General features: G+C 44.0%; 9 protein-coding genes, 1 long non-coding RNA gene and 1 other non-coding gene across 23 annotated transcripts; 5 read left to right on the forward strand and 6 right to left on the reverse strand.

Moving 5' to 3' along the window:
* The first annotated feature begins 27,475 nt into the window (after positions 1 to 27,475).
* Positions 27,476 to 64,686, forward strand: sec16a (SEC16 homolog A, endoplasmic reticulum export factor). 5 transcript variants are annotated; one of them, XM_056290801.1, is made up of 31 exons: positions 27,476 to 27,511; positions 31,438 to 34,912; positions 35,048 to 35,196; positions 35,438 to 35,529; positions 35,742 to 35,868; positions 40,349 to 40,556; positions 45,652 to 45,835; positions 46,031 to 46,173; positions 48,077 to 48,138; positions 48,430 to 48,568; positions 48,703 to 48,945; positions 49,045 to 49,142; positions 49,273 to 49,354; positions 49,489 to 49,606; positions 49,751 to 49,862; positions 49,982 to 50,087; positions 50,845 to 50,985; positions 51,538 to 51,651; positions 52,030 to 52,231; positions 55,708 to 56,180; positions 56,282 to 56,329; positions 58,926 to 59,090; positions 59,196 to 59,279; positions 59,415 to 59,471; positions 59,596 to 59,719; positions 59,851 to 59,982; positions 60,405 to 60,487; positions 60,878 to 60,949; positions 61,865 to 61,924; positions 62,692 to 62,760; positions 63,016 to 64,686. In XM_056290801.1, the coding sequence occupies exons 2-31, from the start codon at positions 31,511 to 31,513 to the stop codon at positions 63,091 to 63,093; spliced, it is 7,167 nt and encodes a 2,388-aa protein (XP_056146776.1). In that variant the 5' UTR covers positions 27,476 to 27,511; positions 31,438 to 31,510; the 3' UTR covers positions 63,094 to 64,686. The 5 variants fall into 5 exon arrangements, with proteins under 5 accessions (XP_056146776.1, XP_056146775.1, XP_056146777.1 ...); XM_056290800.1 differs by lacking the exon at positions 27,476 to 27,511 and adding an exon at positions 27,515 to 27,562; XM_056290802.1 differs by lacking the exon at positions 27,476 to 27,511 and adding an exon at positions 27,515 to 27,562 and having other exon boundaries at positions 63,019 to 64,686.
* A 779-nt stretch (positions 64,687 to 65,465) lies between these two features.
* Positions 65,466 to 75,021, reverse strand: LOC130121672 (uncharacterized). 2 transcript variants are annotated; one of them, XM_056290518.1, is made up of 7 exons: positions 74,633 to 75,021; positions 74,342 to 74,456; positions 70,463 to 70,578; positions 68,910 to 69,009; positions 68,612 to 68,733; positions 68,100 to 68,266; positions 65,466 to 65,814 (listed from the first exon to the last, which is right to left on the reverse strand). In XM_056290518.1, the coding sequence occupies exons 1-6, from the start codon at positions 74,721 to 74,723 to the stop codon at positions 68,157 to 68,159; spliced, it is 654 nt and encodes a 217-aa protein (XP_056146493.1). In that variant the 5' UTR covers positions 74,724 to 75,021; the 3' UTR covers positions 65,466 to 65,814; positions 68,100 to 68,156. The 2 variants fall into 2 exon arrangements, with proteins under 2 accessions (XP_056146493.1, XP_056146492.1); XM_056290517.1 differs by having other exon boundaries at positions 65,466 to 65,840.
* Positions 75,022 to 75,323: 302 nt separating this feature from the next.
* rpl28 (ribosomal protein L28) lies at positions 75,324 to 84,781 on the forward strand. The gene is made up of 5 exons (XM_056290519.1): positions 75,324 to 75,375; positions 79,994 to 80,081; positions 81,414 to 81,537; positions 83,650 to 83,768; positions 84,639 to 84,781. Exons 2-5 carry the CDS (start codon positions 80,001 to 80,003, stop codon positions 84,726 to 84,728), a joined length of 414 nt encoding a protein of 137 aa, XP_056146494.1. The 5' UTR covers positions 75,324 to 75,375; positions 79,994 to 80,000; the 3' UTR covers positions 84,729 to 84,781.
* An 11,315-nt stretch (positions 84,782 to 96,096) lies between these two features.
* On the reverse strand, positions 96,097 to 102,205 carry pdcl (phosducin-like). Of its 2 annotated transcripts, XM_056290921.1 has the most exons (5): positions 102,073 to 102,108; positions 101,618 to 101,701; positions 100,803 to 100,990; positions 99,952 to 100,133; positions 96,097 to 97,884 (listed from the first exon to the last, which is right to left on the reverse strand). In XM_056290921.1, the coding sequence occupies exons 3-5, from the start codon at positions 100,975 to 100,977 to the stop codon at positions 97,321 to 97,323; spliced, it is 921 nt and encodes a 306-aa protein (XP_056146896.1). In that variant the 5' UTR covers positions 100,978 to 100,990; positions 101,618 to 101,701; positions 102,073 to 102,108; the 3' UTR covers positions 96,097 to 97,320. The 2 variants fall into 2 exon arrangements, with proteins under 2 accessions (XP_056146896.1, XP_056146894.1); XM_056290919.1 differs by lacking the exon at positions 101,618 to 101,701 and having other exon boundaries at positions 102,073 to 102,205.
* Positions 102,206 to 107,817: 5,612 nt separating this feature from the next.
* On the reverse strand, positions 107,818 to 123,936 carry LOC130121514 (prostaglandin G/H synthase 1-like). 3 transcript variants are annotated; one of them, XM_056290336.1, is made up of 11 exons: positions 123,801 to 123,936; positions 123,631 to 123,714; positions 120,430 to 120,546; positions 118,813 to 118,953; positions 118,136 to 118,279; positions 117,499 to 117,680; positions 116,721 to 116,804; positions 115,347 to 115,593; positions 114,910 to 115,196; positions 113,682 to 113,829; positions 107,818 to 111,479 (listed from the first exon to the last, which is right to left on the reverse strand). In XM_056290336.1, exons 1-11 carry the CDS (start codon positions 123,805 to 123,807, stop codon positions 111,118 to 111,120), a joined length of 1,803 nt encoding a protein of 600 aa, XP_056146311.1. In that variant the 5' UTR covers positions 123,808 to 123,936; the 3' UTR covers positions 107,818 to 111,117. The 3 variants fall into 3 exon arrangements, with proteins under 3 accessions (XP_056146311.1, XP_056146312.1, XP_056146313.1); XM_056290337.1 differs by lacking the exon at positions 123,631 to 123,714; XM_056290338.1 differs by lacking the exons at positions 123,631 to 123,714; positions 123,801 to 123,936 and adding an exon at positions 122,487 to 122,970.
* A 5,947-nt stretch (positions 123,937 to 129,883) lies between these two features.
* Positions 129,884 to 135,350, reverse strand: rpl37 (ribosomal protein L37). Its single transcript, XM_056290561.1, has 4 exons — positions 135,277 to 135,350; positions 134,395 to 134,530; positions 133,070 to 133,154; positions 129,884 to 129,999 (listed from the first exon to the last, which is right to left on the reverse strand). The coding sequence occupies exons 1-4, from the start codon at positions 135,277 to 135,279 to the stop codon at positions 129,930 to 129,932; spliced, it is 294 nt and encodes a 97-aa protein (XP_056146536.1). The 5' UTR covers positions 135,280 to 135,350; the 3' UTR covers positions 129,884 to 129,929.
* LOC130122292 (small nucleolar RNA SNORD72) lies at positions 134,603 to 134,682 on the reverse strand. The gene has a single exon (XR_008811203.1). It is a non-coding gene; the product is annotated as a small nucleolar RNA SNORD72 (small nucleolar RNA).
* Positions 135,351 to 143,876: 8,526 nt separating the features above from the next.
* Positions 143,877 to 159,179, forward strand: st8sia5 (ST8 alpha-N-acetyl-neuraminide alpha-2,8-sialyltransferase 5). Of its 4 annotated transcripts, XM_056290994.1 has the most exons (9): positions 143,877 to 144,022; positions 148,669 to 148,776; positions 149,108 to 149,203; positions 153,860 to 153,952; positions 157,623 to 157,709; positions 157,908 to 158,052; positions 158,221 to 158,333; positions 158,451 to 158,543; positions 158,717 to 159,179. In XM_056290994.1, exons 1-9 carry the CDS (start codon positions 143,877 to 143,879, stop codon positions 159,177 to 159,179), a joined length of 1,344 nt encoding a protein of 447 aa, XP_056146969.1. The 4 variants fall into 4 exon arrangements, with proteins under 4 accessions (XP_056146969.1, XP_056146971.1, XP_056146970.1 ...); XM_056290995.1 differs by lacking the exon at positions 149,108 to 149,203 and having other exon boundaries at positions 143,892 to 144,022; XM_056290996.1 differs by lacking the exons at positions 148,669 to 148,776; positions 149,108 to 149,203.
* A 6,985-nt stretch (positions 159,180 to 166,164) lies between these two features.
* On the forward strand, positions 166,165 to 230,625 carry loxhd1a (lipoxygenase homology PLAT domains 1a). The gene is made up of 40 exons (XM_056290409.1): positions 166,165 to 166,909; positions 180,242 to 180,356; positions 182,507 to 182,587; positions 184,419 to 184,603; positions 185,857 to 185,955; positions 186,099 to 186,247; positions 196,749 to 196,872; positions 197,060 to 197,310; positions 197,391 to 197,526; positions 198,585 to 198,745; positions 198,982 to 199,068; positions 200,182 to 200,317; positions 200,620 to 200,774; positions 200,899 to 201,059; positions 202,434 to 202,510; positions 202,644 to 202,840; positions 204,269 to 204,461; positions 204,692 to 204,852; positions 205,020 to 205,350; positions 205,532 to 205,683; positions 205,798 to 205,931; positions 206,960 to 207,108; positions 207,273 to 207,377; positions 207,486 to 207,614; positions 208,367 to 208,531; positions 208,719 to 208,900; positions 209,632 to 209,748; positions 210,080 to 210,242; positions 213,944 to 214,098; positions 214,748 to 214,957; positions 215,735 to 215,864; positions 216,471 to 216,679; positions 217,521 to 217,648; positions 217,940 to 218,057; positions 225,593 to 225,770; positions 228,061 to 228,246; positions 228,437 to 228,604; positions 228,909 to 229,047; positions 229,376 to 229,531; positions 230,145 to 230,625. The coding sequence occupies exons 1-40, from the start codon at positions 166,165 to 166,167 to the stop codon at positions 230,623 to 230,625; spliced, it is 7,098 nt and encodes a 2,365-aa protein (XP_056146384.1).
* Positions 230,626 to 233,468: 2,843 nt separating this feature from the next.
* On the forward strand, positions 233,469 to 235,001 carry LOC130121464 (uncharacterized). Its single transcript, XR_008811073.1, has 3 exons — positions 233,469 to 233,614; positions 234,752 to 234,804; positions 234,959 to 235,001. It is a non-coding gene; the product is annotated as an uncharacterized LOC130121464 (long non-coding RNA).
* A 1,277-nt stretch (positions 235,002 to 236,278) lies between these two features.
* Positions 236,279 to 251,015, reverse strand: ark2ca (arkadia (RNF111) C-terminal like ring finger ubiquitin ligase 2Ca). 2 transcript variants are annotated; one of them, XM_056290855.1, is made up of 9 exons: positions 250,881 to 251,015; positions 249,969 to 250,131; positions 241,962 to 242,262; positions 240,684 to 240,809; positions 240,395 to 240,524; positions 240,132 to 240,236; positions 239,828 to 239,923; positions 239,485 to 239,594; positions 236,279 to 236,396 (listed from the first exon to the last, which is right to left on the reverse strand). In XM_056290855.1, the coding sequence occupies exons 2-9, from the start codon at positions 250,102 to 250,104 to the stop codon at positions 236,279 to 236,281; spliced, it is 1,122 nt and encodes a 373-aa protein (XP_056146830.1). In that variant the 5' UTR covers positions 250,105 to 250,131; positions 250,881 to 251,015. The 2 variants fall into 2 exon arrangements, with proteins under 2 accessions (XP_056146830.1, XP_056146829.1); XM_056290854.1 differs by lacking the exons at positions 236,279 to 236,396; positions 239,485 to 239,594; positions 239,828 to 239,923; ... (3 more) ...; positions 241,962 to 242,262; positions 250,881 to 251,015 and adding an exon at positions 246,219 to 248,871 and having other exon boundaries at positions 249,969 to 250,107.
* Between the last annotated feature and the right edge of the window lie 6,573 nt (positions 251,016 to 257,588).

Genomic DNA, 257,588 nt, shown 5'->3' on the forward strand with positions numbered 1-257,588 from the left:
TCATAATACAGTATTTTTCTTTTACTGCACTCAGTAAACACCGTGTCATATTTAGTGGAAATGAGCAGATCTGATTTAGACAAACAAAACACAAACATGGATTTCAGAGATAAACTGAGACGACTGAGAGCGATAAAAGCAATACCTCAACAAAGTATATAATATATTTTTAGTTTACTCTTTTCACATTGAATGAATTTATTTATATTATATATATGATATGACAAATTCATCATGGCATTCTAATTTCATCTGCTTACAAAAGCATAATACTACTTTTTTCTTTAATATAATGCAAATCTCTGTCTCTATCTAGCTAGCTAGCTAGCTATCTGTCCATCTATCTATGTGTTCATCTCTCTATCTGTCTGTCTATCTATCCCCTCCACCTGATTAGCAAAGAGCTGCACAGGGGATCCCAATCCTACACAAACTGACAGCAGGCTCTTCAACCTTAATAGGGTTCAAGGCCAAGAGCAAAGTCTGCAACACCACCGTCATGGAGCTCAGTATGCAGACGACAACACCATCACCGCACACTCCACAGAAGACCTCCAGAACATTGTGATTGCCTTTGCCAAGGCATACAGAGTCCTGGGTTTAGCATTAAACATCAACAAGACACAGGTCCTGTCTCAAACTCCACCCAACCAGCCATCTACCCGTTCATCATCCATTCATTATCCAAGCCGCTTATCCCAACCGGGGTCGTGGGATGCTGGAGCCTATCCCAGCAGTCATTTGGCGGCAGGTGGGAGACACCCGGTACAGGCGCCAGTCCCTCACGGGGCCGACACACATACACACACATACACACACACACACACACACACATTCACACCTAGGGACAATTTAGTATGGCCGATTCACCTGACCTACATGACTTTGGACTGTGGGAGGAAACCGGAGCACCCGGAGGAAACCCACGCGGACACTGGCAGAACACGCAAACGCCACACAAAGGATGATGTGGGACAACCCCCAAGGTGATACTATCCTGAGGCTCGAACCTAGGACCTTTTTGCTGTGAGGCACCGCACTAACCACTCTGCCACCATATCTACCCAGCCCACCATAAAAGTAGACAACAAAATTCTTTAAAACGTTGATCACCTCCCCTACCTCGGCAGCCTTCTCTCCTCAAAAGCTGACATCGACTCTGAGGTCAATCATCGCCTGAGTTGAGCCAGTGTCACTTATGCCAGACTCAGGAAAAGAGTCTTTGAAAACCAAGACCGAAAGGCCCAAACAAAACTCCTGGTCCACAGAGCTGTTGTTCTCCCCACCCCAGAATCATGGACCACCTACAGCAGGCACCCGAGAGCCCTGGAACAACGCCACCAAAGATCCTTACGAAAGAACCTGAGGATCAGCTGGAAGACAGACGCACCAACATCATTGTTCTGGAAGAAGCCAACATGACTAGCATCACCACTACAATAATGCAGCACTAACTCAATGAACAGGCCATGTCATCCGCATGTCCACCACACGTCTCCCCAAACAGACCCTGTAATCCCAGTTGAAGGAAGGTTAGCGAGCTCACGGTGAGAAAAAGAAACGTTTCAAGGACAATATCAAGACCAGTCTGAGGAAATTCAACATCACATCGAGCAGCTGGTAACACATTGCACTGATAGGCGCTCCTGGAAAAAACCCGTGCAGAAGGAGATGCACATCATGAATGTAACTCCACTGTGCTGCAGAGAAAAAGCTGCAGCACCGCGAGGAGAGAGAGGAAAAAGGCTCAACCACCACCACCAACCACCACCACTTTACCCTGTCCACACTGCACCAAAGTACGTGGATCGCAGATCGGCCTCTACAGCCATCTGAAGACCCACAAGTAGAACAACCCAACTTAAAGGACAGTCATACTGCTTCGAGTGACCGCAATGATGATGATCGATCTATCTATCTATCTATCTATCTATCTATCTATCTATCTATCTATCTATCTATCTATCTATCTATCTATCTATCTATCTATCTATCTATCTATCTATCTATCTATCTATCTATCTATCTATCTATCTATCTATCTATCTATCTATCTATCTATCTATCTATCTATCTATCTATCTATCTATCTATCTATCTATCTATCTATCTATCTATCTATCTATCTATCTATCTATCTATCTATCTATCTATCTATATATCTCAGTTTTGGGCTAGAAATAGAACACACACACACACACACACATATATATATATATATATTTAAATATATATTATATAGAGAGAGAGAGTGAGTGTGTGTGTGTGTGTGTGTGTGTGTGTGTGTGAGAGAGAGAGAGAGAGAGAGAGAGAGAGAGAGAGAGTGAGAGAGAGAGAGAGAGAGAGAGAGAGAGAGAGAGAGAGAGAGAGCGATTTCTTAATATGTATGTCTATTTAAGTATACATAAAACACATGGTTCACTCTCTCTTAATACTCCCACAATAAATTTCTTACTGCTGGACTCGGACCAGATGTTGCTGCACTGTTCTTAGTATACATGCACACACACACACACACACACACACACACACACCCACACACACACACACACACACACACACACACACACCACATGAATATGCACACAGACATGCACATATACACATGCAAGTACACACATTAATACAAAGATGATCGCTATTGTTTCATCTCTGACTTTGTGAAGAACCTGTTGGTAATGATTTACTAATAAATAAGACTTGACGCTGACTTTAATTGATATGGGATTGTGAAGGAGCTGTAAAGTTATTACCAACAATATCTATAACTTGAAGAGCCACAGCATGAAATTATTACATTTATCGGGTGGATACTGAGACTTGGAACAGCCCATTTATAAGCATTTTTATGAGCACATGAGCTTTTAAACAGTGTTCTACTGCAGTGTGTAATAGGATAAATGTACTTTTTTCATTGTGCTGGGAAAGTAACGTATGTTGTACTTAGCTGACTGGCTTAACTCTTAAAAAGTAAACAAACTACACAGTCAAAGGAGTGTGAGGCAGGCTTTTACCCATCAGGTAACTGATCAGCTTCAGTGAAATAGGCATTTTGAAAACACAACTTTGTGACCATTTCATAACTTTGGATTCATAACTTTCATGACTTTAACCATTGTAACCATCCATAACTTGGAAATCATTTCATTATAAACAGAATTTACTTTTGAAAAGAAGACTGAAAAACAATAAACAAGAGAAATGCTGAGGACAGTCATGAGTCTCGATATGACTAAATATTCTCGTCATGCTGTCAGACAGGTGTGTGTGGCACAGGTAAGAAGTGGCTCACGGTCCCTGTGTCAACAACCTGTATAGAGATTAAACTTGTGTGCCTGGGGAAAACTTTATATTGATGATTGATTGGTTGATGATTGATGATTACTATATATTGATTTATATATATATATATACACTACCGTTCAAAAGTTTGGGATCACCCAAACAATTTTGTGTTTTCCATGAAAAGTCACACTTATTCACCACCATATGCTGTGAAATGAATAGAAAATAGAGTCAAGACATTGACAAGGTTAGAAATAATGATTTGTATTTGAAATAAGATTTTTTTTACATCAAACTTTGCTTTCGTCAAAGAATCCTCCATTTGCAGCAATTACAGCATTGCAGACCTTTGGCATTCTAGCTGTTAATTTGTTGAGGTAATCTGGAGAAATTGCACCCCACGCTTCCAGAAGCAGCTCCCACAAGTTGGATTGGTTGGATGGGCACTTCTTTGAGCAGATTGAGTTTCTGGAGCATCACATTTGTGGGGTCAATTAAACGCTCAAAATGGCCAGAAAAAGAGAACTTTCATCTGAAACTCGACAGTCTATTCTTGTTCTTAGAAATGAAGGCTATTCCATGCGAGAAATTGCTAAGAAATTGAAGATTTCCTACACCGGTGTGTACTACTCCCTTCAGAGGACAGCACAAACAGGCTCTAACCAGAGTAGAAAAAGAAGTGGGAGGCCGCGTTGCACAACTGAGCAAGAAGATAAGTACATTAGAGTCTCTAGTTTGAGAAACAGACGCCTCACAGGTCCCCAACTGGCATCTTCATTAAATAGTACCTGTTAGAGCCTGTTTGTGCTGTCCTCTGAAGGGAGTAGTACACACCGGTGTAGGAAATCTTCAATTTCTTAGCAATTTCTCGCATGGAATAGCCTTCATTTCTAAGAACAAGAATAGACTGTCGTGTTTCAGATGAAAGTTCTCTTTTTCTGGCCATTTTGAGCGTTTAATTGACCCCACAAATGTGATGCTCCAGAAACTCAATCTGCTCAAAGAAGTGCCCATCCAACCAATCCAACTTGTGGGAGCTGCTTCTGGAGGCGTGGGGTGCAATTTCTCCAGATTACCTCAACAAATTAACAGCTAGAATGCCAAAGGTCTGCAATGCTGTAATTGCTGCAAATGGAGGATTCTTTGACGAAAGCAAAGTTTGATGTAAAAAAAATCTTATTTCAAATACAAATCATTATTTCTAACCTTGTCAATGTCTTGACTCTATTTTCTATTCATTTCACAACATATGGTGGTGAATAAGTGTGACTTTTCATGGAAAACACGAAATTGTTTGGGTGATCCCAAACTTTTGAACGGTAGTGTATATATATTCTGTCTTGTTTCTAAAAGATTATACGTATATGTCGTGAAAAAAATTGAAAATCATCTTCTTGCAGGAAAATACAAAAGGCAGCGCGTACCCGAATTCATTTCTTCCAAAATATACAAGTGGGAAAAAGAAGCTGCAGTCACAGCAGTACAGTAACAGCCCATCCGAAGGGCTCTTCTGATTCTTCTCCAGACGCTTCACACCTTCCTCTCTGCCTATCTGATGGCTCGTTGTTTACTGCCGAGTTCGGAGTGAATTGGCCGTTGTTTGTAGAACAACAGACCCTTTGATGGTTAAGTAGAAGATAAATAAATCCACCCAAAACAATGAAGTCCCCCCGTGGCGTGGCGACTCCATGTATTACATCCAGACCATGCGACCGTGGATCGCAGATCAGAGGCCCTCAGGTGCCCCAATTATCACCTTCCCGCAACAGCCTTGATGTTCAGACGATATGTATAGCGGCTATGCTAATGTCCCACGTGTCCAGGCAGCTCTGTCATGAGGAGAGCGGGACTAAATCCCTAATGGAGGCGTGAAGGAAGATAAACCATAGCACGAAAGTGCTCAAATCGGAACAGCAATTCAACATACAGTAGTTGAGATTTAAGTTAAAAAGTAATTATAGGAGTGTCCAGGTAACGTCGTGGTCTATTTTGTTGCCTACCAACACGGGGATCGCCGGTTCGAATCCCCGCGTTACCTTGGTCAGGCGTCCCTACAGACACAACTGGCCGTGTCTGCGGGTGGGAAGCCGGATGCGGATATGTGTCCTAGTTGCTGCACTAGCGCCTCCTCTGGTCGGTCGGGGCGCCTGTTCGCCTGTCCCCCTGGTGAAACTCCTCACTGTCAGGTGAAAAGAACCGGCTGGCGACTCCACATGTATTGGCGGTGGCATGTGGTAGTCTGCAGCCCCCCCCCCCCGGCTCGGCAGACGGGGTGGGGCAGTGACTTGGAAAATCGGGCAATTGGACAAGTACAGTTGGGGAGAAAAAGGGGGGGATCGCCCCCCCAAAAAAGGTAATGTAATTATAATGGGTATAATCCCCTTTCCCCTTATCTGTCTGTCCACACAGCCCTTTATATCCTCCACTTGGACTTTCTTAGGGTAGTGTGTCATCGTTCATCTCTCCTGCCGGCCAAATGCCACAAAACACACACATATGTGTATGGAAACATCTGCACAAAACAGATCGAGACGGTGTTGACAGCAAAACCATGTGAGCACCGTTCCTACTCCCTTAACAAATGTAACTGTAGAAGTTTACTCTCTTTACCAGCTTTTTTTCTTCTTCTTCTACAAACTGATAAGACTGTATTCCTCCAATTCATTCCTCTGCTGCCCCAACCCCCATTAAACTCAGACAGGCCACTCCGACTCCCCTCGTTGCCCCTTCATTGTTAAGGGTGCAGATCAGCAGAGACAAAAGACGCCAGCTCGGCTTATCCTCGACTCATCTACGCTGCTTTTCATGGAGCTGTGTCTCCAAAGCCAGGGTTAACATTGTCCTGCATGGTACACTTTATGTTTTACTATATATCAGCATACAGTCACTGTGTCCTACCCACAAACGCATAACAAAAATCCTGTGCTGCATATTGCACCGGCCTTAGAATGAGTGGGAGAAGAAAGGGGATTTGGCAGAGACCTGGGGGCTGCAGACTGCGAGTAGCCATTTGTTGAGCTCATGATAAGCATTTAGGGTGTCTGAAACATGTGTGTTGAAAGGAAGTGCCTGCTGGGCCTCTGTTGTAGTCAACACTTGTTAAAGAGAAAGGAGACACAAGGGTGGGCTTTAAGATTGTATATCTATGAGGATGGCGGAGCGAGCGAAGGTTAAACGATGCACGCCATCGTACCATTCAAAGTAATAGTATGGATATTGATTTTCAATACCCAAGGAGACAGACTTTCACAGCCCTTTTTTTATTTTTTATTTTTATCTGAAACTAGTTAGAGGAATTGTTATTACTTAACCTCCAGGTTCTTGTATGGTTTGTGTGTGAGGGAAAAAGCAAAGGTCTGCAGAAGTGTGTGACTGTGTGTATGCTTGTGTCCTTATTGTTGGACTGGAAAAGAAATCATATAGACTACCACATGTGGAGTCGCCAGCCACTTCTTTTCACCTGACAGTGAGGAGTTTCGCCAGGGGAACGTAATGCGCGTGGGAGGATCACGCTGTTCCCCCCAGTTCACCCTCCCCCCCTTAACAGGCGCCCCGACCGACCAGAGGAGGCGCTAGTGAAGCGACCATGACACATCCCCCCCGCAGACATGGCCAATTGCGTCTGTAGGGATGGTAACACGGGGATTAGAACCGGCGATCCCGTGTCGGTAGGCAACAGGATAGGCCACCACGCCACCCAGACGCCCCTTTGACACATCTTTGCCACGGCTTCTGTTCTGGTTGGAGAGCTGGAGACCAATTTGTTGCTGCCTTGTTTCACTGTTTAAGGTTTTGTACTGTGGTCTTGGTGTAGGTGGCCACAACATAGTGTGCATCCATGGGCTCTCGGTCACCACTGTGAGTCTGTGTTTCTCTTGCACCTTTTGGATTCTCTCTTTAGGTCACGTTTTGGGGAAAAAAGGGGGGATGGATCCTATGTGCTGTCTGCAATATGTCTGCATAGGAATAAGTGCAGAGACGGGAAAAGCCTGCAAGGATGAGAGATCTGCCTTCTGTTGTACATGAAGCTTTATCGGCTCAAAAAGTAACAGCAGGATCTGCTCGAGCTATTTACGCCGCCCTTATTGTGAAGTTATTGTAAAACTCAGCTGTGTTTGATTACCGCGCATGTTGTGTGCGTGTGTGTGTGTGTGTGTGTGTGTGTGTGTGTGTGCGTGTGCGTGTGTGTGTGCGTGTGTGTGTCAGCTGACCCAAGACAATGGCGCAAAGGGAAGACCTGGCTCCATTCTGACTACGGGGAAAGAGAGACAAAGGCAATCACCCCAACTTACATACATACACTACAAACCATCCACACTGCTGCTTACACACACACACACACACACACACACACACACACACACACACACACACACACACACACACACACACACACACATGTTCTGTCTCCCTTCTTTTACTCCAAAGACCATAGTGAGAAGAGTGCCACCTGAGCTTTACATGCCCCAGGAAATGGGCTCTAATTTACAACCTGGTGGCAAAAAGGACATCTGTAAGGCCTCCTGCACACACAGGGCAATCACCCCCCCCACTTACATACATACACGACAAACCAGCCACACACACACACACACACACACACACACACACACACACACACACACACACACACACACACACACACACACACACACACACACACAGAGCTTTAGTCTGAATCAAAAGAGCCAGTACTAGATCTAGCGCCCCGCTAAACAGATACTTCGGCCGTCCAGCCAGTTTCGGACAGGAATATGGCCCGTCTCTGACTGGGGACTCAAGCAATGCACCCGGCCATGTCGTTGGCCTTTACAGGCCCACTGAGCCGAACTGTAATAGCTGCACGGACAGATCAGGGTCACACAGTTGGGAGTCTGTGCTTTCCTCTGTTGGCTCATCAGCAAGGCACATCCATCCCAGTCCACCCCCCACCCCCCACCCCCCCATCTGTATGTCCGTCCACCCAGCCCTTTATATCCTCCCTTTGGACTCTGCCGGGGTAGTGTGTCGGTGTCCGTCTCTTCTGCCAGCCAAATGCCACAACACTGGTTCCTGGAGGCCGGGGAACAAAGCTAGCCTTTGTCCTGCCGGTTCCCCCCTCCTCTTGCCACCTCGCGGCCTCCACACTCGTCATTGGCCACTCGGCCATTACACCGGACCCTGTAATGTCTGAACGGTGACAGAAGCTCTGACTTGCATCCTTTAATTAGAGAGAAAAGAGACTGGGGGGAAAGAAGGACACGCAGAAAAAGAGAGAGGAGAGTGCGACTGAGAGAAATCTTGTGCGACGAGAGAAGACGTGAAAGTGCAATGAAGACGGGGAAAAAGAGAAACTGAAAGAGAGCGAGAACGTCCCCTTTGCAGCGATTTGTTTTAAGGAGATGTGTGCAGTGACTAAAACCCCCAAAAACATGAGGGTTTATGTGTTTCTTCTGTGTGTGTGTGTGTGTGTGTGTGTGTGTGTGTGTGTGTGTGTGTGTGTGTGTGTGTGTGTGTGTGTGTGTGTGTGTGTGTGTGTGTGTGTGTGTGTGTGTGTGTGTGTGTGTGTGTTTTGTGTGTGGACATTCCCAGTCTCACAAGGAGTGAGAATGTTCACTGTGAGAGGAGATATTTGTTCAGCCGGGAGAATTTACTGATGAGATTAAGCACTGGAGCTTTGGTGAGGGGGTGTGGGGGTGTGGAATGTAAATAAGAAACAAGCTGAGAGAGAGAACGAGGAAAAAAAACTGGAGTATAAAGAAGAAGATTCACCCCACCTCATTTACACCCCCCCCACCCCGTTTCATTTCTCCAAGCAGGCAAGTGTGGTTCCTTGACCATCATATTGCTGATGTCAGTAAGTGCATTTGTGAGATGCGTGCATCCATGAGTGAGTTTGTGGAGCATTGAAACTGAAATTGAATGGGGCGTCCAGGTAGTGTAGGGGTCTATTCTGTTGCAGACCAACATGGGGGTCGCCGGTTCGAATCCCCGTGTTCCCTCCGGCTTGTCCGGGTATCCCTACAGACACATTTGGCCGTGTCTGCCAGATGTGGGTATGTGTCCTGGTCTCTGCACTAGCGCCACCTCAGGTCGGTCGGGGCGCCTGTTAATGGGGGAGGGAGAACTGGGGGGAATAGCGTGATCCTCCGACGCGCTACGTCCCCCTGGCGAAACTCCTCACTGTCAGGTGAAAAGCAGTGGCTGGCGATTCCACATGTATCGGAGGAGGCATGTGGAAGTCTGCAGCGGGGGTGGAGCAGTGACTGGGACGGCTCGGAAGGGTGGGGTAATTAGACAGGTACAATTTGGGAGAAAAGGGTGGAGAAGGAAATATATATATATATATATATATATATATATATATATATATATTAAAGAGTGAGTTTGTGGTGCATTGAAATTGTATACCAAGAACTAAGCTAATGACACGGCCTGGTAGTGTATGAGCCTGCTTTCAGTGCAGCTTTAGCTAATGTCTCCTTCCAATATGGGAGGAGGTTATGGCTGACATTGAATAATGTTCTCCTAAAGCCACTTTTTTTTCCCACACACACTTATGTTGGTACTAATGGACACTAATGGACGCATGTATGTTCTACTTCTTGCTATCTCCCTTCCTCTCGCCTTCTGTCCTCCCCGTGTCTGACCCTCTGTTTTATCATTTATGAAAGCAGGTCAGACATTTCGGTAAACAGGAAAAGTCGATGTAATGAAAAGCAAAAACTGGGGAGTGTGTGCAAGTTTGCATGCGTGTGTATACGTGTATGTGTGAGTGTGTGAAAACCACACATCAGTTTCCAGTTTGGCTCCACAAGGACTTGACATCTTCCCATTCCTATCATGACCTATTGTCATCATTAAAATCAAGAAGTGGCAGTGCACAATCAGTTTTCTCTATTCAGTTATTCATCCGAGCTGCTGAAAAGGGATCATGTAATTTCATTCATCACTGCAAGAGCATCCTCTCAGAAGAGCAGCAGAGTCAGGCCCACTAAAAGGAAATCATATACTCCATACACGGCGCTATACACAGACAGAGCTTTGACCCATTAGCACCCATATATACATCCCTGTATCCACGCTCTTGCCAGTCTGGTGTGTGTGGAACTTCCTAGGTCCCATTTGGAGGAGGGATATCTGATGTCTTCACAGCCTTATTCTGTTTCCCCACTGTTTATTTTAGTGCCCGTCTGATATGCAGTCCAACTGTAATGAAGAAGGCAAGCATTCGCTATGGGTCCCTCATCGGGATACAGCGGCCCAGAGTGCACGGGGTGTGGCAAGATGAAGGCAGTGTGATGTTGTGGCATACCACAATAAATATGAATGGTTATAAAAGTTATGACCACTGCTACTGCATTTATGACTCCCATTCCGTGGTCACGAGGCAACCTCACGAATCACCTCTTTGGCCAATAACTGTTGTCTGTAAGTAGACGTCCTAATAAAAATTCATATACAGTAAAGGTAATTAAAACCTTTCAAGATTTTCAACGCGTGTGTTCCCCATTGCAAGCTTTAGGCACGCTTGGGTCACCCTGCTGCTCAAAAAACCTACACTCAACCCAGCCCAGGTTGAAAACTACAGACCAGTTTCACTCCTACCCTTTCTATCAAAAATACTTGAATGCAGGGTCTTTAAACAAGTGTCTGAATTGCTTTCTGAGGACAGTGTGTATGATCTGAATCAGTCCGGCTTTAAGCGGGGTCACTCTACCGAGACTGCACTCCTCTCAGTAATGGAATCATTGCATTTGGCTAGAGCTGCTGGTCAGTCCTCAGCTTTATTGCTGCTAGATCTGTCAGCTGCCGTTGACATGGTTAACCACCAAATCCTCCTCACCACACTCACTGAGCTTGGTATCTCAGGATCTGCCCTCCCTCTCAGGGAGATCTTTTAGAGTGCCTTGGAGGGAAGAAGTGTCCAAACCGCTGGCTTATCCACAGGGGTGCCTCAAGGATCAGTGCTTGGTACCCTTCTCTTCTCAATATGCACCACTTCACTTGGTGCAATCATCCGCTCCTGTGGTTTCTCATACCATTGCTATGCTGACAATACCCAGCTCTTCCTATCAATCCTGCCAGATGACCTCACAGTTTCAGCACAGATATCGTCATGCCTTGCTGATATCTCTGCATGGATGAAAGAACGCCACCTTCAGCTTAACCTATCTAAGACTGAAATCCTTGTCATCCCAGTCAAGTCAATTCTATTTGTATAGCCCAATATCACAAATTACAAATTTGCCTCAGTGGGCTGAACAGCAACACAACATCCAGTCCTTAGACCCTCTCATTGGATAAGGAACAACTCCATAAAAAAAAAACCTTTAACAGGGAGAAAAAGTAGGAAGAAAGCTCAGGGAGAACAACAGAGGAGGGATCTCTCTCCCAAGATGGACAACATGCAATGGATGTTGTGTTTACACAATTTACACAATACAAAATTGAAAGAGGATAAACAGAATTATAATGAACTTATAAAATTTATAAAGAATGTGATGCGCAGGATGCCAAGCTGTGTCCAGACCCCACCGGAACAGCTCAGGACCCAAGCCACGCGACCAGCATCATCATGTTTAAAAAAAAAATTTTTTTTAATTATTGTATGGCTTTATAAGAGTCCATCCTTACAACAACAGATCAATATCCAGCTCGGATCAACCCAACTCATGCCCACAAAGACTGCCCGAAACCTAGGTGTCATGATTGATGACCAACTAACCTTTAAGGTTCACGTGGCCTTGATTGCTTGGTTATGCTGATTTGCCCTGTACAACATCAGGAAAATGAGACCCTACCTGTCTGAGCATGCAGCACAACTTCTGGTACAGGCTCTTGTAATATCACACATTGACTACTGCAACTCCTTACTGGCAGGTCTCCCTGCATGCACTTTCAAGCCTATGCAAATGAACCAGAGCGGTATGTCTGGTCTGCAACCAACCCACAACAGCACATGTCACTCCGCTGTTCAGATCCCTCCACTGGCTCCCAGTTGCTGCCCGCATTAAATTCAAAACCTTGATACTCGCTTACAAAACAGCAACTAAAACGGCTCCCGCCTACCTGAACTCCCTCATTCAGGTCTACACTCAGGCCTGCTCACTACGCTCTGCCAATGAAAGGCGTCTGGCACTTCCGCCACAACAGAGCCCTAAGTCACCAGCCAGACTCTTCTCATCTGTAGTTCCCCAGTGGTGGAACGAGTTACCAATCTCCATTCGACCCGCGGAGCGCGGAGTCCCTCTCCATCTTTAAGAGGCTAAAGACCCAGCTCTTTCATGAACACCTCCACACCTGATGGTATTAATAATACAAAAAAAACCAACCTTATATGCACCATATGCATTGCCTTTGTGCACTGCCTCTTGGCACCTATGTCCTATCAGACTTGAACCTAGTGTTTTGGCACTTACTTGTGTTGTTGTCACCCGGCTACATCCCTGCATGTGTTGCATTAACTCTCAGATGTACGTTGCTTTGGATAACAGCATCTGCTAAATAAAATTGTAAATTGTAAGATTTGTTTATGTTAACTTCTGAGGAAGTTGTAGATGACTGCTGTGTGTATGTGTGTGTCTGTGTGTGTTTCTGCATACATGGATTTCTAATTTCTGTCATATTCTTGGCTTTTATCTACATGTTGTTTCTGAGAGCCATTTAGGACCAACATCTCTTTTTTTTAAACACCCCACTCACCCTCTTTTTTTTTCTCAAACCCCTGCTTATTTTGTCCTCTCCTTTTTGTCTAGTGTGTGTGTGTATGTTTGTGTGAATGAAAAAGTTGGGGGGGGTGACAGAAACAGATAGGCTATGATGTGTGTGTGTGTGTGTGTGTGTGTGTGCATGTGAGAGAGAGAGAGAGGGAGAGAGAGAGAAGGGGGGGGGGGAGCCGAATGCTGAGATTTTCATTTAGCCCCGAGTTCCACGCTCATTACGGATCCATCCAGAGAAAAGTCAATGTTAAGACGGTCCAAATTAACCCCAAGAGTGACAGAGGCAGCCTCAGCTGTCTGCCGTATCACTTTCCATCCAAATGGTATGGGGTTTGACAACTGTCACCCTGACCTTGCTTCTCCACACCACCAGTACCACTCTCCTTACTCCCAAGACTCACCAGAATCTCTGGGGTGGGGTGGGAGAAGATTACCCACGTTCCCCGTCGACTCTCTCTCCCAACACACGGGGCCCCTCCTGCTGCCTTTCAATCACAGAGGGTTGCTGGGGACGGCTATGACAGGGATGAGGCAGGCGGCTTATGAAGACACTAAGCATGTTAACATCTTGGGGTATGTGTCCAAGAGGATCTCTGAGACAGTTTATATTTAAAGGGAGTGTGTGTATGTGTGTGTGTGTGTGGGGGGGGGTGTATTGACGGGTATTTGTGTGAGTCTGCATTGCATGTGTTTGTGTGTGAGTATGTGCCTATCTCGCCTGTTTATTTGCTGTCTGTCACCTTGAATTAATACGGAGGGTGACAAGCAGCCAGCCAGAAATAAGTGTCTGATTAGCAAGCCATGTCTGAATCCCGGCCTGTTTCAGCACTAGGATGGGCTGGGGAGGCTAAATGTCATGTAGATAGCATACATACTTTCCTCCATCCGCTGTATATTTTCCATCTGACAAGTGACATGGGTAGGCCCTCTCCCCACTCCTCTCCTGCGTATCTTCATCCCCTTCTTATCCCCCTCTATCCGTCCGCATTTTTTCTTTATAGTACCTCATCTTAACTTAACTTATCTTATCTTATCTTATCTTATCTTGTCTTATCTTATCTTATCTTATCTATCTTATCTTATCTTATCTTATCTATTTTATCTTATCTTATCTTATCTTATCTTATCTTATCTTATCTTATCTTATCTTATCTTATCTTATCTTATCTTATCTTATCTTATCTTATCTTATCTTATGCCATCACTTTCCTTACTGGAAAAAAATATTGAAGCAACAACTAAGCGTCTTGAGATGAGGTCTCATACCGGGCTCATGTCTTGAGCTCGGCTAGTTGTTTCAGTTGTAAACGCCCATCAATGACAGAGGTGGCTTGGGAGCTGGCAGAGAGGGAGTCCTTAATCCTCCTAATGACAGACGTGACACTGTGCCAGCACTACTGACACAGCTGTCCCCCCCAATATATGAATTAAGTCCATAAGTGTCAAAAAGCCACAGTACACAGACAGACCGGGTCTTCTTTACTGACACAACTCACCTTCACGCGCGACCTACATTGTTATATATCAGACTCTGAGAGAAAACAGGAGCCATTGTTTAAAGTCAGAGATATATGTCTTCACGTTAGCCTGATATCTGATCCTCGGACAGAGGCTCCAAGTGGGTTTTAACCAGGACCAAGTCAAGGAGCGAGGAGGAAGAGCTGGTCCTTGGGGGGATGGCGGCGGGTGTGTGGAGCAGTAGCCTGCGTGCCGTCGGCCAGCCGCCCGAGTGGGAGGCACATGGTGCCAACAGCTGCCGTAGTGAAACGCTAACCCCACTAAATGCTCAATCCTAGTAAACAACGCTGAGCTGAACACATGCCAGTGGGGGGGGGGTGAGGAAGGGTGAGCGGGGCAACCCAGCTGACGCCGTGGAGAAAGGAGAATCGACCCCTGTGAAATGGCCCATTAAAGTGTGGTGGTCACCATTCTGGGGGGCCAAGGGAGGACAAGCGTGTAGGGGAAACTCAAAACCCTCCTTGACAAACTTAGTACTGCACAGACCGCAAGCAGACCAGCAGCTCCAGGTTCGTTTGTGTGATTTCCTGGACTTTAATTAACCTAGACAGAATACGCTGCATAACTGACATGCTGAAAACACGGACTTTTATATTCCCAGCCTTATTCCGGGCCGGGCCACATGGCGCATCCTTATGTGATCTTGTAATTGGATTAAGGGTGGAGAATAACCTGAACTCTGGACCTGGACTCATTCTCAGATTTATTAGTTGTTTGAGTCCTCAAACCATAGTAATTTTTTTTAAATCAATATACACCCCTCTCAAAGCAATACTTGCAGGTGACTGTATGGCTCCTCTCAGATTAATAGATTAACAGCACTGGGAGGAGCCTTATGCAATCCACTGGTACCAGTGTAGGTTCCCATGCTCCCAGGGCCCCAAGGGATTGGCAGCAACAGATGTGACGTCTACACCCCTCCCACTGCCACTCCTTCCTCCCACCGGCCCTTCTACTTACACTTGTAAAACAATCCATCTTCCACTTGCAAAAACAGTAAGTTCTACTTGTGTCCTCTCTACCCATTCATGCCCCCCACCAGTCTGCCCCTGACTTCATCGTTCTCCCCCCATTTACTATCCTAAAGATTGAATGAAAACATTTGCCTTTCTTTCTTAAATAAGATAATAACACCCATGACCTTTTTCCACCCCTTGTTTCTCCCCCAATTGTATTGGGCCAATTACTGCCACTCTGCAGACTACCACATGCCTCCTCCGATACATGTGGAGTCACCAGCCGCTTCTTTTCACCTGGCAGTGAGGAGTTTCGCCAGGGGGACATAGCGCGTGGGAGGATCACGTTCCCACCTGTTCCCCCTCCCCCAGAACAGGCACCCCAACCGACCAGAGGAGGCGCCAGTGCAGCGACCAGGACACATACCCACATCTGGCTTCCCTCCTGCAGACATGGCCAGTTGTCTCTGTAGGGACGTCCGACCAAGCCAGAGGTAACACGGGCAGTCAAACCGGCGATCCCCGTGTTGGTAGACAATGGAATAGGCCCCTGTCTCAGTAACCCCCCCCCCCCACACACACACACACTTGAACACTTTTCAAACTTTATTGCTCTAATTACATTTTCTTGGTGAGATGTAATATGTTTCAGTGGGAGGATGGAGGTTTCTGGTTTCCAAGATCACTCTAACTTTTCCTTGACCTTTCATCACCAAACCTGAACCCTGTTTGAATAACAAAAACTAGATGACAAGCAGCTCACCATAACCCACTTCAGCTGAAAAGCAAACATTATCATGAGTCTCTATGAAGCTTATCATCACATTCCTCCCCCTAACAGATAAGAAGGTGATATCCCCAATATTCCATCCATCCATCCATTATCCAAACTGCTTATCCTGCTCTGAGGGTCGCCGGGATGCTGGAGCCTATCCCAGCAGTCATTGGACGGCAGGCGGGGACACACTCTGGACAGACCGCCAGACAATCACAGGGTAATATTCCAATATTCCCAGTATTACTGAGATCCTTATATGTTTTTGCTCATGTTCAGTGTTAGAATTTAGCGTTAAATATTCTAGGGTTTGTACCTTTTTTTTTCTTTTGCTTTTCAGTGCAATGCTATTGATTATGTATTTATTTATTTATTTAGCAACCCACCATGTCAAATGTCTAGGATGTGAAAACCTACTTGGGAAATGAAAGTGACTGATTCATGTTCCCTGACCAGCGCAGCAAATTCATTGTTGTCCCCTCATGACTGATCATCCAGGCAACATCGCCCCCACCTGGTAGTGAGTGCTAAACCATGAAGATAGTTTGAAAAATAAATATCTTTATTTAGTCCCAGATCATACAATTCCCTTAGTGTGGTCTCAGGCTTCATCATGTGAAATACAAGATGGGTTATACTCAGGCCACTGAACGGTGAAGATATAGCTTGCCACTTCAGGTGCAGGCTCTGAGGGATGAGACAAGGTTCAAGATGACTTTATTTCTCCCAAGGGAACTTTGTCTTGGACATATGTAAGGGTTGCCACATAAGAACACATACATTATAGTGCAGTGACAGACATATAGTGCATAACACAGACAAGTGCAGACATAGGGTGCATTCAAATATGTGCAACACAGCCCCTCAGACAATACTATCAGTGGGCTGAGTCACCACCACATGCTGTCATAGGTTCAAGTTGTAGTGGTTTATTAGGCCAGTGGTTCTCAGCAGGGCCCAGGGCCCCAAAGAGGGTCTCAGGGAGCTGCCAGCTGGGGTCTTGAGATGATAGAACATTATTGAAAGCTTCAACCACAAAACATCAAGACACAAGTAATTATTCAGCTAAATAACACAAGGCAAGCAGTTAATATTATATAAAATAAAACAGCCTTTTTATTTTCCATAGATCTGTAGATATCACACTCTCATATGTTTTCTATGAATATGAAAAAGGAACTAATAAAGGAATTTTGCTTTATGAATATTTGAAGATTGCTACAACGGCAAGTGTGTTATGTAAGTCACTTGCATGATTTCATGGGGTTAAATGGAATGAATTTGACAAAGTGCATAGGCGTGTGTATAGATGGAGTTGCGATGCTGACATGTAGACAGGTTATCATGTCTCCTGTGTGGAGCCCTGGAATATTCCCTGGACATGAGGAGCCAAACAAAAGGTTGAGAACCATTGTATTATCCTATGCAGTGATTCAAGGGGCTCTATCACCACCATAATCTGGCTCAAACCTGACTGTAGGATCCTTGTATTTCTCTACTTACCACGATCATGTGTGCTTATGCTTGTGGTATGTGTGACAGAGAGGAGGAGGGAGAGTGAGAGATTGCATGCACACCTCTTTCCTGAGATCTTCTAAGAGTTATCTCTATGCTGAACAGCTATCTGAACCATCAAACATCTGCCAAATTTGACAGCTGTGCACAAGCGTGTCGCAGCAAGATAAAGCTAAACTTGAACTTGCCCCACAGCTATTGTTCCCAGAGACCCAGGCCGTGTTCATAATGCCAGGCCCATGTCAACATTTGGGGGCTTATCAGGAGTTTAGGCGGTGGTTAACCAAACATTTATCACTATCCAGGCTTTCCTGCAGCCACGACCTTAGAGATGTTAGAGACAAAGATCGCCTTTTACAACCAATAGATGCTATGACTGATTCAGTACCTAACAGTAAACGATGTAGGCCAGGACTATGGCTGATTGGCCAAGGGAGAATTTTCTGAGGAAATAATGATAATAATAATAACAATAATAAACTTTATTTGTGTAGTACCTTTCATACAAGAACCTACTACTACTACTACTATTACTTTCGGCTACTCCCTTTAGGGGTCGCCACAGCGGATCATCCGTTTCCATTTCTTCCTGTCTTCTGCATCTTCCTCTGTCACACCAGCCACCTGCATGTCTTCCCTCACCACATCCATAAACCTCCTCTTTGGCCTTCCTCTTTTCCTCATCCCTGGCAGCTCCATATTCAGAATCCTTCTCCCAATATACCCAGCATCTCTCCTTCACACATGTCCAAACCATCTCAATCTTACCACTCTTGCTTTGTCTCCAAACTGTCCAACCTGAGCGGTCCCTCTAATATACTCGTTCCTAATCCTGTCCTTCTTTGTCACTCCCAATGAAAATCTTAGCATCTTCAACTCTGCCACCTCCAGCTCCGCCTCCTGTCTTTTCGTCAGTGCCACTTTATCCAAACCATACAACATGGTTGGTCTCACAACCATCTTGTAAACCTTCCCTTTAACTCTTGCTGGGCACCCTTCTGTCGCAAATCACTCCTGACACTCTTCTCGACCCACTCCACCCTGCCTGCACTCTCTTCTTCACCTCTCTTCTGCACTTCCTGTTGCTTTGGACAGTTGACCCCAAGTATTCAAACTCATACGCCTTCATCACCTCTACTCCTTGTATCCTCACCATTCCACTGTCCTCCCTCTCATTCATGTACAGGTAATGTCTTGCTCCCACTGACTTTCATTCCTCTTCTCTCCAGTGCATTCCTCCACCTCTCCAGGCTCTCCTCAACCTGCACCCTACTCTCGCTACAGATCACAATGTCATCCACAAACATCATAGTCCATAAAGACTCCTGCCTGATCTCGCCTGTCAACCTGTCCATCACCATTGCAAACAAGAAACCTTTCATACAAGAAATTGAGCTCAAAGTGCTATACAGTAAGAAATTACACGCACTGAGTGCTTCACATGAAAATAAACATAGCATAACCTGCATAACATAAGATGGAACTAAAACCCACTGAATAACAATAAAATATACAGTAAAAATAGGGTTATGAAAATACATAGAATGCATAAAAGTAAAATACAACATTTTAAAAGAAGTGCAGCAGTGCGTAAATGTTAAGAAAAGTGCAAAAAATAATTTCAGGCCTGTATCAGGAAAGTCGTTGCTAGATAAAGGCTGCAGTGAAGCGATAACTTTTTCGCTTTCTTTTAAAAATATTTAGCGAGCTGGCTTCCTTGGTATCTATATGTAGTGTGTTCCATAACTTTGGGGCATAATTAACGGCTTTCGGCTGTTGCTGGGAACCTTCAATAAACCAGCAGCAAATGATCCCAGTGTTCTTGAAGGCAAATAGTAAACAAGGGAGTTAGCAATGTAGCTTGGTCCTAGCCCATTATGGGCTTTGTATAAATGGAAGACGACTTTAAAATCAATTCTAAATGTTACAAGAAGCCAGCGCAGAGCAGCTCAAACTGAATTAATGTGCTCTGTCCTCTTGGTTCTGGTTAATAGATGAGCTGCAGAGCTTTGAATGAGTTGAAGTCTCCCAGTGTTTTTTTTTCTTGTTCCAGAAGGCCAGTAAAAAGTGCATTACAGTAATCAAGTTGGCTTGAAATAATGGCACGAATGAGTTTTTCAGCATCTTTTTTATTTATAAATGGTCATGGTTTAGCCATGTTTCTAAAGTAGAAAAATGAAGTTTTCATCACCAAGACTTGTAACCTCAGATTTAATCCAGGGAGTTAATGTTCCCCAGATTATTAAACAGCATTTCTCTTTCGGGTTTTAGGGCCGATTAGTAGGATTTCAGTTTTGCCATCATTTAACTTTAAGAGATTATTTCTCATTCATTTATTTATAGACAAAAGACTGGTAGTAATGGAGTTCATCATTTGGTTCAGCAGAGATGTACAGTTGAATGTCATCTGCATAACTACAGAAACATACACTGTGCTCTCTAATGATATCACCAAGTGGCATCATGTACAGTGAGAATAATAATGGGTCAAGGCACCTCCCTTGGGGTACCCCAAAACAGATGTCATGTTTCTCAGACACATGATATCCAAGAATGAGGTAAAACTTTCTCCTTTTGATGTATGTTTTGAACCAGTTCAACAAAGTCAGAAAGCCCAGCCATATTTTCAAGATGACTGATTGGGATATTGTGGTCAATCATATAAAATGCTGTGCTTAGCTGGAAGAGGACAAGAATTGAGACCTTACTTTTATCAGTGTTTAGTCTGAGGTCGCTGATTATTTTAGTTGGAGCAGTTTCAGTGCTGTGCTGTGATCTAAAGCCTGATGAAATTCCTCCTGGGTATTGTTTTCTTTATGAGTTAAGGAGTTTATTTGCACCAAAACTATCCTTTCAAGCATCTTACTAATGATAGGAGTGCTGGATATCAGCCTAAATCTGGTCAGTGCATTACCATCTGGTTTTCTTTAATAAGGGTTTTACAACAGTTGTTTTTTTTTTTAAAGTGTAAAACAAAATGTTCTGAAATGAACTACTTAAGGTACTGCTTACAGTACTATCCTTTTGCAATTTGAGACAGTTTTTATCAGAGTTAGATACTTAAGAAATGACATGGATCTTCAAACTATAGAAAATAGGGTGTTTCAAAAGCTTAAGTTATTTGATGAACCTACCAGTTTTATAACAAATGGCCATCAAGTCACATCCCTACAATGTGAGGTAAAAATACTACGAATTGGCCTATTAATATTTGAAAACACAGGGTAAATTATTTAGCCCAAATAATAACAAATAAGAATGTTTTTGGTTGCAAGAAACTTTTATAAATGAGGATCCTAAATGAAAAACAGTGAAAGCTGCTTATTTAGGGCATTTAGGGATTTAAATGGATTTACTCTGTCAGGTTAATGTTGCTCTACTTGAGAATGATTTAAATGAGCTAAGTTCTTAGTTGTACTTGGACAATCTGCTCACACCTTGGTAAAACTTCCACTAATCAATGATCAATCATTTAACTTAAAGGAGCATTTAAAGATTCTTCACACTGAGTTTTATTTCATTTATTTTGGGTGCCCCAAAACATAGAATCAAAACTAGGGTGTTTATAAGAAATGGGATGAGATGAAATGAAGGAGGTGAAGATACTCAATAGTGTGCACACACCAAGAGGATGGAGCTCCTTAGCAGGCCATGGGGTTTAAGGTGTAAAGGGAGGTTTGTACCAACCTGCCCTGTGGCCTGTAGTCTCAAGACACAGTCTAATGGGAGGGTAAGTTTCGGCTGACAAGTCTGAGCAAGAGTCAAGGAAAGGGAGATGTGTGAACAGAAGATAGGCCCATGTGGAGTTTACATGTTTGAACTGCGAGTGTGTAGTGTACACTTATGTGTTTCAGTGTTTGTTTCTGTCTGTGACCCTCTGTCTCTATGTGGTCTTTTGGGTTACCTCTATCTTTCTTTATGTAGTGTGTGCATGTGTGTGTCTCTCTCTCGCTCTCTCTCTCTCTCTCTCTCTCTCTCTCTCTCTCTCTCTCTCTCTCTCTCTCTCTCTCGCTGTGTGTGTGTGTGTGTGTGTGTGTGTGTGTGTGTGTGTGTGTGTGTGTGTGTGTGTGTGTGTGTAAAACTGGCATAACTGGGCATGTGTGTTTCTCTGTTCTGCTCTACTACTTCTACTAGTGGACCGTTATCCGTCTTTTTAAATGAAAGAAAGGTTTTATTTGGAGAAAAATATCACTTAAACAAACAAACTTTTTTTCAGATTGACCAGATTGAATAAAATGTGGAAAGACATATATAATTGGGGGTGCTCTCTGGTTCAGATGAGGTTATGCTTGTGCAAACTACAGCAATGTTAAAGCAATGTATGACTTTTATCATCAGTAATTATGCTGTAGGATTTAACCTGAGCTGATCAACTTTGACTACACAATTCTTTTATATTAAACTTGGCAAAAAAGAGCAATAAAATGCTTAATAACTCTGTGGATTATTTTTCACATAGGTAATAATATCATGGGTCTTACAAAAGAAATGTCTTTACTTAAATTGCCCCTAAAATTATAGTTAAAACAAGTCAGTGACAGTCTATAATATTTCAGTGGTATCCTGTAGGACAGCGGTTCTCAACCCAGTGCTTAAGGACCCCAATGTACTGCTGCTTTTCTCCACCAGGTACTTCTGATTAGATGGTTCGAATACCTGACACAACTCGTGAATGTAATTAACTACCCGGTAGAATAGAAAACCAGCAGTTTTGGGTTGAGAACCACTGCTGTAGGATACTCAAGGAAAAACACAAATAATGCGGAGTAAGTTCTTCAGAGCTTGTTATTGCATTTGTTGGCCAGCAGAGGGACAACTTCTAAACTGCTACTACTACAAGAGGGACAACTTCTAAATTAGTTCAAATCCCGCCTTGTAGTTGCTTAGTGTAGAGGAAATTTCATTATTAAACGAGAGCTTAAATCCGGGGTAGGCAACTTCGGAGAAACCAAACCAGCCGATGGCTGCCTGTAAAACTATTGCTTAGATTTCTTATGATTTGTGCACCAGGTTGGGTGGGGTTTTGGGGGAGGGGGGCGAGTTTGCAAACTTCCATATACATAGACTGGCCGCTTTTTTTGCGCTTTTTTGCCCCTTTTTTCTCCCCAGTTGTACTTTGGTCAATTGCCCTATTTCCGTGCCGTCCCGGTCGCTGCCCCACCCTCTCTGCCGATCCGGGGAGGGCTGCAGACTACCACACGTAGTCTCCTCCGATACACGTGGAGTCGCCAGCCGCTTCTTTTCACCTGACAGTGAGGAGTTTCGCCAGGGGGATGTAGCGCGGTGGGGGGGATCACGCTATTCCTCCCAGTTCCCCCTCCCCCCCGAACAGGCACCCCGACCTACCAGAGGAGGCGCTAGTGCAGCAGCAAGGATACGTACCCACATCCGGCTTCCCACCCGCAGACACGGCCATAGTGTCTGTAGACTGGCCGCTTGGCCCGTTGCTAAGATACGTCAACATGGACAGGGCAAGGCTGGCCTGTAAACAAATCCAAGTAAACGGGGGAGCTGCGATTTTTCTGGATAGAGTCCCGCATAAAGAGGCCTGTATATAGTCAATCCTCCTGAAGGTTGTTGGGTTGTTGGGTCCATGTTAAGTACACCGTGAGAGCCACAAAACCGGAGTCAAATTCCACGTTAATGCAAATTTACATGGCCAATAAATGTGATTCTGATACGGATAGAAAGCGCTATAACGTTTACATTTCTCAGCCAATTCCAATGGGTCGTTTTTATCATGATCTACGTAGAGTACCCAAAAAAGTCTCATCTCCAGTTATTTAGAGTCTCGATAGTTAGGCAATAATCGCTGCTAGACTCAGAGGAGTATCAACGTTAGCCTTACATGACTGAATTACCTACGTGGTGTAAATTATTCGTTTTAGGAATTGTTAAGAACCCACGTTTGTCAAACATTGATTTGGCTCATTTTCCTAGTACTTGTTGAGATACCCATATATGATATAACATATTGAACATGAAATGTGCAGAAAGTGTTTTTTTTACATTGTGGAAGCGGCCTTTTCTGTCTACGTCCCCATCATTTTAGGGCAGAACACAACTCATTCACTTTGAAGTACTGAAGAAGAAAAAAATCGAAATAGCACATCTATCAATACTAATAACTGACGATCATTGAGAAACTGGGACAGATTGGGCAAATGCAATTCAAATAGTGAAACACTGGTGTCCATCTCTTCACTCAGAGTTTTCTAAATGGCCTTGATTTGACCTCTCACTCAGTACAAATCACAAGTGCTACCACAGACTGTTTCCACTTCATCACAGACATGCAAACTAATGTGTAAAGCATATGTTGTCTGTGTTTTCCTCTTGAGACTGTAAGTGACCAGTTGAAGGGCCAGGACTATGAGGTGCAGGACAATCAAGGTGATGCAATTGAAGACTTGGCCGATGTCAGGGACATAGCACAAAGCAGCTACAATCTACTACTACTACTACTACTACTCCTTTCGACTTCTCCCGTTGGGGGTCACCACAGCGGATCATCCGTTTCCATCTCTTCCTGTCCACTGCATCTTCCCCTGTCACACCTCTTTGTCTTTGTGACCTCTGTCACAAAGCATTCATTCATTCATTCATTCATCCTCAGCTGCATCTCTGGGGTCGGGTCACAGTGGCAGCAAGCTAAGTAGGACACCCCAGACGTCCCTCTCTCCAGCAAAGCCCTCCAATTCCTCCTGAGGGATCCCAAGGCATTCTCAGGCCAGATTGGACATGCAGTCCATCCAGCGAGTTCTGGGCCTACCCCGGGGTCTCCTCCCGGTTGGCCATACCTGTAACAATAGGTACTATTGTTAGGAACCACTGTTTAGTTCCTTGTTTACACAGGGGTCGTTTAGGTTGTTGCACCTGGAATAACGGACCAAGCATGATGCATAACCTTACGTGCCGAAGTTATTATTAAAGTTTATAGCCCAGTGGGGTTGAAGCGAGTTGTAAAGTCTCATTAGTAGAAGGAAGCAACACACTTTAACAGTACCTGGAAAACCTCCAAAGGAGGGCGTCCAGGAGGAATTCTAATCAGATGCCCGAACCACCTCAACTTGGCCCCTTCCGGCACAGAGGAGCAGCGGCTCTACTCCGAGCTCTCTCCAGATGTCCGAGCTCCTCACCCTATCTCCAAGGCTGAGCCCAACCACCCTATGGAGGAAACTAATTTCAGCTGCTTGTATCCGCGATCTCACCCTTTTGGTCACTATCCAAAGCTCATGACCATAGGTGAGGGTTGGAATGAAGATTGACTGGTAAATTGAGAGCTTTACCTTCTGGCTCAGCTCCCTCTTCACCACAACGGTCCGGTACAACATGTTTACAACATGTTTGTAGTGCATTTCTACTCTGCCCTCTCATTCCATGACATGTTTCAAATAAAGATGCATTTAGCTCAGGATGGTAAAATGGTAAATGGACTGCATTTTATATAGCGCTTTTCTAGTCTACTGACCACTCAAAGCAGTTTTTTACAATGTATGCCTCACATTCACCCATTCACACGCGTATTCATTCACTGATGAAGCCATTGAACACCATTGAAACTCACCCACAGGTGGATCAGTATAAAGTTCTGTCTTAGTGAGATACTTGTGGCCCCTCCTTCTGGTGTACAATATACTAAATATCACTGTCAATCTTTGTGCCTCAAATCTGCATGAACTGGAACAGAGTTTCATCTGTCAGCCTGTTTCTCTCTTTTGGCTTGATGTGCTTCATTGTTGAGAAGCTGCTGTCGCAGATGTAACCATATATGCTGGCCATTGAGAGTGCAAAATCCCCGAAGAGTGGAAAGCGGAACTCGGGTAGTAGTCTCCAAAATGAAATTCCTCTTTTATTGCACTTTGCTTGAAAGAGGGGGTCTGACTGTAGGTCACAAAGTTCAAGCTGCAACTCTGGGGTTTGCTCACTGACAGCAGTAGAGAGGGGGGTCAGTGAACAACGCAGTTAATGGCTTCGTGGCGTGGAAATCTTGAAAGTGTTCCTTGAACTGCTGTTGCAGTGTTTCTATATCTGTTATACCTGTTCGGGGGGGTGGTAATGGTGTGATCCGCATGCACTACGTCCCCTTGGCGAAACTCCTCACTGTCAGGTGAAAAGAAGCTGCTGGCGACTCCACATTCATCGGAGGAGGTATGTGGTAGTATGCAGCCCTCCCCGTATCGGCAGAGGAGGTGGAGCAGCGACCAGGATGGCTTGGAAGAGTGGGGTAATTGGCCGGATACAATTGGGGGGGGAAAGGGGTGGGGGAATTTAAAAAAAGAAAAAGAAAGAGAAAAGAACTGGACCTTGGAGCCATAGAAGAAGGTGACCTGGTCTGATGAATCACCCTTTCTTTTTACATCTTGTGGACGCCCCGGTGCGTGTGAGTCGTTTGCCTGGGCAAGAGAGGCACCAGGATGCACTATGAGAATAAGGCAGTGTGATGCTGTGAGCAATGTTCTGCTGGGAAACCGTGTGTCCTGGCCTTCATGTTTTTGGTGTTACTTTGACGCGTACCACCTACATCAACCTTGCTGCACACCAAGTACACCCCTTCATGGCAACGGTATTCTCTGATGGCAGTGGCCTCTTTCAGTAGGATAATGCACCCTGCCACACTGCAAAAATTGTTCAGGAATGGTTTGAGAAACATGACAGAGTTCAAGATGTTGCCTTTGTTGACCTCCAAACCTCCCAGATCCCAGTCCGATTGAGCATCTGTGGGATGTGCTGGAAAAACAAGTCCAATCCATGGAGGCCCTACCTCGCAAATTACAGAATTTAAAGGATCTGCTGCTAACTTCTTGATGCCGGATACCAGAGGACACCTTCAGAGGTCTTGTGGAGTCCATGCTTCTGTTTTGGCAGCACAAGGAGGACCTACACTATATTAGGCAGGTGGTAATGTTTTGGCTGACGTGTGAATTGTCTCTGTGATCTACCAATAAAATTACTGACCACATTTATAGTTTGTTTCTGTTTTTTTAACCAGGCAGTCTCTCTGAAAGTCAGCGGTTCTGCGCCGGGGGAGCGCAATGGCTGATGGGACTGCTAATGTTAGATTTAAAATTGTGTTTTAATGATGTGGTGTTCATATTGTGGTTACAGTTGTGTTGTTGTCTTGGGGTTTCGACTCGGACTAAGTATAAGACCGTTTACTGACTGTAGGACCGTGACTCAGACTGATGTCGCCAGTTGTGACATGGGGGGGGGGTTGTTACAGCGTTGTCAGTTCTGGTCGGTTCTGACCATTGTGAAAATCTAAAGCACACTTCCGGGGGCCGTGCGGTGTATGGGGCACGGGAGATGTGATTAACAAGAGATCTCTGCCTCTCGACTCATTCATCAACTATCTTATCAGCACTCACAGTATTATCAGGAGCATTAGTAGCTGCCTCCTCGCACCTTTAGTTCTCACTTACAACATCAAAATGTGCACTATCCTTAAGAGTAGGTAATTCCACGTTTCGTTCTCCATTGTATATGCACTTTGAGCAAGGATAACACAATAAAAACATCACCGGCTGATGGTTCATTAATAGTAGCTGCCATTAATTTTGCCAACAAGTCTTAGCGCTGTTACACTTTTTAAAGAATTTAATGAATTGGCGTTTTTTATCTTTCTCCCCGTGCTCAGCCAACCCGGCCGCGTGATGACGCAACAGTTGTTTGGCATCATGACGTTTGTTGTACACGTCGCCTAGTAGGATGTGTTCATTCAAGATGGCGGCCGTACGTCAGTCTCACTGTTCTGCACATTTGTAAGAATTTCCTATTTATATCCTCTTCACTTAAAATTTTACGTTCTTACGGTAAGACTTGGTGTATTTTAAAGATGATACAGTTTTAATGTGAAGGTCTTTGTTTTTGCGAGGTTTACGGAAAATGAACTATTGCCCATGTAGTTAGCATGTGCTAGCCAGCAGCGCTGAGTTAACGTTAACTGATCAGCCACTTGACCTGTTAAAATATGTTCGACGTATGGTCCGCGTCCGCGACATATGTATGGTTTGGCTTTAAACGGTACAATATGTAAGTGGTCGAGTGCTTAAGAAATGCTGACACTCCTTAGAAGTGCTGTTTTTGTACGGCCGCACCGGTGACTTAAGAAAATGTTTTTTTTTCCTGGCCAACGCGCTGAAGATACGGATGGCTAGCTAACAAGTTAGACACTATTATATTTCCTACTTGGGTGCATAATGTGTAACTTGCTGCGTAATCGCAATGGTCGACATCGGTCGGCGACATACTAAGCGTTCATGTTATATGTAAAAATAATCAGTATATTATCGTTTTCCTGCAGCCAGATAATGTTTTTTAGTAGATGCTAATTTGCTAACGAGCTTGTTGGCAGAACGATAGCTGGTTGTCGATGAATCTATAACCCAGAGCGCCTCAAAAAACAGGTTAGGTTCATATTTGTTGTGGTCGTCCGGCAGATATGAATCCGCTTGGCTCGTATACGTACGCTTTTTCTCTCATAACTGAAATTTCATCTGCTTAGTCCCATGTCATGCCGTCTCTGGCAAATTACGGGTGTCTGGTGGACAATCAAACGGACCCTTAGCATTGCACTGCACTCGGTTATACTCTGTCGCAGGTTTGGATCTGCTGCATCCTCAAAGAACACGTTTTAGTGAGGGCTAGGTAGTTGTTTGGAACAGTATATTTACCAAGTAATTAGAACATCTTTGAAGTTATTGAGTTGTTTTAGGTGTATTACCATTTCTTCCTGATTTGATCATTATTCTTATCTTCAAAGTTCAGATGTTAGTATCGCTTTCATGTCTAATAGCCTAACTGCAATCTGTGCCAAAGGCTCGGGCAATTATTGCACTTAGATTTGTGTGTTGCTTCGTTTTTCAGTCTTTAGAAGACTAAAGTCAGTATTGTGTTCTTGCAGAAATTGACTGTATGAATCATTTTTCAAAATATTTCTGTTGCTTAGGCTGGTCCGCATCTGTACTTGTTTCTGCGATTTGAAGTGGAGAATGTGGTCTTGGATTGTTGTGCTAGAGTGATGATTTAGCCTCAGAAAAATCACTATATCAAATCTCTTGATTTCTTCGGCATTCAGGGCAGTTTAACCTTTTGGTAGTCCCCCAGTGGATGGGTCCTTGTAGTAGGCCCAAGTAGCCCCCCCCCCCACAACACAAGAGTATGCACACACAACTGCCTAATCCTCATGGCATGCAGTTGCTCTGTATACAGTAGCATGACTGGGTATCAATTTGAGGAAAACTGGGTGAGCCTGACCCCCCCCCCCCAATTTGCACAAAAATAAAGAATAAGATTTTTAAAGGTGCTGCCACCAAGCCTATTTCTTCTCAACTGGCAGACTGTAGAAGAAGATAATGATGGTGATGATGGATTACATTTATATAGCGCTTTATTTTGACACCCAAAGCGCTTCACAGTGAAAGGGGGTAAACTCACTTCAACCACCACGAATGGGTAGCATCCACCTGGGTGATGCATGGCAGCCATTTTGCACCAGAACACTCACCTTACATCAGCTTGAGGTTTGAGAGAGAGTTATAATTGAACAAATTACATCGGGGGTTGATTAGGTGGCCAGAGGGGATTTTGCCAGGTTATGGATTTTGCCCCCTACTCTTTGTGATAAATGCCATGGGATTTTTAATGACCACAGTGAGTCAGGACCTCGGTTTGACATCTCAAGATATATCTTTGCAGCTATTGCAAAGTTCTTTCAACAGTGGCTTAGATCTTCAAGTAGTGCCAGTATTTCCATGTAAAGAGATTGTGTAAACCTCACCAATCCATAAGAGCACATTTAAACATCAAGCAATAAATTAATTTGCTTGCAAACTGCAAAGCACATTAAAAATAAACACCACAGAAAAACCTCAAAAAAACAAATCTTTGCTTGTAAATATGAGGCCTTGATCATTTGTGGCTAGTGATGAAATGGTATGAAAATTTCATATCACGATTATAGTGACTAAAATTATCAAGATTATCAGTATTATCTCGCTATTGTTAAAATGTGCTGAAAATGTTCAAAAAGTACTGATAGACACACTGAAATCATTTCACCAAGTTTTAGATCTAATCACTAATAAAATTAGCAGCACTATGCACGTTTTGTTTGCATAAACATTGAAATGATAACAGAGCCAATACCTTATGTAAAAATATGAAAACCATATCAAATGTGCATTAAAGATGATACCATCTGGCCATGAGAGGTAATTGCACTTTGTGCACATTGCAGATAAGAAAACAGCAAAAAACCAAAAAGACCTTTCTTCACATTCTATGCTCAAGTAATGACATCTAGTCTTTCACAGATTTCGCAGCACTGGTCATGTCTGACCAGAAGAGCTCATAAGGGCAATCTCATTGTTTCGTGCATTGCTGTTGGGAGGTTTTCTGTTGTTCAGCTCAACTCTTTGATTAAGCTTGCTAAAGAATTTTTTTTTTTTAATGAAGTTTCCCTAGGCAAATGTGCATATAAAGGCAACACAACCATTATGAACAAAGCAATGTGCATCTAAGAACAATACCACCACATGTAAATAAATTTTTGCCAGAGCACTGCCACAGCCTTTCACCATGTTTTCATTGACGCAAAACAAACCCAAGTGGCCTGCCCGCCTGGTTCCACACCCCAGTCCAGTTAGTGGTGGTAATGTACTTCTAAGCTCATTTGCCAACCACCAACAAACACTTAAAAAGAATAAGAAGCCCTGCATCTGGGAGACTGTAACTAACTTTGGTTGATGCTGGACAGTATTTCCATCCATCCATTATCCAAACCGCTTATCCTGCTCTTAGGGTCGCGGGGATGCTAGAGCCTATCCCAGCAGTCATTGGGCGGCAGGCGGGGAGACACCCTGGACAGGCCGCCAGGCCATCACAGGGCCAACACACACACACACACACACACACACACACACACACACACACACACACACACACACACACACACACACATTCACACGTAGGGACAATTTAGTATAGCCAATTCACCTGACCTACAGTATTTACCATTAATTTTTCCAATCAAACACGGTTTTAGTGATAATTAAAGTTTGAAGCGGTAATACTTATGTTGGGAATTTTGTCATGGTTTATCATGAAACTGGTAACCATTTCATCTTTATTTGTGGCCCATGGCTGAAGCCTATTAAAGCGTATTGGTTAAACTGTTAGCAGCTACATCTCAGGCCACATTCACAGAGGCAGCTAATTAGCTTAAATCCCAAACTTGATCATATGAAATTTTTACAGTAAAGTGAGAGCTGTCAAGCTCACAAAGCTAGCACGTTTTACTAAAATTTCTGATCTGTTTTCAGTGATGACTCATTCAGTGATCATAATCGCTGTACGGTATGTCAAATCACTTGCTGTAGAATTCAAAATTTTCAACTTGTGTGTCCTTTATCACTGTTCATGCTACAGTTGCCACGTTGTACTGCTCACTTCAACAGGATAACAAATAAAGGTGTGTTAAGTCTACCGAAGCCAGATAGATTTTTTTTACCAACCCCTTCCATGCTCTCTCTCTCTCTCTCTCTCTCTCTCTCTCTCTCTCTCTCTCTCTCTCTCTCTCTCTCTCTCTCTCTCTCTCTCTCTCTCTCTTTTTCCCTACTCTGTCTCCTTTCTCTCATTCTCCCTCGCTTCCCTCTCTTTCTGTCCCCCTCTGTCTCTCTCCCTTCAGCTACATTTGAATTCAATCTCTTCAGTGACATCACCAGAGTGGCTTGGTCCCTGGACCTGTCAGACTTGCAGCCATGCAGCCTGCTCCTCGGAGTGGACCTCCAGGAGCCTCTGGCCCCCCTCCCTCGGGAGGAGTGCCCAATGCTTTCCGCAGGTCAAGGCCCCTCAAGCATACGGCAACAGCAGCTACCGCCATGATGGGGCCACCCCCTGCCCAACCCATGACAGACCCTTTTGCTTTTGGAAGACAAGTCCCTCCACCTTTGGCAGCGGGCGGTCCCTCAGCACCGTCTAATAGCAACCCTCCCTCCATGCAAACTACAGCAAACACCATGTACTCGCAGGCTGGTCCAGGGCTGCCTCCACAACTACAACCACTGGAGGGTTCACAAGCTGCTCCACCAGGTCTGCCACCATCCTCTACACCTGGAGTAAGCCTTTTCACACCTCAGAGTGCAGCGTCCCTTGCTCCTTTCCCAGGACAGCTGCCAGGATATGCATCCTCTAATACAGAACAGGGCTATTTCAATTCAAGAGAACCAGCACCATCCATTACCCTAGGGCCCCCTCCCATGGCCTCAGCCCCCATGCTTGGTCCAATACATTTCAGTCAGAATCCACAAGGAGAGCCTCCTCAGGCCATGGCCTTCCAGCCAGTGCCTCCCACCTCCTCCTCTTCCCAGTGGCCTCCTGATCATGGCAGTCGCCCCCCATCAGTTCAGAATTATTTCCAGCCTACTAGTGACCCTCCACCACAGCATTTTAACATCCTTCCTCAGCCCCAGACATACCCTCCCCACACACCCTCACCCCATCACCACACACCAACACCTCCAACCCATCCTGGCAATCTCAGCACCCAAGGACCTGTTCCTGATCAGAATCCTGAGAAGGCCCAAGGTGCTCAGTGGCCTGATCAGAATGCATCACAGCATAATTCCCACTTCCAGGCTCATACCTACTTTAGTCAAAGCTCAGGCCCCCAAGACTCCTGGTTCAGCCATCCCCCACATGACTCAGGCTACCACCAAATGGGAACTGGCCTCAGCACCAGTCCAGCCCAAGCCCGGCCTGATTCAGCCGGCTCTCACCATGTAAGCACCACTGGTCCTATGCCTGGCCCTGCCCCATCCTCACAGGAGTCCGGCACTCTGTCGATGTTCTTCAAAGGCAATGATGTAGAGAATGAGGAAACACTGGCTGGAGAGGGAATGAAGGCTGTGAATGGTATTCAGGAATCCTTCCAGCCTCTTAACCACCCACAAACACCTCCACAAGCTCTTGGTGCCCACACAGAGGCCCCTTGTGAATACCAGGGTGCTCCCCCACATGGCAATCCAAACATATCTTACATGAACGATGCTTCAAAAGGAAACAACCAGAAACCTTTGGATTCCCAGTTTGACCATGTGGAGAACTTTGAGTATGTTCCCAACCAGGAAGTGTTACCCAGTGAGCCCCATAGCAGCACTGTTGCAGCTGCTGCTCATGGAGGAGATCAATATGAGGCAGGTCCTAACTTGGAAACCCCAGATTCTATTCCAAGACCAATGAGATCTTCTAGTGTGTCATCCAGCTATAGTAACGTCAGCCATGGTAGCGGAACAGGCTCTCGCCGTCACCAGGGAGTCATGGGCACCTTCATCCAGCAGGAGAGCCCTCGTCTCTTAGATGATCCTAACGTGTCTACTACTGCTGGGGGCTACTTTGAGCAGATTGACACCTCCCCAGCTGGGGAAATGGGTGCCCACTATAGCTCTCAGGAACAGATGTATCACAGTCAGCCCCCCACACCGAGCCTGCCCAAACCAATTGGTATCTTCCAGGCCAGTGCTAACAGCTCTTTTGAACCTGTACGCTCTCATGCAGTTGGGGTGCGTCCTGCTGAAGTTGACAGAGCTAAAATGGTTGCAGAGGGCGTTGCAGATTCTGTACCTGGCAACCTGGAGCAGCCCCCAGATAATCTAGAAAATATTTATGGCCAAGGCCAACCACTATCTGCCAGTCCTGTTGCTGGAGGTGGAGTACCTCACCTAACACACCCTGTGGCTCATTCCCACTCTCGGCCTTCGTCTCGTGCATATGGAGCCAACCGACCATGCGAGAGTCCTGCCACTACTCTTTGGGCTCAACATGACCCCTCTAGCTTGGGAACTAACATCCTCCTAGCCCCTGCTGCTCCCCCAGTTCTCGCTCCTTTACGAGAGCCAAGTGCTGATGTCATCCAACCCCCAGAAGACAGCCCTCTGGACCTCCAGCCCTCCCAGAAAGTCCAACCAAACTCCCAGCACCATACAGAGAACCTAGAAAACCCACCAAAGGTGAGTGAGGGGGAAATTTCAGACTCTCAAGGCAAGCTGGGCTATGCATCTCTGCTGGTGTCTGACTCACCTCACCAACCTGTTTTGATTGCTCCACCTGTGTCTAATTACAGTGTGATTCCCCCTTGCAATCTTAATCAAGCAACTAGTCAGAGTAGCCTTAGGGAGACTACCCCTCCTGTGAGACCACCTTCACAGGGGCAGGGCACTAGTATAGCTCAGCCGCTTCCCATAACATCTAATCAAAACCCATTATTTACCCCTGGACCAATGATCCTCACTCCTGTTGCTAATCAGTGCCCACTCAATCTGTCCCGAGACAACACGGATGAAGTAAACCCGGAGAATGCAACTCTGCCGCTGTCTGAGCCAGCCCGCCCCCCTCTGTCAAGGGGCCAGTCACTGGGTGGAGATTGCCATTCTGCTCTCCCTGTAAATTCACAAGCTCCACCTGTGGCCCCTCTTTCATCTAATCATAATCAACCTTCAAATTACGAACTGCTTGATTTCTCTATGCACCAATCACAGAACCAAAACCAAGCTCCTGGCCATCCTCCCTCTTTACATGGGTCTCCAATGGCTAGTAATGCTCCTGGATTCTACCTGCAGGTCACCAAAGATGCTCAACAAGGAGCAAGAGTGGAAGGGGACATGCCTGCCCAGACCCCAGCTTCTCCCTCTGCCCCACCTGTATCTAAATTTGCCACCTCCCCAGCAGCACCAAACACCCAGCACCCACCACCTGAGCTTCAGAAGGCATCAGATTCTCATGCCACACTGCAACGACAAGATGATGCTCCGCCTGTTCCAGTTAGTAGACCGCCACCTCCCCCTAACCAGTATCCACATCCAGTGCAGGCACCAAGTGGAGGGAATGTTTTCTCCTCTTCTGCTGCTGCTTATCCTCCTGGTCATCGGATACCAGTCCTTCCAGCAGGGTCCCAGCCAGCCCCTTCAGAGCCCCCACGACCACCCTCTTCTTTGGGCAGCCAGCAGGGGTATGGCCCTACTGTGAAAGCACCAGGACAGATGTATGGAGGCTACTATGGCGGCACCTATGGAGAATACCCAGAGAGGTTCCCACCCAGAGCGCCTTACTCTTCTGGCCAGTACCCACCTCCACCTGAAGATCCCAGAGCATTGCAGTATTATCATGTATGTGCATAATTATGTTCTCTTGAGTGTGAACTCATTCGCTGCCACGGAATAAATGGTCATGGTTAGATTTGCTGTGCAACATGTGTTGCCATCAGTGGGCGAAACTTTGATTTTTTTTTTTAAATCATTCAGGATGATCCATATAAGAGAACAGATCCTTGGTATGGCAGACATGAAGGATCTAATCCAGTTTATCGAGATCCAAACTACCAGTACAGAGAGCCTCAGTCTGATCGACCCAGCTCAAGGGCCAGTCACTACTCGGATGGTCCCTCCTCCAGGTCTGTGAAATATCACCAAATATTCGCTATATTTTGGCTGTGTGACAGTTGCATGTGTGGTTTATATAATCATTAGTTATTTGTTTATTAGTGTATTTTCCCAACATTTAAACAAGAAGAGATTTCAGTAGTAATTTAGTATGAATTACCGATGTTCTTCACTTTTTTGTTTTATTGATAGCCTTGGTTTGCATTTAGTTTTTAATTTCATCTGTAAAGCTTTATTTGTGTTCTCCCTTAGACAAAGCTATCCCGACGATTATCCAAGAGCAAACCTAAGTGCCTATGATGAATATTATACAAATTACTACAACAAACAGTACGATTATAGAGGTAAGAGCAACAGATATTTTTAACAGTGATTACTGTGATTGTTGAAACACTGTAACATAGTGATGTTAGTTTTATTTGAATTCCAACTGTTTTTATTGCTTGTATTTAATGGCACTTAATGGTAAATATTCATGTGAAATTGATTTCTCATTCCACATACATTCATTGTTTGTTTTTTCAATACAAATTTCCTTCTCTTCTTCTTTGGGAAGGCTACAATGCTGGACCATTTGACCCTCGCTACAGAGGGTACTATGACCAGGCCTGGTGTAACTATAACTATGACGGCGCTTACACAGGCAGAGACAACTGCTACAGCCAGCAGTCATATCCTGCTAGGTATGTAGAGAAAACTATTTGCACTCTTGAAGACAGAAAAAGAGTTCATCATACCGACATTTCTGATCATCAGAAGCACGGGCAGCTTTGTCCCCATAATCATCAGAATCCTCAAATAACATCCCTCCCACTATTAGATACTATATTACTCTAAGTGGGTAGGAGGATTTAGAATGCTAATGAATAAGCATTAAGCTATGGTCACACATGCGCGAATGCAGGCGAATGACTATTGCTTGCCAAAGCAAAATTTTTATCTTGTGCTGAATGTGGGCAGTGCAGAATGTGACGTACATGGAAATCAGTTTGCTGGTTTGTAGTCCGTTTGAGTGGCTATGGTTGTCGGTCATGCATGAGCGGTTGTTTGTTTTGCGACTGGAAAATGTACACTGGAGTACAGAGAAAGATTTCGGGTGTTGTTGGTGAGGAGGGGAGGACAAGGAGACTGGTTGTAGTGGGCAGGAGGAGGTGGATCCATCCAATCCTTAAAGCAAGGAAAGACTATGGCGAGTACCACCAGCTGGTTTTGGAGATGCAACAGGATGAAGCACACGTCAGGAAGTGCTTCAGGGTTAATATGCAGCAGTTTGATCGGTTGCTGGAGAAAGTTTCGGCGCAGATTCAAAGGCAAGACACGTTTTGGCATGAAGTCATCGATCCAGCTGAACGGCTTGCCATCTGTTTACGGTAACTAACCACTATAAATATTGCTGTCTTTTAAGTTGCTAGCTACCTAGCAAGTATTGTGATAGCTCGCTAGCTAGCTATCACAAGCTAGCCTAGCTTGTCTACTTTCTAGCAAATGCCAAGTCAAATGAAATCTATAAGCTCTAATCATATAACGCCAGCAGTGGTACCTGCACAATGAAATGTGGATTTGAAGTTCCTAGTAGTGTGACACATAATAATAGTAATAATAATAATTTTATTTGTAGAGCACTTTTCAAAGTACTCAAAGACGCTTAGTAGCAAGACATAGCTAGTAACAATCTTAAGTGGAAACCTATTTGCAAAGTGAATTACTTTGCATATTGCACTTAACACTTTAACTTCATCTCTTAGACACTTTACTCTTTAAACTTTTAGAACATTTGGAATACTTTAGATTCCTGTGAATCTTGCACTCCATTTTGTTCATTTGTTTAATAGGTATACTGTTGTATGTTTGATATTTGTCTATTTTTTTCTCTCTATGTGGCCCTGCAGCTACTGTAACACCCAAATCCCCCCAGGGATTAATTAAGTCTTAATATAATAATATGAATTAGGATGGTAAGGTGATGAGATACAAAATATGAGTTTTTCAATGTGATAGGGTTATAGTGATGATGGTGGTGGGAGTTAATATGCAATAACTAGTTACCAACTACACTTCTTTCATTTCAATTCAGCTTGTGTTTTAATAATACAATTGTATTTATTTTCTTGTCTGACAGATACCTTGCCACTGGTGATTCATATCACACAATATCTAAAGCGTCCGTGCTGGCAAATCCACTATGGCTGGCACTGTGCCCTCTGTTGCAGATGCCATCTGGGTTAGTTTGGTTGAGGAGTTCATCCCTGTGCCAAAGAAGGATGAGTGGACAGCAGTAGCGGATGGGTTTGGTCAGAGATGGGCCTTTCCACACTGTGTGGGTACAATAGATGGTAAACTCATTGTCATTAAGGCACCTGCAAATTCAGAATCCCACATGACTCCAGTGATGACTACAGATGCGCTCCACCCAGTTGGAAGGTTTGGAAAGAATTATGCCTGTCAAGAGGCTCTCTCTAAGAGAGGTCTTCGTGGAGTTCTTCAACTCACCAGCCGGTGCTGTACCTTGGCAGAATGACCATGTCTTGGTAATGAAGTCACTCTCACTCACCAACACAAAGGATATTTTGAGAGCCATCCAAAAGTGCAAAATTTGCTTTGTACGTGATAATTGTGTGACAATTGTTTATAACTATTTCTTGTCAAGGTTCCATGTCACTCTCGGTAATAATGATATTGTCACACTTGATAAATATAATCATATTAACAGTATGCAGGACTACTTAGTTAAACAGTGTTCACTTTTATTTAGCCTAGCAACAAGAAACACAAGACAACCAACACACAAGAAATTAGATGGACCCTTTTAGCCTTCTTAAAGTTGAGCCTCATGAACAAGCTTGAGCATAGCCTCGCTTCTTTTTTTCTAATGGCAGATGGTGCAGGGCAAGATGATCAACTGTGTCAGATTTTGCTGTGAGGACATTTAAAACTTCCTGCTCAAACGTATCTTGCCCCTCAATTGCGCTTGCAGCTGAAGCTCTCTCTCTCTTTTAGGTTGTTGCTGATGGTGACTGGAACCTAGCTGCTGCTGACTGGTCCCTGACACTGGCTGCTGGTGACTGGTCCATGGCGCTGGCTGCTGATGACTGACTCCTGATACTGGCTGCTGCTGACTGGTCTCTGGCACTGGCTGCTGGTAACTGGTCCCTATTAGGTAGGGTTAAGACATTTAGTATTTGGCCTTTATTGGATTTTGTATTGCATTTGTCAACGTTAATGACTAATCTGAAAAGAAACTTGAACTTAAATGTCTTACCACTTTTAGCAACAAATAGTCTCAAAGGCTGCTGACCGGATCCTGTAACTGCTGGAAGTTGAAGACCAATACCTGCCGTTGGCTGCAACTGCTGACGAGACCCTTTAGCTGATGGGAGTTCCTGACTGACATCTGCCACTGACTGCAGCTGCTGACTGGACCCTGCAGTTTGCTATGGTGGTGGACTTTGAAAGTTTGCTTGAAGTAGCCCTCGCAGCAACATGTGTCTCTAAAATGGAAGTTCTATGACATCATGAGCTTGCGCTCATGATGTCATAGAACTTCCATTTTTGTTTTGGCCCTCCAGAACTTCCACTACGCTTACATTCTTTCTCCAGTTTCCTCTCTTTTAAATAAGTGTCCCTCAGTCCCTTCCACTTCTTTATACACAACTCTACTGTATAATCATACAGGACAATTAAAAACAATTAACAACAATTTTTAATGTCCATCCATCCATCCATTATCCAAACTGCTCATCCTGCTCTCAGGGTCGCGGGGATGCTGCTATCCCAGCAGTCATTGGGCGGCAGGCGGGGAGACACCCTGGACAGGCCGCCAGACCATCACACAGGGCCGACATACACACACACTCACCCACACACATTCATGAACAAAAAAAGTTTTGTATTCTTTCCTATTCTAATTGTTTGTTGGACAAGCCAATACCTTAAACTCCTTACAGGAGAGCCTTGGATTTACTCAGTTTTGTGATACATATACCCCACACCAAAAAGCATCTTCTGCTTCATATCTTCACATGATAATCTCAAATATAGTTCTTTAGGGTTTTCAAACTACTATTTAGTGTGTATTGAGATGATTCTGTATTAAATGGTAGGTATGGTAGATATTGTGTCATATGGACTTAAAGCTTAGATCTCAACAATAAATTGTCTTTTTGTCAGTGTTTGAGTGCATACAAATGAACAAAATAGCTTGTCATGTTTATGATAATTGTGCATATGCTGTATTGAAAATAAATGTTTTCACTTGTCTCAGTTGTACATGTTTTAATAGTTTCATCGACAAATACGGAGGAAGAACATTGGTGTACCAAGTTATTTTGTTAGCTAGCTTAGCCAAGTTAAGGTAGCTAACAAATACAAAAATTAATTGATGTTATTAATAAATTTTTAATTTATTTACGTTCAGTGCCTGTCTCCCGACTCACTGCCAGCCAGGTAGCATCTCTCTTGTGGGGCAGTTTGTAGTTTTCATGAGCAGTGTTGTACAATACTGGCTGGTTAGACACAGCAACAATCAAAGTTTCCTCCATCCTGGGTCACTAAGAAAACTGCAGCCAAGTGGAGTCAACCACACACACTTCTTTACTATTAGTTGAGGCTACGGATTCGCTGGTCAGAGTTCACCAAAGTTGAACTCAACGCGAAGCGAAGCTGCAAATTTCTTTCCCCACCGGAAGCAAATGTTTTATTTGCCCCTCCGCTCACATAGAATGGAAGTCAACGGGAGGCAAATATTTGCCAATTTCAATTTTGTGCATGTGTGACCATAACCTTATTCTAAATTCCAGTTTAAAATGCTGATTAAGAATGTTAATGCTGAAGTGAATGATTCTACTCAGTATTGTGTACTTGTTGACCGGACTTCATAAAAAAAATTTTTTAAATTGTCTGGCTCTTTAGATGTGCTGCACATATATCTGCTTGAAAGCAAGTGCCCATGCTCAACATTAGCCTATCCAATGTGTTGTAAATAAGGATGATAATTTCTATCTCAGCTTTGCTTTAGATTTTATTCTTTTTTTATGTCTAGAAGAAGGTATTAAATTATTTCAAAATATTTCTTGTGATATTAACAAGATCATCAGGTGATTACAAAGTGGTTAAAAGCATAATTACTTACTTGCTGAAGTAATCCTCTGTCTACTTTATATACAGAAGAGATGGTTATGATGACCAGTGGAGGTACTACCCTGGTTATGATGCTAGCTTTGATGATGATTACCGTGGGCATGGTGAACCCTATGGTGATGAGTTTGATCGCCGCAGTGTCAACAGTGAACAGTCGGTCCACAGTCTGCACAGCAACCACAGTCAACACAGCCATCACAGCAGACGAAGTAGCTTCAGCTCCCAGTCACAACAGGTAAGTGTGTCATCATTGTTTATGTATTTACATTTTTACCAATTCACAAGCGCTTATAAAACTTTCCCTTGTGCCATTTTATTGTGGGGACTTGTTTAGAGTCCTAAGGTGGATGGTAGAAGAGATGGCAGCAGATAATAGCGTCCATTTCCTATTACAGATATTTCATCGCATTAGATAAGATATACTTTATTAATCCCCGTGGGGAAATTCATGCTCTGCATTTAAATGATCCGAGCTGTGTAGCTAGGAGCAGTGGCCAGCTGCAGTGCAGCACCCGGGGACCAGCTCCAGTTTTTCTTGCCCATGCCTTGGTACAACGTTTATTGACAGATACATTTAATTACTCAGCTAAGTGACATCTTCAGTCTAAAATGACTGCAGGTATCCCCACCCCTTATAAACAGCATGCTGTGATTGCAACAATCCCTAATCCTCACTGAATAGTACACATGGCCTTTGAAACTCTAGTTAAAGGTCACACCTGTGTTTGCATATGAAACTGGTCGTTGGTTTCAGTCATTAGGCACTGTATTGTACTGTATTGTTTATAAGGGGTGGGGACACCTGCAGTCAGTTTAGTCTGAAGATGTCACTTAGTTGAGTGATGAAACGTATCTGTCAATAAATGTATCCAGATTAACTGATTCAACCTTCTTTGATTTTCTTACCTACTTACTTATACAGATGTGTTTCAGTTTTGGGAGTCAAGGTATGGAATGGTCTTAATGATGAGTTGAAATTGTGTAGCTCGCTGTTGAGTTTCAGAAAATCTTCCAAATGTAAAATAATTAAGGATTACAACATAGTATAAATTCTTAACTTAAGGACTGTATAGGATAGACAACAATAAGCCTTGGGTTTTAGTTTATTCCTTTTTCGGTCATTGATTGATTGAGTTTTGTGGTGTGAAATGGACTGATGTAAATATGTACGATGGTGTTTTTTTTCCCTGTCTGTCGTGTATGCACACAAATGTTTGACCAAACTAAATTATTCATTCATTCATTCATACCTGGATTACTGAGCATGCATCAAGACAAAACTACCTTTCCACACGTCAACATTGATGAAGGCCTTGAGCTGAAATACAGGTGGCGATTAAACTTAATTCAATTTAGACAAGTGTGTGGGCATATTTTTCAGTCTGAACATTTTTCTCTTTAACATTTGGTTGTCTAAAATGCTCCTTCCGGATGGTTGTGTAGCATTAAAGTGAATTTTTTCAGTTCAGCATTAAAAATTCCACTATTTGTCTTATGCTTGTGTGTTCTAAACAGTTTAAGCAGGCCGGTATTATTATTTATTTAATGATGTGTCGGTTAGCTGGTTCCTTTACATTACAGTCAACCTGCACTGAATTGCCTAGTTAATATGGGGGCATTACAGATTCTGAGACCCAGAGCAAAGGACCCCATTGGCTAGACAGAGGGACCGAGCTGGGAAGGATGTGCAGCAAGTTAAGGCGATCAAGGATAGAGATGGAAATGTGCCGACAAGCGAGAGTGTGCTGAGAAGGTGGAAGGAGTACTTTGAGGGGCTGATGAATGAAGAAAATGAGAGCGAGAGAAGATTGGATGATGTGGGGATGATGAATAAGGAAGTGCGGTGGCTTAGCAAGGAGGAAGTGAGGGCGGCTATGAAGAGGATGAAGAGTGGAAAGGCAGTTGGTCCTAATGACATACCTGTGGAGGCATGGAGATGTTTAGGAGAGATGGCAGTGAGGTTTTTAACAAGAATGTTTAACACAATCTTAGAAAGTGAGAGGATGCCTGAGGAGTGGAAAAGAAGCATACTGGTACCGATTTTCAAGAATAAGGGCAATATGCAGAACTGTAGCAACTACAGAGGTATAAATTGATCGACTGCAGCATGAAGATATGGGAAAGAGTAATAGAAGCTAGGTTAAGAGGAGAGGTAATGATTAGTGAGCAGCAATATGGTTTCATGCCACGAAAGAGCACTACAGATGCGATATTTGCTTTGAGAATGTTGATGGATAAGTATAGAGAAGGCCAGAAGGAGTTAGATTGTGTCTATGTGGATTTAGAGAAAGCATACGGCAAGGTAGGTGCTGAGAGAGGAGATGTGGTATAGTATGAGGAAGTCGGGAGTTGCAGAGAAGTATGTAGGAGTGGTTCAGGATATGTCTGAGGGAAGTATGAGAATGGTAAGGTGTGCGGTTGCAATGACAGATGGGTTCAAGGTGGAGGTGGGATTACATCAAGGATCGGCTCTGAGCCCTTTCTTGTTTTGAATGGTGATGAACAGGTTGACAGACGAGATCAGGCAGGAGTCTCCATGGACTATGATGTTTGCAGATGATGTTCATACTCTGAGATTCATAGATGACATTGTGATCTGTAGTGAGATTAGGGAGCAGGTTGAAGAGAGCCTGGAGAGGTGGAGGTATGCTCTGGAGAGAAGAGGAATTAAAGTCAGTAGGAGCAAGATGGAATACATGTGTGAATGAGAGGGAGGACAGCGAAAATGGTGAGGATGCAAGGAGTAGAGGTGTATGAGTTTAAATACTTGGGGTCAACTGTTCAAAGTAATGGGGAATGCTGAACGTAGGTGAAAAAGAGATTGCAGACAGGGTGGAGTGGGTGGAGGAGAGTGTACGGAGGGATTTGCAACAGAAGGGTACCAGCAAGAGTGAAAGGGAAGGTTTACAAGATGGTAATGAGACCAGCTATGTTGTATGGTTTGGAGACAGTGGCACTGACCAAAAGACAGGAGGCAAAACTGGAGGTGGGAGAGTTGAAGATGCTTAAGATTTTCACTGGGCGTGATGAAGAACGACAGGATTAGGAATGAGTATATTAGAGGGACAGCTCAGGTTGGACGGTTTGGAGACAATGCAAGAGAGGTGAGATTGAGATGGTTTGGACATGTGTGGAGGAGAGAGCTGGTTATATTAATATTAGGAGAAGGATTCTGAAGATGGAGCTGCCAGGCAAGAGGAAAAGAGGAAGGCCGAAGTGAAGGTTTATGGATGTGTTGAGAGAGGACATGCAGGTGATTGGTGTGGCAGAGGAAGATGCAGAGGGCAGAAAGAGATGGAAATGGATGATCTGCTGTGGCGACCCCTAACGGGAGCAGCCAAAAAATGAAGAATATTGAGGGCGGAATTTAAAGGCCTTTCAAAGTTTTCACTTTCCAACAGTGACAAGGGTAAACGTTGAGTTTCTTTGGGAACACCATAGTAGTGGTCTTTCTACGCATAGTCATGTTCATAGGCGCCATTTATGCTGGGAACATGTCCCAACCACTTTTTGTCATGGCCCATGTCGTCCCCATCACTTTTTGAAAGCCTTTAGGTAGTAGAACTTAATAATGAATAAAATCATGTTGGTCATTATGTCCTTAAGAGAGAGAGCCAACATGCTTACCAATCGGTAAATCAGGAACAATTTATTTTCATTTCTTTTGTGTAGGCAAGTACACGAAAGAAATTCCGTTTCCCCCAGCCAACAGCAGTGCGACACAAAAGACAAAAACACACATCCAAAATTCCCAAAAATGACACCACCAATAACATACAAAAACAGAGTGAACAAAGCAAAAAAAAAAAAAAACAACCCACAGTTAACAACACAGTCCACTCAGTGCAACACAGTCCAAAAATTCCACTGTCCAGAGAACGAATGTCAGCCAGGATGACTGTCGGAACTGCCAGTCTGCATGAGCTAGCAGTTAGTTTAGCCTACCCCGCTTCCTGTCAGGCCGCCTTCAGTGTTTCCTCCTCAAGCGCAGCTCCGGCAGGGCTGTGGTCCCTGGGCCCTTCAGAGACAGCAGACCAGGCTCCTCCAGCCAATCCAACACCAGCTCTCCCAGCCAGACACCTTCGATGCACCTCCCCACACTCCACACGACGACACCAAAACACAGTCAACGCTAGGCAAGGCCGCCACCAGACTGCCCTCAGTGTTATCGCAACTGCCGGTCTGCATGGGATAGCAGTTAGCTTAGCCTGACCCGCTTCCACGTCTCATCAGACTGCCCCTGCTGTTACCTCCTCGGGTGCAGCTCCAGTCAGGGCTGTGGTCCCTGGGCCCATAGGACACAGCAGACCAAATTCCCCCAGCCGATCCAGCGCCAGCCCTCCCAGCCATCAAACGAAGACAAAACAAACCTAGACGCAAATGTGGACAAAGACACCGTATGGACAGCACTGGGCGAGGCCGCTGCAAACACAAGTTCGCGCCGCCATCGTCCCGCACCGGTACTGGGTGAGGCCGCTCCAAACGTGAATTCGCGCTGCCATCTTCCCACAGTGGAAGTGGAAAGGAGTGAAAAGCAAAGTTTTCAAACTCTCATGTGGTCTTTCTCTTAGATGTTGGCTGTCCTATTCACAAAAGACATCAGAGAAATTGTTAGGAGACATTTACCAACACATAATAGGTGATATAACCATCACTTGTGGTATTTTAGAGTGAGAATCTATATATTACTCATCGGGAACATGGATGGGTGGGAGCCAGCATGTCATTAAGTTTGTATAAGAGCATCCCTCATCAAAGATATTTCACTGAATTGAAGCAGACCTGCTCTCAACACTGATTAGAATTATTAACTTATGCACTATATGTAGATTCAAGCGATTCAAGTTTTATTTGTCACATACACACAAGTAGAAGTCCCGAGTGCAGTGAAATGAAGAGAAAAAAAGGTACGAGCTCCGAAATGAAATGTGCAAAACAACAAAGTATAACAGGTACACACACATTCCAATTTGCAATATACAATTTACAATTTACAATCAACAGCTATAGCGATATTAACCTTACTCTTAATGTTATATTTTGCTCAAAACCCCTTACTTAATAACGTCACACCATAAAATTTCAATAAGCGTAAAGGGCAACTGACCATATTGGTTTGAGAAGATCCGCTCATCAGTTCAGAAATTAAATTGTGTCAACCACCACAAGCTAAGGGGAAATTGGGGCCTGATAGATTGAAACCAAGTTTTTTAATTCACTGAATATTTTTTTAATGATTGAACACATTAAAGTTTGAATGCAATTTTATCTTTCATTTGTGTGCTTCTTTTTTTTTCCCACTCTCCGTTTTCTTTGTGTCATTTGTGCAGAGCCAGGTCTACAGGCGTCCACCTGATTTGGTGTCAGGGGTGTATAATGCAACATCATCTGCCCCGGCTATGGACTACTCCTATAGACAATACCGAGACCAGACTGATGCCACACAGAACTACAGCCAGTACACCTACCCTTCTGAGTACACTGCAGATGGTACCTGGATTGCCCCTCAACAACGTAAGGATCTAGTCTTTGAAATCAGAGCAAAGTGCTTTTAGTAATAGGTCATGTTCACTTATTCATCAGCAACCCTACTGAAGGTTTAGTGTGATCAGCTAGTAATTACACCAGTATGTTTAGTTGTTATCTTATACTCTTGTTTTCTTCTCCACTCTTTCTCTATCTTTTTTCCTACCTCTGTACATCCTCTAGCTCCTCCTCGTCCAGCTACCCCAGAGAAGTTCACCATACCCCATCGCTGTGCCCGCTTTGGACCTGGCGGTCACCTGGTTCAAGTTCTGCCAAATCTGCCCTCAGCAGGACAACCTGCCTTGGTTGATATCTACAATATAGAGGTACATTTTTAAACTGATAAACTTTAGAAGGTTGTTATGAGAAGTTAATGTGTCCACAGTGGTGTGACAAGGTGTATGTTATTTTTATTACTGTAGTCCCAACATGATTTGTAGTATAACACCAAAACTAATCCAGTTGGGGATGGTTTTGAGTCAGAAGTGGGGAATTTGGCAACTGTATTATTTTGTGGCATTTCAGACATGTCTTTTATATTAATCATCTCTTGGACAGCATTGGGCATAGGGTATGGATTATACATATTAAAGGAATGTCCTGAGATGTTCCTGAGTGGTAATTAAAGGGATTTTTTTTATTTCCAGCATTTCCCTTGTGGTGTCGGAAAAAAATCTAGCAAAACAACCAGCATTGTAAATAAATGCTGTGATCTACTTTTGTCATAGATTGCCATGTAGAATTTTCCTTGAAACACAGGCACAACAGTGAATACATCTAATCCAATTCTTAATGAAAATTAAATAGCTTAAACTAGAGGAGTGCACTCAGCACCCCTTCTCTGGTGTTCGAATTTGGCGACAAACCACCCCTTTTTTCCCCTGACCGAGAGAAGGGAAATACACGGATCAAAGGAAAAAAAGTGTGTTTCCTGCCTTTATAAGACTTTGGTGCAGCGCCCAAGTTGATTGAATGGGAAATATGGAAAAAAAGTTAATATGCAGCGCTCAAGCTAAAAAATCTAACTTATAAAAATGTTATGCTTGTCAGTCTGTGGATGCGCAGCCTCCTAGGCGGGCCCTCGCACAAATGCAACCAAGTCTGATATGAAATGATAGAGATTAAGCTGTCATAATTTCCAAGCTCTTATTCAAAGACCTCAAATGTGTTTAACTGTCGGGCTTTCCATCATATAAAATCAATGAAGGTGAATGGCTGCTCTGCTGATTGACTTTCATTCATAAAACAATGGAAAGAAAACATAGCTCAGCCATGGGGAATGTTTTATTTTAGCTACTGAGATGATTTCCAGCTATGACTATGATTAATCCTACTCTTGAAATTGTATTTTATAGCGGACTTTAACATTGGCGACTATGGCACTTCCGCGTGGCAGCGAAGTGAATAAGACGAATTATTTTTGGTTCCTCCAGTTCTCTTGTGCTGAGATCAGCAGTGAATGATTTGCTGGCTTGCGAAATACAATCGATTTCTTTGTTTACTTTCAAAACTCATACCCGAATACATAATGTTGTGGTTTCGACGCTGTCGTTGCCCGATCCGACTCAACCATAGATGTGAGTTGTACATGCGCAAGGTGACTTAGATCGGGCAGCGACGGAGAGCAGCATTGGTCGAGCGAGCTAGAGAGTGAATGAAGAGAGGGAGCGGCGATGGCGATAACATGTTTTTTGAAGGTTTTTAATTCCCTCAACTACGAGAGGTTCTTCATCATGCACTCGTAACTGCACAAAAAAAATTTAGGCTGATATGTCCAGTAGTTTTCAAGATTAACCGTGGACAGACACATAGACGCGCACGTGACCAAACACATAATCCCCTCTAGGCTACTGCCTGGCGGAGATAATAAATTAAGAGGATCGTCTCAAGTCACTTGTACTACTGCAGCAGTAAATCAATCTCAAATGGCTGTCATACCTATGGGAATTAAATTTTAAAAAGTTCTTGAGAATTAAAGACAAATGCTCATTTAAAAATGTGATGCTTGTAAAAGTAATTCTGTAACACATTTTGGTTAATAAAGCTTTGCAATCCAGGGATCAGGTCTTGCAAACATTTGATCATAATATAATGACTGTACTGCTCAAAGTAAACTTGAATATGGATAGTTATCCCTGTTTATATTTTGTGTTACCAAACTTAAACTTGGCATTTACACCTTTGGGTCACAATAAAGCATAATTCTTAACCATGTCTTTGTGCTTGCAGATCATGTTGCAGGATACCCCTGATCAAGCAGAACTGCGAGGCTTCCCTGGGCCTCTTGTCAAGTGAGGACATTCATGATAATAATGATAATAAAATGAGTTTGTATAGCGCTTCTCATCTCATCAGCCCATCCAACCCCCAACCCTTTCTTCAACATTTATATCTGCTCAACTCAAGTAGCTACTGACATCTAATCATTCACTTGGTTCATGATGCCGCAGTCAGTTGTTTTGAGAAAAATACACAATTTTGTTTGCTGTAGGTACAAACCAGTGTCTATTGTAGTGTTAATGAATATCATAGGGTCATTTTTCTAAATATTGCTGGCTCATATATAATATCTTGTTTATCAGGGAGGAGACCCACAAGGTGGATGTGATCAAGTTCTCCCAAAACAAAGCCCTGGAGTGTTCCCGCAACAATGACCTCTTAGACAGGGACTCTGCCTGTCTGCTTTGGGACTTCATTATGCTACTCTGTAGACAGAATGGGGTAAGCCTGATTAGATGGAGTGGGGTTTTGGCAGGCATGAAAGTGTCAATCAGGCATGGCTAGTTTGTGCATATGTTGAGTAATATTTCTGTTGATGCAGACTTGTGACTTTCTTGCTCTCTCACTTTCTCTAGACGGTGGTTGGTACAGACATTGCCGACCTGTTACTGAAGGAGCATCGTTCTGTTTGGTTACCGGGCAAGAGTCCTAATGAAGCCAATTTGATTGACTTTAATAACGAACCACTGGCACGAGCTGAGGAGGAGCCAGGAGCAGGACCACTGTCGCTCCTGTCCGACACGTTTATGACTGTCCCGGAGAATGTTGGCAAGGAGACGGAGCGCTTTAGGGAGCTGCTACTGTTTGGTCGCAAGAAGGCAAGAAATCCCCTCTTTATCTGTAGTTGAATTTGGTCATTCAATTGATCACTTTGATATAAAAAAAAATAAATGCGATTCATATTTTTCGTATAACAGGATGCCCTAGAGGCAGCCATGAAGGGAGGTCTCTGGGGCCATGCACTTCTGTTGGCCAGTAAGATGGACAGCAGGACACATGCGCGTGTCATGACAAGGTAGACAGTAGTGGCAGCCCCGGGGGGTCGTGGTACCTCATGCTCTTATTTGCATTCATTTTGTGGTTGTTTTTTTTCCCCAGCACCACAAAAAATAACAGTTGTGTTTCATTTTGTATTTGTTGCTTAGGTTCGCCAATAGTTTGCCCATTAATGATCCTCTTCAGACAGTCTACCAGCTGATGTCTGGGAGGATGCCTGCCTCTGCCACCGTATGTATTGTTTATGTTTACAGGTTTTATCTTTTTGCACAGATATTGTGAAGAAATGCATAATGTACCACATTGTCGTTCTGTAAGTGTTAATTGTATGCTTTACTGGTGATCTCTTCTTTTCCTGTCTCCAGTGCTGTGGAGAGGAGAAGTGGGGCGACTGGCGCCCCCATTTGGCCATGGTGCTGTCTAACCTCACACACACTGTGGACCTGGATACACGCACCATTACCACCATGGGCGACACTCTGGGTAGGATCACATCAGAGAGATGCTGGTTTGAATTAACAAAATGGTCTTTCATTCTGATTTACTACTTCCTTTGAAAGGCTGACTGACACAAACAGACTTTGTCCCTTGCATTCTGTATGAAGACATCATGTTGTGTTCTGGCAGCTTCCAAGGGGCTGACTGATGCCGCCCACTTCTGTTACCTGATGGCCCAGGTCGGACTGGGAGTGTTTACGAAGAAGAGCACCAAGATGGTTTTGGTTGGCTCTAACCACAGGTTAGAGATGGAGGCACTTAATTGTATATGTTAGCTTACACACAGTGCCTGGACAGCAACGTGAGACCATGATACAGTTTGCTTTCAGCAGGTATGACCTTCATCTCTCTTTTCTTCAGTTTGCCATTCTATCAATTTGCAACAAATGAAGCAATTCAGAGGACTGAAGCCTATGAGTATGCCCAGTCACTGGGTTCCCAGCCCTGCTCACTGCCCAACTTCCAGGTAAGTAGTTTAGTACTATCTGAGGACTAAGTCTGCTCTCTGTATCACATTAAATCACCGCAATAAAGTATTGATATTTATTTTTTTTATCTAAATCTGTTATAGTCCTATAAAACTGTATGGTATGATCAGGCGTGTACCGTAGCTTGGACACTTTCTTTTTTTTTTTTTACCAAGACTCCCAGATTTTAAAATGTGTAAACTTAACAAGAGGTCAGCTGAGGCTCCTCAACCTCTAGAGTGTGCTTTGACTGTGGATTTACACAAAAAGTCAGTTTATTTTCCCAAGCAAAATACTCTAAAATAATTTTTTGTCAGCTCCAAAGCTGTGAAAAAATATGAGCCTACACCTCCAGATTATGTTGAATTGTTAGCGTATTAAAAAATGCTGAATGCCCTAATTTTAGCCTCTTTGCACTGATTGCCTGTATTTTGCAAAAAATGCTATTTATTTTTTTTGGAAAATTACACAGATCATTTTAAGGACTCAACTAGTTCTATCATGTAGCTTCATCTCGTAACCTTTGACCCGTGACGAGCCCAGGCACAGTTTAAAATGATCAGGCTAGGATCCTTGTTAATATCTTTTGATTTCATTGGGCACAGCATGACTTCACCCACTATTTTTGTTTGTCGTTAGTGTGTTGATGTTGCCTTTTCCGATCTCAAGGAAGTAGCATCATTTTGTAATTGTTTGGTGATGTTGACAGTGGTGGTGAAGAATAACATGATTCCCTCCATTGTCATCTCTTACTAGGTGTTCAAGTTGATCTATGCATGTCGCCTGGCTGAAGCAGGGCTGAGTGCCCAGGCCTTCCACTACTGTGAAGTCATCTCAAGGAATGTCCTCATGCAGCCTTCTTATCATTCTCCTGTGTTCCTTAGTCAGCTTATACAGGTGCACGGAAAAGAAGCAAACACACACACACACACACACACATGTATCCTCAGTTCATTGGATTGCTTTAAGTGTAAACACTGTATCACCAACACTTATGTTAAATATTCACTCTTCAGCCAGTAAATCTGACTTACTGCTTTTTTACTTGTGGTTGATATCTTTAGCAAGTTTACATCACTGGATGGGTTAAACTGTCAGAGTCAGAGTTAATGTTATTAATGTTACCACTCACAGTATAGATGTTAATCCAAGAAGTTGTGTTTGAGCCCACCTTCTCCTCGATGCTTTTGACATTCATTTTTTTGCATCTTTTGAAATAATCCAATTGATGGTCAGTGCTTCTTAAGCAAGAAACAAGGTTAAACAACAATTGCCATGTACACCAGTAACACTGATAAACTTTCATTATTGAACATTCAGGTTATTGTTCCTAAGAGTTTTGAATTGCTCTAATTCTCTCTCTCTGCGTCTTACTCTTTTCATTGTTTCCTCTACTGACAAAATATATGTATGTTGTTTCCTGTTTCTCTTGTTTGTGACATGACACAGATGTCAGAGAAGTTGCGGTTCTTTGACCCTCAGCTAAAGGAGAAGCCTGAACAGGAGTTATTCAACGAACCAGAGTGGCTGATCCACCTCAGGCAGCTTGATGGACAGATCAGAGTAAGGAACCCCATGTCAGCGAAACCTTAAAGTGCTTGCAACTTAATTATGATATGAAAGCTTTGATAAGTGAACGACGGGTAAAAAATTCGGCCTTTTTAGACTGAAGGCATTTCCGCTGTTGTGAATGTGACATCTACCCTCAAAATAAAAACACAGCTGAAAAAGAACAGGTTTTGTCAGTTGCATTTTTGCAAAATCAATTGTGCAAAGGAAATTTCAGCACTTAATCAGACAGCAGACAACAGGCTTACTTGTAGGCTTTAATTAAGTTTGTTGATTAAGATTACTTAGTCACCTGCACCTGCTGCAGAGGGCAGTTTTGCATAGTGTGCCTTTTACCATTTAATTAATTGTTCATCTCCATTCTTCTGTTAGACGGGTGTAATAGCCTACAATATAGACAGAGCAACACCTGCACAGTATGAGTGCAGCACCCCCAGCTCTGAGCTGGACCAGCCCAGTCCTGCTGAGCCTTATGGCATGCCTCTTGAGATGGATGGCTCCACCAATGACAACCCCCTGATGAGTTCATTACTGCCTGGGCCACCACCACAGGGTGTACATCTAATGCCACCAGGTATGTGTTTGTTTGTTTTCGTGTGTGTGCATTTGTACATGCATTTGTGTGTGCTAGAGTGCATTAGTGATGCATGGTCAACTTTGCAGTCACCCAAAACCTTCCAGCAGTATTAACTAACCCTCCCGCAACTCAGACCGTGGTTGGTAAATGGACGTCAGTGTACTTGTGACCTGCTATTTCTAACCTGCTTTTTTAAAAATGCTTTGATTTTTTTTTTTTTCCTGTTCATAAATTTAGCCTTTTTTCTCTTTTTTTCTAACATAAACGGTTGACTAAACCATGGGCTTCGGCTTCTTCTTTTTTTTTTTTTTTGTGGATTTTTCCCTGTTTTTGTACTTGGCCAATTACCCCACTCTTCCGAGCTGTCCCGGTCACTGCTCCACCCGCTCTGCCAATCCAAGGAGGGCTGCAGACTAACGCATGCCTCCTCCAATACATGTGGAGTTGCCAGTTGCTTCTTTTCACCTGAAAGTGAGGAGTTTCACCAGAGGGACGTAGCACGTGGGAGGATCACGCGATTCCCCCCAGTTCCCCCTCCCCCCAAGCAGGCGCCTCGACTGACCAGAGGAGGCGCTAGTGCAGCGACCAGGGCACATACCCACAGCCAGTTAGTTTCTCACCCGCAGACACGGCCAATTGTTTCTGTAGGGATGCCCAACCAAGCCAGAGGTAACATGGGGACTCAAACCAGAGATCCCCGTGTTGGTAGGCAACGGAATAGAAGGCTTTGGCTTATTAGGCCAGTTCTAATTAGGTCAGTTTTAAGGAAATTTGCTGAAAACAGAAGAACTCTCTCATCGTACTGCGTGTGTTATAGATTGAACAGATTAGGTATGCTAATTTAATAGACTTATTAGGCTATCAAGAAACTAACCCAACAGTAAAAAGAACAATTGTTAAAGCTTGGAGGAGTGTTGATGAAAATCTCTTGTCATTTGTTGCTCTAAGCTGTGGTTGCAGTATGTGCGCCGTGTGTAATGGAAATGAAATAAATCAGTGCATCTGATCAGCACATCTGTTGTTCATAAAGACATGTACACTCACTGGCCACTTTATTAGGTACACCTTGCTAGTACCGGGTTGGACCCCCTTTTGCCTTCAGAACTGCCTTAATCCTTTGTGGCATAGATTCAACAAGGTACTGGAAACATTCCTCAGAGAGTTTGGTCCATATTGACATGATAGCATCACGCAGTTGCTGCAGATTTGTCGGCTGCACATCCATGATGCGAATCTCCCGGTCCACCACATCCCAAAGGTGCTCTATTGGATTGAGATCTGGTGACTGTGGAGGCCATTTGAGTACAGTGAACTCATTGTCATGTTCAAGAAACCAGTCTGAGATGATTCGAGCTTTATGACATGGCGCGTTATCCTGCTGGAAGTAGCCATCAGAAGATGGGAACACTGTGGTCATAAAGGGATGAACATGGTCAGCAACAATACTCAGGTAGGCTGTGGCGTTGACACGATGCTCAATTGGTACTAAGGGGCCCAAAGTGTGCCAAGAAAATATCCCCCACACCATTACCCCACCACCACCAGCCTGAACCGTTGATACAAGGCAGGATGGATCCATGCTTTCATGTTGTTGACGCCAAATTCTGACCCTACCATCCAAATGTCGCAGCAGAAATCGAGACTCATCAGACCAGGCAACGTTTTTCCAATCTTCTATTGTCCAATTTTGGTGAGCCTGTGCGAATTGTAGCCTCAGTTTCCTGTTCTTAGCTGACAGGAGTGGCACCCGGTGTGGTCTTCTGCTGCTGTAGTCCATCTGCCTCAAGGTTCGACGTGTTGTGCGTTCAGAGATGCTCTTCTGCATACCTCAGTTGTAATGAGTGGTTATTTGAGTTACTGTTGCCTTTCTATCAGCTCGAACCAGTCTGGCCATTCTCCTCTGGCATCAACAAGGCATTTTCGCCCACAGAACTGCCGCTCACTGGATAGTTTCTCTTTTTCGGACCATCCTCTGTAAACCCTAGAGATGGTTGTGCGTGAAAATCCCAGTAGATCAGCAGTTTCTGAAATACTCAGACCAGCCCGTCTGGGACCAACAACCATGCCACGTTCAAAGTCACTTAAATCACCTTTCTTCCCCATTCTGATGCTTGGTTTGAACTGCAGCAGATCGTCTTGACCATGTCTACATGCCTAAATGCATTGAGTTGCTGCCATGTGATTGGCTGATTAGAAATTTGCGTTAACGAGCAGTTGGACAGGTGTGCCTAATAAAGTGGCCGGTGAGTGTATAATGACCACAATACTTCATTATAAGGAGGCTCTGTCCACAGCTAAATCATTTTATTACGCAAATTTAATTAGATCAGGTGAAGGGAACACTAGAACCCTGTTTTCCATGGTAAACAATATTTTACGGCCACCAGACACTCTCGCACCTCACCTGTATTCAGTTGCTCAATGTAATACTTTCATGACTTTTTTTAATGCCAAAATTGAAAATATTCATCAGCAATTGACCTTGTCAAACAATACTGCATCTTATTTAGCCTCCTATGTTCCCCTCTCTTTTTCACTATTTAGTTTTAAACTCCCAACTGTTGCAGAAATATCTGGTCTTATTCGCTAATCCAAATCATCTACCTGTCAGTTAGACCCCCTTCCTACTCATTTAGTAAAAGACTGTCTACCTTCTCTAGCCTCTTTAATAACTGATATCATACATTCCTCCCCTACCTTTGATCTTGTTCCCTCATCTCTCAAGACAGCTGCAATAACTCCAATACTCAAGAAACCTGGTGCAGACCCCAACAATTTTAATAATTTTTTCCCAATCTCAAATTTACCATTTCTTTCTAAAACACTTGAAAGAACAGTCACATCTCAGGTACACGCTCACTTGACTAACAACAATCTGTTTGAACAATTCCAGTCTGGTTTTTGCTCCATGCACAGTATGGAGACAGCATTAGTGAAAATCACTAATGATCTTTTGATGGCAACTGACTCTGGGCTCTTAACCATACTTGTCCTCCTTGATCTGAGTGCAGCCTTTGATACCATCTCACAAAACATCCTCCAAGAAATATTAGCTTCCATTGGAATAACTGGCAACCCCCCTTGACTGGTTTAGATCATATCCCTCTGGCCGCACTCAGTTTGTCCAACTTAAAAATGTGAGATCCCCGTCCTAAGAGTACATCTGTTGCCAGCTGACAATGCTGTGATTGCAACTATTCCCCAATCCTCTGTGAATAGTACACATGGCCATTGTAACTAGTTAATGTTCATGGCAATTTGCATATGAAACTGATAGTTGTTTTAGGTCGTTGTGCTGTGCTGTTTATAAGGGCGGGGATACCTGCAGTCAGTGGAGACTGAAGAGGTCACTGGGATGAGTGATGAAACGTTTCTCCCAGTAAATGTGTCCAGGTGAACTGATTAGATTTTCTGTGATTTCCTTACCTGGATTATTGAGCATGCATTAATAGACTCACACGCTTATGTTTCAGCTCCCAACACCATTCTCCAGGATGGGATGGTCCCACCGCAACCAATGCCCCCCTCAGATGGGCCCCAGTTCTACCCAGTGCCCCCAAGCCATCCTGGACCACCAGACCAGATCCCAGTGCCGGGCTACCCTCCACCAGGTCCTGGGTTTGTCCCTACTCCTTTCCATCCTCAGCCCCAGCCAGAGCAGCCAGACATTTACCCAGGAGCCCTGCAGCAGCCTTGTCCCCCACCCCCTCATTTGGGCCAAATGTCACCTCACTTGCCCCCTCAGATGCAGCATCCACCTCAGATGATGAACCAGCCTCCACTCCAGATGTCCCCACACATGCCCCCTTCTCCTGGGCATATTCCTCCGGTAGAGCAACCACCCCAGTCCTCAATGGAGATGCAGCCTGCTCCTCCAATGTGTCCCTCTCCATCTAGGAGTACCTTCACACCAAGGATGGATTTTTATGACCAAATGGCTAACATGGTGAGTATATACCGGTTGACCAGTGGTGCTGAGTTTTGTTTATTCTTGATGCATGGCTTTTGTAAGTAACAGTTTACAATTTGTCTGTGCTGTCCCTGCAGGGTCCTGGAAGGACATCAAGGACTATGTCACAGTCATCAGTGCATATGGTATATTTTTTGTCTTTGACTTTTTAAAAATAGCTACAAGTTTTGTTAAATATCAATCGAGGGCTTGTCTATCATCAGATGTATCCAGATATGACACGAAGCAGAGCTGACCTCAAGGTACAGTGTCTGACAGGAAGAGACACATTTGTTGGCTGTAATCCCTCTGCTGACAGTGTCTATCCTAACTGATGTGCTGATATACTAGGTACCTAACTGAAGGTTATATTGATAATAAGGGGCCAGTTGAAAAAAAAAAAAACTAATTAATCGCACAATTTGCTGTGATTAATTGTGATTAATTGCTTTGTTTCTTCTTAAGACTGAAGCTTGTAATAATGGCTATTTAAATGTAAAATCAGGAAATTAATGTAGAATCAATACAAAGGAAGTATATTTAAATTCAAATACTATGGGGCGAGCGGCACAGTGGTGCAGTGGTTAGCGCGGTCGCCTCACAGCAAGCAGGTCCTGGGTTCGAGCCCCGGGGTAGTCCAACCTTGGGGGTTGTCCCAGGTCGTCCTCTGTGTGCTCCGGTTTCTTCCCACAGTCCAAAGATCCAAAGACATGTAGGTCAGGTGAATCAACCATACTAAATGGTCCCTAGCTTTGAATGTGTGTGTGTGGGTGTGTGTGTGTGAGAGAGAGAGAGAGATGGCCTGGCGGCCTGTCCAGGGTGTCTCCCCGCCTGCCGTCCAATGACTGCTGGGATAGGCTTCAGCATCCCTGAGAGCAGGATTAGCGGGTTGGATAATGGATGGATAAGATGGGGTGTCTGGGTGGCATAGCAGTCTATTCCGTTGGCTAGCAACACGGGGCTTGCCTGTTCGAAACCCTGTGTTACCACTAGCTTTGTCAGCAGCCGTACAGACACAATTGGCCGTGTCTGTGGGTGGGAAGCTGGATGTGGGTATGTGTCCTGGTCGCTGCACTAGTGCCTCCTCTGGTCGGTCAGGGCACCTGTTCTGAAGGGAGGGAGAACTGGGGGGAATAGCGTGATCCTCCCACATGCTACGTCCCCCTGGTGAAACTCCTCACTTTCAGTTGAAAAGAAGCGGCTGGTGACTCCACATGTATTGGAGGAGGCATGTGGTAGTCTGCAGCCCTCCCCAGATCAGCAGAGGGGGTGGAGCAGCGACCGGGACGACTCAGAGAGTGGGGTGATTGGCCAGGTACAGTTGGGGAGAAAAGGGGGGAAAGATAAAAAAAAAAAATCAGACGCTATTGTTTAGTAGCATCTTTAACTGTGAACATAGATTGCCCTCCCGATTGTCAGCTTAAAAGGCATATTTCTTATATGCACTAACAGAATTAATACCAAAACCCAGGCCTATATGTTAAAGTGCCAGTTGAATTTCAAAACCATCAAGGCCATCAAAATTAGGTATCAGCTTAGAAGGCAATAATTGCTCGTATTCATTAATATAAATGATAATAAACAGCAAAAAAAGAGTTACATGTTCAAGTGTCAGTTGAATTTAACATGTCGTGAATTCTCGACATTCATTACGTGTTCATACTGGCGCATCACAGAACCCAATATGCGCCCCAGTGGCACAGCATAGTAGAATATCTATTGTTCTCCATGAGGAGATGAGGGCTGGGAACAAACAAAGCCTCCTGCTGTGAGGAAGCCGAGACGAAGGTTACGCACTGTGAAGTCCCTTTAAGACATAACGCAACAGTGGCACCGCTGCACTCTGAAGCCCATTATTTCCACTGGGTTGCGCTGCGAGATCACAGCTTTCCGCTGTCGAGTAAAGCGCGGGCGCAGCTAGAAATTTTGAAAATGCCACCTATTTTACTCTGTCCTCCACAACTTCCCCGAGTCAGATGTGCGCTGAACCCAGCGGCAAGTGCAGTGTGGATCGTGTTGTGTCGAGTAGGGGAAAAGACCGCTCTCCACGCACTGACAAGCAGGGGGCAGGGTGCAGCCAAATCCCCAATATGGCTGTGAAACAGCCTCGCATAGCCACCGCTCCCTCGTAAATAAAACATAGCTGCGTTAATTTTTAACGCCTTAACATGATCGGTGTTATTTGAGTTGCTTATTTGTTGCTTATATATTGATAATGATTTTGTTTATTAGTTTCTTTTATTGCTTATATGTTTAACATGTTCATTAAATATTTCAAATTAATTGCAAAAATTAACATGCTAATTTTGACAGCACGAATTGATAATCTAATGATTGTATCCAAGAAAGACTCTTGTCTCCTTCAGTAAATACTGTTGATAAATACTGTTAAGAATATACACCTAGTCCCCAGTTGCTTGTGTGACCTTCACAGTGGAGTAAAGGAATATATAGATAAGTTTCATATGAAGATGGACATTCTCAAATTTATTTAGACACTTAACCTGCTGTTAGATGATTTATTTGTCTAAGCTCTTAGTCTAAGCCATCAAAAGACAAGTAATGAAAGTTTTTTACTAGTACTCAGCAAGTACAGAGGGATTGTGGGTAAGGCCTTGTGACTTCTAAATGTACTGTTAGAGCTGTGTACTATACTTTAAGCTGCCTTATGGTGCCCTGTTGCAAAGAGAGCTTACTCATTTTATTACGTCTGACTGTCTTTATGCCTTTTGTGGTCCACAGCACTCAGGTCCTCGCTCTCGCACCACGTCTGAGTCCTCCACTCATTCTGGTGGAAGGGAGCGGAGTAACTCAGCTGCTAAGCAGTCCTCCCCTCCCCCACCTTCCATTCCTGAGCAGCCCCACAAGGAAGAGTTCAAAAAGGCCAAGAAGGAATCTCCGAAAAAGGTACATACAGTCACACCTCCATCTGCCAATGCTCCCATCAAGTGTCAACCCTGGGGGTCATTGCGTTTTCTTGTCTTCTCTTTCTTTCTTCTGACGTTTATGCAGGGTGGAGGAGGGGGTGGCTGGCTGAACTGGCTTTATAGGAAGGGGAAGAATGAAGCTCACCTCCCAGATGACAAAAATAAATCTGTGAGTTAGAATTCCATCTTGCAATTCCATGTTGCAACGATTTTTATCTCATCACTCTCCTTCACACAGTCACAATTTTAAAGTGTAAATATTTCGGATTGACAGTATGTTTATTCTTTCTTTTATCATTTCCAGATTGTTTGGGATGAGAAGAAGCAGAAATGGGTTGACCTGAATGAGCCTGAGGAGGAGGTATGTGATGTTCAGAAAGTGAGGGTTTTGATTTTGGGGTTAACTTTAGGCATATTTAATTTTTGTTTCCCTAACTTTGCATATAAACAAATTCTGATTCCCTGATTTCCATATTATCCACTAGAGCAAGGCTCCTCCACCACCTCCCTCTGGTTTCCCTATGATGGCTCCCATGCCTGGGCCGCCTGGAGGGCCTGGCCTATCCTCAAGTGGTGGTCCTCCTGTCAACATGTTCTCTAGGAAAGCAGGTGAAATATGTATTATTTATTGTGAGCTGTAATTTCACAAATATGTTTTTATCACCTTTCAGAATTAAAATTGAATAATATATATTTGTTGTTTCTCTCAGTTCTTTAACTGTGGATTGCTCTTTTCTTAGGCACAAAGAGCAGATATGTGGATGTCTTGAACCCCAGTAGGGCTGCTAAGCCTGGCGGAATGGCTCCTGCCCCAGCAGATATCTTTGCCCCTCTTGCACCCATGCCAGTTAACCTGTTTGTGCCTGGTGCAGGTGTGTATTATGTGTAAGACTTTTAGCACTGAGTGTTCTCAGTGTGTGGAATAAAATCATGTGTGTATGTGTTTGTTTTAAAGATGAGGGATCAATTTTCAGATTCAGTCATTACCCAAAAAAACCTTCTTTTAGTCCAATATTTATAAACATTATTTAAATCACCCTTTACAACCTCATAATACAAACAGAAACCTCTACATGTAAAACCTCTGTCTAACAAAAGAATGGAAATGTTATCCTGTCTCAAACAAGACCTTCAATCCAAACTCAAAACAGAAACTTTCAAACTGAAACAAATATCCTCAAATTACTTTGTCAACATAGCCATTAGGGGGCAGCAGTGTTCAAACAAAGCGGGCCACAGTGTGCGTATGGATTGGCCATCTCAATAAATAATTTATTCCCTCCTTGTTCATTAGCTCCTGATGATCAACAGCCGATGGAGGGCAGTGAAGGAGGACACCAGGAGCAAAATTCACCAAACTCGAGCGCTGTACCACAGGTACTTCGGTTATTTTATTGGTAGAACCTGCGAGTTGGTATTAGGGGGGAAATGTAAGGTTTTCATTGTCTTAATTTTTACCACTGTGCTTTTATTTCTGCAGTTTTGTGGCTTTGAAACTATATGCAGGGCCCGCTAGTTTGAACATTTTACAAACAGCATTTCTAACCTTCTGCATCAAGATCACAACGTCTTACTTCAGTTTCCTATGAATTAAAAACTAAATGGTGCGACTTCAGTTTTTCTGTGTAAGTAGTTAGATGAAATTAAGAACAGTCATGTTGTACAGTCATGTACAGTGACAATCACGAAGCCTTTCAGATTAAAAATGGCACAAAGGCTGAATTGATTCAGATCTGGTTCTGATGTTTTTTTCCTGGCTTTCCCCAGATGTTTAACCCAACGTTGTTACCCCCTGCTCCAGAAGGTCCTCCCATGCCTGATGGATCACAGTCAGGGGAGGTAAGATGACCTCACTCCTATCTGCTGGCAGTATGCTGCTACTCTAGCTACCATAATATCATACTACCATCATGCCACCATTGAAACATGATGCTCTACACCTAACAACTAAATTGTGTCCGCACTTGTTTGTGTGTTTTCGTGAGTTGGTGAGTGAGTGACTCTGACAAAAAATGAGGATGCATGCATGTCCACTTAAAATCTTACCTCACATTCAGGTGAAATGGCGTGGCTAGAACAAAATATTAAATCTCAGTATCGGGGCGTCCGGGTGGTGTGGCGGTCTATTCCGTTGCCTAACAACACTGGGATCGCCAGTTTGAATCCCCATGTTACCTCCGGCTTGGTTGGGCGTCCCTACAGATACAATTGGCCGTGTCTGCAAGTGGGAAGCCAGATGTGGGTACGTGTCCTGGTCGCTGGACTAGGGCCTCCTGTGGTCGGTTGGAGCACCTGTTCAGGGGGGAGGGAGAACTGGGGGGAATAGCGTGATCCTCCCACGCGCTACGTCCCCCTGGTGAAACTCCTCACTGTCAGGTGAAAAGAAGCAGCTGGCGACTCCACATGTATCGGAAGAGGCATGTGGTAGTTTGCAGCCCTCCCCGGCTCAGCCGAGGGGGTGGAGCAGCGACCGGGACGGCTTGGAAGAGTGGGGTAGATAATTGGCCGGATACAATTGGGGAGAAGGGGTTGGGGGAATCAAAAAAAATCTTAGTATCAATGGCCGTTAAAATCTAATTCTCTTCGCGTTTGTCCGTTCCTTTCAAGAATCTTTAATTCTTCAGTGCTGATTTGTGTTTTATTCTGAATTGGTGGAAAGTGGAGGCAGACTTAATCCAGTGCATGGGAGATTATTAATCTGGGTTTGTGGTTTGTGTTCTTGTCTATTGTTTATTTCCCCCTTGCTGTCTTTAGCTCTCACGTTCTAGCTCAATGAGTTCTTTATCACGCGAAGTGAGTCAGCATTTAAACCAGGTACCTCTAGCGGGGCCTAAGGTGCCCCACATCCATTCTCACACCCACTTGCCAACCTCACCTCTCATCACCCACCCAGCTCATGGCATTTCATGTAGTATGTCTCACTGTTGCACCTTTAGACTCTCCCCTCATTCAGCCCAAGATACCTGCTTGCAGCCCTGCCTGCTCACCTGCTGGCTCCAGCACTATTCAGCTCTATAGCTTTATGGTACAACCCATCCCGCTGATGGTCAACAAAGTCATACTAATCAGATTTGTATACAAAAAAAAACAAAAACACAGAGGAGTCCATTTTCTACATTAAGTTGTACCAGTTTCGGGTTATAAAGGAGAATAGATACCTTTGTCATGGAGTGAAACGTGCTGGAGACTATCGCAGAACGACCTCCTTGCCTGATCACATGGCAGCACTCGCTGACACTAGCCCTCCACAACGCTTTGCATGCTTTACTAAATCAAGTGACACCAGTGGTTTGCCATGCTGCCTTGCAGTGGATCCTTACAGCTCCGTGTCATTACGTGTTCACACTTTTTGGCTTCAGGAATTCAAACACACTGATTTGTATAACAATGTCACCTCACAAAGTGGACAGGGTGTGATATTGTGTCCTGTCATGTCTTCCATTACAAGCTTCATGGGCAGAATATGGAAGACGTCAGCCAGAGTCTCACACATAGCCAGTACTGTCTCTATCTGTCAAAGTGCTGAGATGGTAAGGTATATTGTGGTTGCTGTATTAACTCTTAACTATTGTCCTTTACAGAGTCACCCTGGCCAGGTAGCGCCACCCACTGGAGGCGTTCTCTTTTATAATCCTGCCCATTTTGCACAGGTAATGACAATTGGAAAAAAAAAACATTAAAAAAAAACCTGCATGGTCTTCACGGGGACTCTGAACTTGGCATATGACTGTGAGTCTTGCAAAATTGAATGTTATAATATTTACATATAGGTAAATACAAAGCCATGGGGGGGGGTCTTACTGTGCATGGCGGTATACTACAGTGCTGGCTCCCAATAAACATGTTTGCAAGTTTTTCTTTTTACTTGGGGATCTCCTTTATGATTTTTTTTTCTTCTTCCTTAGCAGACGAGTGCACCGTCTGGAGGTGGGGTCCAGTCTGGACGGTTGGGCGGTCAGAGACCATACCCAGTGTTAAAATAGACATCCAGCAGAGTGATCATGAAACAGACTGAATGGATTTGATGATGTCCTGCCTGGAAATAACTGAAGCACATGGACATACTGCTTTATCTCTGAAGGACCCAGATTTTTTTGCCCTAACCCAAGAAAACCATAGTCGACATCGAAACCGTCACCATCGTCAAACAACTACACCACTCGTTCAACTTTTTCTTAAGTTTAATGTCATGTGAAATATATTAGTTTTTACAGGTTATGTTTTTGTTCTCGAAAGGGCTTATTTCCACATTCAAACTTAAGACATTTGTACTGTGGGTGTCAACATGGCTACAGAGGCTTTTGCATGGATGCATTTATACACAATATTTTCATATAGACCGTACTACAGTAAATGTCATCCCGCTTATCTGGTTTTGGTGGCTGACAAAAACATACATTCAAAATGTCTCCCAAATTTGACCACTAGTAGCTGTGCCAGATAAAGCAAGGACTGTCCCAAGTCTTATTTCAGTTACACCCAAGTTGTGTCCACGACCCCGATGTCCATGTTCGGTTGTATGTGTGTGTGTGTGTGTGTTCAAGGGAAGAAAAGAATGTCACCATTTAATCCATCCTGTATACTTCCGTGCATTTCTAGCCCTTGGGTTTTTTTTCCTCATTAACTGGAGATGACTTGGTGTGCAGGTGAAACGGGTGCAGTGTCTGCTGTGTAGTTTCCCTGTCCTCGGTCACCCAAAATTCAGGAAGGATGTTGGGGTTTCTGAGACACGGCAGAAGTTTCAGCTTCACAAAAACCAGTGGAAGTTGTTTTATTAGAAGGATTTTTTTTCTAGACATGTATTTAAATTTCCCTTCAATAACTCTTCACTTTCATGATGTGTCAGGGTCTCGACTCACATTCTTCCCATTTCCTGAGTTTGACAAACCAGAGAAACAAGGATTGATCTTCAGAACCGCAGGATTCAGGACTAAAACACAATTTTAAATACTGTTGAAAAAATCTATCCAAATATTTGTATATCTGACTGATTGTATTTATGAGCTGTAGTCATAAGTGTGTGTGGAAAGCAACTAATTTTTTTCCTGATAAGCTTTGATGAGATGCATTGGTTCATGACAGATGTCTTGGATTCACACTCTGATCATTTATATTGGCTGCTTCTGCAGATAAAAAGCCCTGCATAAAATTGTGAAATGAGAGCTAATTGTACTAAACTATCATTTCCCTGTCATTTTCCTTTCCTAACTTGTGATTTGTTTTTCTCCCGGATAGATGAAATCATTTGTAGTTATATAACACATCACTTGAATCTCCTTGGTTGCCGATTTTTGTGTAGATTACGAGATTGATTTTCAAAGGTCCTTCTTGTTTGAAAAAGAAAAAAAAAACCTTGAATTTGCCACTTGTTAGAATCCCTCATGTAAAATTATAAAAAATAAAAAAGTAAAAACATAGTAATAAAGATATTTTTGCGCTCTAGCACTTTGAAAGATATGTGTATGGGTTTCATTCATTATGGAAATTTGTAAAATGTTTGTGAGAATAATTATGTGATCAATATCAGAAACTGTGATTTTACAGTACAATGATGGTGTATCATTAAATGAAATGACTAGAAATGTGCTTCATCTCCAATGTATCTCTTTTTGGGAGCAGTTTACCTGGCAGTATAAAAATAGTGGGTACACACAAAATTCCTGCAAAGGAATGGTACAACACTGATTAAGAAATATGCAAGTATTGCCAATGATAATAGAGATAATTGAGGGTAACATGTCACGCTCTATAAATTATCAAAACTATACATTAAAAAAAAATATTCTTTTGTAAGTTCTTAATGAAATCTAAATGGCACAAGTTTACATTTTGGATGATGGAAAATAGATGACAATCAGCGTGACCACAACCAGTAAGTCTAGGTAAGAGAATGAAGATGAGTAAAATTAAGAGGAAATGAATTAAGCATGTTGTCATGGCGATTATTTTGATTTGATTAGATATTCCATATGAATCCCTGTGGGGCAATTCTCTGCATTTAACCCATCCTAGCTGTGTAGCTAGGAGCAGTGGGAAGCCGCCAGGCAGCACCCGGGGACCAACTCCAGTTCGTCTTGCCATGCCTCGGTCAGGGGGCACAGACAGGAGTATAAACCCTAACATGCATGTCTTTTTGATGGTGGGGGAAACCGCAGCACCCGGAGAAATCCCACCGCAGACACGGGAAGAACATGCAAACTCCACACAGAGGACGGACCTGGGATGGCCCCCAAAGGTTGGACAACCCCGGGGTTCGAACCCAGGACCTTCTCGCTGTGAGGCGACAGTGCTAACCGCTGTGCCACCGTGCTGTGATTTAATCCCACTCTGACCATAAATGACAACAATCTGAACAGTATTGTCACTCTTTAATATGTTAATGAACAGACGCACAAAGCACGCATACTTAAGGCCCTGATCTCAGAGCCCACGCTCCCTTGCAGCATGAACTGCTGAGCCATGCTTATTTTACACAAGTCTGAGTTACGGTCACAGTGGTATATACCCAGAGTTTCTCCCTAATCCTGTTTGGAGGAAGAAGCCTGTTTAATTGCTGGACTGTCATCCTCACAGAACTTGCATATTGATCAGAGTTCATAGGTCAGTCAGGTCTCCTCTCGTCCACATCTTCCAGCTCGTAATTCACCAGTACCGGTTCCTTCAGACCTCGCCACGCCCAAACGAGCTTCTCGTACATTCGCCTGCTATCAGCCAACAGGTGACAATAGGCCTTTATGAGTTCATATGGAGAAGACAGTTTATAACACGACCCTTTTTCTGCTACACATGAACTTTTAGCTTCTATCTGAGCAAAATAGACTAAAGTTAAACTTATAAGTATAGGCCATACATGGTCAAAGATTAAAAGTAAGCAAACATATATGATTGTATGGCAGAAAGTTGCCTTCACACACGTCTTGTCAAAAATAGTACAAAAATCTTTAAGTAAAGACTACTTGTTCAGTCCCTGAACATCATGAAGGCCTAGCTTGATATTACAAGTCTACTATTATTTTAGATGTTGAGAATTTTGTTTTCTTAAGCGAAGACTGAAAGTGTCCGGCTCAGCTATGCAAAGCCTCCATTTAAATTAAACTACTTCTGGGGCGCCCGGGTAGCGTAGCGGTCTATTCCGTTGCCTACCAACACGGGGATCGCTGGTTCGAATCCCCGTGTTACCTCCAGCTTGGTCAGGCGTCCCTACAGACATAATTGGCCGTATCTGATGGTGGGAAGCTGGATGTGGGTATGCGTCCTGGTCACTGCACTAGCGCCTCCTGTGGTCGGCCGGGGCACCTGTTCGGGGGGAAGGGGGAACTGGGGGGGAATAGCGTGATCGTCCCACGCTACGTCCCCCTGGCGAAACTCCTCACTGTCAGGAGAAAAGCAGTGGCTGGTGACTCCACATGTATCGGAGGAGGCATGTGGTGGTCGGCTCGGGAAGAGTGGGATAATTGGCCAGGTACAACTGGGGAGGGAAAAAGGGGGGGGGTCTAATTCTTATATATACATAATTTGACCTTAAATATATTAGTGTATTTGCTTGATAAATGATTTGTAGACTTGAGTCATTATAAGGTTTTGTTTAAACAGCTGCAGTTTTCTTTCTGTGATATTGATAGTGTCAGTGTCAGACTACTCCTCCTCTTCAGGACACAACACTCCTATTGTAAAAAAAAAAGTGCTTGAAGCATTACTGGGAGAGGTTGTGTTAGGAAACACTGTTGAATTCTTCACTGAAAGGAGTAGTTTAGGAATGAAGTTAACTTGTGATGTAGGAGTTCAGTTGTCGTATATACGTAGTCATGTTTCCCATGAGCAAAGACATTTCATCCATCCATTATCCGAACCGCTTATCCTGCTCTCAGGGTCACGGGGACACTGGAGCCTATCCCAGCAGTCATTGGTTAGCAGGCGGGGAGACACCCTGGACAGGCTGCCAGGCCATCATATAGCCCCCCCACACACACACACACACACACACACACACACACACACACACACACACACACACACACACACACACACACACACACACACACACACACACATTCACATTCACATCTAGGGGCAATTAAGTACGGCCAATCCACCTGACCTACATGTCTTTGGACTGTGGGAGGAAACCGGAGCCCTCGGGGGCAAACCCATGCAGACACGGGGAGCACATGCAAACTCCACACAGAGGATGACCCAGGACGACCCCCAAGGATGGACTACCCCGGGGCTTGAACCCAGAACCTTCTTGCTGTGAGGCGACCGCAGTAACCACTGCGCCACCGTGCTGCCCATAGACATTTCATTAAATTCAATTTAAAGCATAATGCACAGTGCTAATGCAAAACAAAAACTTTAAATACACTACTGTCCAAAGCAATCTTGTTGGTGACACTGTATTGAATGAACTTTGCTTAAACCTGGCCTTTGCAAGTGAGACATCAGTTGTTGGTCAAGGATGCAGAATTTTCACCTCACGTTGTGGAAGCTGATCCTTGATTTATCGGCAAATCAAGATCACTAATTTGTTGATAAATATTTCATGAACCAATGAATGCAACATAATTGGCAACCAGTAGAGTTTGGCTGTGATAGACATTCACAAATTGACCCTTTGACTGTAATGCTCCAATCTATACTAAATCAAATTCATCTTTACTGACCCCAAGTTTTCAAATCCTTCAACAAGTCTTCCCTGGGTCTTTTACTTAAATTCAAGCCATCCAAGCCTATAACTTCTATAATCTATATCAAGATTAATATAAAATAATGATGATAATGATTGTTTTAGGCTAAATTATTATAACATCTCTGTGTGGGTGGCAGAGATAATTAAACTTAACATTTTTGTGTTTATTTTACACAATCTTGTAGAGTCATTGCCCATTGTACTGTGTTTATCAAATACTGTCCTGCAGCTGTTTTAAGTGTTATAGTTTATTACAGTCTAATATTATTTAGAATATCATTTAGAATACTATTTAGTATTTACAATTTTTCTATCCGCTCCCGTCCAAATTCTCCTTATATCATCTTCCGTGAGGAAAGTTCACTTGAAGCTGTCAAGGGCAGCTTGTGCCTTCTGAACAGCAACCTTGAGCATAGTTTGATCAGCCAGCATTTGCACGAGAGGAACAGGGTCCATCTCCAGTAGCATGCCTGTAGAGATAAAGAGTGTCTGCATCACAGCTGTTCCATATGCTTGAATAGCAACATCACTATGTATGTATATATATATATAGATAGATAGATAGATAGATAGATAGATAGATAGATAGATAGATAGATAGATAGATAGATAGATAGATAGATAGATAGATAGATAGATAGATAGATAGATAGATAGATAGATAGATAGATAGATAGATAGATAGATAGATAGATAGATATACTAGATACCACAATATTGTAGTAATGTATTACCTAAGCATTTATGCTTTCCTCAAACATGAAAATGTTTAAAAAAGATTTTAAACGTTAGGGCACATGAGTCAGCTAACTAACCTGTGATATCATTTGCATGTACGGGATCCAGCTCCTCCACCAATAAAAACAGCTTCTCTCCAAGCCTGTCAGTGTCCTCAAAGTCTGTTGATTCACTGACATCAGTCTCCATCACATTCTGCCTGAAAGAAGCCACACAGACACATTAAAATATATGAATTTAAAGTCATTATATTGATTAATATGAATTCTCAGTTGTTTACTTTCAATTTAAGATTGCACGTGAGAACAAAATTGCGCACTTTGAGAAGAGGCAGAAAAGCAAGTAGTGAATATACTGTAAACATATGTCTCGTACTCCTTTAGCGTCTTCAGGGCTAGGTTCACCTGCTCTTCCAACAGTGCAGGCTTTGAGAGGATGTTCAACACCATTTCTTTCTGCTGTTCCAGTAGCATACCTGTAGAAGAATATAAAGCGCCCCTCAAAATGTTGTGTACAACGCCATTTTTAATTGTTGGCAACCGTGGTAAACATAATGTATTTTTAAAAAATGGACAAGTGTACTGTAAGCACTGAGAACTAGGACTGTAATTTATGTCCAGTGCATTTCATTGACACTGTGCTTTCTCACACATAGCATACTGGACTGAGCAAATTGGACATAACAAAAAATCTAACAAAATACATTTTCTACAATAAAATTTGTCCATGCACTGTATAGTAGATGCTTTATAACTAAAGTGAGCAAAACCATAGTTGACAATAACTTATGTACACACTCACTGAGCACTTTATTAGGAACGCTATACTACTTCTACTACTACTACTACTAATAATAATAATTATAGTCTTTATCTATATAGCACTTTTCTAAAACAATGTTACTAAGTGCTGTACGAAGAAATAAAACCAGGCAAGGCAAAAATAAGAGTAAACCAAATAAGTGTACAAATAAAAACAGTATACATTTTTAAAAAAAACAACATCAATTATTTGTAAAAGCTTTCATAAAAAGAAAAGTTTTAAGACAATATTTAAAGGAAGCTAGAGACTTGGTTTGTCTTAGTTCAGTAGGAAGAGAGTTCCATAGTGTGGGGACTCTAACAGCAAAAGCCCAATCACCTTTTGTAACAAACTGAGACCTGGGAATAACCAGCAGGTCTCCATCTGTAGTTCTTAATGGTCGAGAGGGCGTATACAAGGTCAATAAATCACAAATGTATGTAGGAACAGGAATATTTAAAGCCTTAAAAGCAAGCAATAAAATTTTAAAATCAATTGGAAATATAACAGGGAGCCAGTGCAGGGAGGCAAGCACAGCAGTGACATGGTCATGCCGCTTTTTCCCGGTAATGAGCCGAGCAGCGGAATTTTGTACCAACTGCAGATGGTGGAGGAGCCCTTGCTGATACCAGAATAAAGTGCATTACAATAGTCAAGCCAAGAATCGATAAAAGCATGTACAACTTTTTGCAGATCGGCAACTGATAAAGATTACCTAATTTTGCAGATTAGCTTGAGCTGGAGAAAGCATGGCTGAACAACATGTCTGATTTGATTATCAAAACCGAGGTTAGCATCGAATACTACCCCAAGATTCCTAGCAGCCTGCTTAAGACTACCTGATAGACCACCAAGATTAGTAACAAAAGGGCTGCTGGAATTTTCAGGACCGAACAGAATGACCGCAGACACGGACAGAACATGCAAACTCCACACAGAGGATGACCCGGGACAACCCCCAAGGTTGGACTACCCCGGGGCTTGAACCCTTGCTGTGAGGCAACTGCGCTAACCACTGCGCCAACGTGCTGCCCCTGTTTGTAGCATTTGGCTAACAATTTTATGCTGTAAATTATCAGCTCACCATTGTAAATTGTTTACTGTGAATGAGTGGACTGGACGCTTACCAGTAATTTTCTCTGAGTGGCCTGTGTTGTAGACATCAACCAACTCAAACAGTTGCTCCCCCAGTGAATCAGAAGACACAGATGCATCCTCCTCCTCCTTAGAAGTCACCTTACCACTAAAAAGTTACAGGGATTTGACTTTACAACTTCTTCCAAGAGGATTTGGAATCCAATCCTCTAATTAATTGCACACTATTTTCCTGAATTACATCTTTAAACCAACCTAAAATCAGAATGTATTACAATAAATGTTCCAGGTGTCAGTTATATTCGAAAAGGAAACCTTGTGCAAACCCATAGCCACAACAATTGTTTGCCAGTTACAGCATCTAGTCCAAATTGAAACATGGGTATATATCCTTTTGGATTTACGAAAAGCTGCTGGGGCAGAAATGCAGCGGTCACCTGTCACGCCCTGAGGAAGAGATCAACTGACACATTAGCAACACCTACAGTGACAGTATGAAGGAGAAAGACCTTGGCCACTGTGCAGCCCTTACATCCCCACCGGAACTCAGCACCCTGTTCAACATCAACGAACCCACATTGAAAGAGATCAAGGAGGTCATCAAGTCGGCTAGAACATCTTCAGCCCCAGGCCCAAGTGGAGTGTCGTTCAAGGTCTTCAGAGTTGCCCCAGGCTCCTGCAAAGCCTTTGGAAGATTTACAGGGTGATCTGGAGGGGGGGAAAGGTGCTGAAGCAGTGGAGATATGCAGAAAGAGTGTGGATTCCTAAGGAGGAGAACCCAAGCAACATCAAACAATTTAGGTCGGTTTCACTCCTCAGTGTGGAATGTAAGATCTTCTTCAAGATTGTTGCCAATCACCTCATGGGATTTCTCCTGAAGAACTCCTACATAGACACCTTGGTGCAGAAGGGAGGAGTCCCTTGTGTTCCAGGATACATAGAGCACACATGTGTGGTATCCCAATTGATCAGAGAAGCGTGTGAAAGGAGGGGGAGACCTGGCAGTGCTGTGGCTGGACCTTGCTGATGCCTACAGATCGATCCCACACAAGGTGGCAGAATTGGCCCTGATCAGACACCAAGTCCCAGAAAAGATCAAAAACCTCAGCCTCGACTATTACAACAACTTTAGCCTGAGAGTGCCTTCTGGTACCTCCACATCAGCATGGCATCGGCTAGAAAAGGGTATCATCACTGGCTGCACAATTTCTGTGTCCCTGTTTGCACTGGCCATGAATATGCTAGTGAAGTCTGCGGAAGTGGCATGCAGAGGAGAGGTCCCCGATCCAAATCTGGCACCCGACAATGTCTGATCACAGTGTTCATGGATGACCTAACAGTAACAACTACATCAGTGCCCGGATGCAGGTGGCTCCTTCAAGGACTTGAACGGCTCATTACATGGGCATCGCCGGCAGCCATTACAACATGTACTCTGGCTCTGCCAAATGATGGAAGCTAAGCAGGGATGGGCTTGGCTAGTACTTAGATGGGAGATCTCCCGGGAAAGCTGAGTTGCTGCCGGAAGTGGTGTTGGTGGACCAGTATGGGGCAGTGTTCCCTCTGGTCCTAAAAAAACAACAAATATCAAATCCCAATGCCCCAGTGCAGTGACGGGGACACTGTGCTGTAGGAGAAGCAATCCTTCGGCTGAGATGTTAAACAGAAGTCCTGACTCACTGTGGTCATTAAAGATCCCATGGCACTTATTGCAAAGAGTAGGGGGTTCCCTGGAGTCCTGGCAAAATTCCCAAACTGCCTCTCTCCATCTGGCCACCTAATTATCCTCCCCCATGTAACTGGCTCAATGATTCCTCCCTCTCCACTTCAAGCTGACGTGTGGTAACTGTTCTGGAGCAAAATGGCTGCCGTGCATCACCCAAGTGGGTGCTACATATTGGTGGTGGTCGAAGTGAGTGACCCCCTTCAATGTGAAATGCTTTGGGTGTCTACAAAAGCGCCATATTAATGTAATGATGATGACGATGATTATGATGATGATGACGATGATGATTATTATTATTATTATTATTATTATTATGGGCAATAATGAGCTTCAAGACCATAAAATCCAGATCTCTGGTCCTCAGGAAAGGAAGAGAAACCAACCAGTTCAGCTTCTCTTTGGGAGGCACCCAAATTCCATCTGTGACTCAAAAGCCAGTCAAGAGCCTGGGTAAGCTCTTCACCAGCAATCTGAAGTACACAGCGGCGTGCCAGGCAACCAGTGATGACCTCAACCCTTGGCTCCCCACAGTGGACAAGTCAGGGCTTCCTGGAAAATTCAAGGCCTGGATATATCAACATGGAATCCTGTCTCGACTCCTCCGGCCACTGCTAATCTATGAAGTCCCCATCACCACCATGGAGGGCATTGAAAGGAACATCAGCCAGTTCCTGCACAGGTGGCTGGGCCTGCCATGGAGCCTAAGCAGCATCGCCCTTTACAGGCATAACACCAAGCTATAGCTTTCTCTAAGCAGTCTGGCACCCAAGCCAGAGAAGTCCTGCTCTACCGAGATTCCACTGACACCAAGGTCTCCTCTGCAGGCATCAAGGTCAGAACAGGAAGGAAGTGGCACGCACAGGAGGCAGTTAAGCGGGATGAGGCAAGGTTGTGGCACAGCATCCTGATGGCCACTGTGGCAACTGGTCAGGTTGGGCTCAGGAGCAACTCAAGACCTTGCTACGGTAAAGCCCAAGGAAAGGAGAGGCAACAATTGATCCAGGAGGGGGTACGCGCAGAGGTGGAGGAAGCTGGCTACAGCAGAATGGTGGGTATGTGAAAGCAGGGGGCCTGGACCAACTGAGAGCATACAACCGGCCGAAGGATCACCTGGAAAGAACTCCGGAAGGTGGAATCACACTGATTCAAGTTTTTGGTCCAGTCAGTCTATGATGTTCTCCCGAGCCCTTCCAACCTGTTCAGTTGAGGCCTGGCAGACTCACTTGCTTGCCAACGCTGCCAGAAAAGGGGATCATTGGAGGACATCCTGAGCTGCTGTCCAAAGGCCTTGGGAGAGGGGTGGTATCATTGGTGCCATAACCAAGTTCTGCGGGCAGTAGCAGACACCATCTGCACTGGGATCAGCTACTCAAAGGAGCAACACCAAACAAAACGCACCATCACCTTTGTTCGAGCTGGGAAGAAGCCCCAGCCAAAGGCCCAGGGTGGGCTGCTCGCAACATCAAGTGACTGGCAATTTCTGGTCGACCTAGGGAGACAACTGAGGTCCCCAGACATCATTGCAGCTACCACACTCAGGCCAGACATGGTTCTGATGTCTGTGGCAATCAAGCAAGTAATTTTGCTAGAGCTAACTGTCCCCTGGAAAGATCAGATGGAGGAAGCGCAACAAAGGAAGAGAGCCAGGTAGCCGAGTGTCACAGGAATGGGTGGAAGGTCCTGGGACTCTTGGGGATTTGTGGGCTGCAAAGAAGAAGAGCCATTAGGAACATCTTGGAAGCCGGTGAAAAGGCTTTCCGTTGGTCTGGATAAAGAGGGGTGACACATGGCGTAATGTGCTACCTGGACATAAGTTGGGGCTTGAGCACCCTCGGCTGGTTTGCTCAGGAGGGGTGTGTCTGATGTTAAGACCCTGAAGACCTGATGACCCCAGGTTCACTACTGACAATGTGTCCAGGTTACACCACATGGTGTATCAAAGAGCTTGCACATTAGATTTTTTTTTCTTTTTTGAATTTCAGACAATAAAATAATTACCTTTTCTTTTCATAAACTCATGGCTCAATGCATCAGTAAATTGACAAATTCATATTCATCTGCATAAAACTACTACTCAAAAATAAAAACAATACAGACATCCAATGACAAAGCTTAAACCCATAGTTCTGAGTGAAGCAGTATATTGTGTAAGACATGCACCCCCCCCCCTCTATTTTTTTTTAACCTGGGCCCTTGAGGGAGTTGTAGGGCTCTGAGGGCTTTATCCAAAGCTCTAGTGAGCATGGCTTCATCCTTCAAAATCTGATTCAGTACGGCCCCTGGCAGCTCAAGCAGCATTCCTGGAAAAAAGTTAACATTCTAACTTGTCTCAACAGTGCTATTTATCTTATTTTCCCAATGCAAAATCTTATTGACATCATTTATTATTTGTTCCTTTTGTAAGTTAAATTGTATGCACAAAATGATTACAAGATGCCATCAACGAATACATGGAACTGTGCGATGACCATCTCACCTGTGAGTTTTCCAGCGATCTCTGTATGTTTGGGATATATCAGATTATATAGTCGTTCACCAACTGCCTCCAGATCTTCCTCCTCATCCATGCCTGACTTATAACCTTAAATATTTTACCTTAATCTGCCAAGTTACACCCGACTTTTCCTTTATTTGGAACATAAAAGTTGTAGCACTCCAGGTATGTTTCACCACTATCATCTTTAATGTCACTTACATCTGCAACTATCCGCTGCAACAACATCCTGAGGCTGCTTTAGCCCAAAGGCGCACACTTTGAACGGGTTCAGTACATCATTTGTAACTTGTGCAGTAATTGTTGCCGCTACATGGAAATCAATATCGTGTTCCCATTTCGTTAACCAACATGCATTAATGTTAATTTACTAAAACTAAATGTGATACTCGATATCGCGAACAATAAGCGCAGAAAAATGACGTAGCACCTAATCACAACGAGCACTGATGCTAGTATACCTCCGAACATGGATATGAAAAATAGTACCGAATAATAGGGCAATTTTGAGCCTTTAGTGATGATCAAAATAAAATGATGAATGTTAATTATACGTTAAAGTTTATGTTAAATGTTATGCGTATGTGTGCAACGTGTTATAAATCTTGATAAACTGTTTTCAATGCGCAGGGATTTATCAATTATGTGCCGTAGCCCGGCTTCCGTAAACCCGCTCTCCTTTCTTCCGCTACAAGCAACGTGGAGACATCACGTCGTTCTACTAGGTATAGTAACATTTTATTTTTACATCTTTAGCACATTAATAGGTTTGGTAAAGTGATAGTTATTGATATGTAGGTTATTGGAAAGAGATATTTTGTTTATTTGGTGTTAATTGTTCAGTTTCAGCACTATTCAATTGTCTTTACGTGTTGCAACTTTGGGCTTGGTGAAGGCGGAGAGAGCTAGCAGCATGTAGCTAGTTAGCAAGAGCCCCGGCATAGCTGATTAGCTCAGAGAGTCGACAGACGGCGGGATGGGGATTTACACATCTTCTGCTTTATTCTATCATACATAACATCGACCATACAATGCCACGTCTCCACGGCACTATGTTCACCGATCGTACTTGAACAGTAAAACACAGAAATCATAACCTGCACCAACTTGTTACGGTGAGGGTTCGTTCTTGTGGACGTCCGTCGAAGCAGCACTGAGAACGGCTCCACTAGCGCGTCACAACAACACAGAAGGAGGAGCCACTCTGTGTCGCTATTATATGTACCTTACTCTTACAGTGTCAGGGTCGTCAAATCTATTTGCTCCCCTCAGGTGCATGGCGCTTCACTGGCCTAACGGATGGATTGGCGCATGTAGAATTGCATGGTGTTAGAATTGGGTCACAATTTTCGAGATATGAATGCAAATTTAATACCACAAGCTATGTCGTTAACCTCAGACTGAGTGTCAAGCTATGTCGTTAACCTCAGACTGAGTGTATCATATAAGTGGAAGTCAGAAATAAAAACTCACAGTCGAAATACACTACCGTTCAAAAGTTTGGGATCACCCAAACAATTTTGTGTTTTCCATGAAAAGTCACACTTATTCACCACCATATGTTGTGAAATGAATAGAAAATAGAGTCAAGACATTGACAAGGTTAGAAATAATGATTTGTATTTGAAATAAGATTTTTTTTACATCAAACTTTGCTTTCGTCAAAGAATCCTCCATTTGCAGCAATTACAGCATCGCAGACCTTTGGCATTCTAGCTGTTAATTTGTTGAGGTAATCTGGAGAAATTGCACCCCACGCTTCCAGAAGCAGCTCCCACAAGTTGGATTGGTTGGATGGGCACTTCTTGCGTACCATACGGTCAAGCGGCTCCCACAACAGCTCAATGGGGTTCAGATCTGGTGACTGCGCTGGCCACTCCATTAGCGATAGAATACCAGCTGCCTGCTTCTGCTCTAAATAGTTCTTGCACAATTTGGAGGTGTGTTTAGGGTCATTGTCCTGTTGTAGGATGAAATTGGCTCCAATCAAGCGCTGTCCACTGGGTATGGCATGGCGTTGCAAAATGGAGTGATAGCCTTCCTTATTCAGAATCCCTTTTACCCTGTACAAATCTCCCACCTTACCAGCACCAAAGCAACCCCAGACCATCACATTACCTCCACCATGCTTAACAGATGGCGTCAGGCATTCTTCCAGCATCTTTTCATTTGTTCTGCGTCTCACAAACGTTCTTCTTTGTGATCCAAACACCTCAAACTTGGATTCATCCGTCCACAACACTTTTTTCCAGTCTTCCTCTGTCCAATGTCTGTGTTCTTTTGCCCATCTTAATCTTTTTCTTTTATTGGTCAGTCTCAGATATGGCTTTTTCTTTGCCACTCTGCCCTGAAGCCCAGAATCCCGCAGCCGCCTCTTCACTGTAGATGTTGACACTGGTGTTTTGCGGGTACTATTTAATGAAGATGCCAGTTGGGGACCTGTGAGGCGTCTGTTTCTCAAACTAGAGACTCTAATGTACTTTCTTCTTGCTCAGTTGTGCAACGCGGCCTCCCACTTCTTTTTCTACTCTGGTTAGAGCCTGTTTGTGCTGTCCTCTGAAGGGAGTAGTACACACCGGTGTAGGAAATCTTCAATTTCTTAGCAATTTCTCGCATGGAATAGCCTTCATTTCTAAGAACAAGAATAGACTGTCGAGTTTCAGATGAAAGTTCTCTTTTTCTGGCCATTTTGAGCGTTTAATTGACCCCACTAATGTGATGCTCCAGAAACTCAATCTGCTCAAAGGAAGGTCAGTTTTGTAGCTTCTGTATCGAGCTAAACTGTTTTCAGATGTGTGAACATGATTGCACAAGGGTTTTCTAATCATCAATTAGCCTTCTGAGCCAATGAGCTAACACATTGTACCATTAGAACACTGGAGTGATAGTTGCTTGAAATGGGCCTCTATACACCTATGTAGATATTGCACCAAAAACCAGACATTTGCAGCTAGAATAGTCATTTACCACATTAGCAATGTATAGAGTGTATTTCTTTAAAGTTAAGACTAGTTTAAAGTTATCTTCATTGAAAAGTACAGTGCTTTTCCTTCAAAAATATGGACATTTCAATGTGATCCCAAACTTTTGAACGGTAGTGTATATTCCCCGCATCTCAAGCAGAATAACTTGCTGAAATTAGACTAGCATAACTACGTTGAACATGTTGCCATGAATATGACCAAAAAATAAATAAGGACACACCGTATACGTCCAAAATACTTTGTAGTACTGTTCAAAATACTGTTCTAAGTACTCTTAATTGGTTTTAGCTTACTTTCACGCAAATTAACTGAGTTGCTTATATTCTGTTTAAGTAGCAAAATGCTGCTATTAACTATGCCGCTAGTGCAGCTAATTCCACTCACCGGAGATTCCAGACTAAGGAAAACAAAAAACAAAACCAAACACACAATCCAACTCATAGACACCTATTCCAGAGTTATATAAAAAGAGATTGGGCATCCAGACAATTCAAGTTACTATCTACTGCCAGAGCAGAATAACTGCTGCTCCAACAGTATGAGCAGAGTAAGTAACGAGAGTAAGTCTGTTCATGCCAATTATTTAAATCCACTCTTGACATTAAGTGAGGAGAGAGATAAAAATCTCTTACAATGTTGTCACATTTTAATATAATATGTTCGTGAACATGATGCAGAAGTCTTGATGCTTGAATGCGCACTGATCAATACAGTACAGTCTCTTATAGGACAGTTATCTGTTCTTCCCCTCCTTATCATGTCTTCCAGCTCACATCTCACCAAGGCCATTTCTCCAATTAGTGTGTATAGACTTGCTATTCTCAGTGAGTCTCCCATACATTCTTCTGCTATCAACCAACAGTTAAGAATAGGCCTTTATTTTTTCACCGGGAGAAGACACTTTATAAGACTACCTTTGTTCTGTTTTACATGGACTTTAAGCGTCTATCGAAGCAATGTAAAATAAAGTGAAATATGGTATAGTTCATGCATGGTGAGAGATTAAAAGTAAGCAAACATCAAATATGAATTGCTCTCGGTGTCATAGAAAGAAAAATGAAAAAAATTAATAAGAAATGTTTAGAGATAAATAAAACTTGTACTAAAAAAACTATAAAACTTAGGATAGTTAATGTAGGATATCGTGAATGCACTAACAACCTATTTTTAAAGTCAGTTGCCCTGAAATTTAGGAATTTAGTAGACTTTAACACACCACAAATAATGTTCAAGGCAAGAAACAATCTACTACTGAGTAATATACAAAAAATATTCTCAGAAGGAATATTAATTTTAGAGGGAAATTAAACTTCCAGAAATTATGTGTTCGTACAACTTTGAAGAGCATGGGCATTTCAGTATTTGGGGTAAAATTGTGGAACAGCCTGAGCATGGAACTCAAACAAAGTGCAAACATTACACAATTCAAGAAGAACAAAGGACTGATTATCAAGAGGGATGACGAAGAGTTGTGTTAACGCTGTCTTAAGTTTTATTTATCTCTAAACATTTCTTATTACTGTTTTTTTTTCTATGACACCAAGTGGATATTTGGGTTGTACATAGCATCGAGATCTGTTTATTCTTGGTACATGACATTAGGATGTGTTTTACTTCTTCTTTCTTTTTTTCTCTTTCTCGTGTGTTTTTGATTTGTTTTGTTTTGGGGTTTTTTCTCTTATTCACAGTAGTTGGGCTTGTATTGTGCAGCACAACTTGCATTGAATTTGCACTATACAGTAAAGTGAGAATTGAGTTTGAAATGTATAGTAGCTAAATTAACTTAGGAGTAAGTGAGAAGGGGTAAGAAAAATAAGTGTACATGTAACAAACAATCTAATGCATACTGAGATGTGTTGAGTTTGATGTGTGGATTTGTTGAACAATTCAGATTATTGGCAATGGTTTATCTGTATGTTATATCCAGCTTATTTACATGTTCGAAATAATTCATCATTCATTCATGCATTAGGGTTAATAATCCTGTCTGTGCCCCTGACCAAGGCAATGGAAAGAAGAATTTGAGTTGGTCCCTGGGCACTGCAGCTGCCCACTGCTCCTATACAATAGGATGGGTTAAATGCAGAAGACAAATTCATTGTAACTACAATGTCAAATAAAGTGGCTTTCTTTCATGTAGACCTGGAACACCACAGGTGTACAAAAGTCAAATAAAACACCCAAAATTTAATGAAAACCCTGTGTGGACAAAGTCGTGGAACATTATGACGGTCAGATTAACTGAACTACATTTTTCAGAGAGAAAACTTGTAAAAAAAAAAAAAGGTCCAATTTGACTGGAACGCAACAGGAGGGTTAAGCAATTTTTTAATGCTTTGTAATGCTTTATCCTTTCCAGGTTAGCCATGTCTTCTCATCTGCAATGGATGGTGATCAGAAATTGCTCCAGCTTCCTGATTAAGAGGAATGGGCAAACATACAGCACTGTAAGTACATTTTCAGTGGCGCGCCCTTAGTGCTACTGCTAACTGTGTTTCATATAGCCACGTTGTTAACATGATGTCCACTGGAGAGGTGGCGGTATGCACTAGAGAGAAGAGGAATGAAAGTCAGTCGGAGCAAGACGGAATACCTATGTGTGAATGAGAGGGAGGACAGTGGAATGGTGAGGATGCAAGGAGTAGAGGTGACAAAGGTGTATGGGTTTAAATATTTGGGGTCAACTGTCCAAAGTAATGGGGAGTGCAGAAGAGAGTGCAGGCAGGGCGGAGTGGGTGGAGAAGAGTGTCAGGAGTGATTTGCAAAAGAATGGTACCAGCAAAACTTAAAGGGAAGGTTTACAAGATGGTTGTGAGACCTGCTATGTTGTATGGTTTGGAGACAGTGGCACTGACGAAAAGACGGGAGGCGGAGATGGAGGTGGCAGAGTCGAAGATGCTAAGGTTTTCATTGGGAGTGACGAAGGACAGGATTAGGAACGATTATATTAGAGGGACAGCTCAGGTTGGACAGTTTGGAGACAGCAAGAGAGGCAAGATTGAGATGGTTTGGACATGTGTGGAGGAGAGATGCTGGGTATATTGGGAGATGGATGCTGACTGGAGCTGCCAGGGAAGAGGAAACGAGGAAGGCCAAAGAGGAGGTTTATGGATGTGGTGAGGGAGGACATGCAGGTGGCTGGTGTGACAGAGGAAGGTGCAGAGGACAGGAAGAGATGGAAACGGATGATCCTCTGTGGTGACCCCTAATGGGAGCAGTCGAAAGTAGTAGTAATAGTTAACATGATGTCCATAAAATGGGTCTTCTGTGGAGTAAAATCCGTCAGATTTACCCAGTCCGGCTGATGATTTTGCCCATTGATCCAGCCTTAAAATAAGTTTTCTTTCGGTGTACTAAAAATCGGATAATTCCAAACAAAGGAATAACATGAAAACAGATGCAAAGTTTGGGATTTTGTTGAATTTAGAACAGCCTGACAGAGCACTTTTCTGAATTCACACATTCATCTCAGCATTTCAAATAAAGTTCTTTAGTGATGTCATATGAGGTACATTGAACTGATTAAAATATTACCTTTGGTTAAGTTTTACATTCTCTTTAGAAAATAAGATGACATGCTTAAAGTAAGTAAGTAACCTTTATTAAAGGCTATGGATGATAAAATGGTTACTGATGCAGTGTCATTCAGGAAGAGATATGTTGCTACTTATGATTATGATGGCAAAAGAGCAAATTCTGAATGCTTTTTTGAAATCAACGCAGCAAGCAAACACTGTATGGCTGACATGTTCTTTTCCCTCAATCAATCTTTGCAACAGGAACCTAACAATTTGAAGTCCAGGAACTCATTTCGCTTCAATGGCTTGGTGCATAAAAAAACTGTGGGTGTCCAGCCTGCGGCAGACGGAAAAGGCATTGTTGTTGTGTTGAAGAAGCGTGCAGGTAGATAAAAGATCCTCTTATTTCTATATTCTCATCATGTAACTTATCAGTGCAACAATTAAGTAGTTCAGTTGTTATGCCTTTATGGAATAGTTTTTGGTAGCATTCTGTATCACCACATTATATTTTAAAACGGCAAACTTAACACTCGAGATATGTGATAGCTAATACAATTTCATGTGAAGTGGCTAGAATTTTTTCTTAATTTAATTTTTTGATTTCTTTTATTTTGAACATGTAAAAATAGAAAAAACAATGACAAAAGATAAAAACAAAACAATAATAATGAAAACTTGAAATGACAGGGGGTTATAATAAACTTTTATGTTTGTACAACCATGAAGATTGGGGAATGGTTGCAATCACAGCATTGTAAGATGGTGACAGGTGTACTCTTAGGCCCCCCCCCCGCTCCCTGGTTCAATGATGGTCGTTCCCTTTTCATAGATGGTCTCTTTGACTCCCTGTTCAAACCAGTGTTCTTCCCTATCAAGGATGTGCACATTCTAACCCTTGAAAGAGTGGCCAAGAGTAGCTATTCTGTGTTGTGCCATCCTCTTGGCCAGCGTCTGTTTGGTTTCCCTGATGTACAAGTCATGGCAATCCTCCCAGCACTTAACAGCGTACACTATATTGCTCTGTTTGTGCCGGGGGACCCGCTACTTGGGGTGACCCAATTTCTGGCACAGTGTGTTTTGGGGTTTGAAAGCAACTGAGACACGGTGTTTGGAAAATACATGTCTCAACTATTCCAAAACTCCCGCCACATACAGAATCACCACTGGTTTACACTTAGGCAGCTGTTGTCCTTCTCTTTACCTACTTACTTTAGAAGAGAATGAAAGATTAGAGACTGGTCGACAGTTATTAAGAGACCCTGGATCGAGGTGTGGTTTCTTAAGTAGGGTTTTGACCACAGCTGTCTTAAAAATGCTGAGAACGGTGCCAGTAGTAAGTGATAAATTAACAATGTTTAGCAATGTAGGTCCCAGGAAAGGCCAGTCCGCTTTGGCTAGTTGGTTTAGATGCTTACATAAGCTTTGTCAAAGTATCAAGAGAGATAGTCTCAAAAGCTGTAATAACGGACTATCGGTGACTCATCGCATAGATATGAATTTGGTAAGACAGGATCTGCAGTAGCTGGAGTTGAGGAACTAATTTTGTTTATGATCCCATCAACCTTATTGCAGAAAAAGTCTAGAAACTCAAGGGCCGCAAATGGTGAGCAGCTAATGGATTTGCTGAATCTTTGGACTGTTTTAAGTGGCTTCTAAAAACCCATCTTTTTAGGCAAGCCTTTTTATAGATCCCCATCCCTGTCTTCTGTTTTGGTTCATTTTTAGCTTGGTCTGTTACTCCCTGTGCTATGTTTTATATTCATTCAGTTTATTTTATGTATTTACTCGTATTTTTCTGGATTGAGTGTAAAGCACTTTGTAACTGTATGTTTTCAAAAGTGCTATATAAAGAAAACTTTACTAAATTACTTACTAAGAGACGGCCGCTTTTTAGTAAAATTTAGCTACAGTGTCAGAGAAATCTGAGCTTATGTTTATTAATATTGATTAAATGAGAGAGAGGCTGCTTTCACAGCAGATAAAGCATGCTTGTATTTCAATAAAAACTCATGCCAACAGAGTCAGTCTCTACAGTGAAAGGAGTCAAGACCTTAGGCAGCTGCTGGCCAAATGCAGCTACAGTGGAGGGACCAATGTAGCGAGTGGCAATTACATCTGTGCCGACATTATGAGGACAGGCCAATAATGCTTCAAATTCAATGGGAAAATGATCTGAAAAAGCAGATGTGGTTGGCAAAACATTCAGATCAGAAATGGCTATCCCTTTACATAAAAGCAAATCAAGAGTGTTACCAATGAGTCAACTCTGGAACAAACTGAGCGACCCCAAAAGTATCAACAAGCACCAGAGAGGCTTTACTTAGAGGATCAGCAGCCTTATTCAGATGAATATTGAAATCACCAAGAATTAGAATCTCATCAGAATGGGGAGGGGTGGATGTCTGATGTAGGAGTGGTGAATTGGGTGAGTTGTTTTGGGGGGGGGGGGGTATTGCTGCTAATGTAGTTTCACGATTCTTTGTTTTTCCTGCAGGTCAGCGCAAACCTGCATCTTCCTATGAGAAGATCACCATCAATAAGAACTCCCGTGCCACCCTGAGCAGCCTGAGGCACATTATTCGCAAGAACAAATACAGGAAGGACCTGCGCATGGTGAGCTGACACATAACATGGTTTCTGTGCCAGTGTATTTATTGCAAGCTGCTGGTACTATGCACTGCAAATTGTGGTCATTTAATGGGACACGGGTCTGGACGGTTTTGTGTTTGTTTTGACTCCAGTGCTCATGAAGGAGAGGACACAATTATAAGCAAACCAAGTGCCGACTTTTCCCTAGACCTCAAAGTGATCAGTTTGGATCTCTTGGTTGATCTTGCACAGTAGCCAAGCACAAAAACTTTGATATTAATTATTTCAATATATTTTGTTTTTGAAACGTGCCCAGCATCCCAAGGCTGTAAGAATCAGTAGCCAAGCAGGACTTTTTCAGGTTTTTTGTAAAGTCCAAAAACTTAGATATTATTTTAGTTTATTTTCTTTTATTGGTGAAAACACCATTCCAAGACTGAACATTATCAGATTATCTGTAAGACTCTGCTATAAGTTGTTAATTTTTTTTAAATGTGTGTCGAATAAATGACTTACTTATGACACATTACGTAGTCATATTTTCAGAACTCCTGTCAGCTTTTAGCACTGACACAATGTAGAATAGAGTCTGTGTTGTAGCTTTTCTTAAATTCTCAATTCCACGGTTCCGTCTGTGATTCTGTTGTCACAGAAACTATTCGGCCCTACCTTAATGCTGCCATCAGTCTTGCTGGCCCAGGCCGGGTGGGTTCCCATCAAAAAAGACTTGCCACCGGGACTAGTGACTTCTGGGCATAATGTTTACATATTGAATGCTTTCAAATATAGCAACTACATAGGCTTGTTCTGTCTATCTAAAACTGGTCCCTCGGGTGAAGTTGTATCATGCAAGTCTTGAAAGCGTCCATTAATGATGGGTCTGTGTTTCCTCAGGCTGCCCTGCGTCGTGCCAGTGCCATCCTGAAGAGCCAGAAGCCTGTTGTCGTCAAAAAGAAGCGCAGCAGGGCTTCCAAGACGGCATGAATTGACGTAGATGTATACAATATATGAAATAAAATCTCATGGCAAATATAAAACATTGTAATGAGTCTGTTCTTAATGTGGTCGGGGATTTTGGTTAGACCCATAAGCCAATGCATTTGAGAGATTGCAGATCGTCTGGTTTTGTTTTGTTTTTTGTAAAGCACTTTGTAGCATTGTTTTAGAAAAGTGCTATATAAATAAAATTATTATTATTATTGCAAGAGATTGCAATGAGCCAGGAGATTCAATAGTTAGTAATCTTCAGCGTTAATTTCATGGGTTAAGTTACATCTGAGAGTTTTTACATGAGTCTTGTCAACCACTATTGCTGCAAATGAGCATTACATAAATTTCTGGAAGGCTGTATCTGCTCAACTTAATTCAACATGTTTGTGTTACAAGTGTTAATTTCTAACAATGGCCCTTATTGGCAGGATTAATAATCATTTAAAACTTAGCTAAAGTAATAGAATTTAAATATGGATGATACCCAAAATCTGGTAGATGTGTCATCTTTGTGTACTTGCTATTGTTGATACATTTGCTCAACACTTCCTGGCTGACAAATGTGCCATGCCAAGTACAATGGTTGCAGAAGCCACTAATGGACACAAGCAGAACACGCAATATCCATTACACGTATCCTAAGTGACTGGGTTTGATCGAAACTGCAGTCAACCCTGCAATAAAAGGTTGAAGTTTATGACAAAGCATCTCGGTAAGCTGAAGACATTTATAAACACTGAAATCAACCTTTTTCTATCGCTTTGAATGCAAACTATTGTGTTGACAACGGGCTATTGGGTCGCACTCGACTTACACCCAGAACCGCTACTGGATTTTGGCGATAAAACTACTCACATTTAGAAGGGCAGTTAGTCTGCTTAGGTTGACCTCTCCCGCACCAACCCCAAAAAGGCCTGTTTGTGCACTTCAGGGCAATTTACGTGCGCGTGCACTGCTGGTCCCATCACATGTATTGTGCCTGTTGTGCCTCTTGTCAGTACTGGGCTTGATTTTGAATGAGTTATTTGGGTTTGATTCTCCCTCTGGACGTTGCGGTGGTGCTCTGCCAGGGCTGAACAGTTTCTGCGGGCACGTGACAGAAGTGAACTGTAGCTAATTAAAAACCAGCAGGATGTGTTTCCTATATGCATCGATTACCTTTATTCCCAGTGTGCGCGTCGATCGCTTCTGACAACCCGGGAAGTTGAATCAGTTCATCTGGACACAACGTTTATTGGGGGGGGGGGGCGTTTCATCACGTAACCTCTTCAGTCTCAGCTGGCTGTAGGAACCCCCACCCTTATAAACAATACAGTGGCCTAACGACCCGTACTGCATGTCCTGTATGACCATATCTGCATATTTCATACGGAGTTACAATGGCCATGAGTACTATTCACAGAGGATTTGGGAATGGTTGCAATCACAATATTGTAAGATGGTACTCTTAGCCCCCCCCCTCCGCTTAGCCCCCCGTTCCCGCGTCACATAGCTGGCCTTTTTGACTCCCTGACAACCTTTCATTGGGAATCCTCAACTTAAAGCGGTGTGAATACTTGTGAGGTGTCAGATGTGGCTATTGTCGGCTTGCTCTAAATAAAAACACAACTTTCACTTTCATTTTATGCAGATGAGCTCCCAAGTAGATAGGGCCTCGTTTGATGTGGTCACAAACTGCCCACTGGTGTGGAAACATTGAATGGATTTAGTTTAAAGTAGCCCACTGGCTGCTTTCCACCCCTGGCTTTAAAAAAAAAGAAAAAGAAAATCTGTTGTCACCTCCCCTAGAGTTAAGCTGATGAAGCATCCTGTGCCAATCATTTTTTTACACAGCTCTGGAAAGTGGACGTGAGCGATCTCCCTATCCTAAAGGATGCGTCACTGCTTGTAAGGATGTTGAGGATTTTCCCGTCGTTGGGAGATTCCGCGCTGTGGTCGCTATGAGGGGACTCAGGCCAACGCTCTGCTTCATCCTGCCCTTGGCTCTGCTGGTGCTGCAGAGTCGGACCTTTGAACTCCAGGATACCATCCACGCTTTGATAGAGGAGAATATCCACCTCCACGACCGGCTGGAGAACCTAACCCACGCTCTCAGAGAACTTAAACGGATGCTCTGGCACCACTCAACTGGTACTGACCCCCCCCCCTTCTGAAACCATTTAACAGCACTTTTCATGGGTCCTCCATTTTATGATCAATTAGGGAAATATCTACTTAACCATTATGTGCGAGAATTGTATGCGAACGTTGCAAATATCCAAGCACGAATTGTAAATGTGGATGTGAAATTGATGACCCTGAATAATTTGGTTAACTGTTGGTGTTTTACACGTGTACTGGGGCTACAGCAAAGTGACTGACATGAGCAGCTTTTCTGGTTGTATTTTTTGCAGCATTTTTTGGTGCGTTACCTGGTTTGAAATCACACTTTCGTCAAAAGCTTTCTTATTGCCAGGCAGCTTTGTCATGCATGGAGTAATGCTGATTATATACGCATTAATAAATCATGTAATTTTTATTTTGCTTTTTTTTAAATATTTTTATTTTGTAGTCTGGGAGCATTTCATCGGTTTTAAAAAAAATGAAATGCTGCACTTTCACAATGCTGGCTAAAGCAAGCACAAGGTCAAAACAGCCTTTTGCTCTTGTCTCTTTTCCCATTTTTTTCATTTCCTGTTCGTGTCCTCATCTGTTTTCTCTTAATCCTCTCCCTTCTGTGTGCGTGTGTTTTGCTTTAGCTACATTAACCAGTTCCCCATGTAATGATCTGTGCCCTCTGGCTATGTTAACTTATAACATTAATAAAGCAAGGACGACTTCTCTCGTGCTGGGTGTTTATTCACCGACCGGATTCCGACTGACGTTGTTACGTACATCACGTGACTTTGTTGTGGCGCTACGGAAAGCCGTAAGGGACATTAGCAAATCAAATATTACTAGCAAATATTACATCTCCCTTTTTCTGAAAAGTGCTGCTTTCTCTGCAGAGATACAGACCACGTTGAGCACGTTTATAAACGAATACAATCTTAATAAGAAAGAATATGAAAATGGAACTCTTATATAACTGGACTGCAACAAAGTAGTGTAAAACATTTCCTTCCCTGTCTAAATGTGACACCGTAATAACATTTCATCTTTTTTTTTTTTTTTTTTTTTTACATTCATAAGTCAAGGATTTGTCTTGGTTTGACCGTGCGACCTGACCTCGTGGTGTAACCAGGCTGTGTGTCTGGTTGTCGCTGATTGTTCGTGTCTGGAGGTTCAGCATGCTCTTGCTGATGGGCTTGTGTGTTGTTGTTAGCGCTGGTAACAGTCTGCTGTGAAGTGTGTGTGTGTGTAGTGTGAGTGTTCACTCTGCTTTGTCGCAGGTGTTGACGGTTGCGTCGGTAGATCTGACCTTCTTTGGTTTGGATGTGGTAGCTCCTGTCTGTGTTCGCTGGTCTTTCCACAGTTGCAGGTCTCCAGGATCCATCCTCCTGCCGGAAGCGGATTGGTGTGCCTGCGGGCAGGTGGGGCAGAGGTTTGGCTGTTCGGTTGTAGTATGCCTGCTGGCGCTGTTGACATACCTCTCTCCTTTTGTGAACATCCTCCTGACTGGCGATCTGTGGCTGCAGGTGTTTTGCTGTTGATGGGAGAATGGACCGCAGCCTCCGACTCATCAGTAGCTGTGCCGGTGATTTCAGGTTGTCCACCGGTGTGTTGCGATACTCCAGTAAGCTCATGTAGGGGTCTTTGTTCTCAGCTTTGGCTTTGTCCAGGATGCGTTTGGCCGTCTGGACAGTCTTCTCGGAGAGGCCGTTGCTCTGTGGGTAGTGGGGGCTTGTGGTGGTGTGTGAGAAACCCCATGTCTGTGAGAAGTTGCGGAACTCACCAGAGCTGTAGCACGGACCGTTGTCGCTGATGATAGTCTCGGGGATTCCGTGTCGAGCCATTGCTGCTTTCAGCTTCATGATGACGGCAGATGAGGTGCAGCTGTAAAGTCTCTCTAGCTCGAAGAATCTGGAGTAGTAGTCCACAGTGACTATGAAGTCCTGTGAGTTCCATGTGAATAGGTCTGTGCCTATCACTTGCCACGGCCGCTCGGGTATGGCGTGTGACATCATTGGTTCCTTTGCATTTGCGCTGCGCCGTTCTTGGCATATGCTGCAGTCTGCTACCGCATCCTCGATCTGTTTCCCCATGCCAGGCCAGAACAGTAAGTCTCTTGCTCGGCATTTGCTTTTTTCCACGCCAAGGTGGCCGGCATGGATGCGCTGTATCATGTCCTTGCGAAGCTTTTGGGGGACAATGATTCTCTCACCTTTGAACAGGATACCGTCCATTTCTGAGATTTCTGCTCTGTGGTTCCAGTATTCCTGGATGCTGGGCGGGCACTTTTTCTTTGTGTCTGGCCAGCCAGTGAGTGTGGCTCGTCTGAGTGCGGTGAGCTGTGGATCTTGCGCTGTTTCCTGCTTGATTTCTGTGAGTCTTGTGTCGCTCACAGGGATGTTGCTGAGGACTGTGTGCACTTGGGCCTCCATCCCTTCCTGTAGGTCACTGTCGTGGTGTTCTATTGACTTGCGTGACAGTGTGTCGGCCACCGGTATGTCCTTACCGGGGCGGTGGATGATTTGGATGTCGTATTTTTGGAGCGCCAGGATCATCCGTTGCAGCCGGGGTGGTGCTGCTGCCAGTGGCTTTTTTAGTATTGCCTCCAGAGGCTTGTGGTCTGACTCCACAATCACTTTTCGTCCATACATGTACTCGTGGAACCTCTTGCAGCCGAAGACCACAGCGTAGAGCTCCTTCTCTATCTGTGCGTAGTTTTCTTCAGTGCTGTTGAGTGACTTGGACGCATAGGCAATTGGTTTGCCATCTTGGAGCATGACAGCCCCAAGGCCACTTTTGGATGCATCCACTTGGAGTCGCAGCTCTTTCTGCGGGTCGAAATATGAGAGTACTGGACCTGGGTGCTGTGTAATGAGATTCTTCATCTCTTGGAACGCCTTGTCGTGGACTGCATCCCACACAAACTCACTGTCCTGTTTCAGAAGCTGTCTGAGGGGTGAGTTTATCTGTGAGAGGTGTGGAGCAAATCTGGCGAGGTAGTTGATCATGCCGAGGACTGTCTCCAGCTCTGCTTTGTTCTGTGGGGGTTGCATGTCCTTGACCGCCTTCACCTTGTGTGGGTCTGGTTTGATGCCTTCGTGTGAGAGCGTGTGGCCGAAGTAGCTTACCTCGGACACGCATATGTGACACTTGTCGGGGTTGAGCCTCACCCCTCGCTCCCTTGTGCGCTTCAGCATCGCTCTGAGACGCTGGTCATGTTCCTCTTTAGTCTTGCCGAACACTAGTATGTCGTCCACTATGGCCGTCACACCGTCCAATCCTTCATATGTTTCATCCACGCGTCTCTGGAACTCGTCTTGAGCGGACACGATTCCGAATGGCAGTCTGAGGAAACGATACCTGCCAAACACTGTGTTAAATGTCGTCAACATTGAGGATTCAGTGCTCAGTTTGATGGCCCAATAGCCTGACCGCGCGTCTAACACGCTAAAGTACTCAGCTCCAGCGAGCTTTGTGGTGGCGTCCTCCAGCGTGGGGAGGGGGTAGTGAGGTCGTTGTATCACTTTGTTAAGAGCTCTGGGGTCTAAACACACTCTAAGTTTGCCTGTCTTTGGCTTCTCAACAATGACGAGTGCGTTCACCCATTCTGTGGGTTCTGTTACCTTACAGATTATGCCGCCTTTCTCCATGCTGTCAAGCTCGTCCCTCAGTTTGCTGCGTAGGGCGATGGGGATTCTGCGTGGCGGGCAGACGACCGGCGTTGCATCTGGTGTGACGCGGAAGGTGCACTCGCCTGGGAACTCTCCTATTCCTTGGAAAACATCTGCATACTCATCCATTATGCTCTGTGATGTGACATTGTTTTCCTCGCTCACAGCCATCACTATTTTTACCAAGTTTAGGTCACGGCATGTTTTCATTGCCATGACTGGTGGGGCGTTTGTGTCAATGACGTAAAAGTCCAGCATAATTGCATTGTCTCTGTACTTACATTTGAGTTTGCATGTGCCTTTCACGCTCAGCGCGCCTCCTCCATATTCAGTGAGTCTGTGTATTGCTGGTTTCAGTGTCACATTTTTGAACAGCGCCTGGAACAGGTTGGTGGGAATAGTATTGGCCTGTGCCCCAGTGTCTAGTTTAAACTTTACCTTCTGTGGAGGTGTGCCAATTCCAACCTCTACGTAAGCCTGCTCGTTGCTTTTTCCGTTGTTCTCTATTGAGATGCAGTCTATGTACAGCTCTGTCTGTTCTCCCACAGCGGTGCTCTCCACTGTAATGTTGTCGAAGTACAGTTCTTCCTGCTCTCTGTCAGTGGTGTACTCTTCTGGGTTCTCTCCGACGGCATGTACTGTGCCGCGGTAGTACTTTGTCTGTCCCTGGGAGCTAGACTTGCATACTTTAGCAAAATGATTGAGCTTCTTGCATTTAATGCATTGTTTACCCTTAGCTGGGCAAGTGGCTTTAGCGCCGTGTAGCCCTCCACAATAGCTACACGCCCTAGCGGCGGTGCTAACGTTACCCTCCCTTTGTCTGAAGTTAGCGTTAGCTGCTTTGGGTGCGTTCGGTTTGTAAGTCTTTCTGCCTATTGCGTGCACCGTTTCATGTGTGCTGCCCTGGCCCATAGACTTTAGCTGTTGCTTTGCTAGCTCGTGTGAGCGGGCTACATCTATGGCCTTTTCTAGCGTTAGCTCAGCTCCCTGGCTAAGTAGCTTTTCTCTCACTCTGGGTGAGTTGGTGGCAAACACGATGCGGTCCCTGACCATCTCGTCGGCATTTGGGTAGCCACAGTCTTTGACTAGGAGCTTTAGCTCAGTTACAAATCGTTCGAAGGATTCACTCTCTCCCTGCATCTTTTCATGAAATTTATATCTGGCATAAATCGGGTTTGCTTTGGGGGTGATGTACTCAGTGTACTTATCGTAGTACGTTTCTAGCTTCTTGGCTTGTTCTCCGCTGAGTGTCCAAGTGTTGTGCACATCGCGCCCTTTTTCCCCTATCCAGAGCAGGAGGTAGCTGCATTTCTCCTCTTCATTCTTCCCGCGCAGGGGGCCCGTGAACATTAGCTCCGTTGTTTGTCGAAATCGTCTCCATGCTTCAGGTAAGTTCGCCGATTCCCAGTCCATCCGTGGAGCTGGAACGCCGTACGAATCCATATTGGGTATTTAAACTCCGCTACTCTGACACCATGTAATGATCTGTGCCCTCTGGCTATGTTAACTTATAACATTAATAAAGCAAGGACGACTTCTCTCGTGCTGGGTGTTTATTCACCGACCGGATTCCGACTGACGTTGTTACGTACATCACGTGACTTTGTTGTGGCGCTACGGAAAGCCGTAAGGGACATTAGCAAATCAAATATTACTAGCAAATATTACACCCCACACAACGTTATTTCTCTTTAGCTTCTCACCATACGCTTCAGCCTATGCACTGATACCGATCAGTCACTTTTGCATTTTTTAAAATAAGAAACACAACTTCATGCAAATACTCTTAGTAGGTGTGTTTTGGCAGAGGCACGAAGCCTTGCCTCGCTTAATTCGTGTTGTTTTGTGGCTTTCGAACAGACCCGGAGAATCACGACCACCATGAGCATCACAATGAAGATGTTCGGCATCTGTGGGATGAATGGTCAGAGCATGGTGGGTATCTTCTTTTCTTGTTTGCCTCTCCCCCAAACTGACGAGCCTCACTGAACTAATTTAGTGCAGCTGCAAAAAGCATCTGTAGCTGTGACGCAAGCACATGGGGAAAATGTGACATGGCGGACACCATACCATTAGGTGGCATCGATTTTATGCCTGTATAGACTAGAGCAGAGGCCAGTCGGGTCACGTAAGCAGAATAATTTTTATTCGAAGGACTGATTTAGGCTGCAGGAAAAAAATCCCGCGTTGGCTGATATTGTTCCCTTTTCTCCATCTTCTTCTTCTTCCCGGCAGGCATAAGCGCGGAGACCCATCTCCTGTTGGAGCATGCGCTGTGTGGACACGACCCCCACGGCTCAGCCGCTCGGCTTCACCAAGAGTCGCCCGTCCTGCTATCGGCGTTGCCCTATCTCACCCTCCTGCTGCTGGGCTGTTTGTAGGCTACATTAGCCTGATTTCTATTGAACAGCCGAACAAAACCCACACCGGTTGTGCGTATGTCACTCGGGTTTTCTCAGATTGGCTCAAATTATTTTCCCAATTTAAGTTTGTATCTCGTGGCCATCGGGGGATGGATGTGTGAGGCTGCACAGTTTCAGTTTGACTGAATGACGTAGATCCTGTCATAAACATGAGCTCGTCCCCTCCCTAGCCCTGTATAGCCTTGCTGTGAAAAAGTGGTTATTGACTGGGCTAGATTGGTTAAATTGATCTATCCACCACCTCTGCTGTGATAAAAAACACCCCGGGGGAAGCCAGCGGACTGGAGAGGAACTTGTTGATGGCGGCGTATCGTAAGAAAGGACGCTGACTTGTTGCTGAGAGGAGCTGCTGACTCCTTGGGTGTTTTAATTGTTATTTTCTGGACATCACTGTAGCTTGATTAGACGGATGAGTTCGACATTCACTAATGTGTTTGGTTTTATTAAACGCTCCATAATATCTATCTAGATGTTGCATTGCATTGTGTTTTATTCAAATGTAAATCTTGGATTGTGCTTTTAGCAAAAAATATCACGGGGCTCTTTTTAATTGTCCAGTTGTTGAATATGGAAATTTTCTTGTCCATGTCCAAAACCAGTAGGTGTTCCAGCTCATACTACTGATATAAGGGCAATTTTGTCATGTCTTTTCATGTCTTTAAATATTTCCACAAATGTTAAACAGTTTCACTAGTCTATGCATAAAAATTAGAATATTTTAATATTAAAATTCAGGATATATATATATATGTAATTTTTTTCATGTATTATTTTTTTTATTTATTTTTTGTTGTCGAAAATTTTCCCCATTTATCTCCCTATTGTACCCGGCCAATTACCCCACTCTTCCGAGCCGTCCCGGTCGCTGCTCCACCCCCTCTGCTGATCCGGGGAGGGCTGCAGTCTACCACATGCCTCCTTCGATAAATGTGGAGTCGCCAGCCGCTTCTTTTCACCTGACAGTGAGGAGTTTCGCCAGGGGGACGTAGCACATGGAAAGCTCACGCCCTCCCCCCTGGACAGGCGCCCCAACTGACCAGAGAAGGTGCTAGTGCAACGTACCCACATCCGGCTTCCCACCCGCAGACACGGCCAATTGTGTGTGTAGGGATGCCCGATTAAGCCGGAGGTAACACGTGGATTTGAACAGGCGATCCCCATGTTGGTAGGCAACGGAATAGACTGCCACACCACCCGGATGCCCCAAAATTCAGGATATTTAAGCAGCTGATTCCCATTCTACAGGTGATCGTAGGTGAATTAAATAATCTGAATGCACATTTGTGCATCATAGATGCCTGATTGTGTTTTAAAGCGGGGGTGCCGAGCCCCAAACATTTTTTAAACACCTGCCACTGCAATTTCCTGCAATCCAGAGCTTTCAACTGGATCAAGTAATTTAATGCATTTGTGTCTATTCTCCATACATTTCCAATTATTAAACACCTCAAATACAACCTTTTAAATTATTAGTCACCAGAAACAAATTTTCAGAAAAAACTACCTCACAACAATAGTTATATTTGTTAATTTCATTTTCAATAAGCGAAAATGGGGATGCAAAAATACAAGTTTGCTCCCCCTAATCTTTTTTTCTGGATTCCCCCCCCCCCATTTTTTCTCCCCAATCTGGTTAAAACCTCCACTGCATCTCTCCTAAACACCTCCATGCCTCCAGTTTCATCCAAACCACCTGCCTTTCCACTCTTCATCCTCTTCATAGCTGCCCTCACTTCCTCCTTGCTAATCCACCACATTTCCAAATTCACTATCCCCCCTTCATCCAGCCGTCCCTCGCTCTCATTTTCTTCATTCATCAGCCTCTCAAAGTACTCCTTCCACCTTCTCAGCACACTCTCATCGCTTGTCGGCACGTTTCCATCTCTATCCTTCCTCATAACCTGCTGCACATCCTTCCAGCTCAGTCCCTCTGTCTAGCCATTCGGTACGAGTGCTTTTCTCCTTCCTTAGTGTCCAACCTCTCATACAACTCACCATACGCCTTTTCCTTTGCCTTCGTCACCTCTCTTCACTTTACGCTGCATCTCCTTGTACTCCTGTCTACTTTCTTCGTCTCTCTAATTATCCCACTTCTTTGCCAACCTCTTCCTCTGTATACTTTGCTGTACTTCTTCATTCCCCCATCAAGTCTCCTTGTCTTCCTTCCTCTGTCCAGATGACACACCAAGTACCTTCCTAGCTGTCTCCATCACTATTTCTGCAGTGGTTGCCCAGCCATTCGGCAACTCTTCACTACCACCCAGTGCCTGTCTTAACTACTGCCTGAGCTCCACACAACAGTCTTCCTTCTTCAACGTCCACCATTTGATCCTTGGCTCTGCCTTCACTCGCTTCCCTCTTCTTGGTCTCCAGTCATCCTGCAGACCATCATCCGATGCTGCCTAGCTACGTTCTCCCGTCACCACCTTGCAGTCTCCAGTCCCTTTCAGATCGCCTCCCCTACATAAGATATAGTCCACCTGTGAGAACTTTCCTCCACTTATACGTCGCCCTGTGTTCCTCCCATCTTCTTGAAATATGTATTCACCACAGCCATTTCCACCCTTTTTGCAAAATCCACCACCATCTGTCCTTCCACATTTCTCTCCTTGACACACCTACCCATCACCTCCTCATCACTTCTGTTCCCTTCACCAACATGCCCATTGAAGTCTGCTCCAATCACTACTCTCCTCCTTGCGTACACTCTCCACTTCATCCGACTCACTCCTTTCTTCCATCTCACACCCAACTTGCGGAGCATATGAGCTGTTAACATTCATCATCACCCCTTTTTCAGCTTCATACTCATCACTGTCTGACACGCTTCACCTCCAACACACTCTTGACATACTCTTCCTTCAGAAGTACCCCTACCCCATTTCTCCTCCCTTCCACCATAGTAGAAGAGTTTGAACCCACCTGATGCTCCTGGCCTTACTCTCCTTCCACCTGGTCTCTTGCACATACACCCTCTTTTTTTGTTGATATTGCCTCATCTTTTTTATAGTTTGCCCACTTCTTTCCTGTATGCTCTGTGCTGTCCTTCAGTGGAGGATACAGGTGTATCCTACCCAGGAAGTATGTTTGGGTGTGATCATGTTCAGGATCTGACACACCGAAAATGAAAAACATGGCTAGTTAAGCAAGAATGAATGAAACTAGCAATAACACTGCTTAAGCCAAAAGGGTGTTTATAATGCCATAACCTTATACAGGGTGCCCTATAAGGCTGTAACTTACATCACCTGGTTGTCAGGACTGCAGACTTGTGTACTGTACAACTTGTGTACCGTCTTTATGCATGCTCAATAATCCAAGAGAATCGCAGAAAGTTGAATCAGTTCATCTGCACACGTGTATTGAGAGAAACATGTCATTACTCATCTACGTGACCTCTTCAGTCTCAACTGACTGCAGGTATCCCCACCCCTATACAACACACTACACAATACCCCTATACAACGGGATAACGACCGAAAACAGCGACCGGTTTCAGATGCAAATTGCCTTGATGGTAAACTTGTGTACTGTTTTCTACTATCATCTGCGATAAGGTTTATCTTTTGATTAAGATTTAACAAAAAAAAAACTTTCATAAAAAGACAAACAGTTGTGTATATTGAACAGAAAACCAAACTGTGCTGTGTATTGTGGGCTTAGGATCAGTCACAGTTATGACTGGGCCATTGAATCAGCGGCAGATGTCTATTGTTGTATGGAGTAGCATGTTAGATGTCCCAATAGCCTCCATCTTCCCCCACTTCCTTTACAATACTAATCAACTTCACCATGTTACTTCCTGGTAAATGACAAGTGGCATTGTGGGATGGCAGGAGTCCAGGATTTTATTCAAAAAGCCTGAGGAGGCCACTTAGATGAGTGATGAAACGTTCCCCTCTCAATAAATGTTGTGTCCAAATGAAATGATTCAACTTCCTGTCATTTTCTTACCTGGATTACTGAGTATGCATAAAACACAATGAAAAAAAAACTGTTCTACTACAACTTCAAAATAAATAGTTACACTCGATTGTAGCTCAAATAAAAACACTCAAACGACATAACACCTGCATAACCTGTGCATGACAGTAGGTCCTCAGTATTACTAATATTAAATATAACTCATGTTTACTATGGAATGAAGTGTCATGATGAACGCTCTCTGGGTTTCGACATCTTATCCTTGCTGTGCATTTGCCTCTTGGTCCGTTTCATAGCTGGTGGTATGATGCTGTGAAAGTAAAAGCTTACATGCTTCAAAATAGGCTCAGTCATCACTAGGTAGGTCTTAAAACATATAAAGGGTAGGTCTATAAACATATAAACATATCCAGTCCATGCAAACTATGTATATGTGCCTGTGCTCCCTGGGCATGTGATGTGGACTGCATATAGTGACTAGTCTATATCGAGATCAGAGTCCTCATCACTGTGAGTGTGCTGTATGATTGCTCCATTGCAAATTGTCTTTGGGATGAGGACAGGTTTATCTGGCAGAAGGCCATACTCTTGCAGCAGGGCCTCCAGATCAACAGCAAAGAAGTCTTCCCCTAGCTGGTCTGTGACCCGCACAAAATTACCAATCAGGTCCCCACCTTTATAAACCAGTAGGGCTGGCAGAGCGCTACCTCTGAACAATGCGCTGGTGCTTATTGCGGAGCTACGTACGCTGCAAAATTTGACCAGTGGGTATTCCTGGGCTAGACACAGAAGGCTGCCACTCATGGCCTCACAACCTGGGACATCGGGCTCATAGATGTGGATCATGACCACAGTGCTTTTGTCCTCCTTATCCAGGGCCTCAAGGAACTCCTCTCCACTGTTCAGCTCATAGACCTGCTCAAACCGCTTGCCACGGCACAGCTGGCGCCGCATCTCTTCAATGCGCTGCATGCGGTAGTGCTGGAGGAAATCCTCATCATCCTCCTCCTCCTGGAGCATGCTGTATTCCTGTAACGTCATCTTAAGAGGAAGATGAGAAGACAGAAGTAGAATTAAACAGTTTGTCCCAAGAGAAATTTGTCTTGGACATAAAGGGTGGCAATTAAAAATATAAAGATTATAGTGCAGTAACAGACAAAGTGCATAGCAGACAAGTGCAGACATAAAGTGCTTTGAAATACATGCAACACAGTCCCTTATTTCACACCCTCCTTATGTCCTGAGTTTAGGAAATTCACTGATAGAGGGAGGAAGTAGTTTTATACCTGTTCAGGGATCTTTTCCTGTATTTAATTGGAGCCCTGTAGCGTCTACCTGATGGGAGCAGCCCGTATTCTGAATACAGGGCATGAGAGGGGTCAGCGATAACTTTCCTAGCTTGTTTAGCTGTTGTCTTCTCAAACAGCATTTGGAGGGAGGGATGTTCCCTCACCCCCATCACTTTCACTGCTGTGTGGATGTCGTGGCAATTATTTAATTCCCCTCTGACATTAAATGAGGAGCGAGGCAAAAATCTCCTCCAGTATTGTCACACTTTAATATGCTCATGAACAGATGCACAAGCCTAGATACTTAAGTGTGCGCCGATCAGTACAGTACAGTCTCTCTTATGGGGCAGTTGTCTGTTCTCCTTATCTCATGTCTTCCTTCTCACAGCCAACCAAGGCCATCTCTCCAGTTACTATGTACACACTTTGCTACACTCAGTGACTCCCACATATTCCTCTGCTATCAACCAACAGTTAACAATAGGCCTTTATGTCCACATGGAGAAGACACTTTACAAGACTACATTTGTTCTGTTACCCATGAACATTAAGCATCTAGCTAAGCAATGTAGACTAAAGTTAAACATGCTATAAGGTCATACATGGTCAAAGATTAAAAGTAAGCAGACATCACATATGAATTGCCCTCACAGTGGACCAGTCTGTTTAATTGTGAATTTAACTTAACTGATGTTACCAAACCAAGCTAAAATTCCCAAATGTAATATACTCTCTACCACAGCATGACAAAATAACCCTCTGTCCAACCCCAAACACCCTGAGTCTGCGCAAAAAGTAGTCGCTGTTGGATCCTAGTACCTACAGAATTCACATGGACATCCCAAGAAAGATTACAATCAATATATACACCCAAGTATTTGTAAGAATGAACCTGGGTAATATAAGCGTTATGGATCAGTAAAGGAGAATGATCCCCCAGATGTCCTGGATTAAAAATAATTTCTTCTGTTTTCTTAGTGATTACAATGAGATGATGGCCATCACACCATTGTACAAACATCAACCTCTAAACTAAAGCCAAAAATGCCAGTGTCTCCACGTGACTGACTGTTTACACTCCACGCTTCCCTCCCGGAGCCTTCGCTTCTGCCTGTGGTGGCCCTCGACGGTACTTTTCCGCCCGCTGACTCCCTCTGCTTACCTCACCTGTCACTGACCCTCTCCCTGGGAGTTTTCCCCACACAGACTATTATTAGGCATTGTGCCTCTCATCCACACGACATATCTAATAGTAGAAACAACAACAACAACCGAATATCTGAAGCAAATATCTGCAATTTGCATCATATTTGTTGTTCTCCAGTTGATTTGAAATCTGCTTTGACACCAAACAATTTTGGCCTCTTGAATGTGAGATTTCCTGGTAATAAGTCCTTTATCATTAATGATTTTACTGTTTCTAATGATCTGGAGTTATGATTACTGAGACATGGCTGTCCCCAGGGGACACTGTTCCACTGATTGAGGCTAGCCCCACTGATTTTGCATATTTTCATATTCCCAGGCCCTCTGGTAGAGGAGGTGGCCTAGCTGTTTTTTTATAAGTTAGGCCTTAAGTGTCATCCTGTTACTTTAAGTGTTTTACCTCCTTTGAGGTTTTATGTTTTTTTCATGACTGGCCCTCTGGTAATCAGAGTAATCAGTAATAATAGTACAGTACCCTATTAATAAAGTGTGTGTAATCTACTGTGCATAATTATTGGACAGCAGCAACTGTTCAATAGTAACCAAATAAAACAACAACATATAGCTATGCAGTAAATTTTTGCCTTCTGCTTTTTATCCCTACTGCACTTACTTTGCCTTTTATCTTATCCTGTATGTCTTTCTGTTTCTCCTTATCCTTCTGCAAGTCCAGGTCCGAGCGGCAGGTCATGGACAGCTTCTTGATCAACCTTTCCATCTCTTTCTTTTGCTCCTGCCTCTGCTCCACCTCCAGCTGCTTGTACTTCCTCCAGTCGTTGATCACACCCTTTGGTCCTGAGAGGGAACAGCCAGCATATCAGCTTTAACATGAAACCACTGTATGTGCAACTGCATCTCACAGAAAACGAGGGTTCAGCGATTCAGGATAGAGCAACCAGGACAAGGGGGAAACAAGTCAAGTACATTTTTGTTATCTTTGACTTGTTTTTAATTACAAGCATCCATGATGAGTTACTTTACTGCGTGCCAGAGATGGCGGTGAGCAACACAGGATCACCACAGGGGACAGGGCTGTTCCCATTCCTGTTCACCCTTTACACCTTGGACTTCAGCTACAACTCTGAGTCACGCCACCTGCAGCTCTCAGATGACTGCTATTGTGGGGTGTATAAGTGGAAAGTGGAGGGCAGGAGGCAGAGTACAGGGGCCTGGTGGATAAATTTGTGGACTGCTGCAAGCTGAACCACATTGTTCTCGCTATTGTTTATTTTTGTGATATTGTGCCTTTGGATTATGCAAACTGTAATGACACTTTAATTTCCCTCTGGATCAATAACATATTTACCTATATAGCTATCTTAATATATTCAATAAATCCATTGGGAAGGATTTCTAGGAAGAATAGAACAAAATGATTAGGGTATGTAACAGAAATGTACCATGTCACTTTATCTCATGTGAAAACCCGTATGTCGGACTACTATTTATGTTTGTGTTTGCTACCTGTGTTGACAGCACTTCCATCCGGGCTATAGTCTATCTCAGGCTCCAAGACATCAGGATTGCGAATGCTTTTGGATTCTCCATCTTCATCCTCATTGTCACTGCCTTCATCCTCACTGCTGCTATAGTAGTACTGCAGCTTCTCTCCAAGAACCTTGTCATCCAGAGTTGTCATGACTGCTGCTCACCTGAGAAAGTGGGAGGAGAGGCAGAAGTATGTATAACTACTTTTGTCATGGCACAGTGCTAGTATTACAACAACAATTTAGTTACAGATTAGCAGGCCTATTTCAGACACTATATAACCCCATCAAATAATTATGCTTTGCTGTGGAATGACAGATGGCCATCATTTAAGCATAACCAAACCAACTGATCAGCTCAGCAACTGTCCACACAATGGCAAAGGATTATCTTTGAAATAGGACAACTACGCTACATATAGTCAACAGTGAGTGAGTTACATTTGATAATCTAGCTCAAAGCCCTAAAGCGAGATTAAATGGTGCATTAATCCATATGTTGACCATTCCATTCGCAAGAATAGGAGTCGGGGTAGGGAAACAGATCCCGTTCACTGAGCATCACTATGAAAGTGGTCAGGCAGACGAAAAGGCCACGGGGAACCTTGTGATTTTCGCCGATGTTAATCCTTTTACGTCCAGAGACATCACCATCTAACGTCAGCCATTATTATGAAATGTACTTCTAGCTACATGCTATTACAGAGTGGTGAAGTGGCAGTACCACCTGTCGTTGATTTGATAATACACCAGTGGTTGAATATTTCTTACAAGGGGATGTTAAAAGCTTACGAAAAATGTGGCAACGGAGGTTATCTTGACGTCAACACAGCACAAACGGTACCATCCATCCATCCATTATCCGAACCGCTTATCCTGCTCACAGGGTCGCAAACATAAAGTAGGTTAGCTGGGAAGCTTAGTTTAGCACACCGATTCTTTCCACAAGCGCCAAGGGACGCTACGGGAAAGTAAGTACAAACAGAAACCCAAACTGCGAAGCTAAATAAAAAAGAAACCGAGGAGAAAACGCCTGTGACATCTTTGTCGAGTGGCTCGACACCGATCGAAGCATTTGCTAACTAGCGTGCTAACAAATTTGGTTAGCTCGTAACACTAACTTCCTGTCAAAACAAATTCACATCAAACAGACCTTGTGCGATTTAAAAACTGACAGCTTTATAACGCCCATGAATATTTTGAAAATAAATACCGCGGACAATCGACTTTGGTGGTTATACTCCTACCTTTTTGTATTACGACCTCACATTAAACGACGACAGCCACTCAGCGAAACGCTAATCCAAGACAGTTGGCTTAAACCACTTGGCTGTTTTCCATAGAGAAGGACGAGATTCATCGGATTGGACAAACCCCGTCACATGAAGAGTGACGTCATACTCACTGGTGCGCCTCTAAACTTCATCGTTAGAAGGCGCTATTAAACAGCTGATATTCATTCATCCATTCATTCGTTATCCAAACCGCTTATTCTTACTCCGTAAGAATCGCGGGGTCGCGGGGATGCCGAAGCCTATCCCAGCAGTCATTGGACGGCAGGCGGGGAGACACCCTGGACAGCTCGCCAGTCCATCACAGGGCCGACAAACACACACACCATAGGGGCGATTTAGCCCTGACCTACACGTCTTTGGACTGTGGGAGGAAACCAGAGCACCCGGAGGAAACCCACGCAGACACGGGGAGAAGATGCAAACTCCACACAGAGGACGACCCGGGCGACCATGTTACAGGCATGTATTTCTTTAAAGTCCCCCCCCCCCCAGTTTTTCTCCCCAATTGTACATAGCCAATTGCTCCACTTTTACCCACAGACAGAGTGATCACTGATAACGGCCCACAGTTTGCTTGTGAGCAATTCAGGAGGTTTGCAGCGAGCTGAGGTTTTACCCATGTCACATCCACACCCCGACATCCAAAATGGAATGGTAAGGCCGAGTCTGTAAAGAGGTGAATGAATAACGGAGACGGAGACAGTATCGTAGGCGAACGCTCAAATAACGAGTCCAGGGTGTCTTCCTAAAACACCTTGCAACATGTAACTAGTGCCCCCTACCGGGGCTTCCAAAGACAACGCTAGCCAGCTATCACCACATCTCCGTTTCTTTAAAACAACAAAACAAAACATAACTTGTCAGGATGTAGGCTACAACTAAACATAGGCTACTTTAATTTTTTTTAACATGAACCAACAGGATGTACAACTAAACATACGTTGTCTTTTTTAATTTTTTTTTTAATAAACACACTAGCTATCAGGGCCAGGGTGGACTACCTGACCCTGAATCGGAGGATCTCTGGGATTATTCTGCCCATGGGAGTAGCCTCTGTGTTAAACTAGATTAGTCTCAAAGTCTTATAGGTGTATCGGGGGACCCCGCACCCTTTCAGGGTACCGGTGGGGGGCAGGTGGGGGTCCAGTGGGTCGTCCACTGGATCGGGTAGGACAGAGTCAGTGGAGCCACCCCCGCCTGGCTGAGTGACAGTGAGATCCCGGCGGTTTCTCCTCCCTATGCAGCCCCCCACATCAACATAATAGGACTGTGGCGTGTCAGCCTCTCGCTGTACAGTACCTTTTGATTTAGAGTCTCGAACCCAGACACAGTCACCTGAGCCGAGTGCTGGCAGCAGTTTGGCTCTGTGACGAGTATCAAAGTGAGCTTTCTGTTTCAGCTTTGACTGCTGGTCTTGTCCCTTGAAAGCTGAGCAATCAGGCCAGCCTGGCTGGAGGAGTGAAGGGTGGGCAGGCACCAGTGTGCGGAGTCGCCGTCCTTGGAGGAGTTTGGATGGGCTATATCCACGGGCGAGGGGGGTAGAGCGGTAGGCCAGGAGTGCCAGGTATGGGTCAGATGATTTCTTGAAGAGTTGCTTCACAGTTTGAACGGCCCTCTCTGCCACGCCGTTACTTTATGGGTAAAGTGGGCTAAAGGTCACATGAGTGAAGTCCCAGGCCCTTGAGAAAAGATGAAAGGTGTCAGAGGAGAACTGTGGTCCACTGTCTGTGACCACTGTAAGTGGAATACCGTTGCATGCATTCCACAGCTGTCGATGAGGTGGTGGATTGCAGCTTGGCAACCTCAATGAACTGCGAGAAGTAGTCGAACATGATGAGGTAGGTGGAGTCATCTAGAAGACAGAGGTCAGTCCCAACCTTTTGCCAAGGACCGTAAGGGGTGTTTCCAGGGAGGAGAGACTCAGGGGGTTGCAGTCTGTTCTGGGTGCACATTTGGCACTTTTCCACAGCCTCCTGTAGCTGTCTACTGAGTCCTAGCCACCAGACAGAGCACTTGGCCCTCTCTCTGAATTTGGTGATGCCTTGGTGGCCTGCGTGGATTTTGTTAAGTATGTCCGTCTGCATTGAAGCAGGAATAATCAATCTGGTGCCCTTAAGCAGTAGGCCCTGGGCTATGGCGAGGTCACCTGAGACAGCCCAATAAGCCTTGAGTGCATTGTCATGCTTGACGTCGTCTGGCCAACCTTCCTGACAGTAATGAGCCACCTGTCTAAGCAACTCATCAGCCTGTTGAGCCTGTCTGAGGTCCATGAGCCGCTTTTCTGTGATAGGCAGTGAGGCGATCAAAGAATGCACAAACCCCTCAATGAGCTGCTCTTCTACAGGGCCTGAATGCCATGCACCGGTGCTCTAGATAGCACATCTGCTGTGGCCAGGCTCTTTCTAGGCATGTGTGAGATGGAGAAATGGAACCGCATGAGTCTCATTCGAAACCGCAGGATGCGGGGTGACAGTTCATCGAGGTGTTTGGTCCCTAGGAAGGCGAGGAGGGATTTATGATCTGTTTCAACCTGAAAGGTCATGCCAAGCAGGAAGTCCTTGAAATGCTCGCACGCCCACGTTATAGCCAGAGCCTCCTTTTCTATCTTCACATAGCGCTGTTTTGTGGTCGTGAGAGCCCGTGAAACGTATGCCACGGGGTGCTAGTCTGTGTGTCGGCCCCGTTGAAGGAGGACCGCCCCCAGACCATAGGAGGATGCATCTGCCGAGACCTTGGTCTCGTTACTGGAGTCATACAAGCCTAGGCCAGGTGGGGTCGACAGCTCATTCTTTATATCCGTAAAGGCTTGGCACTGTTGTGGGCCCCATTACCAGGAGGTGTCTTTGTTCAGGAAGTCCCTGAACAAATACCTCCCAAACCTCCGTGAGGTTTGGGAGGTATTTCCCCAGGTGTGTCACAAGGCCCATGAAATGTTATGTTTGTCGGCTCTGCCATGAGGGTGAGGGCCCTGACCTTGTCGGGGTCGGCTCTGATGCCCTCTCCATCAATGACCTGGCCCAGGAACTTCACCTGCCTCTTTGAGAACTCATATTTTGTGTTGCGTGTGAGTCCTGACTGATGGAGGTGCTCGAGCACTGCCATGAGACGTGTATCATGTTGGGCCTGTGTAGCCCCAAATACAAGGACATCGTCCATGTGGCATAGAGTCGTTTCCAGACCCTCTAGGAGTTGGGACATGCGCTGTTGGAAGTGCTCCGGGGCCGAACTGATTCCAAAAGGCAATGTTCGGGAGCAGAAGCGGCCAAATGGAGTGATGAAAGTTGTCAGGAGCAAAGATTCCAGACAGTGGGAATTACCAAAATCCTGATTGTGCATCGAGGTTTGTGAAGATTTTAGCATCCTTCAGCTGGCCCAGTGTGGATTCAACACAGGGGAGGATGTGGAGTTCTCGGCGGACGTTTTCATTTAACTTGGTGAGATCTACGCATTTAACTTGGTGAGATCACCTGGCTGTCCGCCTTGGGCACAACTACCAACCTTGCGCACCAAGCTGTGGGCTCTTCCACTCGTGAGATGATGCCCAACTTTTCCATCCGGGTAAGTTCATCCTTCACTCTAGACATGAAAGGGAGAGAAATGCATCTGGGCATGGAGAGAGCGAAGGGTGTTGCACCTGGTTTGAGGGCTATGTGATAACCGCCCTCAAGCCTGCCAATACCCTCAAACAGGATGGGGATGCGCTGTTTTACTTCTTGTTCTAGGCTGCAGGAGGTAGTGTCGACTGAGTTTGGGTCTGCTCGTCACCAGGCTTAGAGCTGAAATGGCGGGGCGGCCAAGTGAGGCCATTCGGAGGACACGGATGACGTACACATTCTGCTGTGTGGACTTCTCACCTGTCATTAAGGTGACTGAAAACCTCCCCCGTACATACAGTGGGATATGACTTGGTCCCTGGAGCACTTTATTAGTCTACTCCAGTGGAGGAGCTGCATGCAGGTCATGGTAAAGGCATTCTAGAATCACAGTCATTACAGCCCCCGTGTCGATTTTGAACTCTGTGCTGTGGCCACACAGGCTGATGTTGGTTACCCATGGCTGCCCCTGACCATCATCTAATGATCCAAGGAATGCAATTTCCAAGAGTTTGTAGGTAAGGTAAGTAATGTCTCGTGGCTAACTTTAGCTAGCTTTGCTGCCTTCATGAGGCTATCGTTAGCATGCTAACGCCAGATGTGTACATCTGTGTATATCTGTAATCTTGTAAATTACACAAACCTCTGAGTGGATTGTAAAGAAGCACCTCTTCTATTGGTGACTGGGTGATTATAGGCACAGGGAGTAGTCTTGACCACTTCTGATACCATGTAGAGGTGAATGAATAACGGGAGACGGAGACAGTATCATAGGCGAACACTCAAATAACGAGCCCCGGATTTCTTCCTAAAACACCTTGCAACATGTAACTAGTGCCCCCTACCGGGGCTTCAAAAGATAACGCTAGCCAGCTATCGCCAGAATGTCGGCCGTGAAAACTGGTAGTCTCTCTGCAACTGAGCAAAACTGGATGGTACAGATGCATGGATGGCCATCCTCTACTGGGGCAACACACCCACAGGGTGGTTAGACAGCAGCCCAGTCCAACGCTTAATGTCATGTAGGCTCAAAACTTCTCTGCCAGCCGCAGACAGCTTGCTTCCAACACATGTAGTGGTCGGAGCGACAGAGAAGTTGCGGTGGAAACGGCGGATGGAAAAATCAACCTACGACAGATCTGCCAGGGACCTCCCAGCGCTGAATGTGGGAGATCATATAAGAATGAGGCCTCTACCAGGTGATCGCACGGGACGATGGCCTCTGGGACAGTGCCTCCAGAAAGTCGCTCCTCGTTCATTCGTGGTGGATGTTGACGGCACACTCTACAGACGCAACCGCGTAGATCTGCCTGTAGCAGAGCGCTCAGCCCAAACACAGCACTTGGGAATGCCTGAGCAGAGCAGTCCTGAACAGGGACATGTCACCGGAAAGACCACCTCAGCCGAGACAAGAAAGGTCAGGGCGAACCAAGTGAGGTGGAACCTCCTCACACACCAAGTGCACCAGCGCAAGGACGGTGCTCGACACCGGGAAAACCCAGTGGCACAACAGGCTAGGCCGTCTACTCGCGTAGTGGCCGCCTGTCACGGCCACCACAAAGACTGAACTTGTGACTTTGAGGTGGCATTGAGAGAACATGTGCACTAGGGTGTGGGCGGATTGCTGCTCTTACAAAAGCTCAGTCACACACACACATACACATTTACAGTACATACACAAAGAAACTGTTCACAAAAGACTGTTGGACTGCTCGATGTTCATTGTTGAAAAAAAAACGTTGTGATTGTGGAGACTGCATTATGTAATGCTTTGCCATTATGCTAAATGTGTAAGTTCAAGTTCAAAGTTCAAGTTCAAAGTTTATTCACAGAACTGCCTTGCCTTGCCTGTTATTACAGTGTGAAATGCAATACAACTGGTGGGGTGTTTACATGCACCTTGGAGAAGTTGGAGGAAATTGTTACATTAAGCATCTGATTACATTTATGTTCCAAAGCTAAAGGAAAGGGATGTTACAGGCATGTGAAGTGTGTTAACCAGGTTGCTGTGACGATATATCCGGCATGTATACATATATATCCGGTATGTGGGGAGTTCAGGCATTTTCAATAATAAACTTTGAGCTGAACCCCCCCACCCCCCACCCCAAGGTTGACTACCTCGGGGCTCAAACCCAGGACCCTACTGTGAGGCGATTGCGCTAAAACAAAATTATAAAACCATTCAAATTACATACAGAATAATACATCAACAATTACCTATTAGTATCCAAGGGTTGTTCCAATGGAGAGAAAGTAAACATAATCTGAGAGTAACCTGTATTTTCTAAAAACCACCAGTAAGGGCAGATGCAAAATATCACTGTGGTACAACCAAGGGGGTTGGTTTGTGGAATAACTGCACTGATGAGCTGAAAACATGTGGTACTTTATCCGAACTAAAAAGACGTCAGAAACAAAATATCGAACGGTAATATTGAACGGTAATGAGATTTGATTTATCCAAATGGGTTGTTTTTTTTGTTTTGTTTTTTGAGGCAACTGAGACAGATATCACGGGCACTGATGGCTTTAAGTTGAACATTCATTTTCCATTATCAATGCATGAATTGAGGGGGTAGGACTAGAAAAATTCTCAAATTCTTATCCCTTTTGAACATGATTGGTACTATCTGAGTTGCTTATTTTTCACTTATATGTTGCTGATGATTTTATTGTTTGTTTGTATTTGTTTTTTAACATGTACAATAAGATTGATTGATTGGTTGGTTGGTTGATCAATCGATCAATTATCAATAAGCCCAGCCACTGAGGATGCACAAGCCAGTGCATACTTAGTGCCGTTCCCAAGCCCGGATAAATGGGGAGGGTTGCATCAGGAAGGTCATCCGACATAAAACCTTTGCCAAATCAATTATGCGGATCACAGATCAAATTTACATACCATATTGATTGAGGCCTGGGTTACCAATGACCGCCACCGGTACTGTTGGCCAGCAGGGTGCCGGTGGAAACTATGCTACTGTTGGACAAAGGAAAAGGAGAATAGGAAGGCATGTCCAGAGGCAGCAGGAGAGGAGGAAGGACAGGAGTGTGGAAGTGAGATTTGGAACTTTGAATATTGGCACCACGACTGGTAAAGGGGGAGAGCTATCTGATATGATGGAGAGAAGGAAGGTATATATACTGTGTGTGCAAGAGACCAGGTGGAAGAGGAGTAAGGCTAGGAGCATCAGAGGTGGGTTCAAACTCTTCTACCATGGTGCAGATAGGAGGAGAAATGGGGTAGGGGTAATTCTGAAGGAAGAGTGTGTCAAGAGTGTGCTGGAGGTGAAGAGCATGTCAGACAGAGTGATTAGTATGACGCTGGAAATCAAAGGTGTGATGAATGTTATCAGCGCATTTGTCCAGCAAGTTGGGTGTGAGATGGAAGAGAAATAATAATTCTGGAGTGAGTTGGATGAAGTAGAGGAGAGTGGTGATTGGAGCAGACTTCAATAGACATGTTGATAAAGGGAACAGGGGTGATGAGGAGGTGTTGGCTAGGTATGGTATCAAGGAGAAGAATGTGGAAGGACAGATGGTGGAGGGTTTTGCGAAAAGGATGGAAATGGCTGTGGTGAATACATATTTCAAGAAGAGGGAAGAACATAGGGTGACATATAAGTGGAGGAAGGTGCACACAGGTCGACAATGTCTTATGCAGGAGGCACAATCTGAAAGGGATTGGGGACTGCAAGGTGGTTACAGGGGAGAACGTAGCTAGGCAGCATTGGATGGTGGTCTGTAGGATGACTTTGGAGATCAAGAAGAGGAAGAGAGTGAAGGCAGAGCCAAGGTTCAAATGGTGGGGGTTGAAGAAGGTACAGGTTGAAGACTGTTGTGTGGAGTTCGGGGAAGAGTTAAGGCAGGCATTTGGTGGTAGTGAAGAATTGCCAAATGGCTGGGCAACCACTGCAGAAATAGTGAGGGAGACAGCTAGGAAGGTACTTGGTGTATCATCTGGACAGAGGAAGGAAGACAAGGAGACTTGGTGGTGGAATGAGGAAGTACAGCAAAGTATGCAGAGGAAGAGGTTGGCAAAGAAGACGTGGGATAGAGAGATGAAGAAAGTAGACAGGAGTACAAGGAGATGTGGTGTAAAGTGAAGAGAGAGGTGGCGAAGGCAAATGAAAAGGTGTATGGTGAGTTGTATGAGAGGTTGGACACTAAGGAAGGAGAAAAGGAATTTCACAGATTGGCTAGACAGAAGGACCGAGCTGGGAAGAATGTGCAGCAGGTTATGGTGATGAACGATAGAGATGGAAATGTGCTGACAAGCAAGGGGAGTATGTTGAGAAGGTGAAAGGAGTATACTCTGAGGGGCTGGTGAATGAAGAAAATTAGAGCGAGAGAGAAGGTTTGATGATGTAGGGATAGTGAATCAGGAAGTGCAGTGGATTAGCAAGGAGGAAGTGAGGGCAGCTATGAAGAGAATGAAGAGTGGAAAGGCGGTTGGTCCAGACGACATACCCGTGGAGGCATGGAGATGTTTAGGAGAGATGGCAGTGGAGTTTTTAACTAGATTGTTTAGCACAATCTCAGAAAGTGAGAGGATGCCTGAGGAGTAGAGAAGAAGCATACTGGTATCCAGATTCAAGAATAAGAGTGATGGGCAGAGCTGTAGTAACTACAGAGGTATAAAGTTGATCAGCCACAGCATGAAGATATGGGAAAGAGTAATAGAAGCTAGGTTAAGAGGAGAGGTGATGATTAGCGAGCAGCAGCATGGTTTCATGCCACAAAAGGGCACTACAGATGTCATATTTGCTTTGAGTATGTTGAATGAGAAGTATAGAAAATGGTCAAAAGGAGTAACATTGTATCTTTGTGGCTTTAGACAGGGTGCATATGACAGGGTGCCGAGAGAGTATGTGTGGTACACACATTGTATCCAGATAAACTGATTCAACTTTCTTTGATGTGTGAACACTGGTCTCTCAGCTCTTGCTGACTTCACAATACTGCTCCAAAGTTGCTTGCTGTTGCAATGTAACACGGAAATAGGAATTTTTTTCAACAATTTGAAATACATTTCCCATGATGCATTTAATTGTTCATCTGAGAGGTGTTGTGTCAGAAGTTTTGTGGAACCAATCAGCCTCTCACACAGATATGATAGGATTTTTTGCACAGTATATTTTTTTCATTCACAAATGCGACAATATTGACATACTCTACAGCCCCGTGTGTCTGTGTCTGTAAAAACTAAGTATTCAGTTTTATACTGATATTTCAATCACTTATGAATCTTCAGTGTACAATACATCCTTCTCACAGGTGGAGTCAGGCGTTTTTCTGTAAACATTGTTATATTAGCAGCAGTGTCCTGTTTAGTCTAATCTGCCATCATCCATGGGACCAAAACCATGTCCACCTTTGTGCTGTCCTTCTCTGGATTTTGTCATAATTCTTTATTCCTCCCATAATTGTTATCACTTCTTGTATGTGTTGGTTCTTCTAATGGTATCCTGAAAGCCACATAAGGGCAAGTCCTGCTGTTAAGGCAGACCAGCTTCTTTAGTGTGGCAGAGTTAACTATATCAAAGCCTACTTGGCCACCAAAGGTGCTGGGTTTCCAGTACTCTGGTGAACATATGGGGCTTCCCAGCAGGCCTTTCAGGGAGAACGGGGCACCCATTTCCACCATGCTCTCCCCGAATATGGTGCCCGGCCGAAGTTTTTCCAGAAGCAGGCCAGGATAAAATTCCAAAGCATCAATATCGCCATACAGCTCCTCAAGCTCTCTGGCAATCTCCTCATTACCTGCGAAATAAAACCGCCAGCATTATAATTAAAACTTAGCAGCCATTTAATGAAAATACACCTACATTTAAGCTACAATCCTGAAGATCGGTATTTTTGTTTAGCTTACTAACACCTATGGTGATACTGAGACTACATTGACCACTTGCATCCCACAGATCTATTTAGATGTGAATTTGTTATCCCTGCAGCACATGCAGATCCATTATATCTTTTAACCTGTTGTAAAATGAGTAGGACAGTTGAATCACTTTCACCAATCACTCTGTACTTACAACATGTTACCTATATTATGTGCAGATGACAAATGGTACAGCCCTTGTATGTTTAAATGACCACCACCATTTTAAAAGACGCTATGCTACAGCCATGATGCGGAAGTTGCATCATCCATCTCTGATAAATTCATTAGAAACCTGGACCTGACTAAGGCTGTAATGTGGCTCACTGAAAGACTTTACTTTTTTTCTCTGTGTGCCCAGGTGCAGTTTTTTTTACCACTTTTGCAGCTTCTATTAAATCTTTTCAGATAGATTGTAATGTACATCATTGACTGTGTGATGATAGCACATCGTAGTTAGGAGAACAGTGGTGAATGGCACTGTCAGAACTTGTGAAACGATGATGATGCTAAGCTGGTCAATGCTAGCAATTTTAAACCTTTTTCAACTGCAACTTCGTAGCCCACAAAAAATCATTTCAACAAATAAATGCAAAATTGTGGCATGATTGAACCCAAAAATTCCCCAAAATGAGGAGATCTTTTTGCATCCCTATGTATTTTATCATTAAACTGAAATGGGGACACTCTCGGAATCCTGTTTAAGGATATCAAAATAAAGTGCCTCCTTCAAAAACTATTTGAAATCAAAACAGTCACCAGTGCTGATGTGCCAACATCATCCCAAAGGCTGAATCTGTGTTTTACCTATTGATGTTGTAATATCTGTTGGTGAAAAATTTTAATGAGCTTGGCCTGCTTTATCTGTTAGCAACAACAACAACTTTGTTTCGTCTTCAAATTCACCATCATCCTCTTTATTCTTCTGTAAAGGCCATTGACGATGTAAGATGTAAGAAGCTATGAGCCATACATTTCTTCTTGGGTATGTCCATCCTGATCATAAAAATGAGCAACTACAGGGCGTCCGGGTAGCGTAGCGGTCTATTCCGTCGCCTACCAACACGGGGCTCGCTGGTTCGAATCCTCGTGTTAACTCCGGCTTGGTCGTACATCCCTACAGACACAATTGGCTGGGTCTGCGGGTGGGAAGCCGGATGTGGGTATGTGTCCTGGTCGCTGCACTAACGCCTCCTCTGGTCAGTCGGGGCACCTGTTCGGGGGGGTGGGACTGGGGGGAATAGCGTGATCCTCCCACACACTACGTCCCCCTGGTGAACTCCTCCCTGTCAGGTGAAAAGAAGCGGCTGGAGCAGCGACCAGGACAGCTCAGAAGAGTGGGGTAATTGGCCGGATACAATTGGGGAGGGAAAAAAGGGGGGGGTACAGCAACTATGAACGTATTCATGATTTGCATATTGTCTGAGATACACCAGAAGTATCAAAAAGACCATTTGTTTGAATGGAACTCTTCGGGATTGTATATTTGAAGTACACAATCACTCAACTGTAAGTCCGAGTCTACTCATGAGACCTCATTCATTACCCAAAGGAGTTGAATCAAGTGCAACTGGACTTGGTATATCCGTGAACGGATATATATTTCACGGATATATACCAAGTCCAGTTGCACTTGATTCAACTCCTTTGGATAACCATGACCTGGATGAATGAGAACATTCACAGACACTCATTCATTACATGTTGGCCCCGTTGCATGTGAGCCAAGAATCCATGTTTAAAGAAAAAGACTACAGATTGTGCAGTGGGCCTCAGAGTTGTACTCCTATTAATCACACCATTACAAACCCTGTGGGAAAGTGTTTCATTGCCTCAATAATACACACAAAGAAAAAGAAAAGAAAAGAAAAATATGCTATGCAATGCACCAAGTACCTGTAAATAAATACAGAAAATAAAAACTAAACTAAAAACTTGTCACCTGTAACACGTTATTAAGCCTGAAACATGAGTTGAGGCCAGATATTTTAGGAATGTATACCCAGGGTTTCTCATGCCCTTGTTAAATCCATAAATAAGATGTATGACGTTTGTATGTCGTGAAAACTGACTTCTCCTACCTGTGAACTCTTTAAATGACGTGTACGGTTTCAAGTTAAAGCGTTTCCGGTACTGGTTGAAAGGCTGCATGCGAAGCTGCCGTGACTCCTTCACGGCCCCCACAGACACTTTGGTCACCACACCATTTATGTTGTGGCCGCCTCCAATCTGTACAAAACAGTATAAGATGGGAAATAACATTTACTCTCTTGCGCTGTAGCGCTTTGCCAGTGGGTTGCAAACTGTGTAATACTTTCTTTACAAATACAGTTCCTCTAAGGACAACATAATTGGATACTGGTATGAGTGAAGAGTTATCTGAGTAAGTGAAAAATTAATAAAATGCTTGGCTTACTTTAATTAATTGCAGTTAAAAATATGAAACATGGCATGGATTTATATTGCACACATCCACCATTATCCAAACCGCTTATCCTGCTCTCAGGGTTGCGGGGGTGCTGGAGCCTATCCCAGCAGTCATTGGGCGGCAGGCGGGTAGACCCCCCCCACACACACACACACACACACACACACACACACGCACACGCACACACACATACGCACACACACATACCTAGGGACTATTTAGTACGGCCAATTCACCTGACCTACATGTCTTTGGACTGTGGGAGGAAACTGGAGCACCCGGAGGAAACCCACGCAGACACGGGGAGAACATGCACGCTCCACACAGAGGACAACCCGGGATGACCCACCAAGGTTGGACTACCCCGGGGCTCGAACCCAGGACCTTCTTGCTGTGAGGCGACCGCGCTAACCACTGCGCCACCGTGCCGCCCACTAATGATCTCTTCTCAACATTTTCTTGTGTGTAAATATCTTATGAAAGCACCAATAGCCGTCCTCAAAATATGTCACATTATCAATACTGAGGTCATCAGTCAAAAATGGTTGATATGTGATTTCAGCAATATCACCCAGCCCTACTCCAACTACATAGCTTGATAGGTTTTTAATCAGGTAGGATACATGTAGACATGTCTACGGCTCAAATAGAAATGTGGTTTCATTTCCACTTTAAAATGGAGTCAATGTTGTAATGTTGCAAAAAAAAACCCCAAAAAACAAAAAACAAAACTTTTTCTGCAGTTGCAAAGTTTTTAACTTCATTCAACATAGGAGACATTCAAATAACCACCAAATCTGTGTGCTATTTCGCAGAACAGGCTCCATAACCGTTGTGCCTTACAGTCTAGTTACGTGCGGTAGATTTGTTGACTTGGTTACCTGGCCGGCAACTTGCCGTGAGAAGGCGGCCACCAGTTTTTCCACACCGTAGTGGGTGAGAACAGAAGTATTGAAGATAAACTGCGAGTAGGAAAGTTCATCTCCATCGATAAGGAAGCTGTCGGGCATCAGAGGGTGCCAGTGGTAGAGCTGACTAAACTCCAACGCGATGCGGTTTCCGTACTGGAACGGTGAGTTAAACAGCAGCGTGGGGTCAAACTTTAGCTGCAGCAGGTATCCACTCAGATGCTGCACGTACTCTTCGATCACTATGTGTATTGTCTCGCCTGAAATAAGCAGAGGCAGACACAAAGGCGGAGAGAAAAGAGGTGGGGTCAGTCAAGCTACCAAAAAAATGGATGAGTCAGAATACAGCTGCACTAAATAAATTGGTATTATAATAAACAAGTAGTGCTTTAAAACCATCGCCGGCTCACCGATAATGATGAGACGTGTGGTCTGGAAGAGCTGCTCATCATCCCATGTGGGATGCTCGGCCTTCAGGATATCACAGACACGGTTATGTTCCCTCAGCCATAGTGTGGCATACAGCCCGAGACCAGGGAGGAGTCCGTACACTTCCTGACCAATGGCCAGCTGGCTCTCAGGAGGGACCCCTGAGGGGTAGCTCATCCTGACAGGTGCATCCGCTACAGTGGGTGGGTATACCTCGCCATCTATTAGCTAATAATAATAAGACAACTCACAAAAACCTATCAACATAATATAAACTTCTACTTCCCTCCACCTCAGTATCGTTCCAAATCCTCTCCCAACTGGCTGTGCAACATGTTAAGAGATGTGTTTTATTATTCTGTCATATAGCTGGTATGTCACCTCTGGCTAAAATGCCTTTCATATATACAAAATATGGAACTAGCTCTGAGACTGTAAAGGAATAAATCTCAAATGCCACAAGAAATGACGATATCTTGATGCATGCTCAATAGATTAGGTAAGGAAATCACATTGAGTTGAATCAGTTCATCTGGACACAACGGTTATTGGGAGAAACGTTTCATCACTCCTTTAAGGCCGGGAGCATTGCCAAAACTTGTACATTGGGGAAAACAAACAGGCCAAGAGAATGACACCCATCTACAGGCCAGTGGCCACTCTTTCAAGGATGAAGATGTGCACATCCTTGCTAGGGAGGGGCGCTGGGGGGGGATTCTCCCCCCTTTTTCTCCCCAGTTGTACTTGGCCAATTACCCCACTCTTCCCAACCTTTCTTCCAAGCTTCCAAGCTTGGCGAAACTCCTCACTGTCAGGTGAAAAGAAGCGGCTGGTGACTCCACATGTATCGGAGGTATGTGGTAGTCTGCAGCCCTCCCCGGATCGGCAGAGGGGGGGTGGAGCAACGACAGGGACGGTTTGGAACGCTGGTTTGAACAGGGAGTCAAAGAGGCCATCTATGTGAAGAGGAAACGACCATCCCTGAATCGAGAGGGGGTCTAAGAGTACATCTGTCACCGTTCCCAAATCCTCCGTGAAAAGTACACATGGCCATTGTAACTCCAGGTAATGGTCACAGCAATTTGCATATGAAACCGATCGTTGTTTTCGGTCGTTATGCCACTGTACTGTTAATAAGGGCGGGGATACCTACAGTCAGTTGAGACCTAGGGAGTCATTTAGTTTAGTGATGGAAGGTTTCTCCCAGTAAATGTGCCCAGATGAACTGATTCAACATTTGAAGAAATGAAGATGGGACATTTTTTAGCAATATCAAATTTTCTTCTAGTTTAATCCTGATCAATATGTTGCCTTCATAAAACCCCTACAAGTTCAGGTGTTTGCATCACTGTCACCTGGTACTTAAGCTTTCCGTCTTTGTGAAGCCGCAGGTTAAGCTGCCGAGCCAGGTTGTCTCCATAAATGTGGCCTGCATCTACCTGCAAGCCTCATGCAGGGAGAGAGATGGAGGGATAATAATGAGACAAATGAAACAAGTGAATCATGGTGAGGCAAGAGCAAGCTGGTTAATTTCATGAATAAGTTTCTCCAATCCAATCTCTTTTTCCTTTTCCTCCTTCACTTCCCTGACCCCCCCCCCTTTCCACCCCAATTGTATCTGGCCAATTAACCCACCCCTACGAGCCGTCCCGATCGCTGCTCCACCCCCTCTGCTGATCTGGGGAGGGCTGCAGACTACCACATGCCTCCTCCGATACATGTGGAGTCACCAGCCGCTTCTTTTCACCTGACAGTGAGGAGTTTCGCCAGGGGGACGTAGCGCTGGGGAGGATCACGCAATTCCCCCCAGTTCCCCCTATGCCTTGAACAGGCACCCCGACCGACCAAAGGAGGCGCTAGTGCAGCGACCAGGACACATACCCACACCCGGCTTCCCACCTGCAGACACGGCCAATTATGTCTGTAGGGACACCCGACCAAGCCGGAGGTAACACGGGGATTCGAACCAGCGATCCCTGTGTTGGTAGGCAACGGAATAGATGGCTACGCTACCCGGACGCCCCCCCCCCCCTTCTCTTTAAGTTATGACCACAAACTTGTTTTCAAGCTACTGCGGTAAAGATAAAGTTTAATTATTGAACTGACATGGAAAAAGGTAACATATAAACTAACCCCGTGTGCGAGAGCCTTGGTGAAGCCCAGGCCCATCCGATTATAGGTCTTAAAGAACTGGTGAGTGAAGTGCTGGGCAAAAAAGGCAAACATGAGGTTGCTTCCCTGTGGGTCTCGTCTGAACTTCCTTCTCAGCAGCAGCCTCTCCACCAGCAGCTCAGGGTCAGGGAGCACAGCCTTGCCTGAGCAGAGACTCAAAGCATCACGTAAACCATTGCGGCAAACACAGATAAACTACATTTGTAGTCACAATAGTGTAGCGGTCTAAACATGGCTGATGCGGTGAACGCAGCACACTGTACAACTGAACTCTCCAAGGTTAATAGATGGCATTGATGTCACAACGGTGGAAAATGTAGAGTCAGGTGGCAAAACACTGAGCAAAGGGCAGGTTGTGGTTGACAAGACTGAGCAAGTTGTAAATATTTGCCACACAGAGCTTGATAATCTCAAAAACAATTATGGGATTAACGAATACGGCGGTGATCTCTTATCGGCGCCAAAAACTCAGCCTGTGTGGTGTTGGGTTGGAATAAAAACCTGCATGGTATTTATTGGTATGTGGTAATTATGAGATTGGTGAGAGAAACAAAAACAGTTTTATAATTTAGCAATGGCATGCAAAAGACTACCTAACCTTTGACCCCTAGAGGGGTGGGGCAGTCCTCTGGCACAGGGGGCAGTATACGAGTGTAGTAGCTGACATTATAGTAGGATTCCCAGCTAAGGTAGCCATACTTGGAGTTGAAAGTGGGAGGACTGGGGATCAGGCTGGCCCTTGCTGCAAATGTAAAAACAATAGCATGAAAAAGTAAATGAAACTTAAATTAACAGGTCATTGGACTAGTCTGGTTTCATCTACTTTCTCCCCCCCTTTTTTTCTCCCCAACTGTATCCGGCCAATTACCCCACTCTCCCGAGCCGTCCCAGTCATTGCTCAACCCCCTCTGCCGATCCGGGGAGGGCTGCAGACTACCACGTCTCCTCCGATACATGTGGAGTCACCAGCCGCTTCTTTTCACCTGACAGTGAGGAGTTTCGCCAGGGGGACGTAGCGCATGGGAGGATCACGCTATTCCCCCCAGCCCCCCCCCGAACAGGTGACCAGAGGAGGCGCTAGTGCAGCGACCAGGACACATACCCACATCCGGCTTCCCACCCGCAAACGGGGATTCGAACCGTAGATCCCCGTGTTGGTAAGCAATGGAATAGACCGCCACACTACCCGGATGCCCTTCATCTACGTTCAAGAGCAGACGAGGAAGATTGAAGATGCATTTATAATGAAACGGATGAAACTATTAATTTTCAGACCTGTCAGAACTAGCCGCATCAAGACGTCCCGTAGGAAGGTGCGATTGATGATTTCCCACATCCACTGGAAATGGGTCAGGATGTAATGGATCACATCCGGACTGGGTTTCAAGAATTGGCGAACCCTGGACCAAAACTCAGCTAAAGATGAACGATACACAAGAGGACCATGTCTTAATAGGGGGTCAGGGATTTTTTTTGGGGGGGGGGGTCTGGATACAATATCACAGTCAGGTTAAAAATGACAAAGATAATTTCAGATACAAAGCATACAATCACAATTAATGTTAAAGATGTTACGGTATTAAGGTAACTGGTCACAAAATAACGCCTGACTGTCAGTGTGATTTATGAATCACTTCAAGAAAGGGCCAGCACACCCACAAGCCTCACTGGCTTTACAGCACACCGTTCCTTGGTATTTAGCTTTAACATGGACTTAAAACTTACTCTTTTTTCTTTCTTTCTTTCTTTCTTTCTTTTCTCCCCAGTTGTAGCCGGCCAATTACCCCGCTCTTCCGAGCCGTCCCGGTTGCTGCTCCACCCCCTCTGCCGATCCGGGGACGGCTACAGACAACCACATGCCTCCTCCGAGACACGTGGAGTCGCCAGCCGCTTCCTTTCACCTGACAGTGAGGAGTCTCACCAGGGGGACGTGGCGCGTGGGAGGATCACGCTATTCCCCCCAGTTCCCCCTCCTCGCTGAACAGGCGCCCTGACCGACCAGAGGAGGCGCTCGTGCAGCAACCAGGACACACCCACATCCGGCGTCCCACCCGCAGACACGGCCAATTGTGTCTGTAGGGACGCCCAACGAAGCCGGAGGTCATACGGGGATTCGAACCGGCGATCTCCGTGTTGGTAGGCAACGGAACAGACCGCTACGCTACCCGGACGCCCCTCTCTCTCTTTCTTTCTTTCTTTCTTTCTTTCTTTCTTTCTTTCTTTCTTTCTTTCTTTCTTTCTTTCTTTCTTTCTTTCTTTCTTCCTTAATGTAATACTCCTCTATATCCGTTTGTTCCTTTTTTCCAACTTCGTATCCCTGGATACGAGGCTGTTCCACGTGTTCTCAACACTGGTCCATTGTTACGCCACTGAGTGCGGGTGAGGTAACTGCATAACTGAGAGTCTTTCACTTCACGTTTAATTAGGAGACACAATGTTTGATTGTCACTTGCAATGAACAGCAGACGCTCTGAGTTCGGTGTTGGAGCTGAAAGACGAGGCAGATACAGCAGCGTTTCTCAAACCCTCTCCTGGAGGACCACTTGTCCTGCATGGTTTAGATCACAGCTGATTCAAATGATCAACTCGTTATGAGCTCCCGAAGCTGCCTGATAACAAAACGGATCATTTAAATCAGCTGTGTTGGAGCAGGGAGAGATCTAAACCATGCAGGACAAGTGGTCCTCCAGGAGAGGGTTTGAGAAACGCTGAGATACAGTACTAAAATGGCCTTTCTCTGGTAATAGAAATGTAAGAAAGTAAATGGCTACGAAATGCCAGCGACTAACTATTTTGTAAAGTGCATGAGAATACAGCGTGTCAAATGTTCCTCTCAATGTACATTCATAACTGGCATATGAGACTTCACACCATCTGGATAATGTGACCTACGGATAGTGCAGTTTTCTCCATGGTAGCCGGTGCGAGTGCAGTCACATTCATACTTGTCCAGGCCATACCTTACACAAACACCCCAGTGCTGACAGGGGAAGTGACAGCAAGGGTTCACTGCGGGGATCAAGAACAGGAAGTGAGGTCAAAGAGGGTACTTGGACCACATAAACTAGCTAAATGAGCAGACAGGATACATGGAATTCTGACAGCAGTCACATTTAAATAAATAAATAAACATTTTTACATTATTTATTTATATTCCATTTTTATTATTTTATATTACATTGTTGTTTTTTTTCCTCCCTGATTTAACCCCCCCCCCCACTGAAACACTGAGCTGAATAGCTCTGTGGAGTTCATGCCTTCTTATATTAGGGACACTAATTTAGTTAAAGGCAAAAAGTCAGGGTACTTTGTATTTTGTATTTAAGCCGTACAGTAGTAAGAATTAAAATGTCTGAAATCTTAATGGCTGAAAAATGAATAACTTTTTTTTGTCTTTTAAAACTTGGCCCCCCTCTAAAATGTCTAGCAAGCTTGTGTGGGCGCACCGCTTAAGCAATCTGCAGGTGCCCGTATCCTCCATGCAACCTTGAGAACCTCCATGAGAACCTTTGTTCTCAGTTGCAAACGCATGTATACCCCCCAAAGTGCGCGCACGCGCACGCATGCATGCACGCACGCACGCACACGCACACACACACACACAGGGATGAGCAAATTGCCATCAATTATCCAATTACTATCATGATGAAAAATGCAATCTCGATTTATACACGAAGATCAAATTCTTCTTAACACATTCCTCTGGTGAAGTGACGATCATATTACACAAGCACTAAGGATGTGGTTACTGGGTATTACCATGGCTGAGATAATATCCTTGATATTTCTTTTTTAGGAATGAGGGGAAAAAGTCCGTAATGGATTTTGTTTCCTAAGACAGCACACATGCAAAGACATGCCTCTCTGCTCCAATGCGTTACCACCCGCGCTAGAAAGAAGATAAACTCCCCCTTACTCCCAGTCCCAGAATGCCCCCATATATTTCATTCAAACACAAGCATGCATGAGTAAATTCACACACACACGCTCATGGTTTTCCAGTGGAGAAAAAACCCTGACACTGATCTGTGAATCATAGGAAACTTAACTATCTGATTTAGCAGAACGTAAAGACATGCAGGTAGAGACCCATAAGTGCGGAAAAAATGTGCCATTCATTACACAAAGAGCCCTACGGTTCATCCATTCATTTTTTACAACAGGAAATACACAAAAATTCAACGCTTCTTTATGCCTGCTCAATAATCCAGGTTAAGGAAATCACAGAAAATTGAATCAATTCATCTGGGCACAACGTTTAGCTAGAGAAACGTCTCATTACTCATCTGAATGACCTCCTCAGTCTCAACTGACCGCACGTGTCCCAGCCAACCGAGCAGAGGAGACGGACAGCAACTGCCTAAGCGTGAACTAGTGATGAGTCCGTATGTGGCAGGAGTGTCGGAAAAGTTGAGACGTGTATTTTCCAAAACATCCCGTCTCGGTTGCTTTCAAAGCCCCAAAACAGGCTGTGCCAGAAACCGGATTGGGTCCTCCGGCACAAACAGAGCAATATAGTGTACGCTGTTAAGTGCCGAGAGGATTGCCGTGACTTGTACATTAGGGAAACTAAACAGAGGATGGCACAACACAGGAGAGCTAACACGTCAGGCCAGGACTCTGCAGTCTACACCCATCTACAGGCCAGTGGCCACTCTGTCAAGGATGAGGATGTTCACATCCTTGATAGGGAGGAATGCTGGTTTGAACGGGGAGTCAAAGAGGCCATCTATGTAAAGAAGGAACGACCATCCTTGAACCGAGAGGGCACTAAGAATACATCTTTCATCATCTTACAATGCTGTAACTGCAAACATTTCCAGATCCTCTGTGAGTAGGTCACATGGCCATTGAAACTCTAGTTAATGGCCACACCTACATTTGCATATGAAACCAATCGTTGGTTTCGGTCGTTATGCCACTGTCATTATTTATAAAGGTGGGGATACCTGCAGTCAGTTTAGACTGAAGAGGTCACTTAGATGAGTGATGAAACGTCTCTCTCGGTGGCGCAGTGGGTAGCGCTGTCGCTTCACAGCAAAAAAGCCCTGGGTTGAACCCCGGGGTAGTCCAACCTTGGGGGTCACCCCCCAGGTCCTTTCTGCGTGGAGTTTGCATGTTCTCTTCTCTGTCTGCGGTGGGTTTCCTCCAGGCGCTCCGGTTTCCCCCCACCATCAAAAAGACATGCATGTTAGGGTTAATACTCCTGTCTGTGACCCTGACTGAGGCATGGCAAGACGAACTGGAGTTGGTCCCCGGGCGCTGCACGGTAGCTGCCCACTGCTCCTAGCTAGGATGGGTTAAATGCAGAGGAAGAATTTTCCTTTATGCAGAATTTTCCTGCATAAAGGGAAAATTCTTCCTTTATGCAGAGGAAGAATTATTCCTCTGCATAAAGTAGTAAAAAGTACCAAAAAAAAGAGTAAACGTTGTATCCAGATGAACTGATTCAACTTTCTGTGAATTATTGAACGGCAATCATTGAATTACAACAACCACATATCCAGCGGTAAAACGCTGACAAACAAGAATTAAATTATACATCTTTTTGTCTAGAATTGTAAAGGTTGACAATGACTTCATGACAGGATGCTATATTCTCTTGTGTGGGATGTCAAGGGATGGGGCCTAAAGGTCAATATAAACTGCAAAGTTCTGGCCACAGGTCAGACAGGAATTGTCTGTTCTGGGGGCCTGCTCTGAGTGATTGTTGTTTTATTATTACAAGAATGGTTCACATCCCCCCCCTTTTTTCCCCCCAGCCAGCCTTTGGTTTTACATTTCCAGGAATGCCTGGCCCACAGCAGCTTCCTCTGGTGTTAGGGAAACCTTACAAACCCTTTGACATGACTGGGCTTGCCCCCCCACACACACACCCACACAAATTGTCAATTCAGTGGCCGTGTCTGGCCTGGGGAGACACCAGATAAAACAACTCCAATGTAATGCTATCACTCAGGATCAATTGACAAAACAACACATGCTTAGTAAATGATAGAATAAAAACCACTGAGAGTACAATGAGGAATACATGGGAAGTCTGGGTACATTCTGCACATGATTCAAAAGCAGTTTTAGTGATTGACTACCAACCTGTTTTGGATGTAACCTCATCACCCAGGCACGCAGGCTCCCGCAACAGCAAAAAAAGTGCACAAGCTGATGCTAGGACCGAGGCTTTGAATGCAAATCAATAGTTAGAGTTACAGATGTGAGGCAACAACCAAAAGGCTAGAAAGTGACGTCTGTTATAATTTACTTACACTTCATTGCGGCAGTTTCAGTTCAACAAATTCATTCCCGCCCATAAAACTTCTTCCAAAGAACGGAAACGTGGACGACGAGCATACCAAATGGACCCCCTCTCCGATCCCGCGCACCACCAACCTTCTACTGCGACGTTTCACGGAAGATGCCGGCAAATGGGACGGTGAGTTAATGGGGGGACAGAAAAAACAAACAAAAAACGACTCTATATCGCCCCCTGCTGGCTATCGTGTGAGCCGTGTGTGTGTGTGTGTGTGTGTGTGTGTGTGTGTGTGTGTGTGTGTGTGTGTGTGTGTGTGTGTGTGTGTGTGCGTGCGAGTTCATTCATCATAACAGCCGGTTGTGATGAACCGTTACTCACAATAAACGTGGTGTCCAGAGGAAATGGTTCAACTTTCTGCCGTAACTTGTCATACGCGTATAAAAATACACGACATCCCAAATGTTTTTATGATGGGAAACCAGACGCAACCTCTGGATAACCTGCCCTCCTCGCCTTCCTTTGCCGAGAACCTCCTTGGCCCACGATGTTCTTGGCAACATCTCCCAGGATTCCGGTAAAATAACCAAAACCAGGAGTCTCCTGAGATTGGAATATACGCTACTTATGTTAAGCAGCTGAGTAGAGAGAAGAAGGTCTTCATTGTACTGACGATTTCTGCCATAATGCAGAGCTTAAGCTTTGCTGGACATGCGCTAGCTCAGCGTTTCTCAAACCTCTCCTGGAGGACCACTTGTCCTACATGTTTTGGATCTCTCCCTGCTCCAACACAGCTGATTCAGATGATCAACTCCTTGTGAGCTCCCGAAGCCGCCTAATACTGTTTTTCACAATTGTTTAAACACATTAATTGGAACATCAGACGCAATGTGCACAACCTGAAACTCATGTACCAACTGCCTAAAGTAATTCTGCTGAACTCCAAGCCCATTTTCTGCTTTAGACTCAGATTCCCATTCCATACCACACATTTTTCACAACACTACACACAATTCTCTATATCTTGCACACTGTTCTTGAATTCCCTCTCTTGGTGTTCACACAGAACACACTGCCAATCACATTTCTAAACTCCAAAGGCTGTTGTGCCATTTGCAATCAGCAATTTGCCATAGAAGGGTCACAGACGAGCTCCTGGTTTGCTTGGAGAACATTGGATGGTGGCAACATTGAAGAGAGAGGTGAGCAGCAAGGCAGAGGAGTGAGAGTAAGAGGAGGAGGGAGAGGACAAGGAGGAGGAGGACAAGGACAAGGAGGAGGACGAGGAGGACGAGGAGGAGGACAAGGAGGAGGAAGGAGAAGAACCATAATCTCTGATGAGACTAGGGCCACTGTCATTGATCTTGTGGTCAACCATGGTTTGGCCATGAGGGAGGCTGGCCAGAGGGTCCAACCCAACCCGAGTCGCTTCTCGGTTGCCTCAATACGTAATTCGGACTTTCAGAAATGAGCATAGGTAAGAAACCTACTCGCCTTACTTTAGTACTGCATATCAGTACAGTATTCAATGAGTGTTGCAAGGACCTTGCTGTATTTGTATCTATTTGTATCTTTTGCAGAACTGCAAGATTACCACAACGTGGTGGAAGAGGAAGACTCCTCACAGATGAGCAGGAGACTGCAGTAGTCAACATGGTGCTGGCGAACAATGTCATAACTCTCCAACAAGTCCAAGATGCAATCATTGCAGACCAACACCTATTCCAAAATATAGCAACAGTGAGTTTATCTACACTGGACCGTGTTCTCCAACACAATTGTGGTAATATTTTACAGCCAACAGGTGAAAGTGTGACACTGAACATGCAAAGGCATAATTCTACCGATAAAGCATTCATATAGTGTTTTCCATTCATACCATAGTGTTTTCCATTCTGCACATCAGTGTTCAATGGGTGCTTAGGAATGTCTACTCATATGATGTATGTGTTTGTAATTTGAAAAGAAAATACCATTCAGTGAAGAGTTAACACTGTTTTAAGGACAAATTGTGCTTTTGCAAGAGAAGTGTAGGATTCTGCATTCTGTGTGTGAGTTTTATGATTTGTGTTTAGGGTTTTGAGAAAGCGAGGTAGTCTATCGGGAAATGTGTTTAAACAGTTGTGAAAAACTGTAATAAAACTGATCATTTAAATCAGCTGTGTTGGAGCAGGGAGAGATCTAAAACATGCAGGACAAGTGGTCCTCCAGGAGAGGTTTGAGAAACGCTGAGCTGGTTGATGTACGGCTACTCTGGCCTTTCTGTAGTAAATAGAAAAAAACAAAGGGGGAGGGGGGATCCCAACCCACCCAAAGCAAAAGAAGTGCATTTCAAAAACAATTAATGACATCTACCCATGTAATGATTTCCTGCATCACAGATTCAATTTTGATTGAAACAGTTGTGGTTTGTGTGGATCAGACCTTGAACCAGCAGAACACATGTTCTTTCACTGCGAGGTCACGAGTACCTTCTGGGATGCATTCCAAACTTGGACAGCGAATAATAATCTAATTATGCCACAATTAAGATGTGAAAATATAAAACTTGGTCTTTTAATGGGGGAAAGAAAAGCTGAATTTGTGTACGATAACCTAATTATCTTAGCAAAGTTCTTTATACACAGATGTCGCTTCTTGAAAACAAGCCCCTGTTTAATGGATTTGTTAATGAGATGGAAATATATAAGAGATGTGCAAAACTGATAAAATCAAGAAAAGCCCAATGTCTTTCTGAGAATCACTTTAATTCCTGATTGACCTCTTTGTGTTTTTTATTTTATTTTTGTGTTAGCTGATTTATTTCCTTATTTTTGTTCATAACGTCCTTTGTATGATTGGTGTATTTGCTCAGTGTTTGTATTTGCAACTGTTATTTTGAAAGTTGTGAAATGCCTTTTTGATTATTGAAAGAAACAAGGGGGGGGGGGCTTGAAAAAGGACTTGCCAGTAAAGGTTCTGGGAAGTTCCTGGGAAATCAAAAAGGAAGGATATTACAATACACAGTCCTGATATCCTTTGATATATTGGCAGCAAAATTGCCAGTGAAAAACACCGACCCAGAAAGGTTGCTGTGTCCACTCCCCCTTCAGAACTTTGGCAAGGCCTCTGGAGCGTTTTGCTCTGTTATTCACCAGAACATGGTTACGGCGTGATTCACCACATGGTCAGTCAGCTGTATTTTCATCTATAAACCAATTCAATGGTATACAGGTGCATCTCAAAAAAATTAGAATATTGTGGAAAAGTTCATTATTTTCCGTAATGTAATTCAAAAAGTGAAACTTTCGTATATTCTAGATTCATTACACATAAAGTGAAATATGTCAAGCCTTTTTTTGCTTTAATCTTGATGATTACGGCTTACAGCTCATGAAAATCAAAAATCAAGTATCTCCAAATATTAGAATATTACAGAAGACCAATCAAAAAAAGGATTTATAATACAGAAATGTCAACCTTCTGAAAAGTATGCCCATTTGTGCACTCAATACTTGGCCGGGGCTCCTTTTGCATGTATTATTGTATCAATGCGGCGTGGCATGGAGGCAGGCAGCCTGTGGTACTGCTGAGGTGTTATGGAAGCCCAGGTTGCTTTGATAGCGGCCTTCAGCTCATCTGCATTGTTGGGTCTGGTGTCTCTCATCTTCCTCTTGACAACACCCCATGTGGGGTTCAGGTCAGGTGAGTTGCCTGGCCAATCAAGCACAGTAATACCATGGTAGTTTTGGCACTATGGGCTGGTGCCAAGTCCTGTTGGAAAATGAAATCAGTATCTCCATAAAGCTTGTCAGCAGACAGAAGCATGAGGTGCTCTAAAATCTCCTGGTAGACGGCTACGTTGACTCTGGGCTTGATGAAACACAGTGGACCAACACCAGCAGATGACATGGCACCCCAAATCTTCACTGACTGTGGAAACTTCACACAGGACTTCAAGCAACTTGGATTCTGTGCCTCTCCACTCTTCCTCCAGACTCTGGGACCTTGATTTCCAAATGAAATGCAGCATTTACTTTCATCTGAAAAGAGGACTTTGGACCACTGACCAACAGTCCAGTTTTTTTTTCCTGAGTCCAGGTAAGACGCTTCTGACGTTGTCTCTGGTTCAGGAGTGGCTTGACACTAGGAATGCGACGCTTGTAGCCCAGTTCCTGGGCACGTCTGTGCGTGGTGGCTCTTGATGCACTGACTCCAGCCTCAGTCCACTCCTTGTGAAGCTCCCCCAAGTTCTTGAATCGGCCTTGCTTGACAATCCTCTCAAGGCTGCGGTCATCCCTGTTGCTTGTGCACCTTTCCCGACCACACTTTTCCCTTCCAGTCAACTTTCCATGGTTATGGTTTGATGCAGCACTCTGCGAACAGCCAGCCCTTTCAGCAATGACCTTCTGTGGCTAATGGGGTGTTGTCAAGAGGAAGATGAGAGACACCAGACCCAACAATGCAGACGAGCTGAAGGCCGCTATCAAAGCAACCTGGGCTTCCATAACACCTCAGCAGTGCCACAGGCTGCCTGCCTCCATGCCACGCCGCATTGATACAGTAATTCATGCAAAAGGAGCCCCGGCCAAGTATTGAGTGCATAAATGAACATACTTTTCAGAAGGTCGACATTTCTGTATTATAAATCCTTTTTTTGATTGGTCTTCTGTAATATTCTAATATTTTGATACTGGATTTTTGATTTTCATGAGCTGTAAGTCGTAATCATCAAGATTAAAACAAAAAAGGCTGGACATATTTCACTTTATGTGTAACGAATCTAGAATATATGAAAGTTTCACTTTTTGAATTAAATTACGGAAAATAATGAACTTTTCCACAACATTCTAATTTTTCGAGATGCACCTGTAGGTCAGCTGCAGTTTCATATTACTTACAGTAAAGACTGTACAATGAAACTGGATCCTATCAAAAGTGACAAACTAGAATCTAGGAGTCAAAAAGCCATGGATGTTAGGGTTAATATTCCTGCTGGAGCCCCTGAGCAAGGCAATGGAGAGAACTGGAGTTGGTCCCCGGGTGCTGCAGCTGCCCACCACTTCTATCCTCCTAGGATGGGTTAAATGCAGAGAACAAATTCATTGTAAATGAACAACTTACAATGACAAAAATAAAGTGGCTTTCTTTCTTCATATCAGCTGAAGGAACTGTGTTGTAAATGGGACTTGTCTGGAATGCATTTTTGGCTGTGCAAGTGCCACAAGAGAAAAAAAAAATTCCAACACTCACATTTTATGAAGAAATGAAATGAAAGCCACTTTATTCGACATTGTGTTCTTACAACGAATTATATACTTACAATGAATTTGCTCTCTATTTCAACCTATTCAACTTCTCTTCACACGCAACATCTTTCCGTGTCTCAACTCCTTCTATAAATTGTTTATATTACATATATATAGTTTCATTATTTAACCCTATACACTAAAAATTCAGTGTTTTAAGGTTGAAAAAAAAAAACCCCAAGTTGGCCATACCAGCACTGAGCAAATTTTAACTTTACCCAGTCTTGTGTTTCCAAGACACTGGGGCAGTGTTGAGATTGACACCGACATCACCCAACTTTTGTGGGAGACAGTTATTACAACAGCTGTGTCCTGTGGCCAAATCTGATAGCATGCATCTTGGCTCAGCTTCCCACTACCAAACCAGCATCCCTAAATTTACTAAGTAAACACTAAGCACCAGGGTCATAAGACTACCCATGTAAAAACAAGGTGGGTTTTCATGTTGTCCTTTATTGCTACACCACTGATGGTAGCTAGTTTGTGAGCAGCTAAGACCCAACTGAGTTATGGAATAATTAAAGCTTCGTTCCTCATTCCTGAAGAATGCCTGTAAACTGGTGGCTGATGCTCTTGGTAATAGTATCTAACATGCATGTCTGGTTCCTGCAGGAAAACATTTGACACTTTTGCACAGTCAAACTTAAAACCTTTGAAAGTTAACCAGCTGCAGGGTGACTACATGTCTCGTGTACAAACAGGTAACAATACACAGACTATGCTCCATGTATTTATCCAGTCAACCCTGCAAAAACAATCAAGCCACTGCTAGCCAGTCGAAAAACAAAACAAAACTCAAAAGAGCCAAGACTGAAACTCAGACCAACAGCACATTTATTTAACGAAAAGTGTGTCTTTTAAGATGAGCTGGAGGCGGCCACTGCAGCACGTCGAGGTTTTGGGGTGGTCCCTTCACGGAATCCATTCCTGAAGAAAGAAATGAAGAGCAGAAAGTTAGGCACGTTTCACAACAATACAACAAGAAATGGGACAGCTATGTTCCACATTTTATCACAACTTGGGAGTTTTAGTTGACATTTTAAATGCCACTCAGGTGAGAATGCTAGGTAGTAAGATGCAGCAGTGATTTCCAACATTGTGGCTTTGAGGCTAAGGAATTTTTTATTCTTCAGATCCACAATAGCAGCAGAAATCAATTTAGAAGAATTGTGAACATTGTGGTCGACCCAAACCTAGGTGCAACAGCCTCTTAATGACAAATAGTTGGGTATACGCAAAGGCCATGAACCGGATTTAATACACATTTGAAAAAATGGCATGTTCTGAACATCTCATTAGACTATCAAAATATTGCAGGTTTTTAATGTGACGTTACCTGAATTGCGACAGTGCATTTGTGCAGAAATCTATTTCCACATCACAGGTAAGTGCAATTAACAATTCTCAGAAAGTAAATGCCACCTCAAAAATGGCAACCAATTTTCAAATAAACTTGACAAGTTGCAGCAAAGTAAAATTTTTGTGCCACTTTTGCAGTAGCAAATTAACTTAAAGAAGTAAATCAATAATATACTGAGCTAAACTAAAGGATTTCCAAAGAACTGGGTATTTTGGTTCAAGTCAGGTAGCTAGGTATATTCCACGCCATCTAACCATAAGAACATTAACCTGGCAATGTTCTAATACTTAAAACCAACGGACAACCGAAAAACATGCATTTTACAAATGGGGTGGCCAGATTATCTGGAAGGATGGAGATGTTTTACAGACAATGTTTGGTTTACAATTAAGTGCTGTCTCAAATACCTTTGCAAGCATCGGCTATTTGGCACATTTTCTGAAGTTGTTCTACATTAATAAGATAAAATCAAATAAAGGCCTAACTGCATTTTAACCAAACTCGATGCGAAATCTCGCTTCACTTTCCCTGCACAGGTCTAATCGCTTGCCAGAAAAGTGGACAAAGACATTTCGTGCCAGATCATAGCAAGCATCTTTTATTACACCAATGCTGCTATAACACGTTTGCTAGACCCAACAGAAGACAGCTAAGACATAGTGATAGGAATTCTGGCTCTTTTTAGTGAGCTAGATCATCTGGCTCAGCTCAGCAATAAGAGCCCAATTATGTTTGATAAATAATGTAAAAACATCAAACACTAGTCTTTATCCATGCTCAATAATCCAGTTAGAAAATCACAGAAAGTTGAATAAGTTCGCCACATACGGAACCACCACTGGTTTATGCTTAGCTAGCTGCTGTCCTTCTCCTCCCTTCGATTGGCTGGTGCACTGTTTGGGTGTCTTCCTGGCATTTACAAATGTAGGCGACAGATATGTTTGTGTGTGTGTGTGTGGCTAAGAGTACATCTGTCCCCACCTCACAATGATGTGACTGCAACCATTCCCCAATCCTCTGTGAAGAGTACACATGGCCATTGAAACTGTAATTGGTCATGGCAATTTGCACCTGAAACCGATCGTTGTTTTCAGTCGTTATGCCACTGTATCGTTTGTAAGGGTGGGGATACCTGCGCCCAGTTGAAACTGAAGAGTTCACTTAGACGAGTGAGGAAATCTTTTTCTCAAACGTTGTGTCCGGATGAACTGATTCAACTTTGTAATCAAACACTATTACACATGTGTACTGAATGTTTTCGTTATACTGAACTATGTTTTCTATGTTGGCAACCGGAGGGGGAACAAATAAAATCAGCTAAAACATCGTGGTTGACACAAACCTGGGTACAATCGTCTCTTACTGATGAATGGTTGGGAATACGTGAAGGTATTGTAATGGTGTAGACTATCACTCTCAGCAATTATTCCACTCATGCGCAAATGCACAGTTTGAATCTCTATCACCGAATATACTGCAGTAGTCTCTCAGTGCCGTTCTCTTTCACTGAAACCACTTTTCTTTTTAAAATCCACTTAATTTTGTCATTGTACAGTTATTCAGTTACAATGAAACTTCTTTTCTGCATTTAACTCATCCTATAGCAGCTGCAGTGGCCAGGGACCAACTCCAGTTCTTCTTCCCATTGCCTTGATAAGGGGCACAGGCAGGAGTATTAACCCTAACATGCATGACTTTTTGATGGTGGGAGGAAACCAGAGCACCTGGAGGAAACCCACACAGACGCGGGGAGAACATGTAAACTCCAAACTCCACACAGAAAGGTCCTGGAATGGCCCGGGATTTGAACCCAGGACCTTCTTGCTGTGAGACAACAGTGCTAACCACTGGGCCACCATGCCACAAACTTGTCAGGATTCGTATTTGTATGTGATCTGAAGCTACCCTACAAATAGTCAAGATACTGCATATAACTTACTGACGCAGTTACACAAATGAGTGAGAGAGAGAGAGCAGAATATTTTGAGTACCATCCTGCCCGAGTATCTGATATTCAAGGCCAAACGTACTTACGAGTAGTGACTAGTCTTCAAGGTCATTTCCAACTGTTACACAGTTAGCTTAAACCATTTTGAACATGCCAGGCCTAATTTTTGTCCAATGATTTTCCACTGCTTTTTTAAAAACATCACATTCCATTGATCAAACTTCTAACAATAGCGATGAAAATCCAGCTATAAACAAGTTACCAAAAAAGGAACCAAATTACTGAAGTGAAACAGGTGAGCTGTAATGCCAATCCTATAATGAAAACAAATACGCAGCACCACAATTGCATCAAACTCTGGGATCCAACTCAATTCACCCTCTGTTCCCCTATTCCAGGGGTGGGAATCTTATCCAAAAAGGGCGGATGGGGGTGCCGGCTTCTGTTTCAGCCAAGTAGTTGCACACGTGATTTTACTAATCAACCGGTAGTTTTTTTAAAGGACCTTGATTAGCTGAATCAGGTGTGTCTAACAGTTTTGTTCTAACTAAAGCCTGCACCCACATCAGCCCCTTCCCGATAAGATTCCCGACCCCTGCCATATTTAGTCTCCCATCAATACTACATCCAAGAACAACTCACAAAAAGGAAAGAACTACATGGGTACTTCTTCCCCATTAATATTTCACCTGAATCTGCGGTAGACAACCCTGAGGTGTCTCAGACGGCCAGTTCCAGTGGTGTTCCTCCTTTTTGCCTTAGCGCTCCAGTTGTCTGCAAAACAAGTGTTAAAAGGTTTTCCGCATGAGACAAACGACAACACCTGAGTTGTGGAAAACCATTTAGGCAATTTTGAACAAGCTGTTTGATAGAAGACTACTTTGATTTAAGACAGAGAATCATGCCATAGAGTGTTGAAAGCAGGGTCCAAACCTATTTTTTTGGCTTACATGCCATCTATCTACCTGGTAGATGAAAAAATGTATTGACCCAAGCACATTTAACAGCAGTAACACTAACTGTATGCAGAAATATTATTCAATTGTTGCGCCTTTACGTGCAAGAAGAATAATTTTTTGAGGAGTTAGAATAAAACAATTTGGAGGAATTAACAATAAGTAAAATCACAGTAATACATTCAGAGTCATAGTTCATATTAATGTTTTTCTATTCTTTAGTAGCATGTTAAGTCCTCCTCAGACAGTTGGCTCTCAAAGCGATTTCCCTCTTTCTTGTCTCCTACTGGATGACAGTGTCAATGGATGAGCACTTGCATTGGCCATGCCAAAAGTGGCCTCTTCGGCCTGAAGTTCACCTGTTTTCTTTTCTGTGTGTGTGTGTGTGTGTGTGTGTGTGTGTGTGTGTGTGTGTGTGTGTGTGGGTCCACTCCCACAGTAAATCTACAAATAGCTGGGTTTGTTTCAACTGCCTGGATTACAAGTATCTCAAATACTGTAACAAAAAATCGCGCGATTTGATGACTGACACAATTAAGTACAACGCACGACACACGCAGCATGGCAGATCTAACAGACTGAAGTGACAGCAAACCAGCAGCTTTCTCCAGCGCGTGTAGAAAATTCATTTTTTCTACCGGCTGGAGGTCTCCATAATTTACCGGATAAAACTAAATTTACGGCATTTGGCAGCTGGCGAATGTTAATTTTGGACCCTGGCCGATAGAATTGCAAGTTTTCCCTCCAACCAATTACAACAATTTGATTTTGTAATTAGTCCAGCTTTCATAGGTGGAATGTGTGCGAATTAGTGAAACCACCTGGTCTAGCAATCAGTTGAAGGGAAAACCTACATACTCTTGGCACTTCATGGCACAATTGTGTATGCCTACTTTAACAAGTGCCCCTGTACCAACATACCTTAAGACTACCAGTACCACAACAAACCAACAATCAACTTTTGCCTAATTTCTAGTTCAAACAATTGCATGAATTTACAACTTTGCAAGAAGAATTTACAACTTAGATAACGGTGTCTAATCATATTAGTAACTTACACTTTCTCTTGCGCTTCTCTGGATAGCCGCACTTTCCACAGGTAGACTTCTGCAGGTGGTAGGCCTTGGATCCACAACGACGGCACAGAGTGTGCGTCTTGTTGCGCCTCTTACCAAAAGATGATGTACCCTTGGTCTAAAATTCAGACAAAACAAGGTGGTCAGGCACATTTTCAATAGCTTGCGAACTCATTACACTACGGTTGCAGTCTTGTCTCAGTAATAAAGTAAGAATCACAGGATCTCATTTGTTCAGACATTTGTTTTTTAAAGCATCACCGACAAGACTCATGTGGGGGCAACTATCAAGTCTAATAAACGGGGTGCATACCAAACTTTCCGCTTACACAAGTAACAAATCGTAAAATGAACCTTAAAATATTACCAAAAAATTGCATAAAAAGCAGTAAAAGACGTTGGAGCCGCCTAGTCTGTTAGCTAAGTTAGCATATATCAAGTACACAGCGTCGCCGTCGAGACTGCAAGATGCCTAAGACGCGCTTAAGAAAATTAATTTGGCCTGCCAGTTCGCTAACCTACCCAGTTGGCCTGAACTAATTCTGTTTATCTTCACACCGGTAGCCGACGTCCAAAACACCGGTGCGGAAGCTCTTTAACTCTTGACCACGTAACCCGAAAAGCTTCCTATTCATTGCTAGACGGACCTACTGTACTGCGGAGGAGCTAGCAAGAAAGCGTTGGATGTATGGATGGAACATTTGACAACGGTAAATACGATCAAAATTAAACCTAACGCCACACAATACCTCAACGATAAGATAGACATTTATGATAACTAGTAAAAAGTGAATAATTTGGGTCGGATAAGTGATCCATTAAAAGGATGTTAAACGATTCCCCTCTGCGGGCATTCCGCCTTACCATTTTTTCCCTGTGGCTGCGCGAAAAGAGGGCGGAAAAGGAAGTTGTGTCGCATTATAGCGCGTACTGCTTCCTGTGCGACGAACAAATGCAACCTGACTGGTACAAACTCTACAAAATATTCAGACTAATAATAATAATGATAATAATTAAAGTATGATGTGCACACTGTAAACGTATATGTAGCCTGCTGACTTCTGAATTTGCACGCATTTTCACTTCTCTAACTCAGTTCTGAAACCTGCAGCGGCCACATAACCTAAAGAAAATGAATATTAAATGTAATTAAAAACAAACTAATCGTAAATTGCAATAAATGATCATGTTAATGGTGTTTCATTGACTCATTGATCTAAAATGTCACATTTCCCCACTATGGTAAATGGCAAACAGTGGGCCATTCCACAAAACCTACTGTTTGCCATTTGTTTCGCTTGATTTAAAAAAAAAATCCCCACAAGCTACACAGAAGCTCAACATTTTTGTTCTGTTATTGGGAGAACTCAAATTGCAAATTGTGTTATACTCATTGTTGAGGTTTGGCCAAAGACATCTTCTAAATCTCGACTGCTTCGGGGATGCTTTTTGCGTAGCAATTATGCTTTTGTCCTGCTCTGCATAATTATACACATTGGAGGATTCGGTAGTACCTAGTTGATCCTTCACAAATTGATCCAGTCAGTCTAGCAATTTGATGCAGACACTTTTGAAGTCCGTGTCTCTGTGACTCAAGCCCCACACACAACGTGTAAACGTTTAAGGAATCCTGGTCACAGAGAATCCCGCCAGTGTGGCACCTACAAAGAGGTGCTAAACAGAGAAACATAACGATACTTATTTATAGATATGGAGGTTGTACAAGTGTAGTAGATCGCTGCTTATGAAAAACTCATAAATCTTAGAGAAATATTTGTGTAGGGCATTTACATGATTTGGATGCCACACCGTTTCTTTGTATTAAAAGTCAAAGCATACATAGCATATCAATAACTACATTTAAATTCTACTTATTTTTCTGGAAGAGGACTCAGCATCCAAATCACCTTTAGTTTTTTGATAGCCAGTACAATAGTTTAAAAAAACACTATATAAATGTAGTTATCCATCCACCCATTATCTGAACTGCTTATCCTGCTCTCAGGGTCGCGGGGATGCTGGAGCCTATTTCAGCATCATTATTATTATTATTATTAAAAAAAAGAAAAAAAATCTCCAGCCACCCAGAAAACCAGGTGCTCACTCTATCAGTCGCAGAAGTCAGAGAATCACTGCGCAGAGTGAACAAACGGAAGGCTGCCGGACCAGACGGCATACCGGGTTGGGTCTACCGGGAATGTGCCGACCAGCTGGCTGAGATCTTCACACCTGTATTTAACCTCTCACTGTCCCAATCTAAAGTCCCGGCATGCTTTAAGACCACCTCTATCATTCCTGTCTCCAAGAAACCAACATCCACATGTCTGAATGACTACCGACCCATAGCACTCACCCCCATTGCCATGAAGTGCTTTGAAAGACTGGTTCTGGCTCACATCAAAAACATTATCCCCCCCACATTCGACCCACATCAGTTCGCCTACCGTCCCAAAAGGTCTACTGAGGATGCCATTGCCACTGCCCTACACATTGCTCTGACCCACCTTGAACTTAACAACACTTACATCCGGATGCTGTTTATAGATTACAGCTCTGCCTTCAACACTATCATCCCCGCCAAACCAACCACCAAACTCCTCTCCCTTGGCCTCAACCCCTCCCTCTGTAACTGGATCCTGGACTTCCTGACCAACAGACCTCAGTCTGTTAGGTTAGGTGACCACTCCTCCTCCACCCTGACCCTCAGCACAGGTGCCCCTCAAGGCTGTGTTCTGAGCCCCCTCCTTTTCTCCCTCTTCACCCACGACTGCCTGCCAACTCACCCCTCAAATGTTATAGTTAAGTTTGCAGATGACACCACAGTCATTGGCCGTATCACCAACAATGACGAGATGGCCTACAGAGACGAGATTGAGCACCTCACATCATGGTGTAATACCAACAATCTTGTCCTTAATGTGCAGAAGACAAAGGAGCTGATTGTGGACTTCAGGAGGTCTAGAAGCTGCAGCCACTCCCCCATACACATCAATGGGGTGGAAGTGGACCGTGTTTCCAGCTTTAAATTCCTTGGAGTCCACATCAGCGAGGACCTTTCGTGGATATTAAACACCCAGGCCCTTGTGAAAAAGGCCCAACAACGCCTGCATTTCCTGAGGAGGCTGAGGAGCACCCATCTACCCCCCCAAATTCTCACCAACTTCTACCACTGCACCATAGAGAGCATCCTGACCATCTGCATCTCAGTGTGGTACGGCAACTGCACCTCAGTAGACCAGAAAGCTCTGCAGTGGATCGTCAAGGTGGCCCAGCATATCACCGGTACCCAGCTCGCAGCCATAAAAGACATTTATCACAAACGCTGCCTTCGAAGGGGTCTCAGCATCAGCAGAGATCCCACCCACCCCAACCACGGACTGTTCTCCCCCCTGCGCTCTGGGAGGCGCTACAGGAGCCTCAGAGCCCGCACTACCAGGCTCAAAAACAGCTTCTTTCCACAAGCCGTTGCCCACCTGAACCTGGCTACCCACTGAATGTCTGTAGATATTTTTAAATATTTTGTACCCCAGCTCTTTTTTTTAACTTATTTTTAGCTTTTGGTCTTCATGTGTGTATATCTTATACTGTGTTTGCTGTGTTTGTCTGTGTCTGTCTTGCACTGTTTGGTGAAGCCACAGCCCTCATTTCATTTTTAACATGTGCCTGCACATTGTTTTTAATGACAATAAAATTGAATTGAATTGAATTATTATTATCATTATTATCATTATCATTATTATTATTATTATTATTATTATTATTATTATTATTATTATTATACAAATTTCCTTTAACTTCATGCCATAACATAACATAATAACCGGGCCCATTCCTTGGGCTTAGGGTTAGAATGAGGTAGAGGTCTATTTGATGGATAGTGCCTTTCTTAGGATATGAGATGTTCCAGGTAGTGCGATCTTCTGTAGTTCTTGTACTTTGATGTTACCTGGGATCCGTTAGGTGTATTTCTCCATCTCTTTTTTTATACAAGTCCCAGGGCTCCTATCACTACTGGTATTGTTGAGGTTTTCATTCCCCGCATTATTATTATTATTTTTTTTTCGTTTTGTTTTGTTTTTGAGACACCAATGCAGTAATCACGTATGCCCAGTAGGGGCACTATTGTACTTCCATAAACACGGGATTGAGCCCCTCAACAATCTGTGGGCACGTAAAGACATTTGGGAAAGCACTTCAGCTGATTCACCACTGTTATTGGACACCAGTGCATCTGAACAATATTGGAGAAACCTGATCGTCGTACTGCTGATCTCTGGACCAGTTCCAGGTTTTTTCATCAAATGTTTGTTTATCCTTTCATTTGGCCGTTTTACAATATTTCAGACAGTTGTGTGATATATCAAACACCACCGCTCAAATTTGTACCTTAACCTTGAGGGGGGAATGATGCTACCACTTGATTTCAGCATTTAAATTATACTAATTGACCTAAGAGGTGTGGGGTGTGGGGAGTGCTAAAATTAATGGTAAATGTTAATGATTTTAACAATCCATATCTTTCACCCAAGGTTTGCGGAAATGAAATTTGGTGTACACATCCATCTGTCTTTGCTCTCTAGATGTGCCTCAATGACATTAATGAATGCCATGTTGGATTTTCTGTCATTCTCAATTTCTGAAAACTTTCAGGAAAATTTTATTCCTGTGGCTTTTTTTTTTATAAAGCAGAGCACATCATGAACTTGGTTTCTAACTCACTCACTCCCTCACAAACTGACTTAGGGATTGTGTCCCAAATGGAGGTATGCGTCCCATTTAGGAAGCGTCCTCCGTAGAGCACAACTGACTAGAGTGCACGAGATTTCCTGCTTTTACGGGGAGGCAGCAAAGTATTTGCAGGTTGCCTCTGCGCATGTGGACGACATGGCCAACTGAGTTGTTATGAATCTGTTACACTTTTAAATTCTCACTTTTCAACGACACTTTATCAATTATCAGCTATCTCTGCTCAATATACACCACCTCACTTGCTGCCGTTGTTCCTCATGCCATTGCTATGCTGACTAAAACGGCTCCCGCCTACCTGAACTCCCTCATTCAGGTCTACACTCAGTCCCGCTCACTACGCTCAGCCAAAGAAAGGCGCCTGGCACTTCCGCCACAACGGGGCCCCAAGTCACTAGCTGATGGACAACATGATCCAGAAAGGGCTGGTGTGGGTGCAGGTCTTTGTGCCTAAGCAGTTGTTACACGCATGTGTCTACAAGCCAAGGTCCTTAGCAAAGACTATTGGTTGACTAATAAAATCAGGTGTGCAACCGGTTGGTTGGAACAAAGACCTGCACCCACATCAGCCCTTTCTGGATCATGTTGCCCATCACTGATAGACTCTTCTCTACTGCAGTTCCCCTACTACTACTACTACTACTACTACCACTACTACTACTACTACTACTGCTATTTCGGCTGCTCCCGTTAGGGGTCGCCACAGCGGATCATCCGTTTCCATCTCTTCCTGTCCTCTGCATCTTCCTCTGTCACACCAGCCACCTGCATGTCCTCCCTCACCACATCCATAAAACTCCTCTTTGGCCTCCCTCTTTTCCTTTTGCCTGGCAGCTCCATATTCAGCATCCTTCTCCCAATATACCCAGCATCTCTCCTCCACACATGTCCAAACCATCTCAATCTTGCCTGTCTTGCTTTGTCTCCAAACCGTCCAACCTGAGCTGTCCATCTAATATAATCATTTCTAATCCTGTTCTTCTTTGTCACTCCCAGTGAAAATCTTAACATCTTCAACTCTGCCACCTCCAGCTCCACCTCCTGTCTTTTCGTCAGTGCCACTGTCTCCAAACCATATAACATAGCTGGTCTCACAGCCATCTTGTAAACCTTCCCTTTAACTCTTGCTGGTACCCTTCTATTGCAAATCACTCCTGACACTCTTCTCCACCCCTTTTCACTAACTACTCAGTATTTAAATAGTACTAGTTGTTAGTCCAGCTCTACTAGTCATTATATGTTGGTTGCTAGTAACTGTTCATCAATGACTAGTTGCTATTCTGAGCTTCACTTCTCACAACTATATTGTTACTAGTTGATATTCACTGTTGACAAGTCGCTTTTTAATTAGATCTAGTCTCTATTACAAATAAAAGGTCAACATATATGTTTTTACTTGACATGTGTTTTAACAGTAGGGTAGATGTTAATATCAAATTTTCAGAGTGGACTAGTCAACAGCTTGCCCTGTCCTGGCAGCCTGTCCTGGCAGCCTGTCCTGGCAGCCTGTCCGGGCAGCCTGTCCTGGCAGCCTGTCCGGGCAGCCTGTCCGGGCAGCCTGTCCTGGCAGCCTGTCCTGGCAGCCTGTCCAGGGTGTCTCCCCGCATGGCGCCCAGTGACTGCTGGGATAGGCTCCAGCACCCCCGCGACCCTGAGAGCAGGATAAGCGGTTTGGATAATGGATGGATGGATGGCCTAGTCAACATGGAAAAGTTGATAGTGTCATAGTGAATAGCAATGAGTCACCTTGAAAAACTACTAGGCTACTATTCAAAAGCAAGTGGGACATTCACTAGTGATTACTGGAATAGAAAATAGCTTTAATAAATAGTTACTATAGTGACTCATATATAATTACTGGCAGAAGTGTCTATAGGGACAAGTAAACATGTATTTTTAGACCTTGTATCTAATTTTTAGCAACTAGTAAATTTACAAAAGTGACAGTTGATGGCCAGAATAGTAACTAGTGTTTGAAAAAAAAAAGAATGTTATGGTTAATTTTAGTGATTAGTGCCAAATCACCTCAGCCACGTTTTCAGAATCAGGATCAGGATCAGGTTTATTGGCCATGTAAGTTTGCACAAACATGGAATTTGACTCCGGTTTCGTGGCCCTCACAGTGTATTTAACATAGAATAACAACACAAAAACACAACAATCTCCAGATATATACACAAGGATTAACTATATACAGGCGAAATAAAAGGCAGGGTGGGTTATGGTGGGATGCATTTAGTTAGTAGACTATGGGCCGTTTAGGCACTAGTCGCTAAAAATGAAAAACTAATGCTTATTTTTTTTAAACACCAGCCGCTATTGTGAAGTTACTAGTTGCTAATAAAAGATATCATTAGACGAGTGACTTGTGACTTTTGTAAATAAAACAAAACGAATAGTGTTCACTGAATTGTTACGAGTAAAAGAGAAAATTAGTAAGTAAGAGCACTCGTGGTTATTGAATTGTCACCAGTGAAAAAGAAAAGTGACTAGTTATAATGAAATTAGTAACTAGTGCTTATTCTAATATACCACGTATCTAATTTTTAGCAACTAGTCCCTTTACAACTGTGACTGATGACAGTCAGAATAGTGACTAGTTTCAATAAGTAAGTATCTACTTTTACATTTTAGTGACTAGTGCCTTAAAATTGATATGTTAAAATGGCATGCCATAGCGGACAGTCAAGACCAAACCCTCTCTTCAGCGTCACTTTTACTAGTAAACATGACAGATACGATTACTTCAAATTTCAAAGACTGGAAGATGTTAAATACTTTTTTTTTTTGCTTAACATAATAATCTCCATGCTAAGAAACTTGGCAAGATTGTTTTTATTGCACCCCACCACTATTCTCTCTTATACCCTCTTCCTCCTATTCTATTGCTTGGTATTGCCCATGATTGCCCATGCGGTTTCATTCAAGGTAGGATTTCACAGAAACACCATCGACAGAGATGTGAGATGTGCACTGTCACCTTTAACGTGCTCAAACAAACAAGTCTTTAAAAAAAATCGTGTGATGTGTCATCTTGCTTTTCTGGTTGTTGGTTAGCTGAAAACAACACCAGAATCAGAATCAGAATCACGTTAATTGGCCATGTAGGTTTGCACAAATATGAAATTTGACTCGGATTTTGTGGCTGTCTCAGTGTACTTAACATAGAATAACAACGCTACAACCTTCAAATGTACACACAAGGATTGACTATGTACAGGCGAAATAACGGAGATCGCCAGATACTAATATTACGCTGTAGTGAATTCGGGGGTGGGGGCAACCACAAGAACTGCCGCGGCCGGGACGCGAACCCGTATGGGCCCGCACCGCAGGAGACATCGCTAACCGCTCGACTAAAGGGTCCGACCCGTTAGCCAAGGGCCAACATGTCTACTTATCCATGCACGTTACAATACTTTAAGGTAGTATTTGCATAAATTAAGGTAAAACCGTGCTTTAAATTAAATAACTTTTGCCACATGGTGGAGCTCCGTAAAACGTGTCCTCGCTCCATTGTGCTCAACAGCGCTCCTTCCGGAAAGTCAAATTATAACCCAAGTCTCCGATAACTGCAATAATAGACCAATTAAGACAATTTCTCAGTCCAACAAGTGGACATGTGACGGTTGCTAGGGCACCGTTTGGTTTCCCCCCTGGCTCAGCTCGGTACTGACCACTTTCCGAGTGACAAGGATCGATCTTATTCTATTGTGGTCTAGTCTATATTTTGAGAATGGCTCGCAAATGAATAATGTATTCTCGAGGTTGCCCCAAGAGTATTTGTGGTCAAGGCAATTCTGACATGGGAGGAAGTATAGGTTTTATAATTGTAGTTAATATACACACTCCGATTCCGATAGTGTGAGTAATGGCAGCAGGCCTCTTTGCACCGTTTAGAGAGTGGCTCCAGTAAGCACGACGTTATATCACCCACAGACAGGCGGGGAGGGGGGGGAGTGTGTATTCACAGGCCTACAAATAAATCTTATTTATTAGTCTGCAAGGCTGATGGCGTCCTTGGACAGCATATCATGACCTTGTTGTTGTTGCTGATTATCGAGCATCTTTAATGAAGTGCGGCGCGCCCCTGGCTGCTGGGCTGCAGGACGGCGCAGCATCATCAGCACCACCGCGGACGATTCCCTCCTCGTCGCCGCTGCGCCCGGATTTGAGATGAAGGATGTCTTGTTTTTTAGTTAAGCAAGTAGCGATTCACGTCGACGCCATTATTGAAGCTGACATAAAAAAAAGAAGAGAAAAGAATCGGGTAATATTGTCGCACGGTGTGGTTTAATTTAAGCACGCGCGCGCGCGCGCGCACACTGGATGACATCTGCGTTGCTTGCTGTCGGTCGAGCGGGTGCGCTTCATCCAGACGGGCAGCTCATAGCGCAGCATTATCGGTAGACACCAGAACACATCACCCGGGACACTTCCTGTCTCGCGAACCGTACTGAAGGTAGACGGTTTAAACAGCCCCCCATTTAAACGCAGACCCCGCGGTCTCGGCAGACCCGGGGAACAGAGATGCTTCTCGTTCAAGACCAATGAGCTCCGCGCATCGTGGCCGCGTAGCTATAAAAATAGCTTAGAAAAAAGAAAAAAGAAAAAGGGTGCTGGACCATGTCTACTCCTGTGCTAGCAGGAGACCGGTGGGATTTGTACTGAATGCAGCGGCGACCGAGTCCCCGCCTGGGGGTTCGTGGTACCCGTGGATGCTGCGCCGAAGAATGGGATACTCCGACCCGTCGTCGGGTAGAGATTTGCTCGGCAATAGGTCCCTTTGTTTCATTTTCATTTGCGCTTTCGGACTCGTCACCCTGCTGCAGCAGATTCTGTCCGGGAAAAACTACATTAAGAGGTGAGCGGGATTTGCCTTGTTGTTTCCCCCCCTCTTCTATCTAGTATAGAGCCAAAGAGGGAGTGAGCCTTAATCGAGGTGCATCTCTGCAGCGTTGCAGCATTTTGATCTTAAATGCATGCACCAGAAGCCGCGTGCTGGGCTCCCACTTCACTCTGACACCTAGCGTAACCTTCATATTTGTATTTATTAATGTGTGAGTAGATAAATTAGCCACGATGTTTTATTGGTTATGTGCAGCCTTTTTGATGGGTGATGAGCGTGCTCAACAGCCATGGCTGAAAAGAACAATAGCAATTAGCCGTCCGTCATTTCAGAGGCATGTAAACAATTTTCACGAGATTTATTTTTTTGATTAACTTTTTTTTATGGAAATGGAGCATCACATTCCTACCATACACAGTGCCCCGAGCTGTGTATGGTAATACTTTCCCCTTTCTTAAAAAAAAAACAAAACAATGTTTGTTTGATTTTTCAGCTTTCTTGACTGGTCATAGCCTACATCTATCAGGAGCATGAAATTGTCACGTTGCCACAGGGATCCATCAGAGCTGGTGATGAATGTAGAGGCTAATTATCATATAAATAAGGATGATGTGTATTTCTCATCGGTCCTTGTGAAACACAGTATTTACCAGGCTGCACACAGAGCACACACAGCCACTGAAGAGCCGTGTTTTATAATAGCTTATCCCTGCAGCAGGAGACACAGGCGACTGTCCTTGTGTCCTCCTGACGTGGGATCCTTGATGAAAACCCTTTTAGTACCACTGCAACCCATTCTGAAGAACTCGGTTTAACCACAAAAGGAGGGCCTTTAGATATGTTCACCATGACACCTTGAGACGAAATTTCATTGTGAGACAAGCAGATGCTGAGAAGCGGGATGTTTGACCTGAAGGTGGCTTACAAAAAAAAAAACCCAAAAAAGCTCTGAAGAAAAAAGACTCAAGGATTTTAAAACAATTCTACAAAGCTTTGTTCCCCACCTACAGTTATTTCACAGATGGCACATTATGGTTTTGCCTCACGGCAAGCATACATGTGCTGCAATCTGAGAGACCCCCACCACACACCCCTACCTCCCCCACCTTTCCCTGCCCTCCTGCTGGTCTGGCCTGATGATACTGTGTGGCATCTCGAACCCTCTGGTGGTTGGTGAGATGCACAAATCCATCCATGAGACACACCTCCGCCTGTGCCCCCCCCCCCACACTCCCGGTACTCCACCTGGGGGAGAAAGAAACACGCCACACGGCACCAGCCAGCGGGCTCGGCGGCGGCGGCGGCGGCGGCCATTTCGCTGTTGTCTGTCTGCACACACCTCAGCGCAGCTGGGAAGAGAGCAAGAACGAGAGAGTGAGGAATTGTGAATGAAAGTGCAAGGGAGGAAAAACACTGATTGTGTGTGAGTTTGTGTTTGAGAGAGAGAGAGAGAGAGAGAGAGGGAGAGGGAGAGAGCGCACTGTGTGTGTCATTTCACTCTACGGTACACATCTCCCCCATGCTTAAACTAAGCACAAGGTGTAGCACACAGGGTCAGCCACTCCCAGCCAACGCCATTCTGCCCATGCATCGCTAGCCCGAAACCATGTAGGCAGGGGATTTATCAGATCCTCTGATGTCCCATGGGATCACAGCAAGCCATCTCTGCAGATCATCAGAAGCTGTTGCATGGGCTTAAAACCCCCCAGCAGAGAAGCGAGGCTCAGTGCAAGCACAGCAGCAGGGGTGGGTTGATGAATTTGTGGACCGGCGCTGGGAGTAATGAATTATAGCATGTTTCCTGAATCACACATGGACTTTAGTTTGCTGTGGGGGGGGGGGGGTATGGGTCCTCAGTGGTTCACAGATAACAGCGGAGGTTGAAGTTCTTGCCCATTGATGAACCAGGAGGTACCGGACAACTTGATGTACACAGTGTCAATAATCATAAAGTTTATAAAATATAATATAAATAGATAAATAAATAATACAAACCATGAAATTTCCATGGGGTTGTAAAGTGTGAGATGGCCCCCTGGTCCCTTCTTGTTGGCCCGGACATTGGCAAACATCCCCCCCAAGGTGAGCGTCGACGCAGCGGTAGCGAAGCGGCCTGTGAAACGGCGGTGTGGAGCGGAGCTGGGAGCGTGTTAAATAACCCACTCTGCGTGACCCACTTTGTAGGCGAGGGCATGTTAACTTCCTTCAAATCCACTCGAAAAGGGTGATGCCTAAAAATAACATTGGCTGCAGCCATCGGCTCCCCCGGGGGGAGGCTAGGAGCCAAAAAGTCATACACTATTTAATCCAAACTCGGTGGGTACTTTGGGCAACAGCGCCCAGTTGTGTGGCTCAGAAAACTGCTTAACGTCTTATCAGTGCTGACTGTGTCTCACCGAGTCTATGTAATTGTTTTTTAAATTCTTTCAATTTGGTAATGATAATGAAACCGTACAGACTATAACTTTTTAATTAAATGGGATGATATTGTAACGTACACGAATAAGTAGATACGTTAGCCCTTGGCTAACGGGTCGGAGCCTTTAGTCGATTGGTTAACGTTGTCACCCGCGATGCGGGGGAGCCGCGCTCGCGTCCCGGCACCAGCGGTTCCCGAACTGCCCCAAATTCTATACAATATTTTTAAAGGTACATGGACCCTACGGTCAGTAATTCATTAATCAAACCGTTGCGTTTTCACGAGCGGTCCCATGACGATCTGTTAATCTAGAAAGGGAAAAGCTCAAGATCTGATCTCCCCCCTCCCCCCGAAGCTTCATCAGTCTGTCCTCATCATGTACCCAGGAACACTTATAGTTGAGTGTCCTTTTTGAATAAGCACTAACAATAAAACACTCTCCAATTTATCTTGGAAAACTAATGGACATCCTAGTCAGATGTTCTTTCCCACAAAAACAGTTTGAATTATGGTTATGAACGAATGATGTCTCTTATCCTTGGATTTCACCAGGCCAAACAGATCTGTGTGTCAGTGCTGAGCTCTGTAATACTGGTTAACCAGATAAAAATAGATCATTTGATGGCGTTGATATAGCGAATAACGACCTCCATAGGTGTAATATGGGAACGTTGGTGAGTGAGGTGAATCCCCGTGTTACCCCCTGGCTTGTTCGGGCGTCCCTACAGACACAATTGGCTGTGTCTGTGGGAGGGAAGCCGGATGTGGGTATGTGGTCCCTGCACTAGCGTCTCCTCTGGCCGGAGCACCTGTTCGGGGGGGGGGGGCGAACTGGGGGGAATAGCGTGATCCTCCCACACACTACGCCCCCCTGGTGAAACTCCTCACTGTCAGGTGAAAAGAAGCAACTGGCGACTCCACATGTATCAGAGGGGACATGTGGTAGTCTGCAGCCTTCCCTGGATCGGCAGAGGGGGTGGAGCAGCGGAAGAGTGAGATAATTGGCCAAGTTCAACTAAAAAGAGGGGAAAATACAAAAAAAAGAAAGAAAGAAAATATGTCGTTTCAGATTGCTTCATATTCTGTGTAGAGGATAGCTGCCATGTTGTGGACACTCTAATCAAATGGTGGGATGTCCATGATGGGTTTTAGCTTACAAGGCTCTTACATCATATAGTGCACTCAAAAAAAAGGGTACCATTTCTCTTGTAGTGCTCCCCCACAACATGGCTGACAAGTTCGAGCAGATTGTTTGCATTATGAAATGTTAATCTTGAATTAGATATTGAATTCCCATTCTAACACTTATTAAATTGTATTTTCTGCACATTAGGGGTTAAGGTGATGCCATTGAATGGTGTAGGCCTTGGCACTTGAAAAGTAAAAGTTGATTAATCTGATGACTGCTGGGATAGGCTCCAGCATCCCTGCGACCCCGAGAGCAGGATAAGCGGTTCGGATAATGGATCATGGATAATGGATGGATGCCCCAAATCTGGTATTAGGAGTACATCCATCCAAATTATAAACAATCATTCAGTGAAAATAAGTGGTTTGTGGTCCTGATTTTGAGGACGAAAAGCCAGCCAGAACAGATGTGCTCTTCTAATTAATTTGACATTCAGAGGGACATAAACTCAGCTCTGTTGTACTTTTATATTGGACTGAAATATGTTCAAGATTTATGCTCATCAAATCTGTGAGCATCATTTAGTCAGAGGACATTTGACATTAACTCTTGGGACCCTGCGGCCTCATATGAAGACATGCTACACATGCACATTTCTGCCCCTTATACTTCATTCTGCTTAACTTAGACCTGTTGTCCTTATCCATGGACACTTTTGCTACCAACCAGTGGTATCAAAAGCACAGTATGCAGTGAAGATGGATATTGTCATCCCTTATTTGAGCTTAGTGTGATATTAGATTAGTATATATTTTATCTCTGTGATTACAGAGTGTATGTTGCTTTCACCACACTTAAAATGGTTGCAACAACTAAACAAAATATAAATCAATTTTAACCATGTTTTTTTTCACCTAAATTTCATTCTACCTGGTGTCATACCTGTACTGTTTTTTTTCCTGAACCCAAAGGTTAATCCTCCATAATGCACATGTGTATGCGTGTGGGCACGTGGAAGACTTGTGAGAGAACGAGCGGGTTTGGATGTGTGGGTTTCACTTTTGCACAAAAAGGACAATAAGTACCAAATAAACTGACTCATTTTCTTACTAGTGCACAACAGTTTAGCCGACTCAAAGGGGACGAGACAGGAAATTGGACCGGTCCCGTTAATTTCTCGGATGACGGATCTCTGAAGCCTGCCAGAAATGGGAAGAAAAGGTACCTTTCCAAAGTGATTGACTGCACAAACATCTCTTAAGAGAAAAGAGTGTGAGAGAAAGAAAGAGTGAAAGAGAACAAACGCTTTAAATCCACAGTTGATGACTCAGCCCTGCATGTATGGACTGGGCCACTGAGGTGTCCACCGGTCTCCTCAGATGCTGTACATGTAGAGTAAGAGAACCCAGGCCATAGTACAGCTAGAGTTTTCTTCTCCATTTGTTTTTTGAAATCTGAAAGGTTAGCAGATGAGAGGTTGGAAGGGGTGATGATGTCACAGGACCAACTCACACGTTTTTAACTCTAACTTAACCTGTCTGCATGTTGACAGATGTTTCCGTCAGAATTTTCAGCCAGATTCACAGAACTCCGTAATAGTCACACCCTGCCTAGCTGATATTAAGAAGAAAAAAAAACGCTCTCAAAGGTAGGCCAGTTTGAAGGCATTTTAAGTACTTTCACAGAAACCCAAGAATGCCTCTTTCTTTTCCATTAGTCTGAAAGGGATAACCCCTCATATCTTTTTTTCAGTGGTGGTTGCACTTCAGATTTGCTCTTGCATGTTGTCTGATCCCTTCCACCCTGAACTCCAAACCCTGACCTCATCCCTCCCGAGAAGCTGGTTTAACCACGGTCTTGTGTCAATGTACCGGCTTCTCCTCGTGCCTTTGTGCCCCCCCCATCCAGCACCCATTTCCAAATGCCTTGTCCTCCTCAGCCTGTTTGTCATATGTTCCACACAGCTTTGTGTGTATGCCATATACATAGTATGGACTCTTTTCTCTGCTCCCCCTATCGCCCCTTCTTACATCTGCATTGTCTCACTCTGTGACCTGGTTTACCCCCTTTCCACTCTACTTCTCTTCTTGCAAGAAGACAGGAACACACCAGGTTACACAAAAACTCCAAGTCTCCAGTCACACAAAAAAAGTAGTCATCAGCATAGACGCTGGTTTCAGGTACATCTTTGCTGGGCTGTCCTCTGTGGACTGGCCTTGAGCCAGCATAGCATGGTTTATCTGAGACGGCACAGCGTTGATATTCATCTCTTCAAATGACATAGTTTTTCCTCCAGAACTGAGAGGATAACATTTATAAAAGTTTCATCATCTCAGCCAAATTAAGTATCACGAGCTCCCCAAGTGTTGAATGCTATTCACTGAATTGTCGGTTTTCAGTAAAAAAACAACAACAAAAAAACAAGTTCAACAGAAATACACTGCATCATCAGGTGGATGTAGACAAGCACTTTCATTATTCCTTACTTGTTTGATTTCCTCTCATTTCTTGTTCCTTTAATGTCTCTATATCATATTACCCATTGTGTTCTTCCATTTAAAAAAAACTAAATCTCACATTTTTAACTCCACAGCCACAGACAATATTTTTGCACTATCCCATTTTCCAGAACTAAAAACACTTCCTTCCTCCTACCTCCGCTATGGCACATCTCACACCCAACATCCATTCAACCAAACACACACTGCAATGGCTTTGAAATTGGCTTTCGGAAGAACAATTATTGGATATTGACTAATATCCATCCATCCAGAGAAAGTTGCTTTCAATACTTCTGTCACCGCATGAAGGTGAGATTGAAGGTAGACATCTGCACCCCCTACCCCCCACCCAGTGTGCCTTAATTGACAGCCCAGGCACCACAGGGAGGGTGACTTCCACCACAGATGCTGTGTGGGATCAATACCTTTATGTAATGATAGCCTGTCAGTAGACTGCCCTCCTAATTTTGCTTCCTCTCTTCCCAACCTCTAAAAGGATGACTATAGATTGGGACTAAATACAGCAGCCCCCTGTGGGTGAGGGGTTCTTAAAATAAAACAAAATATGGGGAAGATGTGAAATGTTTGGGAAGGAATAGGCCCCATGTCCATATCAAGTGACTGCTTACTCTTTGCCTTGTGTCTGTGTAATAAAGACGTACATTGAATCAATGTTGTATTTTGATAAAATCTGTGCAATTGGTTTGGGGAGACACGGTGCTATAGATGAGTTGTACAAATCATGTTTAAATATGACTACACGGTTTATGATAAAATGAGGTGCAAGGTCTGTTATGACAGAGGCGGTGAAGGGATTCTCAAAAGATAAAGGAATCTCACATTTTCTGCTTTTCAGATTTTTTTCCTTTCTCATTAAGAGTTCTTATTTGTCCATCATGGGGACATTCATTTCTGTCTTTTACCTAAATTTTCCTGCTTCCTCTCTGCCCCCCTCCCCTTTGAGCCCACTTCTGTGGCTCTTTTGCAGGACTCCTTTTTTTCTGTGAGAGGATAGATCTGCAAGTTTGATCTCTGCTTCTGCTCCTTTATCACTGGCCCGTTTCTGCCGTACCTGCTCAGCCAACAAACCTTAATAGGTTGACAGATCAGTACCCCAGATTTCAACTTATATAGTGACACATATATTATATTAGAGGCAGAGCAGAAGGGCGTCCGGGTAGCATAGCGGTCTATTCCGTTGCCTACCAACACGGGGATCGCCGGTTCGAATCCCCGTGTTACCTTCGGCTTGGTCGGGCGTCCCTACAGACACAATTAGCCGTGTCTGCAGGTGGGAAGCCGGATGCGGGTATGTGTCCTGGTCGCTACACTAGTGCCTCCTCTGGTCGGTCAGGGCGCCTGTTCAGGGGGGAGGGGGAACTGGGGGGAATAGCATGATCCTCCCACGCGCTACGTCCCCCCTGGTGAAACTCCTCACAGTCAGGTGAAAAGAAGTGGCTGGCGACTTCACATGTATTGGAGGAGGCATGTGGTAGTCTGCAGCTCTGGCAGAGGGTGCGGAGCAGCGGCTCGGAAAAGTGGGGTAATTAGCTACGGCTTTTCGGAAAGTTAATTTGAAATTCATAATAAAATTGGTGAATAATTTACGATTGTTCATTTGACCGTTTGAACAAGTCAAATAAAATTACGGGCACAAAGTGTTATGACCAGTAGAGGCGGAAGCAAATCTAGACACAGACAATGGGATTATTTAATATGAAGAGGGGTTTATAGTAGGAATATAGGAATAAATAAAATGACGATGGCAGGTAAGGCAGAAGGTAGTGAGCAAGATGGCGGTTAGCCGAGTTGAGCTGAGCAGGACAGGCGGATAAAGGAGTGGGCGTGGCTTGCTGAGGAGAACCTCGGGGGTTTAGTAAGTGAATAGGCGAGGCAGTCAGGCAGGGTGGTGATCCTGAAAGCACACGGAAACAGAGTTAATACAGGTAATGCAAATAACACAAAGAATAACTATGAATATACGACAACAGAGCGGCCGAGAGCAAGAGACTACCACTGCAGCAGAAACAATGATCTGGCCATGAGTGGATGGAGAAGCGGAGTAGATATACTGTAGCGAATTCGGGGGCAACCACAGGAACTGCCGCGGCCGGGACGCGAACCCGTATTGCCCGCACCGCGGGAGACATCGCTGACCGCTCGACTAAAGGGTCAGAGCCTTTAGTCGACTGGTTAACGTTGTTACTTGCGGAGCGGGAGACACGGGTTCGCGCCCCGGCTGTGGCGACGGTCTCCCGGACTGCCCCCCCGAATTTGCTACAATACTTAGGAGCTGATGAGTTGATGGAAGGCAGGGATGCGGGCTGAGCAAGGTGATGGGAATGAGCCGCAGTCAGGAGGGAGCCATACCAAGGAAGGAAGCCACGCTCACACCACATACACACACGGAGACAGACGGGGAAACAGGAAACACAGGGGGAAAGGGAAACAACCCTAGCCTAGGCATGGCAGGGGCTGTAACAGTAAGTAAGTTTTTTGGTCTTTTGTTTTTACTAAATTTACCGTTCCACAAAAAAGAAAAAAGGAAAAAAAGATCTATGGTATTTCCAGAATGATATGCTCTTAAAATTAAAACAAAGTAAGTAAGCTAACAATTTCCTTATCTCCTTATTAAGCCCGCTCACCTCCTCTATACACGTGTACCCTATAACCAAACTGCACCTTATTCAGTCTGAACAGAATGATGCGCTGCTGTAAATGCAGCACAATTACACAGATAAATGGCAAATCAATAAGTGAAATATTTTTAAAATAGATTAAAAAAAATCCTTCCATGTTGATATGTTAATTTCCTTCAACGTTTCCGCCACAGAAGCCGTTGTGTCGCATCCACCTCAACACAGTCACACCACCACATCACACACATTGTTTTTTGTGTGCTTTTGGTTAATGATGCCATTTTATGTATAGTTATTTATCGTGTTACTGTGTCTGAAATACATTCAAGAAAATTTCTGATCGAAGAGTTTTTTCTTTTGGTTCTATTTCAAGATTTGTTATGTTAAATCTGTTTAAATTGTTTGGTTGTGAGTAGAAATGATAATTTGCTCTACGTTTTAATCACATGTGTACATGAGCATGTGTGTATGTGGGAGTCTACATGATATAGTCCACAAAAAAATGCAAAATGGAAGAGCTGGAGATAGATGGAGATGATCCATGTTTATCAATATAATAGTTATATAATGTGTGTATAGATATTTGTGAAACAATTTTGACTATCACCTGTTAGAATTGATACACTCTTACTGATATTCATCAGACTAACATTGAATTCACCATTTCATAGAAACCATTTTAACAAATCTTACACTGGATTTACCCAATTTTCCCTGTCAGACTGCTGTTTACACTGTTCCTTTTGTGGTACATCAGGATTCTTCATTACATATTGCTTGATCCCAGCTCAGCATAAATCAAAATATGCATGATAGTTTTGTGTAGACTACAATCTTCTGTGAGACGTATATGTCCTATTGATAAATGTTTAAATGCAAAAGTGTCTAGCATAAGTTGTAGACTATGCTACTACAACGTTTATTTCTAAAACTGAATATTGCACATTGCTCCTGTCATTGTTATCCAACAATGCCAGATTGACATGATAGTATTTTAGATAAAGAAAACAAAAAATGACTGGTTAGAAGAGTAATGTATTGTCTGTTATTTTGTCTTGCAGCACAGAGTTTCTGTTGTCTTTTATCTCCAAAAACTTGCCCCCCCCTGCCCCCCCCCGTGTGTGAACTGGTTTGGCAAAAGAATGACTATGTGTATCTCTTCAGGTACCTGGACTCATATGATGGTACCTACGACTACAACTCCACTGCATGTAAGGAGCTCAGGCAGGAGATCATCGATGTCAAAGTCCTGACAATGTGAGTTTCGCCACAGCCGTTAGTGAACGTGTTGTTATTATCTCTACCGGCGGTTATTATTTCTACTGGTGAGCAGACACATTTGTTATGGAAACACCTTCTCCCTGTGTAGGCTCAGTACACAAGAACCCCATCGAACAGCGGGGGAAAAAATCACGACCTGAATTATACAAGTGCATGATAGGCAAGTAATTTCATGTTATTAAAAATCACAACCAAGTTGGGACATGAATCTAAATCAACATTAACAATAGAAAACAGGCTCTATCAGCCTTTTTGATGGAGGGGCAAGTATATTACTGAAGAGTCCAACCCCCACTCCATTTTCAAATCCATGTTTGAAAGAACATTTTTTTTGTATAATTGACATTAGTCAAAATTGATTTTGACCCAAAAATGACATGAAATAAAGATAAAGATAAAAAGCACAAAATAGGCCCGCAGCATAAAGAATCTTCACAAGAAAGATAATGCCTTCATTCAAGGCCTTTCTTGAACAAAATGAGGGAGTCGGTAACTCTGATAGAGGCTGGGAGGCAGCCTACCAGAGGTAGAAAGAAGAGGTCAAGCAGAAATGTACAGGGCAGTGTGGGTTTTCAGGTAAGTCAGTGCAGGTCCGGCTTGAACTTCCCAAAACACCAGCAATAAGGTTTTTGCACATTACGTGGGCAGCAACAGAAATCCAGTGCACGGACGCAAAGGGCAACATGTGTATTGAGGCAGGTTGAAAATCACAAATTTATAATTTTGTAGCAGCAAATTTTTTGTATCTTCACACTTCTCTCTCTCTCAACCCCCACCCCCAACATTCAGTTCTAAAAACGTTGCGACCTTTTTTCCACTGAAATCGTTGCGGCTCATCCATCACTTTACATAGTTAAGAAATTTGATCAACTCTCAACATTTTTTGGCCTTATGCATGACTCATTGAGGACCAGACCACAGAAAATGGGAACATCTATGGAGCAAGTGGGGCAGAGACACAGTTAAATTCCTTTTTGGTTGTGCTTATTAGTGAAGATACCCTGTGAGGGGCGTCCGGGGTGGTGTGGCGTTCTGTACGGTTGCCTATCAACACGGGGATAACCAGTTCGAATCCCCTTGTTACCTGCGGCTTGGTCGGGCGTCCCTACAGACACAACTGGCCATGTCTGCGGGTGGGAAGCCGGATGTGGGTATGTGTCCTGGTCGCTACACTAGCGCCTCCGCTGGTCGGTCGGGACACCTGTTCGGGGGGGGGGGCAGGGGGAAATAGTGTGATCCTCCCATGCCCTACGTCCCCCTGGTGAAACTCCTCACTGGCAGGTGAAAAGAAGCGGCTGGCGACTCCACATGTATCGGAGGAGGCATGTGGTAGTCTGCAGCCCTCCCCGGATTGGCAGAGGTGGTGGAGCAGCAACCGGGATGGCTCGGAAGAGTGGGGTAATTGGCTGAATACAATTGGGGAGAAAAAGGGGGGAAAATCCTCCCCTCCAAAAAAATACCCCGAGCGTTATTATCAAAACTGTTACCCTGATTATACAGTAGAGTCTGAAACCACCTGCAGATTATGAACTCCATCCTCAGCCCTACACGAAATACGGGAAATGAGACTCTTACAGTTGTGGAAGCAATACACTGTACTGATATTAGACAAGACAAGAGTAACATTATATCATGTTTATCATGATTCACTACCAGAAATCAAAGTTTGTTTGTTTGTTTTTCTTCCCCATCTCACAGTCCTGGGTTAACTAAGTGTGACAACTAACAAAGTCCTAGTGCAATTAAATGGCAGTGTAGATAACATTCACAAGGCAACATATATTCATTACTCTTCAGCAGGCCAGTCATGTCCCAGCCACGGCCCACAGAACGCTGTGTCTGTGATTATTTGAACAGCGTCCTTCCTCTTGTACTTTATGAATGTGAGCATGGTCTGTGACCTTTTGTGCATGTTGCTTAGTCCGTCTGCCCTCATTATCACCCACATGGAGGGCCCTGGCTGGGCCTTGTGCCAGTCTGGCTGTGGCAAAGAATGGCTACTGTCACTCTGCCAGGCAAAGTAATAAAGTGGTTCTGCCTCCCTGGGCAAATCACATCACCAGCCAGCTGAAGGAGATGTAAATTGACGTGGAGCTATTTAAGAATGCACTATACAAAGATTTCAGCTCTTTGTACAAGACCATTACAGTGCGTGCCCAGATGCTGTTCGATCCAGCGACACCTTCAGCTGTCCGCTAGAGATGTCTGACTGTACATGGTTGTAGTGCTGCTTTTGGGAGTTTGGCGAGAACACTCAGCTACCTTAAAAAAAAAAAAGGGAAAAGAAAACCCAACAATTTAAGGATCAGGAATCAGGGACAATTTATTGTCATTTCTTTCATGTACTTGCGCATACAAAAGAAACGAAATTTCGTTTCTCCCAGCCCACAGCAGTGCAACACAAAAGACAAAAACATACATCCAAAATTTCCCAAAAATGACACCACCAAAAACATAAAAAAACAGAGGGAACAAAGCAAAAAAAAAAAAAAAATCCAACAGTTAACAACATAGTCCACTTGGTGCAACACAGCCCAAAAATTCCCCTGTCCAGAGAACGAACTCCAGCCAGGATGATTGTTGGAACTGCCGGTCTGCACGGGCTAGTAGTTAGCTTAGCCTGCCCCACTTCCCCGTCCTGTCAGACCGCCCTCGGTGTTTCCTCTCCGGCGCAGTTCCAGGCAGGGCCGTGGTCCTTGGGCCCACTGGACGCAGCAGACCAAGCTCCCTCAGCCGATCCAATTCTAACTCTCTCAACCAGACACCTTTGACACACCTCTTCGCACTCCACACAACGACACAAATGCAGACACAGACGAAAACACTGCACAGTTGATGCTACGCGAGGCCGATGCCAGACTACCTCGGTGTTTCCTCTTGGGTGCAGCTCTCCGGGCAGGGCCGTGGTCCCTGGGCCCACAGGACGCAGCAGACCAAGCTCCCTCAGCCGATCCAATTCTAACTCTCTCAACCAGACACCTTCGACACACCTCTTCGCACTCCACACAACGACACAAATGCAGACACAGACGAAAACACTGCACAGTTGATGCTACGCGAGGCCGATGCCAGACTACCTCGGTGTTTCCTCTTGGGTGCAGCTCTCCGGGCAGGGCCGTGGTCCCTGGGCCCACAGGATGCAGCAGACTAAGCTCTCTCAGCTGCCCAGCCATTAAATGAAAAAAAAATCGATGATTAAAATAAAAACTGCACACGATGACACAAACTTAGACACAGACAAGGACAAAGACACCGCATAGTTGGTACTGGGTGAGGCCGCCGCCATCAAAGATAGCAATGAGCTTATCATTCCCTCTGCACTGCAAAAACACATTCACATTACCAGCTCGTTTTCACAAGGTGGATCACAACAGTTATGCTGCAAAAAATATTTTGCCTGCTCTCTGCTTTTTAGGGCTACAAGAAGCTAGGGCAAGAGTGCCCTTTTTAAGAAATCATGATATGTTTGCTTGTGAAAACACGCTGGCCCACAAACTACAACCTTGTAGTTCTGCTTCCTGTGTGTTTTTGTAATCCATCTCCTTGTCTTTCAACCCATGTCCTGTTATTTTTTAAGTTTTCTCCCTCCGCAGAAGAAGCAGATTTGTTGCCTCCGGTGTAATCTATTCATTTGTCTGTTCATCAGGGTAAAAACATCAGAGCTGTTTGAGAGATGGAGAAACCTGCAAGTGTGCAAGTGGGAGCAGAACAAAGCGGAGACCAACAACTTCAAGTAAACAGCATATCTTTATCATCTTCGTGCAGTCAGTGGTTTATCTGCAATCGGAATGGACCTGTTTCAGATTTATTACACCTTAAATTTACATGTCTCCATGGCCGCGAACATAATATACTGTACACATACAAGACGTGCATTTGGTTTGGGATTTTGCTTTGCTGACGGCGGTATATTTGTTGTGCCTCTCATTAGGATGTCACTGTCTCGGTGTTGCAATGCTCCTTCCTTTCTATTCACCACCAAGAGGAATACCCCAGCAGGCACCAAGCTGAGGTACGAGGTGGACACCAGTGGCATTCTTCCCATCACCACTGAGGTTTACAAGATGTTTCCAGATGTAAGTGTTTATAAAGTAAATGATTGGCATGTCAGGACTTCTTCATGTGTGTGAGTGTTGGTGTGCATGTGCACATACGTATATTGTAATAGTATGCACGGGTACTGTAATTTTTTCTCTTCGAGACCCTACTAAGTGTGTTTATTTCCCTGTCTCTGTTTCATCCAGGATATGCCATATACTAAATCACAGTATAAGAAATGTGCTGTTATTGGCAATGGGGGAATCATCAAGAACAGCAAATGCGGAAAAGAGATTGACTCAGCTGATTTTGTGTTTAGGTATACAATATTAAACATGTTTTATGCTTTACACGTATGCCTGGTTTGACATATTGAAATGAAGCTTCATCGGTTACCTTTTAATTCCTTTACTTGTGGAAACTCTTTTTTTCACAGATGCAACATACCCCCCATCAGTGATAAGTACTCAGCTGATGTTGGCACTAAAACAGATCTAGTGACCATAAACCCAAGTATTATAACCGAGAGGTAAAATTTTCTGGTTCAGCGTCACATGACTGTACCAGATTGACTTTGCCTTTTCATGTGACTGCTTCTCTGTTGTGCTGTCCTTATCTCTCTATCTCCATCTCTTCACATCCCTATTGCTATCTTTCTCTCTCCCCTCTGTCATCTAATATTTCACTTCTGCTGTGCTCCAGGTTTCAGAAGCTCGAGAAGTGGCGCCGGCCATTTTACGAGGTGCTCCAGAATTACGAGAACTCCTCCGTGGTTCTTCCTGCCTTCTACAACTCCCGCAACACCGATGTATCTTTCCGGGTCAAGTACATGCTAGATGACTTTGACTCTCAAAGAGGGGTGTTCTTCTTTCACCCCCAGTACCTGCTCAATGTGCAGCGTTTTTGGGCAGTGCAGGGTGTCCGGGCCAAGCGCCTCAGCAGCGGCCTGATGCTTGTGACAGCGGCCTTGGAAATGTGTGAGGAGGTCCACCTCTATGGTTTCTGGGCATTTCCCATGAACCCCTCTGGTATCTTTATTACTCACCATTACTATGACAATGTCAAACCGAGGCCTGGCTTCCATGCAATGCCCAATGAAATCTTCAACTTTCTGCACATGCACACACGTGGAATCTTATATGTTCACACCGGGCAATGCAGTTAATTGCCCACCTGAAACCCGAGACCTAACGCCTTCAACTCTAATAGGATGAGGACGCAAAACATTTTGTCCATTTTTTTATGCTTGTTTTTTATGTTAGTTTTATGTGGTGGATTTTGTTTAAAGGAGAGTGAAAAGTCCAATTATCTTTATTTATCAACACAGTTAGATGGCAGAATAGGAAACAAAACAGGACACGGATAGGAAAGTGCTGGTTAGGATCGATCTTAGGCCAGTTTGGCTCACGCATGATTTCCGAGGCAGGCGATCTAAATACTAAACTGTCTCTGGGCACATCTGGTGGAAAAATCAAAGAGGGTTGAACCAGTTCATCTGGACACAACGTTTATTGACATACATTTCATCACTCAACTAAGTGGCATCTTCAGTCTAAACTGACCGTAGGTTTCCCCACCCCTTATAAACAATACAGCACAATACAGTTGCCTAACGACCGAAACCAACGACCAGTTTCACATGCAAATATGGGCGTGGCCATTAACTACAGCATCAATGGCCATGTGTAGTATTCACAGAGGATTAGGGAATGCTGCAGTCCCAGCATTGTGAAATGGCGACAGATGCACAACGACGGAAACCAGCGACCAGTTTCACGTGCAAATATGGGTGTGACCATTAACTAGAGTTTCGATGGCCATGTGTACTAATGAACGCTGTATCCAGATGAACTGATTCAACCTTCTTTGGCTTTCTTACCTGGATTATCGAGCATGCATGACGACATCTGGTGGAAAAAAATGTTTCCGAAAAAGATGATTCAGTGTTTCTCCTTTGTTGAAAAAAGAGAGATGGCCTTCGGACCACTGCACACTCCATGGTGCTCATTGTAATTTGACCACACGTTTGCCAACGATATCATTTCTCTACTTGATGTGTACATTACCTTGCTTACTTTGCCAATCCAACAACCGTGGTCACCTTCGATTCTCTGGCCACAGGATGCTTATTTCTAATGTGAAAAGTGGTCTTCCTAGTGACGTCATACCTGTGAAGTTTCTTAGTGGCTCAGTGGTACAGCTGTACAGCGGTGTTGTTTTCTACTCAACGTTGCACAAGTATTTACGCAGAGGCAGGGCCACCGTGGGTGTCCCGCGCCCTCTTTTCTATCTCTGACGGTTTGTGTCACCTTACCTTCCTTCACTTTCCCCCTCTTTCTCACTCCGTGGGTGTGGCAGCTTTTAATGTTTGTGTGATAAAAGCCTGAAGCTGGATAGTAAGCAAATCTGGAAAAAGAAAAGAAAAGAAAGAGAAAACAGCAAAATATGTAACTTCCCGTTGTCGAGCTTTCTTAATCGATTTCCTATTCGCCGAGTTCATCGGGTGACAGTTTTAAAACACTGCTACCCTGTTGAAATGGCCTTTTTAAATGGCCTACTATCTACCATATACTAGCACTAGGAAATTTCCTCTGATGTTGCACAATGGGGGGGATTGTTTTTATGGGTGGTGTTGGTTTTGGACAAAGGCGAGGTAAATAATAATTCATTCATTCATCATCAGCCTCTTCTCCGGGGTCGGTTCGCTTGCTCGTAGCTTGCCCCTACCGCGACCCGACCCTGGTAAATAATAATAGTAATAATAAATCATTACATTTAGATAGCGCTTTTCTAGACACCCAAAGCGCTTCACATTGAAGGGGGTAACTCCAACCACCACCAATGTGCGGAACCCACCTGAGTGATGCACGGCAGCCATTTTGTGCCAGAACACACACCACACATCAGCTTGAAGTGAAGAGGGGCGAATCACTGAGCCAATCGGCTCTGTGCATAACTGTAGCCCATTGACTTCCGGTTTCCAATTTACCATGGATAAATACATCCATTGCACATTGTCCGTCTTGGGAGAGAGATCCCTCCTCCATTGCTCCCCACAATTATGAGGATGAGGATCCTCATAATTGTGGACATAACTTGATCAAGTCACATCCAAATTATGTCCAACTTGATATGTCCAACTTGAAACTTTTCACCTGTTTGCTGGTAGGTGCAGGTGGAAGTTTGTCGACAATTCTGTGCATGTCGTTGACATTTATCCATGGTAAATCTGGCAGACATTGCAAAAAATATGCCATTGTCAATAGCACACACCAACAAACAGGAAACTGGCATGATCGCTGCAGTAGAAACCGGAAGTCAGTGGACTACAGTTATGCAGAGTTGATTACATGGGGGGATGATTAGGTAGCTAGCCAGGTGGGGAGAGCCAGGTTGGGAATTTTGCCAGGACACTGGTGAACCCCCTAGTCTTTGCGATAAGTGCCATGGGATCTTTAATGACCACAGTGAGTCAGGACCTTGGTTTAACGTCTCGTCCGAAGGACGGCATTTCCCACAACACAGTGTCCCCGTCACCGCGCTGGGATTTGATATTTGTGGTTTTTATTAGGACCAGAGGGAAGACTTCCCCCTACTGGCTCACCAACACCACTTCCAGCAGCAACTCAGTTTCCCCAGTCTCCCATCCGAGCTCTAGCCAATCCTATACCTGCTTAGCTTCCGTCATTTGGCAGAGCCAGGGTACATGTTGGTATGGCTGCCAGCATAAACGTCTATAATGACACCACCATATCAAATCTCTTACTTCTTCGGCCACCATATTTGATAAACATCTCAAAATACCATCATGCAACCTAGCCCCTCGCTGTCATTCATGTCTTAAGCCATGCTGCCTTATGAGATTTCAAACCCTCTTTCTGATATGCAACTCACCCACGTGTATTGCTTATCTGAAAGTACATCAATATCAAACCGATTCTTATACTGTCTTATAAAACAAAGGACTTCTCATGACCTCTGAGCTGCAGGAATTCATGTGTCATCCCCCACTTCAATTTGAAATCAACGAAGTCCCCGTCCTTGTAAGATAGAGATCCATACATAATCACAATGCTGTGCATGAGCGTACTCTGTACTTTACTTTGTGTGCCTGCTTCAGTGATCACCGAAATATGTTTACAATTAAGCCTCTGCTTAAGCTCACAATATTTTTGGAAATATACACAAACTTTCATCACACACACACACACATACACACACACACACACACACACACACACACACACACACACACACACACACACACACACACACACACACACACACTAAAGAACGGATTCCTTGGGCTGAACTATGTATAATTGGATGGAGTTTTCATCGATAGCTGAAGGAATTAAAAATGGTTGCTGCCCATTGTTATTCAATAGGATTTGTTTGCTGCTGCATCATGACGTCATCTCCCCCTTGAAATGTGAACATTCGGTTAGCGATCCTGAGCGCGCTGTACATTTTTTTTGCACTTGAATGCTGAACATCTTAAAAACTCAGTTGTGTTTTAATCCATTAAAGGGTTTTAAAAGACACACTGAGCAGTTGTGGAATATTTACTCGCCGTTTAGCTGTTTCATGCTCAGCAATGCTTTTGCCCATTTATCCCTTTTTTATTTTATTTTGAAGGGCGTCGCTGCAAGTTACTGTGAAAATAGCTTCATTTGTAATTATTACATAGACTCTGTGTTTACACACACAAAAGATGAGATTTCAAGCATGAGCGCACCAAAAAAAAAACACAGAGTCACCAAATTGTTTTATAGACAACACTACTGAAGGAAGTACAGAACAGGGAGGGAACTGGTCTTCATGGATGGAAATATACAATACAGTGCTTCTTAACTTTATTCTGGAAATTTCTTTATACCGTTACCATGTTTGTAAATAAACATGTTTGGATTTTCACCTGTCTCCTTTTATAACTGTGTTCTGCTATAACTGGTCTTTTATAGACTCTGTGTGTGTGTGTGTGTGTGTGTGTGCGTGTGTGTGCGCATATTTGGAGGTTAGTACTACGTAATCACAAACACAGGAAATAACAGTAACAACGGAACAAATTCAGATAAATTCATTTGCCAGGGATGAGACTTGAATTAATGTGGCATGTGGGTGTCCATCACAAGCAAAGCTGAGAGAGAGTCATAAACTTTGGTGAATATTAAAATGAATTAACTGCCTCATTTCCGGTGAGCTGACCTCTGGTTTGCCCGCTCCAGTGAGCTCCTTAAAGCTACTATAGAAACTTTAGTTATTAAGCGGTGGCCTGTGTAGTTGTCCTCCCACTGACCGATGGCCTCGCTGAAGAAAAGCTGGTCTGGTTTATAAAGAATCATACAGAGAGACTTTAAAGGGGAGGGTCCTGAGCAGGCATTCGCTTGTACAGTACAAATAAATAAAGGGACGCCCGGGTGGCGTGGCGGTCTATTCCGTTGCCTACCAACACGGGGATCATTGGTTCGAATCCCCGTGTTACTTCCGGCTTGGTCGGGCGTCCCTATACAGATACAAATGGCCGAGTCTGTGGGTGGGAAGCCGGATCTGGGTATGTGTCCTGGTCGCTGCACTAGCGCCTCCTCTGGTCGATCGGGGCGCCTCTTGGGAGGGGAGGGGAGGGGGAACTGGGGGAAATAGCGTGATCCTCCCACGTGCTACTTCCCTTTGGCGAAACTCCTCACTGTCAGGTGAAAAGAAGTGTCTGGCGACTCCACATGTATCGGAGGAGGCATGTGGTAGTCTGCAGCCCTCCCCGGATCGGCAGAGGGGGTGGAGCAGTGACCGGGACGGCTGGGAAGAGTGGGGTAATTGGCTGAATATAATTGGGGAGATTAAGGGGGGAAGAAAGCCTAAAAAAACAAACAAAAACAACAAAAAGATATTAGCAATATAGTAAACAAAAATATTATCTGTATTTGAATCGACAAATTATGATGCAAGATGAGTAAAATTAGCTGGGATGTAGCTTACGAATAGCTAACAGTTCCCTAAAACTGAATTCTACACAAATGGACTCAAAAGACAGCAGCTGGATCTGTATGATTAAATATTCAAAACGCATGACTCCAAAACAAGTTCTTTTTATTATTATTATTTCATATCTGTCACTGCTCAGTCCAGTTTTTTTATTCCCAGTAAATCAATTAAGGCCAGTTGAGTCATCATTAAATTGTGTTTTTTGGACAGTTGAGGTGTGCGTTAAAAGGACGGAGCAGGGGTGGCTGATCCGGCTGGTGAAGGTTACACCAGCTGACAAAGCCACCAAAAGGAGAGAAAACGGGTTGAGTCACATCACAATATATAGTAATCCCAAGATTCAGATACACAACAAATGACCATATAAAGAGGTTCATCGTTGGTGATCTGATTGATGAGTATATCTATGAATATCTTACACAAGTCATTGGTGTATTTTCTTCACCAATTATTTCCTTACAGGTATATTACAAAAGTATTTTTCTGTCTATTATGATAACCAGATCATTATTGAACATGGATGTAATTTTTTTGTTGTTGGATATACTATATTAATCCCCATGGGGCAATTCCTCTCTGTATTTAACCCATCCTAACTGTGTAGCTAGGAGCAGTGGGCTGCCGCCTTCATGCTGCCCCCGGGGACCAACTCGTCCTTTTCCCACTGCCTTGGTCAGGGTCACAGACAGGAGCATAAACCTTAACATGCATGTTTCTTCTGACGGTGGGGGAAACCCGAACACCTGGAGAAAACCCACCACAGACACGGGATGAACATCCAAACCCCACACAGGGGACAACTTGGGATGACCCCCCCCAAGGTTGGACAAACCCGGGGTTCGAACCCAGGCCCTCCTTGCCGCGAGGCGACAGCGCTAACCACTTGGGCCACCAAAAAAAATTCATTGGTCAAATGAGATTTGACTATCCGTTGCAACTTGCAGTGTAATCCGATGTTGATAGAATTGTTCGTATCAATATGACCAGACTGCCCAACCATCCTTTCCCTTGACTGCCTTATGCTGACATGATCAAGTATCAGGTGGCGGCAATAAGGCTAATGGAATGATTTGGCTCATACTCAGGTGTGGATATGTATTCCAGGGTTATGAGACGGCAACGATAGCACATGACAGCATCCTTATCGTAACAGACGTGGCGATGCTTTGGGGTAAAACAAAATATTAAGGACGATCCTTCCATTCACAATGTTGTTGTTTTTTTTTGTGTTGACTTGCTTTGATATGAAAATATGAATGAGTTAATCATCCTTTTAATCAGGCAAGACTTCACGGAACAAAAGCGCTTGAAAACTCATTAGTGTTCTGCACCAAGTTCCTTTTATAAAGAATCTGCAATATAACACTCATTATTCAACATCAGTAATCACATTAAAATAATACAACAGAATTGTTTTCTCACATTAATGACTTACCTGTAAAATTAAAGCATGATTTTTTTTCAACAAAGATGGGTAGGAATTGTTCAACATATTGCACAATACCTGACATTTAAGCGACTGCTAAAATGACATGTGTTGTAGGAAATTCAAACCAATGTGTACTATTAGAAATGAGAAGGAATTACAACTCTGAAATGTAATGAAACCGTCAATGGTGTCGATGAAAGTGCTCAACAAATGAGGAGCGGAATATCAATATCAATATCAATATTGATATATATATATATATATGTGTGCGTGTGCATGTGCGTGCGTGTGTGTGCGTGTGTGCATCTGCACGCTGATTCTGTCTGAGCATGTCTGTGAGTTCAGGTAGAAGTGAGACGACCCCGGCCCGTAAAGCGATCCTGACACCATGAATAATGGAGAGTGCAGTGGCAGAGAGGATAAGTTCTCTCTGCAAGTCTCCTTTTTCACAGGGCTTTCTCCCTTGGGTCACGTGAGTGCTGAGATGACAGTAATTTTTCATGAGCAGAGTGTGTTGGTTGTATGGCCATACTGCCCAGGTATTAGAGCCCCAGGCAGCCAGCCACAGCTCCCTGTGGCCTAAGCCGGTGCCTGAACTCACATACCCCACGCAGCCCAGTGTAAACCCCAGGGCCCGTGAAACTCCTCTCAGCCAAGGGTCAGATGAATTGTCTTACACCTTTAGAAACTCAAGGCAGCACTTACGAAACTAAAGGCCAGTGAAGTGGATGAATAAAAGATGTTTTTAAAACAGAAAAAATCCACAGGTTCGGAGGAAACCAAAGAAGTTGATGACGAAGTTGAGGAAACGGAGCCAAAGTCGAAAAGGAAGAGCAAGTCTCTTGCAAACAGTGACGCCGCAGACCGAGTAAAGACTCAGAAGAAACACAAGACCGCACGGACCTCTGAGGACCAGGAACTCCATGAGAAACAGAAGAAGAAAAAGGTGGGTGAAAAGGTAAAGGAGAAAAAAACAAAAAAGGAATCTGATGACGCAGATGCTTTTGGTGTCCTGATTGAAAGTGGGGATAAACGGAATGAGGAGAACAACAATGACATTGCCACCAACTCCAAGAAAAGGCAGAAATCAGAGAAGCTCACAGAGGAAGGAGAAGTGACTGAGGGAGCAAAGGAGGACAAGAAAAAGAAAAAGAAAAAGAAATCCATCTCAGAGGACCAAGAAGAAGAGGAGGAGATGGAGTCCAAGGATAAAAAATCCAAAGACGGAGGGAAGAAGAAGAAAAAGTCTCAAGATGAGGAGGAGGAACCCATAATGGAGGAGCAAGAGGAGGAAGGGGACTCCAAGAAAAAGAAAAAGAAAAAGCCAAAGAAGGGATCAGCCGACAGCGATGATGACAAAAAGAAAAAGGGCAAGAAATCCAAAAGCAAACAGGTGGACTATGCAGAGCTGTACCAAAACGAGTTGTTGAACTACCATACAGAGTCATCTGATGAATATGAAGATGAGTACTACAAAAAGAAAGGTAGGACCCTGTCAGTATAATACAGAGCACAAGAGCACATCAGAGAAGCATCATATTTTGTACCATAGGTGAGTATTGTCTATATGACACGTATACAAACGAGTATCAGATTACAGCAAGAAAACGGGTTATTTAGCCCTTCTTGACACTAAGCAGAAACTCCTGGTGGTATACCTGGGGAATCCCTCCGTGATTGTCTGCAAGTGAAAGCTCAGTTAGGTTACACATGAATGAAGTCTAACACAGACTCGGGCCAACAGGTGCTGGGTGCAGTCCCAGGGACCAGAGCATAGAGGCTGGGAGCACCCAGGGGTCAGGGGCAGGGCTTGGAGCCAGAAGTGTTGGCTTGGAATAAATTCCATTAGAACCGACTTACCTAGACTAGACTAGAATAGACTGCACCAGACTATACTTGACTAGAATAACCTTTACTAAGCTAGAATACATGAGACTAGCCTAGGTAAGACTAGATATAACTAGACTAGAATAATTTAGACCAGACTAGTATACACAAGGCTAGACTAGACAAGACTAGGTTAGACTAGACCGGATAGACTAGACTAGACTGAATTTAAGTATACTAAACCAGAATAGAATAGAATAAAATAGAATAGAATAGACAAGGTTCTTACATGTCCTGGAAAACCTTGGGAAATACCCGAAAAATTATAAAATCGACCAAATGTCCTGGAAAATGTCATTGATAAGTCTTGGTCCTGGAAAATATCTGCTAGACTAGACTAGATTAGACTAGACAAGGACACAATCGAATGGAATCGAATAGAATCAAATAGTAGAGATTTATTCCATTGCTTTTTGGTGATATAATGTATTTTTCCAGAACGCATGTCTCAAGCATTAGGCATTTAATCTACACATTATCTGACAGTTACCATGTCCAGTAAACAGTGGATAAAGTGTGAGGCAGGTGTATGAGTCAAATAAACGCTCAGATTTTTTGAAAGGAGTGACTTCTGCTCTGGACCACATACACAGACCAGAAGTTAAGCTTTTTCCTTTCATTTTCCATTTGATACACATTCTCACATTCTCAGAAAAAAAAAAGTTTCGTAACGTGTAACCAAGTGGTCCATGCATCCTGTGAAACTATTTTGGTCCTAATCACTCCAATGTCGATACCAATTTTCCTGTCATCATTACAACAAAAAATAAATAAAAGCAACACGGCGTCCGGGTAGCGTAGCAGTCTATTCTGTTGCCTACCAACATGGGGATCCCGGTTCTGGTTTGGTCGGGCATCCCTAGACACAACTGGCCGTGTATGCGGGTGGGAAGCCGGATGTGGATATGTGTCCTGGTCACTGCACTAGCGCCTCCTCTGTTTGTGGGGGGGGGGACTGGGGGGGATAGTGTGATCCTCCCACATGCTATGTCCTCACTCCTCACTGTCAGGTGAAAAGAAGCGGCTGGCGACGCCACATGTGTCGGAGGAAGCATGTGGTAGTCTGCAGCCCTCCCCGGATCGACAGAGGGGGTGGAGCAGCGACCGGGACTGCTCAGAAGAGTGGGATAACTGGCCAGATACAATTGGGGAAAAAAGGGGGGAACCCCCACCCCCCCCCCCAAAAAAATAAATAAAAGCAATAACAGAATAATTAGTCTAGTTTAGTTTAATTAGGGCCATTTTGGTTCCTGGTAATTATGCAGATTGGCTAAGCGATGGCGAGTATTATCGTTTAGAAGAGGGGGGATAGGTGTCTGGGGTCAGTTGCTTCTCTGGCTAGGCTAGATGAGCTGCGTGGCAGGCAAGCTGCTTAGTGCTCCAGGCTCCTTAGCTTATTGATGCAGGTCTCCAGAGCTCCCCATCAGACCAAGGAGTTTATCAAGGCTCAGTTTTACCAGGTCAGTGCCCATCTGATTTTATCAGGACTCTCGCTTTCCCGTTAATCAGCCTTTAATAGGTCTGTTCCCATTAATTATGTCCTCAAGACTGTCTGATGCAGTTTTCTCAAATTGCCCTTTATCATCCCTCCCTGTCCTTTCTGTCTCTCCCTATTGCCATGGTCCTCAGTCTGATTTCTCTGCCTGTAAGTTTTCTGTATATGTGCATGTGTGTTTCCTCTGATTAGTGACCCTGATGCCTACTCTCACTGCTCTTTAGGAATAGTAAGTAAATTTGTAAGCACAAGCATCGAGGAGAATTCTTTTTTTTTTAAATTTAGGATGCAACCAAGCAATAAAAAAATAATATGAACAAACTATTTTATCGCACTGTGAACAATTCCCTTTATTCAGACCCACCAGCCGTACTTCTGTTTAACATACATGTTGAAAATAGAAACCACACACACACACACACACACACACACACACACACACACACACACACACACACACACACACACACACACACACACATACACATATCCATTCTGGACGACACCAGAGGAATTTCAAATATCAGTGTGAAGGACTTCGGCCAGTCAGAGAAGCTAACCCGTGGAACAATAGCGTCTTCACTGCGTCCTGCATGGCCTGTCTCTTTCTGCCATCTAGCAGGGTATATCACACAAGCTCTATAATATCCATCTATGTCTTATTGTGCCCATCCAACAACGGAGCTCTTTATATCTACTGTGTAATGGAATTCTTCCAGAGTAAAACATTCAGGACTTATGAGGGAGTGGGGAGGAGCACCAGACCACTGAAACCAATATATGGAGCCTGCGGGAAAAAAACTTGGGACATGCCAAGGCAGACAAAAACATGACTAAATAGCAGCCATTTGTGCTTTGGTGGTGATGCTGAGGAGCTGATGCCACCCAGCCAAAGATAATAGGAGACTACACACAGACTCATACTGGAGTCAGTAACCAGTCACTGAATGACACTGTCTTGTATGCTGTCTGCATTTCTGCATCACCTGCTTGACGCAGTGGCAAGCAGCAAGACAGTGTAATCACTGTCACTGTGTGTGTCTCTGTATGCACGTGTTGTGCACAGTGCAAGAGGTCTTGTACAAAAGCACTACAAATAATTTAACCTTTTATAGTATGCAATGATTCTTTTTCCAAATAATTGTTATGTTTACATATTAATTTATGCATGCTTTAATGTCCAGTTAAGACGCTGTTTAAAACTGATTACTAAGTTGTCAAATTAGATAAAAAGAGTGGGAGAAAAAAAGAGAGTAATAAAAAGGAAGAGAGGAGAGAGAGTGTGAGAGAGTGTGTGTGTGTGAGAGAGAGAGAGAGAGAGAGAGAGAGAGAGAGAGAGAGAGAGAGAGAGAGAGAGAGAGAGAGAGAGAGAGAGAGAGAGAGAGAGAGAGAGAGAGAGAGAGGGTAGAATTGCATAGCCATAGATTGGACTTCTAGGCAGCAAGATGTGCCCCAGTTTCTCGCTCTCTGCTTTCTTTACTTCCTCGATTGTCCCTATCAATCTCACACAGACTTCCATTTTCTCTCCCTATTAACCTGATTATGCACAGCCTCTCTCCACTCTACACACACACACACACACACACACACACACACATACACACACACACACACACACACACACACACACACACACACACACACACACACACACACACACACACACACACACACAGAGTAATCAAGTTTCCCTTGATGAACTTATGATGACCATGGCTCATATGAGCTCTCCTAGCCCTCCATGAACTCCTCTCTGCTTGGCGTTAAACCTGAATACTACAATACCCTGTCACACTGGAGTAGCAAGCCTATCAGATTATCTTCTCTAAAAACATGAAACAATGTCTTTTGGCCATTAGCAGACAGTCTAACTGTGTTGTTGCACATCAGAATCCCCTTGGCACCATATTGTGTATCTCTGAGGAAGGTTGACTATTGAGTAATGACTCACTGGCAAGTACAATGTCACCTTTCTTTTTCATGCAATGTGCATCATGTTCTAGACGCTACATTACCCTATACGTAAGGTCATTAACGTATAGCCCCTTGTAGGCGTTAAGCTCACTTGCAGTAACACAATAGTGCTATACTATTACCACTGTAGTAAAAGCCAAGGCATTGACTCCCAGGCTATAGGAAGTAGTCAAGTAAGCAACTGCTGAAGGTTTAGCTGTGTGGCTTTAAGTTGAAGATGGAGAGATTGTTGAAATATAAATAAATATATATAAATATATATTATACGGAGATATTTAGTGATAGGCAAGTGCGCAAGTCCATGAATATTAGGATGACATCCAGCGCTTTACCTGTGCCCCCATCCATAGGGTTAGTGGTTGTGTCAGGAAGGGCATCCGACATAAAATTATGCCAAATCATTACACGGATTGACAAGACCATACTGCACCGGTCAAGGCCCAGGTTGCCATTGGTGATGTGCCCTCACAGGGTACCGATGGAAACTGTAAAATCTGCTGTGGCAACCTCTGAGAAACAGGGAATAAGCCGAAAGAAGAAGAAAGAAGAAGATATATGGAGATACATCTCGGCTGAAATACAACACAAAGTAAGCGTTCCGGTTCAGAGAAATTAATCAGATTGATGAGTGGCTTACTTAAAGTGGTCATGTACAGCACATTAGCTACAACTAATAATCCCTAAGGTTTTGTATGAGTTTTCTAATAGTCTCTCCAAAGTCAAATGCATTATTTGTTTGGGATTAGGCTTTTCATTGATAAATCAGTGGCCCACTAATTCTATGGGCCACTATCAACCTAAAAGTTTGTGGATGGTGCATTTTCAGGAACATCAGGAACATTTATTTGTCATTTCATTCTGGGCACCTGCGCGCATGAAATGAAATGAAATATAATTTACCCCAGTCCACAGCAGTGCAACACAAAGACAAAAACACATCCAAACTACAAGAGCACATATATCCACACTACAAAAAACTACAAAAACACATATATCAGCATATATATCAACACACACACACACACATATACACTCACTGGCCACTTTATTAGGCACACCTGTCCAACTGCTCGTTAACGCAAATTTCTAATCAGCCAATCACATGGCAGCAACTCAATACATTTAGGCATGTAGACATGGTCAAGACGATCTGCTGCAGTTCAAACCGAGCATCAGAATGGGGACGAAAGGTGATTTAAGTGACTTTGAACGTGGCATGGTTGTTGGTGCCAGACGGGCTGGTCTGAGTATTTCAGAAACTGCTGATCTACTGGGATTTTCACGCTCAACCATCTCTAGGGTTTACAGAGAATGGTCTGAAAAAGAGAAAATATCCAGTGAGTGGCAGTTCTGTGGGCGAAAATGCCTTGTTGATGCCAGAGGTCAGAGGAGAATGGCCAGACTGGTTCGAGCTGATAGAAAGGCAACAGTAACTCAAATAACCACTCATTACAACCGAGGTATGCAGAAGAGCATCTCTGAACGCACAACACGTCGAACCTTGAGGCAGATGGGCTACAGCAGCAGAAGACCACACCGGGTGCCACTCCTGTCAGCTAAGAACAGGAAACTGAGGCTACAATTCGCACAGGCTCACCAAAATTGGACAATAGAAGATTGGAAAAACGTTGCCTGGTCTGATGAGTCTCGATTTCTGCTGCGACATTCGGATGGTAGGGTCAGAATTTGGCGTCAACAACATGAAAGCATGGATCCATCCTGCCATGTTTCAACGGTTCAGGCTGGTGGTGGTGGTGTAATGGTGTGGGGGATATTTTCTTGGCACACTTTGGGCCCCTTAGTACCAATTGAGCATCGTGTCAATGCCACAGCCTACCTGAGTATTGTTGCTGACCATGTCCATCCCTTTATGACCACAGTGTTCCCATCTTCTGATGGCTACTTCCAGCAGGATAACGCGCCATGTCATAAAGCTCGAATCATCTCAGACTGGTTTCTTGAACATGACAATGAGTTCACTGTACTCAAATGGCCTCCACAGTTACCAGATCTCAATCCAATAGAGCACCTTTGGGATGTGGTGGATGTGCAGCCGACAAATCTGCAGCAACTGCGTGATGCTATCATGTCAATATGGACCAAACTCTCTGAGGAATGTTTCCAGTACCTTGTTGAATCTATGCCACGAAGGATTAAGGCAGTTCTGAAGGCAAAAGGGGGTCCAACCCGGTACTAGCAAGGTGTACCTAATAAAGTGGCCAGTGAGTGTATATATATATATATATATATATATATATATATATATATATATATATATATATATATATATATATATAATCACTGTCCAAGAGAGCGAATGCCAGGATGACTGTCAGAACTGCCGGTCTGCATGGCCTAGCGGTTAGCTTAGCCTGCCCCTTACGCGTCCTGTCAGACCGCATTCAGTGTTTCCTCCTCAGGCGCAGCTCCAGTAGCACCATGGTGTAGATGTCAGATAACCCCATACGTAACGGCATTAACGTATAGCCCTTTTTATGTGTTGGGTTCACTTACAGTAACACAATAGTGCTATACTATTACCACTGTAAAAACCAAGGTATTGACTCACAGGCTATAGGAAGTAGTCAAGTAAGCAACCGCTGAAGGTTTAGCTGTGTGGCTTTAAATTGAAGCTGGAAAGATAGTTGAAATATAAATAAATATATAATATATCATTTAGAGATATTTAGCAGAGGCATGGGCACAAGTCCATGAATACTGGGATGGCATCCAGCGCTTTACCTGTGCCCCTGTCCATAGGGTTAGTGGTTGTGTCAGGAAGGGCATCCGACATGAAATTCTGCCAAATCATTATGCAGATTGACAAGACCATACTGCATCGGTCAAGACCCTGGTTGCCATTGGTGCTGTGCCCTCACAGGGTAACGATGGAAATTATAAAACCCTCTATGGCGACCTCTGAGAAACAGGGAATAAGCCGAAAGAAGAAGAAGATATATGGAGATACATCTTGGTTGAAATACAACACAAAGTAAGCCTTCTGGTTCAGAGAAATTAGTCAGATTGATGGGTGGCTTACTTAAAGTGGTCATGTAAAGCACGTTAGCTACAACTAATAACTCCTAAGGTTTTGTATGAGTTTTCTAATATTCTCTCTAAACTTAAATAATGCATTATCTGTTTAGGATTAGGCTTTCCATTGATAAATCAGTGGCCCACTAATTCTATGGGCCACTATCAACCTAAGAGTTTGTGGATGTTGCATTTTCAGGAACGTCAGGAACATTTATTTGTCATTTCATTCCAACCACTGGTGCACATGAAATGAAATGAAATATAATTTACCCCAGTCCACAGCAGTGCAACACAAAGACAAAAACGCATCCACACCACAAGAACACATATATCCAAACTACAAAAAACTACAAGAACACATAAATCCAAATACAAAAAACTACAAAAACATATATCCAACATATAAAAAAAACAAATTCACTGTCCAAGAGAGCGAATACCAGGATGACTGTTGGAATTGCCGGTCTTCATGGGCTAGTAGTTAGCTTAGCCTGCCCCACTTCCACGTCCTGTCAGACCGCATTCGGTGTTTCCTCCTCGGGCGCAGCTCCAGGCAGCAGCAGACCAGGCTCCCCTAGCTGATCCAACCCCAGCTCTTCCTGCCAGACACCTTCGACACACCTCCCAACACTCCACACGATGACACCAAAAACACAGTCAACGCTAGGTGAGGCCACCGCCAGACTGCCCTCTGTGTTATTGGAACTGCCAATCTGCATGGGCTAGCAGTTAGCTTAGCCTGCCCCGCTTCCGCGTCCTGTCAGACTGCCCTCGGTGTTTCCTGCTCAGGTGCAGCTCCGGGCAGGGCTGTGGTCCCTGGGCCCACAGGATGTGGCAGACCAAGCTCTCCCAGCTGATCCAGCGCCAGCTCTCCCAGCCATCAAACGAAAACACAAATTTAGATGCCGACGTAGACAAAGACACTGCATGGATGGTACTGGCTGAGGCCGCCACAAACGTAAGTTCACTCCGCCATCTTCCCACACTGTAAGCGGATTTTTTTCTGAATTTTCTGCCCATTACAAGAAATATTAACCACCAGTTATAATACTCAAATGGATGTTTACACTAAATACCAAAACTCATTATGTTAACTACTTGTGTTAAAAAAAATAACACTCGAGGAAGTTAATTTAGGAATAAATACTCAAGAGTAAGCAAAAGTGATATTCAAGGTTTCTTCGAAGTATAAGTACTCATAAATCACAAGTACATTTGGGGTAATTCTTCACAGTAGACATAAAAGATTACCGCTATAATGGAGATATTCGACCTTGTGTAAGTGTAATAATGGTGGCGGTAGAGAGATAACTGTGGTCCCATTACTGCCTTGCTTGGCTGTCACCATGAGCCCTATGCAACACTTAACAATCAACCACAAATCCCTGTGGCCTCTTTTATAAATCCAGTTTGTGTTACTTCATGATGCAATCAGTTTGCGCCCTATGTTTATGTTTGTTATCATTAAAGTCAGACTAAATGTTAAAGATTTCAATTATGTAAAATATGTGTAAAATGTTTGCCTGTTCTGCAACCTTATAGTCAACTGTCTTTATGCATGCTCAATAAGAAAATCACAGAAAGTTGAATCAGTTCATCTGGACACGTTTATTGAGAGAAACGTTTCTCTCAATAAAGGTGTCCAGATCAGGGCTGGGCAACTTTAATGATAAAGAGGGCCACAAAAATGGTATCCTCACTACCAGAGGGCCAGATTATGACCATGCACTTCCACCAGTGGGATACTGTAACCCCATCCCTATAGCTACTAATTTAATGAAGAGAGTAAAAAATATACCGGTAATCAAAGTTTAATATTCCAACATTTCTATTTAACCAGCTTAACACAGAAACAACAAGTCCAAATTCCTGTGTGATATACCATTATTTCAGTGCAATGGGGTCTCAAAAATCATCATTCAATAATGGTACAAAAGTTAACATTCATACTAAGTGCAACAACTAATATTCATGTTTGTAGTGCATTTGTACTCTGACCTCCCATTCCATGACATGTTTCAGATAAACATACATTTAGCTCAAAATGGTAAAATGGTAAATGGACTGCATTTTACATAACACTTTTCTAGTCTACCGACCACTCAAAGCACCTTTTTACACTGTATGCCTCACATTCACACACACATTCACTACACTGATGAAGCCATTGAAACTCACCCACAAGTGGATCAGTATAAAGTTCTCTCATAATGAGTTACTTGTGGCCCCTCCTGCTGGCGTACAATATGCTAAATGTCAAGGTCAACGTTTGTGCCTCCGATCTGCATGAGCTGGAGGAACAGAGTTTCATCTGTCCGCCTGTTTCTCTCTTTTATCTTGATGTGCTTCATTGTTGAGAAGCTGCTCTCACAGATAAATACTCCAAAACATGCTGGCCATTGAGAGTGCAAAATCGCTGAGGAGTGGAAAGCGGGACTTGGATAGTAGTCTCCAAAATGAAATTCTTCTCTCATTGTGCTTTGCTTGAAAAAAGGGGCCTGACTGCAGTTCACAAAGTTCAAGCTGCAACTCTAGGGCTTGCTCACTGACCGCAGCAGAGAGGGGGATCAAGTGAATAATGCAATTTATTGGCTTCATGGCGTGGAAATCTTGAAAGTGTTCCTTGAACAGCTGCTGCAGTGTTTCTATGCCTGCTCTGTACTTGAGAAACGTTTTATCACATTTGGGGACAAATTTGGATGGTCGGATGAAAAGCCTTCTTTGAACAGGGCTAATTTAGGCTTAAATGCGTTCATGGGTACGTAGAGATCCCACACAGTTGGGCCTCTTCCCTGCATCTGTATATTAAGGTGATTAAGATTCGAGGTAATATCCGCAAGAAAGGCCAGAGAAAATCTGTATCCCTGAGTTTACTGCAGTAAGCCCTTGTATCACATCGAATACTGTCCTCCGAGAACACTGGGATTTCAGTACGCAGAGCAAAAAAACCCTCTTCAAACACTTCCCACAGCTCATCCATCTGATCTCAGTGTGCATCTGTAAATCCCCATAAGCGGCACTCACTTCATCCAAAAAGGCTACAAACTTCCTGTAGGAGCCTAAATACAGTTTATAGACAAAATATAAAATGTAAATATTTGACTAATTAGCATGCAATGATTTCTAGTTCATATTTACAGTAATGCAATAGGTTAATTGTTTGATTCATTGTACTCAAAAGGTGTGTGAATAATTTAAAGTACATAAGATCTAATTTATGTTACGTTTGTAATATTTGGGGATAGGTGACTATAACTGTTGCTTCCTAGTAACCGCATACGCCTTTAATTCTTATGATACTCTCGCGAGAGTTGGAGAAGGGGCGGGTGGAGTTAGGCAAGGAGAGAGTGGAGCCAGTTTTTTTGAACTCTCGGACTCCTGTTCTTATTAACCTTTTCTCTTTTCTAATCGACAATCGTTCTGTACCAAATAGTATATCTTGTGTCGAACTAAACAGTTAACCTTTACAGAGTGGTCCTGTGGATATATAGTTTTTTGTTTGTTTCTGATGTGGATACGGACGAGGGCAGTCGTTGGAGCGTCAAGCTAAAGGCTTCCTTCTTTGGAAACCTACACTTCCTATGACTGAGAGACCTGTTCCCCATCGAGTGAGATTGATAACATTGGTAACTAAATCCATGACATGTCTGAAGTTCAGTGTCTCGGCACAGAAATGAAATAGGATTTAGCCTATGACAAAAATTCTAACAAAGAAAACCCACATTCATAACCATATATTAATAGTTAGCTAGCAATAACGTTACCCACCTGATGCATGATGCAGTGCAATATTGGACAGCCAATGCCACTCTGGGGGAGGAGCCCGGCGAATCCAGTGCCTCTTCCTTGCACTTGTCCAAGCCCCATGCTCACTAACAACACTTTCAACGGCGTTGAAGACATCCTTGCCCTTGGTTATGCCAAGACACCAATTCCAATCACTCATCGTGCACGTCATGCTGGCTAACATCCATCACATCTGTACTCTCATCCAACGCTAAGGAGAAGTACTTGCATACATGGATGGCTTGCTTTAGCTTTTCCCTCGACATGATTTTGAATGTCAAAAATTCTTCGCGTCACTGTGCGACGGGACAGAGAGACCCGTTTCAACGTTCTTAGCCATGTTATCATCTCCAAAAGCTTTAGCCATCTCCACTGCATAGCTTCACTGTTTCGCCATCTGACAAGGGCTTCTTTGCTTTAGCAAGCTCAAGGGAAACAGCATAAGACGCCTTGAGAGGGGACTCCTGTGTGGACGTGGCTTTGGTAAAGAGGCTCTGCTTTTCATTAATGTCAGCGATGGGAGCGGCTCTGGCGCCTCCGGTGTTCGCCATATTGTAGTGGCGACTCAAGTTGAAATCCTTCATGGCTGATTTTGTTTCCAGGCACACTAAACACATAAGACTGCCTTTGAATTTCGTAAAAATATATATTCTGGAAGACACGGTTCTCTAGGTCAAGTTTTATTTTATTTTATTTTTTTTGCCGCTCATGTCTCTCCTCGTCACGTGTCGTTGCGTAAGACCAAGACGAGACCATGTGCAAGCCGTTTCTTGACTACAGGCCCCTGGTGTTTCGAGAGAGCGCCCTCTATCAGTGGACAATATAATTACAATTGGGATCCAGTTCAAATGTGGCTGTCTGTGACTGACAGCCAATTAATTCAAACACTGAGTGTACCTTATGAAGACACTTTCATAATTTGTTTGTGTGCTATGATGTCAGTAGATCTAAAAAAGTGAAATTATTCATGAATACTGAAACCTGCTTAAGTTGGTTTGAATCTCTATTCTTAAATGTAATTGAAGTACTTTAATTTTGACTGACTGTAGAAATTTTGAACTCACTTTGTTTCAGACCTGACTGACTCTGTGTCTCGCAGGAGGTCATTTTCATGTCCCCCACAATGTCTTAGTCTGCAAAGTCCTGTGTCTGATTGGGGTGTTTGATGCAGTTAGTCCTTGTGGTGTTCTCTGGTAAATTATCAAGAGATTTTCTGTTTGAGGGCATCTTCACGCTCCAGTTTTAAGCATGAAGTTATCCAGCTCCTCCTTAAAAACTAAACCTGGAGTCCTTCGAATCCTAGCAGCATAATCCTGCAAATTTAAGATTTTCATAGAAAATCATCTTCACTCACATTAATGTATATGATATACATCTTCAGAAATCCGGAACTGGTTTAAATATGACAGCATGAAGAATGCCATAAATAAGATTTAATATTGTATTGGCAGCAGATGTGGGTTAAAATCCTGTGTGAAATCTTCTAGATTCCTGTGGGATTTTCGACATTGTAAAGCAAAAATTTAGATGTCTCCAGAGTATTCTTTGTTGGCATTCAGGGCAGTGCACTATGATAGGATCTTAACTTCCTATAAACCTCATAAATTTAAATCCCTCTACAGGGGCCCTCAGGTCATTGCTCACTATATTTTAACGGAGTGCAGGCTTTGCTATTTGGCATCAAGTTTCTCAAATACTGTCTTGAAGAAGCTCAGGCTTTTAGGAAAAGCATTTTCCATTTATTCACTTTATTCACATATTTTGACTCAGTAATTTCTACAGACACACTATAAGTAGGAGGTTTTTGACCCATAGCAACTCTTGAACCTCTAAATGACAGTTAGTCTCATATTTAGCTGTACCATCTGATTAGATTCTGGGGAGTTGCGACCTCTCCAAAAATATTTGTGAGTGAGGGCATCCAAAAATATATGCTGCTGTAAAACAATGAAGATTTTGCTATTTTTTCTTCAAATTAACATCATAATCCTTACTGGTAAGGAAATTGATAAAAAAAAAATCTGCACCTCAGCCACTATTATCTCTCAATCTCTCCCTCATATTTAATCACTTGGTATTGCCCATGCAGTTTCATTCCAGGTAGGGTTTTACAGAAACGGCATCAACAGAGAAGCAAATAATGGCCGAGCTGGAATGATTGACGACACAACTGTTTCGCCTCCACTGACTTTATATTAGACATGGATGTTTGATGTGCAAGGGGCGATGGGGTGTTTTGTGATGTGAACCAAGCTTGTGGTACAAAAGGGTGGGACAAAAGTTGAAGTCTGGTTAACTTTATGCAAATGAAGTTGCTGTTCATCAGCCATTTAATTGGACAAACAAGATTCGGTTTGTTCTTGCGGTCACTCCTCTGGGATCTTATTGAATTTCGTTTCCTACTTTCCACCAGGCCGATCATGACAACAAAGGACCAGTTTGGCAGGCTGGATGCCAGTCCAGGGATATACATTGCATTCAGTGGGGCTTAGCCGTCAATGTGCTCCATCACCTTTAACATGCTGAAGAAAACCAATCTTCTGATTAAAGTGTCGAAGTGCTTCCAAGTGAGCTGAGAACACGATTCAGAGCTCATTTTAATTTTCTCTCATTCTCTACGACTGTTTTTCTCTCTTAGTGTATGAAGTTGTAACTGTCACTGGCAACATCAAAGGAGCGGGTACAGATGCCAATGTGTTCGTTACCCTTTTCGGAGATTTTGGTGCCACTCCAAAAGTGCACTTGGCAAGCAAGTGAGTTCAAACGTTTACCTTTGCTTAATGTCAAAATTTTCTTCAGTAACTTTGTGGACATGTGGTCATTATAGATCTTCACTCATCAAACTGAGGCCCTGTCTGTAAAGGAGCCAGGATTAGATTAATCACTCTGTTAAAGAAGGAAGTAAATAGAGTTTAATTACTGTAAAGACTGATTTATTCATTGGAAGAAGTAGCATTGCATTGCTGTACGTTTAGATTCAATATTATATTGCATGTTTGGTATGTCTTTATGCATGCGCAATAATCCAGGTAAGAAAATCAAAGAAGGTTGAATCAGTTTATCTGGATACAGTGTTTATTGACAGATACATTTCATCTTCATCACTCATCTAAGTGACATCTGGATACAATGTTTATTGACAGATACATTTCAGCACTCATCTAAGTGACATCTGTCAATAAACATATCCAGATGAACTGATTCAACCTTCTTTGATGTTTTTGGTATGTTTTGAAAGAACAGCAGGTTGTCAGCTGGTGAAAGTTGTATCTCCGTGTCAGCTATTAACTGTTGAATTTTTCTATTCTTCTCTGATCCTTCAGCACAGAAAAGAGGTATTTTCCCATCAATTTACGAAGGGATGGTTATGATCCTGTCCTCGTGTTGGGTTTTATCATGCATATGGCACTGTACAAAGGAGCATTCCTGCAAAAAATACAGTAGGCCTAAAAAGAGCCTGCTCATTGGATTACTGTACTCAGTTATGCAGCTGGTAATCAACCAGTTAAGCAAATTATTTCCTACTATTTCCCGCAATATATTTGGTCCGGACCTTGAACAAGACAAATATTTTCAGATAAATAATAAAGAACAACATCCCTGTACTCGAGATATGCAGGAATGTGTTCTCCATACAGTAACATAAAAAGCAATGGACACAGAATATCTGGAGTAAGGAGGAACTATGTGGCATGGCCGGTCTTCCTTTCCATTCAAAGGCAAATGGAAGAAGACCACGATGTCATTTCTTCTGCTGATGATCAAATGACCCTCAGGGGAGTAAGTGACAGGCTCCTCTTATCTTTGCACACATGATTGGCAGATAAGGTTTCCTGTACATTGTATAGGGTTTACTCATGTATTGTGACCCGGGTTAGACCAAGTCAAGCATACCGTGGTGTGGCATTATCCAACCCCTCAAACAGCATCAACATGTCATCTGTACGGTGTGTGATAGATATCTAAGGCATCCTTTAAAATACAATGTTACATGTTGATGGTAACAATGGCAGTGAAAAGGAGTTTCACCTTACTCAGATATATATCAGGTCCTGCCTGTATTGTGTAATGGTCACTGACAGCTTTACAACATGATATAGGTAAGTGATGATTGCTATGGCTCCCAGCATATTTGCCAGATTGAGAAATCAGGGCAGATAAAAAATGCAACTCTTTGGAATTCCAGTGTAATCAACAGATATTCAGATTACATGAATTTCAAAGCTTGCATGGAGGTTTGCTTTTGACCACTGGCTCCTCACCCTTCCCTTACAGGTTCTTTTTACATGCAGACAGAAAGTGCAGGCATGGATATATGTGTGTTGGATGGTATTTCAATCTTGGCAATTTTTTATTGATGCACCTTGCACTTTAATTATGCGTATTTTTTTGGCGTTGTCACTGGATTGAATATTGGCCAAAATGGCAGGCAGGGGAGCATGGAAGTAGATGCGGGTCAGGGACAAAGGCCGGCGCTCTCTATTGTTGAAACAAAAGGTGTCTGATTCACCATGGTTGGCAGACAAAGTCTGTCATCTGCACAGATCCAACTCATCGTGGCGAGTGGTAGATGAATATCAGAAGGGGGTGGAGGAGGAAGGAAGGAGTATTGAAGCGGCAAAGGCCTAGTAGGGCCCTGGTATCCAATTATACCACTGCCGTGAGACCACCAGGGTGTCCTAAACCAGATCAGTCAGAAGATGTAATTTACTGCTCTAGCATATCTGTTCTGTTTGTGGTCTGTCATGCACTGGATCTTTTTACTTCATACTGCAGTCTCTCTCACTTTTAGTTAGGAGCTCTCTCTGTTTCTGTCTCTCATCTGTGAAGCATGTCCCCCCCACCCCCCACGCACAATTGTTTCTTAGCTCTTACATTTGCCTTTCTCTTCTCAAATTTTTAGAAGTCTAACAGCATTTGAGAAGAATAAGACCGACGTTTTCCGTATCAAAACACAAAATGTGGGACCCCTGAAGAAGCTGAGGTACTTTGTGATGAGAGCAGTGTCTTCCAGAGTCTCCCCCCCCTTTCCCCCGAGTTGTATCCGGCTAATTGCCGCACTCTTCCGAGCTGTCCCGGTCACTGCTCCACCCCCTCTGCTGATCCGGGGAGGGCTGCAGACTACCACATGCCTCCTCCGATACATGTGGAGTCGCCAGCCGCTTTCTTTCCCCTGACAGTGAGGAGTTTTGGCAAGGGGAAGTAGCACGTGGGAGGATCACGCTATTCCCCCCAGTTCCCCCTCCCCTCCGAACAGGTGCCCCGACCGACCAGAGGAGGCGCTAGTGCCTCGACCAGGACACATACCCACATCTGCAGACATGGCCAGTTTTGTCTGTAGAGACGCCCAACCATACCGGAGGTAACATGGGGATTCGAACTGGTGATCCCCGTGTTGGCAGGCAACGGAATAGACCGCCATGCCACCCGGACGCCCCTTCCAGAGTCTTTTTGTCCTCTATATTTCAGAAACAGTCACTTTCAGTAGACATTTTATTAATTTTCTCAATTTTGTGGCTCTTATGCTCCTTTAAATACCTTTGCTGCAGATACAAACGATTCTATGGCTCAAAGGACATTGTCAGTTTCTGTATTCTTTACAGTTTGATGTATACTATTGGCTAATATTGGCTTACAGATGGAGTCAGATACTAGCTGCCTGACTTATTGTCCATCTGTGCTGGCCATTGAGGACTTTCATCAAGTAATGCGAGAGAAGTAAGCCTTATCTGTTCCTGGGTATTAGCATTGTGCTGCTGTTTATAGAGAAGTCAGATCTGCATGTCAGTCTGACATAAAAAGTGAGAGTGATGGGCGTCTGGGTAGCGTAGCAGGCTATTCCATTGCCTACCAACATGGGGATCGCCAGTTCGAAGCCCCATGTTACCTCTGACTTGGTCGGACGTCGGATGTGGGTATGTGTCCTGTTCGCTGCACTAGCGCCTCCTCTGGTCGGTCTGGGTGCCTGATTGGAGGGGGGGGGCTGGGAGGAATAGCGTGATCGTCCCACGCACTACGCCCCCCTGGTGAAACTCCTCACTGTCAGGTGAAAAGATGTGGCGACTCCACATGTATCAGAGGAGACATGCTGCAGCCCTCCCCGGATCGGCAGAGGGGGTGGAGCAGAGACCGGGATACAGTTGGCCGGATACAATTGCGGAGAAAAAGGGGGGGGGGGGTGAGAGTGAGCTGAAGGATTGCGTTTGAGTGAAGCGCTATTGAGTATAAGCTGGGTTGGAAAACAAACTGGACAACCTGCTGCATACTACACAACGATGCATTACACAGAAGGAAGATCAGCAGAGGAAAACAATTGGAAAAAAATTTTTTTTTTACCAGTCTCCTAATTCGACACTCCCTATATAGATTATTTTTAAGCCTAATCAAGAATGACACATTTTGCCAAATTAATCAGCGACACAAACCCTTTTACACATTGCTTCCTTGTCATTTTTGACATAATTCCAAAGCTCAAAAAATAGCCTTGGAATTGTATTTTTAAGAAAAAAAAAGAGGAAGAGGAAGAGAGGAAGCAAACTAATGCCATCTTCCAATGAGGGGACTTTGGCTACTAGTCATACAAAATGTGGAGACCTCATTCTAAGTAGCTGTGGGCCTGGGCCATACTTGTGATGTCTGAACTGCAAAGCTGAAATCTGAATAAAAGAGCATCCTTCTCTCTTCATGGTTATTGAGTAATATTAGCCAGGGCAGAAATAAACTTGAACTCAGAATCAAACACACAATATTACACGATCACTTGAGATGAACTGCAGTATTGTTTACACCAGACCATGACTTTTCGCCTATTTTAGGATCGAGCATGACAACACAGGGATGAATCCCCGCTGGTACCTGGACAGGGTGGTGGTGACGGACATGAACCGGCCGCACCTAACTTTCTACTTTGCCTGCACCAACTGGCTGAGTCGGGAGGAGGCTGACAAGCTCTTTGTTAGGGACCTGCTGGGATGCCTCAACCCCTTGGACGCACTGAAACGTGGGTCACTTTGTGGCAAATACAGAATGCAACACCAACATGCCTCAAAGGGATAAGATGAAATGATGAAAGTTTACAGCGTTCTGCACAAAACACTCAGCTGTCGCATGTAGTTAACACATTTCCCCAATGCAGAGTTGCATCTTACAATTGCTATGACAAGTCCATGTTTGACTTGAATTCCATGGGAGTTGAATATGCCACTCGGCACGGTGGCGCAGTGGTTAGCGCGGTCGCCTCACAACAAGAAGGTCCTGGGTTCGAGCCCCGGGGTAGTCAAACCTTGGGGGTCGTCCTCTGTGTTGTGGAGTTTGCATGTTCTCCCCGTGTCTGTGTGGGCTTCCTCCGGGTGCTCCGGTTTCCTCCCACAGTCCAAAGACATGTAGGTCAGGTGAAACGGCCATACTAAATTGTTTCTGGGATAGGCTCCAGCATCCCCGTGACCCTGAGAGTAGGATAAGCGGTTCAGATAATGGATGGATGGGTGGATGTACCACTAATCTCTGTGGCGCCCTAACAGCCATGTAACTCGACATCTCTGTAGTTGAAGTGAACCGGAGCAGAGGGGCAGGGTGGGGACAAGGGCTCAGGTAAAAAAGACGTGTCGATTTCTTCAGTGATTTAAGTTTGTGGTCTAATGAGTCAGTCAAGACCTTTTTAGATACTCCCTCCCTCCCACATACATGCACACACCCTGAACACATGAATATTTAACCTGGAAATGGGATTACTGCGGATTAGAAGCAGCTGCCTAATGGTAATTGAGACCTGTGTCTGTTGGTGGCAACACCTTTGTTAGTACTAGCAACTAGATAACTTATTCCATCCATCCATCCATTATCCAAACCGCTTATCCTGCTCTCAGGGTTGCGGGATGCTGGAGCCTATCTCAGCAGTCACTGGGCGGCAGGTGGGGGGACACCCTGGACAGGCCGCCAGGCCATCACAGGGCTAGATAACTTATTCATACATCAAAATTTTAACGCACAGGGTGCCCCTGTGGCTCTCCTGGTAGAGCGTGTACCGCAAAAGGCTGAGTCCTTACCACAGCGGCCTGGGTTCGAATCCGACCCGGACCCTTTGCTGCATGTCAAGGCAGAAAATGTCAAAAAAATTAACTCACTCTCATTCACTCTTGGATATAAGTAGTATGCTACTTTTGCAGTATGGAGGACCAATTTCATTTCTGCCATGCTTATTATTAAGATGACTACACTTCTGATACTCATATATCCTCTTTTATGTTTTTGTAGTGAATAAATACTTAGTGAGTGTGTTCACTGCTGATGTAAAGGGCAGCGGAACAGATGCTGATGTCTTCCTTACTGTCTTCGGAGAACATGGTGACACAGGTAACAGTTTGTTTTGTTTTTTAAAATAAGATATGCCGCACTATGACTGTAGCTGCTAATGACCATATTTACAATATCATCAGTGCGATTTGTGTTTGATTCTACTAACTCCATGGTTGAGTTTTTATTGTATACCATTAAAGGAGAGAGACGGCTGGAGAGTGACATAGACAACTTTGAACGTGGGACAGAGGACAAGTTTACAATAGATGGTCCAAATCTAGGAAAACTAAGGAAAATCACCATTGGCCACAACAACAGAGGTTCATCAGCTGGATGGTGTCTAGATAAGGTACTTCAGCAACACACACACACACACACACACACACACATCTGTCTTAAATTGATAACACAATGTGATTCAAGGTAAAGGGTCTGAAGCCATGAAGACCTAATACAAAACATTATGCACAATATTTGCTAGCAACTTAAGCTTCGATGCAATGATTATGACTCGCTGTTTGTGTGCTGGTTAAGTATTTCAGGTTTACTTCTATTTAAGGTGGGGATTATGTGTTCGGTAGCGCGTGTGTTAAGGATTCATTAATTACTGAGAGAAGGAATGGAGCTATATAGCTCTTCACTGAAGGTCTTACAGAGTTCCCTGGTAAGACCAACGTTTTCAAGGGGACAGTTATCTTTAAAACCTTTGATACTCTCCTTGAGTTCGGCAATAATGATCTGATCATCACACAAAGGTTTAAATTGGTTATCAACTTTCTTGACATTGCTTGAGACATTATCGAGAAATGACTGGAATTTATTTTTATATTAATAATGATAACTTTTATCTATAAAGCGCTTCTAAAAAACAATGTTACAAAGTGCTTCACAAAAAATAAAACTAGACAAGGCAAAAATAATAGTAAGACCAAATAAGTAAGAGTGAAAATAAAAACAGTGTAAATAAAAACAATTGTATATTTGTATAAAAACAAATATCAAACATTTGTAAAAGCTTTCATAAAAAGAAGAGTTTTAAGAATAGATTTAAAAGAAGTTAGAGACTTGGTTTGTCTTAGTTAAACAGGAAGAGAGTTCTATAGTGTGGGGGCTCTAACAGCAAAAGCCCGATCACCTTTTGTAACAAACCTGGGAATAACCAGGAGGGCTCCATCTGCAGATCTTAACGGTCGAGGGGGCATATACCAGGTCAATAAATCATGAACGTATGTAGGAGCAAGACCATTTAAAGCCTTCAAAGTGAGCAGTAAAATTTTAAAATCAATTCGAAATATAACGGAGCCAGTGTAGGGAGGAAAGCATAGGAGTGATATGTCCATCCCTCTTTGTTCTGGTAATGAGCCAAGAAACTGCATTTTGTACCAACTACAGATGGTGGAGGGAGCCCTTGCTGATATCAGAATGAAGTGCATCGCAGTAGTCAAGCTGGGAAAAGATAGAAAGCATGTACAACTTTTTGCAGATCGGCAATTGGATAAGAATGACCTAATTTTGGAAATTAGCTTGAGCTGGAGAAAGCATGACTGAACGACATGTTTGATTTGATCATCAAAACTGAGGTTAGCATCGAATGTTACCCCAAGATTCCTACCAGCCTACTTAAAACTACCTGACAGACCACCAAGATTAGCAACAAAAGGGCTGATGGAATTTTTGGGACTGAACAGAATGACCTCAGACATCATTAAATTTGAGAAAATTTTTGGACATCCAGGATTTAATGTCAGAGAGGCAAGTTGTGAGATTTGCTAGGACACTAAGATCTATGGGTTTTAGTGGCATGTATAAATGAGTGTCGTCAGCATAAAAATGGTACAGCACATCGTGATTTTGAATGATCTGGACAAAGGGCAGCATGTATGTAGAAAACAGAAAGGGGCCAAGAACTGAGCCTCGAGGGACACCACAACTCAACTGAGCCACCAAGGAGGTAGAGTTATCCAGAACAACAGAAAAGTTCAGTTGGTGAGGTAAGAGCATAATAAGTTAAGAGCTGAACCCTTAATGCCAAACCAAGTTTCTAAGCATTGTAAGAGGATGTTACTTTGATTGCGTTAAAGGCAGCACTTAAGTCAAGTCAAGTCAATTTTATTTGTATAGCCCAATATCACAAATTACAAATTTGCGGGCTTTACAGCAACACAACACCCTGTCCTTAGACCCTCTCATCAGATAAGGAACAATTCCCTAAAAAAAAAAAAAAACCTTTAACGGGGAGAAAAAATAGGAAGAAACCTCAGGGAGCGCAACAGAGGAGTGATCGCTCTCCCAAGATGGACAATGTGCAATGGATGTTGTGTTTGTACAATTTACAGACTACAACACTGAAAGAGGATAAACAGAATTATAATGGAATTCTGCATCCCGCGACCCTGATTAGGATAAGCAGCTTGGATAATGGAATGGAAGGGATGAAGAATATGATGCCAAGGACCCAAGCCACGTGACCAGCGTCACCATGAAAAAAGACATATATGTAAGATATATATAAAAAGAAAATGTGATGAGGGGAATGCCAAGCAGCGTCCACGTGGCGACCACCATCACCACAAAGACCTGGGAGGAGGACCGACTGCATGTGAGAGGGAGACTCACATGACGCCATTCACAGGCAGAAAAAGAGAAAGGAGAAGACATCATTCAGAGAGAGAGAAAAGACGTGAGAGAAGAGAACAATTTTCAATAGTCATTTGTCATAATCAATTAAGCCATCAATTAGTCATAATCTATACACTATAATCTCGTCGGCAGAACAGTGGTTGGTAATTTCTAAAATAACTAAAATTGAGCAGTCATCTCTGTCTGCAGTACGTCATTCGTGACCTTAACTAGAGCTGTCTCGGTACTATAAAGTCCTCTAAAACCAGACCGGAAATTATTAAAAACAGTATGTGTTTGAAGATTGTACTGAAGTTACTTAGGGAGAGGGGATCTAAATTAGGTTTCTTCAGCAATGGGTGAACAATGGCATGCTTAAAACTGTCTGGAAAAGAACCAGAGGCCAGAGAATTATTCAGAATTTGCAGAATAACGGGGCTGATAGTTGAAAACACCTCATTGAACAGCTTAGTGGGAATGATGTCTCGGATGCAGGAGGAGGTGTTCATATTGGAGACTGTACTCTCTAACATTGAAATTTTAGTTGGTTGAAAATGGGGGGAAGAGGCAGAATTAACATGGGGAATGGAACGAATGCAAGAGCCTGGCTGGATTTGGGACCTAATATTCTCTACCTTATTTACAAAATAAGTGAGGAAGTTTTCGGACAACTCAGCATCAGGTTCAAAAAGAGAAGCGGAGGGACCATAAATAAAAGAATCAATTACCCTGAAGAGAACTTTAGGATTGTGGTTATTTCTTGACATTAGTTCAGAGAAGTATGCTGATCTTGCATCCTTAGCTGCCTTCTGATAAATTGACATTTGGATTTTAAGGGTGTTATGTGCCACTTCGGATTTGTTGACCTTCCATTGTTGTTCTGATTTTCTACAGAGTCTTCTAAGGGCACGAGTGTGATCATTCAGCCAGGCAGTGTCGGCGCTACGGGGGGGCATTGGCCGGGCCTCGCCCCCCCAAATGAAAGTTGTGCCCCCCCCGCCAATTACCCAGTGATGATGTGAAAATTAGTACTTAAACATCATGTAGAATTAAAATTAATTAATGCACATAGCACATTTAAATACATAATCAATAATAATAATAATCAATGAAATAATGCTTAAATTTCGTGATTGTGGAGGAGCGGGGTTAGCAGGACACCGGAGCGGAGCATCAGTGTGTGATTTTGTCCATTCAGGTGGTAATTGCGTGTGACACACAGGAAAAGGATACTTTAAAAACGTGGCAAAATCGACGGAGCTAGCTAGCTAACTGTAAAATCACGATGGATATAGGAAAATGGCTTTCTCGTGGTCCAAACAACAAGTCTACACCAGCAGAAAGAGAAAGGGCGGATGCTGCAACAACACGCGATCTGCTTGTAGCGTCTGCGTGCGCGAATGGAAAACAACGGGGGAAAGAGCAGAGCATAAGTAAGGATTCTAAGCGCACATTCGAAGGTTAATTTAGCAAATAATTAATAATTAATAAAACCGTAGGCCCGGCCGTCAGATTTGTTCTGGCGCCGACACTGCAGCCAGGGGAGGTTATTTGATTTTTGTTTCCTAGTTCTAAACGGTGCGAATTGGTCAAGGATGGATAGGCACTGATCATCGAATGCATTTAATAATGCATCTGGATTGAGGGGGACAAAGAGGGATTAAAGGATGATGAATTAAAAGCATCGTAGAATTTAACTGCAGAGCCAGCATTGAGAATGCAAGAGCGTGTTTTAGGATAGTGACTAGGAAAAGCGAGCTGTAGTGTGACTTTGAAAATTACAGTTTTATGGTCAGATATAGGCATAGCCACTGTTAGAAGACTAGACTAATACTTTATGTCTATCTCTGCGCAGATGAAGTGGATTATTAAACCGTTATAAAGAATCGTACTGACTACCGAACTTCTGCTGGAGGGAAAAATGCAGCCTCCGTTTATTCGGTAGTTTGGGGAGAATGAAGAAAATGAACGGCGTCTCAGTGACGTAATCAATCCGCGCATGCAAGCACAACACCGCCAACTTGTGGACAAACAAAGTCGTAAACAAAATAATAGTACACAGTAACACATAGTCATACAAATACGCTGGTGTCATATCTCAACACTCCCACTTATGAATCATGAGCTTACTGTATACCTTTTCTTATTCATAGAACAAAAATAAAAATAAAACTTGGTATAACCCATACCACTCACATTTCACACACCAAACATTGCCTTAGCAAATGTCTTCAGTTTTACCTTGGATGCGGGCTTCGTCATTACATCCGCAACCATTTCGTCTGTAGGGCAATACACCAATGAAATCCTTTCCTTTGACTCCTTGGAGTACACACAATGGTCTGATTGGTTTTGTGTAAAACCATCACCTGTCAAACACTCGTGTAACAGTAAGTTCCAATTGCGGCCAGACTGCTTGAGGCCGTAGATTGACTTCTCTAGTTTACACACTAGTTTTTCTCCCTTCTCAATATAACCCTCAGGTTGTTCTATGTATATGTCATAGTCTATGGGGGCATGAAGATAGGCCGTATTTACATCCATCTGGTGTAAAATCAAGTCATACTGAGCCGCCTTCTGTAGAAGCACTCGAACACTTGTTAGGTTGGCTGTTGGCGAAAATGTCTCCCCATAATCCACCCCAGCTCTCTGGCTATATCCCTTTGCTACAAATCTAGCCTTGTACTTGTCGTGTCCGTCTATATCTGTCTTTATCGAATACACCCACCTTCCTCCCACTGTTTTCTTGCCCTCTGGCAATTTCGTAAGGGTGAAGGTTTTGTTGTCTCTTAGAGACTCCATTTCCTCGTCCATTGCCCTGGACCACTTTTCTGATTCTGGCGATTCCATGGCCTCTTTAAAGGTCAGAGGGACACCGCACACTGCCCTGTATGCATAATCTATAGTAGTGAGTGAGCTGTCATCACTGTCGCCCTGACTATAGTCAATCAGGTATCTCGGAGGGTTGCGTTCCCTTTGGGGGTACCTCCCACTGGCTGAGGCTTGTGATGTCACCCTTGGGTGCTCCTCGTCATCATCCTCGGGTGCTGACTGTGTACCGTCAGTCTGTACTCTAGGCTGAGTTGCAGCTGTCTCAACAGACTTTCTCTCTCTTACCCAGTCTTCTGGGTGCAGACCTGGTGTCTGAGTATAATTTTCACTAGTTGCCTTGTGTATAAAGTTAACTAGTCTGTGTTTCTGTACTTTCTCTTGGTCAGGGTAGTAGACTAGGTAGGCCGGGCTGTTCTTGTCATGTCCTACAAAACGCCCCCTCTCACATCTAGAATCTAACTTTCCCTTGTCCTGCTGGTAAGCATAGCATTCTGTCCCGAACTTTTGCATTCTAGCCATGTTGCACTTTTTTCCTGTCATTGCCGTGTATGGCGTAGTGCCTGTGTGCTTGTTGAAGCATCTGTTTCTGGTGTGGGCTGCCTCCCGTACAGCATAATGCCAGAGGCTCTTTGGTAGACCACTATCTATTAGCATACACCTTGCCATCTCGAATAGTGTGCGTCCTCCTCTCTCTGCAACGCCATTTTGATGGGGAGAGTATGGGCAGGACGTCTCATGTCTTATTTTGTTCCGTCTCAACAGGGTTTGAAACTCCTTGCCTGTAAACTCAGTTCCATTATCTGACCTTATGCATTTCACTGTCCCATAGGGAGCTACATCTGCCAGAAATTTCTCGGTCGCTTGCACTGTGTCACTCTTTGTTTTTAAGAAATAAACACACACAGCCCCTGTGCACACATCTGTAAATGATTGCATGTACCTGAAACCATTAATGGACTCGTTTGCCACAGGACCGGCTAAATCAGTGTTTACCAACTCCAGTGGTGTCTTGGCTTTGTCTGTAGATTTCCTGTTCCTGTTTTGGGTAAACTTCCCTTCTATGCATACTGCACACTCTTTGTCAGGTTTACACACTTTACCCTTTATATGCATACCATCAGTGATATCCTGTAGCTTTATGATATCATCATAGTTGCAGTGGCCCATTATCTCATGCCAAGTTTCTATATCATGGCTCACATGGCACTTTTCAACAACACATTCAGTTTGCAAATAGTACATTTTCCCCTGTACAAAAATGTCAAACCTGGTACCATCCGGTGACATTAGGGCATCTCTGCCCTCTTCGAAGAACACACTGGCTCCGTGTGCTGTCGCAGACTTCACAGAGAAGAGCTCTTGGGGGTACGATGGAATATATAGTGCGTTCCGCAGTGTCACTCTACACTGTCGCCCCTCACTGTCGAGCAGACATACCGTAGCATCTCCCCTGCCCTGCACCACACCAAAGGTGTGCTTACCGTCCGCCAGCTCCATGCAGTGTTTCTCTGGCTCGAACGAGCTGTCAAAGCTCTTGAACTTCTTCTTATCATTGACTATGTGGGAAGACCCCACAGTCCACAATCATTCCTGGTTTGAACTGTTGCCGTCGTCCTGGTCCTGCTGAGCGGGTCTCTCCAGCCTGCACTCTGAAGATGTAGTTCTCTTCTTCCGCAGTATTCCCCGGTCCCTGACCTCGACCTGCTCCGTGACCACCGCCGCCGCCGCCACCTTGCTCGCGTGCACATCTGGCTCCATCAGCGCGGTCCTTCTTCTTGCACACTTTGTCCGTGTGACCCTTGATCCGGCAGAAGCTGCACCACACACTGCGTGAACAGTCCGATTTCCGATGGCCTTTGTCACCGCATCGCCAGCACACCGTTTGATCATCTTCTCCCTCACAGCGTTTCACTGGCTTTTTCTTAGGCGCTGCGTGGGCCTTCATCACCCTCTCGGACGTCTCGTCCGATGCTGTAGCATTAGCTACATCTTCTGCCGCCTCAAAGTTTCTCAATTTGGCCTTAAATTGTCCCAATGTCAACTCACTGTCGCCATGTGTCACCATTAGAGTGAATGGCTTATATCTCTCGGGTAACCCCCTCATCACCATGGCCATCATTAGTCCCTCACTCGGTGCTTCTCCCGCCCCTTTGAGAGCCGTAATGATTTGTTCAGCTCGGATAATGTATTCGGTTATCGTCTCATTATCAGCTTTCTTTAACCCAGTCAATGTTACATACAGAGTGACAATCCGGGGTCTGCCCTTACCAATGTAATGTTCCCGCAACACCCGTAGACTCTCTCTACCGTTGTTCTTCGTTTCTCTGAAGATCAGTCCCAAGCTTGTGTTGTCCAATAAAGGCGCCAATGCGCAGTAGGCGTCCGCGTTCCGCTCTTCGTCTAGGGCCTGCTCTTCCACTGTCAAAGGTCCCACGGGCTCGGTAAGAATGGTGGTTTTCAGCCCCACACCATGCATGCAACAGAGCATTCGCTCTTCCCACAGTTCATACTCATCGGCCTGTCCGTTGAATGTGGGCCACCTGCTCTTCTTTCGCTCCATCTCCCAAGGTAGCGTTAGCTTAGCTTAGCGTTCCGTTAGCTTCCCGATAGCCTCTCTCGATGCTAACTAGCTTCACACTTGCTAACTTGCTACTCCGTGCTAACCTGCGCGCATCCCGCCATCCAAGGTTATCACACTTTGTGTACTTCTTTTATCAAGCTACTAAATAATCCAACGTTATCTGGGCCCATAACCTGTTAGAAGACTAGACTAATACTTTATGTCTATCTCTGCGCAGATGAAGTGGATTATTAAACCGTTATAAAGAATCGTACTGACTACCGAACTTCTGCTGGAGGGAAAAATGCAGCCTCCGTTTATTCGGTAGTTTGGGGAGAATGAAGAAAATGAACGGCGTCTCAGTGACGTAATCAATCAGCACATGCAAGCGCAACACCGCCAACTTGTGGACAAACAAAGTCGTAAACAAAATAATAGTACACAGTAACGCATAGTCATACAAATACGCTGGTGTCATATCTCAACAGCCACCAAATTAAGACATTCAAGAGAGAAAGCAGATGAGTGTACAAGGTCTAAGATGTGACCTTTAGAATGTGTGCCCCCTTTAACAGATTGAATGAGGTTAAAAGAGTCTATAAGATCTAAAAAAAAAAAGTGAGGTGAGGTGAGGGAACGGGAAGGACAACACACGTGAATATTAAAATCGCCAAGAACATTTGTCTGCCATATTTTGGCATGACAATAGATAAAAGGTCAGAAAACTCAGATAAGACTAACTGAATTAGGGGACCTATAAATTAAGATGCTGAGCAAAGGGGGGGGGCAGTGGTTAAAAAAACGTAAAACCTCAAATGAGATGAAATTACCAAAAGTAACAGGATGGCACTTGAAGACCTAACTTATAAAAAAGAGCTAGGCCACCCCCTCTACCAGAGGGCCTGGGAATATGAAAATATGCAACAGCAGTGGAGTGAGCCTCAGTCAAGGGAACAGTGTCCCCTGGGGACAGCTCAGTCATTATAAAAAAAAGTTCAGATTATTAGAAATAATAAAATCATTGATGACAATGGACTTATTAACCAGAGATCTCACATTCAAGAGGCCAAAATTGTTTGGTGTCAAGGCAGAGTTAAAACCAACGGGAGTACAACAAATAGGTTGCAAATTGCAGGTATTTGCTGCAGATATTCGGTTGTTGTTGTTTCTACTATTAGATACGTCGTTTGGATGAGAGGTACGATGCCTAATGATAGCCTGTATGGGGAAAACTCCCGGTGAGAGGGTTAATGACAGATCAGGCCAGTGGAGGGAGCCAGCGGGTGGAACAGTATCGTCGGGTGCCACCACAGGCGGAAGCGGAGGCTCCGGGAGGGAAGCGAAGCGTCCACGCAACATGTGGGGACGACTGTACGGGTGTTCTGCAGGTTGGCTGCTAGCATCCGAATACCCAGCCTGTTTGGGTGGACTCTGTCACATCTGAAGAAGGAGAGACGATCCCAAAAACAGATTAAAATGATCAATAAAACAAATATTGTGAGCTCTGCAGGCGGAGATGTGCCATGTGTGCTGGCTGGGGATTTTGCTGAAATGCCCTGCTCCACGGGCCAGTGTCGGAATATGACCTGAGATGAAAACAGACTTTCCGCATGTCCTTAAAAACCTGAAAAGGTTCCCACATGAATGATCACTCGATTGGTGGAGGACAGTAGTCAGCGGATCAACCCTGGGAGTTTATTTTGGATATCAGGGACTATGGCTCCTTTGGGGGAAAGTGAGTGTCTGCATTGAGAATACGGATGGTCCTGATTATGGAATCCCCAACCATTAATGTGGCTGTGGGGAAATGGGAATGGGAAGATGCCGGCTGTGGATGTACACGATCCTCACTGTGTGCTGAAATCGCAGACTGGGGATGTGTTGTCCGAGCAACCAAGTGTTGTGACGAGGCAGCGACATAAGCTCTGAGAATGGATTTCGGAAGACTTTGAGAGCGTCTTATCGCGGTCTCTTTCGGGATCTTATGACGGGAAGAAGAGGTCATTACCCGGGATGAGGGCTGGTGTTCTTGTTATTCTTGTGCCCGATCTGAGTCAACCGTAGACCGCAAGCGTAGACGGTTTACCCAGCTTTATTACGTTACGAAAATAACCGCTTCTTTTTGGAAAGTGCAAGTTCATATTAGACTGAGTTGCATTCGTGATTCGTGGCCCTGGGATGGTCTGGCGGCCTGCCGAGGGCGTCTCCCCGCCTGCCGCCCAGTGTCTGCTGGGATAGGCTCCATCATACCATGATGGATGGATGCATTCGTGCAAGGGTCCGCCTCGGAGGCTGCACATCCACAGACTGACAGGCAAAATGTTTTTAGGTAGATGTTTTGGTTGAGCACGGTATATTATAAACTTTTTTCCCCATGTTTCCACTTCAGTTGACTTGGGTGCTGTGCAAAAGTCTTGTAATGGCAGGAAAAGCACTTTTTTATTTTGTCCGTGTGTGCAAGGATCTGTCTGCTGCTAATCTTACATACTGCTGGGCCTGTCAGCCTAATAATTTTTGTGCAGTCATGACTTTATGATCAAGTACCTGTCGTGGTTGTTGTGATTCAAAACCTTTGAAAAGCATGCTTTACACCGTAATTGAGTGCTAACTCCTCAGCTGGTTTTTCATCAAGTCTTGGCACCAGAGAAGGGGAGATACGCCTGGCGGATTCCGCACTCTACTGAGTGCACTCTTCTAGTTTCATATGCAATATCATCTACAAAATGACTTACCTAAGTGTTTCCTCAGTACTTTTTACGTATGAGTAAGACATGCTTTACAGATTATCTGAGACACGACACTGTATATTGAAGTAAGTAAACATTGTGCCTTCATACAGGTGACAATAGATGACATGGGGAATAAGGAGGTTTATGAGTTCCCAGTCAATCGCTGGTTTGCCATCGATCAGGGTGATGGGAAAATACAGACAGATGTGCTGGTGGGATCAATTCAACCTATGGGTGAGCACAACACACTGAGCCTCCCCAGCAAGTAATAACTGAGGACTTCTAAAGGAAAAATCCTGGCTGTATTGCCCTAAAATGCAGAATCATTGAACTTGTATTCACCCACTGGCAATGTTTATAATTCATACCATGTTGTTCAGTACCATGTTGTTTTATACTCTGTGGCTGTGAATCTCCACAGCGATTGTGTACAATGTCCAAGTCATGACTGGCGATATTAGGGGCGCTGGAACAGACTCCAAGATCCACATCGTGATGCATGGCTCCAAGGGCTTGAAAAATAGTGGTAAAATATTCCTGGAAGGAGGTGCGTTTGAGCGCGGGCTCATTGACATCTTCAACGTGGAAATCTGTGAACTGATCAGCCCTCTCAGCAGGGTCACCATTGGACACGACAATGGAGCTGTGGGTGCTGGATGGTACTGTGAAAAGGTACTTAGCCATCAGTTATAGGTCAGGGTATGTTGTTGAAAGTATTGCTGTTTGAATTAAGCACACATTTCCTCAACCAGGTGACAGTGTACTGCCCATTCACGGGCATTGAGCAGACATTTCCCTGCAGGAGTTGGTTGGATGAGGACTACGGGGATGGACTGGTTGAGAGGGAGCTGTACGAGATGGTCTCGCTCAGGCAGAAGAAGCAGAAAAGTGGGTGGTTAAGTCATCCTACCTTTAACAGCTCTTTTCAAAACCAGTGACAGTTAATCACATAAATGTACTAGCAAATGATTAAAGCTGCACCCAAACTGCAAGTTATTTATAACTGTATGTGAATCAGAGCAAGATGTATTCAGGTTAGGCATCTGGGTAGCGTAGCAGTCTATTCCGTTGCCTGCCAACACGGGGATCGCCGGTTCGAATCCCCGTCTTACCTCCGGCTTGGTCGGGCGCCCCTATAGACATAATTGGCTGTGTCTGCGGGTGGGAAGCTGGATGTGGTTTTGTGTCCTGGTCGCTGCACTAGCACCTCCTCTGGTCGGTCGGGGTGCCTGTTCGGAGGGGAGGGGGAACTGGGGAGAATAGCGTGATCCTCCCGTGTGCTACGTCCCCCTGGCGAAACTTCTGACTGTCAGGTGAAAAGAAGCGTCTGGCGACTCCACATGTATTAGAGGAGGCATGTTGTGGTCTGCAGCCCTCCCTGGATCGGCAGAAGGGGTGGAGCAGCGACTGGGATGGGTCAGAAGAGGGGGGTAATTGGCCAGATACAATTGAGGAGAGAAAGGGGGAAAAATCCATCCATCTATCCATTATCCAAACTGCTTATCCTGCTCTCAGGGTCGCGGGGATGCTGCAGCCTATCCCAGCAGTCATTGGGCAGCAGGCAGGGAGACACCCTGGACAGGCTGCCAGGCCATCACAGGGCAAAATAAGTTAATAAAAAAAAACAAAAAACGATGTACGCAGGTTAAGAGAAGATTAAAAAAAAGTACAAACTTTAACTTGTTTAAATGGAAACGGATGATCCGCTGTGGCGACCCCTAACGGGAGCAGCCGAAAGTAGTAGTAGACAAACTTTAACTTGTTGATTTTGAGTTGATTTATAATAATTTGATAATTCTGAAGATACGTAACATAAAACCTACTGGAACAGAGGCTTATCTAGAAAAAAAACAACAACAACAACTCAGAAATCATACTCAGGATTCACAGGCTAGTTAACAAAGCACAAAATGACTCAAAATCAAACCACTTTTCCTTCACCGCAGAGTACCCGTGGTCTCTGTGGATCTGGACATCAGAAGTAAAAGGCTCAGGAACAGATGCCCAGGTGTTTCTGCAGATATATGGGGAGAAGGGCAAGTCTGATGAGATGAGACTGGAGAACAAGTCAGACAGTTTTGAACAGGGTCAGCTGGACAAATTCACGGTAAGCCATAGAGCTGAATATGAAATTGATAAGCTGAGTGAAAGACCTCAACAGGATCATCACTACGGTGCTTCTCCTCATTTAAATATTCCACTGATAAAAGCTACCCTGAATAACACCTAAACACGTTTTAACGCCTACCAATGATATAAAAACTCCTCGTATATTTTGATGAATCTGTTAGGCAAGTGTTTTTTTTATCTGTCGTCATTTTATAATTCTTGGATTCACTATAGATCGAAATGCCAGACATCGGAAAACTGCGGAAACTGCGCATCTGGCATGAAAAGAGAAATCCTTTCTCTGGCTGGCATTTAGCCAAGGTGAGATCCAGTGCTCTGTTATCCATCAATGTAAGCCTTTAATTCTGTTGTTCACACTGTTTATCTCTCTGACCACACAAATGCTCTCAATTAGAGTCTAATAGAGTGTCTGATCACAGAATTATAAAACAGTATATGGTGCCACCATTCAGTGGTGGGAAATGGTTGCACAGTCAATGTCAAGTCTCAATGGCTCTTTACAGGGAAACCCAGCATCCATCTCCTCAAACATTTAACATGACTCTGAATTTAGTCCTCACAGTAATCCTGAGTGTAGGTATTTAAGGAATCAGGAACACTTTATTTGTCATTGAAATGTAATTTCCCCCAGCCCACAGCAGTGCAACACAAAGACAAAAACATAGCCAAAAATTACAAGAACACATATATCCAAACTGCAAAGAAAAAATCACTGTCCAAGAGAACGAATGCAGGATGACTGTCAGAACTTCCGGTCTGCATGGGCTAGCAGTTAGCTTAGCCTGCCCCGCTTCCACGTCCTGTTAGAACGCCTGCTATTTCCTGCTTAGGTGCAGCTCTGGGCAGGGCCCTGATCCCTGGGTCCACCGGATGCAGCAGACCAGGCTCCCTCAGTCGATCCAACGCCAGCTCTCCCAGCCAGACACCTTCGACCCACCTCCCCGCACTCCACACGACGACACTAAAAACACAGTTAATGCTAGGCGAGGCCGCCGCCAGACTGCCCTTGGTGTTATCAGAACTGCCGGTCTTGCATGGGCTAGCATTTAGCTTAGCTTGCCCCGCTTCCATGTTCTGTCAGACCACCCTCAGTGTTTCCTCTTTGGGCTCAGCTCCGGGCAGGGTCGTGGTCCCTGGGCCCACAGGATGTGGCAGACCAAGCTCTCTCAGCCAATCCAGTTCCCACTCTCCCAGCCATCGTCATTTGAGCCAGATATGTAGTGAAAAATGTCTATATCATTTGGTTAATACTATCATCCAAAACATTATCACTTTATATCAGTGATATGTCTTCTTCATTGCGTCGTAAACCTGAAATATTCTGCTTATGTTGGACCATTGTGGCCCAAAGGAAATGGAGGATAGTGATTCATATAATGGTGAATGATGCCTGATGGGTACAGTCTTTTTCAGGTTACTCTTTTGAAGACGCTGACAAAGGAGAAGTATTCCTTCCACTGTGGCCGGTGGCTGGACATCAACGAAGATGACAATGAGATCATCAGAGAGCTGCCAGCTACTGGAGCGCTGATCCCTGAGCCACTTCCCCGTAAGACACACACTTGCCCTGGCATTAAAGTCCACACACACATGCATACATGCATACACACAATTGCACGAGCTGTTTGCACTGTGGATCCACTACAAACCTGGCTCTAAGTCAGACAACTGGCTTGCAAATCACAGAGAACCACACCTGAGAGTCATGACCATTAGCTACCATGACATAACCATAATCCTGACTCGTGTAACGTTTACTGGAAAGCAGTGTTTAGGTCACGAATGAGTCAAAGGGGTGTCTTCATTTATTATATAATGCTTGGGGATTTTCTCTGCTTCTACTCATATTAGTGATAAAATACCGTGTAACCATCTGTACTGGTAATGTCAGCGGTAGTGGCACAGACGCCAGCGTCTTCCTTACCATTTTCGGTGACCTGGGAGACACAGGAGAGCGACTCATGTTCATGAGCCAAACCAACGTCAACAAGTTTGAAAAAGGCAATGTGAGTACTTGAGTAATAAGAGAAACAATGGAATGATGGTGATGCTGGTCAATCTTGTTTTGTTGGGAATGTATCTTGTGTTTTGTATTTGCCTCTAACATAGCCCTTCTTTCTGTCTCCTCAGCACGACGAGTTCCTCATTGAGTCTGTGACATTGGGTCAAGTGCGCAGGGTTCGTGTAGGTCATGATGGGTCGGGCGGAGGCTGTGGTTGGTTCGTAGACAAGGTGATGGTCAGGGAAGAGGGACAGCCAGAGACTTTGGCCATTGAGTTTCCCTGTAACAGGCAAGGCAATATGACATTAGGCATATATTAAACAAAAATATTCATAACCTCACATATTGTGTTACTGACCTAAAAATGACTGTGAAAAATAACCTCGTAGGTAATCAGATATAATAGATGCCACGTAGACAAGTAATTTGTAGTATTTATTTGATTACACAATATACAGCTCAGGTGAACAAATCACAAATTTCCACAAGTACTGTCCAGGTAGCGTGGAGATCTATTCTGTTGCCTACCAACATGGGGATTGCCAGTTCAAAGCCCCGTGTTGCCTCCGGCTTGGTCGGGCGTCCCCACTGGCCGTGTCTGTGGGTGGGAAGCCGGATGTGGGTATGTGTCCTGGTCGCTGCACTAGCGCCTCCTCTGGTCGGTCGGGGCGCCTGTTCAGGAGGGAGGGGGAATTGGGGGGAATAGCTTGATCCTCCCACGTGCTATGTCCCCCTGGCGAAATTCCTCACTGTCATGTGAAAGAAGCGGCCGGCGACTCCACATGGATTGGAGGAACCATGTGGTAGTCTGCAGCCCTCCTCGGATCGGCAGAGGGGGTTGGAGCAGCGACCGGGATGGCTCAGATGAGTGGGGTAATTGGCCGGATACAATTGGGAAGAAAAAGGGGGGGGAAATCCCCCCCCCCCAAAAAAAAACAAAACTCCCCAAGTACTAAAGATTTTTTATTTGTTCATATATTATGCTTGATACTGCAAAAAAAGGCAAATATAAGCACTTCCTGCTCTTTTTTTGTAGCCTATATCACCAGAACACCAACTAATCCAACAGAATATCACCACACCCATTGTTTACAGTTTCCCAGTGGCCAAGTGTCTGTTCTTCAATGGCCTGTGGTTAAGTAGTTAGGCAACCGATGGACCAGCGTCTCATTACAAATAGGGACTAAACACACAACAGTCAGCCAGCCCTTTCTCCTTTGGTAACTCGAGCTAAACCCCGCAAGGCCGAGGTGCCTTGTTACGTCTGGCAGGAAGCTCCAGTCTGTAATCCTACCATTTAAAAGGGTTCAAGTTTCTATTAGGTGGTTTTAATTTTGAATATGAAATAACATTTAAGTTACTTTTGTTGACTACTCAAAAGAGCATTATATTGTTTCATAGTTTCATATAGCTTTTGTTTATTAGGTGTGCTAAATGATAGGGAGGTTGGTCTCATGGTACCCAAGTAACTAGCTGTGGAAAAGGAGTTTCCGCTGATTCCACTGATAGATTAGGGAAATATAACATAAAATTGATTGATTTAGTCGTATAGGCTCCAGCGTCCCCGCGACCCTGAGAGCAGGATAAGCGGTTTGGATAATGGATGGATGGATGGTTGATTTAACTGACATTCTGTACATATTTCCTGTGTGTCTTTACTCAGGTGGCTGGATCGCAACGAGGATGATGGCCAGATTACGCGTGAGTTAGTCCCAGCTGGAGTTGGCCTGCGCCTCTTTAGTGAGTGCACAGTGGAAGGATGTGGAGTATACATGTTGAATATCACAGGTTATATGGTACATTTACATTAAAGGAGGCCAACCTATGTTTTTAATACCTTTATCACATATAACACTCATGTGATCCCACGCAGATGTCAGCTACCATATTGCAGTGAAGACAGGAAGCATCAATGGAGCCAGCTCTAACTCCAAAGTGTTCGTCAAGCTATATGGGGAGAAGGGAGATACCAACAAAATACTGCTGATGGTCTCAGACAATGACCTGAGAAACTACTTCGAGACAGGAAGCACTGACATCTTTACCGTTGAAACGTTTGACATTGGACAAGTATGTTTTTTTTTGCTTTTATACAATATGTGGCTCAGAAGAATGGATATGAATGAATTTTATATTCTCATAGCGGATTAAGCGCAACTCACAACTTGGATGTAAAAAAAAAAAACTTCATTTCAGGGGCGTCCGGGTGGCGTGGTGGTCTATTCCGTTGCCTACCAACACGGGGATCGCCGGTTCGAATCCCGGTATTACGTCCGGCTTGGCCGGACATCCCTACAGACACAATTGGCCGTGTCTGCGGGTGGGAAGCCGGATGTGGGATGTGTGTCCTGGTCGCTGCACTAGTGCCTCCTCTGGTTGGTAGGGGCGCCTGTTCAGGGGGGACTGGGAGGGAAAAGTGTGATCCTCCCACGCGCTACGTCTCTTTGGCGAAACTCCTGACTGTCAGGTGAAAAGAAGCGGCTGGCGACTCCACATGTATCATCGGAGGAGACGTGGTAGTCTGCAGCCCTCCCCGGATAAGAGAGGGAGTGGAGTAGCGACCGGGACGGGTCAGAAGAGTGGGGTAACTGGCCAGATACAATTGGGAAGAAAAAGGGGGAAATATTTTCCAAAAAAAAAAAAAATATACAATAGATCTAGGATAGTATAGGTAGGTCCTACTGCTATGTTTACAGCCACTTGTATTGTTAATAGGAGTGTTTGCTGAACATTATTATCTCGATGGAATTACAGAATGACTGAGAGTAACCTGTTGCCATATAGACTAAGAACTTGAAGATTGCACTTGGGCTGAGAGCTTCATTAAAATTAGCCAGATAAAAACGAGTGATGTCTCTTGCATTCTTTATCAGACTAATTGTAACAGTATACATTATATATACGTATACTTAGCACAAAAAGTAAGGAAATTTATGTTTGGTAGATTATTTCTTTGTTGTAACAATGCTTCTTGGCAATAAATCTTATACCGTTGGAAAGTCTGTTTATTTCCCTTTTAAATGGTGCCACATTTGTAAGGAACATGCATTTGTGGGATGAGCAGCAGAGCTGAGAATGTGGGTTGTGCTCATGAAAAATTTGCCAAATCTTCTCTGCCAATGCCAAGCAGCTTATTTTGCTGTTGCTATTGACTCTTGTTTTGAGCTTCTGGTACCCCAGGTGCTGACAATCTGGTGCCTGATATAAGATTTATTGCCAAGAAGCATTGTTAGAACAGAAATAATCTACCAAACACAAATTTCTTTACTTTTTGTGCTAAATTATATATAACGAGAGAGAAATTTGCACTTCATCCCTTGTGGATTTCACACATTTTTAAGTAACACCTCCAGCCCTGGTTGTTTGAGCACCAACTTATGCCTACTCTGTTTCATATTTCCACCATTTTCAGTGCAATCATATTTCTCTTTAATGGCTTGTACACCCATTTCTCAGCGATTCCCTACTTTATTTTATTTCGTCCCACAATTTTTGTAGATCAACCATCTCCTGATTGGCCACACCAACGAGGGTCTGAGTGCCGGTTGGTACCTGGATAATGTTCAGATCTCTGTACCTGTTCATGGGAAGCAGTATATGTTTCCAAGCCACCGCTGGCTCTGCAAAGACGAAGCTGATGGGAAAGTGGAGGTGGAAATCTACCCCAGCGAGATATTGGAAATTGAACAATGTAAACAACCACACAGTTATAATTCAAGTACAGAGAGCTTTCTCAAGTACAAGAATGCTGTCAAACACATTAGTCGTGCAAACTAAATTGTGTCGCAAAGAAACCCCATGCATCATTGTCTCGATGATGAACTCTTATCCCAGTGACAAGTTATTGTATTATATTGTTTGCACTACATGACCTTTTGACTCTGAATATAAATGATGTAGTGCGATGCCCCCCTCTTACAGTGATTAACTATGAAGTAACAGTGATCACTGGAAACGTGCTTGGTGGTGGCACCGATGCCAATGTCTTCTGTCAGATCTTTGGAGACGAGGGAAAAACCGAGGTTATTGTTCTCAAGAGTCGCTCCAACGATTTCGAGCGTGGGACCACTGAGATCTTCAAGGTGCATTTTATCTTTGTCAATGTATTTTGTTGGTCCATGCAGATTGTTATTATTCAAACTGAAAAAAGATGTGGCTTTTTTACAATTTTATCTGAAGTCCCAAGTCAGAGTCGGGGGTCATGATTATGTTCTGTGAGAGAAAAAACTGTGTTCTGTTCCTAACTTAGATTGAAGCCCTGGATGTTGGTAAGATCTACAAGATACGTATTGGCCATGATGGAAAAGGCATTGGTGATGGCTGGCTTCTGGAGTCTGTGGAAATAAGGCGGCTGACCATGGCCATGGTACAAGTTGAGGTTAAGAAGGAGGACACCAAGAAAGACAAGAAGAAGGACAAGAAAAAGAAGAAGAAGGAAGAAAAAGAGGTGGAGATCATTGAGGAGCTGCAAGAGGTCGTGGAGACTTTAATCTTCCCCTGTCAGCGCTGGCTAGCCAGGGACGAGGAGGATGGAGAGATTGTGGTTGAGCTGCTACCTGAGGGCAATGAAGACCTGGAGGGTGAGGAGAGCCTCGGGACACCTACATTTTGCTGTTCTGTTGATAGTTGTTAACAAATGATTGTTGTAAGTAGATCAATTGAAATTATCTTTTTAGAAATGTAAGATGTTAGTGATGCAATCACTATATGGGCGATATAAAAACTCAATAATGATCGAGACTGTCTGTGGTTTCCTCCTAGTGAACTCATATGAGGTTCATGTTTTCACTGGGACAATGTGGGGGGCGGGCACCGATGCCAATGTTTTCATCAACATCTATGGGGAGATTGGCGACACAGGGGAGCGATGGCTGCGGAAGTCCAACAACCTTAATAAATTCGAAAAGGGCCAGGTAAGCCTTCATATTGTCTGCGTGGGTTTGCCAATAAGATTCTCATGGACCTCTGACTTTGGACATTTAACACTGGCTGTCCCATTTCTTCCATGTTTGTTCCCCTTGGCTTAGGAAGACATTTTCAACATCCCAGCTGTGGAGCTTGGGGTACTAAAGAAGCTAAGGATTCGACATGACAATGGCCAGGCCAACGCCGCCTGGTTTTTGGACAGGGTGGAGATTGTTGACAACAAAGATGACGCGACGTAAGTAAGACGATGTTTTTAGAGAGGGCCCAGTCACTCACCAATGGTAGTAGCTCAATTTTAGACTGTGTTACATCTTCACAATGACATGATTCATTCAATCAATTAATCATGCAATCAATCTATACATAAAATGTTTGAATAGCTCCACCTTGTGGTGTGAAATGGAAAACGAGTATTCTGCTGAAGTGAGCATGGCCACTTTCCTCAGAGGTTCAGGATTTTTTTGTTGTTGTTGGTATTTTTATACCTTTTTATTAGATAGTGACAGTGGAAGCAGGCAGGAAAGGGGGGGAGAGAGAGGGGTAAGACATGCAACAAAGGTCGCCAGCTTAATGTGAACTGGTGGCGGTTGCGACCATGTGGTATGTGCTCCAACCATTAGGCCACAGGTGCCCCAGAGACTCAGGATGAGTCTAAAGATAGATGACCAGTTTCTGTCACTACTGTTTTGTTACAGAGATTGCAGAGATATTCCACAATATAATTTTAACCACCCCCCCTTTTTTTTCACCCCAATTGCATTTGACCAATTACGCCACTCTTCCGCTCCAGCCCGGTCGCTGCTCCATCCCAGTCGCTGCTCCACCCCCTCTGCCGATCCGGGGAGGGCTGCAGACATGTCTCCTCCGATACGTGTGGAGTTGCCAGCTGCTACTTTTCACCTGCCAGTGGGGAGTTTCACCAGGGGAACATAGCCCGTGGGAGGATCATGCTATTCCCCCCTGTTCCCCCTCCCCCCGTACAGGCGCCCCGATTAACCAGGGGAGGTGCAAGTGCAGCAGCCAGGACACATATCCGCACACGGCTTCCCACTCGCAGACATAGCCAATTGTGTCTGTAGGGACGCCCGGCCAAGCCAGAGGTAACACGGGGATTCAAACCAGTCATCCCCGTGTTGGTAGGCAGTGGAATAGACTGCTACGCTACCCGGACTCCCAATTTCCACAATATCAATTTGAGACAAGAGAGTGCAGATTTCGCTTTGTGTCAGTAAAACCAATAATAATATGTCAATGTTATTTTAGGTACTACTTCCCTTGTAAACGGTGGTTGGCCATTGATGAAGATGATTCACAGATTGCCAGGGAGTTGGTGCCTGTAGATGAGGCGTTCATGAAGAAGGGTGATGACAATGAAGACAATTCTGAGGTCACACTAAGTCTAGAACAGAAAGGTGAGAGGGGCACCTTGTGTACTGTATTTTACTTTGTCACAGTGTCTTCCACGTTATATTATTCCACTCATTTATTTTAATGAATAAAAGTAATTCCAAATGCCACTGTTTAATTGCTGAATTTCAGCCTAAATCGTTTAATTCTTTTTTTGTTCTTGTGGCAGCCATGTCCACAACATACACAATGAAGGTAAAAACTGGTGACATGAAGTACGCCGGGACGGATGCCAATGTGTTCACTATTCTCTATGGCACCAAGGATGACACAGGTCAAACACACACATTCACATTACATCTCTATCTATGTGTGCTTCCCCCCCCCCCCAGATAATTTCATGTGTTTTCCTTGTGTTTGAATTACATGTGCACGTCTACAGGCATAATAAACATGAAGGCTTCAAGGACTCACAAGAATAAGTTTGAGCGTGGCAAGACAGATGAGTTCACTGTGGAGGCTGTGGATATCGGACCACTAAAGAAGTTACGTATTGGACACGACAATTATGGTAAATTCTAACAGACTCAGTGTCTGGAAGAGTTAATGGTAGCCTAACGGCTCACAGTTCATCTAACCACACACACGCACACGCACACGCATGCACGCACACACACACACACACACACACACACACACTCGCACACACACACACACACACACACACACACACACACACACACACACACACACACACACACACACACACACAGTGGTGTTTCTGGCCATTGTCCATTATGGTACCCTGGGCGAGATTTCCAACCCCACTAAAACAGCGCCACCCTCAGGGGAAATAACACTTTTTAATTTTACTATTATAAACACGAAATAAATAAAAGTGCAACAGCAGGTGTGCAAAAAAGGTGAAAAAAAATTAGACTCAACATATTGTGTGACGTTATAAAATAAACAATTAAAAAATGAAAAAAAAACTAAAATTAAAAAAAGTATTAATGTGCAGTCAAATATTTAACGTGTGCTGTGCATCTTTCTCATCATGTCACTCATAACAAATAAATATAAGTCTTAATGTGTGTGGTATTAATTTTATTTTTATAATACTTAAAATTACTTATAGATTGAATTGCCTCCAATTTTGAGGGATGGGGGGGTTGCCCAATCGGTGCCCCCCTCCTCCCCCTGCAGGTGGTGCCCTGCCTATGTTGCCTGTGCCTTGAAATGACCCTGCACACACACACACACACACACACACACACACACACTTGCACCCAGATGGTTATAAAGTTTGTGTAAATATTACAGGAGGATCGGCAGGGTGGTTCCTTGACTGGGTGGAGATTGATGCTCCATCTCTTGGCCAAAAACTACACTTCCCCTGTGGCCGTTGGCTGGATAGAGGAGAGGAGGATGGGGCGATTGTCAGGGACCTGTTCCCTAATCCCCTTCAAACAGAACTTTACACACCATGTAAGACAGACACACAATGGTTACCAAAAAATACACAAATGTTAATGCATGATTCCAATCGCAAAGTATGTTGAGTGAATGAAATCATTTTGGTTGATTAATGTTTCGTATGTATGCACTTACACATTGTCGATTCACTTTTTGTGATTTTATAATCAAAGGTGTATTTTGTGTTTGAATGTTGCAGTTGTGCCTTACGAGATTAAAACGTTTACGAGTGACCTTTTTGGGGCGGGTACGGATGCAGACGTCGTCATTGCTCTGTATGGGATAGATGCAGTTTGTACCGAAGAGAAGTCTCTGTGTCTCAACAAGAGGGAGAGGAGGATGTACTTTGAAAGAGGAGCTGAGGACATGTTTATAGTTGAGGTACAAAAAGTAGAAGAAAAAGAAAAAAAAGAAAAGCAATTTAATTTACTAGAAAAGGTTACATTTGGGAATCCGGGTGGCGTGGCGGTCTATTCCGTTGCCTACCAACATGGAGATCACCGGTTCGAATCCCTATGTTACTTCCGGCTTGGTCGGGCATCCCTACAGACACAATTGGCCGTGTCTGCAGGTGGGAAGCTGGATGTGGGGGTGTGTTTTCTTGGTAGCTGCACTAGCACCTCCTCTGATCGGTCAGGGCACCTGTTCGGGGGGGAGACTGGAGGAAATAGCGGGATCCTCCCACATGCTACATCCCCCTGGTGAAACGCCTCACTGTCAGGGGTAGAAGCGGCTGGCGACTCCACATGTGTCGGAGGAGGCATGTGGTAGTCTGCAGCCCTCCCCGGATCAGCAGAGGGGGTGGAGCAGTGACTGAGACAACTCGGAAGAGTGGGGTAATTGGACGAATACAATTGGGGAGATAAAAGGGGGAAACCCCCCCCCCCCAAAAGAAAAAGAAAAAGCAGAGTACATTTTCTTTATGGTTTCACTCCATTACTAAACCTTGGCTTCGATCTGTCTGCCTGACTGACTCACTGACTGACTGACTGACTGCTGGTATAATAATGGATCCCTCATATCTTGGCCTTATACCTATAATATAGCTAATACAGAGGTAGACTACATATATTGCAATAACAGCACAATGATAATCATTGGTTTTTGTCCAGTTAGAGGATGTGGGGGACGTGATTGAGAAGATTCGCATTGGCCATGACAACCAAGGGATCAACCCAGGCTGGCACCTGGACAGAGTTGAAATCAGGCGTCTTCTCAGGAAGGGAAAGGTAGCGTTTAGTTAATACACTTTACAGTACAAACATCAAGTCACTTAGAAAAAGTCAATAAAGGTTGAATAGGTTAAAGAAATAGTACATATAATATTCACATCAGTATATTTGTTACACACTTACAAAAGATCCCATATGTTCACGTTACATAAGGAACTGGGTTGGAAGACTAAAATGAGGGTTAGGTTAACGTCAGGTGCCAACATTTTGGTCAGATTCTGGGTCTAGATTTAATTGTTTGATCACACACATGCACCTGTGTGCACACACACAGACACACAAGTACACACATATAAAGACACTGATTGTTGGTTTGTTCTCTCTCCAGGGTTCGGAGACCATCATATTTGCATGTGAGCGCTGGCTAGCCACGTCAGAGGACGATGGAGAAACGGTGAGAGAGCTGGTGCCCTGTGAAATCATCACTGAAAAGCTGATGCGAGACGGCAGTCTGAAGGTTACCACGATTGAGGTGGAGGATGCACTGGAGAGTATGTCCATGTACACATACTTGCTTAAGCATACAAAACATGCAACTGCATGCGCACGCACATACACACACACACGCACACACACACACACACACACACACACACACACACACACACACACACACACACACACATACAGTATTTAGTAACATGTAAGGATACTGATACAGGATGTGCTACAGGATGACACAGGATGTGATGTGACAGCCCTTGTGCCATGCTCCAGATGGAGTAATACACCTTTCAGCATAAACAAATTTACTCTGTCAATTTTATGTCATACTCAGAAAGCTTTTATCAAAGCCCGTTATCGGCTCCCGTTGGTGCCCCTGAAAGAAATTTGACTGCATATTCAGGCTCTGTTCACGAAATCAAAAATTTGCTAGGAAGCAGTAAAGTACACTTGGCTACAGACCTTAATAGTGTCACATCGACAGGCCACATTCTAGCTTTCTGTCTCCTCTGCTGCTAACTCAGAATAGCTCCACAACAAAATATAAAATAAGTTACCTAGCTGACCATAGTACATGTCAGGCCTTAGACTACCACAGACCTGACATGCTTCCAGCTGACTGCCTACATCTACTGGGTCCTGCCAATCCCTGACCCCCTTTTAGTTGTGCCAGGATATGCCTGCCCAAGACTACTTCAGTCTTAAGGAGGTAGTAACCCTTTAATTCTATGTTATGACCTGAAAACATGTTGGTTTTTCCCTAGGTAGTAAAATGACTGCCCTGCTAATAAATTCAACATGCAACTATATCACAGCACAGATGTTAAGAGGGAGACAAAGTATGGTAAAACGCTCATTTTGATCAACCACCTGATTTCCCAGTATTATATGGGGTCATCGAAGACACTGATACCCCATTATTTTTAGCTGACATGTGGTGTCCGATGCATTAGACCAATAAAATATGAAGTGAACAGCAAGGCGACATGCCAGCATTAGCAAACTAAACAATTCCTGGGTATACTGGGCTGAGGTGTTATGCTACAGCACTGCCACCTTCAGTCTAACACACACCACCATCACTGTCCTCTTCATCTACACCCCTTTTTCCAAAATGTGAGTAGATGGAGACAGGCTAAAAACAAATGTTTGCTTGCTCTTGAATCTCCTCCTCCTTCTTTTTCTTCTTCTTCTTCATACATACTTCAACATACTTCCTATTGGTTCTGTATTCCATATTTGCATGTTCTCCCCGTGTCTGCTTGGGTTTCCTCCGGGTGCTCCGGTTTCCTCCTACCATTGAAAACATGCATGTTTGGGTTAATACTCCTGCCTGTGCTCCTCATCAAGGCAATGGAAAGAAAGAAGAAGAAGAAGAAAGCCACTTTATTTTGTCATTGTAGGTTACAATGAAATTAGATCTCTGCATTTAACCCATCCTATTGTACAGGAGCAGTAGGCAGCTTCAGCGCCCAGGGACCAACTCCAGTTCTTCTTTCCATTGCCTTGCTCAGGGGCACAGACAGGAGTATCAATCCTAACATGCATGTCTTTGATGGTGGGAGGAAACCGGAGCACCCAGAGGAAACCCACACAGACGCGGGAAGAACATGCAAACTCCACACAGGAAGGACCTGGGACGGCCTGGGGTTCGAACCCAGGACCTTCTTGTAGTGAAGCAACAGTGCTAACCACTGAGCCACCGTGCTGCCTACTGTTGGTCCCTGTGCTGCTCCTATACAATAGGATGGGTTAAATGCAAAGAACAAATTCAATGTAAGAATACAATTCATTGTAAGAATACAATGTCAAATAAAGTGGCTTTTATTCATCCGTTCATATGTGATATCATATCCATATGCATATCCATACAGTGCTGACTGCGCCCGTTGACTTGCTCCTCTGTAGTTACAATTCCCTCCTGCTGAGACAGTCCCATACAAAAATCAGTTGTAGTAAAACCATAGAAATTACTATGTAATTTGTTGTATCTATTTGTCTGTATTTGTCATATAGCTATACAAATACTATTGTATTTCTATAGTGTGGCAAGTATTCCTATAGTATGACTATGCAAATGTCCTTGTATTTTAATGTGGCAAGAAGTATTATATTAATTTTTCAATGGTTTTCCAAAGTTTTTTTTATATATATGGGGTAGGTGCTACGTTCCTCACTGATGTAACTTGAGACTCCGTCAAAGTCATTTCCAACTTTTGACCTCTAGCCATTTCTCTGCATATAAGCTGACCAGCATTTCCAGCTCCTCTACTCTTACATAGGAAGCTCATCAGTATTCAACCCAAGATCCACATTAGCCAAGGCAACCAGCCAGATTGTGGGTACCTACACCACATCTTTAACTTGCTCCCTGGCTCCTCTTTATCTGTTGACCTCCCCCCTGAAACTGCTGCTTGTCATTTTAAATGAAGTTAAAGTTTTATTAACAGCCGAAAAGGTTAGCATGTGCAAGCACTTTACCTTAGTGTAGAGCACTGCATCATACCAGTTTAATGTTAAGACTTTGGCAGAACTCTGGTTCTTCAGTTGCGATGTAACATGTTTCCTTGCTAGCTTCCCGTTGTCAGTTGAAATACTTGTTGATGTCGATAAAAAAACTAAACTCAAACACAGACGCTGCTGTCAAAGAAGGTTGAATCAGTTCATCTGGACACAACGTTTATTGGCAGGTACGTTTCATCACTTAATTAAAAAAGCGGATGTTTTTTTGGCCAGTGTGGAAGGGGTTATGTGACCTCCTCAGCCTAAACTGCCTGCAGGTGTCCCCACCCCTTATAAACAGTACAGCTGCATAACGACCGAAACCAACGACCAGTTTCATATGCAAATATGGGTGTGACCATTAACTAGCGTTTCATATGTGTGACGACTCCTCCACTCCACTGAATGCGCCTGTGGTTTTGTGTTCTTCGTTGTCTTGCGGGATCTTGGCCAGGGGTGGAGGCTGGTCATTTTGCTCATGAGCCACACCTGGGCCCGGTGTGGTTTGCTGTGAAGCAAGGCTTATCTACAGAGCACGGATCACTCTCTCCTTCTTCCATCGCGGTGGCGGCTGTTTTGTTTTTTGCAGACATTCACACACAAATCCATACATACTCACACCACTGATTACTGATTACCACGTTTATTTAGTTGTTCTTTATAATTTTTATAAATAAATGTGCTTGGGCAAAATTGCACACTCGTCCGGTCTCCCATCTTTGTCGCAGCCTACGAGCTGGGCTGTGACATATGAAACTGGTCGTTGGTTGCGGTCGTTATGCAGCAGTATTGTACTGAATTGTTTATAAGGGGTGGGGATACCTGAAGAGGTCACTTAGATGAGTGATGAAATGTATCTGTCAATCAATCTTGTATCCAGATGAACAGATTCAACCTTCTTTGATTCTCTTACTTGGATTACTGAGCATGCATCAAGACACACACGCTGCTGCTTTTGCATCCCTGTTTTGTTTTGTGCTATCTTTTATCTGCCTTCCTGAGCATCAGTTTTAAAACTAGAGACAATTTTCGCTTCCAGCCTTCAAGCTCCTTAAACAATGGCAACCATTACAGTTGCCTCAGAATGCTGACTACATTAAAATGGTAAAAACAAAACACAACAAAAAACAATAATAGAAATTGCTCCCCTGATGGCACAAGTGGCTAGAAAACAGCTCCTTGCTGTTTTTCATCTCATACTAATGCACTGTATTAATCATGTCTGTGATCATCATCCTCACCACAGTCCACACGTACACGGTGTCGGTAATGACAGGAGACGTGTATGGTGCTGGCACCGATGCCAATGTCTTCCTCACCATCTATGGCGATCTGGGAGACACGGGAGAGAGGAAACTGAGCAAGTCAGAGACCAACAGCAACAAGTTCGAACGTGGAGCTGTAAGAAAGCGCACACATCTGAAGCTATTGCCAAAATAGAGACTGAATTTATTCCTTTTGTGTTTAATCATGATGATGTGTTAGATGTCTACATATCTACACAGAGTAGGTGAAAGCATCCATCTGGCACTTTGAACTTGAGATGTTTATAGGCCCCGTCAGAATATTGTAGAACTAAGAAAAAGTAATACCGGGGTGTCCGGGTGGTGTGGCGGTCTATTCCGTTGCCTACCAACATGGGGATCGCCGGTTTGAATCCCCTTGTTGCCTCCGGCTTGATCGGGCGTCCCTACAGACACAACTGGCCGTGTCTGCAGGTGGGAAGCCGGATGTGGGTATGTGCCCTGGTCACTGCACCAGCGGCGGCACTAGCAGAAGTGGGAGGAATAGCGTGATCCTCCCACATGTTATGTCCTCCTGGTGAAACTCCTCACTGTCAGGTGAAAAGAAGCGGCTGGCTACTCCACATGTATCGGAGGAGGCATGTGGTAGTCTGCAGCCCTCCCCTGATCGGCAGAGAAGGGCAATTGGCCGGATACAATTGGGGAGGAAAAGGGGGGGGCAATACCTGTTTAAACTATATGCAATTTTATTGTCTTTTTTATGTTTTTGGTATAGCCTTTACTCTGTCTTTACTCCCTCATTCCAGGTGGACAAGTTCACTATTGAGGCAGTTGATATGGGCCTAGTATTTAAGATAAAAATTCGCCATGACAACAGTATGGTCAGTCCTGATTGGTACTTGGAGCAGGTGGAAGTGGTTGATGAGGACACAGAGGAGGTCTTCCTGTTTCTGTGTGAACGCTGGCTCTCCAAGAAGAGGGAGGATTGTCGTTTTTGCCGAGTCTTCTATGTCAAGGTAGGACAGACGGTATCAGCAGTTGCATATGTGTGAACGTGGTGACAGTGATAGTAGTAGCAGCAGCAGCAGCAGTAGTAGTAGTAGTAGTAGTAGATCTGCAGCAGGTCTTTAATGTCCCCGATGGACAATTTTTGTGCAGCAGAGACAAAAAAACAACATACAGTGGTTGAACAATACAACGCTGCATAATAACGAACAGAGAGTAGAAATAATATAAAATTAGATCATACAAATACAAATGCCAGTAGTACTATAACAGTAAGTGTGACTCTAAATCACTGGAGGTAGGTTCTCTCTGCCCACAATTAACAGCTTCAGTGGCTCTAGATAGATGTGGACTTTTGGGGTACTTCAACTTTCCTTTAAAGGAATATTCAATGACATGTCAAACGCAAAAACACGAGTATATCACGGATCCAGTTATGTAAAATCACTGAACTTAAAAAAAAAGATTAAAGTTTTCTTTTGTCAGTAACAAGTACCAGCCAAATAATTCACTGGAATAGGTATGATTTATACCATGCAGTGTAGACACTCAACCTATTGTCTCATCTTCATCAGCCTCTTTTCCGGGGTCGGGGCCAACCTATTGTATTGGTGTATAAATTTCTTTTGTATACACACACACACACACACACACACACACGCACACACACTTGTGTGTATGTATATATATATATATACATACATGTGATTGACTGATATTGTATGTGTTTGTCACTGATGCTAAATTTTTTTTTTGTGTGTCTGTGTGTGTCTGCTATGTTCACCCAGGGTTATGAGGGGGTGAGAGAAGGTCTAAACGATAAAAAGAAGAACCCAGCTCTGACACTGACGAGTGTCGACAGTAACATGAACCAAAAAAGCAAGAAGAAAAAGAAAGAAATCACTGAGGAGCTCCCGAGTAAGAAAACACAAAAAATTACTAATGAAAGGGCGTCCGGGTGGCGTGGCGGTCTATTCCGTTTTCTACCAACATGGGGATCGCCGGTTCGAATCCCCGTGTTACCTCCGGCTTGGTTGGGCATCCCTACAGACACAATTGTCCGTGTCTGTGGGTGGGAAGCTGGATCTGGGTATGTGTCCTGGTCACTGCACTAGTGCCTCCTCCGGTCGGTCGGGGCACCCGTTCTGGGGGGAGTGGGGGGGAATAGCGTGATCCTCCCACGTGCTATTCCCCCCCTGGTGAAACTCCTCACCGTCAGGTGAAAAGAAGCGGCGTGTGCCTCCACATGTATTGGATGAAGCATGTGGAGGCACACGCTTCATCCGATTCATGCCCGGTAGTCTGCAGCCCTCCCTGGATCTGCAGAGGGGGAGCAGCAGCGAACGGGACAGCTTGGAAAATAGGGTAATTGGCCAAATACAACTGGGAGAAAAACCCCCCAAAAAACACCAATGAAGAATCATAAGTATTTTACGTTGGACACAAATTCAGTCACTCCATTAACACAAGATTTTTCACAATCAAGAATTCGTCAATTACTGTGATCTGTTTCCTTCCTGTCAGTAATTCCATACCACATCATCATCTCTACTGGACTGGAGCGTGACGCTAGCACCACCAGCCGGGCCTATGTGATTATCATTGGGGCCAGCCACTCCCAGACAGAGAGGCTGTGGCTGGACCTGCCTGATGGGAGGAAGTGCTTTGAGGCCGGCTCTCTGGAGAGCTTTGAGGTCCACGGTTCCGATGTTGGGAAGATCAGAAAGGTGAAGGTGAGAAAATGACGCTTACAAAGTTTCAAGGGGAACTGTGCATTGTCTCACACACACACACACACACACACACACACACACACACACACACACACACAACATGAATAACAAATGCAAATACAGCGCTAAGTAATTGTTTCTCCTCCTCGCAGCTGGGCCATGACGGGGCCACTCCTGAAAGCTGCTGGCTGGTTGATGAGCTATCTGTTTCTGTGCCAACTAAAGGGGTCAAATATATTTTCTCTTGCAAGTGCTGGCTGGCCAAAGATCGGGAAGATGGTCTGACCGCCAGAATATTTAATGTGTTTGATGCGGAGAGTGTTTCCATCCCCCAGAAGGTCTGTATATGATATAATAATAATAATAATAATAATAATAATAGCAACAATAGTAATAATAACATATAAAAAGTCAGTGCCATACAGCATAGAATATGACCACTATCTGACATTTTGCAATCACAGACTGTAAGTACAACAAAACCTCTTAACAGTGCAGAAATGTAACTATCATTAATGAGCACAGAGTAAATCCAAGATGAAATACTTGACGGTACAGAATATCAGAATCAGAAATACTTTATTGAGGGAAATTGGGTAACCATGGTAACATATAACCATGATGTTACAGCTGTGGTGTAGTATGAATATGTAGATCCGTGAATGTGTTCGGTTTATACTTCTGCATCTTTTTCGCACCCATAGACACGAAAAAGAGAATACTCCCCCACAAGTCACTCATCTCTGTACCTGTTATTTCTGGGAGATAACATACCGTCCGGGGCGTATGGAAATGGTTTTACTAAGTCAAATGAGTAAGATGTCTCATCTCTTGACGTCAGATCATCTATGAGGTGACAGTGGTGACAGGTGATGTGCAGAATGCGGGATCAGATACACAGATATACATGTCAGTGTTTGGGTCCAAGGGCAGCATGGAGGAGATGCTGCTGCAGAAGAACGAGGACAGGTAGGTGTTCATGGATGTAATACATTAAAAGGTTCAGGTGAGGTATCAACCTCAAGAATTAAACAACATTTCTTTTCCTATCTTTATACACTTTGAGATTCAGTAATATCTGTTATACATTTTGTGCCACTTGTTAACTTGACATTTTTTCCCAAGCTTTGGCCCCATCCGCTTACATCATATACCCTTCTTGACAAGGCTGTTTTGAAATAGAGCAAGGAAGAGCTTCAGGAGCCCTTTCATCGTGCTTTAAAATGTGAGTTGTGTGTCTGTATGCATTGTCGTTGCCAGGTTTGAGCGAGGACAGGAGGACACTTTCAGCTTAGAGATCGATGACATTGCCCCGCTGATGAAGATGAGACTCCGTATTGATGGCTCTGGCAGCCGACCCGACTGGTTTCTTGACAAGGTCAGCTTGATGAGCGTGTCAGTGACTAGCACGCTCGATACTAGACAGAACTAAGCTCAAGTCATATTGAACTGTGAACCTCAAGGTCTCTATCTACTGTGTCAAAAACGACCATCTTATTAAAACAAAGATGCATTGGCATCCGTGTAGCATGGCCATCTATTCTGTTGCCTACCAACATGGGGATTGCCAGTTTGAATCCCCGTGTTACCTCCGGCTTGGTCGGGCATCCTTACAGACAGAATTGGCCGTGTCTGCGAGTGGGAAGCCGGATGTGGGTATGTGTCCTGGTCGCTGCACTTGCGCCTCCTCTGGTCGGGAATAGCGTGATCCTCCCACGTGCTATGTCCCCCTGGTGAAGCTCCTCACTGTCAGGTGAAAAGAAGCGGCTGGCGACTCCACATGTATCGGAGGAGGTATGTGGTAGTCTGAAGCCCTCCCCGGATCAGCAGAGGAGGTGGAGCAGCAACCGGGACAGCTCGGAGGAGTGGGGTAGTTGGCCAGATGCAATTGGGGAGAAAAAGGGGGAAAAATTTAAAAACAAAAAAACAATGCATTAAAAGAAACCTCTCTCCAACTTTCAGATTATTAAAGCCAAGCCAAAGATATTTAAAATGAATATCTGTCAATTTTTAGTAATGCAGTAGTTTACTGACTTGACAGACTAGACAAATGGACATGATCAGCAGATGTTTATTCTCTGAACATAGCAGAAAAACTTCCAGATTTACAAGTATTTCATAAAGAAATAACTAGCCAGGCCCTATTCTCTGATTTGCCAATCACCCCACTCTTCCGAGTCATCCCGGTCACTGCTCCACCCCCCTCTGTTGATCCGGGGAGGGCTGCAGACTACCACATGCCTCCTCCTGTGGAGTTGCCAGCTGCTTCTTTTCACCTTACAGTGAGGAGTTTCGCCAGGGGGATGTAGCACATGGGAGGATCACGCTATCCCCCCCCCCCCCCGGTTCCCCCTCCCCCCCGAACAGGTGCCCCGACCGACCAGAGGAGGCGCTAGTGCAGCAACCAGGACACATACCCACATCCAGCTTCCCACCCGCAGACACAGCCAATTGTGTCTGTAGGGACGCCCAACCAAGCTGAAGGTAACACGGGGATTCAAACCGGGATCCCCGTGTTGTAAGGCAACGGAATAGACGGCTATGCTACCCAGACACCCCTATCCAAGACTTTTTGATTATGAAATGACAACAGTGTATCTAATCCATAGATATGGAACAAATGACTTTAAAACACAATCGCCTGTGCACAGCAGTGGCAGTCATATACGTATTATGGCCGTGTGTGTTCATGTGGATCATTCAATCTATTATATCACACAGACATGCTTACACATAGAGTCACACATTTAACCCTGCCTCCAGGAGAGCAGCCAGTGCATGATTCATTCATAAACCCACCAACTTGACCTACCGCCCACACACACACACACACACGCACACGCACACACACACACACACACACACACACACACACACACACACACAAGCATGCATAAAGACATACAAACAGCAAGCGTCACAGTAGGGACCAGCTATCCTGGAGTGAGCCTTTCAGCATGTGAGCATAGTGACTCACTATAGTTGCCACAGATTTGATGCTGGTATCATGGATTGCGATGAGTCTGACACACACACAAACACACTCAGATGCAGGCTCCATATACTGTCCAGCTGAATACAATGCAGCATCGCTATCTCTTGGCTAATACAGTGCGGTGTAACACCACCTGTTTGTTATAACACATCTTGTGTGATATAGTATTTTATTTATGGTACAGATAAAATTTGATATTTCAGTATTGATATATTATACACTCATTTCAGGAATCAGGAGAACTGCCATTTCTTGTACTTGCGTACATGAAATAAAACAAAATATCGCTTCCCCCCAGCCCACAGCAGTGCAACACAAAGACAAAACACACATCCAAAAACTACAATACAAAAAAAAAAAACTGTCCAAGAGAACAAACACCAGCCGGGATGACTGTCAGAACTGCCGGTCTGCATGGACTAGCAGTTAGCTTCGCCTGCCCCGCTTCCGCATCCTGTCAGACCGCCCTTGGTGTTTCTTCTTCGGGTGCGGCTCTGGGCAGGGCCATGGTCCTTGGGCACACAGGATGCAGCAGACCAGGCTCTCTCAGCCGATCCAGTGCCAGGTTTCCCATCTCCCATGTCCCATTTGACATATATGCATTTTGCATATTGTTGTGTTTTGGTTCAGATACAATGAAATGATTATAGATTAATTTGGTATTTTGTGGTTTACAAAGCACAAAATACCAAATTAAGTGAGTTCGAATGACACTTCCTGTGTGTGTTGCAGTGCTTTTCCTGCTGATCCTTTGAGGACAGCATGATATTTCAGCCAACCGCTTTGATGAAATGCAACACATTTTCTATATCTTGTCAAGGCACCATGCCAACAGAGTAGGCAAATAGACTGGAATGATACTTAGACCCTGCACACAGCCCCACGTGCACAGCATAACAAAAAGATGTGCTCCCTTCATGGACTGAGAGTCTGTATTCAAACAGACACTGCAGTGAGATTGGGTGACTGCCAGCATTGCATTTATCTGTTCAAATATATGAGATGTGAGGAGCTTACATTTTTAAATCTGCTTTAGCCAAGCCTCTGACTTTATAATACTGAAATGCCACCTGTCATCAGCATGATTGACACCTTCTGAGAAGCAGGGAAGTGTGTACATCAGGAATAAGGAATCAGGAATCAGGAACACTTTATTTGTCATTTCATTTCATGCACTTGCGCACACGAAATGAAATGAAACATAATTTCCCTCAGCCCACAGCAGTGCAACACAAAGACAAAAACACACATCCAAAAACTACAAGAACTACATGAACACATGTATCCAAACTAACACATCAAAACTAACACAAAGTAACATATATCCAAACTAAAATAAAATATCACTGTTCAGGAGAACGAACACCAGCCAGGATGAATGTTGGAACTGCCGGTCTGCATGGGCTAGCGGTTAGTGTAGCCTGCCCCGCTTCTGCGTCCTGTAGACCGCCCTCGGTGTTTCCTCTTCAGGTGCTGCTCTGGGCAGGGCCGTGGTCCTTGGGCCCACCAGACGTAGCAGACCAGGCTCTGTCAGCCGATCCAACGCGAGCTCTCCCAGCCAAACACCTTCAACACACCTCTCTGCACTCTACACAACGACACTAAAAACACAGTCAAGGCTAGGCAAGGCCGCCGCCAGACCGCCCTCGGTGTTCAGAACTGCCGGCCTACATGGGCTAGCAGTTAGCGTAGCCTGCCTGCTTCTGCATCCTGTCAGACCGCCCTCTGTGTTTCCTCTTCGGGCACAGCTCCAGGCAGGGCCGTGGTCCCTGGGCCCACAAGAGGCAGCAGACCAAGCTTTCCCAGCCATCAAACGAAGACACAAACTTAGACACAGACGTGGACAAAGACACTGCATGGATGGTACTGGGTGAGGCCGCTGCAAACATGAATTCGCGCCACCATCATACATAAAACATAATTAAGTCTTTATGTGCAACACTCATTTACATACCCTGATGTAATATTTAGATATATATATTTCTACCAGAGTAAATGTTTAACTGTTGTTTTTTTAAACAAGGTCATATTGTAGTTTGTGGTCATGTGATGTATAGGTGTCATTTTGTCTTAAATTAACAAAAACGTTTTATTTATTGATTGCAATTGGTCATAACAAGAGTGAATATAACAACAAAGTACGTGTTTAAACAGATGTTCATTGCATCTTCAATATATACTCAATATGTGTATTCAATATACAAACACATGGAAGCTTGCTGGACCAGATGGCATACCGGGTCGGTTCCCCTGGGAATGCTCTGACCAGTTTGCTGAGGTCTTCACAACTATATTTAACCTGTCACTGTCCCAATCCATAGCCCCGACATGCTTTAAGACCACCTCTGTCATTTCTGTCCCCAAGAAATCAACACCCACATGTCTGAATGACTACCGACCCATATTCAAGATTCAAGAGTCAAGACTCAAGAGTTTTATTTGTCACATACACACAAGTACAAGTCCCGAGTGCAGTGAAATGAAAAAAAAAGAAAAAAGGTACGAGCTCCGAAATGAAATGTGCAAACAACAAAGTACAACAGGTACACACGCGTTCCAATTTGCAATATACAATTTACAATTTACAATCAACAGCTTAAGAACTCTCTGTAAAAAGAAAACAGACAGCACAATATATACTGTAATATAACATATGCACATACATTGTTCCGGGAACCGCCACATCCGGGACATGAACCCGGATCTCCCGCACCACGGGCGATAACGTTAACCAGTCGACTAAAGGGTCCGACCCAAAGCACTTGAAAAATAGAAAGCTGAAGTATATGTGCTTAAATATGCGGTATGTGTACATAATATGAGTTATGTGTAGTCGTTACCTTACTGTGTGTGTGGGTGTGGGTGTGGGTGTGGGTGTGTGCGTGTGCGTGCGTGCTTGAGCATGAGGGGGGCAGTAGGGGTCAGCGACGGGGCCCCAGTAAGGTCAGAGTTCACAGTCCTGATGGCCTGAGGAAAGAAGCTCTATCTCAGTCTCTCTGTATTTGCAGCATGACTTCGGAGGCGCTTGCCTGACCGCAGCAGCTGGAACAGTCCGTTGTTGGGGTGGTGAGGGTCCTTCATAATCCTGTAGGCTCTGGTTTGGCACCTCTTGGTGTATAGGTGCTGCAGGGTGGGGAGTGAGTTACCAATAGTGCGCTCAGCCGAATGCACTACCCTATGCAGAGCCTTCCTATCCTGGGCAGAGCTGTTTCCAAACCAGGCAGAGATGCATCCTGTCAGGATGCTCTCCACTGCCCCAGAGTAGAAGGACTGGTGGATCTTCCGGGAGACTTTGAATTTCCTCAGCTGCCTGAGGTGATAGAGGCGCTGCCTTGCCTTGCTCACCAGAGTGTCTGTGCACTCACTCCCATTGCCATGAAGTGCTTTGAGAGACTGGTTCATCAAAAACATCCCCCCACCCCCCCATTCGACCCACATCAGTTCGCCTACCGTCCCAAAAGGTCTACGGAGGATGCCATTGCCACTACCCTGCACTTTGCTGTGACCTACCTTGAACTTAACAACACATACATCCGGATGCTGTTCATGGATTACAGCTTCAACACTATCATCCCCACCAAACTAACCACCAAATTCCTCTCCCTTGCCCTCAACTCCTTCTTCTGTAACTGGACCCTGGACTTCCTGACCAACAGACCTCAGTCTGTTAGGTTTGGTGACCACATCTCCTCCACCCTGACCCTCAGCACAGGTGCACCTCAAGGCTGTGTTCTGAGGCCCCTACTTTTCTCCCTCTTTACTCACGACTGCCTGCCAACTCATCCTTCAAATGTAATAGTTAAGTTTGCGGATGACACCACGGCCATTGGCTGTATCACCAACAATCACGAGATGGCCTTCAGGAATGAGATTCAACACCTCACATCATGGTGCATTACCAACAATCTTGTCCTCATTGTGCAGAAGACGAAGGAGCTGATTGTGGACTTCAGAAGGTCTAGAAGCTGCAGCCACTCCTCCATACACATCAATGGGGTGCAAGTGGGGCATGTCTCCAGCTTTAAATTACTTGGAGTCCACATCAGCGAGCACCTTTCCTGGACATCAAACACCCAGGCCCTTGTGAAAAAGGCCCAACAATGCCTGCATTTCCTGAGGAGGCTAAGGAGTGCCCGTCTATCCCCTAGAATTCTCACCAACTTCTACCACTGCACCATAGAGAGCATCCTGACTATCTGCATCTCAGTGTGGTACGGTAACTGTACATCATTAGACCAGAAAGCTCTGCAGCAGGTCGTCAAGGTGGTCCAGCATATCACCGGTACCCAGCTCCCAGCCATAAAAGACATTTATCACAAACGTTGCCTTCGAAGGGGTCTCAGCATCAGCAGAAATCCCACCCACCCCAACCATGGACTGCTCTCCCCCCTGCGCTCTGGGAGGCGCTACAGGAGCCTCAGAGCCCAAACTACCAGGCTCAAAAACAGCTGCTTTCCCCAAGCTGTTACCCACCTGAACCTGGCTACCCACTAAATGTCTGTAAATATTTTTATACTCATTTTCTTTTTTAATACTTATTTTTAGTCTTTATCCGTATATATCTTATACCAACTTTGTTATATTTGTTTATGTCTGTCTTGCACTGTTTGGGGAAGAACAGACATCAAGTTTGTAGAATTCACATTATAGTTCACCAGACACTCAGGAGAATTATCTCCGCCCAAAATAAAAAAGGATAAAGCCAAATACAATCTTCAAGTGAGGCATTAATAAGCTTTTACTCACAATAGCCAATCATGTCCTGAGCACGCATATTTTAGGCTGCACATGGGCTCCGACACTTATTTTGTCCATGGAACATGAGTGCACTTTGTTCATGGTTTTAATTTCAATATTTATGATTCGTCATTACAGATAAAGTTTTTGTTTGTTTGTTTTTCATTAATGCTTAATTTTATCTAAGTTTAATTTAATCCAAGTCTGACACCATGGTTCTCTACTGGAAAATGGTGGATTGCTCCCTCCGGGTTGGGGATGATGAGTTGTTGCCTCAAATGAAGGATTTCAAGTATCTTGGGGTCTTGTTCACGAGTGAGGGTAGGATGGCACGGGGGATTGACAGGCGGATTGGTGCAGCATCAGCAGTAATGGGGACGTTGTACTGGACCGTTGTGGTGAAGAGGGAGCTGAGCCGCAAGGCAAAGCTCTCAATTTACCAGTCAGTCTTCGTTCCAACTCTCACCTATGGTCATGAGCTTTGGTGACTGAAAGGGTGAGATCACAGATACGAGCAGCTGAAATGAGTGTCCTCCGTAGGGTGTCTGGGCTCAGTCTTAGAGATAGGGTGAGGAGCTCGGACATTCGGAGGGAGCTCGGAGTAGAGCCACTGCTCCTTTGTGTTGAAAGGAGCCAGTTGAGGTGGTTCAGGTATCTGATTAGGATGCTTCCTGGGCGTCTTCCTTTGGAGGTTTTCTGGGCACGTCCATTTAGGAGTCCCTCCAGAACTCGCTGGAGGGACTACATGTCCAATCTGGCCTGGGAACGCATTGGGATCCCCCAGGAGGAGCTGGAGGGCATTGCTGAGGAGAGGGACGTCTGGACTGCCCACTTAGGTTGCTGCCGCCGTGACCCGACGCTGGAGAAGCGGCTGATGATGAGATGAGATGAGATGCAAATGCTTAATTCGAGGAGTGCTTTGCTCCTTTGCTGATCTTTAACAAGCCCCAGCTGATGAACTCCCTCACATATTTTGCTGAAAACACCTCTTGCACACACTAACTCTGTTGTTTGGATGTTTGGAAACTGATTATCCCCATGTCTATACTGTTTTATGTAACAGCATATCTTACATTTCACTGTAGGTGACTGTAAAATTCACTATATGGATATCAAATGGTAGATATTTTTTCATATTATGACATTATGATATTTTTAAGGCATGACTTGTATGCAACCAGGTCATCATGCGTAACCTGACCACAGAAGAGGTGTCTGTCTTCACCTATGAGGAGTGGCTGTCCAGGACTCTTGGGCCCAAGAGGACTTTGATCTGTGAGATGGCAGCTGTGGTTGATGAGGAACAGATGGTGGAACTCACCACTTACACCATCCAGATCAAGACCAGTGACATTGCAGGTGGGTCCGCATACAGGCAGTTAAAGCAGGTACCCCCTAGCCAACCTGAAGTAGTGGTAGGATTTATTATAGCAGAGAAAAGCGTGACGAAGCAGTCTGCTCATAAGCATAATCTCATACATAATCACAGAGAGTGTATACTGCGAATCTGCTTATGAGGCATAACTATGCATTATTAAACTTGCTGCAATAATTGCATTCAATTATTCAACACAACGGGGGAGATTTTATCTCCTTTCACTCACAGTATGTAACTGTTCACTCTCAATACTGTGATTCTAACAGCAATTAATGTCTCTAAATGGAGGAAACTTTTTCATGTCCCTGATTCAGTCTCGCTGTCAGTCCTATCGTATTAAGGTTCCCTGATGTCCCTCTTTTCATTGTTTAACTTCCTGATGCAGAGGGTTGATGTTCTCACAGAAATATGTGGGGCAGTAGAGACGAGATAAGTTATGATCAACAAGCGCAGGGTAACAAAAGAAACCTCTTCAGCATCTTTCCTCCTTTCTGTCGCCATGCAGTTTGTCTATACTGTGTGTGATGCTGGCTGAGCTGTACAATAGAGCAGCAAGGTGTCTAAGCTGACTCCTGTCTGTAGCCTTGGCGGTTTGTGTAAATTAGGACATGGCCTGGTGATACCACTGAGTCTGAGCTCCCTCCCTCTCTGTCTGTCTGTCTGTCTGTCTGTCTGTCTTCTCTCTCTCTCTCTCTCTCTCTCTCTCTCTCTCTCTCTCTCTCTCTCTCTCTCTCTCTCTCTCTCTCTCTCTCTCCCTCTCACACACACACACACACACACACACACAGATACATATACACATACCTGCAGAGCTCTGAAGAGCACTGGTTGGTTGGCAGTTTATGGGGGGGTGGGGGTGGGGTCCATGATGAAGACTTTTGAAGATGTCATCTCTCATTGTGCATGTATTTGTAAATCACATTTTGTTCTTCTATGATAATTCATTCTTTCAAATCTTTTCATCTGTCACTTGCACTGTGTGTGTGTGTTTGTGTGTGTGTGTGTGTGTGTGTGTGTGTGTGTGTGTGTGTCAGCCTAGTATTTATTTTCCATTTCATTCCTTCTTTTCTAATAATAATAAATAATAATAATACATTTTATTCAATGTCGCCTTTCATGGCACTCAAGGTCACCTTACATTATATACAATAAACAGCAAAGCAGTAAAAAATATCCGTACAATCAAAAATAGAACACACAGTAAGCAACAGAACATAGCTCAGCAAGGAGTTAAATCAAGATGACGTTGCAGTTAAAGTGAGTAAGCTAATTTAAAAAGGTGGGTAATCCGTGCTGCAGAATTCTGGATGAATTGAAGTCGGTGAATAAGTTTGTTGGGGATGCCTGCCAGAATCACATTGCAGTAGTCAATACATGCTGTGACCAAAGCGTTGACTAAGACTTCTGTGGAGTGTTTCGTTAAAGCAGGGCATAGTCTGGAGATACTTTGCAGATGGAAAAAGGCAGTCCAAAGGACCTTATTTATATGACTGGAAAAGTAAGGGTACTATCGAGGATAACACCAAGGCCTGTGTGGAGACAGGTATCGTGGCTCCAGCAATGAGGAGTTAGCAAATATTAGTTTTTGAGAGTGTAGATTTAGTGCCAATGAGGACTAGCTCAGTTGTAATAGTGTTGAATTTCAGATAGTCATCCATATCTGTATATCATGGATACCAGCAGTGAGGGTACTGGATGGGAGAGTAGAAGTGGGCTTATTTGACACATAAAGCTGTGTTTCACCAGTGTAACAGTGGAAATGGATACCATAGTGCCGGTAGATGTTGCCAAGAGGGAGAAGGTAAATAATAAACAGGAGTTGCCCCAACACTGAACCCTGTGGAACTCCATTAATTTCAGATAGTCATCCATATCTGTATATCATGGAGCAAAGCAGTGAGGGTACTGGAGGGGAGAGTGGAAGTGGGCTTAGTGGACACATTTCTATTACTTTTCTTTTCTATGTTCTATGTTCTTTCTTGCTTTCTTTCTTTCTTTCTTTCTTTCTTTCTTTCTTTCTTTCTTTCTTTCTTTCTTTCTTTCTTTCTTTCTTTCTTTCTTTCTTTCTTTCTTTCTTTCTGTCTGTCTGTCTGTCTGTCTGTCTCTGTTTCAGTAGTGGGTCTACTGGGGGAAAAAATAGCCCAGAGGCAATCCTCATATCTTGGGACAGATGTTATCTATTGACTCAAAGGTCTGTTGCAACTTTAATCAACGAAAACTAATGTTATGACCTTACTGTGGTTGACTCAACTCTTTCCCTCGCCCTCTCAGGAGCAGGAACTGATGCCCATGTGTGGCTCATAATTTTTGGAGAAAACGGAGACACGGGCACTTTGGCCCTCAAGGAAAGCAACAAGTCTAACAAGTTTGAACGAAAGCAAATAGACACATTTCGCTTCCCAGATATCCTCAGCCTGGGAGAGCTCTCCAAAGTACGGATCTGGCACGACAACTCAGGTCAGCCAATATACTACTACACTGCAAAGGGGAGCTAATCTGTGTAGCTAGCTATAATTATTAGAATACCAGTATGAATATCATCTTAGTCAACTTGACAAGGACAAGAAATAGCATAGAAAAGTCATAATATACTATATAGCAGATACGTATTTATTTCATGTTTATCTCATATTCTTGCCCTGCTCAGGTCTTGCTCCAGGATGGCATCTGGAGTACGTTGATGTTAAAGATGAGATACTAAACACAACATATCGCTTCCCCTGTGAACGATGGCTTGCAAAGAATGATGATGATGGACAAATAATAAGAGAAATGGCCTGTGAAAATGATGACTTAGACCTGAATGAGAAGACGAGTAAGGATAGCATAATACATTCTATTTATCTTTCAACAAATCAACTCAAACGAATATTTTCATACTAGTCTGTATTTGAACACAGTTCATTTTACATTCTGTAACATGCATTTCCATAATTACACAGTAAAGTTTGTGAAACACTTATGATGGTCTTTAGCTGTGGTGCTGACAAATTTTAGGGCCTGGTATAGGACATTGTTTGACTAGCCTGGTGTGTAGTTTATGTAAATATCACTTGAAATATGTGGTGTACATGTAAACTACAGATGAATCAGTACTGATCATTTTTTCTGTCTGCAAGGATATGAGATCTGTATTAAAACCGCAGACACTGACGATGCTGAAACCAAGGAGAATGCCTGGATTGCACTTGAGGGGAGGAAGGGCAGATCAAAAGAGTTTGTAATGGAGAACTCTTCAAAGAAGAAAAGATTCTTGCGGTAGTCTGCTCCCATGTGTAGTTCAGTGCATTGATTTTGTTTGTGTGGAAAAAGCACAAAGACATAGTATCTGAGTCATTCTTTTGCTGTCATATCGACTGCCATATGCTGGCCTGTCCCTAAGAGCCCTTGAGCAAGGACATATAGTGCTATCTACAATCTTCATGAGGTTAAATGAAGAGTATCCCATTGTAACGTTATTTAGCATGGAACATTAAGTAATTACATTACATAGTAACCGTTAATAATTCAATAATTAAACATTATCTCCATAATTCCCGAGTTACACTGCCTTGTATTGTGATTTTTTTTTCTTAATTCTTTTTAGGGGAAGTGACGACAAGTTTGAGTTTTCCTCCAAAGTTCTGGGCGACATTGCTGGTATCTGCCTGGGTCACACAACCAAGGATGGAAAGAAGGTTAAAGGGGAGGCATACTGGCATGTGGCGGAGGTTGTTGTCATTGAAAAGGAGCTGGGCAACAGGTAATGGACCAGTAACGAGTATCTAGAGCCTCATTGATATTTGTTAACGATAGAAAATTCATGGGCGTCTGGGTAGTGTAGCGGTCTATTCCATTGCCTACCAACAGAGGGATCCCCGGTACGAATCCCCATGTTACCTCTGGCTTGGTCGGGCATTCCTACGGTCACAATTGGCCGTGTCTGTGGGTGGGAAACCGGATGTGGGTATGTGTCCTGGTCACTGCACTAGCGCCTCCTCTGGTTAGTCAGGGTGTGCCTGTTCGGGGGGGAGGGGGAACTGGGGGGAATAGCGTGATCCGCCCACGCGCTACGTCCCTCTGGTGAAACTCCTCACTGTCAGGTGAAAAGAAGCGTCTGGCGACTCCACATGTATTGGAGGAGGCATGTGGTAGTCTGCAGCCCTCCCCGTATTGGCAGAGGGGGTGGAGGAGCGACTGGGATGGCTCAGAAGAGTGGTGCGGGTGAAAAAGGGGGGAAAATCCCTCATGTATTCAATGGATTGTTCAGTACATCTACAGTACAGTTGAACATATAGCACTAAAGACATGTTAGGATGTTTGATGCCTGATAAAAAACTAACTGTTTTCGTTCCTCTCTGTCCCATCAAACCCAGGTATATCTTTAGCTGCAACGCCCTTATCCCTCTCTCCCACAAGAGGGACGAGTTCATGACCTTTGAGTGCACAAAGGCCATCGAGAGCTTTGCCAGTAAGGCTCGCAGCTTGGTGCTTGTCAAATATGAGATCATCATCATCACCGGCAATGAGAAGGGCGCCGGCACTGACGCCAACGTATTCATCACTATCTATGGCTCCAATGGAGATTCAGGCCGCTGGCCCCTGCGGCAGAAATTCCGCAACCTGTTTGAACGAGAACAGACTGACCGTTTTCTTCTCGAAATGCTGGATATGGGAGAACTGCTCAGAGTCAAGGTGGAGCACGACAACTCCGGCATAAACCCCGGCTGGCTGCTGAATCGTGTGGATGTCACCAACACAGCCAATGGTGTCACTGCCATCTTCCTCTGTGGAAAGTGGCTGGACACCAAGAGAGCTGATGGGCAAATCTTCAGAGTTCTTCACCCAATGCACTGAAAACAGATGACATAGACAAAGCCTTAATCTGTTTGTGTCTCTCCATCACGGGAGCGTCGACGACGGATGCTTCTTTCGTGTGTGGCTTGGTAAAGGCTGTTTACCAAAGAGATTCTGTTTTGCCCCATGTTCAGTATCTCAGGAAATTATATTTTTACATAAACCTTTTTTAAGAGAATATCATGGGTTGATATTTCGATGTAAGCTGAGTAGGGGGACCGTCTTGAATTGTCTCCTTTGGTCAAGTAACATGGATGTGCCATCCTTTTTAGTAGTCTCAAGAAAGCCAAATCAAATCAGTTTGTGTTCATGTTGTTTTTTTTCTTCAGATAAGGACTTTTTCCACAGTATACCCGAGCCACAGGCTGACTCAGCAAGGCATTGAGGGTAAATTCCTTTGCATCTCAGTTCGAATTAACATGTCGTAATGGAAAATTAAACCACTTGATTCATAAACATATTTCGGGGCAGGATATTTCAGCCAGCGTGTTAAGAATGTGTGCCAAAAGTCAAGAGTGTGGGGGCATCCGGGTAGCGGAGCGGTCTATTCTGCTGCCTACCAACGCTACCAACATAGGGATCCCGGTTCGAATGCCTGTGTTACCTCTGACTTGGTCGGGCGTCCCTACAGACACAATTGTCCGTGTCTGCGGGTGGGAAGCCAGATGTGGGTATGTGTCCTGGTCGCTGCACTAGCGCCTCCTCTGGTTGGTCAGGGCGACTGTTCGAGGGGGAGGGGGAACTGGGGGACCTAGCATGATCCTCCCACGTGCTACGTCCCCCTGGCGAAACTCCTCACTGTCAGGTGACATGTGGTAGTCTGCAGCCCTCCCCGGATCAGCAGAGGGGGGTGGAGCAGCGACCGGGACGGCTCGGAAGAGTGGGGTAATTGGCCGGATGCAATTGGGGGAAAAGGGGGGGGTCAAATAAATAAATAAATAAATAAGAAAGTCAAATTGTACCCACAGTTGCATGGTGCAAAATATCCCAGCAGACAGACGCCACAACAATCGAAAAAAAAAACTTCCATCCATCTTAGTCGGTTTATTACAAAAAGAGCACATACAAAAGGATAATATACAAGCGATGAAATAAAATTAAAATAATAATAATAATAAAAAAAGAACAGTTTGGGTTTAGCAATGCAACTTTTAAGATCATTATTATTAGTAGTAATAAATAAAGTACAAAATTCCACCAAATGTAAATCTAACATTTACCCATAATATGCTCATCCATTTCTTCATCAACACACTCATTGTCATTAATGAGCTATTGCTTTAATATTAATGATAAATAGTTCTATTATAAGATAAAATATCCTATGTTGAAAAACATTGCGCAGTCACAGCTAAACAGCAGATTTTCATACAAAGACAGTGGCAGCCCTTTCACTGGCACTTTTTGGGATATTTTCTCTTCCTTCAGTTTTGTTTTCGTTTTTTTTAATTCAAGCAGCAGCAAAATTAATAATCATCTGTTATATTCTTTGTATATATTTTCACTGTATACTCTTATTCCATTGAGACTATGTCGAAACCTGAGAAAAAACATGCATTTTTTGTGTTTGTTTTTTTTTTTAGAAAGGTTGTGCTTTAAAATCCTCTTGTCTGTACTTGTGTTCCCTGGAGGATTGTGAGAGTGGATGGATACCAAGTGGGAGGATGGACGGCTGAGTCAAACTCAGAAAGCAACAGAAAACGAAAACAAGGACAGCACTGGGTGGGTGGGGGGGGATTAAAATGGCGATAGATAAAGAGAGAAGTAAACGAGAGAGAGAGAGATTATTGTGGCATTTGTAAAGTCCACAGTGAAACGTGCCTCTTGACAGTCAGAAATATTTCCACGATATTAAGCTCTTTTAATGACAAAAAGGATAATGCTGACAATAATACGAGAGCAGCCGCTGCTTTGCCAAGTCTCAGCCGGATTTGAACTCTAAAACAACACAATGGCTTTTGTCGACATCTGACGATCGTCGTCCTCGCTCCCTCGCGAGTCTCTTGGCTAATTAATTAATTAATGTGACCAATAAGGCAATGTTGGCTTCATGGGGGTGATTGTTTCCAGTGGTGCAAAATAATATAGTAGCGAATAGTGGGGGGGGGGGGGCAACCACAGAAACTGCCGCGGCGCGAACCCGTATCGCCCGCACCGCGGGAGACAGCGCTAACCATTTGACTAAAGGGTCAGATCCGTTAACCAGCGGCCAACGTGTCTACTTATCCATGCACGTTACAATATGGAAATATCTCCAGACCCTTGAAGCGAGGCACTTGTTATGCTTAAGTCTACAAGCTTTTTCAGAACAAGAGGGGAGGAGAAATATCACCAGGAAGTGGGAGAAAGACAAAAAGGCATTTTTTGGGGGGGGGTGGGCATGCTTCACAGATGATGGAACTAATCACAGCTACGTCACATTTTTGAAAGCAGAAAGCATAGAAAAGACAGCTTATATTGACGTCGATCGTATCAAACTGGAGCTGTGACTGTGTTATGCCAGTAAGAGGGTTCCCGTATTAATACTATGAGTGCAAAACAAGACAGGAAGATTCACCAAACTAAAAACCAAGTCACTCAAATTGCAGTTTATCCGCTAAATCACAGCATAGGGGATCCGAGAAATTGCATTGAATGGAATGTAACCAAGATCCACAGCACCACATGAGAGAGAGAGAGAGAGAGAGAGAGGGAGAGGGAGAGAGGGGGGGGGGAGAAAGACAAAGAGACAGGAAAATCAAGATTGAGGAAGAGTTTGGGATATAAAGAGGGAGCTAGCGATAGTCATAGAGAGTCATAGAGAGAGAGAGAGAGTCATAGAGAGACGGGAGAGAGAGCAGGCTCAGTATATCAGCCTAGGACAGTAAACATCACACAGCTTAGGGCGATCAAACAGCAGGGCGTTTTTTTCTTCTCTTTTCAACGCTAGTTTTCGGAAAAAATACAACTGCATGCAAAGCATTCCCATTTCAAACGATGCAAAAATGAGGTAAGTTTTTTGAAATCATTTTTTTGTGTTATTTCTAAATAAATAAATTATGGTTCAATCGCAAAGAAACTATATAAAATTAAATACATACCCACGATATCTACAGTTAGTAATAAATTATGATTGTTAAATACTTAAGGCATCTCAACTGACAACACCCTGTGTAAACTATCAACACTTCCCACGGACAACTCCGCTACAGCAGGAGGCAGTCTCCTCACTGGCAGCGCACAAGACACGGAGGTCTTTCTTACACTCCTTGCAAACCAATCCATTGGTTCACAAGGCTGTCGGGGTCTTTGGGTCTAATCCCAATCCTTTAGTATTTCAGTCCACAGGACATCCAGGCATCCATTATTAACACGGGCTACTAAAATGACAGACTTATATTGCAGAGAAAGAGTAGGGTAGGCGGGATCGAAACTTGGAAAACATAGTGACAGTAGGGCGTCCGGGTAGAGCAGCGGTCTATTCCGCCGCCTACCAACACGGGGATCTTGGTTCGAATCTCCGTGTCGCCTCCGGCTTGGTCGGGTGTCCCTACAGACACAACTGGACGTGTCCGTCGGTGGGAAGCCGGATGTGGGCACGTGTCCCGGTCGCTACACTAACGCCTACTCTGCTCGGGACGCCTGTTCGGGAGGGAGAACTGGCGTCCCCCTGGCGAAACTCCTCACTGTCAGGTGAAAAGAAGCGGCTGGCGGCTCCACATGTATCGGAGGAGGCATGTGGTAGTCTGCAGCCCTCCCCGGATCAGCAGAGGGGGTGGAGCAGCGACCGGGACGGGGTAATTGGCCGGATACAATTGGGGAGAAAAAACAACAATAGTGACAGTTATTCAAAATCAAACACAAAAGAAGCCGTGATTATTTTTTTTTAGCAGCCAAGTGTCGTCCCATCCTAACCGTCTCCGTCGTCCTTCATGTATTTGTGCGCTGTGAGAGGGACACTGCCTCCGTCGCACGACATTCTACGTGTTCTAGCAATACAGCATAGCAACCACGAGGGGGAGCTGTCACACAAAACACTAGATTAATACGCAGAAACACTCCGTTTCTATAACTAGCCAACGCAAATGCAATACAAAAACATTTTTTTTTGTTGCTGTTTCTATGATTACATGTGCTTGTTCTTTAGGCAATAAGGTAAACATCACAAGAGGACTCCATCGTTGCCACCGAGGGGACTAGGTGAACACCGGCTACAAGTCAGGGGAAACCGCCCCTTGACGTCGTACTCATTTGTTCGTCTTTTTTGTTTGTGTTGAGAGGATAGTCACAGCTCAGATGAACTAAGTCATGCACAGATAATTCTGTACCTTCCTTTTTTCTTTTTCTTTTTTAGGAGACACAACCAACGCTAACAGCCCAAGTCACCAATGAAAAACATGCATTTCAGTAGCCTACACTGCTCAGACAGAGCATTTGTGCCAAAAAAGAGGTTGGTACTTGGGCAACTAAATACCTCTTCACCCACAATACACCCCACATTTCATTCACTTCACTGTAGTGCATTGTGGAGGATGGGCCCTATACGTGGGGTTACCCTTTTTTTTTAATTCCTTATTTGGCTTTTTATTGTATAAGCCCTCGGGTGGCCACGTTAATCACCCAACTACAGTAACTTAAGTGTTGCCTTGATCCACTGAAATACACTCAAATTCACACTTAATTTCACACATCGAAACACAAATTAAATATACTGCGGAAATCCTCACAGTAGAGCCGAGCACACACAATGAACCTGTGCACCAGGTCAAGCTACGCCATGAGTAAATGTATTTTGGTGAAACACGTTCTACTTGTGCATGTTGTTTGTAAGTCAGAAAAAAAGAAGAACAATCAATCACTGGGTTTTACTCCCCAGCATGAAGGAAGCCTTTTTGCATGACACCATCAGTCCCGAGTTAAATGTAAAACTGTATTGCAAAAACTAGAAGCTGGGTGAGAGTGACTTTAACACTCCGTTAGTGCTTGCCCCCTAACAAAGTCAGAGACCCTCATAACGCATGTTGAACGCTGCTACTCTGCTACTACCACAAATGAGCTTTAGGCAAACACGGCGGTAGAGCGTCTCGCTGTTTTTTTGTGTGTGAAGCTTTTGTGTGCAGCAGAATATGCATTTTGATCGAATACATATGGAGAAAGGAGAAATATAGAGCGGGTGAGAGAAAGAGCAGCCAGCTTGAGGTGGGGTTATAAGGGATGTTCTCCTTCTCAGGACATAAAGTCATGGCTTTTTAAGAACATGCTACACGGCCCAGGCTACCTACAGTACGACACTACAACAATAACAACACCCCACTTACGACCAGCAAGCTACAAGTAAACCCTGTGTACATGGGAGTATGTATATTTGTGTGTTTGTGTGTGTTTTGCTTCCAGAGGGATAGGCTCACGTGTGTGTGCGTGTGTGTGCATGTGTGTGTGTGTGTGTGTGTGTGTGCGTGTAAGAGAGGGAGTCTCCAGCAGCCTCTCGTGCAGTTAGTAATCCTGGCTTGGCTCAGTAAAGCATGAGTCAGAGGGGTGATGATGTCACATGAAGTCTGGAGACGTTTTGGCAAAGCACCCAATCGGGAAAGGGCCAGCAGGCTGGGGTGGAAGAAAGCGGAGACCACACGGGGCTGATTGACAGGGGCTAAAACTGCTGCCGGTCCGCTGCTCATCAGCTGTCAGTGTTCAGCTGTGTCTCGATGTCGACCCGGCAGATTGGACACTTCCTGCTGGTGGCCAGCCATTGGTCCACACAGCCTTGGTGGAAGAGGTGCATGCAGGGCAATCTCCTAGAGAGAGAGAGCGAGACAGAGAGGGAGAGGTGGGCAAGGGAGAAAGAGCGAGAGAGAAAGAGAGAGATGGGGGTGAGGGAGAAGGAGAGGGGGGCGAGAGAGAGAGAGAGAGAGAGAGAGAGAGAGAGAGAGAGAGAGAGAGAGAGAGAGAGAGGGGGCGAGTGAGAAAGAGAGAGAGCGAGAGAGAAAGAGAGGGGGACGAGGGAGAAAGAGGGGGTGAGAGAAAGAAAGAGAGAGAAAGGAGGAGAGTTCAATCTTTTGACTGCTCATTCAACTCCTGGAGCAGTAATGTCCAGTTTGACACAGTTGTGTCAGCAGTGAACTTCTTATAACACTTGGGAGTTAATTTTGTCCTCTCTAGCAGGCTTGTGTTCGGCCAACAATCCCGTGCCCCTCTCAGACAGCTGTGACTGCTTATCATGCAAACTGACTTCACCCCTAATGCCAAAACACGTGCTCTCTCGCCCCTGCAGTGTGCACTTGTTCATTCCTCAAACATCATGGGAAAAAGAGAAATAGTTTGGTGAAAAATGTTTGTCATAAAACTGACTAGCAGTATTAAAGCAAGCCCAGTTTGTGCTTGCATGCCATCCTCTGCAGTTGAATGACCTCTGACCTTTACCTGTAATAATTATAGCCAGTCATCTTAGTTATATTGACGCTGATATTTGATAAGAAATTTCCTAGATAAAACTTCAGTCACATTTTATAGCCATAAAATATCCATAATAAATGATCCATGTACACGAAAGAACAGTAAATATTCAGTTAACGATTGTGCATGAGTGGAAGATATTTTAGCAAGGTTTTACCTGCTTAACAGATATTGAGGGGCAGAAGCACCGAAACACTTATCCAAGTCGTATAAAAAGTACTGAAACTCAGTTTTTTTTTTGGATTTTTTTAAATTTTGATTTTGATATACTTTATTAATCCCCGTGGGAAAATTCTTCTCTGCATGTCACCCATCCTAGCTGTGTAGCTTGGAGCAGTGGGCAGCCGCCGTGCAGCGCCCGGGGACCAACTCCAGTTCGTCTTGCCATGCCTCGTTCAGGGGCACAGACAGGAGCATTAACCCTAACATACATGTCTTTGTGATGGTGGGGGAAACTGGAGCACCCGGGGGAAACCCACCCCAGTCACGGGAAGAACATGCAAACTCCACACAGAGGATGACCTGGGATGACCCCCCCCCTAAGGTTGGACAACACCGGGGTTCGAACCCAGGACGTTCTTGCTGTGAGGTGACAGCACTAACTACTGCACTACTGTGCTGCCAATTGCTGCAATCTTTGCATACAACTAACACACAAATGAGATGACATGGAGAGAAAGAGTGAAAGGGAGCATCTATTATATTGGGATTCATTTTGGAGTCTCAGCCACTGATCCACAAGCTCGGCCTATGCCAATGAAAGTAGCATTGACTCTCAAAGGGGATGTTATTGAGGCCAGAACCTCATCAATTTGACTTCCTACCTCCGCTGAATCCTGTTTAATGCCCCCAGGGCAGAGGCTGAGGCTTACGGGGCCAAGACTTTGGAGGTCAAGATTAAAACAGGACAAAACTCGTTCCCACCACCATGAATAACTGGCATTCCTGTTAGGAACACCAGTTATGCCCTGTTTGTCTGTTGGTAAGCTACTGTAAAAATCTTGTTCAGTTTCTTTCCTCTGGTAGGTGTGCGTATGAGTATCACAGTAAATTTTCTACAAGACAAAGAATGCGTTGTGTGTGGTATGTTATAAAAGTCACACAATACATCTAATACCATAAGATGTTTACAACCAACATCGGGGTGGCAATAACTTGGATCAGATTCTACGAACCCAGCACCTACAAGATCAAAATCTTCAGTATTATATCACAAAATCTCGATTGGGCCAGAACTGAAAGTGATTATTTTCTGACATGGATGTAAAAATAGATATATGATATTGACTTGGAAATGTTGATGTCATGCCAATAACTGATATACAAACAAATTTAAAGCTAAAAAAAATGCAATATAGGATTTATAGGATTTAATTCTACTTTTAGGTCATCACAGAAAGGTGAATCAGTTTATCTGGACACAACGTTTGGTGGGAGAAACGTTTCATCGCTCATCTAATCCTAACCCTAAACCTAAACCTAACCCTAACCCTAACCTCTTCAGTCTAAACTGACTGCAGGTATAACTAGAGTTACAATGGCCATGTGTGCTATTCACAGAGGGTTGGAGAATGTTTGCAATCACAGCATTGTAAGATGGCGACAGATGTACTCTTAGCCCCCCCCCCCCACTCGGTTCAGGGATGGTCGTTCCCTCTTCACATAGATGGCCTCTTTGACTCCCCATTCAAACCAGCGTTCCTCCCTATCAAGGATGTGAATATCCTCATACTTGAAAGAGTGGCCACTGGCCTGTAGGTGGATATAGACTGCAGAGTCCTGGCCTGACGTGTTAGCTCTCCTGTGTTGTGCCATCCTCTTGGCCAGTGTCTGTTCGGTTTCTCCGATGTACAAGTCATGGCAATCCTGGCACTTAACAGCGTAAACTATATTGCCCTGTTTGTGCTGGGGGACCCGATCCTTGGGGTGGACCAATTTCTGGCGCGGCGTGTTTTGGGGTTTGAAAGCAACTGGGATGCGGTATTTGGAAAATATGCGTCCCAACTGTTCCAACACTCCCGCCACTTACGGAATGACCCCTGGTTTACGCTTAGGCAGCTGTGGTCCTTCGCCTCTCTTCGATCAGCTGGTGCACTGTTTGGCTGTCTTCCTGGCTTTGACAAATGCCCAGTTAGGATAACCACACTTAACCAGGGCCTGTCTAATGTGGGATTTCTCCCCTTCCCCAGCTGCTGTGTCAGTGGGGATGTTGTCACCACATACTTGGTGGTAGAGAAAGGTGGTTCACCTTTATGTGATTTCCTTACCTGGATTATTGAGCATGTGTAAAGGTACGTTTAGGTCATCATCACCCATGGTTGTTATTTGACTGTAGACTACAGGTACTTAGCATCATCATGCTGCCCCAGACACTAGCCTAAGTCGGCCTGACAGATGGGCTTGCTATATGTATCTAAGATAACCTCTTACCTGACATCCTCTCCATCCTCCAGCATGGATAAACAGATGGTGCATTTTTCATCTACATCTGTCTCCTCCTCAGCCTCCTCCTCCCCAATTTTCAGCTCCAGAGGCTTCCTCTGTTAACCAATCAGATGGCATAAAAGGAGACGCTGAGGTCGAATCACAGCCATATTTTTTTTGTGTGGCTCAAATACAGTAAATATCATGTAAATTTGTGCATGTACATATCAAAGCCATACATTATCCAAGGATTTGCTTTTTCATAGTTTCAGACCACATGTAATTCTATTTTGATCCTATTTTTATTTGACCTATTGGTGTTTTACTGTCACCTGACTGTCCCCCCTACCTTTTTGTATTTGTGTGGAAAGGTGAATCTCTCTATGGTTGTTTGAACAGCTCCTCTGCTAACACTACCAAGACGGTCCTCCAGCTGCAAGAGCTCCTACACCAAAGCAGTTCATATAATTAGAACAGAATAGAATAGAATATATTATAATGTAATAGAATAGAATAGAATAGAATAGAGTAGAATAGACATTATAACATGTCAACAACTCAACATGTTTCTATTCTACAGAAGTCACATTACAAATTTAAAGCCCTCAGACAGAATGCAAATGAACTGCACTTATTCATCAAGGAATATCTACCTCATAGCTTTCTCGCACAGCCGTGGCATGTCGAGAAGGGTTTAGGCCCTGCAAAGCCAGAAGGTGAAGCTGGGGGTAGGGGTAGTTTCTGATCTCATGTACAACCTAGTTAAGACAAAATAGAAGTCATCATCACAACATAAAAAGGACTGACTCAGCGACTGTAAAGTTGACCAAGCCATCAAAATAAGCAACAGCAAAGATGGGAAACAATAACAGGAAACAAACCCAACATCAGCAAGGACAGACTGCGACAAACGTACCACTTGTGCAGAGGAAGTGCTACGTGGGAAGTGATGCATTCTGGGAGAGGCCAGGTAATGCTGATAGTGCTGCGGAAGCTGCTGGAGCTGGTACTGGTGGTGGGGGAGGCCAGCATCCACACTGAGATCCCTGTAGGCACAAGAACAGGCATGTGAATGAACAACACCACCCACATCCGGCAGACAGAGTGTGTCAGAGAGAGAGAGAGAGAGAGACAGAGAGAGAGAGAGAGAGAAGCATAATTACTCATCTCTACAGGCCCCTTTTTAATATCCAATGGTGACTCACCAGTCTGTGCCCTCGGCCAGGTAACGTGGATGCTGAGATATTGGCTGGGGGACATGGAGGGGAGGAGAGTACTCGTAGCCCGTACGCAGCCGGTGAGGGTTCAGAGGGACACGCTCCTGGTTCCTTCTGTACGGAGCATAATAATGGGATGTAAATAAGGACAAGTTTTCAAGATGTTTTTTAATCGGTTTTCAATCACATTTTTTGAGAAACAGTCAGTCTGGCTTGCGCCAGCTGAGATAAAAGGGAGCCGTGAAAACGCCCATCCCTGTACATGCACAGGTGCCAGCTCTGTGGGTGCTAAGGAGCATTGAACAACCCCAAAATATTTGCCACCCACCTATTCCCTCCACCTAACGGCAAAATAAAGTTAAAAATAAATATGCTCGGACAAATCACAGACATTGCTGAGTAGCAGACTATCTATTAAGAACTGGAATTGAGATTGGTTGTATTTCAGCTGTCAAATAAAATGCAACATACACATGATGCGTGATTTGGACTTTGTGACTTCACCAAATATGTGACCATATTATACACCTTCCAGTTTTACTTAAACATTTGACAAGCATCTGACTGCCGGCTTTCAATTGTGCAACTTGTGTGCAGTGATTAACATTCAAAACTATATAAAAACATTTTTTTTATCCCCCCCCCCCCTTTTTTTCTCCCCAGTTGTACCCAGCCAATTACCCCACTCTTCCGAGTTGTCCTAGTCGCTGCTCCACCCCCTCTGCCGATCCGGGGAGGGCTGCAGACTACCACAGGCCTCCTCTGATACATGTGGAGTCGCCAGCCGCTTCTTTTCACCTGACAGGAGTTTCACCAGGGGGATGTAGCGCGTGGGAGGATCACGCTATCCCCCCCCCTAGTTCACCCTCCCCCCTGAATAGGCACCCCGACCAACTAGAGGAGGCACTAGTGCAGCGACCAGGACACATACCCACATCCAGCTTCCCACCTGCAGACACGAACAATTGTCTGTAGGGATGCCCGACCAAGCCGGAGGTAACACAGGGATTTGAACCGGCGATCCCTGTGTTGGTAGGCAACGGAATAGACCCCACCCGGACGCCCCTTGGTCTCGAGTTTTAATGTGCAGAGCAGTTGCCTATACATAAAAAAGCCTCAATTTATTTTCATGACAGTAGTTAAACTTTGTAATCTGGATATGGAGAAAAATACAAGCTATATGCTCTTTTATGTCTGTCCTTTCAGATAAGGACCCACAATCATTCCCCTGTGTTAGTGGTTTTCTGTGTGCAGTCGCAGGTCTACCTAGAGTGTGGTGAAATCCTGCGGTGCTGTGCCTCCAGAAGCTGCTGCTGGATGAGGTATTGCTGGTGTAAGGCCTGAGGTAGAAATGGAGGCCCTGGCACATCCTGGAACTGTGGGGGTGATGGCAGGGCAGTGAGGGGCGGATGGTGTGCTGGGGGCAGGTGGGTGGCCAAGCCTGTCTGTGGGGGTTGGCTGGCATGTCCTAGAGGGAACTCAGCTGAAATAGGTGCCTGAGGAGCACCCAGGTGAAAGTGTCGGCAGGAGGTAGCATGGCTGTGTTGATGCCTGGTGAAGTGTGCTCCTACAGGGAATAAACGCAACTGATAAGAGCTGAGAAACCGCAGACCGCCAACTTGGAAAATCTGTGGTTGCTTGCAAACAACAGAGAGACCCGGACAAGCCAGAGACAAGTACATACAAAGACAGATAAATGCACAAACAATACATGAACTATAAGACATTTTTATTTATTCATTTATTTTGGATTTTCTCCCCAATTGTATCTGGCCAATTACCCTACTCTTCCGAGCCATTCTGATCTCTGTTCCACCCCCTCTGCCGATCCGGGGAGGGTTTGCAGACTACCACGTGCCTCCTCTGATACATGTGGAGTCACCAACCGCTTCTTTTCACCTGACAGTGAGGAGTTTCACCAGGGGGACGTAGTGCGTGGGAGGATCACGCTATCCCCCCCCCCCCCAGATCCCACTCTCCCTGAACAGGCGCCCCGACCAACCAGAGGAGGCGCTAGTGCAGCGACCAGGACACATACCCACATCCGGCTTCCCACCCGCAGACATGGTCAGTTGTGTCTGTAGGGACGCCCGACCAAGCCAGAGGTTACACGGGGATTCGAACCTGCGATCTCCATGTTGGTAGGCAACGGAATAGACTGCCACGCCACCCGGACACCCCAAGATAAGACAATTTCGCCCTTTGTCTCCATCATACACACAAGCATACGTAATAGGTAAATAGAAAACCCATCAATCAAACCACAAGCATTCCTTAACACAGAGAGAGCACAGGCAGAAAAAAAAGCGCCCTCACACAAGAGAGAACACGAGACAGACGAAAAAACAGATGGAGATCACAGACGTGGAGACCCCTGTGGAGCTTTCCCTAAAAGCACCAGACGGACCATGTCCAACTGGTCGGCCTCATGACTTGCCGCAGGTTAATTCGAGAAGATGGGTCTCCATTAACAAACAGGGGTGATTCAGTGAAGATTTACTCTAAAGCAGCTACATTAAATTGTCTTCGGTCCCTTGCTAGCTAATGGGATGGATTTGGTGTGCCGTCTCGGTGTCAACGTAATGGATTTAAAACATGTAGATTTGTCATCCATTGTGCTATCAGAGCTCTTCAATCACCACCACCTGATTGGCCCTGACCTACAGTGAGTCAACCATTTGGTATTTTGATGAGAAATAATTATTTGCTCCTTGAAATGTTTCCCTTGCCTCTTGTGATGATCACTTTTTACGTTCACTCAAATTACTCGTGATTTAGATCATTATTATCAAGACCGGCATTGAAACGAATCGCACAGTTTATTTACTGTATTATCTAGATCCTTAGCATACATGTCTTCTTATCATGCAGCCTGGAAATAGCCAGGCCCAGCAGTCGCCAAGGAAGGCTCATGCGGTTAATTTAGTTCTCCTCTGTCTCTGGCAAACTGTAGGGGGACATAAACCCCCCCCCCACCTCCCCCCTGGGTTTAGATCATTTCTGTCTATATCAGAGGAAGAAGAGACAGGAGGCTCCTACTGTCCTGCTGAATCAGCATGCTACTGGGTTTAAGCCAAACGATCAATACCCATTTCTCCAAGTTCAGAAGAGGGAGGGCTGGTGGAATGAAGTGAGGGAAGAGGGGGAGTGGTGGGTGGGGGAGAGCCAGCTGCTCCTTAAAACCCTGTTATAGCCCCCCAGCTGTCTGGGCCAGGGAATAGACACCAGACCCTTGGGGGGGGGGGGTCTCAGACAAGTGTGCATCCTTGTGTTAAAAGTCCGGGCCGGGGTACTGTGCCTCCCAGTCCCCTGAGAAAGTGCACATCAATGCAGGGCTGTATGTGTATTACAGGAATCACTGGACAAATTAAATATAAAGGCCTCAGTTTAAACATTACATTTCATAACCTCTTTTTTAAATACATCTCCCTGTGTCATGGTTGTGCATAAGAATATTTGTGTATCCAACATGGCAGTGTTCTTGGTTGTTTTTGTTTTTTTGTGGTCTGTACTGGTTATAGCCTTGGGACAGAATAACCTCAGTGAACCCGAGCAACCACTGACTGGGGGAAGTAGAGCAGAAATAGCCGACTTCTGGATTGGAGGGTCAGTGACTATAAATCAGTTTTGAATAAAGCGCAGCCGTGACCCCGATAAGACAATGGTGAGTGTGATACTTGGAATAAATACCAAATAACCTGGGTAGGCCATAGCATTATATGTGCATTTATATTTGACACAGAGCAGTGCAGCAGCCATGGTATTATTATTGAGTCTGATTTACAGGCATAAACCTCCTGACTGACGCAATTCAGCCCCCCTTCCTTCACCCCCCCCAACCTTCCCATAGATCCGCTACACCAGCATCCCCTCCCCCACGTTGTGGCTGCAGCATGTCTCCGACTGTCTGACAGGCCTATAAGCCCCGCCCACCTGCGGCTGCTGCAGTCTGATGTTAAACCGATCTCTCTTATCCCCCCACCCCCCCTCCCGGCCTCTATCACTGCAACCTTATAATCACAGCTCCTACTCGCTTCCATAATCCTGCCTATTGCCCGAGATGCTCCATGTTGCTCAAATAAAAGGATGGTGATGCTGGGAGGGGGACAGAAAAGTGATGTGAAGGTGGGCTGCAGCGCTGCAGCATTCACAGAACCTTGAATGAGTATCCATTATAAGATCTTTTATAGTTCAACCCATTTTTTTGTGTTCCTATGCTCTTTAATGAACAGGGGAGTTGGGGAAATGTGAGTGCCTGACACCCAGATAGATACACCTTGTTTTAGTATACGTATAGTTTATGGAGAATAGCAAGGACCAAATCCTATGGTACAGATTGTCAATCTCTTGGGCTCTCAAAGTCTTGATTCTCCTTATTTTTAAATGTTGTTGTACCGAAGGTGGCCCATTACACCACGCATTTCAGACTTGTTCTTGAATCCACATTTTACATTTAAACCCCAAAGACAAACTTCTACAACCAAGTGTCATGAAAACCCAGAACTCAGCAAAAACATTTGTGATTTCAATGCAAACACTTCTTGTAGATAGAGGCGCATAAAATTCTTAGTAGGAACCTAAATTAAAATTATCTCATACCACTTGAAAACTGTATATTTCTATTACAACTTGGTTTTAGTTGTACTATTGTGGTAAGACAAAATAGCCAGACAAGGTCAAGAAATTCTTGATATCGTAATATGAAAGAAAAATTATCAGCAATGTGCTGCTTTAAAAACAAATTTATCACTGAGTTTATCGTCTACCTCAGTTTCAAAGCTTTATTTGAAAAAAATTCCAATCAAGAGGAATAAAGGAAACAAGAGTACCTGCAGCTGTATTGTGGTCCTGTGTTTAGTGATCTCAGGCTTACACAAATATTCCTAACAATGAGCAAATAGGGGCACTGAAATTATACCATTCCCTATGGAAATCAGAAATGATCTGATTCTGATTAATGCCAGATGGGCAAAGACTACAATGGAACATCTTGGAAAATAAAACCCAACATTACCTATAAAGATATTAAGAGTTCCATCTCCTACATGTGATGACGAGGGACTTCAAAGTGCTTTTTCAGTCTCACAAAACAAAAATGGAGCTAGATAGGGTCTACCGCAAAGTGTACCCAGAGCTGACTCAAACACAACTGGTTAGATACCTGTGAGTGATAGAAAGGATAAAACTACTCGAGAACTAAATATCATCTCACTGAGGGGACCCGACGAGAAGAACATAAAAAGATTGTGCATTGACTGGGACGTAATGACATTTTTAAATAAATCATAAGGCTAATGTGTTTCGGTGAAAACCTTTCCCCCCCCAACATGGGTGAGCAATATGGCCACCCCAATGTACAAGGATCAGTACCTTGAAGTGCCCCTGTAAAAGACAGCTGAGAGATGAGTACACATATAGTTGGGTAACTGCTTTAGTGACAGCACGGTGTTGAGGGAAGAGGGGGCATACATGGAAATCAGCAAAAAGCACACTGAAGGTTAGGAAAAATACTACAGTCTTTATTTGAAAATATTAATATGTGTGGCACTGTGCGATAATAATAATGATAATAATAATATAATCATAATATAGCCTATATAACCATAATTCCATGCAAATAAAGACCAAAAGCAAGGCCCAACCATGCTTTCTGTAGGGTTAACAGAACAGAAGCAGCATCCAATGAGTGTACAGCAGGACATCTCTACACAAAGATTACATTGGAATCTGCTGTTCAAAGTGGAAAAAACAAAAGTATAAAATGACCATGCATTAGGATCTAATACAAGAACATAAGGTAGAAAACCACAACCAAAGAATAAAGACATTTTGATTCTAAAAGGACTTCTACAGCAGTGCAGGATATACACATCCCTGTAAAATGGATAGCATTCTAGGAGTATCTGGAAAAAGACTAAAAGGTGGCTGTGCATGGCAGTGGATCAAAGGGGATTTTTTTGATGGCAAGATGATTTAGGCCTAAACCTCGCCAACACTGCAATTAGCTAAATTGACTCAATTCAACTAGCAGGAACAAAGGCTTGCAGACATGGATAGGATTATTACCGGCCATTTACACAGGACTCGAACAGGTGCAGTGGACCATCAAAGGTGAAAATAACTGAGCACAAATTACTGTTATGTTTGTTATTGCAGTTACAGTGGTGTGAAAAAGTGTTTGCCCCCTAAACCTAGTAACTGGTTGAGCCACCCTTAGCAGCAACAACTGCAATCAAGCGTTTGCGATAACTGGTAATGAGGCTTTTACAGCGCTGTGGAGGAATTTTGGCCCACTCATCTTTGCAGAATTGTTGTAATTCAGCCACATTGGAGGGTTTTCGAGCATGAACTGCCTTTTTAAGGTCATGCCACAGCATCTCAATCGGATTCAGGTCAGGACTTTGACTAGGCCACTCCAAAGTCTTCATTTTGTTTTTCTTAAGCCATTCAGAGGTGGACTTGCTGGTGTGTTTTGGATCATCCTGCTGCAGAACCCAAGTGCGCTTCAGCTTGAGGTCACGAACAGATGGCCGGACATTCTTCTTCAAGATTTTTTGGTAGACAGCAGAATTCATGGTTCCATTTACCACAGCAAGTCTTCCAGGTCCTGAAGCAGCAAAACAGCCCCAGACCATCACACTACCACCACCATATTTTACTGTTGGTAGGATGTTCCTTTTCTGAAATGCTGTGTTACTTTTACGCCAGATGTAATGGGACACACACCTTCCAAAAAGTTCAACTTTTGTCTCGTCAGTCCACAGAGTATTTTCCCAAAAGTCTTGGGGCTCATCAAGATGTTTTCTGGCAAAACTGAGACGAGCCTTTATGCTCTTTTTGCTCAGCAGTGGTCTTGGAACTCTGCCATGCAGGCCATTTTTGCCCAGTCTCTTTCTTATGGTGGAGTCATGAACACTGACCTTAACTGAGGCAAGTGAGGCCTGCAGTTCTTTGGATGTTGTTGTGGGGTCTTTTGTGACCTCTTGGATGAGTAGTCGCTGCGCTCTTGGGGTAATTTTGGTTGGCCGGCCACTCCTGGGAAGGTTCACCACTGTTCCATGTTTTCGCCATTTGTGGATAATGGCTCTCACTGTGGTTCGCTGGAGTCCCAAAGCTTTAGAAATGGCTTTATAACCTTTTCCTGACTGATAGATCTCAATTACTTTGTTTCTCATTTGTTCCTGAATTTCTTTGGATCGCAGCATGATGTCTAGCTTTTGAGGATCTTTTGGTCTACTTCACTTTGTCAGGCAGGTCCTATTTAAGTGATTTCTTGATTGAGAGAGGTGTGGCAGTAATCAGGCCTGTGTGTGGCTAGAGAAATTGAACTCAGCTTTCCAAAGATGTGATAAACCACAGTTAATTTATGTTTTAACAGGGGGGGGCAATCACTTTTTCCACACAGGGCCATGTAGGTTTGGATTTTTCTTTTCCCTTAATAATAAAAACCTTCACTAAAAAACTGCATTTTGTGTTTACTTGTGTTACCTTTGTCTAATATCTAAATTAGTTTGATGATCTGAAACATTTAAGTGTGACAAACATGCAAAAAAATAAGAAATCTGGAAGGGGGCAAACACTTTTTCACACCACTGTATTTGCCAATTGACTTTATTAGGGTAATATAATTTTCGTGGAGAATGATTAATTCAAGGTTTCAAAAAAGTTAACCATGCAATTGCTTTAATAAAGATGATGGCTGGTACAATGCACCTTTGCAAAGGGGATGAAGACACTATCCAAAAAGAGTTCGATCAAGCATGGCTGTAATCGAATCAAGGGTCAAAATGTATCCACTTTACAGAAATTTACAGCAGAATGTAGTTTGTCCACACTGAATGGTAAAATCACAATGACATTCTGTAGTAAGATCTAGTGCTACAATGGGTTATTTACTAAAGAGCAACATGACAGTTTAAATAAAGACAAACTGTTTTCTACAGAAGGTGTTATTCTTTAGTCTGTTACACAGAAGGATACGGTATGAGTGGGAACTCAGTTTTAATGCCAATGTCGTCTTCAGATGGAAAGAGGAAATGAGGAAGAAGGGGTTCACAATACAGCTAGATGCAGAGAACAGGCAGAGGCTACGGCAGACAGCAGCAGATGATCGTTAGCTACACAATGGAGGGGGACAAAGGTCTGAGAAATGCGGAATGTAGAGCCAGCCTCGATACTATGGAACAGGAAAAAAGAACACAAATAAAAGCACAATGAAATCATTGGTGCTACTGCATGTATTTTAACAATGCACGTCATATCGTTATTACATAATCAGCACAGATAGCCTGCTGCAATGGAGGGTGTTATTTTGTCCAATTTTCAACAGTGTTTGTGTTTGCGATCAAGCAAAAATAAAATGGAGGACCAATGAGCGTGCAGTACGATCGACTGTTTCCCATTTTATTTAGTAGCCACATTAAAAAGGACTACAAGGATACCAAAGCACTGTCATCTTAGTCAATTTTTGAATAGCCATAAACCCATGTAGTCCCCCAAGGCTTGGTTACAATCAAATGGACTGTCTGTCTTAAAGATATTTTGATTAACAGCAAATCATAAAGCTAATCCAATCGTGTGCAAATCTCTTCAGTGGGAAATAAGGAGATGGGGCTCATTACTAATTGCGTACACACACACACACACACACACACACACACACACACACACACACACACACACAACCTAAAAAAAATCATGTTGTCAAACCAGCTACGGCTACATCTGCTTGCTTAGCCTGATCACGAACACAAAAAAAAAAAGGACCAACGTTAGGCAGGCGTAAACTAACAAATTTGGCCTGTTTAGTGTGGTATCGGTCAGTGGCAGTGATTTCACATGTATTATTTTGCAAACGCAGCCAATCAGCACACAATGAAAATAACAACGAACGAGACTGCGCTAGCCGCGGAGCAGAGCCGAGCCGAGCCGAGCGCTAACAGGAGCCGCCAGTCGACTTTGACGACTACAATGGTTTGATGCACTTAAGGCAATACAGATCGCTGGACAAGGATGGAGAACTCATTAGATACGACTCTAATCAAATAAAAACACACCTTGCCACACAAGCACGGTTTCAACCTGCTCGGTTTTTGGTTATCAAGCGCGTCGTTACCGTTAGCGAGACGGCTATGTAGGCTAGGCTAGCCTCTCGTTTATCGCTGGCTTACGGTTTTATTTGCTAGCAAATGTCAACGCTCATGTTTACGTTTCCTGTGGGCGTCGAAAAGACCGCTGGGTCCCCTACAGATTAAAGAAAATAAATAACCATACCTCTGTTTCTAACCGAGCCGAAGACGGGAAGAACCAAATATCCAACATGTACTAACACCATCCTGGATCCTTTGTTGTTTGGGCAGCCTGTGAGACAGATGGTCCATGGAAATGGTCCTCTCCTGTCCCAGCACATTCAAACAGGACAGGCTGCTCAGCTGCCCTGCAGACAAAGGCGGAGTAAACCAATCAGCGAGCACCTCCTCTTAAGAGACTTATTACTGTGACACTGGCTACAGCCAATGAGCTCCGAACCGGGCTGCTCATCCAATGTGTGTTACAAAGAGGAGAACGTGTGTGTTTTGGACAGCCCCTTGACTCAATCAAGTGACACACAGAAAGCCATTAAGGAAAATAACCCAATGATCGGTCACAGGTCATATAATTCATTATTATATGTATTATAGCTATTATTTATTTGGCTTAGTACACGCACTGAACAGTTGTCTCGTTGCACATAGTTTGTATAATGAGTTGTATGTATATTTGTGTTATGAGTTGTGGTTCTGGAATAACAGAAATAAACAATATTATTCACGTTACAGCAGTTGCACTATGAAATACACTACTACAGCAATAGAACAGAAATAATTAGATCCTTGTAAGTAAATCACCAAATTTAGTTAGGCTACAACCAATCATTCATCTTACATTACAGGCCACATAGCAATCAAATAACATTAGCCACTCCTAAACATTAGTCTAACAGTAGCTAACAAATGTGTTCTCTGAACTCTAACAAGATATAAACTAATCTAGTTTAACTCTACCTAACTGCACATGTTCTTCATGGGCAGCGCCATTGTTATCCCCAATAACAGGTCCAATAACTGTAGCTAGCGTTAGCTTATTTTAGTTAGGTTCATTCCCATCTAACGTTGCACAAATCAACAGAAATGCTGCAGTACTTGCCTCTCGATGGACGCACACTTCGACAAGCAATGTCCAAACAAACGCTCATTCACTATTTCTCGTTACTAATTCTTAGCTAGTTGTAGAACTTTGGGCTAATAACTACTGGTCGGCACTCGTATGTCTTCTCCAAACTTCACCGGAGCAACTGAGGACATGACGGCTACATGGATGATTGACAACCTAGCTAACCAATAGCAATCAGGCTACTTCACCATTAACCAATAGAAACATAGATTAGGCGGGACTTTAGGAATGAACATGAAATATAGGCCTATTCTAAACTAAAATACTACTCGTAATATCTAAGAGATATTAATAAACTAAAACAAAGAGAAGGATATGGAATCTTCTTAACAGTGTCATTTTCTGTACACAAGGCATGCTGAAAATTATTTCCCATAGGGTCCTGAAAAACTGTTTTGGCCTAGAATTAAGACAGAGGGTGGTAGAAAGAGATGGAAATGGGGGGGGGGGGCACTCTCAAATCCATATGACCTTCTCTTAGAATCCCCATCTAATGCCATAAGCCTTTAGTCACAGACAAAGACCCGAGCCCTTGACTGTAGTTCTTTTATACAGGTAGGGGCACTGCAACTGATTTCGTCTCAGTTTACACGAATGGAGACTTCTGACCTTTTAGTCTCCCACATTAAGTCATTTTTATCTGTAGAGCCCAATATCACAAATATATCAAAGTAGACACCACCACCATTATGAAATACTATTGTGGTAAAAAAAAACAACAAAAATAAAAAACAATCCCCTTCTGTGTCCTTTTTCTCTTAACATTCATTATGAACTTTTGCTAATCTGACAGTGAATTGTTAAATAGTGGCGTAGCTGCTTTGTTCGCAAGCTGTGAACCTTAATGTAGCACACATTCAATCAATATTGTCGGAGGTTAGACATCAAAGAACATTCATTCATGCAAACATTTAATACCTCCTCTTTAGAATCACAATTTTTATTTTTATTACTTCATTTTAATTATTGCTGACATGTCCAGGCCTGGTATGTTCCTGGTGGGGGGGGGGGGGTAGCTGACATTTCATCATATGCATTTTTCCATTGTTGTAGTCATCAAGTGCCTCACTAAATCTGTTACCACACTGTGCCTGACCTCACGGCACCTACTGCACACCTATCCATTCGTCTTTTCATGCTCTTCCTGGAGTTGCTCACATTTTGTTCCTAGAAAGGGTTTTTTTTTTCTGTGGAGTTTGACCATATCTAAAACAAATGTCCAAGGATAAGGGGTGCCGTACCTTGTCAAACATGTTTTGGAGAGTGTGATATGAATAGATTGTAAACCCTTCTGGAACTTAATGGTTATTTAGGGTTAGACAAATAAATTTGACTTGACTCGTTCAGCCAGGAAGGAGTTTCGTTACGAAACATTTGTGCTAATGTTTTCATTATCTTTAGAGTAATACATTGGATCAACCCCCTCTATTAGAGCAACGCCCTCTGGTGGTGATTGTAGCAGTCATTCCCTGTGCATACAAAGTGAGCTGTTTCTGTAAATATACTCGTGTATAGCCTGAAATAGCCCCTTGAAAAACAGCCTTTAGACAAAGGATTTAATCTAGTAAAATATGAAGTCACGCTACATTATTCTAAATGAGAGGAAGACAAAGATGGACAGGATTAGGAACGAGTACTGTAAGAGGGACAGCTCAGGTTGGACGGTTTGGAGACAAAGCAAGAGAGGGAAGATTGACATGGTTTGGACCTGTGCAGAGGAGAGATGCTGGGTATATTGGGAGAAGGATGCTGAATATGGAGCTGCCATGGAAGAGGAAAAGAGGAAGGCCAAGGAGGAGGTTTATGGATGTGGTGAGGGAGGACATGCGGGTGGCTGGTGTGACAGAGGAGGAGGAGAAGGAGGAAGAAGAAGAAGAAGAAGAAGAAGAAGAAGAAGTAGCAGTTGTAGCAGTAGTAGTAGTCAAGTCAATTTTATTTGCATAGCCCAATATCACAAATTACAAATTTGCCTCAAGGGGCTTTACAGCAACACAACATCTTGTCCTTAGACACTCGCATTGGATAAGGAATAAGTCCCTAAAAAAACTCTTTAACAGGGAGAAAAAATAGGAAGAAAGCCCAGGGAGAGCAACAGAGGAGGGATCTTGCTGCCAAGATGGACAATGTGCAATGGATGTTGTGTTTACACAATTTACAGAATACAACATCAAAAGAGGATAACAGAATGATAATGGAATTAGCAAAATTTATGAAGAATATGATGAGGAGGACACCAAGCAGTGTCCAGACGCCACCGGAACAGCCCAGGACCCAAGCCATGTGACCACCATCACCATGTAAAATAAATAAATAAAGTCACACATCTTGGTGAGAGAAGGATATAACATTGAACCAGGATAACAAAATTACATTATGATATAATATGAAGAAGAAAGAAAAAAATACAATTCCTTATTTGGGAGTAAAAGCTGTGTATCCATTCGCCCATGGAACCAACAGCTTGTAGCTGAATTAGCATACAGCTGATGATCTGTCCTGAGGGTGAGCAGACAGCAAAAGGGCTTTGGGTTTGGGATACGGGCCAGGAAGGATTGCATTGCTGCAGTCCCTCATTGTCCTCTTCCACATGTCCCTCTGGCAGCAGGTGTCATGGTATGACCTCTGACCCTGCACGTTTTGTGAGTGAGGAGATCGCATTGTTCATAGTAAGAGTGCTGTCTGGACTGTGTGGCCATAGATTAATGGGAAACAATGAGAGAGCGATTTAGTCTTGCACCCATCAGGGCATTTTTTTTCTTCAAATTCACAAGGGCATACACATATACACATATACACATATACACATATACACACACACACACACACACACACACACACACACACACACAATAACATACCCATACACTGCATACTATCATCTTGAAGTATTGTTGGCCCACAGAATCTCAGGTACATACTATGTATACCAGAGTCAAGTATAATTTTGGCTAATTCCCACGACTTGTATGCCAATACATATTCAATTGATACTAGATAATCCACTCCAGACCTTTGAGAAAAATAACTACTACTATACAGTGGCTTGCAAAAGTATTCATACCCCTTGAACTTTTCCACATTTTGTCATATTTCGACCACAAACATAAATATATTTTGTTGGAATTTTATGTGAAAGACCAACACAAAGTGACACACAATTGTGAAGTACAAAGAAAATTATACATGATTTAAAACATTTTTTACAAATAAAAAACTGAAAAGTGCGGTGTGCAAAAGTATTCAGCCCCCCTGAGTCAATACTTTGTGGAACCGCCTTTTGCTGCAATTACAGCTGCAAGTCTTTTGGGGTATGTCTCTACCAGCTTTGCACATCTAGAGACTGAAATTTTTGCCCATTCTTCTTTGCAAAACAGCTCAAGCTCAGTCAGATTAGATGGAGAGCGTTTGTGAACAGCAGGTTTCAGATCTTGCCACAGATTCTCAATTGGATTTAGGTCTGGACTTTGACTGGGCCATTCTAACACATGAATATGTTTTGTTTTAAACCTTTCCATTGTAGCCCTGGCTTTATGTTTAGGGTCGTTGTCCTGCTGGAAGGTTAAGTCTTTTGCAGACTCCAACAGGTTTTCTTCCAAGATTGCCCTGTATTTGGCTCCATCCATCTTCCCATCAACTCTGACCATCTTCCCTGTCCCTGCTGAAGAGAAGCACCCCCAGAGCATGATGCTGCCACCACCATGTTTGACAGTGGGGATGGTGTGTTCAGAGTGATGTGCAGTGTTAGTTTTCCGCCACACATAGCGTTTTGCATTTAGGCCAAAAAGTTCAATTTTGGTCTCATCTGACCAGAGCACCTTCTTCCACATGTTTGCTGTGTCCCCCACATGGCTTCTGGCAAACTGCAAACGGGACTTCTTATGGTTTTCTTTTAACAATGGCTTTCTTCTTGCCACTCTTCCATAAAGGCCAGATTTGTGCAGTGCACGACCAATAGTTGTCCTGTGGACAGATTCCCCCAGCTGAGCTGTGGATCTCTGCAGTTCGTCCAGAGTCACCATGGGCCTCTTGGCTGCATCTCTGATCAGTGCTCTCCTTGTTCGGCCTGTAAGTTTAGGTGGACGGCCGTGTCTTGGTAGGTTTGCAGTTGTGCCATATTCTTTCCATTTCCGGATGATGGATTGAACAGTGCTCCGTGAGATGTTCAAAGCTTGGGAAATCTTTTTATAGCCTAACCCTGCTTTAAACTTCTCCACAACTTTATCCCTGACCTGTCTGGTGTGTTCCTTGGACTTCATGATGCTGTTTGCTCCCCAATATTCTCTTAACAAACCTCTGAGGCCGTCACAGAACAGCTGTATTTGTACTGAGATTAGATTACACACAGGTTGACTCTATTTAGTCATTAGGTCAACATTCGATCATTCAGCAATCATCAGGCAACTTCTGAAGGCAGTTGGTTGCACTCAGAGAAAAGAGGGCTGAATACTTTTGCACACCGCACTTTTCAGTTTTTTATTTGTAAAAAAAATTTAAATCATGTATAATTTTCTTTGTACTTCACAATTGTGTGCCACTTTGTGTTGGTCTTTCACATAAAATTCCAATAAAATATATTTATGTTTGTGGTCGTAACGTGACAAAACGTGGAAAAGTTCAAGGGGTATGAATACTTTTGCAAGCCACTGTATATTCATTGTGAAACGATTGCCTTTTGATAAATGCATTATTAGATAAACATTAGGTAACAAATCAAGTAGTTCTACGTATAATGTCCTTTCTCCAGTTTATAACACAAATTAAGAGCCAGTTTGAGGATGAAACAAACCCTGTGATGGCCTGGCGGCCTGTCCAGGGTGTCTCCCCGCCTGCCGCCCAATGACTGAATGAACGGCCCTGAGAGCAGGATAAGCAGTTTGGATAATGGATGGATGGAAAAAAAAAATTTAACTCCTTTCTATAATAACCATAAGAAACAATGGAAAAATAGATTGAGTTATTTTGCATGCAAGAGGTATGAAAAAAAAAAACCAACTGCTCTTCCATGATAGCTGCATAGAGAGAGAACTGGCCAGATCTCATCTCATCTCATCTCATCTCATCTCATCATCAGCCGCTTCTCCGGGGTCGGGTCGCGGTGGCAGCAAGCTAAGTAGGGCACTCCAGACGTCCCTCTCCCCAGCAACGCCCTCCAGCCCCTCCTGGGGGATCCCAAGACATTCCCAGGCCAGATGGAAAGTCAAAACATCGTCAACCTGGAGTTTAAAAAAGTAACCACCACATAATAAAACATGTTCTTTGAAAATGTAAGATTAAATATTGAACTCATTAGCCGCTCACCAGACCGGACTGCGTCACACAGAAACCTATGGAGGGCAAAAATCAGCTGTGGCGACCCCTGACCAACAGAGAACAAGCAGAATGAAGAAGAAGAAGCCTCTCACCAGACCGGTAAAGGTTTATGCATTATACGGAAAGAAGTGCGCAGCCACAAGAACCAGTTGAATGACTTTAATCGAACAGTTTAATTGATAAGCTGATAGAATGAACACAAAACCAGATGTTTCCATCTCAATACAAAACCACAGATCACAACTACAACGAAAACTTGGCAAGGTTGATCTGGGTCAGAAAGGCTGTGACACAAAACTCATTTTAGACGTTTTAAGCAAATTCAGTTTAAAGAAATGCATCAGAAAACAAAATTCAAATCTGAAAAGCTAAACAATTGCCAATAATTAAATACTTAGACACTTAGACATTAGTCGTATGACAACACAAATTCTACCCAGACTTTGGTTTAGCTCCTGGTCTCTAGGGTAATTCCCTTTCTGTGGCCAGTGGGGGGGATGATTGAAAAATTTTCAATAGGGGCCAAGTAAAGGACACATAAAGGACACCATAAAAGAGAGTTAAAGTGACAGGAGTAACATTATACAATGATGTAAATAACACTATAATCAGCTTGGCTGCAGTCACATGCTCTGCATGGGGACAAAAACAAGACAACAGAGGGAAAAAAAAGGATGCAAAAACTGAGGATGAGGGTTTAAATGTTGAATAAGAATAGAATGTCTAATTTTTTTTTGTGGATCCCCCCCCTTTTTTTCCTCCCCAGTTGTATTTGGCCAATTACCCTATTTTCCGAGCTGTCCTGGTCGCTGCTCCACCCCCTCTGCCGATCCGGGGAGGGCTGCAGACTACCACATGCTTCCTCTGATACATGTGGAGTCGCCAGCCGCTTCTTCTCACCTGACAGTGAGGAGTTTCACCAGGGGGATGTAACGTGTGGAAAGATCATGCTATTCCCCCTCCCCCCCGAATAGGCACCCCGGCCGACCAGAGGAGGCGCTAGTGCAACGACCAGGACACATACCCACATCTGGCTTCCCACCCGCAGACACGGCCAATTGTGTCTGTAGGGACGCCCGACCAAGCCGGAGGTAATGTGGGGATTCGAACCAGCGATCCCCCATGTTGGTAGGCAACAGAAGAGACCACCATGCCACCCGGATGCCCCCTAGAAGAATGTCTAATTTTCAGCTTCAAATATGGGCACAAGCTCAATAGCACTTTTATCACCTATGTACTAAATTCCCATCTTTTACCAAAACATCTGTTGAGACAGCAAAGTTTGTTGCTTTTAATGTAAAAGAATAGGCTACATATGCTTCTGAAATAGTGCAAATTTGAAGGCATTCGGACCATCGTGCTTCTCCATGT

Source organism: Lampris incognitus, chromosome 12, assembly GCF_029633865.1.
Source record: "Lampris incognitus isolate fLamInc1 chromosome 12, fLamInc1.hap2, whole genome shotgun sequence".
NCBI lineage: Eukaryota > Metazoa > Chordata > Actinopteri > Lampriformes > Lampridae > Lampris > Lampris incognitus.

Excerpts from the sequence above, each read along its gene's own strand:
- sec16a (XM_056290801.1), top strand. The coding sequence starts at position 31,511 with ATGCAGCCTGCTCCTCGGAGTGGACCTCCAGGAGCCTCTGGCCCCCCT. Across the intron at positions 34,913-35,047 it reads GAGCATTGCAGTATTATCAT|GATGATCCATATAAGAGAAC; the intron begins GTATGTGCATAA and ends TAAATCATTCAG. Across the intron at positions 59,091-59,195 it reads AGAAGGAATCTCCGAAAAAG|GGTGGAGGAGGGGGTGGCTG; the intron begins GTACATACAGTC and ends ACGTTTATGCAG.
- LOC130121672 (XM_056290518.1), bottom strand. The coding sequence starts at position 74,723 with ATGGATGAGGAGGAAGATCTGGAGGCAGTTGGTGAACGACTATATAAT. Across the intron at positions 74,457-74,632 it reads GATCGCTGGAAAACTCACAG|GAATGCTGCTTGAGCTGCCA; the intron begins GTGAGATGGTCA and ends ACTTTTTTCCAG. Across the intron at positions 69,010-70,462 it reads CCACTCAGAGAAAATTACTG|GTATGCTACTGGAACAGCAG; the intron begins GTAAGCGTCCAG and ends ATTCTTCTACAG.
- rpl28 (XM_056290519.1), top strand. The coding sequence starts at position 80,001 with ATGTCTTCTCATCTGCAATGGATGGTGATCAGAAATTGCTCCAGCTTC. Across the intron at positions 80,082-81,413 it reads ATGGGCAAACATACAGCACT|GAACCTAACAATTTGAAGTC; the intron begins GTAAGTACATTT and ends TCTTTGCAACAG. Across the intron at positions 83,769-84,638 it reads ACAGGAAGGACCTGCGCATG|GCTGCCCTGCGTCGTGCCAG; the intron begins GTGAGCTGACAC and ends GTGTTTCCTCAG.
- pdcl (XM_056290919.1), bottom strand. The coding sequence starts at position 100,977 with ATGACAACTCTGGATGACAAGGTTCTTGGAGAGAAGCTGCAGTACTAC. Across the intron at positions 100,134-100,802 it reads TGGAAGTGCTGTCAACACAG|GACCAAAGGGTGTGATCAAC; the intron begins GTAGCAAACACA and ends GTTCCCTCTCAG. Across the intron at positions 97,885-99,951 it reads AGGATAAGATAAAAGGCAAA|ATGACGTTACAGGAATACAG; the intron begins GTAAGTGCAGTA and ends CTTCCTCTTAAG.
- LOC130121514 (XM_056290336.1), bottom strand. Across the intron at positions 116,805-117,498 it reads CCAAGGCTCTCGCACACGGG|GTAGATGCAGGCCACATTTA; the intron begins GTTAGTTTATAT and ends TGAGGCTTGCAG. Across the intron at positions 111,480-113,681 it reads GTCATTTAAAGAGTTCACAG|GTAATGAGGAGATTGCCAGA; the intron begins GTAGGAGAAGTC and ends TTTATTTCGCAG.
- rpl37 (XM_056290561.1), bottom strand. Across the intron at positions 133,155-134,394 it reads AGAGAAGCGCAAGAGAAAGT|ACAACTGGAGCGCTAAGGCA; the intron begins GTAAGTTACTAA and ends CTTGTTTTGCAG. Across the intron at positions 130,000-133,069 it reads GTTGTCTACCGCAGATTCAG|GAATGGATTCCGTGAAGGGA; the intron begins GTGAAATATTAA and ends TTCTTTCTTCAG.
- st8sia5 (XM_056290994.1), top strand. The coding sequence starts at position 143,877 with ATGCTGCGCCGAAGAATGGGATACTCCGACCCGTCGTCGGGTAGAGAT. Across the intron at positions 144,023-148,668 it reads GGGAAAAACTACATTAAGAG|TGCACAACAGTTTAGCCGAC; the intron begins GTGAGCGGGATT and ends TTTTCTTACTAG. Across the intron at positions 157,710-157,907 it reads GCGGAGACCAACAACTTCAA|GATGTCACTGTCTCGGTGTT; the intron begins GTAAACAGCATA and ends GCCTCTCATTAG.
- loxhd1a (XM_056290409.1), top strand. The coding sequence starts at position 166,165 with ATGTTTTTAAAACAGAAAAAATCCACAGGTTCGGAGGAAACCAAAGAA. Across the intron at positions 198,746-198,981 it reads GTCAGCTGGACAAATTCACG|ATCGAAATGCCAGACATCGG; the intron begins GTAAGCCATAGA and ends GATTCACTATAG. Across the intron at positions 218,058-225,592 it reads CCGACTGGTTTCTTGACAAG|GTCATCATGCGTAACCTGAC; the intron begins GTCAGCTTGATG and ends GTATGCAACCAG.
- ark2ca (XM_056290855.1), bottom strand. The coding sequence starts at position 250,104 with ATGTGCTGGGACAGGAGAGGACCATTTCCATGGACCATCTGTCTCACA. Across the intron at positions 240,237-240,394 it reads GCACTTCCTCTGCACAAGTG|GTTGTACATGAGATCAGAAA; the intron begins GTACGTTTGTCG and ends TGTCTTAACTAG. Across the intron at positions 236,397-239,484 it reads GAGGATGGAGAGGATGTCAG|GAGATTGCCCTGCATGCACC; the intron begins GTAAGAGGTTAT and ends CTCTCTCTCTAG.